Below are 288,358 nucleotides of genomic sequence, written 5' to 3' on the forward strand. Positions count from 1 at the left end.
GTTGATGTTAATCTCAAAAATTTGAACTCCAATTCAAACTCATTTTGAGTGAAGAGTGTGGAATCAAGGTTGAGTGAGGTTCTATAATACGGCACTTAAAATTTCTGGAGGAAATAACATTTATTTAAAAAAATCTAGTTTCCCCTTAGATTTCATTCAATTTGACTGCTAAATAAAATTTATAAAATTTTCGATAATTTAGGAATGTCCCATTTCTCTACCTTGCAATTACTACTGCGTCGGCTGCTATGTGACAATAATGCCCATGAAATTGTTTTCGTCACGTAGCAACCGACGCGCTTCCAATTAAGGACGTGGACGATGTGACAACAGTTTCCCTGGCAGTAGTGCCAGAGAAATTGTTGTCTTCACATAACAACCGACGCAATAGTAACCAGAAGATGGAGGAATTGATATTTCAACATCTCGGTAACCTTCGTCGTTACATTTAGGAATGTAAATAATTGCTTAATATATAAAACATATTAATTTCTTAATATATTTTCGTACCAAAAATCAAAGCAATAAAATATAAAGTTTGGCTCTAAACGTAAATCATTTTTTCCCTGTCGAGCTCCCTTTTAAGTCCTCAATGCTTTCCGTTTTAAATATTAGGCTTTCCAAGGTAAATGATAAAATCAATATTTCAAGAGAAAGAAACAATTTTTATGCTATTTCTTCCATGCTAACAGTCATTTTTATGCTACGACGGCTTCTCACATGCTTATATTGTTTCAATTCATGAGTTCCAGTAGTTAACACTGAGTATATGATCATAATTACTAAAACATTAGATAAACAGTTTATAGGCATCAATGCTTATTTAAATACACCAAGGATGAAGTTGGCCATGAAATCATATTATTCTTAACCGTGATTCGAACCCAGAACTCCCAACTGCAGGTAAGGCGTGCAAGCCAACTGCACTCGTAAATGTTTGGGGTAAACGAGACGAGATACGACAAAAAGTCATAGAATCGACCCCCTCTAAAATCGCCTGGAGCCCTAATAATAATTGTTATAATTTCAATATTCTTTCTATTACAGTGTTACCAGCTGCCTCTATGCCTCAATACTTGTTGGGTGCGTTTGAGGTTCAAAATTCGATGGTAATGAGGAATATGAACATCGAGGAGAAGCTTGCTAACGGCACCAAAGTTATTGTGGCAGTAATCAGTCCACATCTTGTTACAGGTGGAAAGCGTAGAAGCCAAGAACTGGTCATGGTATTCCTCGGATTCGGTAGACTAAATTTGTAAAAATGCCAAAGTGACCAAAAAAGGCTGCAGGGCGAACGATAGCGAGAATCAACTTTAGGATTACAGTAGATACTATTGAATGAACACTAGGTAACAGTGACGCAGCGAGGGGAGGGGGATCAAACCCCCCCCCCCCAGAGCTCAGATAAAATTTTAAGTTCAATCCATTTCACTCAATTGGATTAATATTACTTATGGAGTAGTGTAAATATTAATAAAATATTCCTCAAAAGGCCGTAAAACTCACGATTTTGAACCATTTATCCGAAAAATTTTCTTGGGGAGGGCCCCCGCACCTCTAACCCTGACAGGTATTCCACACCCTCAGATACCCCAGTGATTTGCGCCTAAAACCCTCCCTAGCCTTAATTCCTAGTTGCGTCCCTGGTAGGATATACTCGATACGGTACTCCAAATGAGCCCACGTAAACTTGCCAGATAGAAAATTAATTATGGAGTTTAAAATTATTGCTCGATTCAAAAGACAAACTTTTGAAAAATGTTTATTTCTTTTACTGTGGATACGAAAAAAACTCATTAGTTGTTTGTCAACCAATCATTACGGAAATAAAAAAATAAATCCAATTCATCATTTTAATATGGTAAATTAAGGACTGGAATCCTGGCTAATTAATTGGGTCTGGCTCCATATAAGCTTGATTGATGAATCAGATGTTGATTTCATCAACGATTAGCTTTGGCGCGGAGTATGGAAGCAGATGGAACCACTTATGATTAATTCCATCCTGGCGGATTTGGGTGGATTAAAATAATTTTGAGAGGAAGTTTGATAGAAGTTGCATGAATAAGCTGAGGCGCCAGTATCATTAAAAAAAACATACAGTATACAAATTATCAACAAAGGAAGAAGATATGAACATGAATGCCAAATTTTAATTGCACAACGAATGTTTATTTAAATATTTCAATGCTCAAATAATTAACTTAAAAATTGAGGGCTTGCGCTGCAATGTTTCAAGAGTTGATAAGGGAGACAATTTTTAGTATCTATTTTGTCCATAAACATGTGGCTGCGACTTACTAGTCACCTGTCACTGTACTATGGCAACGCAAACATTTTTTTTAAATGCACTTTGCAGTTACCATGGCAACGGTGAATAACGTAACTTGCAGTGATTGCAGGGAAACTTATGCTGATTGTGCTTGTAATATATTTCGTTCATTTTTTTTATATCCTAAAGAGAATAGTAGCTATTTTTACAATAGACTTAAAAAAATTGTAGACATTTCAACATTCAAAGGCGTATTTTTACGAAAAAAGATTTAATTTTTGTGGTACCTAGCATACAAATGTTCACGCTGCGCGCTATGCTTAGATTACTTGAACAATTGAGAATAGATATCTTAAGAGCGACATGGCCCGATGAAGACTATCGTTTAAGGATAAGTGGAAGGGAAAAAGGGCAAGGGACGGCCCCGAATGAGTTACTTAGGACCGGTTATAAAGGATGTTGAAGAGAAGAAATAAGTCGCAATGAAAAGGTTTGCGAATAGGAGAGAGAAGTGGAGAGCTGCGTCAAACCAATCTTAGGATTATTGGCCAATGATGATAATAGTACAACAGTCGCCGCTCGTGTCGCTGACGGACAAATTGATCCGGGGTTCACGTGGAAATAAGGTATAATTAGGGGAGTTAACCGAAATTTATAAACACGATGATGCTATTTATTAAATTCAGAAATTTACCATGTTATTCCTAGCTGTTACAAACATTATATTGCTAAATATTGAAAAAAAAAAAACGAGGATCGCATTGCACTCATCACCGCGTCGCGGTCATTTTTGAAGCCGATTAAAATACGACCGAAGTGGCAACTGAAATCAGCCTTCAATTGGATGGAATTGGGACTCCTCTATGTATTGGGCCCCCTTGGCTACTAGCTTGTCACGAGAAAAGATCGGCTTTAGCGGGAATGATGCTTCCTCTAAAAGGTAGAGTCCCGTGTGCACAAATCCGACTCACTTCCTGCCTCTGGGATGCCTTTCTCGTGAAACCGCCGTGAACGAAGAAAAGGGCGCGCCAGTTTATCTTCACGTTTGCAACTGCCGAGTCACCTCAAGGGCGTAGCTAGTTTCAGTGCTTAGATTGGAGAGTAGCGGCAATTGAAAAATAAATTTTTTCGTTTTTTAAAGAGCATTGATAAACTTTTTTACTCTTTTTTCATGCGAAAACCGTAGACTATGCTGCACTGATGAATGTAAAGCTACCATTAATTGCTGTTTATAATAAATTTAAGAAAAATTAAACATTAATAAGAAGACGGACAACCAGATATGCCACATTTTGAAATATGATGGCCTGATGAAGATAATCTTCGAGGGACAAGTAGATGTCAAGAACAGAAATAGAAGGCCCATAACAAAATATATGGAATAGGTAAAGAAGTAAGGGATAGAGAAGAAATTAATAGGTGCGACAAAATTAGCCATTGGGAGAATCGAGTGGAGAGCTGCGTGAAGCCAATCTTAGGATTGTTGAACAATGGTGATAAAAACCGACATCGGGGGAAAAACCGAAAACATTACCTATAAAGTTGCCGCGATATAAAGTGACACGTAAAGTAAAGATTTATGTACGTATTTTTGCTTTAATCTGAATTACTACCTACTTTTATACTACTATAACCTAAATAAGCCATCTACTTCTGGATTGAAAGGATCGTGACAGAAAAATTCGGGTGAAAAATTTTTCTGTCACAATCATCACCCACCAAACCCCACGTTCCTAGCTAGAATGCCAAACAAAACTGTACGACACACATACCCACTTTGTAGTTTCTCATTCATGTGAAATGCTTCGAAAAAAGATAGAAAATCAGAAAAATATAAAAAATTTCATTCACGAAGGCCTCGTGACTCTGTAGTGAGCTCTCCTATAAATGTATAAGGTGACTGTTTTCGTCCTCGCACGTGCTTCTCTTTCTTTCGATTCTTCAATGAAAACTCGTGATGAAAACGTCCAAAGAATTCCCTCCCGGATTTTAACCCGGAAGCCAAAATTTCTGAAACCGATGCAGGGAGGGCGAGAGAAAATAAAATGGTAGCAAACGTGACGAAGATTTCGTGATTGTGGAAAAAAAAGTTGTCGCCACGAAAGATTAGGATGGGGGCGTGATATTATCTCACCCTGAAAAAGAGGCAAGTTTATACGTATTTTTTTTATACGTTTCCCTCCGTCCCCTTATTTCTTCCTCTCCTTTCCCAGTGTTTTCGATTTGAAGCAGGGGCGTGGATAATTGTGGGCGGGAAAGGGAGTGGTTTAGTAGTTGGAAGGAAGAATGGAAGGGAACAAATTGGAGGCGGAGTCGTGTTCTTTTTTGTTCCTTTAAAAAGGAAGAGAAAGAAGACCAGGGTCGAGGCGATGGAACAGATAAAAATTCAGTACGGGGGCGAACTTTGCAGGATAATACAACACAGGCGCCAAGAGACTTAACCAGTGGTGTCATGTTGCCGGAACGCGCCGGAATGCTGTTTCGGGACTGGTAAACAAAAAACATATTATCAAATAACACTTTTATAAATTTTGGTTCCTCAAAATTTCTAATAGTATATAAATTCGTAACCATTGCAAACATTTATTTTAAAATTTCCCGGCGTAACTTGTAATAAAAAACACAAAGTAATATTTCACTTGTAAAAAAAATTAAGGAAAATGCGTTCCGGCTCTGCTAATTTTGCCATGACACCACTGGACTTGAACCATTTTCCCCACCGTAGCCTTATGGATACATCCTACCAATCCGTGCATATGAGGCTGTTGAAGATACCCGTGTTGCTATCAAGCTGTCACAAATGTATTTATTTATTTTCATCGCCCCGAAAACAGCTCATTTAAGGCCTTTTACATCAGAGGAAAGAACATGCAACAATGACTATCACACACAACAGGACTCAAACCCGTGACCTTCAGTTAGGCAGGCGAGGACTTAACCCCGCCGCCACCGATGACGTATTGTTGAAGCTTGAAAAAGTACTTATTAGTTCATTTATGAAGCCGGTCGAAATAAGCCCAATGACGGAAAAAGACGGGTGCGAAACGATAATTCAATATGGATGCCTACTTTTTTTTTAATTACATGCACGCATAGGCGGAATAAGGGGATTGCTCTCAAAAGGTATGAATACAAATATTTAAAAAACTACATTTTAGTGTAAAAAATTATGAACACATACATATTAAAAACTTTTATATTAAATTTAAGAACATATTTTTTAGAATAATTGCTGCATATTGTGTTTAATCCCAAATACGAGAAGACCGTCTCCTGTCAGTCCCTGGTGCCCATCCCCACCCCAGAAAAAGATCCTGGATCCGCCCTTGCATGAAAGTATCATAACTGACATAAAATGCTATTAAAAGGTAAATAGGTTTTTTAAATATTTCCTTCATCCCAGTACATGCTTGGCTCAAAGATTCATTCTTTCTGTTAAGGTCACTCGTTGACATTGAACAACATTAGATTTTGGCCTTGTTACCAGCCAGTGTAGCTATACGGCTACCAGTCAGTCAGAAGACACAAGTTGATGTATAAAAGGTCGAAATAAGCGGACAGAGACGTGTGTGAACAATAACGGATACAGAAAAAACTCAAGAGGGGAGGGGGCGAAAAGATATTTTGAGCAACCTATACTTTAATCGTAATGAAAAAATCAAAATACATGCAACATTAAAGACAGTTTAATTTAAACTGATTATACGAATATACAAGACAACGCTATCATGTGGCATATTAAATTAGAATTGTGGTTCTGCAATGTTCGGCAAAGCGGACAGCCCCGCAAGGGGAGGAGGCGCGCCCCTCCCCGAGCGTACGCATCCGCCACAGGGTGCGGAACGTAAATTCAATGTGCACGCCAACTGCATGTAAATTACATGCCAGTAAACTAAAAGAACACAGGAGATGTAATTTTATGGACTATCTTAACTTTCCTTCATCGAAAAATATGCCTTGAAGATTCATTCTTTCTATCAGTCATAAGTAGACATTAAACGACATTAGACTCTGACTGCGTTACCAGTTAGTGTAGCTATACGGCTACCGGTCAGTCTGAAGAAACAAGTTGACATATTGCCGATACATTTATTTCACTGGATTACTAAAGGTCGCCATGGAAGCGACGTACCCTAACGTTCACAATAGTAATCAGAGAGTTTCTGTGCGAAAACGGGTAAATAACCGTTGACAATAACTTTACAAGGCGTAACTCGAGTTATTTGAACCACAAAAATTAATGACATATCCTATCAATCACTGAAAAAAATCACCCATAAATCTTCACACACATTTTACAGAAGTTTCTAAGTTTAATCAAAACGATGTACTAAAACATTTTTAATACGATCTGCAGGCTCATTGAGATGTTTAATTTCGCAGAATTTCCAACAACAGATCTACATACATATGCGGCCATTGCTATCGTGATATAATTGAGGAGATAGAGAAAAAAGTGGGATGAAATGCGACGGAAAGAGAAGAAAAAGAATTGCAGTCCGTGCGTCCATGGGGGGGTTTAAAAAAGAGAAAAGTTATTTGGGGTGAAGAAAAAGTTCTGGGAGAACCCCAAGAGAATTTATTAATTTTTAAAATTATATTTGAGCTTCATTTTATTTCCTACTTCTCTGGAAAACGCAAGGACAAGGAATGGACTATTTCACCAATTTTTCATTACTGCCAATTGTAATAGAATTAAAAAAAATAAAACGACTGATATTTTCCCGTTTCTTCATCCATCGAATCCTTACTTGCGTAACACATGACAAAAAGTCGAAAGCGTCAACCATTTCGTTGATACGTTTATGACGTCACGGACGCTTGTCAAGCGGATTCTCGCAACTAGCCCACTCTTCTTCCCTATCTCGCATTGGTTTAGCGATGTTAATGTTGCTTACTCTTTTGTTTGATTCCTTCCCTGAAGTAGCAATTCTTCTTGAACAAGAGGAACAAACCCGCACCTAAATGACGTCACCAGCTTATCAAATGTGGGCGGCAACATTCGGGTTTCTTTATTTTAAAATTTTGAGAGAATGGCGGTTTGAGGAGGATATATTTTCCATCGTAACTCATCTCTCCATTCCATCTACCGGATTCTATTAATAAATTGCGATTTCGGGTGCGAGTCAAGAACCCCATTACATCCCGTTCGTACTATATCTCAGGCACTTAGGGGTTGAAAAATAAAGGGGGGTTTAAGGGAAGGGAATGTCGTACCCTATCAATCACTGAAAAAACCGCCTATAAATCGCAACGTACATTTTACTGAAGTTCCTAAGTTTAATCAAAACAATATAATAAAACATTATATTACCATCTCCAGGCTTCTCATTAAGATATTTAATTTCGCAGAATTTTCAACAACAGATATATTACATACGCGACCATTGCTATCGTGATCTAAACGATAAGATTGAGAAAAAAAGAGGGATGAAATGCGATGGTGAGAGAAGAAAAAGAATTGCAGTCCGTGCGACCTGGGGGGTTGAAAAATAAGTGAAAAGTTATTTGGGCTGAAGGAAAAGTTCAGAGGGAACCTTGAGAGGATTTATTCTTTTTTATTATATTTAAGTAACATTTCATTTTCCCCTTCCCTGGTAAACGTAAGGGGAAAGAATGGACTATTTCATCTTCTTGTCTTTACTGTTTATTATAACAGAGTTTAAAAAATAAAAGGACTGATATTTTCCGTTTATTTCGGTTCGTCGCGACACGTCGTCTTCTCCTTACGTAATATGCGACAAAAAGGTCGAAAATTTTAACCCTTTCGTCGATGAGTTGATGATGTCACGAATACTTGCCAAGCAGGTTCAAGCACTACGTCTACTCTTCCCTTTTTTTCGCATCAGTTTAGCGATGTTTCCTGTTGCTTGCACTCGTGTTTGTGATTCATTTCCTTATAGAGCAGTTTCTCCCTGAAAGAGTCAACAAACCTGAACTTAAATGACGTCACCAACTCATGAAAAGAGGGCGGCTACATTCGGGTTTATTCATTTTAAAAATTGTGAAAGAATGTGTGGAAGATATATTTGCCGTCGTTACTCATCTCTCTATTCCATCTACCGAATTCTATTCATGAATTCCAATTTGAGGTATGAGCGAAGAACCCCATTACATCCCGGGCGTACTGTAGCCCACGCCTTTAGGGGTTGAAAAATGAAGGGGAGGTTATAGGCAGAGGGTTAAGGGAAGGGAAAAGTCTCGGTAGACCCTCAAGAAGACTTACTTTATTTTTTATATTTTAGTTTCATTTCATTCTCCCCTTCGCTGGTAAACTGAAGGGGACGGAATTGGGAAATTGGAGTTTAGCGGGCGTCTTGGTATTTGGGATTAAAGAATGCCATTAGGGGGGGTGCGGAGATGGAGGAAAGGAATTGTGAAAAGGATGGAACGAGTGGAAAAAGTCTTTTGTGTCCAAAGCAGAGGGAGGGAAGTGTGTTTGTCTGGGCAGGAGGGAGAGAAACTGAACGAAGTTGGAGAGGCGATGGGAAACGAAAGATTGGGGAAGAGGGTTAAACTGGAAATTGGAGATATGTGTTACCTCGTCCTTTCATCCTTTTGTGGACGATTTCAAAGTATGATAGGAGGATTCGGAAATGTGAGAAAAAGCCGTTTACAGAGAGATTAGTGGATCGGGTTGGTTGGTATGATATAAATTGTAAGCGCTATATTGTTATAAAATGCCGTATTAGGCCAAATAGTTTTTTACGGCAAAATTCTGAATTTTTTAAAAACTGCATTAATATTTAATGTTAAATGACTTCAATGAGAAGTAGTAGTTATACCTAGGCTATGGTGGGTACTACCTACTATTTGGAGGTGGTGGTGAGAACAGAATTAAATTCATTGTTACTCGTCCTTTCATCCTTTTGAGGACGATGTCAAAGTATGATAGGAGGAATCGGGAAGGTAAGAAAAAACCGCTTACGGGGAGATTAGTGGATCGGGTTGGTTGGTATGGTATGGTATGAATTGTAAGCGCTATATTGTTATAAAATGCCATATTAGGCCAGATAGTTTTTACGGCAAAATTGTGAAATTTTTGTTAACTGCATTAATATTTGATTTTTATGAAAAAAGTTAAAATGACTTCAATGAAAAGTAGTAGTTATACCTAGGCAATGGTGGGTACTACCCACTATCTGGTGGTGGTGGTGACTAGAGGGTTTTTCTAGGTTACAACACCCCCACCCCCTTGAGCCAACTTATATACTTTATTTTAATAAACACTCGTACAAAAATACTGCTTTCAAGTTCTTAAAAATCACGTTTTTAACATAAAAAATCCCAAAATTTTCCATGGGAGGACCCTAGGATCCCATTTGCTCTGGGGTGATTTCCATACATCCCGAAAGGACCCCGAAATCTCCGGTAAACCCCCTCCCCATTTCAAAATCCTGGCAACGCCACAGCGGTGACATTGTAAGTGTTACCTAAAATAAACATTATAAGTAACATAATTGAATTCATTGTACAGCTTGTATTAGTACCGATCAATTTTCAATTGACTGATTGGTTTGGAAGTTAGCAGAGATTTGCGCTGTTTACAACAAATCCATCAGTTTTTGTGTTATAATTAATTTGCTTAGGGCAAACTGCTAATATGAGATGTTGCTTTCTTTTTTTCAAAATTTCAAGTTACTGGAACGAAACAACGGGAATACCAAGTAATTAAAGTTGGGCACTTGATTTTACGCGTAAAAAACGGGTACCTTTTTTTTAGAAAAAATTAAGTACAGGACTAGTACAATGGAGCCGAAGATTTTTTTACAGAAAATGATCCCACGAAGAAATAAATCCTCTTTCGTATGCTTTTTATTGCATTTAAATCGATAGCTTCGTTTGGACCCTAGAGTTCTTCGAACTCAGTTGTTTTGCTTTTTTTTTACAGACAGAAGTATTAGCTTTCCATTCCGTGAGCTCGGGTCATATCCCGGCGGTGGCAGTGAATTGTCAGAGATTTCCCGAACCCTGCTTGAATGTAATGTGGAGAAAAATCCAAGCGCAAGGCGGTTTGAAAGGTCAGCCTCACTCGCAGAAGAAACCAGCCCAGCACATATGCTATTAGCGTCGTTGCCGTTAAAGTACCGTTGACGCAATTGACATGAATACCGTAGTTCGGAATCGAACCCATAAGCTTCAACTCAAGGACATATGCATGGAATGGAGGCATAGGCGCAAACGGCGCTGCATTTTCAGAACCGATATCTAGTAATCAAAACCAACCATACTCAGTACACATATCAAAACAATACTTCAAATAACTTTATTCAGAGGGCCCATCGGAATCTCATATGGATTTTATAAAAGAGCTGAATTTCCAATGAACATACAGCTATTCCCATCGATTTTCTTTTCTGGAACAGTCGGCACTAATTTTTTTCTGAAAAAACTACTGGTCCCCATTTAAGTACTATAACTACTTTCATAAAAATCAAATCTTAACTTAATATAGTCAACATAAATTTCCCAATTTTGCCTTAAAAATAAAATAGCCTAAAACTGCGTTTGATAACAATAAACCACCTACAGTCCAGCTATCCCAATTGATTTTATCTTCTGGCGCTTGTCTGCGCTATTTTTTCTGAAAAAATGTACTACCCTAATTAAAGTCACCTAGCAACCTCCATAAAAAGCAAGTCTTAATTCGATACAGTAACAATAATTATAGGTAATGTGGCGTAAATACCCTGCTGATGCGATATTTTTTCCGGCGCCTTCCGAGTCGCTTTCTTATGAACCAGTTACCTCTTTATCTTAAAATTTTTACAGGTAAGAAAGGTATTGTTTATTTGATTCGAAATATTTTTCAACTAAATTTTATGCTCTAGAAAAAGAAGAGGTATTACGATTTTAACTAATCGTTTTTCATTTACTAACTTTCTCCATTTTACGTATTAATATTGAAATTTGTGTTTCAATGTCGACCTCAACTAATGGCAATTGCACAGCCGCATTGACACTTCTAATATTTATACTGAGTTTCAGACTATGTTTCATTTGTAACGTTTAACTATCCGTGAGAGACGCGTCTCTTCGGAATATCCAGAAAGACTCGTGTTCACGCTGAAGGCGACGGCATAACCGTTGAAGTGATGCATCACCCCTTCACCAATACCTCATGCCTATCCTTACACCAATATCATCCCATCCAACTCTCGCTACGACTTATTTTAACTCCAGAAAAAAAGCCTTCCCCTTTTATAACACCCTTCTTCCACTCTGTTCACCCTCTTCGTTTATTTTTTATCCTTACCGTCCAAAACCACATTCCCCACCCCCACGGACCCTGATCAATCTCTTTCCCGGCTAGACTCCCCTGGAAGCCCTCAAGAAGGCAACAACCTTTTCATCCTTCACCATCTTCCAAATCCAAAAATTACCGCCTTTTTTCCTCCCGGCCAAAAGCCGACAAGTGGAAGGAAAGTATAAAAAACGTAGGGATGGCTACAAAAAGGGAATAAGGAAGACCTTTCAAGGCACAGAGCAAGCTGTAGTTGTACATCTATCTTATGAGTCCTCCACTGACTTCCATCTGGGAAAATCACATCGATTTGGCCACGGAAGTGAGAAAAAAGGCTTCTGAATAAGCGATTAAATAAAGAAATGGGTTAGTAAACCGAAAATGCTTCCACACACATCGAGCGGCATGTCAATTAAAAGAATTATGGCCAGTATTAATGACAGCTCATTGTAATCTAATATTGTTTAAGAAAAGAGACCCAAAACTATAGGATCAGCAATGAGCAACAGGAAGTAAGGTCCGAGCATCTAAATCAGCCTTCGGAAATATACAACTAATGTCTTAGGGGTATAAATGCTTGACATAATTAGTGAGTTTATAATAATGAGTGGTCCATAGAAAGTTACCGATCACCCTTATCCCGAACATATGATTTTTAGATGGCGGAGTACAGATTAAAAAATTACTATCCTACGCGAAAAATGGGAATATTTTTCTATGAAAAAGTAAAAGAGAGATGTAAAATTTTAGGTTTTCCGGCGTATAGATTGATGAAAAATTTCTCAGGATTCTCACCGGGTGTGGTATTGGGTAAACTCTCACAACGTTTCAATGGCTGAGTCTGCCATCGTTTTCAGGGGTTTACTCTTAATGGTACTTAAAAAAATTAATAATGGTAATAAAATACTGATTAATTAATGGTATTTTTTTGTTTAAAAAAGTATAATTAAGAGTAAACCCCTGAAGACGATGGCAGACTCAGCCATTGAAACGTTGGGAGAATTAACCAAATACCACACCCGGCGAGAATCCCGAGAAATTTTTCATTAAAAGAGAGATGATTTTTCGCACTCATCCCTCCACACCTTGAATATGCAGCGAGGATTTGGGATCCGTCCACACAATGACACTTATTTCACTGCTGGACTCCACTTTTAATTTCTACCTATTCATTGTCACTCTCCTCTATTATGACTCCGAAGTACTAAAATCATTCCACCCTATGGAGGGTTCAGCTATCTCCCTTCAAGGAACTTCTAAAAATATCTTGGTTTCTTCTTCCCCTTTAGGTATTTGATTTTCTCTTCACTGACTTTTAAGTCCAACTTTTTCCGCTAGTTCTATAAGCAATCCTTCCAAGTTTTTCAAACCGTTGTAATCTTCAGATATTAAAGCAACATCGTCAGCAAAAGTTAAAATATTGATTTTCCGTCTAAGTATCACTCTTGACTGAAGTTTTTCAGTCACTTTGCGAGTCCCTTCTATAGCTAGATTGAAGAGGAGAGGGGATAGACCCTTCCCCTGTCTCACTCCCGTATTTATAGTAATAATAGTAAAAATAATATAATAATGATGGTAATATAATAATAATAATATTATTATTAATAATTTACTAATAATAACATAATGATTTATTTAATTCAAAATTTTTGATTTTACTGCTGATAATAACAAAGAAGAAGGAGATTTAGATAGTCTCCAAGGTTATAAGTCTAGAATTGAGTCACTCTTAAGTAATAAAAAAACACGCATTCCAAAAAAATAAGGCAGTAAATATTACATACGTGTTGTTAAAGAAATAACATCAAAATAAATTTTTTAATCATTTCTTGATAGAAAAGCCAGTCTTTGGCTAATCTAAACAATTTATTTATGCCGAAGGTGTCGATGAATTTCCCATCGAATCTTACTTTTCATTCGGAACAACTTATGCAACAACTTAATTCCTGAATAGAAGGAAAAACATGAAAGTGAGTGTAATCTTTTCTTCCCGACAAGTTCATCCCATTTTTAAAGGGTATGCTCCGTTTTTTCGTCAAGGAGAACTCATTGCTCACTCCAGAACATTGGGGAAGGGAGGGCCAGTATATATTTATAACAGCAGCGGCTGCATATAGCCACGGTAAGGAGGGAATTTTGTCCAGAAAATACTTTCCTTGGCTTTCGGTGGGTTTTTCACCCATCTTCTCCCTGCATCTCACAACTCACCCTTCCCCGTCCCTTCCGACTCTGAGATACGGAGCTCAATTAGGCAAGCAGGGGCATCCTTTATCCACTCTTTCCCTCGTTTGACTCCTTTTATTTTTCCTTTGCGGGTTAAATCCAATGTTCCAGAAAAAGGGCCCGCTCTATTGAGGCCGCAGAGAGGAGATTTTCCGTAACATCTACTGCGGCGAAGGAGCGTTCAAATGACATCAAACGGGGGAGAGGAGCGATATATCACGTCATCGTGGCTTTGAAACGGAGAAGTTCGGGAAACAATTTTAGACTTTAACGGTTGGTGTGCTAATACCTCCTGCCACACGCCCGTCAGTGCGGCTTGCGTGGTAGCATGAAGGCGTTGACTTGAGACCGGGATAGGTCTGGGGCGGTTGAGGACGCTCGGGAATCCAGCCACCAAACCAATAGGAATCAGCATTAACAGATAGAATACCTTAAATTATATCTGATGCTCTAAGTGTTTATTGCACTAGCGGTCAAGTGGTCGTGTGTGAGATAATTTGAACAATACGAGTCAGTTGTTGTCCTCAAACATCTGAAACGTTACGCAATTTGGTTCGCATTCGTTAAGGGACATCTGCTTATCACTAAAACGTGCATGCGGACGAAGGAGATCTGGCAACGCTGCTCACATGACGACCACAATGTGACGCATGCGTACAAAAAAAAAAAACAACCCTTTCGTCTGGTTTCACTCGTGACATTAGATAAATTACGGGTCACTCTGTTAAGGTTTCCTGTGACGTAGCCACTCATGACTCAGCTCAATAAGGTAATATTATGGAATGACATTGCATAAAAAATTATATTGGCTAAAACGTTTATTATTGGTTACTAAAAGTAAATTATCAGGGCTTCCAATGTTATTACCAGAGGATTAAACATTTATTTACGAAATGACACTCTAGTGCCAAAGCCGCGTCGCGATTGGTCTCAATAAATATTACAAAATTTCATAATGCGTGATTAGTCAGTGTAGCCTACTAACTTATGTAAAACTTAATGGATGTTTTTTAATTTTATCATTATTTCTAACAGTATTTGGTAGTATAATTTGTTAGGATGCGTGACGTTTTTTTTGGACTGAGTGGTGAGCATTTGGGAGTCCAATTGCATGGTGCATGCTGATGATTGATCACCCCATGCCAAACACCCTAGAGGTAGCTCGCAGGGTATTATGTAGATGTAGATTGTAGAATAGAAAATCCACACAATTATTCATCACGAATAATCGAAGACGCACACCACAACGCAGTGACACTGAAATTTAACTCTGTAGCTTCTGATATTAATTTAAGTAAATATAATTTCCTTTAATTAGGATAAATTTATCCTATAAAATTAATATTGACGGCATTAGCTCTTTATAAATCGACAAACTGCATACTTGAGAGCATTTATATAGCACTGCATATTAAGATGACTTTTAGTCTCGAAAAATCAATATTTTTTAATCATAACTCCACATCAGTCTTATCGAATTTCTATCGCCTACGAACTAATTTAATAGCTTAAAAAAACAGGATACTGATGACAGCATTTCCATTACATAGACGACTTTGCCATCAAGGTTACATTGACCAAAAAAGCGTCAAAGAATGAGGAAACAAGTCGCAGAAAATAGGAATATGTGGAATATAAAAAAATTCTTACTTTCCAATACCGTTATTTTAATAATTTTTAAAAAATACTACCGTAAAAACACCACGAATATCAACTACGCTTCAACAGTTTCATTCAAGGTCCCCAAACGACGGACGCTTCGCTTGTATTCGCGAGAAAAATCCATGGTTTTCAGTCTGTTTCTGTTTCGAGTCACGCATCCGCAACGTCAGTAACACTTCGCCCTAGCAACACGTCCACTTTTTACACGATCGAATACAATAACGTCTAGATTTACTCAGATGTGACATGTGACGAACATTCGACGTCAGGAGATGGTGAGGCGGAGGATATTGACACTGATTGAAACCATTCTCTTTTGAATCAGACTTTCACTCCAATGACCAGAGCGGAAGATACGGCTCTTGAGATCGTGACCCTGTCCTTCTCATTGCGGCTCCACTAAAAGCATGAACGATGACAGAGCCACTCCAGCAAGTGAGCGGAAGGAGTAGCAATCAAAATACAATAAAAAGAGTGTCACGAAGTGACTCGCGATTCCACTGAACTCGGAAAACGCGAATATTATTATATTATTATTATAGAAGATTCTCCTGGTGGCCACTAAATGCGATGTCGTCAACCACCTCCCATTTAAATGGATTCACAAAAGTCGCCATCGGTGTCCCTCACATTAGAAGGATCCAAATTTTCCGGGGGAAATAAACTATAATTAAGACTGAAAGTTTTATTTGCGATAATATAACCACTTGATTGGTTTCAACTAGTACTGACCCAGCATCAAGCGTTTGATGCTACTAATCGGTCATCAATGCAAAAGCATAACTTATGAAACTTACTAATTTCATTTAATACATTATGAGCTCCCAAGAGGACTTCTCTTTTTGATTTTCCTTTTATTCCGCAATCGTGGTTAATGTCACAAGGTAACATTTCAGATAGGGAGCCACTTAAAATTCCGCACAGGAACCAAAATGGCGGCCTCTGAAAATGGCCTCCGTTAGCCGCTTGATAGCCTCGCACAATTAATTTTGCATTAAATTTTTATTAGATAATATTAGATAATATAAACAATTGATTCCGACATTTTCAATGCTATTCCTGGCGAGTGCAAATAATGATTGGGAATAAATAGTTCACTCTGTTCCTATAGTAGCGCTGTGGATATTTTGAGAACAGATAACAACTCGTTAGAAGCTGATCCAATCAAGCTCCTGCGGGACACACTGGGGTTGTAGCCTCCGAAGCTCTTCAAAAGGGACGATCACAGCGCCACTCATGCCGTTGAGTGGAAGGAGGGGGAATCATAAAGGGAACGAAGAGCGACGAGTAGCGACTCGTGATTTCAGAGGACGCGAGAAACTTTGGACGCGATGCACGTGCGGCGATCTCGTTTCGCGAACTCGTTGCGATCACTCCAATAAAAAGAATCGTTCTCAACTTCGTTTCGAGACAAGCGTCTCGTTTCCCTTTACCCTCACAGCTCCATCAACTTTCAAGGGGTTTATACGGCTGCCTCTCGAAGGTGAACTGATCCTGTTGAAGTCTTGAGATGCGAGTCAAAATTCATTGGCAAGTACAGCGTGATGAAGTAGAGGGAGTAGGTTTCGACTAATACCGACCCAGCATCATGCGTTTGATCACACTAAGTAAGCGCTCATAAATTCAAAAGTATGATTTCTGAACTTTACTTCAGAAGGATTCACTTTTTGATTGGCACTTTTACGACTTTCCGTGCTTGTATTTGATGCCCCAAGGTAACATTCCAGATATGGAGCCACTCCAAATTACGTACAGGAACGAAAATGGCCTCCATTAGCCGCTGCATAGCCTTACTTACTTATTTTCGCGTTTTAAATTCTCGCAGTTTGATTCCAATGACCATTCTTTTCATTAAATGCTCTTGTTATAAAAAGCATGGCCATGAAAGAAGATCATAACATGACTCCTGAACCTTATTATGCGTTTGATCATACTAAGCGGTTATAAATGCAAAAGCATGATCTCTGAACCAAACCACTCCCATTTCGTACATACCAAACACCCATGAGGGCTTCATTTTTTGTTTGTGTTCTTATTCCACTTTGCGTGGTCGAAGTTGATCCCACAAGGTAATATTTCAGATAGGGAGCCGCTTGAAATTCCGCACCGGAACCCATATTGGTGGACGTTTAAAATAGCCTCCATAAGCGTTGATGATCCACTATTGCTGGAAGAGCATCTCGCTTTGATCAAAAGATGCGGAGAGCAAATCCTAAGATTACATACTGAACACATCCAACCCTGCTAACCATTTAGAAAATGTTTCCTTGTTGCTTTCTGGTTTGGTCAGTTACTTCTTGTGTATGCCTCGACCAGCCAACAAACAACTTTTTTCTCAAAAAACCAACATGTTTTCCACCTATAAGAACCAGATATATATTACTAGCTGGCCCGGCGAACTTCGTACCGCCTAATAATCACTGAAAATTTTAGTTACACCATTCATTGATCTAGAGCGGCGGTACTGATTTTAATAATTTTTAATCTCTTGAGTAAAGCTCTTTCTGGTATGCGACAATTTTTTTTATCAGGCGAAATATGAAGCGGATGAATCGAAATAAACAGGGAAAAGCAATGAAAGAGATTAAGCGGATGGTTTACCAACTCGTGAACATACTTCGCATAATATCATGGGATTTTCATGAGCATATGAGCACAAACACTGAAAGGTTGACCTTGATATTTGTTAATCATTATCACGAATGCAACGCGAATTGGAAACTGAATTCGTTTAAGCTCAAAAGGTCATATAAGTTGGGATCATGGAATCTCCGAAATGAGAACTTCCTAATCTTTGAATTTTCCTTTGAGCATAATCGCGCGAATCACATTCATTATCTGCTTTTTTAATCACTAAACGCGTTCCGTTGGATAGTTTTTGGTTGGTTTAGGTTTCGAAAGTTCATGAACACAGTGCCTACCTTTAGTTAAAAATTGTGCCGTGGTAAGCCAGGTACGACCAAGGACTTTAAAAATTCAGATAGGTAGTTGGTGACTTCGTCTTCGTTTGTTACACAGTTAAAAGATTTGAATACATGCAGAGTACCAACTATTTGATCCTGATTTACTTAGTTTAAGTCATCCAAATCTTCTTTGTAGGCAGTCAAAATTGCCCGTTCAATCAACTATTTGTGATTTTTGTGGTGATCAATCATATTCGGAAACACTTTGTTGATGAGGGAACCTTCCAAACACTAATTTGCAAACATTCCGAGGAAGTGAGATCAAACTGCTCGATTCGTGTACAGGAACACGGACATCACCGATTGTCAACAATTACTTGGAGATTATAAACCTACTTAAGATCCTAAAGACGTCCTATTGCCGTCGGCAAAGCTGCAATGCGGTCAGGAAAGCTGGGTTAGGGGTAATGTGCGGAATACAGACAGTCGTGGTCAAGGTAGCTTAGCGTACTTTGCGAAAAATGGACGTTATTATATACCGAGGCAGATAAAATGTGCGGAGTAGGGATGAGCCAGCGATGAGAGCCCGACGACGCGTCGCGACGCCTTCAGGGTAAGGATACGAGAGGAAGGATATGGAATGGTAGAATCTCAGAATCGCCATGAAGGTGACGTGAGTTACCACCAGCGAAACCGAATTAGAGAAACGGAAGATTATTCTTCGCTGGTAGTAACCGGTTTAAACAGTTTTTCGGTTTAAAAAGAGGAATAACCAAAATATTTTTCTCTAGAATAACGTGATCGTTCAATGTTTTTTATTAAGTATCTTAAGTTTAATTTGGTTTGTCAAATGGAGGAAAGGGAAAGCCGTGACTTACCCCTTTCGTCCCGGAAATGGAGGAATAACTTGAACAGGAACTTACCTGAAAAGAAATAAAATATATTAATATCATAAACAGCACAGGCAAATTAGCCAACATTTCAAATAATATGAGATATAAACATTATGTAAAAGTAAACACAAAAAATTTGCCTTCCTTGAATTCAGTACTGAAGTAGCAATGCATTATTGAGAAGATGGATTCCATAGGACGTAACATAGAACGTACGGAAAATGGTTCAAAGATGTTAAGTGAATTAGGCTGTGGGCCGCTAGAGAATCGGAGGCTGCGCGCTACGCTGCGATTTGCTTGTAGTGCTTATACAATCGAGAATAGATATCTTTCAGAGCGACCCGCAGAACATCATATCAGAAGCAACCTAGATTTCCAGGTCCGAAAGAAACGATAAATTGAGTGGGATATTTAGGCGGACGGGTAGGTATGGGAATTCGATTTTCCCCCGAGCAATAAAGGACTTGAATAAACGCTATCCGGAGCACTTTTCTTAGAGCATTCCCCTTTGATTGTCATGGCTGAAACTAGACTCTCGACGCCGGCTGCATACTCTCTCTCTCCTAAATCAAATTCTAAACACAAAAACACCCCCTTACCTATCGTGCGAGTTCAGGAGTCTTGACACTGTCCATATGACAAACACAAGAGGGAATCACAATCTAGTTATACCTCATCACCGAACTGTCAAGGTTTTCGCAGGTTTTTCACGCCCCCCTTCTTGTGTGGGCGTTTTCCTGCAGTGGTTTGTTTTTGCTGAAGGATACTACATCCTTATCCTCATGTTTTTCCCACAAGCATAAATCTTTTTTACACAAAATTTTCATAAATAGTTTTTTATATTTGTAACATTTCACAAATATTGTATATCCTTTGTATTGTAAACGTTTGTCTACCATTTTTTAATATGTTTGCATTGACGCTATCGAGGGGTTAGGTGGAAGAGGGGACTTCTTACTCTCTACCTCGCCCGAATAAAGGCATTTTATTATTATTTTATTTGTTAACGTCTGGTGTCCTGAAATCCCCCGCCACACGCCTATTGAGGCGGCTTGCGGTGAAGTATGTACTACGTTTTAGATATAAACCCTTGGTCTTGCACTAAGCGATGCGTATCGTGGCAAAATGAAGAAGCCAAGTCGGCATGGCTCGACGGCCAAGGACGCGTTCTGCCTCGCCTAATTCGCAAGGATGAAACGGCAGTGGTCAATGAAGGAGTCTAACTTGAGGGTCAGATGTCCGCGTACGGCGGTCCCGAAATAAAAGGAGGAAGGGTCAGCGGTCAACCAACCCAACGGAACTGAACACTCGAGACATCAAGAGGAATTAGACCTGCTCTCATGAGTTTCGTCTTTCGACTCGACTTATGGGCAAAAAATAACAATAGTCACACTTCATGTTGAACCAACAAGAATAAAAAACGGGGAAAAAAGTAAGTGGGAAGGTAGTATGTGAGAAAATCTAATGACATTTTATGATCTAAGATATTTATATTTGCATAAGAAAGTGACAAATTTCGAACGATAGAATAGGCTCTAGAATTTAGCCTGAAAATTTAATGGCCACGTGCCTATGACCTCGGAGCATCGAATCACAGCTTGATATTGAATATCCCACTTAACCCTATGTAAATTCCTCTTCTCTGTCTATTTACAATGATAAAGTATTTAATTATTACCCTGGTGAGCTCTTACGTCAATGAATTAAATTAATTTTAATGGTTTAATATTGAAAATTTCCTGGGAAATTTTCGTCGGACTTATGCATGATATCCCTTCCCCCTGATTGATTATATCTGTCTGTTCTCACTGCTAACTTAGTGTGATTTATCTTCGGTGCAATATTATTGTTTCTTATGGCCAAGAGAAAAGCACCAGGCATATTTTCATTTTATTGTTCGAGAGGAAATTGTTATTTGTATTTGCTCTTACGGGGAACCCATAAACTTCATCCATATATTCCGCCACAGCTATGACCTCACATCGCCTACCGCAAAGGGCAAAAGGAATCGCGTCATTGCTCGGATTACAATCTGGCTTATTTGAAAGGACGGACGACTGGACTCGTTGAAAGTCGTTAAGGGAGATATACATGCGCTGGTAAAAGAATCCCCGCAATAGCCCACGATAAATGGTGCGACATGTGAAAGTGATCCTGGAAATTCAGTCACGACTGCATGAATTAGAAGAGAGCTGTGCCGAATTGTAATGGACTTCGCAGGCAACAATTTCAATTGCACTCACTCGAAGAGAAGGGACAAGTAGAGTCAATAGATTGTGATTAATTGATGGATACACAAACTACTCTAGAGAGGATGATCTTAAATTCAAGTTAGCCAGTGAGCAATCACCTCGACAGAAGGGAGAGGCTTTCCTAACAGGGGTAATGGAAAAAGCGTTGAAAATTATATGGGTAATCGCAGTCATAAGGTGAGTGACCAGTTCACCAATCAGAATCACGAACATGATATTAAATTACATAACTTTCATTAAGTGTAAGTCAAGAAATGCTCGAGAACAACTTGCCTTTATTGTCATCACGCAAAAGTTTTGGTTGCTTAAATTTAAATCAATGCATTTCATCAAGTTGTTTTATTTTGCGGTAATATAACAATCTCGCAGTTCTTTCAAGAGAAACATTTATCAGTTATTTGTAACTCAAAATCATTTAATCAAAAAAGGAATAATTCTCCACGGGCGAATCTAAAAAAAAACAAATCCCTAAAAATAATCATTGCAGGTTAGGATTTGTTTCTGAAATTGGAAAATTCACTTGATAAGTTCTACTCTCCCACTTCATTTCCGTTCATGGTTTCGACAGTGTTATGTCGTTTACAAAGACCGAACTCTCGAAAAACATTCGCCCTTGAAAGTGAAACAAAAGAGTGGAAATATTCCTTCTTTCCTGTTCCATGGTTCCACAAAGCCGCAAGCGTTAAACAAATATTTGTTTTTTTTTTTCATTTAAATAGCGAAATCTGTTGAAAAATGTATGCTGTTTCAATTTTCCTCATTCATATATTTACAGCGTACACACATAACGCTTGTGTACCAATATTTTTTAAAGAGAATGGCAGCAGAATAAAAATAAAAGTAGGCAAATACTTCGAAGTTCCACGGTAAAGTAGTAATCAGTGAGGAGAAATAAAATACGAGACCTAACGGGGACCGATTCAAGTATCCACAAGATACCTAGAAATCATATCAACATGATACGAAATGTTAAAAAAAATATCATTGCCTTAATGTAATATTTTTAACTGAGAATCATTTTTTCCCCAAATATTATGGTCCAAAGTCGCAGGACTTTCCTGAAAGCTTTGAGCAGTGTAATCGTGAAATTGATGCGATACCGATTGCCCTTAGACAGTATCGCACCCATTTGCACCGCTTGACAGGAAAGGACTCGTATAAATCTAAATAACGGAGTGGACTAAGATAAGATTTTTTTCGTTTCGAGATTTCTTAAAGCCTACAGAAGCACGCGATGACGTTCATTCTTCCGTGTTGACGCTCACGCAAGAAATGAAGACACGTATTCGAGCTCCTGTGATCACGTGAGAAAAGAAAGCCACCATAAATCACGTTTTGAATGAGTAGTACTCCGTAGCATGCAGGAATATATGTTTCAATACACATGCAGACACTGAATAACGTAAATGAGAAATACAGAAATTATAGGGTTATCATTCATGAATGTACAATGTGCGGTTCCGAATATAATTCGAATGAAAGCAATGAATTGGTAGATCGGGTTATTGTGGTGGCTAGAGTGTTGGCATCCTACCCGGCGGGCTCGGGTTCAAATCCCGGCGGTGACAGAGACTGCCCGATCCCTGCTTGAATGCTGTGTGAAGGACATTTCAAGCGCAACACTCCGTCCGTCGGATGGGACGTTAAGTCGTGGTCCTTGGCGCCTTTCGTTAAGAGCAGGCTAATGCCGACGCCTGGTTTCTCTCCACCCTTCCTTCCATACCCCTTCCCTCATGGCGCAAATGACCTCAGCTATCGGTCGCCTCCTCCAAATACCATACCATAACAATGAATTGCATAGAGTTTATGCTTTTCCATTTTTCGACTTTGTCGTCCTAAACAGTTATTTTAGAGAACTAGTTTACTATGAAAAGGGTAGCTGATGTGAAGTTGGGATGAAGAGCTGGGTCAAACAAATCTTAGCATTGTTGACTAATGATGATAATGTTTCAATATGTTAAAATAAGTTTCAATATGTCCGCCCTTAAGTCGCTCGATAAGAGAGAAACCTGGCGTCGACATAAGCCTACTCATGAAGGGCCGACTTCCCACCCATTGGTTCCGAGTTCAAATCCCGTAGGTGGCGGAGATTTTTCGGAGGCTGCCCGATCCCTGCTTGAGGGCTTTGAGGAGGGCACCTCGTGTGCAGCACTTCGTCCGTCGGATGGGACGTTAGGCTGTCGTCCCCATTGCCCCTTTCGTAAGAATTGTAGGATTTTCAACATTTTCCTTAGTCTAAAAATTTTAGAATATCACTTTGGTATTTTCTGAAATGCCAATAGTTTATATCTGAGGCGCAGGCAAACGTTTAAGAGAGTAAAATTCATCATAATTATTTTCATTATCAGCCAAGGCATACTCGTAACTGTATTGATAGTGTAAAAAAAGCAATATATTTGCCCTTATATAAACCCATTCGCTTGCAACTCAAATGAACAAAAATGACATCAGAAAAAAGAAAACGTTGCAAACGTTCAATGAATACACCCTTAAGATATCAATAGCATAGATTGAGCTCTAAATAAGTTACCATTCATGACAAAATACGACCGATCGGAAGGAAGTAGATCGTCCGCTAGAATTTCATATCAGGCTTAAATGAACTTTAATTTCAGAACTTTAATTTCATATCAGGCTTAAATGAACACATAGAAGTATCTAATACAGAAAGTACGAATGTTCTTCATATATACTGATGTTGGTTAAATAAGATATTGCAATATCTCCATTGCATTTATATATGATATATTTTGATGTTACAATAAAATGTTTAAGTGATGTTGTTGTAACAATGAAACGCGTTGAGTGCAAATAAAGTCGGTGAAAATATTGCAATGTCTCATTGAACTAATATTAATAACTTCCACCATATCGTACTACACTGCCACATATCATACGAGATATTCATATATGGAGTTTTCCTTTCACTCTGTTGGGTTGACCATGGGTGTAAACAAAGAGATTTATCTCCACTAGGGCCACTCGGAATGTCACACACAAGGATTAGCAGCCGCCCGACAAAATCTGGTGGCATCACGGAAAATTCTCATAAAAAGAGAAAAAATAAGGGATAAGGGTTTCGTATTTTTTTTCCCCTTCTCATTTACCCCTAAATTCTTCCCATAGACCTTATCCTTCCTCTTTTTTCCTCCCTTTCCTGGCTTAAAAACACTACCCAACAGACGCACTAAAACAGATGAATGTGCATAAAAGCATCCCTTCTTCCTCCCCACCTTCTAAAAGTACCTTTAAACAAGGAGATAGATGACATAATTGGAACATGATGACAAAATGAGAAAACAATATTCATATTTTAACTACACATTTTTTCTTTCCTTACTTCGTATATTTGTATGTTTCATCGATGGAATCTTCTGAATTATTTTTAACCCACTTCCCATTGTCGGGTCGGCCTATAAGCTTGCTCGCTTTTGATAGCAATACAATTTATTATGTAATATATTGTATTGCCATTGCAAAAATACAATATATTATATAATTTCAGTATATTTCAATAATCAGACACCTAATTATTTTCCATCGTGCTCTATTAAGTAAGTAAATTTCTAAATTGAAAATAGTTTAATGATTTCTCACTAGATGGCTGTGGTCATAAATTATTTTGTAGACATTTCTACAACAGTTTTCTGGTTTAATCTATTACGCGATTCATCACTAAAAAGTAAAATAATATTGCAAAAAATATTGGCAAAATAAAAATTTAGTAAAAAAAGACGAAAAAATACTGATTTTCTAAATACTGTGTAAAATGCACTAAAAAGTTAAAAGTACTATTTTTATCACTGGAAGAATAAAGAAAGGGTGCTGTTGCAATTTAAAAAGTAACTATTCGTATTGATCACTATTCAGGGTCAGGCTCGTGCACTCTAATGATTAGAAAACTCAGCAGCACGCACTACATTTTCTCCGAGTAATGAAAGCTTATACTGTGAAATGTAAATAGACAGTGTGAACTGTTTCTGGAAATAGCGTCTTAAAATTTACGCCGTCACATTTGTTGCCAAGCCAATGGTCCAAATTCTAGGTTCTTAAGAAGATAATTTCCAAAATTTATAAAAATTCAAGAGAGCATATACCCTGGGAATTTTAGGATGTGCCTCCATCTACTCAACTCACTAGTGAGAGCCAGCGGTTTCACCAGAAGGCACTGATGACGAACATCCACAGTATCGGTCCTGTATCAATAGCAGGATATTTTGCCGGACCGGTAGATATAGGAATCCGTTTTTTCCCGAAGAATAAAGGACTTCAACAAATTTAAGGCGGAACTTCGAACGCGCATTTCATTTTTTTTGTAAACTGCTAGTGTCAAACTCCTGACAGCCTATGCCGGGCGTCTATCAAGGCGGCTTGCGGGGCAGTATATAAATGTAGACGAATAGGTGGATTGCACATATATGAAGAGTTCTCGGGATTGCTACCGGGTCAGGAACTGCATTACAACCGACGTTTCGATGCCCGACTCGGTCATCGTCCTCAGGGCAGTGACTGAACCCTGAGGACAATGGCCGAGTCGGACATTGAAACGTCGGCAGTAATGCAGTTCCTGACTCGGTGGAGATCCTGAGAAGTCTTCACGCAGTCTATTCTCTGGGAAAGAACTAAATCTGGTGAATTGGGTTTCGGGCGTGAGTAAAGTTCACGCAATTCGTTGGAGTACTGCAATGTGAAAGCGACGGTAAACCCACAAATTACCTTCCCAAGCGCTACAAAGGCTACATTATAAAGTGTGCCTAGATAGTTTTTTTTTCGAAATCGAATTACCGTAAAGGGATGCAGACTCAGAACAAGACTGTGTGATATACATTAAGATTCCCACAAACCCTAATTTCCCAATTCCACCCTTCCGACGACGGAAAAAAGTCGAGTGTCATTGTGAGAAAAAATCCCCTCCTATCGCAGAGATTGCGGTACGAAGTAAAAAAGGGCGCACTCTTTCTTTTTCTGAGGAAAGAGAGGAGAAAAAACGACATGAGGGTCCCTTATCAGTACGGGAACACAATAAAAAAAACAAACGAATTACTAGCCCGTATCTCGAATTTTTTCTTCCCACATTCCCTTTCCTCTTCACTTAAACTTGCAGTATCACAATTCCAGGTAACCACTATGGAATAACTGCAGCAGCTTTCGAGTGATCGACTACTCACAGACAAAACCGAGTTTTGAGATGCGAAGCGGCTGGGAATCGAGAGCTATGCGATGCTAGACATTGCAAATTTTCTTGCAGCAAACGTCAGAACAGTCATCACGGCAATGTAGTACCGCGACATTAGGTGTCCCACAAGGTAGTGTACTCGGCCCTCTTTTCTTCATCATATACATAAATGACCTATGCCACCGAATTAGCAATAAAATACGTGTATTTGCCGTCAATGTTGTCATCCATCGCGAAATTAGTGTTCACTCATAGTTTGAAATTCTATCATTGGATTTTAACAACGTTCGTGTGCGGATGCAAGACTGGGGACTCGAACTTAATCTAGCAAATGCACGGCAGTAGTCTCGCGTAGGTCGTACAACTATCTCCGAGTGTTATGCGAAGGTTTCCGGATGAAAAAGTAAAAAAGGAGGGCTGTTTCGCACTCGTCCAGCCACACCTTGAATATGAAACGAGCATATGGAATCCGGCAAAGACAGATGAGAATTCGTTTTTGTCCCGAACAATAAAAGAAAAACATTGTTGAAGAGAGGAGATGGTGCGAAATTCCATTCATTGGCAGTTTATCATATAAAGTACCTAATGCATACCGAAACACTAATTCAAGGTTTCATTTCATAAAGCTAATTGTTTAAGTAAGTCATAGTTTAGTTCCAAAGATAAATTTGAAGCTTAGATACTAGTGGTGTGTATACACTGTGTTGTCAAACCCCTAATTGCTCAGCTGTATATGTTGGTCGAACAGGACGTGCAATCCGCACCCGGATGAAAGAACATAAGACCTGTTTCATGAAAGGTTATGTAATTTCCCAATTTGCTAATCATCTAACAGAAGAAGAGTGACTTCGTACCAAAATTCCTTCATTCCCAATGCAAAGGGCTAAAGCCAGACTTTCTTGAAAACTTTCATTTCAATAAATGCTAGGAGTAGTTTCGTAAGGGCATTTACTTTTTACTTGATAGAAGCTAGTGTCCTAACATTCCCCGACAAACGCCTATGCGCCTCGCAGGGTGGTATGTTGATGTAGATAGGTGTAAAAGAATGCGATGCTAAAAGAGAGCTTTCGGTTTGGGGAGGGGTACTCCTATAGCGCAAAGATTAAAAAAAAGGACTTATTCTCGTATCGACAGCAGAGCGGAATTCCTGCCTGGGAATAAGCTCCCTACTATCCATGTGGAGAGGAAGTTCTCTGTAGATAATTAGAGTCTTTCGAATAAAACATGAAAAAATATCAGAACCTTCACCTCTGGGAGAGAGAGAGAATGAACGAGGAAAATTAACCACCCTGATTCGTTTCTGGGAAAAATTAGGGTAATACCAAGCAGCTGACGGCAAGTCTCCCCTTGTTACTTTCACTCTCGGCGAATATAATTCTGAGTCTCTCGCTCTTTGTGGTTATGACAAGGCCTGGTTTTGACACCCGATAAAATGCTGGAGGATAATACCTAATTAATTTTTTTTTACTTGAGCCCAGCTTTATCTTCATTTTAGCATCAAAGGATGGTTGCTCTTGATTATAAAAAGGTTCGACAGGGAAGATTTATTAGACCGTAACATTATGAGCAGAGATTGGTAATTTAGAGAATGATGCAAGTAACTTGTAATCCTTGAAAAAATAGGAACAAATAAGAGATCAGGAAGAATACATGTAAAAAAAGAATCTGAAAACCTCATTATCATGCGGAAAAACACATTGAAAACAAAAGTCTCGATTGCAAGACATGATGTTGGAACTCAGCTGTTTCTAAATAAGATGCGAACAGCCGATTTTTTACTCTAATCCGTGTGGTGACAGACTGGGGGATATATTTTTTCCCAGGAACACAATTTGTGAGTTGGTATGTGAGCTTGGAGATTGTACGGAGAGCGAACAAATGCCAACGATTATCAAAAATGCTCTCAGCGTGGTGATGAGTGCATACCGATAAATTTTTTCTCTATATTTTCAACAAAGAATTTGCACTCGTAAGGCATTCCAAAGTTATTAATTTCATACAGTGGCCTAACTATGGGGAGGATGAGGGGATAGATCCCCACCAAAGCCTCAGAGAAATAAAAAAAAATATTTAAAACTATTGTCTAGTTTGAAATATGATAATTGCACCTGCTGAAAGTTAAATTTTTAGTGCCAAAATGATGTAAAATGCATTTCCAGGCATGTCATGTTTCAAAAACTTTACCAGATTTTGCCTAGGGGTTAGGGGTTGCCACCCAGGCCATTCCATGCCCCCCCCCTTCCTCAAGGCATATTCCTAGTTACACAACTGTTTTGATAGTTATTTACATTTACAGCCCTTTTTAAGTATACCTTAATTCTCCGAGAAATTAGGATAGATTAGTCGTCAGAAATGCGAGTGGCTACATATGAAGAGCCACAACAAGCATGGCTCACAGACTGGAGAATCGTTGTGGTAATTACCATAATTTACTTTGTGCCTTAACAATGTTGATCCCTTTCTTCCCTCCTAAGATTCATTTAGTCTTATATCCAGTTAAACGGTAAACTAATACGGAATATCTTACATTTAATCAGTCTTTCCTTTGGCGTTACCTCCAGTTGTGTACTTAATAATGTTTTTATTTTCAATTTATTACAGTGAGTTTTTTTTTGCGTTTTTTACGTTTCTTTAACTATGAATTCTTCACTGTATCGCTGAAAAATTGCAGTACTGCTTGGTGCGAACGAATGAATATGTAAATAGATGTCGTTGTGTGTAATTGGTGATTGGATGGATCACGAATATTACAAAAGAGTACCTTCAAGTCGTTATCTAAATGTGTTTTGACCCGTCGCATTGAAATAGGTTTGCAAATGTCGCCACTCTTGTCGCTGACGGACGAATTGATCCGAGTTTCACGGGGAAATAAGGTATAATATTGGGTATTAATCGATATCTACACTTATATGAGGTGATCTACCAAATTCATTACTTTTCAATACTTTTCGGGGTTGGTGTGGTGGGTAGAGTGTTGACTTCTCACCCTGTGGGCTCGGGTTCAAATCCCGGCGGTGGCAGAGAATTTTCAGAGGCTGCCCGATCCCTGCTTGAATGATATGTGGAGGACATTTCAAGCGCAACACTCCGTTCGTTGGATGGGACGTTAAGCCGTGGTCCCCTTGGCGCATTTCGTTAAGAGCAGGCAGGTGCCGACGCCGGGTTTCTCTCCACCCTTCCTCACCTACCCTTCCCTCATGGCGCAAATGACCTAAGCTGTCGGTCGCTTCCCTCAAATACCATATTATCAATGCTATTACTCGCTGTGAAAAACTTTATAATGCGAAATATTGGAAATAAGTGGATCGCTTTGCATTCACTGCGGATATTTTTACATATCTAATCCAGTCCAAAAACCGCACGAGGCCAATCACAGAGGACTCACAATAACAAGAGAAAAAATTTAATAATATTAAGCAACATAACCAATAATGAACAAAAATATTAAACAGTATTTGTAAATAAATAACAAAGAATAGTAAATTTCATCGGGTGGTGCGAGGAATATGGGGAAAATTACGATAGTGATGTTGCAAGATGAATGAGGGATAAAAAAAATGATCAAAATTTGGAACACATTTGGCATAGGAGTTAATGGAAGAAGGAAGTCTGAATAGAAAAGAACGTTTAGAGACAGAAAGGCGGAATGTGAATCAATGAAATAGGTCACTCGGCCTCGTCGTGCGCGAAGGAGCACGAAGGAATTTTGACGACAGATTATACAGAACCGAAGTGGCAGCAGAAATCAGCCTTATATGGCATGGAATTGTGCTTCCTTTATGTAGTTCCCTTGCTCCGAACGAATACTGAGGTCCACGTGCGACCAGGCTTACCTCCCTCCCCCACTTCCCCCTTCCAGCCCCACAGCCTTCCCCTCCTGAGTCGTCCCCTTCTGTAATTCCCTTTTACACGCTTGTCCGCCCTCTTCCGAGAACTGCAGAGCTAAGTGGGGGACCCAAGCTTCACCTATCACACAATGCGCTCAAAAGCTGTGAAGGAAAGACCACGCTTAGCGAAGGCCACGGCCGTCCATTCATCAATCTCAGTTTAGTGGACTCCCAAACTTTCCCTCCTCAAAACCCCGACACACTCCGCAGTTTAGAAATAAAAGAAAAATTCGAGTTCCCATCTATCATAAATCCCCTCAAAGACTCGAGGTTGACGCTCCTCATAATAACGTGAGAGGGTGATGTGACGAAACTAAAGCAAAGCAAAAAGTACATGGTCATATATTTCGAGATACAATTCTCATTTTAGTGCGTAAATATTCCATTCAGAATACTTAATGCGTCATCATCAAAGGCACAAAGAATCGTGTGTTAGGGAGAAGGGAATGACATGTTGTAACTCTTTCTTTGACGCAATGGAGATAGTGAGTGACATTCAACGGACAACTGCTCTCTACAGATGATTAAAAATAAAAAAGTGTTTGGCAGGGGATTATAATATGCCCTTGATCATCACAAATATGAATATAATTTTAAAAAGTAAGACGTAAACGTTCGGGCAGATGGTGTGAGCTTCCATGAAGCTCAATTTGCTCAAAGCAACACAACACTATAATGCAAATACACTAACATATTAAGCTTTAATAATAACCGAAGAATACTTATACCGTTGGCATAGGGTTTGTGAATTCTGTTTCCTTGATTTATCTTCTATTAGTGGGCATTACAAACAAGGAACTGACCCAGGGATAGCGAAAAAGACCACAGATAAAGCATATCTAAATGTCCTTCGTTATTCTTCTAAAAAAAGTAAACATCAATAACTCCTAACTTAAAAAATCGTGCATATTGCGCAAAAAGATTCTCTTATAGTAATTAAAAAACAAATGAGAATTATAGTGAAACCGAGGACTCTCGAGATTTTGACGACGTTCTAGCTGAAAATTTATCGAAGATATCACAAAATAATGGCAAAGAAGTGAATTTTAAGATGTTTGAAATACTGGCACCGTGATTATATAGGTAATGAAATACACTGGTCTACATTAGACCTTTCTTGAGCACTAGACCTGGCTTTAGTCATGCAGGCGCCTAGTATCCCTAACGCCTAAGTGCGAAAGATGAAGTCACCAAGACGACCTAGCTCGATAAAATTCAATCGAGCCATGTCTGGCTAATATGGAGGCTTGCGCATCGTTACAGTATTGTTATGGGCCAAAAAATCACGAAAAAGCAATGCAGTATGAGCCGAAAATTGCCGAGCTCATAAAAACATTTACGTCCACGTTTAGAGGCAGCCACAGGCAAAGGAAACGATGAATGCAGCTGAAAATTTTATCACACGATAAAGCAATGTATACCAACATAATAAGAAACTTTAGCTAATAGTACTTCCCAAACTCGCGACAAATTAAAATTAAGATCCCTTCATTTTTCTCGCACAACGGAAAATAGTTCGCGGTTTAAACCTTTCAGCGCTGGATCCCATATGCTCGAAGCATATTTAAGGTGTGGCCGGACGAGTGCGAAATAGCACACATTTTTTACTTTCATCCGAAAATCTTCGCACAACACGAATCTTTGCTACTGCCGCGAATATTTCTTGTACGTGTTCTCCACGATAGGTTCGCAGTTATCGTAAATCCCAAATACTTCACTTCATCTCATTACATACAGCAGAAAACAACGGATGGAAAACCTCCTCGATGAAGTAGAATACGAAGCGGTATTTCGGGTCTTACGACCGTCACAAGATTCGCCAATCGCTAGGAGAAGTCGTCCGTGGTTGAGGGAGGAAATCGGAAGCAAAAAAACGAGAGTCATGGTCTCGAGGAAGAAGAGAGAATGAATGGCGAACATTCTGCGAGGGCTGACCTCGGCCGGAAGGGTCACTGTCAAGGCAAGCGGCAAGCGAAGGAATCGCGTGACTCTGCTCTGCCGAACAGCGTAATAATTCCCTTATTATAAGAGTGGAGAGTCACGGAAGGAACTCGATAGAGGCTACGCCCTGCACTATTCTCCGCATATTTTTTTTCCCACCGTAGTCCTTGATGAACCGTATTTCTCAATGGGACCAAGGGTGCAGAATTTCGTAAGCCAGAGATATATAGATTTGAGAAACCTAGGGGTGCCATATTATCAAATAGAAGTTCCAAGCCGACTTATTAAAACCTACCGGCTACCTCTTCCCTGAAATCCCATCATAGCTCCTTCGGTTGATATAACATCATCAATTTCATCATTTACAATCTCCATCAGAAATCTTCTTCTTTGAATTCCTCTTCAATTTCTGCGCCCCTCCTAAATTCCAAAAAGAGCGGATGAGACGGTCATGTAAGTGAAGTAATACGTGATATCTGAGTGTACTTAATGTGAGTTTTTTGTTGTTGTTATTATTTATTGTTATACTTTGTTATATTAACCTATGCTCACAAATAAAATTTAAATGGTCTTTTAGAATATTTTTGGATTTAATGCAAATAAATCAATAAATCAATCAATCAATCAATAAACGTTTCAAGGAATATTCACCATTACTTGGGTGTGAAATATCAAATTAAAACAAATCGAGTAAATTTTCTACGATATATAAATGAATTTTGGCAGCCATGAATCACCATTTCAATGTAATTTTTGGAATTGGATGCCCAAATACCCAGAATTATCTTGCATGCTTGTGATTGGTCGCCCACTGCCAAACACGCTAGGGGTGGCTCGCGGAGTATTATGCATTTAGATTCTGATTTATGTACATGCAAGTGTATGAGAAACAATTATCGTTTGACTTTTATTTGCACCAAGGATGAAATTTAGCAAGAAAAACTCATTTGGGGTGGACGGGATTGGAACCAGGATCTCCCAATTGCCGGTTTGGTATGGTATGGAATTTGATGGAGGCCGCTGATATAGTAAGTTCATTTGCGCAACGTGGTAGGTGTAGGAATCTACGGATGGATAAAAAACTCACCGTCAACATTAGCCTGCTCTTAAAAAAATGCGTCAAGTGGACTTCGGCTTAACGTACCAAACGACGGACGGCATTCACAAAGCTTTCGAATCAGGGATCACGCTGCTTTTGAAAAATCTCCGCCTTCGCAGGGATTTCAACCACGGCCGGTAGGGTGTGAAGAAACTCCCTAGCTACCACACCAACCCGACCCCCAAAAAATATTTCTTACTCTGAACACCAACATCAAAGAGTTAAACAACAGCTAAGTTCTCCTTACTTGGAAGGAATAATTCTCGGAATTCTCAGAAACCCTAGAATTATTCCTTCAAATTAAAAGACGGGAAAAAAATAAAATTATCTTTACTTTTAAACTGTGTTTTTGCTCCAAGGGTAGTGATGCCTATAGCACAATAAAAATATATTGTATTCCTTTCCATATAATAGTTATCGTAGCTCCCAGATATTTGATTTCATCCAATGTTGACTCATATAGCATGACACAATGCATCCCTTTTATTTGGGACTTGCAGATGGGCCTTGGATCGTGACCTCAAGAAAGAAACAGTCTCTCTATCTTTCCCTCCCGTCCACCCGAAACCTGTTCGCCCACGCGAACTTCTTTTAATCTCTCTTTCACAGTCGGTCGAAAGGCATAGAGACTCCTTTACTTGCGCGTGATGCACTTTTTTTGGTCACTTTTCACAGAAAAAAAACATTCTCGATTCCCCCGACAAAGTCGTGAAACAGTGAATATGACCAAGAATACAAAACGGAGCTCTTTAATTTTTTTTTTAATTCCAAGAGATCGTGACGTCACGTCTCGTCGGGAATATAGTGTTTTACTTCCCAGATAATATCGCAGACGTGACGTCTGGTAGTTTGTTATTTTGATTTAAGACTTCTTCAACCTGAAACCTAACCCATATACAGTGTAGGTAGTAGCACTCACTTCCTCTTGTGCCGAGGAAAATTAATTCCTTCCTTTAAAGACTCTGAATCGTAACATTGAAACGCTACCGTTTTAAAGATGGTGCTTCCATATCCTTGCAAGCCATATGTTCCATTTATACCTTGTAACGTGCATCTAAAAGTCCTGATATTTTCTACGATATACATCATTACGATATTGCTACGAAATAGTTTTTTAGAACATAGAACGAGTTTTATGTTCGGGAATATTAAATTTTATGAGTTTTTAGAGGAAGAATATTCTGGAAATAATCAAAGAAATAGTCCATTAATGAGAAAATAAGGCAATAAAATTTACTTCTCTACTCAACCAGCATCTCTTTTTCAACTACGATGAACTGACTTGACCCCACAACCGATACGTAGTAACTCATGGTTTTTATTTATTTATTTTAGCTATGTATTTAACACCAAAAACAGTACTAAGGCTTTTCATTGGTTTTATAAACAAAATAAATCATGTAAATATAGTTATTAAAAATCTCATAAATAACAACCATTTACAACATATAAAAAACATAAAAAAGGTGGGTATCAAAAAGACAGTCTTTTTAATTGGCTATTGAAATTGGTGCGTGAGTCGTTTTTTGCGCTGTGATTGTTTGCCTACCGACTGTTTCCAATCCGTCCATCTTCAAAGATACATGTTAATACACTTCAGAATATCTTATTTACTTACTATAATTTATATTAAATAATAAACATAATTCCAAAGAGAAATCTTTAAAAAAACTATTGAATCAATCAATACATGAAGTCTAATGAGTAGTAAATTTAAATGAAGTGTGAGGTGAAGTAATCAACACGTTAGAAAAAATGAGAAACCTGCGTCATTAAATACAGTGCAGTTTATGTTTTTTTAAGATTAACCCATTTTAATTATTTTAATTTTACTTCTTTTTAAATGGAATAAAATTCAAAAGATCACCACAATGTGAAACCGGCCTTTTAACTTTTATCGGCAACGATGAATAAGACCAAAATTTCCTACCCACACTAATGGGCAATGTTTGAGGAATTTTACTCTACAAAATTTAATGTAGTCAATAATTGCTATAAAGAAGCTTTAAATTGCTTAAAATTTAAAAGTTATGGATAAGCATAAATAAATATACCAATGGAAACACTGACCTGTGGCTTGAGTACCAATTGAATGCTCTTTCAGAAGCATTAGGAACTTGTAATTAATCGTGAAAATTGAGAAATGGCTCAAAATTCTCCGACTTGAAAATTAAAACACTTTCCAATGTTAAATTCTCATTTTAACACCGAGAAAAAATATTGCCACAATGATCATCCCTGCCGGGATTCGAACCCGGGACCTTTGGATTAGAAGTCCAACGCGCTATCCACTGCGCTACAGGGACCTGAGAGAAAACGGAAGAAAAACGCGTAGTGGCGGCACTGTCTCCGACGCGGGCACTTGAATCCAAGCAGATGGTCACTGGCGGCGAAAATTTGGTGCTCCATCAAATACCATACACGAGCGGGGAAAGCTACGCGTACCGAAACAGCAGAAGATACGGAAGATAGCTTTATGTTACTGAATGATACCAGGTCTGATGCGCAACAAGCTTTTCATTCTGACGGAAGAGAAATAACCAAATAATCAGCCTTAAAATATGTATGTTTTCTAGCTTTCATAATAAGTTGTTAATAATGTTCATTAATACGTTTCATACCATGACACTTAATAATGGACACAATTTAGAGCTTGTACTCGGAGGTATTTAGGTTTCTTGGCCAATAGAATTGGGTATAAGGTCAACTACAATTTGTAAAAATAGTTATAACGATAAAATCTTCCCATTAGGTAATATAATAACTTATGCAAGTAACGACTCATGCCAAAGGTCAGCGGGTATGCAATATACGACTTATGCGAAGCGTAAGCGAGTAGAATCCATCTGCTCTTTGATACACAGTAATGAAGATGTACCTAACCATTAAAAAGGGCATTAAGGCATGGAATTTACAGAACCACAATAAATGTGTCTACTTCTAACTTATAGTATAGTTCGTTATAGCTTATTGTTTCAGGCGCCTTCATCCTGCTGAGAACATTACGATGACATACGTTCCATAAGATAAATTTCCAAAAAAAAAAGAACAAGAAAGATAAGCAAGGACTCTAATAGAAATATCATTCCAGATTTATAGCCATCTCAATCCGTCGCAAGAAAATGTTTTTTCGGCTTTCACAGAATGAGAAAAGTTACTCAAATAGATCGAAACGTCTCACAGCCCACCATCATTTTACGAGCCTCTGCCCACGACCGTAACTTTAGACATTGCAGCTGTATCTTCATTACGGACACTACGTTCGTGAGGGCTTTTTTTACGAGTGGAACAAATGACTCTATACGGGCCGATTCCGACCGTGGATATCACCCGATCAAAATTATTTATCCGGCTTTTTCGAGTCGACTTACATCGCGTGGCGAACGTAATTATCATTTCTTGACATTTATTGGAGATTTGAAGTGGAAATTGGAACGGGTATGATGAAAAAAAAATAGTTTTATTGGAGCACTTCATGGCACGATCACCAATCCATTAGCATTATCAACTTCTCCTGCCACCTTTCTTTCGAGGCCTCTGCTAGTTCATTTCGGAGTACAGTGACACCTCTCATTAACGGACACTAACAGTCCTCGACAATGCGTCCGTAAGTTGGAGATGACCTAAAAATATCGTCACTTTTAGGCTTAATATTACCCCGCAAGTATTATAGTGAAGCCGGTCGAATGAAATTCTATTCCTTTTCACATATTCTCAATTTTTTAGAGATATTTCAGAAAACCCACTGCGATGGTGTCCTTAAAACAGTAAAATTGTACCTTAAAAGCGTCACGTCGGTGTCCGGAAGTGAGAGAGTCGGTGAATATATTAGCAATTCTATTCTTTTTGAAATGCATATACTTCTCTCTGGGTTTGAATACTGACTTCAAGTCAGAGGTGTCCTTGAGTCATAGGTTTCCGTGAAAAGAGGGTTCACTGTATTTCCTTCAGCCCAGGTCGATTCACTCTACCTTTCCCCTTCTGAAGATTGCCTCTCGCCAGTTTTCCCTTCCACTCCTCGTCCATACTGCCTTTGTGTTCAGTCCCTCATTACCTAGAGTTTCCATCGACGAACCAATGGATTAATGCCTCATACTCCGCACTCATTTTTGACCGCTTCTCAACTTTCTCTGCCCGGTAATGTTATATCAGCAATCACAGGTAGTAGTTCATTTGAGGCATAGCGACTCGCACGAAATTTATGCCATAAACTTTAAACCTTCCTGAAGCCCTTATAAATCTTTTGTATTGTAAGCGTTTATCTACCATCTTTTAATATGTTTGCATCTTCTTAGTCTCTACCTCGCCGGAATAAAGACATCTTATTATTATTATTATTATTATAAATTTCATTCACCATTTCCGAATTCCATAGGTACTTCGGCGGAAAACGGTATTTATTTCGTCCAACTGTACGTATGATATACGATCCTAAATGTCCGTTTAAATACCTTAATTGTTCAAGGCAAAGAAAAGAATCGGAATAATGAAGCAAACAATCCTCGTCCTAATCTGTCATCTCCCACAGTACGTCAGAGCGTGAAGGCCCAGTACTGCGCGGTGGCCGTCCACGTAAGCTGACTCCTCCAGCTTCCTTATTACTGGCCCATGGTGAGCGGGGCCCCTACGTGGAAAATGTGGAGAAGTGGAGAGTGCGGAAATTAGGAATATAATATCTTCGCTCAATAGCTTTCTTGGTACGAGAGATTTGATATGTATGTATTTGTCACGTACACAAGTGCCATTTGAATGAAAAGATTTCATATTATGAATTGGTCATAGGAATATATATATTTTTTAAACACTTTAGGAAAATAATGGCTGAAAATATCATGATAATATGGAGCGGATTGATTAAAATTGCATGGTGATACGGCAATTCTCACTTATGAAATCATTAGAAGTTCAATACTAATTTTGTAATTTGTTTATAACTTTTCCCGCCAATTTTTTCTCCATATTTTATTATTTATTCCCAAAAAACAGTTCTTAATATGGATTATTATAACTTTTCTTGCTTATTGTCTTTTCTTCCATCCTTAAGTTTTTGACGACTTTGACACTAGTGTGCGGCGGTTTAAGGTGATACCATGAAGGTTTAATGTTAAATTTTCAAATAAATTACACAATTGATTAAAAAACTTAAGTAGGAGAATGGCAAAAACTATCATTTTCTATGATAGAATTGTCTTTCAAGGAAAAGTTGCGCAACATGCAAACAAACATTCTATTCTCACGAGCAGATGGACCGAGCGATAAGCTTCACTGGGAGCGCGGATTCCCTCACGTAGACCGTTATAAGGAGTGAGTCGTAAATGGGAAAAGAAAGGAAGAAAGATCGCGGCAAAACCCCTCAACGTGAAATGGTGAGATTGCGCATCATACTAGGGGAGTCGCGTCTGCGAGCGGCAACCCTTTGTGTCCGCCGAGCGAAAGGAAACCTGGGCATTATCTCCTGCACGAATGCACACAGCGCCGCCAGTGTCGCCTTTGCCAACATCGCTGCCCGAAATACAGGAAACTAGTGAGGAATAACAAGCGGCGACCCTTTATACCGCGGAGCCACACAAATTTACAAAAAGGGAAAGATATAGATTAAATCTTTTGCCGAAATTTCAAGTAAAATAGTTATTTATTGTTTTTATGTTGCTTTTATTTTAGATTTGGGGAATAGACTGCAGAGTCAAGAGATTTAAAATGTTATTTTTCTTTCCTGGTGCATTAAGAGACCATAATACTTTCGATAGTTTAGCTTTAATATGGATTGAGCCGCAGTAGGTAAATTAAGGTCTGCATGGCTAGTTAATGACTTATTATATTTTCAAATACAAACTGCCTCCATGAATTTTTAGGCATCAGGCATGATTCACTTTCTGCGCTACCTACCTTTTGGTTTTTCGATTTCTAACTAGTGGTTTTGCTTGGATGTTAGTACGTTGGTGTCCTTAACACACTCCTAGTTTCTGTCTGATCTGACCGCGTGTCGTTATCGTGAGTAGTTGGCCTGAGTCGGAGCGTATTAAGTAATTCGCCATATCTTGAGGTGGCCTGAAAACAGTCGAGAAGACAAGCGGATAGCAAGAACGAAAAAGGAAGACTTCGAGCAAAACGTATGGAGCAGGAAAGGAGCGATGAAAAGCAGGAGAATTATGTAGCTGTTAAAAGAATAGCTGAAAGGAGAATAGAGCGGATAGCTGCGTCAAACCAATCTCACGATTGATGGCAGTGATGATTGTTGATTTACTATAGGAATTACGAACCGTTATGTTGACTAGTTTTTTCTTTGCACGAATGGGCACGTGTTTTTTTTCTTATTTAGCGTAATATTTTTATGACGGTGCAGTGTTCATGTGGGAGTCCTATTGCATACGGGTGTTAGATCACCCCATGCCAAATACCATAGAGGTGGCTCGCAGGGAATTTTGTAGATGTAGTTTATTGTAATAAAAACTTGCAATTTTGAACAATTATAAAATTTATTCCGACCTTGGTTTCGATATTATTACATCATCTTCAAGGTGCAAAATAGTTCGGAACCATTGAATTGAAACCAATGGATTGGTACAATTTGTAATTATATAATATATAAATTATAATTAAAAATAAATACATGATTGAAAACATTTTTACCAGTTCAAATCTCTCAAAAACCCAAATAAATTACGGTAAAAAAGTTATGTTTATGCACTAGCAGCTAGTGCCATATGTTAGCTACCGCTAGGAGTTAACGGGTTAAGGTGATGCAGTGCCATCGAGAATCCATACACGTTACACGTTCTGAATAAATTTTATAATTGCAGAAAATTGCAAGTGTTTATTTCAATATAATAATATAATTTTATTCCACTCATATTCAATACATCATCGAGAAAAAAAAACCCTGTAGTAATTGTGGAATATATAGGTACCCCTTTGTGGAAAAGTTTTGGGTCTATCATCATACACTATTTAGAACATGACTGGTGCTAACAAACATAAAAATACATTTATTTCGTTTAATTGAGTGATTTGTTTTCTTGAAAATTGCATTCGATTGTGAATTTACAGTAATTTACACATGGATAACTATTCTTAACACACACACTTTCATAACACACTTTCTCTCATGACGAATAAGAATTACATACTATATACCTTTATTTGAAAACGTTTATAACACCTTTCTTAGCAAAAACTCTATTTCCTCATACTGCATAAGCCATTTTTTAACTATGGATATAAAACCCCATCTCCACTCCTTCTTTGCCAAATTTTTTTGGCAACATACTAGATAATTTTGGCCCCATGTATTGATATGACTGTCTATATATTTCAGTCGTCCATATGGATATAATCCACTCCATCATGCTTGGACCTTCCGATTTTATACGTAGATGTAGATTGTGACGTTGGCTAATTACGATTCAGCCACCCAACAACAGTGGCGGCTCGTGAGTCAAATGCTGGGAGGTGCACACTCCACCGGGGGGTCAAAATATATTAATATTTTTGTATTTTAGTGAGTTTTTAAGGCAATCTGGAGACCATCTTGACTCACTAAAAGACTAAAAATCACTGAGTCGATTAAATCAACTACAACTAGGCCTATTTACATTTAAAAAAATTACACATAATAAGTCTACTGGTCACTAAAACAAGGTTTTCTGCAACACTGCAAAACCAATATTATACTGCCGCCGGCGCGTCGGCTCTGTCAACTCACTAGATACGTCGCTCTGCGCGTGCTCGGGCGGCGTCCCAAGACACAAGCATATACACAAGGCATAGACATAAGGCACAAGCTTAGACGCGTCATAGCACCAGCAGCCCCCACCTCTACCACGTCATATAACTGCATGGTGATGGATTTGGACGTTCTGGCCAGCGCCCCGCGGCTACAAATGCGAACTTCTCGCGCTATTTTTGCGTGTTTTTCGTACATTTTCGACGTATGCGACTGAAAAAATAGTTTTGTTAATTAGATGTATAATTATAATTGAATGGGTATATAATTTTGTTTCATTTTCAAATCTTTGGGAAGGGCGGCGACCGAGAGTCCTCATGAGAAAGCCGCCACTGCCTAACAATCGCTGGCAGATTTTGTGACTTACAAATTTCCAAGCCACCATGTATCCGCAGATGACAATTCATCCTTCCTTCGCTCGGATGCAAGGTGCGGTTGGATGATGAGGACAGGGGTGGGGTGATGGACTAAGGGGCGGTGATTGTGGCAGGCACCCTAGGGGTGTCGTCGCTCGGCGGCTTGGCGGGTTCGCCCCTTAATGCCTGTGAGCCGATAAGCTCAGAGTGAGGGTGGAATTGGAGGCGGGAGATTTGGGGTTGGGTCTAATATACACCAAGCTGGGTGGCTGTAGAACTGTCGGCTTCCATTTATGAAAACGTCCGGAGGGGGTTGAAAGTAGAAGTGAGGAAGGAAAACACCTTTCGGGGTGTATAAGGGGAGACAAGACAGAGAACTCCAAAGTTAACGAAATCAAGTTTGAGCTGCGAATTCATGAACCAGCACCGTATGTAGGGAAACACACACCAAAAGCTTGTCAAAGTTATACTAGCTGAATTTTTCATAGGCGACAATGAAATAAACGACGTACAACCCGATTATGAGCCATGATTAAAGCACAAATGGTAATATCCACACTATTTTATTCATCACTTAACGTTAAGTTAACGGTTCCCTTATTTTGACGAAATAATTATAAAAACAGTTACTCTTCGTCACCTACCCAAAACAACTCTTTGTAGCGTGACAGCTTTCATCTGTTTAGTTTCAACTTCTACCGATTTAGCCCTTAACGGCGCTTTTGACGCCGAGATGTGCATTTTTAAATTTAACGTTAACGTTAAGTGATAAATAAAATAGTGTGGATATTACCATTTGTGCTTTAATCATGTATATAGCATTATTCCACAAAATTAAGCCTGAAACGATTTTATACGTCCGATTATGAGCATTGTAAGATAAAGAGCTCCAATAGCCGTAACGTGTTTTGCTTGTCCGTTTTACACCGACCAGGGTATTACCGTATTGTTGAAATTAAAGATGGTTGCACTTCTCCACAGTAATTTATTTTTTACGACGCGTTACAGAGCCATCCTCTGGTATAAGATCAGGATGGCTCTCCCAGCCGAAACGCGTCGAACGAAATAAATTATTGAGGAAAAGTGCTACCAACTTTCATTTCAATAAATTGAACTTCCACTATTTAACGCCTGAATCAGTTTAAAATACTGTATTGGTTTCCTTGGATGGAGTAAAGACCGCAGGGACCAAACACAGCCTCTCAACCGGCAAACCTAGACAATCACTGAAGAATGATCGCAGGCTTTCCCGACGTATAGAGAGTCGTGGAAGGTTACTCGGGAACTCCACCGGGTCAGATTATTCAACTCCATCTCGCCCGACGTTTCGATGAACGAGTTGTCCATCGTCATCAGGGCACGATGACGATTGATAACTGGTTTATCGAAACGTCGCACAGTGGGGCCAAATGCTTAAAATGTAGTCATAATTATTAAATATCATGTAATCTGTTTGAAATCTGGAAAATAACAGTATTCGAGGTCACTAATTCCGAATATGATATTGAAATATAAAGAAAAATTACTTTTTGTCATAAAAATTAGAATTTTTGCTAAGATGAGACAGTCATTGTTAATTATGTCCAGTAAAAAGGAGGAATATTTTTCCAGATATTAGTTTACGAATATGAAACTCGTACATCGAAACGTTGGCCGAGATGGAGTTGGAGAACCTGACCCGGTGAAATTCCCGGGTAATCTTCCACGACTAGACAATCACTCACTCACACACACGTACACACAAAGCGACACAGGCTAAAAAAGCCAGGAGAGAAGCTCATGAAGAGAGGGTCAAGATGTATAATAAGACAAGATAGATGAGAATACCACTATCTCGGTCTCCAAGAGGTAGTATTTCAACGCGAAGTAGTATTTTTACAACAAAACAAGGTTGAAGTTCACTGAAGACCTACTTCAGGCCAAATCTTCAGATTAAAGATTTGGTGCTTTCCCGGAGAATAGACTGCGTGAAGAGTTCTCGGGATCGCCATCGGATCAGGAACCTCATTACTGCCGACGTTTCGATGTCCAACTCGGCCACAGTCCTCAGGGTTATGAGTGAAATAGACAGAAATGCAGTTGTTTGCTCGGTGTCCAGTTGTTATCCACGGTTATGTCGTTTTCAAAAGTGCCAATAATCAATCTAACTTGATATTGACTTCGTTTGATGACGTAGTACAACAATCTCGTATGAAAATTTAAGAGCCAACTCCAGCAGAGGAGAATCCATCTTTCATCACGAGCTTCAAAAAGTGAGCATCGAATTTCAATAATGAAAATATTACCGAAATCATTAACGCAGCGATGCCCGTCAGATGTCGCCTCAATTGGAGGTAATATGCATATTGTCGAATGAAATAGTTGTTCTAAGCGATCAAGTTGACTAGATCATTGGTGCCCCTAGATAACATAGCACTTAAATCTTAACACAGCACTTAGATTATATAGCACTTAGTCCTTCCCTGTTAATTTACTGGTAAAGCTGTTTTTGAAATTACTTTCACACTTCAAATTTTTATTGACATAACTCTGAGACGTTACAAATTTCTAATATTACTAAATGTTATCAAATTTTCTTTCAATAAAAATTATGCCTTTGCTGTATCTGGTTTATCATTAAAGGCTAATGAAATAAATACGAATCGCGGGGCAATTGTCGTTGTAAATCATTGAAAAAGTCCAAAACTTCATTTGAAGGATGAGCCCCTAAGGCACCATTCGACACAGGGAGTATACTATTATACTTTTAAACTGTGCAATCGTAACTATGGAACAGTCCTGAAAGTGTCGCGCAAGTTTGATCGCCCGGAGGGGATCGTGTTAAAGCTTTATGCGCTAGGGGTGCGGCATACCCTTGGGGGAGTGGGAACAGGATTTTGAAGGGTGGAGGTAAGGTGGAAGGGGATGGAGTAAACGTATGGTCCTCTAAATCCCTCTGCGATTGATAGGGGAACGCTTGCACTCAGGTAGTTTTGATTGGAACCCCAAGGGAACACAACAATGGGATCCTAAGAAGGGGAAGAGAAGGTGCAATGCAGACATCCTAAACTACAGGGGTGTATAGTGGTACCTAGATAGGGCTTTATGCTCTATCGAAGATATACTCCTCTCCGGATAGAGACAAAGTTTTGGCAGGTGCAGCGTATTAACTACCTTGGGTGAAGCAGAAATACACAGGGTCTCATGATTAATAAGGCCATGAAAACTCGATAATTTCGCCAACGGCAGTAAGACAATACATATATAACCAGTAGACGAAGAAAGATTTATATTAAGCCGTATAATCTATTCTTCATTAAAACATTTGCTGGTGGTCGTCATGAAAATTAAAACCTTGTTGCGCTATTTCAGAAAATGATTTTTGTTTGTGAATTCCTAATTTTTAGGTTTTGGGATATTCTTTACGCATAAGTCTTCACAATCGAGGCAATGGAACTTTTATGTTATATGTTCCTTCTTAAATTTTAAAGGATTATTGATTTAAGTTTCGTGTATAAAAGTATGTATTGAGTATTTTTATTCTTATGAGCTATTTTGTGGTCAATGTTTTTTGGAAACTTTTGTTAATTCTTTAGATAATTTTTTATGCAAATAATACCAAGATATGGGAAATGGGATGAGTTATATTAAATTATTATACACCTTCCATACATAAACCATTTCCTCAAGTAATCTCTTTGATAGAGAGGTTGGGAAATTCAATTTAATTTTAAGAATTAAGACCAACGGTCGGTTTAAAATTCCCAACCCTCCTTACCACCCCACCTTCCATCCCCAATTTCTCAAATGTTTGCGAGTGTGCATTTTTGTATTCATATTGGTATTGTTAATTTCTTAGTTTAGTCTTGATAAACCTGCAGTGCAGCGAAACATGTCGACTGTAGTTTAATAAATTTTTATGAGGAAAGTTCAAAGTGTTTCCCTTCGTATCTGGAACCCAATATGATAGGTACACTTCACTATTTGTAGCAATGAGAGCATTGAAGTATGGCCCAATTCTCAACCCCTCCTTCCTTCTTGGTTTCACTCGTGCTTTTTGTCTTCGATTGCTAGCATGTGCCATCGCCAGAAGTTGAGCACCATATGGACGCGAGGAGTGTACAAGAGGGAAATGGGAATGTGAAGGTAAAGACGGGGTCGGAAGTGGAAGAACCGCATGTATCCGAAAGCACAGGAAGTTGCGGACAATGGTCGCCATGGCTGTTAGTGGAAGGGAAAAAAGTTAGGGGGAGGATAATGGGTAGATAGGAAGGAAAGCTGTGCACAAGATGTGCGCATCTAGAGACCGAAGAAAAAGACCAATCTTACCGTTAGTGTGAAGGCAAGGTCCTTAAAATATATTTTAAGGACCTTGGTGTGAAGGGAGGAGTCAATGGCTGGAGCGTCCCTTTGCGACCATAAAGATTTTTATGGGACTTTGTACAAGTAATTTTAATTTGCGATTTCACAGGATAAAAGTCAAAAAACATTAAATTTCAGTTACATTATTAAACGCTTTTTATAACTTGCCACGTCCGTTAACCTGTCTCAATGATGATGGAATTTTATAATTGATTTTTAATCCACTTCCCACTGTCGGATCGGCTTGAAAATTTGGTCACTTACTTGATTCTAAAGAAAACACAATATTCAATACACAAGCATTGGAAACTTTATTCCAGTGTGCCATATATAATTAACTGAGTTTTAAGTTGGGTAAATTTTTACTTCATGCTGTTGCCTAGAGGATCATGTGAAAAACATTTATTAGGCTAATTGCCATCGTAGATAAGTTTTTTTGATGAATTGAGCGTAATTTTATCTGATATATCGAGTAAAGTAATAATCATAACGGCAACCTCATCTGCCCTATACGATGAGGAACAAAAGAAAACAAAGTCGGCAAAAAAATTCAGCAAATTTCGCATGAGTTTCATCCATAAACAATAAGAGGCACCAGTAGCACAGTGTGGCCTAAGCGACGACTCATCTGCTTTCGCAAAAGGCTTTCGATTTTTCATCTTCACCTGCTTCGAAGATTGTCATAAATGCCATTCAAGTTCCACAGCCTCTAGAGAGGCACCCAAATGGAAATTTTGCGCCGTAAGCGAAGGGGAATCGTTTGACCTTGATTAGAATTCTTCGAGCGAGCAAATTAAGGGTCTCCTTCAAAAGATTTTCATTTTTATTTCGAAATTTGTGCAAAGTTGGCAAAACATATAAAAATTCCTCAACACAATTACTTCTAAAAAGGGACTGAGATTCTCAGGGAGAATATGGATGAGGTGTTATGGCGTTAAAAAAAAACTCCAAAATTATTCGGAGGAGACCGAAGTCCTGCGAATCTAGCAAAACTTTGATAATTTTTGAAGTTTTTCCAAATTCTAGCTAAATCATTGAAAGCACAAGGATTTCAGTACCGTTTGGACAAAATGAAATTTTAGTATGGCAGGATTTGGAACATATTTAAACGCGCAATTAACGGAATATTTTAAAAGTTTAATTTTTTCATTATATCGCTCGCCTCTCAAGCAAGAAGCTGATGACAGCCGGTTTTTGCAGATGCAAAATAGTATTTTTAATAACGCATTCTTATAAGTAAACTTTATATTTTGCGTGATTTAATTTGTTGATTCTAATTTTATATCTTTTCTCCTCTATATGACAGTGTGGATTTGATTCTCTGGCCAATCGCTTAGAGCTACCGTACCTTCTGATTTGCCGAAGGACAGTGCAAGCCAAGGTTCTAGCAACGGTAAAAGGGACACGCCAAATGATGGAAAAAGGGATGGGATTTTAATCCCTCCAGCTATCGCGGACGATGATCGCGAGAGTTGGTCTTTTTTCCGCCATCATTGGAGCGATACCTGACGCTGTCCCTCGAAAGGGACGAAAAAAATTATTATTTTATTTAATCTCCAGTAATTTCCACAGAAATGACTGAGCCTGACTATTACATCATGTCATATTTCATATAATTAATAGTAGTGGGCGTAACATGGTGGAAATCCTGCATGGTAGGAGTCGAAGGAATAAAAACCAGGCTTTTTTAACATCGTGATTCATTATGACCGAGAAGTTTCTCGGGTTTTCCACCGCTTGATGTCGTCCATGTATTCCGAAGTTTCAAGCAGCTACTTGCTCAGGGGATCTTCCGGATTCCCTTAATGATGATCAGCAAGTCGCTGCTCGAAACGTCGGGTGACATGGAAGAAATCAACCGGTGGAAAACCCGAGAAACTTTTCTGCACCTGATACGCCGGGAAGACCTAAGATCATACATTATGACCGAACATGGTTTCGTTACAGCTAAACATTAACAAAATGATTCATACATCATCATCCAGGTGTACCACCTTGATAATGTTACGCTGAAAAAAACCATGTTCGGTCATAATAAAATCAACATGTGAAGAAGCCTAGTTGTTATTCCTTCAATCCTATGTTACATGTCTCTGGAAATTATTTAGTTTGATTATTGCATAATGAACGATTAAATAGTGCCCGAAGAGGAAATATGAATTAGGCTTCTACGGGAGGAACAGGGATTTGAAAAATATTCTGTTTAATATGGGTAGGGTAATGGGTAAATATCAACTGAAAATATACACGAAGAAAACCAAGATCTTAGTATGCAGAAGAGAAGAGGTCAAGACTAGCATTAAAATAGGGGAGCAAAAGCTAATAGAGTTGGATGAATTCGGTTATTTGGGAAGCAAGATAACTAGCGACGGGAGAAGTAAGTAAGAAATTATCAGCAGAATAGCCCAGGCGAAGAGAGCATTCCACCAAAAGAGAGACCTGCTTACAGCGGGAAACTTAAATATGGAAGTGAAGAAACAATTAATAAGAACCTATATCTGGAGTATGCTCCTATACGGAAGTGAGGCATGGACAATGACCGCAGCGGAGAAGCCTTCGAAGGATAGAGGCCTTCGAAATGTGGTGCTACAGGAGAATGATGAAAATCAAATGGATCGACCGAGTTAGTACGAGGAAGTCCTAAGAAGAGTAGGAGAGAAGAGAAGCCTCATGAAAACCTTCACAAGAAGACGGAACAACCTTATAAGCCACATCTTGAGACATGATGGCCTGATGAAGACAATCGTCGAGGGACAAGTGGAAAGCAAGAACGTAAAGGGAAGACTTCGAACAAAATATATGGAACAAGTAAGGAAAGATGTGAAAGAGAATAAATACGTAGGTGTGAAAAGATTAGCTGATAGGAGAATTGAGTGGAGAGCTACGTCAAACCAATCCCAGGATTTTTAAGCAGTGATGACGATGATGATGATGGGAGGAACAGGTGTGCCTTATTTATGAAATCTCCTTGGTCTTAAGCACCATTTCCCATCCTGACATCCGGTCAAGTCGTCACAAAAGGTCACGCTCCCACCCCTAACCCCTCCTTTCACGTGAGGGCAACGCACCGAGGTGCAAATATGCACCTTCACTCCGTCCAACACTTCACACCTCCTTCTAGAGGAGATGAAAGAAAACTCTTTTGATTCGGTCACGTAAAGCGCCCCCCTTAAAAGCGCCCCCTGCTGCCCTTTCCTAAACCCCCTAGGGTCTTTAAACCTTCGATGCGGAAGACACGTCTACCCTTATCTCAACTGGTCCGTGGTTGAAATTCACAAGTGAACAAAAAGATTATTCCCTGTCACTTCACCTTGAGGACCGCTGCAGAGGTTTTGAGCGATGACGGTTTATATTCTATTTTGCTTTCTGTGGAGAAAGAAATATCAATTTTTCTCGCATGGTATCCTTAGCTTGGGAAGCGTGGCAGCTTAGTAGGTAGAGCGCCAGTGCATGGGATCGTTATGAAAAAGATACGGTTGTAGATGTAACACAGAAGCGAGTAAGATTTGTTCAAAATTGTTACGATTAAACTATCTGCATGAATATTTTGGCATGTTACAACTCATACACGAATCACGTACTACACCTACTTTACGTTAATCTATTACTGACTAATAATTTCATCTGCTAACAAGGAGACTTTGCCTTACTGATGTCAAGAAAGAAGATGAAACCTTTTTTATTTGAAAGTAGACACTTAGATAGGAATATTGTTGAAGGGTTTTGTCCATATACGCCCGGGTTTGAGAGATGAAAGCATTTAAAAATGTAAAAATATGGTCACGCTGAATTTAATTTAAAAAAATTTCGCTCTTTTTTTCAAGGCCGATTTGGGCGAAGTTGCACCGTGCCCTGCTGAAAGCACTGAAAATATTTGGAAAAATGTTTCCAATTGCCTCTCAGATCGCTCGGGTTGTGCCGCATACCAGCAAAACCATCATTCCAATGAGAACATCCGTAATATCACGGCCTCCTAAGCATAGGATTTCCACTCCGGAAATGCTTATAAGCGGATGTCTTCTGGGATTGTCCATCCTCGGTGTGCCTGCGTGGGTGTTAGTGGATTTGGAATCTTACAATGGGCCTAAAGAATAAAGCATCGATTAATAGACTCAATTCGCCTAGAATGGTGGGAATAGTTTATGATCTGCAAAATCTTATCTGTAGATATTTTCATGATATGGCTTGATTCGATGTAACATTTCACAGTATATCTGCTTCGAATTCTGTATGTACATCGTGAGTTCATCGGTTATGTCATGTTAATTGTTTGATAAAATATTTAAGCGAGTAGTAGCGTGTCGAGTTCCTGTTTCGAAAGACCAGGGCTCGAGACTCGGAGAGAGTAAATTTTTTCCAGTCTGCCACCTCCTCCATTTTTTTGTAATCTGTTCCATCTTCTTTAGATTTGTAAGTAGTACGTTCGTGTCCTTAGCACTTTCCTAGTTTCTGGTTTGACCGCGTGTCGTTGACTGTGTCCGGCGAACGAGCGCGTTTCTGATTAAAGCGATTTAGAGTGCTGCATGTCTGGTGTTAAATCACCCCGTGCCACACACCCTGGTGGCGGCTTGAACAGTACCGCGTAGATATATGAAAGCGACGTACGAATCAGGATAATGGTTGCTTTCTGTATTTCAATGGTGAGATGGGTGGGGACCTATAACTGCTATTCGGGGTCCTTCGTGCAGACCTCCCATAGGTCTGCCGAATGCCCAATGCCCATTTATACGCAGCGGGAGATTTGCACGCCACTGTGCGTCAGGGCGCAGTGGATAGGGAGAAGATAGAAGGGCGGATCTGCGTGTGGGTTGGTCCACTACGAATTGGTACATATGATGCGATACCACTAGGGATGCAGCAGCACAGGGGATGAATGAAAGTACCAAACATCGTGCAATCACCAAGTGGGAGGATTATGGAAATTTCATGTTCCAGAAGCGGGTGTACGGAAAGATAAGCTTCACCACAAAATAAGCCAACCGGACGATAACTTCGCCTAAATAGGCCTGGATGGAACCCCAACTAAATATGTGTTTAAAAAAATTTTACAATGAAAAAGGAGGTTAGAGAGACGGATAGTAAAAAATCGCTGGTGCGCATCCAAAGTAAGGATAAGGTAAAGACGGATTTGGATAAGTTAGTCGATACTGTCGACCGATTGACATTAATAATATATTTTTTTAATTCGGTTAAATAAGAGGGCTTTTTGGTCTAACTGGTTAACATGACAGACGATATATCGGGAAATCCGGGTTCGAATCCCGATTAAGCCATATAATTATTTATAGTGGACTTCATCCTTGGTGTTTATAAAACTTATTCAGATGCTCTTTCGTTTGATGCATCTTTTATAGCTGTAACTTAAGTAAAAAATATTACATGGGGCGAAAACCTCGCTAATCATTTTGAAACCACCGGTAATGCGCGTGGGGCGATAACACTTCTAGCGACAGACTTCAGAATCCCTAGTGTAATGCTCTTTTCTAGAGGTGATCAGCTGCAGATGGATGGGTGAGGGACCTGTAGTGAGATATTGGACGAGTAAGAGAGAATAAAAGAGGATATCAAAGCGAAGGAACGATAGGCTTACAATAAATAAAGTTGTGTAGCTGAATTAATTAGGAATTTAGAATGGCAAAGTATATCTGATGGAAGGAAAAGTTTTTAGATCTTAGAAGATAGAAGATAAATCTTCTGCGGAAATTTCAAGCAGAATACTTTTTGCTTGATCTTCTAGATATTTTAAGAGGGTCCAATTAGTATGGTTCCCATGGTTATGTTGAGGGAAATAGACTGCAGAACTGATGGATTTAAGATGCCGTTTTCACCGTGTACCACAAGGTACCATAATACTTGCGATAGCTCTAGGATAGTCTGATTCGGAACAGGTAAAATAGGTTCTGCATGTGTAGTTAATAACTTATTATACTTGTATATTCTAACTATCTGCACGAATGTCTTGGCATGAAAAATATATTGCATGACTCTCTTACTATGCTAACTATTAAAAAAGCCCATAAACTCCTGTTACGTGTTCCTTGTGATAAGTCTGGGATCACTGTAAACTATAAATAGAGAGATATGTGTTTCAAAAATATTATCGCCCTTTGTGCCCCGATATGAATGGTATGGCGGTTTGAAAGGTCAGCTACACTCGTAGAAGAAACCAGCTCTGCTCATATGCTAATAGCGTCGTCGCCGGCCAAGTACTGTTGACGCAATCGACACGAATACCGTAGTTCGGAATCGAACTCACGTGCATTAACTCAAGGACATACATATGGAATGGGAGCAAAGGACTCATTGTGCACGACCATTCAATTGCCAATGGGTTACAGCTCATTCTGTAATGGTTACACCCACGTTTAATACAATAGAAATTCTCCAGTTTGTCTCTAAACCATGGATAACGACTTACAAAAAATATTGGGGGGGCCCAAACCGGAGATCTTGTTCCGGGAAATTTTATAAGTAGTGAGTTTAAATTTTTTTAAGCATTTTAGAAGAGTCATATGATCTACTTTAGACCCTGATAATTCGAATCTCGATATCTGGACACTACGAGGAAAATCGACAAGCAAGAGATATTTTTTCCTCATATTATTAACCTTTTTTTAATGAGGGGGCTCGGGCCCCCTCAGGCCCCATGGAGTCGGCGCCACTGCTCCGTGCTATCTTCTACCGCGCATTTTATGTAAATTTTTACCAGGGCCGGTTCTAGTCATTTTTCGAGTGTAAGGGGACAACATTCCGCTCCCACCCCTCAAAAATAACCTGATAAGTAGTAGGGATACTCTCAGGATACATTTTAAAAGTAAATAAATAGTACTCAAGGAATAACGGTCGAGACTTAAATATCAGCGTGAACTTAAAACGTGCTTGCTCTTATATATTTAATGTGATTATTTAGAGCTTAAAAACCACTTGTGTGAAAAATTTCAGGGTAAAAAAATTAACTCATTAATGAATACAACACAAGTCATCTTTCAAGACTGATCAGTGCTGAACATTGGAGTCAGCAATTAGGCGCCCCCTTTTGCTAGGGGCCCTACGCGGCCGCATACCTTACTTACCGCTTAAACCGGCCCTGCTTTTTTTTTACAAAAGACGTCACTCGTGACGCTTAGCGTGCCGAATTCCATGGGGAAATAGGTTTTTAAAAATTAGGGTTAATTTGATGATTGATCACCCCTTGCCAAACATCTGGTGTAGCTGTCAGTGAATTATACAAATATATTTGTAGATAACACGTACCCTTTCGGGAAACACTGCAAAGGTGGTGGATCACTATGGCGACCGCATCGGTAGAAACATGGGCTTACCCAGCGGGGTTAATGGGGGGGGGGGGCGTTCCCCCCCCCCCTGAATCAAAGGTGAATTTAGTTCAAAACGAAATGTTAGGAAAAAATGTTCTTTAAATTAAAGGAAATTGACATTATTGTAAAACATGTAATTTAAAGCGCTGTTAGAATTTTGGTTTCTTAACCTTTTCTGTATTATTACTTGAATGACCACGGCTTGCCCCCCTCTAGTTTTGATCCTGGGTACGCCCTTGGGTAGAAAGGCTGTCTGCTGGCTTCACTTTTACGAACTATCGCCCTCTCCAGAAACCTCTATGGGAAGAAGAGTCTGGACGGCTGATGCAGGAGAAATCATTTGGAATTCAAAGGACGCCCTGCGCGTAACGTGTAATGGCTTCGATCTGGTCATCGACGAAGCGCAGCAGACATATCACACGGGAGAGGAATGTTGAAAGAGCTAACTTACAAGAGGGAACAGCTTTTTTCACGGAAAGAAGTAAAAGAGACATAGGAAATAACATTCCTAAGTTTCCGATTGTATCTCACTATATTGCTGTACCAATAAAAATGATAAATAGATGAACATAAACTGATTCATGAGGAGCAAGTTATAGGCACGTATATTTTGGCCATAGGGTCACACTCACTATCAGTGGCGAAACTATGAGGGGGGGGGGGAAGTGGGAGAAGATCTCCCCTAAGCCTCGGAGAAATAAAAAAAATATTTAACACTATTATCTAGTTTTTACAAATAATAAATGATAAATGCATCTTATTTAAGTTAATTTTTAGGGCCAAAATAATGTAAAATGTATATCCAGGCATGTCATTTTTTTATTTTTACCGGACGCCCCCATTGCCTGGGAGAGAACCACCCCAGCTCACTCCACCCCCCCCCCCCCCAAAGCACGTTCCTTGTTACGCCACTGCTCACTATAAGAATCGATACCATTAAGTTCAAGATCCAGGCAAATAAAGTTGACAAAATTCTACGTAATATAAGACACGGTCTCAGGCGTTATTTTGTGGAATTGCTTCACTATAGAATAAAATAAAATACCTTTGTTTTATTCCACACTTTATTTTAAATATAGCACGACCCGGGTTTCAGCAACTGATGCTATCATCAGGTGATCACCTCCTGATCGGGTCGTGCTATTTAAAATGAAGTGTGGAATAAAACAAAGTTATTTTATTTTATTCTATTCTACGTAATAAACTGAAAATAAACAGATTATAGCAAAATGAGTAGTTCATATAAAAAAACACGAGCTCCGTGGACGCGATGCGTCATATTAATTCAAAGCAATAGGAGCCATAAACTAAGTTTTTTTGCTTGGAATTCTCGATATACTTCTTTGAACAACGTTTAACTTTTCAGCGCCTCTGGTGACAAAAGCTTCGAACGCAGAGAGGGATACGAGAATGCCTTTGATAAGGTCGCGCCAGAAAAATCACGAGGCTGTTTGGAGAGGTTCATCGATTCCATGCAATGAAAGAGAATGAGGCAATTGGCAGGGGATGACGAGGAAAAAAAACGTCGGGACGGCAGTTGCAAGCGAGATCCACGGATAGCGAGGACGAAGGCATGGTGACAATGATGATGCATGATTGGATCGTGCAGTGAATGCGTCGCTCTGGGGGAACTGGTATTCCCGCAACAATCGAACGATTCTGATTGGATCCCATTCCCACGCTCACGATGGTGTCGCGATTGATGATTGAGCCTCGCTAAATAGTCCAGAAAGAGCGAAACAGAGTATGCGTTTTTAGGGGGAACAGAAATGTTGCATTACGTACCACTACTCACCTGTGAACACGCATGGAAGTGGTAGTATATCTGACCGGCAATCGCGAGATCCGAGTTCGTATCCCGGTGAAGACAATTTATTTTTTCATGGAGAATTTCGCTTTTGGCGTATATTTGAGAGGCGAGCAGCAAGATTTGTTAACAATTGTTTCGATAAACATAGTTGTGCGGCCTAAGAAATTTCAAGTACAATACTTTTTGCCTGAAGTTCAAGTTATTTAAAGAGATCCTTATAAGGTACTTTCCTTCATCCAAGAAAACGAAAGGCATTGATTGCGATTCGTTACCCACCATTAGTGTATTCATAATATACAAATTACTTGGTTTTAGAATTCCCAGTTTAGACGAATGGCAATGGTCAATTTTAACCGCATTTGAAAAATGCCAGATTGGCGCCCATGCGATGCCACTCCACGTGACGTCACAGGGACATAGTTTCCATACGAGTAGATAGTTTTACATCGCCTGACATTACCAATGCATTCATGAGGCACAGAGCTCAGGGAAACATGTCTTAATAATCACTTATTAAAACTGGCTAAGGTCGGAAAGTTTTCTTCATTTGATAAGGTATTAATAATCCTTATTTAAGCCAAGCGCTACGTGCTAGCATGGTACTCTGCTACCTGCTAGCAGCCAGCATCGCAGCGGCGCGCAATATCCTCGCCCCAAGGTCACCTCACACGGTGACAACGGGAACCAGAATGACGTAACACGGGGTTTTCCCAGCATTCATACTTAGCCGTTGCGTTTTCGCGCGCTTGAAAATTTTCACTTTTCATTTAATCGAGAAAAATAGATATCGTGAAATCTAAAATCGTGAAATGCGTCCTCCAGGAGTAAAAATATTTCGATTTAGGAAATAAAAAAATAATAGGAAACCACCCTATTGTTATGGTAGGCGCGATCAAATGGATAAGATTAAGGAAATAGCCCTTTAGATAGATCCTTCATTAATTTTAGTTTTTTCCGTGTAAGATAAGGGTCCATAATACTTTCGACAGTTTAACTCGGGTATAGTTGGACTGCGAATTAGCAAAATTGGCTCTGCTATTAAAGCGGCTTGCGGGGTAGTATGTAGATGTAGAAGAACCGCTCTTGTTTATATAAGCTCATGGCATAAGAGTGGGAGTCGAGCGAAACTTCTAATGTGAGTCGCGTGGGCGTTGCTGGGCGACGGTCGCGGCAGCGATGTGACTCGCTGCAGCCGCAGAGGCTGGGAACGGCAACGGCCACGCGCCCACACGTTTCCAAGTTCATCTCCGAATGAGGAAGCAGTTGAGCGGAGGAAATATAAACACGAGCCGACCCTCGGCTTTCACTGGAACACCGAGTGGCCAGCAGACGCGAGGAAAAACATCGTAACTTATTCGCAACGTCCCCGTTTCATCGCGACATCAGATGAAAACCTCGTACAAATATGGAATTCATAAAATTAAATGTGTATCACTAGCAATCTTAAGTATCTACCAGGGCTTAACTTTATTATCGAAATAAGTGGAAGAAATTCTAGGAAAAAAACGTTTTCTCAACCCTAACGTCGTAACTGAGGCAGGTGAGATGAAATGGAATGACGTCCTGATTTAATGAAGAAGAGAGACGGCAATTTTCCAAAAATCTACTTAATAATGTGGGACGCATTTCGACCGTCAGATAATTCTCAAGTACAACTATGCTGAGAGAAACGCGTCGTAAAATATTAAATAAATATGTGGAAAATTGCCATTTATCTTTTCCATAAAATTAGTAAAATTGGACATTGCAATGTATTTCCACTGGGTTTAATTTGACACGACGCGTTTCGCAATGTTCTGGATAATGTTGCTTGTAACATCGAAACGTGTTGTGTGAAAATATATCCCAGTGGAAATATTGCAATGTACAAATTTATTAATGTAAGAACTTCCACCGTATCATTCGTCACATCATACAAGATTTTCCATCTAACCTAAAGTCATCTTTTTTTAACGATTACCTAACCTTCTTCACACTCTCCTATACTCAGAGTCATTCAAACTTAAGGTTGGTTTTGACTTCAGGGGTAGAGCTAAGCCACAACCCTGAGAAGTACACTTTTTCACGTTAGGGAAACAAGTGCCCTGGGCAACTTCACACTTCAAGGAATTTTAATTTTGGGTGTCAGAAGGCTTTATTCGGGATACGAACCCCGGATCCTTCGATCAGAATTCCAACGTTCAACACTGACCTCCATGCTTCCCACCTTTCATGAAATACCACGTAAATGTATGCATAATTGAACAGAACAAGAGTAAATCAGATGATATATTTATATCTAAAAACTAGAATTGCGCAAAATAAATGACAAATCAGAGCAAGATATTTTGAATTTCTACATTAATATTTAAATTCTTTTTATGAGTAAGAACTCTTCACTACAACAAGTTCGTGGTCCGTGGTAAAGACTGTAACCTCTACCAGCTATTTTGAAATTAAAATTGGTTTATAAAAAGAGGTCACACTATATTTACCATCAGCTTGGAGTTTGATATTCATAAAATTCTACTATGTACAGGTAGCACATTGAAATCCGAGTTACGAATATTGAAAAAAAATCCGAACAAAGTAGTACAATGCCTTCAAAAATTGACATAATTTCGCATTTTTTATCGTGAAATCGTTCGATTTGATAGAAATTATATGTTACTGTTGTAAATATACAGACATTTATTTCATTTTATACTTCAGTATATTATGAATACGCTCTCAAAATTTTAAAAACTTCAGAACAGAACAATTCCTTCACAAAACTCTCGAAGGAATTTTCTAACTAGGCCAGCAGTAAGTATTATACTAGATAATTTACATGAAATACTTACAATTTCAAATAAATAATCTATGTTTCAGCATTAAGAACATGAGAGGGAAGATACTTAAATTGGAGGAATAAAAAAATGAAGGGGAAGACCCACAAAAAAGGTCAGTGAATCTATTATTTGACCAAGGAGATATTTTTATAAAACACTAGCACGCTGAAGATTTGGAGGATGACTGACTGAGGACGAAAACAATACGATTACTGGTTGATGGAGTGACTGCGGAAACAAGAAGTTATTGCAACGGCGAATTAATTCAGCGATATCCCGCCAAGGCCGTCAGATAGCCCCCTATTTAGCCACCACAGTGGGCTGGACACCGTCGTTAAACACTTGAAAGATCGTTCATTTTCGGGACATACGGAATCAAGATGGACGAGTCATAATGTACGCGACTAATTATTTTACGAGTCCCACACCAGTATACAGCCAAATATAAGCGACTCGGCCCTGCGTAATTCACATAGAATATCCACCAGCCTTGGAACACTGCCAGGTGGTATGTCACACGTGTCATCGGACTGTTTTATGTTATTAGCTTAAACCACTTTTATGAACTTGTTTATCTGTGATATACTCGTATATTTGCGTGTTGAATTTGATTTGCCAATTTTATTGCCGTGGAGATGGCAACTCCGAGGCAATTACCAAATTGATGAACGTCGATATAAAATTTTAAGTTGGCACATACGCATACGAGGGCTATAAGCCTTTCCATTTTCTGCTGACTAAATTGTGAGATAACACTGGTAATATTCACTGGGGTAACACTGAATTACAATTAAGGGCACACATGATACGAAATGAATTGATTACAGCGAATCCATTATTTCGCATTTTATTTGTGCAATTTTTAAAAATTGCAATGCCGAATTCACAATGATTTTTTGTTTGAATTTTTTAATACTTACTTCAATAGAATTAATTTCTTCTACTAATTATTTAAAGAAACAATTTATAAGAACCTACATCTGGAGTATTCTCCTATACGGAAGTGAGGCATGGACAATGACCGCAGCGGAGAAAGCAAGGATAGAGGCCTTTGAAATGTGGTGCTACAGAAGAATGATGAAAATCAAATGGATCGACCGAGTTAGTAACGAGGAAGTCCTAAGAAGGGTAGGAGAGAAGAGAAGCCTCATGAAAACCTTAATAAGAAGACGGAACAACCTTATAGGCCACATCTTGAGACATGATGGCCTGATGAAGACAATCGTCGAAGGACAAGTGGAAGGCAAGAATGGAAAAGGAAGACCCCGAACAAAATATATGGAACAAGTAAAGAGAGATGTGAAAGAGAAGAAATACGTAGGTGTGAAAAGATTAGCTGAAAGGAGAACTGAGTGGAGAGCTGCGTCAAACCAATCCTAGGATTGTTGACCAGTGATGATGATGATGACTAATTATTTAATAGGATTCGGAATTTCCAGTTTTAAATGCTGAGGTAAAATTTATACCATTCCCCGAAAACCGGATTTTGCTAGTTAAAAATAAAGGAAAACAAGGCGATGTAATAGAATGACTACAAAACTCAGCCAATTTCTGCTTCGCGCTCATTTTCGTCTGCATCCGGCACTGCCATCGTGATTCCACGATAATCCAACAATGAACTGCTGGAAGTAAATTGCCATCCACTTACCTGCAAAGAGAAAGATTATTCAGGTCAGTAATGAGTATTTCACGTCAAGCAAAAAAGGTATTGGTATGGTATGGTATGGTATTTGGAGGAGGCGACCGATAACTGAGGTCATTTGCGCCACGAGGGAAGGGTAGGTGAGGAAGGGTGGAGAGAAACCCGGCGTCGGCATTAGCCTGCTCTTAACGAAAGGCGCCAAGGGGACCACGGCTTAACGTCCCATCCGACGGACGAAGTTTTGCGCTTGAAATGTCCTCCACACAACATTCAAGCAGGGATCGGGCAGTCTCTGAAAATTCTCTGCCGCTGCCGGGATTTGAACCCGGGCCCACCGGGTGGGAAGCCAACACTCTAGCCACCACACCAACCCGATCCCCAAAAGGTATTGGTTTAACATTGATTACAAAGGAATATATCGTATGACGCCTGATTTTTCGTGATGAAAGAAAAGGAGAAAATTGGCACATCAATTGAAAACCCTGTTGAATTGCGTTACTCTTAGTAAAAAGCGCATAAAAAAGGATTAAAAAATTCTGTGAGATAAACCTAAGAAAAAATGGGACCCTTGACTCAGGGCTGAAATAGTAACTTATTAAATCAATGCGGTAGATGAAAAGGATGGATAAAGTGTCGACGATGAGAAAGTCTTCCTCATACTGTCGTTCTCTCATAATTTCAAAATGAAAAGATGCGTAATTCGCCGCCCAATTTCCTTGAGTTTGCGACGTCATTGAATTTTCACCTAAATAACTCGTCCGGTTCAGAGAAATCCGGTCCTTGATGGAAAAAATTGCTCGCTAGGACGTTAATAAAAACGAACCACGAGAGACGAATGAGAATAGCGGAAAAACGGTGAGTCACTCGGCAACAACCGGTATCGGTGGAGATGGAGTATAGTCCTCTCTCGTCAAACAAGAGGTCGCGGCTTCGAGTCTCGCCTAGGTAGGTTTCCGCCATCCAGGGCATGGTTATACGTGAACGTGTATTTGTTAAAAGTTGTTGAAAAGCCCCGATGTAAAAGGCAACACGAGCTGTTTTCGGTGATATGGAAATATGTAAATAAAAATAAAATACGTCATCTATCATCTGCGATACGGTTTTATGACGTCGATTGTTCGATGAAAATTTATGGAGAAGTAGGTATTGTATTAAAATAGGGGAAATACGGGTCTCCTATACTTGAGATACCGAGGAGCCAGGTACGAATGGAGCGACTACTGAATGGGGGAAGGATGTTGACAACAGTGGTAGAGTGCAATATTTAGGATAAACCAGGGAGAGGAAGGAAGAAAATAGGATTCTTGATAGAATGAAAGGGAGTAACCCTTACTGTGAATTCAAGAGGGAAGTCCATGAAAGAAAGGGATAATGACAGTTCGTAGATACTCAATGCAAACCATAATTGTTAGAATACTTAATTTTTTAAATCTATTACTGTACCACCGAAAACAGTACTATTAGCCTTTAAAATCGGGGTATTTAATTAAAAAATCAAACACACAAGAGCATCAATTCTCCGGAGAAAGGCATCCTTCCAAGGCGGGGTCCGAACCCGCGACCTCTTGTATGGCAGGCAAGGACTTTAACCCACCATCACCGAGGCCGACGATGATGATAATAATAATATAATACCAGAAAGATCATTACGCAGGTAAGTATGGAGGGAGGATGTATTTTCTGAGTACCCATGTGGTTTGTAGTGGCCCCTTTGTAACTGGACGGCACAAAAGATATCAGATGCGGCGATGGAAGGAAGGGGTTTGAAAACGAAGCATGGGAGTTGGTGAGAGAGAGAAATAAAGAGGTTAACACGGAAACAAGGCGAAAAATGACAGAAGGGAGATTGGTAGGAGGCGGTGTAACAGTGGAAGGGTTGAATGGGGAGGGTCAGATGCTCCCAAAACTGCCCCACCCTATCCCCAATGAAAGGAAACTGCGCAGTTCGACCCTCTCCTGTTTCGTTAGCGCCCATTATTCCAGCATAGGTGGCAGGACCATCTCTGAATATGGTGGCCCCGCAGGATACATGGATCGTTTACATGTAAAAAAAATTATTTTTTCCGTGCCTGGGGAGACTATACAACCATGTTCCTTTCCCAGTTCTCACAGTTTTTTTAGAAGGGACTAAACCCAAAAAAAGAAGGCTAGAGAATGATATAGACGAACGCACATTCATCATGTAGAAAGGAAAAATAAATGAAATCTAAAATAAAATAAACGCGAAGGGACCTCCCAGATTGAGGGTCTATGGGGATCTAAACTGGAAATCTAATGCCTTTTTAAGATGACGCTAGTAGTAAACGAGCGCGACCACAACCTGTGTAGAATTACACAAAATTTATACTAGGAAAGTAATATAGATGTCTTGTTGCTATACACAGGTACATACATACATATGGTACGAAAAACACTGCTGCCAAAATGGAGCGGTTGAAAGGATATGAGCGATGAAGACCTTGAGATGATCCATTAATCTATTTTAAGCGTTGAATCCTTGATGATTTTAAATTTTACGCTTTATAACTAATGCAAACATTGTTTTTAACCGGTTTCTTTTAAAAATGTTCGGTTTATTACGCTAGTAAAATTGCAGCTACGAATTGAACGTGATTTGTTTTAAAAAAAACTTCGCCATACGTTAACATTAGGAATTTCTGCATGATTGCTGCATCTGAAATTCATGAAACACAAAAGTCTAAACCCCAAAAAGTGATATGGAGAAATATTTAACGTCGTATTATATCAGTTTTACCGATTTAAACATATTTTTTTTGTCCGTGCAATAAGTGAAGTGGGCCGAAGTAACATTAAAGTCTTACGGTACGCACATCGTTGGAGGATAAGGAAAAGAGGGGTGCGTGGAAATATTTATCTCTTTTTCCCTTCAGGCTTACACCGTGGGAAGGGAGAAGGAAGAGATAAGTCATAACACAGCATGAGAGCGAGCACAGCAAACATGTAAGACGAGGAAGCGGCCCGCTGTATGCCGTCCTCACGGGTATATGGGACTCCCATGACGACGGCAGCCTCCGGCTGACGGTAGTTGCACAGCTGCGATTCCCATAACAACGAGTATCATGCCTCCGCACCATCCTTCGTAGTATGTGGCGCGGGACGGATTCGATAAGTTACTCAAATAGAACCAGCGCTAGCATGCTACCCTTTCTTTGTGTTAAAGCTGGTTTGATAGTCGTAAAAACTGATGCCTCCGAGGCAGATGAGGACCTGGAAGTTCAAGTAACCCTCGAAATTCAACTGCGCAAGTAGTTTCTCGAGAGAGCGTTTTCTTTCTATGCCAAGTTATGTATTGTGAATGCTTTTACAAGTTGAAACCACGTAATTTATACATTGATTTTATAATTTTCCCAACGACATAACTACAGGAAAACTCAATTCATACAAGTGTATAAATACCCACGTGGATATATGTCCTAGCCATCAGGGTAAATATATAATGCATCAATTACGATGGATTTTGCACTTTGCGTATTTCGTATTGAATAAATATAATAATGGATATGTATAGGATAGTAGGAATAAGGTTCCTCAGAGAATATTATCAGCCAATGCGCACCGAATACAGCAAGTGGTTAAAAGTTGTTACGAATTTCAGAGACATTCCTCCATCCAAGTAAGGCTATATCAACTGCTGGAAAAGTTTTACGCATAATAATCCATAAATAGGTCATCGCAACAATAAAGAGGGATGGCATCCATCACAAAATTAAAAGCTATCCGAAGGTATTCCCACATATCTTAACTTATTCATCAATATTTTTCAGAGTGGGTGAAATGAGAGTGGGTCTGCGTAACCAGTTCTCTCTGTCGAATCATCCGAAACCCTCTCGTTAAAAGTGAAAAAACCTCTCCAAACCTTGAGTTCATCACCCCTACAAAATATTTACCTCAGTTGGATTGATATCACTCAGAAGAGGACTTAATGATGGAATGCGATGTGCCTTAATTCATCACGAAATTAAATTCCGGTCATGCGGGGATGAAAACTCACACGAAAGCACTCTTGACCCGATGAACGCATATTTATAAAAATCTGGGTCACCACACTTCACGTACATGTACGGTTATAAACATTGAACGGAAGGAAGTTTTCAACTTGAGAATCGCCTTCATATAGACATGCACCTCTCAGCTCAGTAAAAACTTACTCGTAATGACGCTAATTCACTCGTGCAAAGACACTAAAACGTAGGGATGGAATTGCACGGATGAGTGAAAAAAAACTCTGCTCATATTATGCTAATGGAAGTTCTGGACAAGTGCGACTTATGCTAAATTTTTCCCACTGAAATGTCGTCAAGGACTCATCCAGTTGTTAAAAGAGAAAAAAATGCCTACACGCTGTTCTATTTAAATTGCACCCTTTGTTCCTCGATTTTAATGCAGTTAAAAATTTATCCCTTTTAAAATTAAGATTGGGGGAAATAACTACTCGGTAACAGGAAAAACCTGAAATAAATATTCCACAGGGCTCCAAAAAATAAAAGTAGTTGTTAGTCAGGTTATCTAAATTAGCATACAAATGATTCACCCAGAATTGAAAAATTAAAACTTAAACTCAAAGTTCACGACACGCAAGACTTATGCTAAACATTCTCTATTGAATGTCATACAGTACCTACACGTGTCTTAGGAAAGGAAATATGGATTTATATAATTTGTAGGCTATATCCCTCGATTAAATACCATTGATGCTTTGATGAAGGTAGTGTTGCTCCTGAAAATAAAGCATATTTGGAGATAAGTCATTCACAAAAGTAAGTGTATCTTCAAGTCTAGCATATCTATAATGCTTGCTACATGGGTAATTGTCCTTTTAAATTCACAAAAATAACTCGTAATTAAGATCTAACTTTAATAGAACTGAGAATGTGCACATTATTAAAATGACGTATCATTGTATTTGATTTTGCTTGGACGCAATTTTGGGTCAGGAAGTATCAATGCCCTTAAAGATGTACCGTTTGTATAACTACGCATGAGGGAAATCACAACTCCGTAACTGAAAAAAAATTAAATGAAAGAAATATTCAAATGGTCTCTACAATATAAGTATTTATTCATGAGGTTATTTGTATTAGCATACAAGTCATTCAGATAAAAACGCCTTACCAAGAATCGTTGGGGAAGAAAATATCCAACCCTTTCAAAGAACCGTTTCTCATTCAACCCAGTTTCATTACTCATTTGATATACTTGAGGATATTTTAGGGTCCATTGTCTGCCCGTTCAACGAAATGAATAAAAAATAGGCGAGAAAACGGTACCTTTTACAGAGGAGAAAAGTGATTTATTACACTCTCATTCATCGCTGGGACGTTCACAAATTAGAGCCATACGGTAACAGCAAAACAAACGTACGCCTTGGTAAAGCACATATTGGTTTCTGAAGAGGGCCATAGCGTATAAAAGTAAAGCTTGAGTCTGTTTACCGATGCGGCCATCATATAGTGATAGTACGTTGCATTTCCCTTAAGCATGCCATTTGAATTACTTTCAGTATTGTTGTAATGGCCGCTGAGGCATTCAGGGGATAGATTACAAATTCATAATCCGTCAACATAAAATTGATCCGTATTTTCTTCAGTCTTTCAGTAAATAATGAATTTAGCTCTACCCTTTGATTATTTCAACTTCTAATAGGAAACTCTACGACGATTCATTGATAAGGATGTGGTAAATATTTGGTACCCGGTAGGTCTTCTTTAATGAGAGAAGGAATACTCATCATAGAAAATCCTCCGAAATGATACAGGTACCTATACTTACAGTCATTTAAATATCACTTGAAGTAAAGGCCATCAATTTCCCACCTTTTCCACTGATAGACAGTTTGAATTACTACGTCGTTTGATTTTGATTCACAGGTAATTAATTAGCTACGGGCGGCGCGGCGTGAGATACTCGTTTTAGGCGTCTAAAAATGCTGTAGCGAGCCTAGGCCTAAGGATTCCACCTCCCTTCCCAGAAACGCGTGGCAGATTCAGTTTTTAACGGACAAAATTAAACTGAACCGCCTGAAATGTACCCATTACTCAGTGAAACCCCTTCGCGAAAAATTATTTGGCCTAGGCGCTTACCGACAGTACTAAGCCGTGAATACAATAGAATACTTTGTGTTAAGCAGAAATATTGCTCCGTATTCTCTATAGTGTGTTAGTAAATTGACTTTAACTCTATTATTTAATTTATGAGAGAGATCCCGAAGGGAGGACGATTTTGCCCAGAGGATGTTCGCAACTACCCCATAGATCCCCCTTTTGATGAGCGGAGGAAGCGGCTGAATGAGGAAAACTTGTCGTCCTGGGTGATCGGGAAGTTGAGGGTGCACCAATAAAAAGTATTCAAAGTCTGACTGACTGCTTCTCGAGGAAATAAGTATTTTCCAGCGATATATATTCCTCCCTCCGAATACGTCGGCCTTCCCTTCTGAAAGCATCGTTTCATTCGTCCACTTGACCGCATCCATTAAAATAAATTCGACCGCGTTTTTCTTCCGTGCGGTGCTTATATATATATTTTTTTTTTATTCGACGCGAATTGGATCAGCGTATGAGGCGGGGAGGAAAAAGAGTTCAGAAGGTCAAATGAGGGCAGGGATGGGCGGAAACATGGCGATGCGGCAATCTAGCGCTAAGCAGGAAGGAACTCCGAGAGAGTAAATGTAAACAAGAGCGATTCGGCATCTATACACACACGACCAACATTCAAATTGCAACAATACGATATAACTAATTTAATAATTGTCGATATAATTAAACTAATTATATTATTAAGAACAAATATTATAAATTTTTGAACAAATATATAGAAAAATCAACCATTCGGAACGGAAATAGTGAAAAATTAAATATTATTGAAATTAAAAATGGTAAATGTGAAGTATTTTGGAAATCATTTGACAAAACTCATCTGCATGCTTTATTTTTAAAAGTTAACAATATAAGAACTGCCCTACAATACTATAATTTAATATGAAAACACAACTACTACAAACAGTTACTAAAAATGCAGAACAATAACAACATCTAGTGGTCGTAAAGAAACATATAAGCCGATTTCTTGTGACAGTTCATTTAAATCGATATCTACATAATAACAGAAACGATTCCTCAATATTACCTCAAGCCATCTCAATGGGTGTGTGGTTCTAAGGCAGTAGCCGTTAAAAAAAAGCATACTGCATTTTTTAAAGGTAAATGGAGTTTCTTTTCTTCAGTCTATTTCCTTCAATTTTTATCAAAGAAGGCTGAAGTGGAGGAATTAGATCCCAAAAAGGCATCAAGGTGGCTGAGGAGAAAATCAATTCAATTTTAAATGCGGTTCGTGCGACGGTTTGCTGTGAGTTCATATGGTTTTCCAATGCCAACTCTCAAGACTCCCTTTTCTACCGAATTCCCTCCTTGTTAATTAACTCCCTGACTTCAAAATATCCTTCCTTGGACCTCATTTCCTCTAACACTATTGTCAAATCCTTCCTAAAATGCCACCTGAATAATTCACCACTCTCTCTCTCTCTCTCTCGCCCATCATCCCCCTTCTTATGTTTAAACCTTTGATTTCCAACCGGTTTTCTAAGTAGATACTACGCTAAAATTGCCGAGGAATTTTTGCTGATTTTGCAGTAAGTTAGGAAAAAAATTAGGTCTCAAAACAGCTAAAGTATATATTCAAAAACTTTAGGAAATCTTTATTATATTTGGTTTCACCTTTTTAATTTGTTATGTGACGGATTTTTAGGCAATACGAGTTCATTTTTACAATTTTAAGAAAATAATTAATTCTAAAATAAAATGAACATTGCCTAATGAATGATAAGTGAACTATCAGCATCTTATTGCAAGCAGTAGCAGAAGCTCTATCGCCCTTCTGGCACTTTTCGCGAGAGATAGGAGGAGAGCGATAGCGCTTCCCGGCACACTAAGGGTTAGATATTTTGTTTCTTATTTTTTGTTTGTTATTTTTTTCATTGTATTACCTTTAAGTTGTCATTTATTTATTTGACCATAGATCAGCCAATGAAAAAACCTCTGTGCCGTTTTTAGTGGTGGAATAAATAAATAAATTGATGTAAAGCCAAGTACGTGTTAATGTTTTTCATAAAACTCTCAGAGCCACCGATCTAATTTTTCGTAACGAATTCAATTTTTTCTCTGTTGACCGTCCTTCAGTTTATAAACTGTTCAAACCAGCCACCAAATATTCAATGAGGACACGGGTCGACTTTTAAGAGGAAAATAGAGTCTTCTTTCTTCTTGTCCATTTCTTTCCACTTTCTTAGAAGACGTCTGCTATTGCCTTTGGGGTCCCTCGCTGACACGTGGTGAGCAAATGTTATGTGAGCCAGCCTGTCCCTCCTACCAGCATCCTTGACATGTCAGTCCCACTGTCTCCTCCTCCTTTTCTACCCCGTCTTACCAATCCTGTTCCCTTAAAAGGGTCCCATCTCACCCCCTCCCTCCCTGGGGTCGTAGAAGTCCCTTTACAAGCCTCGCCCACCCCCACCCTGCTTGTAGCGAGGGGGTCACTCCCTCAGCACCGGAAGCCATCCTCCTAGAGTACCTCATGTGCGTCCTCGTCATCTCGACTGCTTCTCTGCCTGCCCGCACAATGGCACGTTCGGAACTTCGCTTTTCCTGACCCACGTCGGGCGCCAGTATTTTGCTTATTCAAATATTCAAAAGCATCCAATGAGGTATTTAAATTCAATGTAATAACTAATAACATGCAGCTTAAGCAAATATAAGGTATGAAAAAAATAAAAAAAGATTAAAACATAAGGATGCAGAAGAAGAGCTATTGGATTGAGGCGAATGGGATTCATAAAAATGGATGGAAAAGAGGAAAAATGTGCCGTAAACATGTGAAAAAGCAATCATTGCTCACAAACGCACTTACAACGTGGACTATCTACAATGTAATCCGACACGTCCAATAATGTGGCACGGAGGGATAACGACCTCCAATAAGGTAAAACAAATTCGTCAATTTTCGATGAAGATTCTCCATTTCAAGGGATGACTAATTAAAAAAAGTCATTGGTAAATGTGCTCTTTAGCCCGAAAAAAATATTTTTGATTTCGGTGCATCTTTAAAGGAAAAGTCATCAGTACTACTCTGCGAATTCTAATTTGTATATTTTACGCCACCTGAGTGATAGCTGAGTGGATGTGATAATAATGGTGTCAACAGGAGACAAGTTCACTTTAACGTTTGGTGATAAAAGGTGACATCTGGGACTGTGAAAATCCGTGGACAAAGATGTCTTTCAGCTCGAGAAATAAATTACTGAGTTTTATAATTGTCAAATGTAGTATGTTGACACCTAAACTCCGATAATGTGAATGCACAATACAAGGGATGGCAAACTATGTCTGATCTGAAACTTATTGAATTGTGTTAACCTGCTTTACGATCATCTATCATTTATTCTCCCAGGAATCCCTCATTTTTCACAATTTTATTTTCGAAACATTTCTGTCAAGCATTGTTACTGTAGTTCATCCACAAGTTTTGTAGATTCAGTGGACTATTCAAATAAAACATCGTTATCACAAATTGTCGCTCCGAGATTAGTGATAGAGCAACGCTACGACGTAGTAGTTATTGTCACATTTTATCTTTGGAGTCGAAACCGTGGACCCTACTACATTACTCTGTCTCTTCAGGAGATAATATTTATTTTGTTGGTCGCAGGCAAGCACATTCCATTCCTGTTGACATTTTACTTACGTTGGAATGCTCTCGTGAGTAGAGCAGTTAACTTCTCGCTACAGGGCAATGGCTTATTTATGAGTTTCACCCTATGCTGCACCATAGAGATATCTGGAGAAGGCGTCAGCCAAACCTCTTTCCGTTTGCAGGGACTGATACCTTTTTGAACGAGGGGGTTTGTAAGTATATACAACTTCAGAGGAGATTCTATGGTGAAAAATCAACAAAAAGATAAGGAACCTTAAGTATAGGTTTCTTTCAAACCGATATGCATGTGGAAATCAAATAGTATATATTGGATATGACAAACAATTCATAGTGCAACAAACCTTACTAGAAACAGATTTAATTAAATGCTTGAAGACTTGTTAAAACAGCCTTTAATACTAAGGCGAGAGTAAAACTATGGAACAAATATTTTTCGCGCATAATCTTCCAGTACGTAAAAAATTCACCTATAGTGAAATTTTAGGATTCAAGCCAGATAAATTGCTTGCAATATCTCGCGCAAGCTATAGGACTGCCCAATTTCTCACACGTCAAAATAATGTTCGTATTAACCCCAAGTTTTCTCACCCAAAAAATGAACAAATTGTCAGCATTATGGACCTTAACTAGTTATATGTTTAAGCAGCTGTTTTGGGAGTAAGACGGAAGACTAGTTCCCAGCATCAACACTAGTTCGGAGTATCTACGCATTTCACAATAAAAGTCTGCCATCACTATTATAATTTATTACCACGGCTCAGGATTAATTCCTCAATAAATTAAGAATAGAAAAGTTTGAGTAACAGGGGGATAGGTAGTCGTCTTTTCCGCTTAAATTCATTACAGCCATTAATAACAAAGTTAGAGTCCGATAGCTCAAAAGTAGAAAGCACAAAAAAAACACCAAACGGAAACGTTCTTTCATCTTGGCATGGACTTCGTACTGTAAAAAGGCATAGGGTGTCACATTTGAATGAGGTGGAATGGATGTGGTAAGGCTACAGATTAGAATAAGGTCACTTTCTTTTGATTCCGTGCATACGAAATGAGGACTCCTACAGACCAGGACGGAAACGACAACACTTCTCGACAGGATGATTAAGAGTATCGCCCACGCTTTTCAAAATCGAATCGCTCGTATCAGTTTGGTAGCAACTGTAATTTGAAGCATGATTAGTTTTATTTTTTTTAAGCTTCACACCTACTCGAAGAGGTTAGAGCTTGGAGTGTTCCGTGGTTCGGATAGAAATTATGGCGACACAAATATCGAGTTCTAGTTGAAATGCTACCATGATTTGAGCTTGGAGCGATGCCAAAATCAGTAGCCAGATGTTTCGGCTGGAATAAGGATTGTCTACAGTCGATATTCATTGATTATTCTCACGCATCTTTCACGATTCTTGCACGAATTCTTTGGAATTAACAAAACGATGTTTTTCAATGAAAATAATTCACGTTAGGCAAAATTCTTGATATTGAAGGGCAATAGAGTCAACTTTTAACGGAGAGATATCGTGGAGCAACATATTTACTAATAAACATAGATATCGTATCTTTAATGATTTTATTTTTACATATACGTGATGATGATTCTGTAGCAATCGAAACAGGGTTTTATCGATACGAGTCGTGAATTCATCACAGGGTAACGCGGGAGTGAATGGAAGCAGCCTAAATGCGAGTCAATAAAGAGGGCAAGTTGGAAGAGACAGGCAGAGTGAGTGAAGAGGCATGTTTATGGCCTCGTTGCACGGGATTCTCATCTGTAAAGAGATCTTCCTCGCCTTCTTTCGCAGCGAAGACGCCTCGCTGGCAAGAAGGCAAACAAATTTCCGACGATCAAACAAGGCAAGTTTGCAAAAAAATGGCGCATCGTTAGGGGTAGCAGAGGGCGCGCAAGAAGGCGGAGAGGTTATCATTCTCGGAAAGCGTCGAGATGAATTTGAAAAGCAAACCAAGTGGACAGGAAGAGAAAGGGAGTGTTCGTACATGAGGATATTCTTGAAGTAGCAATGGCAGTTCTCGAGTTAATATAATTAGGACCTATATTCGGGATATATATATATACAAAGTGCTGCATACACACAGTATCATGAACAGCAAATCAAGCAGAAATGTATGACAGATATATTACAATTATCTTATTCAATTCAATGAGCGGCATATATATATATCCTCAATGCTTGACTACACCCAACTTTATTCAAGCACATGCAGCACTTATTCAGATATCACAGCATTTACACATGATTTAAAATAATGAGAGCCAAAATGATAATTGGACCGGACACTGAAAATATGACTAAGCTTTGTAGCACAAATATTATGAGCGTAAATTATTATTATGCTAAAAATTTAAACCGAATGCTGTGCTTTAAAATGTTTAAAAACAATGCTTCAATCGGATGCAATAATCTGAGAACAATAAATTGTAATGATAAAACAATAAGAACAATAAAAAAGCATACCAATAAAAACTCACACAACAGTAAAGAGTTAAAGACTAAAGATAATATAATGAATACGTAAAATAACCAAGGTTTCGGAAATAGGTACATGGGAGTAACTCTTACACGTTGCAGTATGGAATTCTAGAATTTTTATTCCGAAGTACCTAAACAATTCTGGGTCAAAAAAAGATCCGCTATGGCTAATATTCATGTTCCATGGAAACGGAGCAACTGGGTCGTTTAATCAAGGGATCTTGAGTTACGTATAAGTTTCCCTCCACGGCAAAAACCGCAGCTGAAAGTAATTTCACGGCTCTTCTCATGAGCCATATTCATTAGGCGCAATTCTCACGGGAGACATACGACGGGGTAATTCGCGGTTTGACACCAATGATACACTGCAGAGACTCATGCGCTAGTGAATGACACTGCGCCGACCAGGAATATACTGCATTTACTGAGGTCTGCACCATTTTGCTGGTATCTAAGCAATTGCTGCAACTGAGGAACCAAATGGTGTAGATCACATCGAGGTCGTTCATTTAGACCCAAATTCGCAATTCAGTGAAGGTTATCGGTGGTTTAACAAGAAAGAAAGACTTTAAAAAATCCTCATTACTATTGTTATAATATGATATCATCATTATTACTTTTTAAATTAAATTTTCTTCAGTTTTCATCGAATGTTTTGGTAAAGTGTACGAGTTCTCACGAAAGTAACTCTTTACTGTTGTGTGAGTTCGCATTGGTACGCATTTTTATTATTATTATTGTTTTATTATTAGCATTTATTATTCTCAGATTATTAAATCCGAATGGAACATTGTTTTTAAGCATTTTAAAGCTCAGTAGTCAGTTTTATATCTTAACATAATAATAATAATTTTAACTCAGTAACAAAGGAAAATGTACAAAAACAATACAGGATATGAATTCATGATTATACAGCGTTGAAGAGGTCAATTAGGTTGGGCTAGTTAGGAATAAATATATTTTTTATGAAGTATAACTTTGATTGACTGAACAACTACATTACCTTCAGAATTAATAAAGAGAGCAAAAAGAGTCTGACTTTAAAAATCACGGCATTACTTTCTACATTCAAACCAATCCGAAAGCAATGACTGGTTATGTATGATTGTTACTTCATAGACACGCGACACCAGGCGTCAGGAATGGAAATGACAAGTAGTTTGTGAATAGTAATTTCCGACTGAATTGATAAAATCGTTAATCACGCGAAAGATTGTGGTTCCACGGTAGTCTCATCACACTGCTGCCTAAAGTTTCCCCAATTTAGCACCAGAGGTCGCCATAATTCTCCTCCGCGACATGAATTCATCCGCGAGGTTTCAGGTTCCGTGCGAGAAGATAAACATTTAATGGCGCCCGTCGGCTTGTTTCTCGAAGGAAGGAAAGCCAGGGCTCATCTACCGCACGGGTTTTTTCTGAGAAAGCTACGGAATTAAAAAAATAACTTCATCTTATGGGAGCAAACATACGGGCTCTGATGAACGCAGGTCAACTAATCTAACCTCACAAAACACACTGGCTGAATTTTCCACTCGGGGAAGTTAAGAGGCAAGCCCTGCAGTGGCGATGGGTTGCAAGCAAGTTTGGGAAAAGAAAGAAGCATGCGAGTAGAACCTCTTCAAGTGTATTTATTCCGTAAGGAGTATATATAGTGTATTACAGTATATTATACACTCCAATATGTATGCATATGCATAAATGGGTAATTCCAAGTCCCCGAAGTCTTTCCGTAATGCAAGCAAAAGTTTACATGCTTTTGCGATGCTATAAAACTGCAATTTTACGAAAGCGTCTTCGAATTTGAAGTAATTTCTCCAGAAATACGTAAGATATAAAAGCATGCAATATCTCATTTCTTAGGTCTTGCATCTAAAAGGATTTCAATAGATTCATTTTTTTTAATCTAAAAAATTAAATCTTATTCTTAACAAATTAAAAGTGGTTTTCGTTTTCTAATCAATGAAGACGATTTGCCAAAAATTAGTTGAAATCGGTGATCCAAGTGGTAAACACCTCGTCGAATATTTTTATGACCGTCTAATGTGCAATGGAACAATGTGCATGTGGGATCCTCCAACATGGTGGTGATCGGTAACCCCCTGCCAAACATCCTGGAGGTAGCTCTCATAGTTTAATATAGATGTAGATCTAGTTATAGACGTGCAAAAGAAAATAAATTTTCACAAAATTATAAATATTATATCGTACAATAAAAAGAGACAGTAAAAAAAATAATTGAAAAATATATTCTCTGCAAAAAGCAAAAAAAAAAATATTTAATTTATTACTACTTCTTTCATAGAATGTCACGAAAAAAATTTGCACTGGTTTATGTTCAAACTGTTAATTTTAAGTTTCTGCTAAAACAAACAAAACACTACTCATACAGCACCTACAATTGCGCCAAATGATTGTTGTATTGTTATGGTCGGTTGGGGTGACATTGGTTTATCGGGATATCTTTTGCGCGCCAACGGCGCTCAAATAATGTGCGACGATAAAGACGTGCGTGCATACTGTCCATATAACCATCTCAGTCGAGGTTTCGCTTCGTGGGTTTAGTAGAGAAGGTCTTCGAGATGTGCCTGAAAAAGTCTTTTCCCATCGCGATTGTTGACTCGACTTCTTGGAGAAGGAGGCAGCTGCACCGTCTTTTCGTCGTCTTTTATTGCTTCTCTTTTTTTACTCTTTCCCTGCTTACAATCCTCGACTCAGCGACCAGGAGGTCTTTCTTGGCTTTCTTCACGACTTGCATTCACGTTTTTCTCTCTTCCAGAATAGTAAAAAAAGGGAGATTTGCATTTCCTACAAGCAGACAGTCATCGAAACTTATCACGACGTTCTCAAGCAGATCGTCTCCTGTCAGTCACTCTTCATTCCCTCTCATCAAGCCAATGGTACCTACATTTTCGCAACAATGCCACCACATCATTATTATCATTTTGTAACCCTGAGGAGGTAAGGGAATGACCAAATTTCCTGTTTCTGGCGATATCCAGTTCCCAAGTACATGCCTGACTTTCATTCTTGGAATTACAATCTCTCATCTCCAACCTTTGTGCACAAAAAGTGTGTTACTAAAGGCGTTTTCCAATGATGTTTTCGGTGTACCAACTAAAGGTGTTTTCGAAAGTGTCAATAATAAAGTTTACTCTTTTTATAGCTCAACAGTTAATGAAGGACGACGAATTGGTGATGAAGAAGTACAAAAAGCTATTCCGGTAAACCACACCCACCCGAATCATCCAATTATGAACATAATAATTTAGAGAGCATTCATCTGTGTTGAGTTAGCAGAAACTTAAAATGTAAAAATTTGAACATGGATTAAAACAGCAATTTTTATGAAAGTCTAAGAAAATAGTAATAATGAATTAAATATTTATTTTTTAAGTGAAAACGTTTCTTTAAATAATTTTTAATATTATCTCCATTTTATTGCAAGTAGCAATTTTTTGAAATTTTCAACACAATACCCAAGTTACCATTAAGACGCTATGCTGGGACCATGATAGCAACCGAGTTCGGAACCAAGGTAGTTGTTCTAACCTAGCTTGGTTTTACCATTTACTACTAACCTTTGGCAAGTCCTGCCTTTGCATGAATATGCACGCATGTTTTGTAACTAATCGTAATATTTTTATGACCGTGTAATGTGCATATGGGGGATCATCTTGCATGGTGCATGCTGGTGATTAGCCACCCTCTGCCAAACACCCTAGAGGTGGCTCGCAGGGTATCATGTAGTTAATATAAATTATTAGCGCTTTCGAAAATTCCCTAAATAATGGATATTACGCACACTCTTATCATTGGGTTGCTTAAAGAGTTACCTTTATATTTCTCCGGTGAACCTTTTACCTTTCCACAGTGGATATTAAAACGCACACTTGTCACTGATCACTTCGCATCATGGGACGGGCTATAATGGACTCAAGCGTAGTAAACAAACGGGAATCCCTAACCAGGAAACGTCTCGTTAAAAAAATAGATGAAGAGCGCTGGTGAACATTTATGCATCCTATTAGCTGTGGCAGTTGCACCGATGCGGGCGCAGCGGTGGAAAAAAAGTGAAACTGCTCGGCGCGAACTAAAAGTGTCGGGTGGCTAAAGTAAGATTGATCGGCGAACGTTGGTCCGTTTGGCAATCGACGCCCCCTCCCTGCGTCCCGCGCCCAAATATTGAGTGGGGAAAGATTTATTGCGATTTCGATTTCGCCGCGTTGTCAAACAGGGAACATTTGTTTGACTGCGTGTTTATTGCACGACTTCCATTCTCTGAGTAAATATAAACAGAACACAGAAGATGGCTTCGTGATAACCAAGCGCTGGGGACAACTTTTACATCCAAAATATCTGTACTATCAAGGAAAAAAGGAAAAACGTGCGCAATAAGTATAGGTACTCATTTAAAATTCCTAATTTCCTCGATTAATCATAGTTGTTTGTGTTAGAACAATTTTTCATTTTTGTCTGGTATTATTTTTATAAAGCCGCTGACGAAAACTTTTACATGAGCATCTTCAACCCTTTTTCTTTCACGGTGCATAGAAAATGCATGATAGAGAATTACGCTAAGGGGCATGTGAGATTATTTAGAGTAATACCCAGAAAATGAATTAGGAGAATCTTTAAAGCGACATGAAAAGGTGAGCAGTGGGCTCCCCGTAAAAAGTGCCAGGTGCTCCCTTTGACCCGCCAAACGTGCGGTGAACCTCACACGGAAAGATTTCCATTAATCTTAATTTTTTCCTTCGATCGGTTAAACTTTCACATTCTGAACTCCTACTTATTTCAGTTGCTCTACTATGTTTATCGCAACAATTTTTTAACCAATCTTGCTGCTCGCCTCTGAATTGTTCATACATCCGAAGCCATTCTTCTTTCATAGGGGTCCCATATTCTAGAGGCATACTGCAAATGAGGTGTCACGAGAGAATAATAATCGCTTTTTTAACTTTTTCATCGCAATTTCCCAGAATTCCTTTAATTAATCGTAATTTACGATCTTTCTGTCCACAAATTTCCTGAATGTGCTTTCCCCAGGATAAATCCTGGGTAAAAATTACTCCTAAATACTTAACCTATTCTACGCTTTATAACCTTGGTCTATTAATTTAATAAGTTTCGTTAGGAAAGTCTTACTTTTTCCAAAAATTCGTTGCTAAGCATTTTTTAAGATTTAGCACTAATTGCCGAGTACCTCATCAATCGTTTAAAGCATTGAAATCTCTCTTAAGCACAATTTTCGTACTCGTTCTTTATAACCCTTTGCAGCTCTGCGTCGTCTGCAGAACGAATTTACATCCCAAGTCGAATCTTATAGACACAACGGTAATGATATTATTGACGTACAAAAGGAAATATAAGGGACCAATAACACTTCCCTGGGGTACACTGGATGTGACCTTCGCCGCATTTGAACTCCATCTAGAACTACATTTTGTTCGCAGTTGTTTAAGGTTGATCGCCTCCATATTCAGTCTAAATCCGAAATCATTGCTATTTCATACAAGTCCCATACACTTGCGGCGTACTCCAAACGAGGTCTCACGAAAAACTAAAAACATTACCGGTAATCTTTACGCCCAGGGTGAGTTCGACCGCGGAGAGGATGTACTCGTGGGTTAGTCAATTTATTCACGTTTTTCTCCCTTTGGTACTTTCCCCTTCCATTTACATTCCCCCTCCACTCCCCAATACAACAGCAGCGGGGGTGTTCTGCTCTTGATAAGGCCCCGTTTCCTGTTCCCACCCTCCATTCCTTCTTCCCTCTGTCGGTCATTCGAGTGTTGGGTCCAGCGGATGGAGATGAAGGGCCTCCCAGATAAGGAGAAAGTGGGAGGATACGTATGCGTAGAAATACTTATAAAATTAATAGAGATATAGTAAATATGGATTAACAAAATTCACGCTTTTTCCAAAGTAATAAATGCACAAGTAAGTAATAAATTAACTTTTCTTAATTAGGGGATTGGTGTGAGTGCTAGGTAAATAATTTATGAAAAAATGTAGAAGAGTCAGGTAATGCATATGGATTGACACCCTCTATTAATATCTAAACCTAATCAGTGTCCTCGCTTTATTTTACAGGCAATGATTTTTTTACTTTTTTGTGCATTTTTAACTATTTTTTAAACGTGCTTTTTAATTATTTTTCTTCTTAATTGACGTAAATTATGCAATACATGAAACCGGGGCTTTAAAAGAAATTTCAGCGAAAAAATTATATCTATCGCCATCATTTGAGAAATTTTAAAAATATTTTTCCACACGGAAATCAATCAATTAGAGGACAAAGAAAAAAAATTTTAAATTTCTGATCCAAGACACCGTCGCTAATCCTGGTGGTGCGAGGAACCATTTTTCCCAGTCCGGGAACGGAACCCGTGCATCCCGGGTGGAAACTGGTTATCACCATTCACTGACCAATGTTTCCATTTGGGAAGAGATTACTTAATAAAAAAATTATACCTTTTTTAAAATTGGTTATTTTCATCACCTCTGTATTGAGTATGCGGTGTATTCGATATTTTTCCCTACACCCGCTCTCCAATAACAAATGCTCATTAATTCAAAACATAAATATATATTACATTGTTAAACTTAGTTTTTTGGTCAAGTGTACATTTATTTTCAAGTAATAACAAAATTTTGTAGCGTGTTCCCATTTGGGAAGATTTGCTTGAAAACGCATTTAAAAATTTTTGTTTGGGTTTTCTTTCATAATATCTCTTAATAAGCTGTAAAATAAATATGGTATGGAAAAAATTATAAAAAATCAGAAGGCCAGTTAGTTCGGTCTTTGAAGGGTTAACCACTATATACTACGTAAGATTTCCGTATTTCAAATCAAGTGACGACAGACACTTAACACTCTGGACTATAGTAAACAATGCCACCACACTGAAAAAACACTTTGGATATGAGAATCGTAGGTTTGGGTATCACACCCAAAGCTGAGGTGAAGGAAAGGACTTGTCCATACATTTGGTTGTGTCACCCAAAGGGAATGGGTGATGAGGAGTTAGATGTTCCAACTACTCCTTTGGTTGCTAAATCCAAAGAAGATGGACGAGTACTTTGGGTGTGAGAACCAAAGCGTTGGGTAGCTCATCAGAACAACGTTGGGATGCCGAATGAAAACTTTAGATCACCTGCCCAAAAGATGGCGCCCCTACCCCTTCCTCCCTCCTGTTCAATTCCACTACACCTTAGTATTGTTCTTTTTCAACACATTTTGAAATAGGCCACTAAGACAGTGAAACTAAAAAATGAGAAAACCTAGCTCTGTGATTATCATAATATCTATTATCACATAATTCAACATATTGTAACATGCGCGGGTGGAAAAATAAATATCCATATTTGTAGAACACTAGAAAGAACATTTATTTCCAATATATAAACACACAGTTACATAAAAGTCACTCTAAACACACAATTTTTCTCAATCTCTTCTTGTTCATTCTCCTTTCCTCGTCAATAAACTCCGTGCCAACGCTCTCGATGATTACTCCGCAAGGCTCCCGATGAATCCACCGTTATAATTTCATAAAAAGTGCACAAAACACAGTGAATTAATATCATTACCAAATTTTATGCCAATAACATAAAATATTATTAAAATACAATCACAACATATTATAAATATCATCGGGAAATACAAGAAACGTGAGACAATTTAACCTCAATAAATAAATGTCAATGTAAATAAGCACAGCAGCACTTCCGACAAAATATGATCTGAGAGTTTGAACTTTGTTTTAATAAGCACATAGAGATAACAATGGGAATATGAAGAACTCATAAGCAAAGGGTGGTAGTGCGGGCATGAGAATTAATGCAACATGGCGGTGAGAATAAACACAAAATGGCCGTGAGAATAAACAACAACTCGCAACTTACCAGCGAACACATGGATATAGGCTCCAAGTCCAGCCTTCGATAAGAAATTCGCCGTCCCCTCGTCCATAATCTCGAGCAGCAAGAGCAACGAAGCACAAGCGGCAGCAGAGTTCGCCCATTTTGCCCACAACAAGTCCACACGTGTCTACGGCTTCCACGGCTGAACACAGAACTGCGGGTGCTAGAGAGCTTCATGAGATTTCCACCAGAGCGCGTAACAATAGATTTAGATTTCGTACCTAAACCGGTTGAGTGCACTAACCATAACTTTGGTTCTCCCATCCAAAGGACGATGACTGGACGTGTTTGGTGTGACATTCTTTGCATTTGGTTCTCACATCCAAAGAGTTAGTTCTGACGTCGCATGATTCTTGATGGCGCATCCAAATCTCCCCGCCCGAAAGGGTTTAGGGTGTAGCATCCAAACCTGTTCTCTCAGTGCAGCTAAGTGCGAGGGCTCACGCTTATTTCCAGCGCTTGTGCTGACCCATATATACAAGACCCGCCGCTCGAGTGATGACATGGCTTAGAGAAGGCCAGAGATGACATAACAGCGATAGCACTTGTTACACAAGGCAAAGCTGGAAGGAAACCTACTCTATGGCATTCACGACAAAAAATGACGGCCTGGGTATCCATGTTAAAATATGAAATACCATTAGTAATTTAAAAACTATAACACAAAACTCCACTACCGACGATGGTTACGACATTTTTAGATCATTAACCTTAAGAATGACCTTAAACTGTCAAAACCATGGTCGGTAGTGGAGTTGTGTATTAGAGTGTGAAAATTACTGTTTTTGATTCATACTTTATTAAGGATATATCGACGGTCACGGGAAAAACTTGGAAAGTCATTGAGACCAAACTTTACAGGGGAGCAATTTACAACTTCAACGACTTATAAAAAATTATCTAATCCTACTACATAGAGTAAGTGTATATAGTATATCTATAGGTATAGTATAGGTATATAGGTATGTATAAGTATTAAAAACGGAAAAATAAGCATACATTTGCAAGCAAAAGTTATTTTTTGCTTGAATTTTATTTTTCATTAACAGTATTAGCAGCATTAACAAATACCGGCCAAATTTTGAGATACGTGTTGTTAGAACTTAGCCATCGTTATGATTTTTCTCGATTACAAGGGATCGACGAATTGCGTCACTAGCTCCTCTTTTGTTTCACCGCCTGCTTCGTCGTTAATTCGTCCGCGCACACCCACAGCACGCCATAAAAATCCACTTTGGAAGAGAGGCAGTTAGTTCTTCCTCGCAGCTGTCGCCTTCATTGCATTGGATGACCCCCCGCCGCCTCAGGACGCATTCCTCCTCATTGGCTACTTCGCTCTCTCTTTCTCTATCTTAAAGAGGGCATTCTGACAAAACAGAAGCGGTGGACGATGCCCAGTCTTCCTACACAACACGAATATTAGAAAAGAGGATTCTCCAGCCAATACCTAGACGTGTAGTAAGTAATAGCAGCGGGTTAACTTGGTGGAAATCCTTTACCGTAGGAGTTGAGGGAATTAAAACCATATCGTTTTCGCTTGATGTCTTTCTCTTGATTCTCTTTCCGACCATGGTTTTGTTGCAGAGTAACATTATCAAGGTAAAAATCACAGGAAAACTGAGCCGAATATTATAATCTAACATGTATGTAGCTTAAATATAACCCAATATCCAGACAGCTCAATTTTCCTGTGCGCTTTAACTTGACATGCAACTAATAACTTGAAATATCTGTGAAGAAATCATGGTCGGAAAGAATAAATCGCCGTGTGATAACAGCAAAGGTTCTAGCAAAGGATCGAGTTTCTTTTTTTCGAGAGCAAAAAAAGTCCACACCACTAGGTCATTCCAATGTGTCGTCCATTAGGCGTCAATTTTTGTCTTGATAAAAGGTTCCTTGTTTTTTTGTAAGTGGCATCTTTTTTTTAAATCCTGTACCTTTCTATCCTTTCTTTCCTATTTCTATCCTAAATCCTTTTAATACCAGAATCTTCATAAAATCCAAAGTAAAAATTTTGATTTGTCAAAAGCGATTCCCAGATAATATCACATAGAATTCACACATTTTCTCATCTTTATTCAGTGAAGTTCTTTCAAAAGGGCATATTTTGAATATTGCATGAAAATAGCATTTTTTTCCTTTCTCGGAAATAACTCCTAACAGCTTTTAATAATTTGCATTTAGCAAAGAGACTTAACTGTAATCGAACTCATTTACTTGTCTTAAGTGAATGGCTATCTTCTGCTATAATCATCATCATCACCAGTTGACAATCCTAAGATTGGCTTGACGCCGCTCTCCACTCAATCCTCGGGACGATAATGTGGTGGTTTCCCCTTACCTTCCAGATCGCGGTACTACATCGTTTAAAGTAAATGTTATCAAGCCCGTAGTAATGTGTGTTGATGTTCTGACCAATATTGTCTCCACCTTTGCACATATGAAGAAGAGCTGCTGCCCTCTCGCCCGGGTGATGAGAGGCATAATTGTTGGCGGCTCCAAGTCGCCATGTCACGGCATCTTCACAGGCTTAATGTATCATTTAGATGGCCTATCTTACCCAAGGATAGACCAATACCCCTTAGAACACCGTCGCTTTTGGTCCACGACTGTTTTTTCGACGAGAGAACCCACTTATCTCCTAGCTAACCTCTATATCTAGAGGTCGACCCACCATCACCAGAGGTGGACGCACTCGGTGGCTATAAGCTCAGCCGCGAGATCTTTGGCTACAAGTAATAAAGCGTTAAAAAAACGACGCGGTCGGGACATTGCAGTGCCGAACTGATGTAAAATTAGAATTAGAAACAAAAATGTAAAGAAGACAGGGTAAATTTTTTTCTCGCCACATAAGAAAAGGAATGCAGAATCATTTTTCTAACGTACATCGATGTGCCGCTAAGCAATTTACTGGGTTAACGACAGAGCCATTGCCATTCCACTCCAAGTCCATTTGCATGTTTTGTGTCTGGGAGGAGATTTCAATGCACATCCCATTGAACAAAGACGTGTTCAACGCTGATTATATTGGATTCGGGGAAGAAGGTGTATTGTGTACGAGAAATGGGATTGAAATAGATATGCTAATTAGAGGGGACACTAATTAGAAGAACCACGGTTAGAGGAGACGCAAAGAGCTAGTTTGAAATTCAATAACTGTCGCTGTTGTGTAGTGAACACAAGTTCTAAATTGTTGTGAAAATTTAGGGCAGCCAAAAATTAATGCCAAATCGCTGTACTATATCATCAAACTTTTATTTCCCTACATTAAACTCGATTTAGTTCCGAATGTGAAAGGAAATATTATAGACGTAGTGACCCCACCAATGTAATTTAATTGTGGACAACTGAACCATCTAAACCATTTACCTAAATTGAGACAAAGTTCTTATGCATAAAAATAAAATAAAATCATAGTTTTCTCCGAATTTCATATTCAATGCACGCAAACCTAAATTGTAGTATATGTATGTTATCAGTCTAGTTTTTTTTACCGTATAATAAATTCCAAATTTATTTTCCTTAAATTACTCATTTAAATACAGCAATATTTTGCACCAATCAATCACAAATTTTAATCCTCGATAATTGAGAATTGAGACATTTTCTTTGTAAGTTCCAAGTCAGTGTAGAAAACAAGTTGCCGGAAATAGAGTGCAGAATATATAGTCAAAAGAGTCGCTTCAGTATACGAAACTCACGAAAATATTTTTCATATTTTTTAATATAAAGTGCGTGTAAAATATTTTTTGTTAAATAATGTAACGCATCTTTTTGAAGAAATCATACTCCATAGGATAGAGCAATTTAATGTGTTTTGTGATTCGGTGACAACGCATTGGGCCGATTATGGCAGACTGGGCAGAAGGCAAATTCACGAAAATTGACTTTCTATGACCCAGAACGATAAGTGAAAAATTCAACCACTCGCAATTCATGCCACAGACCATTCATTAACTTAATTTCAGAGGACTTCCGATCGTTCGTACTAATGCCAACTGATTTACTTTTCTCTTTGATACTGGATCATGCCAGGGAAATTTTAGCTTCTCTCCGCTAATGTGTGTGTTAAGTCAAGTAACGCAGTCAAAGCCAAAGTCTTCGGCCTTGTTCACTAGGTATAATTTAACTTGACTCAACTTGGCGTAACCATGAGTCTAAAACTTGAAAGAGTGTCCACTGGCTCACGAAAACTCAAAGCGACGAAACTCGACTTCATATAGTAATCATCGCAAAAAATATCAAATACTTTTGCCTTAAAAGTAGCCAGTATCAAGGGAGTTAGTTGTGCCTGTTGGCAGAAAATAAAACTGTCTTCAGTTTTCTTAAACAAATTTAAGATTGAAACAGAATCAGGACTCCGATTGGTGGATAATATTTCACTTGAAGTTCTCGACGATATTACGTCAATTTGCGCCCAGTTAAGTTATTCTGAACAGGTATGTTAAGTCAAGCTAAGTCGCTAACAGGAAGGACTCAGAGAGGGGAGAGAAAATGGCGGTTTGGGAGTGATGGGGTATAATGCAGCCGCAACAATGGGTCGTTATATAATAGAAGGGCCTGAGGCGGAGGGAAGCGGCGGAGGGTTCCTTTGAATTAGAATATCGGATTATCCCATTTGCGTACACGGGGAGGGGGTAATATGGAGGGATAGGGGGAAATAGAGAGGGATGGATGGGATAGGCGAATAAATGCCTTGCGCCCACTACCAACACGGACCCTAAAACAACAGCGGATTTCCCATCTCATATATATAAATTAGGCACACGCCCCAGCTTGCTGGGAAACCCAAGCATACCCACAAATTACGAAACACGAGGCATTCCGCAGCCATTGGGGTTGTTGAGGGTTTCCAATGATAACAAATCGAATTTTTTGGTCTGCAATAATACTTCTGGGGTTCTCCACCGGGGTTACGTTTCAGCACTAGAATGCCCGCTTGAGTCAGTTTGACCAAAAATAGAATATTTACGTCGATTATTTTGAAATGAAGAAAAATCTTGGACTTATATTTCATGACTTTTCATTATTTAGCTTGGTTTATCACTGTGAAAAAGTTAGGCCTGATATTATTATTATTTTTTTCTATTTTTTCTCATCACTTTCACCAGCCATGCCCGGATGGCTCAATTTGATCCAGACTATAAAACCCATTTGAAGCCTTTCTAATTTTCCTTTGTATTCAATATTACGGTGTGTTTTAAACTGATTTTTTGTCAAAATGATACTGTAATTTGTTTTAACATGATACGATTGAAATTCATCGTACCTCCCAAACCCATCAGAGGAAAAGTGATAGGTATTGACAAATTTGTGGAAGCTACCCAGACGGCACAGAATCCTCCGTATCTAATTCGTATGCAGATAGTATCCATTGACGAAAAGCGACGGAGCGGTAGTCAATGGATACTATCTGCATACGAATTAGATACGGAGGATTCTGTGCCGTCTGGGTAGTTTCCCATAATACAATCGAAATTATTATCGAAATGAATAACTACAATTTTTTTATATTTTTCGTATAACAAAATTTTCTACTACCCTCCCAAATGATTATATACTATATTAATAAATAAACTGGGAAGGAATTAAGTATTTTGAGTAAAATATGCAAACATGGTCATATTGGGTCCAATTGACCCACTCGGGCATAATAGGGTGTAAGGATTGGTCGGGCCTGCTTGTGTTAAGAAAATTAAGAGGCAAAGTAAAAGGAGTTCCTCACAGTTTTGAGCGATTGATTGTGACAGGGTAAATATAAGGTTATTTGATTACAGTGTTAAAAAAATGAGCATCGAATTTGCAATAGTACCTATCGAGCCGAAGTCATTAAGGCAATGATGACCGCTGGCTGTCTCCTTCGTTGAAGATTGTACGAGAACTGCCTCATGAGATTTTTGTCCTTCGTCATCAAGAGAATTCAAAATAAAGTTAGCTTGATTTTGTCGCATTCTAAAAATGTCCCAGGAAAGAGTCCGAGACAGGTGGAGATCCCGGGCAGAATTCTTGCAACTAGTCGGGTCCCGCTTTAATAACTTGATTCAAAACGTGATTACATCCGGAATTTGCTATTGACTTATACTCATTGAATCACTGGTACAGTCTGACGATACGACAGTAGGTTGCTATAGGGACGCAGCCAAGACAAAAACGTAGCAGAGCACGGAGGGCCAGTATAATAATATTCTTCAACCCGCGGCTATCCACAAATTCCCTTCTTATTGATGGTCTATGATCTTTTTATAACTCACATTTCCGTCGTTTTATCCCTCACTCCCCAGAATGATGCGCAATAATAATCTAAACAATATCAAATTAGAATCACACAATTACTTTGGGACACAATAGGGTAATTTCCTTCATCAGTGAAAACGAAAGGCATTGATTGCGATTCGTTACCCACCATTAGCGTATTCATAATATACAAATTATTTGGTTTTAGAAATCCCAGTTTAGACGAATGGCAATGATCAATTTTAACTGCATTTGAAAAAGGCCAGATTGGCGCCCATGCGATGCCACTCCACGTGACGTCACAGGGTGGTTTCCATACGAGTAGATAGGAGTTTTACATCGCCTGAGATTACCAATGCATGCATGAGGCAGACTTCAGTGAAACATTTCTGAAAAATCACCTATGAAAACTGCCTATGGTCGGAAAGTTTCCTTCGCTTGATAAGGTCCTTATTTAAGCCAATAATAATAATAAGCCTTAATAGTCCTTATTTAAGCCAAGCGCTACCTGCCAGCAGGGAACTCTACTAGCTACCTACAGCCAACATCGCAGCGGCGCACAATATCCTCGCCCCAAGGTCACCTCACACGGTGACAGCGGAAACCAGAATGACGTCACACGGGCTTTTCCCATCATTCATACTTAGCCGTCGCGTTTCCGCGCACTTGAACTTTTTCACTTTTCAATTAATCGCGAAAAGAGATATCGTCATTCAAAAATCTAAAAGCACTCCAGGAGTATTAATCTTTCGATTTAGGCAATGAAAAAATAATAGGAAACCAGCCTATTGATAGGCCAACAAGTCTATCAGCCTATGGCAAAGCCAACCCGTCAAGCGGAATCCAAATAAGGATTCGTGCATTGGGCATCAAGAAAGGATCCCACTGTCTATAATGGTCGCATCGGTACTAGGCAATGAAGAGTTTCACTCAGTGACCGGAAGTCTAGAGGAAGGAAGTTCCTCTTAATCAATTCGCTTCGAAGAGAGCCCGCTTAGTTATCGGCACGGTGATGGAAATCAAAGGCTTCGAAAATCGACGGGAAATAAAAGAACGCATTACTATTCTCCGCGGCTATAAGATCTTCCGACGCCGATAAACCCTCAAAGCTGCGAGTGGCGATCTTGAAATGGACTCTTGGTAGCGTCAGGATGTCTCGCGGAAAACACTAGATATAATAGTAATCTCGGTAGCTTGGTGGTTTGAGCATATGCCAAGAAAGCAGAAAGTCCGTGGTTCGATTCCGGTCGCGATGTAATTTTTCCATTTGATTTCGGAATTCTTCCCATCCCCACGTCACCATCTCATACCAGTTATGTGATTGTTTTATCTTCTATTTGTATTTAGGAGTGCGTATTCCCCTATGACGACCCATGTAAATGCGAGTATGACATAGGGACTTGCCGGGCGGCTTGCATGTACATTGTACATGTATTGGGGCAAAAGCTTCCAGTGATGCCAGATAATTAAATAAATAACTAGATTTAGGTGAAGCTCACCTCGAGCTAAGACATAGGCATGTGGATTTCACAAATTCATGATAGGGGGGCCATTTCCTATCCCTGGGCTACCTCGCATTTCGAGAATCCTCCAATTCTGTCGAGAAAGATAGGCTGCGTTCCATCGAAAATTATAGAAAACTCTCTCCCGTTAACTCCATCATATTTATTATTTTATTTTCTTACTGCCTTAAAGAAGAATTTTTATTTATAACGTTCGTGTGAGTTACTTCTAGACAGTGGCGGATACATACGGGGGGCACGCGCCCCCCCGCCCCATGCGTGGGTACCCGTACCGCTAAACTTTGCAGAACCACAATTGCAACTTTTTTATATCATAAGATGACAATGTCTTGCATATGTATATAATCACTTTGATTAAAACTTTCTTTAACTTTGCCTGTGACTTGATTATTTTTTATTAAGATAAAATTAAAGGTTACTCAAGATATATTTTTGGCCCCACCACCTTGAGTTTTTTCTGTATCCAGTACTGCTTCTAACTTCCACAGATAAAAAATTATGGCTGTACAATAGGTTACCTCTTTCTGTCTCCATTGTCCAATAGTAAGAACAAACTGTAATACCCAACAACACTCATACATTTAATCAACACTAGACAAGTGATTTAAACAATCGTATGTCATCTAGGAGATAGTGGCCAATTAGTCTCTCTTGATCTCCGTGTCATCATAATTCTGAGCTGGCGGGAATTCACAAATATGGTATGCCTACTTACAAGACCATCAGAACTCGTATTCTTCAAGCAAAGACATGGCTGATGTGTAGGTAGATGGATAACTCACCTGAAAATAAAGAAAAGAAACTATTAGTATTGACTTAGTAGCAAAATAAAAACCAAAATATTTTTTCCATCAATATATATTCTGATTGGTATAAGTTCTTTTGATTTTGGTGCAATAAAATAGCTAAAAAGCCAATAGTAATTTAAAATATTTAGCTCAATGAAACTACCTGTACGGTTGAACTTTCGCATGCGGAACTTCGCATGCAACAGGATAAAAACGCATACAGATCATTTGTAGATAATCCTCATACGGGTAATTTACGAGAAATTCTCGTACGGTAACTTATTTATAGAATTTTTACAGCATTCAGTGTCCAACTTGTCGCTATGTTAGTGTTTCAGATACTTCAACAAATAATTTTTAAGAAAAGTGCCATTCGTGAATTGATGCGTCGTCATTCATTTGCTTCTATAAGCGGCTAAATACAATTTGAAAGTGCAATATAAACCTCGCCTCCATGCAAGCGATGCCTGAACTTCGGCAGTATCATTGATTTACCATCTTTGATTGATCTTAAAACATAAATAGATGTTAGTTTTAATTCCTTCCTTATTGCTGGTAAAAGTTTTAAAATTAAGAAATAGCTGCTGTTATCAAAGGAAAGATGATGCTTCCCTAGTTAGTACAAAGACCGTGCTACTTATTCATCTCTTTAATGAATAATAATATCTTTCATTTCCTCTGCACCGCTAAATAATATATTATGCATATTATTTTTCCTTATTACATACTTTATTAGAGTTAATTAATAATGTGTCATGTGATTTGATGACTAATTTGCTAATATGCTTGTAAATTCCTGTTTAGTTAGGGTACATACTTACTTATTTCTATTCTGAGAAAACTTATAGGCGTAGTAAAAATTTATCATGTACGTCGCATAAATCACCTCCCACTAAAAGACAAAATTTATCGATACCAAAATATACCAGATTAATTCATCAGAATTAATGAATGGCCAGTGATTTGAGATTCTTCCACAATGTATACGTAGGAAGGAAAAGATATTGTTCGTCAGCACCATTTCGTTTTCCACGTTTTCATGCATCATCTCTCAACCTACAGACGAATTCAATCCATATTTCGCACCTTCACTCACAAAGGTTTTAAAGGTTGTAAGGAGTTTAGAACGCGATTGATATTACCTCTATGAATAATATTTCAATAAGCGACCATAAACGCTGAAGAACACACTAAAAATTCGACTTCGTAGTAGTTTTCATTCACGTATTCAAATAATGTTTGAAATTCAATAAGGGTCTCGTAAAAGCGCAATAGAAGTACAAGGATGTTTTTTTCTCATCACCCTCTATCACTCTCACAGTTGTATAATTTTATCACTGGCCACATCCACTGTTTGTTGACTTAAGGAGGAGTCATATTCATCGGCTCTCCTGGTTACATCCTCGTCAATATTTATATTAACGCCTGCCGGCAATGTATCCTGCGTTCAGACTCCCATTTGAGCGGTAGGGTCCATTCTTCGCATTGGCTTCATCCGAAAATCAAGGTGGCAAGTGTTAATGAAACCGAGCGTTGATGGAGGAGCGTTGTAAAACTAAACATCGGAAGGGAATAAAGTCAATGGTTTTCGGCCATAAATCCACCCCTTGCAGCAGAATAATGAAAGGGCAGTAAGTTACGCGGGTGTGAAATGTTAGCGATGCAAACAATGAGAAAAATTGGCAATGAAAAGGATGCGAGAAGTCTATTCGGCCGATAACAAACAAGAGAGGCCTCTATAATACCTAAAATGTCTAACACTCCAAAAATAAGTAAGTAGTCGAAATTTAGCACCCCTATCATTGGGTAAATAACAAATTCTTTTATATTATAGCTAAATTTATTAATTATAACTATGTTAGTTACATTTATATTTCGCCTTTCTCAAGGGAAAATAAAAAATGTCCCTCTCGAAAATTATACATAAGTGTTTTAACTTGTTTGAGCTAACCAAATATTTTTATATTAAAGATTTTATTATACTTTAATCTATTTGTTTTTACGAAAAACTCGAGAATCCACAAAATTGGCTCTGAAACCGTGATACCTTTATAATTCAACTATCTCCAGCACTTCTAAAACATGTAAATAGTCGAAATTTGTTATAACTATCACTGGTAAAATTAAAATAACATATACCTTTAAATTATACTTTAATTGATTAATTATAGCTGTGCTAGTCACGCACAACTTTATATTTCGCCGTTTTCAGAGGGGATTTAAAAATTGTGTTCCCCTTCGGGATAACACATAAGTGTTGCAACTGGTTTAAGTAAGAAAAATAAAAAAGTGAAGAATATATAATGTTTTAATATTTTCATTTATCCATTAGCTATTTTTAGCGTCTCAATCTTTGATATTTGAGAGGAAAATGCAATACGATATTTTTATCTTGATCGCAGTCGGGGCTCTGAATTTCGGCATTGGAGGTATGCACTTAAAAATTTTATTGGCGACGCTCCTAGTGTTTTCCAGGACCGGTTTAGTTATCTTTGTAAAATTTTGAGGACCAACACAGAAAAAAGACATTTAAAATATTAGTGCAACTTTTTTTTTTCAGTTCAAGCCAACAGCGTTTTGCGTCGTTGCCCATATACCACTCTAACCAGTTGAAAACCCGAGAAAGCTTGACCAACATAGTCTCCCTTTAGAAATTTAAAACAATAAGGAGTCTTTATTTCAGAAGTGATAAATTAATTCAGTAGAAGGAAGGTAAATAAAAATATAAGTTGCGACAACTCTATCATCCATTCCCTCACAATTCCAAAATTTAAATACCTGATTTAAAACGCTGCGAATTTGCTTGAGACGGTAAGTCGGGTGCGGCTCATAAGAGGGTACGCAACAACTGTCCACGTGCGGGCGAAAGTGTAACTGAGACACGGTGACCGCCAAAGAGGCATCGTTGACTTCATAAACTTTAGAAATAAAAGGGTTTAAGTGATCGACTGTTTTTGCCGCGAATAATTCGAGAGATAGACAATGGATCGAGGTAATACTACGGACCTCATTATCCATTAAAATTAATCTCAAATCTCAAAAAGAAAATTTATGATTAATTGGTGAATGAACCCTTTCAAATTTCAACATTACCAAAAACTTTCAACACTAGTGCACGTTTGTTTGCCTAAATTCATTTCAAAGTGTGCATTTTTCAAGTGGGCATATTGTGAAGCATCATTTCAATCGATAAACAGGGGGAAGAAGCCTAAAGTGTGCACAGGAAATTAATGGCCATGGAGCATGGGCATCGTATGTTTCATGGGACGGTGGGAATCGTGGAGTGTGGAGGAGAATAAATATGGGGAGTAAACGTGGGAAGACGAAAAAAAAGAAGGGGAGAATAGAATGGGTTTTAAGATATTCAAGATAGGGAAAGGGGTGTGACGGAGAGATAAAAAAGCTGAAAATGGGAAGCAAAGCCCCTGGGGTGTGAGACAAAAGTGCTTCTTAGTGCTCTCTTCCAGCCACTGATATTAGCCCTCGAATAAAATGATTTATCGGTACAAATTTTTATCAATTTTTTCACATAATTTGATTTAAATATCAATATTTTACCCGTATTTAACCGTTATCAGTTTGTTAATCTCCTGCAGAGAAGTTGCACCTCGCGACAACTTCGATAATTATATAGTTACATACAATGCGTAACACTTATACCACCGTGTGGTGAGCATGTAGGAATCTTCTTGCATGCTGTATGCTGGTGATTGATCACCCCATGCCAAACACCCTAGAGGTGTCTCGCAGGTTATAATGTAGATGCAGATGTAGCTCCCTGTTAACCAACCGATGGGCGTTTATCTGGGGAGACGCGTGAACGTCATAAAAAGCGCTTCGCGTTACGTCATCTCGCGACTATTGCCAACGATTGACGCCACCATTAAATGCACATGATTTTGTACTCAGGACTGTATAAATGGAGAATTTTATGTAAGAGCCACATTATATTTCCAGGTCAGAAAGGAACGATAAAATAAGACATTTAATAAGGCATTAAGTTATTTTGGCTACCGCATAAGCGTAGGAATACCTTTTTCCCTCCGAACAATAAGGAACTTTAATGTTTAAAGGACGGTACCAATGAAATCCACAGTAGACACTCCAATTGGGCACTGCGTGAGGCTAAATTATAGCGACACTGGCAGTCAAAATCTACACCTAAGAGGTACAGAGCAAGTCACTACTAGGGGGTGTGTGGCAGGGGGTGATTCCACACAAAGCATGCATTATCAGAAGCACGCTTCCTTGTCGCACCAAGACCAAGCACTCAGGAGTACGACACGCGGTCAGACCAGAAACTAGGAAAGCAGTAAGGATACAAACATGCTGCCATGCAAATAAAACTTCTAGCAAGCTACAGAAAAATGAAAAGTTAGCGTAGTAAGTGAGTCATGCTTGAGTTGAGACATGCCAAAAATTGGTTAGTATTTACGAATAAAATAAGTCATTCTTACATGCAAAATACTTTGCAACTCCAGCTTAATTTCATGCTGCACGACCGTTCTCGATGCAAATGTACCAGATGATGACGTGCCACGAAGAAACATAGGTCGTGCAGCATTGAATTTATGTGGGATTATTAAGTTTTATGATTTTCATAATGTCAAGTCGATTCTATGAAGCCACGCTCGAAATAGCGAATGGAGTGATTAGCTATACATTCAGAGCCTAGTGCAAGTCAAGCCACCCTAAAGCTAAAATATCGCAGGCATTACAATTGGCTATTTTAAAGGCCGCTATACACGGTGAATGATCATGCTGAATGATCACGTGATTATTCACAGGATCATGCAAGAAAATAGAACATATTCTAATTTTGACTGATTGATCGTGCGCATGACGGTTCATTCGCGATTTTTCCGTTATACACGGAAAATGATTTCATTCGCATGATCATTCAACATGATCATTAACCGCACGTATAGCAGCCTTAACGCGCAGGTTCAGATGAGAGGTAGGTTCATACAGGCTGGAGGCAACAGGATACAAGGATTGCACCCAAAACACAACCTGTGCAACGGATTGCCGATTGGGAAACAACGAAGATAGTGCAGGATTGATAAAAAAAAGGGTGCAGGGGGGGGAGGACAAACAAATGGTTGGGGGTGGGATAGGGGGACGCGTCTCGGAGGGAAAGGGGTGGCTCAAGAATAATGGAAGGGGGTTGAGGCGTGCGAAGGACAGATAATGCAGGACAAGAAATGCAAATAGACGCGGAGGGGAGAGCCCGTAGAGTAAAGTGCTCGCTTGCATACAGAGGGCCTCACACGTTCAACTCCTTTGTCTACCATCCCCTCCTTCATTCTCAAAGAAAATATCGCTCTCACGACACAACCTCCATTTATTTTGATTTTGGCTTGTATTTTTTTATATTTTTACTTATTTATTTTATTCATCAACCACCGAATACAGCTCATATCGGCCATTTTAGTTCGGGGTATCCAACAAATTTTCACAATCAAACGTACACGAACAACCATGCCCTGGATAGAAGAAAACTACCCAGGCGGAACTCGAACCCGCGACCTCTTGTTTGGCAGGTGAGGACGTTACCCCGCCGCCACCGAGGCCGGCAAATATAATAATTAATATGACGAATAATATGAATGCATGATAAAAACACAAATGGTAATTTCCACACTATTTAATTTAACACTCAACGACCGACCATAATTATAACACTTTGTGTGTCGTTGAGGGTTGAATTAAATAGCAAGGAAATTACCATTTGTGTTTTTATCATGGATATAGCAAACTTCCGCAAAACCAAGCCTGAAACGGTTTTATACGAATATACACACATTAAAAATAACATTGATTATTTTATGAAAAAGGCCGAAAACTTATTATTAATTTCATTATGGTTTGCGCTTACATACAATACAGGGTTTTCATAAAAGAATGGTCGCTGGGAATTGGGCATTGTTAGGTGAAACGAAATAAACAGGTATATTCTCCAATATGCTTGTACTTCAAGTCTTTGGCTTAGTTCGGGGTGAGCTCTAGCATTACCTATCCAAGCCACCGTTAGGGTTGAATCACTGAGTAAGTGAGGGTTAAAAACTCTTCTCAAGGATTGAAGTAAACGTAGGATCTTAGGTACAGAACTGTTCGAAAAGATATTATTAAAAATACAGGGTTATCATAAAATAATGGCGCGTTTCAAGTAATACATGGGAAGATGGTAAGGATAGGTTCAGAGAGATTTTTCAGAGGCTGCCCGATGCCTGCTTAAGAGTGCCTTGAGGAGGCCACTTCCAGTGCGGCACTCCGTCCGTCCCCGTCCGTAGGAGTAGGCTAATGCTGACGCCGAGTATCTCTCTTGTCGAGCGAATAAGGGCGCACTTAATGAAATTTAATTATTTTGTAAAAAAAACCGTTTGAGACGAAAAATTAGGAAAATTAGAAAAAAAATACTTTAAGAAATTCTGTTTTCATTTTAACCGTGTTCAAAACAGCAACATTCACTTTTGACAATACTGTTTACTAAATTTCCTCGATGGATCATCTTCCCTTTTTATACACTCGCTTTGTTGTTTGATATTTTGTCAAATCTTGAAACTCGATTTTAACCCACTTTCTGATTAGTTATGAAGCTGGAATTTTCCGGACAGGTCAGAAACAGATGGAAATGCAATATCCTCACAATTTATTTTGCGATTTTAACTGCACCTAGATTTTTATTCAGAATTTAAAGATAATAATGCAGATTAGTTCAAAAAATGGCCAACAAAATCCGATGGCGGCTTTGTGATCATTTTAAAGGAACGGAAATGTTAGAGAGGCATAACAAACAATTTGTTTAAATCAAAGTTCATTGAAAAATTTATTGAACATAAATTTACTTGCAAAAAGAAGGAGGAGCTTAAACAGAAAGAGGAGATAGATGAGATAGGAAGTTTGCAACAAATTTTTGAAAATTAAACTCTTCATGGCTTGTGTACATATGAAAAATTCCACGCTGAAAAGTTCTATTATTCTTTATAGTTGGGTATAAAAAAACGTTGCTTTCTATAAAAGAACTTTATTTTTATTTTGTACATTTACTCATCACTGTTGTACCACCTGGATTGAATAACTTACATTTTCGCGCATTTGTAACACCGGTGGAGTCGGGAACGTATCCAGAAATTTATGAGGGCATGGCTATGGTGGTATGCAGGTTGTATACTCTGGTATTTTTATACTATTCCACGCATAAATAAATCATAAAAAAATGTTATGGATGTCATTTGTATTCATTAATGCAGTAATTTAAACTCATCATTTATTTTAAGGGAAAAAAGCCGCTATCATTATGGTTTTTGGTCTCCATTGGCATTTGTTTCCGAAATCCGTCTGATTTTTGCTATGGCAGGAGTACTTAATATTTACCTATTTTGAGCACATTTCAGATCTTCAAACTTGATATCACCAACAATATTCAGTGGATGAGAGAAATTCAGGGGTTACGCGCCCCTGAGCCAGTTGTCTCCAAAGGAGATGTATCGCGGGCAGTCGCAGCTAAGGTGATTAATTGGGGGGGGGGGGGGTAGAGGACCACATAAAGCCCCCCCTGTTTGTGTCATCGTTTCCTTGTTGTTTGTTTCCGATCGGCCATGTTCCTAGTAAGGGAAAATTGCTACTAGTTAGTTAGGACTATAGTAGTTATTTTCATCTGGCTCTCATGTCAAGGATACTACTACGCAAAACTGTAAATCATTTACTCCATGTGGTACACCAATGTCGTAAAAAAGAAGTTTATGTATAGGAGAAATTTTGTATATAAGACGAGAGATTTGTCGTTTACTTTCGATTGAAACAGTGCCCAGCAAGGTGACATTTTAAATGGCTAGTTAGGACTAAGGTAGTTTTTTATATAAAACCTGGCTCTCACTCACGTGAAGGATATTACTAAGCAAAACTGTATATCATTCACTCCATGTGATACGCCAATGACGAAAAAATAAGAGAAGATGATGTATGGGAGAAATTATAAATAAGACGTGGGATCTCTTGTCTTTTCGAATCTCACACACTCTTGCAATGGAAACTGTTTAATCGAAGCCAGCCACCTTTTCGTGCTTCAATTTTTTTAACCATTTTTTTTCTCTACTCATGAGCAAACGAATCACGCGGCACCCGTATTTTTTATTACCTCTTCCCCGCACACACCAACCACACGCTGAACATACATACAAGAAGCGACACAATGGCGGGACAGAGACAGGAGATAGCAGGCGGATACACCCTCCTGCCTCACAAGCGGATGAGGCTTTGAAAAGAAAACAGTTGAAGGAGCGGCTGCGCAGAGAGGCCTCATCGACGACGACTTCCGAAACACAAAGCGAAACAATAAAAAAATGAAAAAGATAAAAAAAAGCTAGTGGCCCAGCCCTGTGAGTCATAAAGAAATCCTGGAATGAATACGTAAGGAGTGGTTAAAAATAGTCAGTCCCCTCTGAGCATTGACCGCGGCAAAGAGGAAATTTGGTTGTTAATTCGTACGCTGATGACTTTTTATTTCCGCTAAAGGGCAAAACGTTTACGTAGAACATGAAAGAAAGCAAAAATCGGACGATAGGCGTCCTCTGAAATATCCTTGTATCCCTATTATCTTCCTATGAATTACTGAAACCACATAGATTTTACAAGATAATCTGGAATAAGATGTGAGATTTGTCTATCATTCTCGATTTCATTGTTCCAAGTAAGGTGATATTTTTTATACTTGGTTAGGACAATAGTAGCCAAATATTCTGTTTTAATATAAATCTGAATATCCTGGTTAAGCTAAATTTATACCGTTTGGTCTCATGACCTTTCATTTTACAATTATTCGCTTCCATTAATCGTTTTAAGTCCCTCTAATTATTCAGTGATCTGTCTGAATTTAAAATGCCATAAAGTAAGCTGGTGATATAAAAAATAGCATTCTTCAAATCAAACTAAAAAATTACATAAATAGCTCGCATTAAATTAAAATACCAAACGATATAATGAAAATAAAGGGCGCATTTACACACGTCACATGCCAAATTAATTATCAAACACGAAAGCCTCCTACATGTAGGATCCAAAATTAATTCCCTTTGAGCCCATGGAAAATAAATACTATTTGAGTATATGAAGATTACACACATATTACAAAACTATTTCAACATGCTCAACACTACAGTTAGATGTTCAACATGCTGAAATGTGGTGGTTTTATTCTTTAATTTCATCATACATGAATCTAAATCTTTCTCACAAGGATGAAACTCACGAATGTGCTTACCTGAAAATCATTGACAACTTCCGCTACCTCACAAGAGGAGACCACGTATTTTGTTACAGCTTTTTCAATACCATATTTTTATGGCTTTTGGATCGTCGAATTTTACTCGGAATGGGTAGTGGTTTCATTGCATGGGCCATAGTTTGGCTGTAATTAATTATTTTTCATGTGGTAAATTTATTATGCTTTATAATATTCGAAAGTAGCGGTATTCAATACAAGGAGGTGAGTTGTCAAAGCAAAAATAGTAAGCAGGGATTTTAAAATAATTCAAACTTTGAATCTTGCTTAATTCATGTGCAACAATACAAATAATAAATACAAAGTTCCCTCAATATCATTTTAAGTGACAGAGGGATAGAAAGCTACTTTTCCAATTTTGGCAATCGAAATCACCTTGGAAGAAAATCCTTCCAAAGAATGTGCCAATAACTTTTAACCAGCTACCTTTTTGAAAGAGAGGTGAAATATATCGTGAAATTCAAGGCGATAGGGCAAGCCTAAAATTTTACTGCGATCTATAAAGTTCCCAATCATGCCACTAAACCGAGACAGAAATGATCGTCAATTTTCGGGATAGCAGTTTCTCAAACGCCATGACGAGAGGAGAATTTAAGTTTCAAACATATCCACCAGTCTGCCTCATGGATGAGCCAAGATTAGGCGCCTGCCTGGCAATTAAGATAAGAGAAAGACACAAACCTCGCGCGATCCATTCAGATCAGCACTTTATTGCCATCAATCACTATTCGAACGATTTTGCGAAAGGGTTGAGGAGTATAGTCGGCATGTGAGAATGTTGGGGATCTTTGAGGAAGACTGATGACTATGTTTTATTTTTCAAATTCATTCTTAAGAGGATAGGGTGGAAATTTGATTTATGGACAGTATTGCATAGCAATTCAGACACAATTTTTATTTTTTGGCGAACCAAGCAAAATTGAGTTAGTTTTTCATTAAATTTTATACTTACAAATGTCATAGTTTGTTTTCAATGTTTGTTTCCTTCTTAGGTGCTCTGAAATTGATACTAAGTTAATGAACGGGGAATATTTCCAAGGGTTGTAAAGTTTGTGAGAACATTCATCGCAACTTCAAGCCAGATGATACTTCAAATAGACGGCAAAAAGAAAAATAAGAAAAAAAATCGTAAGCCATTACCTGATATTTTTGAAAAAAAGAGGTAATGTACACTAAAATCCCTTCATGAAACGTGTAAGTATATCGATAGTGAATTTAAAAAAAATGAAGGAGTACAGCGAAGATTTCATCGAAGTACTTCATATTGAAAAATAATTTAAAAGATGAATAAGATCGGTAAGAATAAATGTTTCGGTATGGATATGAGATAAATAAAATAAACGAAAAAATTTACAACTGTGTGTCAAAAACAATCAAAGAGGGTAACAAGATGTAAACCTTTCTAAAGTATTTGAAACTCCGGCTATGTAGCAACAAAAATATTATTGGGGATATCTCACAGAAGTATTTTCAAAACATATTCCTTTTTTAATTTAATTTCAGTGCATTTATTTTTATTTATTACATAGGCATCAAACGTTTATCTGAAAGATTTTTTATTATTCAATAACATACTTAGTATTATGATTGTTTTCTCAAGATATTCCAACTTACAGGTTAAAACCTCTGAGGCCATTTAAAGCTTCAGCATTGGTTTTATGTCTATGAAATTTTAAAATTTTCTGGAGCAATAAATGTATTAAATCATAAATAAATTATATAGCACCGAAAAAGGATATTCATAATTTTAGATTGCTTGTTGTTGAAATGATAAAAATTACAAAAATCACAAATAAAATTCACTTCCAAATCATAGACGAGAACGTGGGATAACCTTCGTATACAAGAGCCAAACGACGGCGACCACACGCCTTGGCATCTCTCCGAACACCTTCACTCTCACCTTCTTCTCTGTGGACGATCGTGTGGACGGAGATAAGAATAGCATCCAATTACTTGGAATACCGCCCTCACTGCCAATCATTCCAGAAGAGACTGCTACAGAGAGTTAAGAGGGAATTTAAAGGTATATGAGCCGAGGCAATCGTAGAGATAGGATTTTCGAACCGAGGAATGAAGAGACCACTACTACTGGGAAAATGACTAAATATTTCGTAAATTGCCGAGAACTCCTCCGCGTATTTAAGCTCTTCCCATCCACTCAAAGTATGAAGTCAAGGCTGGGAAACCCCGATGCCACACTTCTCAACACACACCTAAGACTAGGACCCCGGTGTTTTTATTAAATATACACTTTACCTCGTTCTTTTACCCCAAAATCACATTTCGGCCCCTACATTATGAGCCGCTCAATAGTAAAAGAAACTACTTCACGTACATTCCACAATTTATCTATTATTTACCATGGAACCGACACCATGATAATGATAGGTTGTACCGAAATTACGGTCGGTAAAAAACAATGGGTGAAATGATCAAGAAGTTTCTTTTCCTTAAACATTAGATTCACTCCCAATAAAGCACAGAATTTAAACACTCCATTCACATCCTCCGAAGTTTTATTTCGATGATTTATTCTAGAATACGTGAGAATAGAAAAATAAAAGAATTAAAATAGAAAAAAAACAGTCACAGCATAGAAATTAAAATCATTGATTGGGGCATTGATGCTTTCCCATTGATATGCAAACTACAGGCGCCCGCGCCGTCTACAAAACTTGCCTGCACAACGCTCATTAAAGGGACAACAAAAATTTATTTTATTGCACATAAATGAGGTAATTTATGGCTGCCATTGACTGACAAACGCTCCGCAAATTCACGATGGGGCATAATAAATTGGACAAAGCAGAGGGGTAATAAAATTTTGCAAATGCCAGTCGGCTGAAATTCCGTCAGCTACCGAAATAGTTTATTGTGAAATGCCCACGCGATTTACTCTCTTATTAAGGCAACGAGTCTGTGATTCTGGCGTCTCCTTCTCGGCCGAAGGTAATCAGGACCAATCACGTGCAGAATCAGCCGCGGCCAATAAAAAAACTGTGATGATAGTCTGAGAGGCGCCACAGTGGAATTCTGAATGGAACATTTACGATTTCACTATTCCAATATTTATGCCGAGGATGTTCTGTACCAATAGGAATCAAAGTGAAGGAACCTGCCGTCATAAGTGCCGCGTAGCTAGGCTATCCAGTTAATAGCGCTCACTCCAGCGATTAATAACATAGACTACCAAGCATACTGTAGCTGCTAGGAAGCGCGATTTGCTTGGGAATCGCGTCAATTCAGTAACCAATCGCGGAGAGGCCGGCTCTAATGGATGAGGTACATAACTTGACCAAAAATTTTACATTCTCACTTTGTGAAATGCAAAAATAAATGTAAAAATAGAAAAAATACATACCCAAAAATTATAAATATCGCTACTTAAAAATAAAAATAATAAATATAAAAATAGTTGAAAAAAATGTATGCACAGCAAAAGTTAAAAAGAGAAAACATTTGATTTATTTTTACCACTTTCATTGATTGCCATAAAAGTTGTTCTGATTCATGTCCTAATTGCTAATTTTTAAGTTTCTGCTTGCAAAAATAATACACTACTCACACAAAACTGACAAATGTGGCCAATAATTATTGAAATAACTTTGTTGACTGGCTGGTGTGAACATGGTTTGCCGGGACCGCTTTTAAGGTGCCAGTGGTGCGTTAATAAATGTGAAATGTAGTGCAACTTCACTAAATTGACCTAGGGAAGACGATTGCAACACCGGCGAAACTGTCGCAAAAATTTATGTTCCAAAAGGTTAGCACATTAAGTAGGAGGTGAAAGAGGTAGGGTAGATCTGGAAAAATAGATCCTACGAATAGAGTTTTTACCCGAAGAAGAAGAATATGGCAAGACGAGATGATACTTCCGAGGCCTATAAAAGATCGGTGATGAGGATGCAATTTTCTTGCACATAAACCTACCTAAATTTTCTCAGGGGGGAATTTATTTCCTGAACGGAAAAAGTCATAGTCAAATATGATTTTATTCGTTTTCACTAAGAGACAAGGATGGTATCTATTGACCGGCAAGTATTAATTTTACAATCTTACGTGGTCTGAAGATATTTCATCATACTTGTAATAATTGAAGCGCCTTCTATGGATTTTGGTGGCAATTTCTCATCTCTATCACTATCTCAATTTTTAATTAATCTCCATTTTTAATTTTTATTCCAGAATATTGCTCGGGATACAATTTAGATCATGTTAAAAGTGTAAAAACATTGCATTATTATACAGTTCTGAGGCATCCTGAGAATTTCTGAGCTCTAGCTAATCAGGAAGTGGTCTAACTTTGAATTGCCACATTTTGCCCGAAAAGACAAACACAAAAAAATGGAAATTAAAACAAAACGTAGTGATAACATAAACGAGAGCACAAAGGAGTCGAACTTGCAATCATTCCTCTAGTCACATTCATCGGGCCCACTCAGAATAAACGACGAAATCGTGTGGGACGAGCTGCAGTAGATTAAAAAAAATATCAAGGTGATTGCGCAGGTGAGTTAACCCCGATGCATTGGATAACTTTGCGGCCAGGCATGAACTGCGTGACCACACCTATTCGAGTGCGTCGGGGAGAAAGTGCACTATGAGCTAGCAGAGGAGATACGATACGCGAGTAGGCGTACCGCCATGGCACCACCTAGCGGGACATAGAGCCCGGATGAGGGCTGTGGGAACGGAGTCACTCGAGGGAAAATTGGCCGATCCCACGCGGGGTTAAGGCCCCGTGGGCCGTGCTTATGAGGCAGCGGGGGAGGGGGAGGGGTATGAGGACTCGCTGAACATGAAATAATTGGCCCCCTGCAGGGCAGGACGTCCAGGTCGCCGTCCTACAAAAAAATAAAAGACAAGCGTTGTCGTCGCACGATAAGTTGGATGGGGAGTGTAAATTATACTCAATATTAATCAAAGCCTTCTCTTACAGGGATGTTAAAATGTGAGCTGATCCAGAGTATCATTAAGTATTCTACGGTTAATTTGTGCGGTTCATTTTGACAAAAATTAATATTTTTAGGCTTTGTCGCAAGATGACGTAGATCGCGCGTGTAGGTTACTCGCAATATTAGGATAAAAAATAAATGTTTTTAGGTGTTTTCTCAAGACAAGTTGGATCGTTAAAAGATCTTAAAGACTAGCGTTGTCGTCGTATGATAAGCTGGATGGCGAGTGTAAATTACTCTCAATACTAAGCAAAAGCTTTCTCTTAAAGGGATGTTAAAATCTGAACGGATACAGAGTATCATTAAGTATTTTATATAATTTGTCCAGTTCATTTTGACCAAAAATTGATATTTTTAGGCGTTCTCGCAAGACAAGGCGGGTCGCGAGTGTAAATTACTCGTAATAATAAGCAAAAGCTTTATTTCGTAGGTATGTTAAATTTTGAACTGGATTTAGCCTCATTAAGTGTTTTTTTTATGTTTCCAGTTGATTTTGAACAAAAATAAATATTTTTAGGCGTTGTCGCAAGATAAGTTGGATCAAGAGTGTAAATTACTTGCAACATTAATCAAAAGCTCACTCCAGTAAGAATATTAACATTTGAACTAATCTAGAGCCTCAAAAGTATTTTATAAAATATTTACAATTCATTTGGACCAAAAAAAAAATATTTTTTGCCGTTTTCGCAAGATAAATTGGATCACAAGTTAAAAAATTAACTGCCGAAACTCCATCGTCGGAAAGTTATGCTCATTGCGATTGTTAAAACTGTTTAACGCCAAATTAAATATTTTCGGAAAAGTTCTCTCCTCCAATTCATGAACGAAAAAATACTCCAAACCAAACTGTTTTACGCGTTGATGAATGAAAGATGCTGCATGATGGATCTAAAATTGATCAAAATAAATGGGTCCTTATTTTAATGAGTTGTCGTAAGAAATGTGGGAAAATGTATACTTCCAAGAGTTGCTCGTGGGCTAGTGAATAGTGTGATAATTTAAACTGCTTTAAAGACTAATTAAGTGCGTTCGAAAATGTTTCCAATGTACGACGCATCAATAATTAGTCAAAAACCAATAATTTTCAAATATTTGATACAAAAAGTTGGATCGCCATTCTAAAATATTCGCGAAATAAAGTAAAAGAATGCTCTCGACAGATAAATAGCATATGCCACTATATTTTCAACATATTCAAAGTCTCTATATTCACTACAGAATGTCCCCAAGTGGTCTATCTATAAATAACCGGTAAACAATAAAAAAGTTGGCGCCGTCGAATTATAAATTGGATCGCAAATGAAAATTATTAACTTCCAAGGGACAGCGACAATTAATAGCGATCATTTGTAAAAAAAAAGCTGCGCACGAAAAGTGCAATTCATCATGATATATAGCCTCATTAAGTACTTTCGGATAGGTTCACTTCTTTAATGAATCAACTTACGTCTTGTCTGAATATTTTCAGCCCTTGTCGGAAGAACATTTTGATAACAAGAGTGGGTGATATATTTGCGAAATCTGTATACAAAATTCACTGCTCATAAATATGTAATAAAAATATGCTGTCAAATGAATGTGAGATTTTGATACCATCCGTTTTCACTGAGGGTAATGATCCTAAAGTGTGCAAGAAGGATTTAAGAGCCCATATTAGCAGCGTGAAAATTTTCGACACTGATCGTCAAAAATGTTAAAACTTGCATTTTATTTTCCATATAACGTACACCTAATATTTGCTATAAATTTATTTGATATTAGTTATGTCCGCAAAATCTGGAAAATGAACTAAATGTTTCTCTTTCAAGTCAATAGATGGCAGATTTTTTGTCAAGGAATTATGGCATTTAGGGCATAAGGTAAAGTTAAACATAATTACGTAGCCATTTTCAACTTATAACAATTGATCGTCAAAATTAAATTTTTAACCTTTTTTTTAATAATTTTTAGAATATAGTGAGCTTTTCTTTTCTTTTTTGCATTTTTATCTAGTTTTGAGTAAAGTCTATTTTTGTTTATATGTGTATGCATTTTCTACGGGAATTTTATTTTTATATTACTTTCATCAGTTGATGTTAGCACCCTACCAAACGATCTACTTGTAACGATATTTTTGATGCATAAATATAGATTTTCAATGGTAACAAATACCTATCGCAGCCATTTCAGGATGGCAATATGGATATGTGTAAGGTAGAAACATGACACGAGTGGTAAATGTCAGTTTCCATAAAATCAGAGAAAGCGCATTTAAGGACATCAGCTGCCGGAAGCCAGGATTTGAGGCCATCGAATAAAATGTGTCTTCACCTGGCGGACTGGCTTCTCAGTAATTACCTTGTCCCCCGATGATGGCACAAATGAATATCAATCTCATGGGGACACGAGTGACTTGCACGGCAATTACAAAGGGGGAGCTTACACTGAAATCATGGAAGGAAGTCGGAAAATTCTCGAGCTAAACTGGATCAAAGATAATACGATTCACGGGTGAGAACAGGTTTTGAGACTTAAATTCGTTGGGGAGGGAACAATTATTTTTTCGGCGCTACTGCCTTTCATTTTTTCCAAAACAAAAGGATAATTATCAACAAAAAAAAATTATGGATACAGAAGCTCTTCGGTCAAAATGCTAATTGGTCCTAAATCTCTGCAAGAAACTTTTAAGGAGCTTAAAATTTTCAGCTTGATTTCCTCGAGGATAAAAAAATGAAGAGCAGGTGTAACTTAAAAAATCGACGCGGAATTCCACGTCTAATTCTGTGTCAACCACACCTCCTGCGCCTTGGAGACGGATAACATTTCTCAAGCTAAAATTAACTCTACTAGAGCGATCAAATTATTAATATTTTAATTTCTCCTTAGAAAATGTAAATTGTTTTAAATGTAATAGATACAAAACCAATCTTGGACCTTTAGATGACGTCAGAGGTGATAACGTGTTGAAAGAACCACCTTCATAAAACAATTGTTATACTGTGTATGCTATTGAATAACAAAATTTTTTCCAGATCAACTTTTGATACATAAGTAATAAAAGTAGAACGTGAAAACTTTGGCATGGAAATGAAATTAACAAAATTAAAAAAGGTATACGGTTTCAGAATAATGCTATGAGATATCTCCTCGCATGATATCATTGTTGCTAAATAGCCAGTTTCACATGCTATAGGGAGGGATGCAATAACGGATCCAGGATTGTTTTCTGGGGGGGCACCAGGGTCTGACAGGTGCACGGTCTCCTCATACTTGGGATTAAAAACTACATGCAACAATTACTCTACAAAATCGAACTTTAAACTTTTGGCCCCAAGAATCAAAAGCTTCGTTCACACAAATCAACTTTTGATTTGGGTAATACATATCAAGTATTTGCTCAAGTATTGGTAAAATATTAATATTTTACCAATACTTATTAATTATTGGCTTAATACCACTTTTATTTTCAGGAGAGATGTGCTGCAGTATTTTAAGCATTCAATGTTTCACTCAATATGTCCTACGTCGTTCCAATGTTCTTTTGCTTTCAATAGCAAAATATTTTATAATAATAGTATTAAGTTTTCGATGATATTTTGAAATAAAGATATTTTTATTCGAGAACTTTCGCTCACACTGAAAGATGGTGAGTAAACATGATAAGTATGAAAGTGAGTTGATAAGACAGAAACCTTCGGGCGATTTTCAGGTAAGCAGGCATGAAGAGATAAGCCATTAATACACAGAAGGGATAAAAGTACAAAAGATAATGCATTTATAATTTATAAATAACGAAAACTGTATCTAAAAGAGGGATTAGGTGTCAGAATACCTGCACACTAGTTTTCAATGATAAAAATTTGAAATATAATGGTCTTAAAATTCGAGGACCTTTATTATAACGAGTTGATAGATTGTCACCACTGTTTAGGACTCACCGAGACTAACATGAGCAGCACTTGGTCCCTTGGGTTGGTTCCGTTGGCCCATCGCAGAAGAACCGTCGCAGGGCACGAACCCAGGGCACGACCCTTGGACACACGGCCTCCCCTGCGGCCCCTGCCCCCTGCTCCCAGCAACCCGCACAACATGGTCCCTCGTGGGTTGTGTCGTACACTGTCAAGGAGTGGCTACAGATGCCAAATATGTACGAACGCTGAACAGGCTGGTGATGTCAGTTCATGCCCGAATCAGGGCGTGGTTGTTGACAACCACCCCTGAGACACCGAGAGACAAACCGTAACTACTCTGGGGATCTCAGGGATATATTCCCCACCAATATATCCCAAGGAGACAAAATATCCTCCTTCTTGCCCAATAATTGTTCACTAATACGAGACTCGTACCTTATTAGAGACAGGAGGTTTTCACTAACCAGCCAGTACAGCTTTCCACAACTAAATTCACGTTTTATTTATCTTTCATAGCACTTCACGAGAGGGAATGCACACTTTGGTAAACGTTTTACTAGGAGAAAAGACTTCAGAAGGTATCCAACGAAAATGGAATCGTAGAGAGAAAGAAAAATTTTCTCAACACGTTAGGTGCGTCCGAAAAATTAAAGAACCAAGTCTACAACACGTCAAAATTGATGCACCAACGACAGTTTCACAATACGCTCTGTGGGGTTAAATCAGTTGCACACATATAAAAAAATAGAGTCACGGAAGGTATTGTACCATCTCTTAACCCTATTTAGTGCAATGGAAGTTTCGTCACAACACGCTAGATTATAATGGCGGGGCACAAAGGTACTCTGAGTCGATCAGATAATATGGTCTCACACGTAAGTCTATGTTTTTCACCCTTTACTTTCCAGAGTCCAGGAAAGAAGCTGGTTTTGCAGAAACACACGGCTGTATATGGGTAGAGCACACGACAGCATATACTACCGCGATATATATGCTATCATCAGACTGTTATGTTTATATTCTTCGCTCTTTTCCACCCTAAGAAGCAGGAACCCTTTTCCTGGCCTTCCGTGGAATATAAAAAAAGCCCTCCCGCCCGTTCAAACTACACTGCCGATGACGCCCACCTTATCCTCTGCCGTGAGCATAAAAGACGGCGAATCTTCTTCGAAACCGCTTCCTGTCGAAGAACCCATGGGTGAGCAGGCGAGTGTCGCCTCTTCTTCTAAACACCGCCGAGTCTCTCTTTTAGTGGGCTCTGGCGGACATCACGACCTCCTTGGGAGCTGTTTTTATCGCCGGACGACGCATAAAAGTGCGGCAGGGACGAAAAAAATATGTATGAAGACGGACGAGTTGAAAGACTCTCGGAACTTCCTGCGGTAAATTTTTATGCGTTCACACCGGAGATGTCCTGGGCGGAAGTCCGCGAGGGATCAGCGCGAAGACCCGACGTTGGTGTACCTCGGTCGTAAGGGACTCCAGCTCACACCAGTTCTTCGCAGTTTGAGCTTCTTTTATTTTCTTTTTCACTCCTCTCTATATGATTTTTCCAAGAAGAATGGCCATTCACCAGGAGATGGAGAAGAACTCTATTTTCCCATTGAACAGTGTTGAGCACCACGCGGATTAAGCGTGTTTTGTTTTTTTTTCTGCCCTTATATTCCTTCTCTTCTTCGATTTTAGACGTTGACTTACTTCGAAGAGAAGAATACGTCGTTTTTTTATCGATGCACTGTTGATTTTCGCGGGAGGATCGAGGGCAGACTGTGAAGAGACGTTCACGAACTTCGTGACGCGGGCTTAACGGTTTTAAAAAAGACTTCGGTGCCGTGGGATCGAGCGCCAGCCGCCAGCCTGCGACTCCAGCTCCTCCGTGCGGCGGAAGACCGTATTAACTTGCTCGCGGACTTGCAGGTGAGGCGAGCGGGCGTTGAGGTAACGAGTTGGGTTCTTCAAAGCAGGACAACCTGCAGGTCGGCGCCGAATCGGCACGAGGTCCTTCTCAGCACTAACTCACACACACGAAAATAAACACACTCTCGTTCCGTACGTAACAAGACGGAAAACAAAAAGACTGCGAGAGAAAGAGAGAGGATGGGACTCGTTCGGGTTCCGTGCACGACTCCACCCCAAAAACAGTCCTTTGTTTCGGAAAAAAATTATTATAATGTCCACGATGGAGATGATAATAATAATGAGTTGAGTTTGTGATCCCTTCCCCTGGCTTTCACCGTAGGTGTCGCCGCCCACTCTTCGACGGGAAAAACAAAAACGAATCAGGAGCGGATTATGTTTCACGTTCGTAATTATAACGCCGTGCGATGGTAGACTGGACGATGATGTAGACTAGATGGTAGATTAGAAATATAGCTAGTCAATCCACCACTTATTTTCGATCGTGCGATAAATAAGTGAAGAGTACGCTAATTCAGGGTCATAACGCGAAAAACGGATATTAAGTTACGCTGTTTTACAGTAACGTTCGGAATTATGGCGTCATGAAGAAACCAATTCGCGCACTTTCCTCCACTTCTGGAATTTATTTTCGACCGCACGATAAATCAGTGAAGCTTGCGCTGATTCAGGGCGTTAACTCGAAAAGCACGTATTAAGATACGATATTTTACCGTAGCGTTCGGATTTATGACGTTACGAAGACACGAAATCGCGTCCCTGGACTCGCAAACACAAGGCGGAATGTATTTTTCTCCTCTTGGCCACCTTGTTTGCGTGGTGGTTGGAGAAGGACTGAGAGTTAAACTTCTCGTCCGCTTGGGGAAGGAGTTAAAACAAGGTGGTGGAGTGGAGGAGGAGATCGAGGAGAAAGGAGACTTTAAAGAGGATGAGGAGAAGGAAGAAAGGCATAAGAAATACTACGGGAGAAGTGCGGACCTGTGGCTTGAGATGGCATCACACATTCAGAGAGGGGGAGGGGATAGAGATGGTTAGGAGGGGAAGAGGAAGATGGTTGTGTAGCAACAGAACTGGCTGCAGAGGGTGGGCTAGAAGGGGGAGGGTAGGAGTGGGGAGATGTCGACAAAGCGAGAGGCAATCGGCGCGCCAGCCTCCTATTCTTATTCTACAGTTAATCAATCTGATTAATATAGGTAAATGAACGTTCGACGACCGTATAATAGTCGAAAGAAATACATTCCCCAAGGCCGTAGTCTTTGCTGGGCAAAAGAGGGAGGGGTTTGGGCAGTTAGAAAGCATGTCATTGATGTGAAATACAGCAAGTTTAACTGAAAACAAAATAAAATAAAAACTCACTCAAGCTCACTCACTCAACTATTGCCAAGGGAACAAATTTCCGCGTAAGTCTCAATCACGCAATCACACAGGTTTTTTAAAAAGGCCGTTTTACACGTGGGCACGGAATTGCGCAGGTTAGAACTGCAATGATTTCTAAAATGGCATGGAATTGCGCGAATCCATGAACGAAATTAGAACAGGGGCTATTTTACCGTCTCACGTCCACGCATTCTCGCATGTGTTCTAGCAATTCACCGCTTTGCATGACGCAATTTTGACTGCGCCTTTGCACATACGTCAGATTGTGCAAGAATGTGCCCCGTGTAAAACGGCCTTAAGGTTTTTCGCGAGTTTGAGATATGATTGTAAATTTCCAATTGAGTTCTAACACACCTCTCCTAGTTCATCTATCTACACTTACAGACTATCCTTAAAGCCGCCTTAAAAAATTTATTGCGGGGAGCATTAGAACAACACGATGGATGCCGTTTAAAAAAAACAAAGGAAGGTGCAAATGGGAGTTATAATTTTACTGAGCCTGAGTCTTACCAAGCATTAAAAGTCGTTATAGTATAGAAAAAGCCCACTTCCTGTACTTGTCCGTTCGGCAAAATATCTATCTTTTTTCTTAGGATAATCCAAGATTCGATCACTTACTGTAAACTGAGATTCGCTTGTTGATGAAATATACTGAGTTGAGGATCACTGGCGATAGATGACCCTGAATATCACTAAATATCGACCATTTACAAACGTCGATTCATTATTGTAATTATTGACGCCAATATTCACTGTGGGGCCAATAGATTGGAAGCAGAATTAGTATCTATCTCAACAGATCTTTTTGCTGTATCAAACACTTAATATATGGCTCCCTACCATCCTTTTCTATTGATATATTATCAATATTAGAAGTATAATAATAAAGCAGTCTAAGAAAAATTAAGAACCATAATCAATCGTGAAATAAATGAATACTAAACGTATTTAAGAACGGTCGGGGCCGTCCAAATACCAAGGCCACAGCGAGCGGGTGTGGGTCAATGGTTTTATACTCCCCCTCCCCAGAAATTTTTGCGATTTTCAGCGTATATCAATCAACTAACTTCCCACCGAAATGTAATTCTATTCACTATGTAAGTGATCCCATTCCTCGCCCGAAAAAAATTCTGGCAATTCGTTTACAATTGTATTTATTTGTAGAAACAGCATGGCTGAGATGTCTTCTCACTCGTCTTCCAAGAAGAACTTCGATTTCACAAACTTAAGTACAGTTCATGCGTTGAGGTTGACTGCTCTGGCAGTGGCTAAAAAGTAATATTTCGGCACTATTATCGACCAGTGGCGGATCCAGTATAGGGACAAGGGGGCTTAGTAGGCCCCAGCAGTAGTGGGTGTCCGAACAAAATTACCATTCTATCTAATGTAAATTGGATACCATGAGGGCGCCCTTAGACCCCCCATAGATCAGCCACTGCTATCGACTAGATGTGCCCTTAATGTACCAGTACGCTTCTGTGCTGTCAGAGATCGAAATACAGAAAAAAAAGGGTTGTCGAAAGGGAAATAACCTCATCTCCTTTTAATGGAGAGAATATACAATTATTTTCGGCTTACTGCTGATCCCTTGCATGAAATAAATTGCAAAAAAAGCAATATTTAATTATGTTCTTTCCTTGCATATTTAAAACAATAATAAAAACATTTTCCGCTTGTAACATATCGATATTCATAATGATCTGCACGTTAAAAGTTTAACTACTTCAACTTCGGATAATAGATCGAATCCAGACCACATAAAATCGATACGTAAACAAGGTTTAGCACTGGCTACCGTTAACGCCCATAGATATCTTATAGCCCTTAACGACTGGCGCGGGGTGTTGGTAGATCCTCAGGCTGTTAAATTTATTGTTTACTGCCAGATTTATTTGGCAAAATCGCTTAGCTACTTAGTAGCTTCAATTCTACTCCCCCCTCCCATCAAACTGGTTTTAGTCAGTCTTTATCACCCTTGTGAAGTGTAAACATTGCGCAAAGTGATCTGGGAACTCGGTATGTCCTCGCGCTACTAATTGCGCTACAGATACCTTGTTTTTTGCATTGAAGTAATTACCATTGTGAAGTGAAGTGGTTTATATTACTTAATTTTGAATTTTGTTATAATAATTGAATTATGACTTCCCAGGACCTGAATGAAGAGAAAATTAAATATGATTTTACGTTTTCACAAAAAAAATGCAAGGTTTTTTCGAAAAATATTAAAAAGAAAATATCAAAATCTAACTATCTACAACTGTTGGAAACAATTTAAACTTTCAAAAATGCATTTACGTCTACATAATACCCTGTGAGCCATCTCTAGGGTGTTTGGCAGGGGGTGATCAATCACCAGCACGCAGCATGCAATTGGACTCCCACATGCACACCACACGGTCCAAAAAACGTCATATATTCTAACAAATTATACTACTATATGCTGTTATAAATAATAATAATATTAAGAAACATGCATGAAGTATTACATAGGTTAGTAGGCCACACTACAAGTCATGCAATCTATTTATGAGTTCTATCGCTGCCGTTATAATCTCTTTTAGATAGTGGGCAAAAGGCATTCTGAATCTGTCTGTTCTACAATCTATCTCTCTAATTATGTATGGTTATTCTATGCATGGTGGTATTGACAAAATATCAGTATTTATTAAGAAATTGAAAAAATAATTTGGGAATCTGGCATGTCCCCACGCCATTACCAACGTCTCAAAAAACCGCGCCGGTAGTTATAGGCTAGCCACGCGTAGTGATCGGGCGAATGAGGAGAATGAGGAGAAGGGACCCGTTGGGACCTGCCCTCCGAAGCACAGATGGTCCCGATGAAGAGTGGGGGAGGGCAGCTTTCGTTCGGTTTGGGATTTTGCGGGGCAGGTGTTGCATCGAGAGGGAGGGCACGTGCGGCGCAGACGCCGGCGCGGAGACTGGCAGGGGATGCTGTAGTGTGATTGGAGTGGGGAGGACGAGAGATATTTCTTCTGTCGGCGGTTGAGAGAAAAAAAAGAAAGACGAAGAGCGTGTGCCGAGTTGAAATTACGCAGCGGTGGATGGAGAAGCGGTGGTTTCGAGAAATATACGAAGACCAGGCTTCATATCAGACAAAGATTGCTTCATTTTCTCCGGGAAATTATTAAAACCCATAGAAAGGGAGTATGACTTTATTTAGATAAGGTATTGAAAGCAAAACTATCAGAAAATTTTGGAAATTGATATTCGTTCGCAAATTATGTTTAAAATATTAGTTATTTTGTAAATTTTATTCTATAATATTGCTGCTGGTGTAGGTAGTGTTCTATGTATCTAATGTATGAATGTACTGTTCTATGAATCTAAGCTAAATAATAAAATAGACACAAATGACGACGTTATAAGTGTACCTATTTCAGATCATTTCGGAATATAAATGCAGAAAATTTTGATCACAAAGCATAACTGATTATTTCAGGCTTAACTGTATCAAAGCTTCCCATTGCGGAAAATGAAAGAAAAAACTTTGCTAGGTTCACTAGTATATTTGAAAAAGCACGAGAGTTACATCGTCAGGTCGTATTGGTATGGCATTTAGAGGAGGCGACCGACAGCTGAAGCCAGTTACGCCATGAAGGAAGGGCATGGAAGGGAGGGTGGAGAGAAACCCGGCGTCGTCGTTAGCCTGCTCTTAACGAAAGGTGCCAACCACGGCTGAACGTCCGCAGGGATCGCGCAACTCTGAACATTCTCTGCCACCGCTAGTCTTGTTAGTGTAACTGAACTCGGATGGGAATAGATTGAAAAATAGACTAAACTTTTTAGATAAATTCAAGAGCAGTGTCTTTTATAACAAAGTTAGCTATATCTTACGATCGCCAACATACTATGGAAGATCAGATCATTTAAATAAAATAAGAGAGATAGACTGTAGAACAGACACATTCAGTGTCCTTTTCCCCGATCAATAAGAGGTTATAACGGCAGCGTTAGAACTCACAAATAGATTAGATGACTTGTAGTGTAGCCTACTAACATATGTATAGCTTAATGCAAGTGTCTGAATTTTATTATTATTTCTATCAGCATGTGGTAGTATAATTTTTTAGTATGCGTTACGTTTTTTGGACCGCGTGGAGTGCATGTAGGACTCCAATTGCATGCTGCATGCTGGTGATTGATCACCGCCTGCCAAACACCCTAGAGGTGGCTCGAAGGGTATTATGTAGATGTAGAATTTGAACCCGAGCCCACGGGATGGCAACATAACACTCTAGCCACCGCACTATCCCCGTTATGAAATCCGCATCGTGATTTTTCAAATATATTAGTGAACCTAACAAAGCTTATTCTTTCATTGATCACTCACGTTCCGCATCAGGAAGGTCTCGGGACCGAAGCTGGTAGCCTCGTGGCAAGGATTGCTGGAGGACTTCGGGAAAGATGCAAGGTTTCCGCCGGTGGTTGAGAGAGGGGGATGAGAAGATGATTATGATGGGGATAGCGTGTGCCGGGTGGAGATTTCGAATGGGCGGTCGGGAGAAAAAAGACAAGTTCTCCACGCAGCGGATGTTTTGTTGGCCGTGGTGTAAGAGGGATGGGGGAGGATGCTGGCACCTGGCGTTGGGCGCGAGGCCTTCTGGAAGTTCTTCTTCTTTGTCGGGCATCATCCCTGAGAGGCGTTGTTGTCTAGGCATGCGCTGCGATTTAAAGGGAAGACGGGGCCTTTTATGGGAAGGTAGATTCTCCGCCCACAACGCAAGACGGGGTAAAACCCGACCACTTGTGCGGAATACATTTCGCTCGCTAGGATCACTCATTGCATGTTTTTTCATAGTTCTAACCTTGCATGTATTTGCTCTAGGAATTAATAACCATTAGCAATTTTTTATGAATAAGCATGTATATTTTTCTAGAGTGCGTAATATTTCTATGACCGTGCGGTGTGCCTGTGGCGGTCTTCTTGCATGCTGCATGTTGGTGATTTGTCACTCCCCTGCCAAACACCCTGGAGGTGGCTTGCAGGGTATTATGTAGATGCAGATGTAGCCTACTACGTTATGAATAAGTAAATTCATGTATCTGAATTTTATTACTATTTCTAACAGCATGAATCCAATTTCATGCTGGTGACTGATCACCCCCTGTTAAACAGACATAATACCCTGGCTCGCAGGGTATTATGTTGATGTAGATGTAGATACATAGAAAGACATAGGACCTGTAGCACAATTTTGTGTAGAGGAAAGTAGAGTGGTTTAAAAAAAACCGTCCACGTATTGCGTTCTGCGGTTTCAAGAAATATGTTCTCCATGTCGCTATGAAAGATATAAATTGATTGCTCGAGTTATTTACGCCCAGCTTCTCAGCAAGATGGGCAGCGGAAACTACAGAAGTATCAAATAAATCCGTAGCTGCGTTATGAATAAAATTCGGGATACGTTGGTGTACTTGAAATTTTAATGGCAAAAATAGACTATTAAAAGAAACAATAACCTTTAAAGATTAGTTTGCTAATGGCGCCGACTCGACTGGAGGAGGTCTCCAGGACGGGGAACTTAAGTTTTGTCTTTCAAGTCAACCTTTTGCGAGGTGACGCCCGAAAAATGAACTCATATCAACGTGTGATATTTATTGATGGCCAACAATCTGTTCGTGGGACCGGCTGATTTTTCTCTCACTTCAAATCCATAATTATGACAGCAATCCAAAGTCGCCACTAACTTCATCACATGCGCAGAAATCCCAGAAATGTGTAGCAATCACCAATTAAAGATTAAATGATGATATTATGATTACTTAACAATCTGAATGGAAAATTGATGACTAACAGCATCGCAAGGCTGTAAGAGAGGGATGAGTACGAGAGATCAGCACTTGACGTTAAGTGCGAGACCTTCTGGAAGTTCTTCTTTGCCGGAATTCTTCCATCCTTCTGTGGAGAAGCCATTTTCAAGGCGAGCGCAAGGATTCACAGAGAAGTGACCTTATAAGAAGGGGTGAATTCTCCACCCTTAATGAAAGATTGGTGACTTATGGGGAATAGATCTGAACAGGACCGGGAGGAAGCACCATTACGTGCAAAGGACACGGCTGTGATTTAAAAAAATCTCGTCTACGTCTCCCTCTTGAATTAAATACGAAATAAAATGAAGTACGCATTCGGTAATGGCATACAAGAACTACTACTCCTATCCAAAATCAATGTGCGTTTCTCTTTTCATAATCTAAGTTTATTTGTTTATTCTACAACAATCACAGTATTGAAATACAAATTTCACCTCAACACAGTGGCGTAACTAGGAATATGCTTTTGGGAGGATGAAGCAATGGATGAAGATTATAGGGGGCTACCCCCCAGAAAACGGGGAGTTCAGGAAAATTGTACAAAAATAACATACCTGAAAATGCATTTTACATCAATTTGGCTTTTAAAATTTAAATTTAAGCAGATGTAGTTAATATTTTTGTAGATTCCAGACATGATTTTTACATAAATTTTTGATTTCTAGGTAGGGGGGGATGAGGGGATACATCCCCTCATCCCCCCCTATTTTTACGCCACTGCCTCTTTGAACCACCGAAAATCCCATTTACGAAAGAATAACCATACTTCACATAACCATACTAGCCATATCATGGGCCAAAAAGGCCCACGATGATAAATAAATTTAATTCTATTGAATTGATTAACCTTCTAATTTTATCGCACTTTATAAATTGCAGGGTATTTCGCTGGCATTGGGAATGGTTTACTGATTTACATAAAATATAACACTTATATAAAAATATATTATCTAAAATATGGAATTGAGCTGATATTGAAATAAAAGATAGTAGCGCTTTTTGATAACTATTCAACTAGTCGTACGGATTGAACAATTGTGGAAAAGTGAAACAACCTTTAGCTTCTTCATATGTCGAAATCCCACTATATCACGCCTTTATATGATGAGCTTAATTGAGCAGGTGATCACCCTATGCGTTTGGACGCGTTGTGAATAACAAACATGAACAGTGAAAAAAGGACAGTAAGAATATTTTCATTTAATTCATTCATCATGTAGTTCCACCACATAACGCCTAATACAGTTGAACTACCGTGCCGGTCATCCTATCTATGGTGACCATTCGAAGCAAAAGAAAGCAATTTAGACTATCAGCCTTTAAAACTGGAAACGATAATAGGGTGGTTTCCTATTATTTTTTTATTTCCTAAATCGAAAGATTATTACTCCTGGAGTACGTATTTCGCGCTTTTAGACTTTTAAATGACGATATCTATTTTTCGCGATTAAATGAAAAGTGAAAAATTTCAAGCGCGCAAAAACGCGACGCGTAAGTTGGAAAGTCCGTGCGACGCATTTCTGGTTCCCCCTCTCTCCTTGTGAAGTGAACTTGATCGAGGCTCTGAGCGCTGATAGGACGCAGAATGCTAGCGGATAGCTGAGTACCTTGCTGAATGGTAGCGCTTGGCTTAAAAAAGGTTTATTAATACCTTATCAAGCGAAGAAAACTTTCCGGCCTTAGCCAGTTGGAATAGGTGATTATTAAGACATGTTTCCCTGAGCTCTGCGCCTCATGCATGCATTGGTAATCTCAGACGATGTAAAACTCCTATCCTCTCGTGTAGAAACTAGGTCCCTGTGACGTCACGCGGAGTGGAATCGCATGTGCGCCAATCTGGCCTTTTTCAAATGAGGATAAAATTTGACCCTTGCCATTCGCGTAAACCGGTATTTCTTAAACCAAATAATTTGTGTATTATGAATACACTAATGGTGGGTAACGAATTGCAATCAGTGCCTATCGTTTTCTTTGATGAAGGAAACTACCCTATAATGAGTAACTTTAGAAGCATGACCGCAAACTGCATCCCTAACAGCATTAAGGCCGAGAGGTGGATAGGAAAGACTCGATGCAAACACCTGGCGTACGGCCATCAGGAAGTTTTTTGTCGGTCACCCTTCTTCTGTCTAGGCGCGCGCTGAGGTTTAAAAGGACGGGGGCATTTTAAAAAGGGGGCTTTTCACACCCACCCCATACGCAGGGTCCCGAACACTTGTGAGGGATAGAGGAGACTGGTTTGGATAGAAAATATGGCACAATGGGTGGAGAAAACGGCGGAGGTTTGACAGAAGACGTCTGGGCAACCCTCTTGAATAATATTCGAGAGATGTGGAGGCTGCGAAGAATATTTTTTTTATGGTGGACGAATACGATCCGATCGCAGCGATGGCACGTGGTGTTTGAGGAACACACTCGCAGATGCGAGATGAGATTTTTCGTCTACTGCACGTTCTTGCCCTGAGGTCGCTTTCATCTCCCTGATGAGTTGTTACGTTAAAGAAGTGAATCTTATCCTTAGTAAAATGCGTTGAGAAATCATTGGCATTGGTGGGCATTTTTTCTGATTTCTCTCGCTGTTTCGTTGGTATGAAGCTATCATAAAGTTGCAAGTAATATATTTCGATCATTCACATTTGTGTATACTGCCTTAAAGTTCCATTCATAGCTAAAATTCATAATTTACTGTGACGGTGGTTTGTAGGTTAAAGGCTTTTAAGGTAGCCAACGTGTCAGGCATGTATAGCTGGGACTCTTTACAAGAGCATGAAGCAAAATATAGATTAAAATTACTGAGGACTTACGAAGACGGTTTTTTTTTATCGGATGATATGAGAAATATCCAAAGGGTATCGATGTAGAGGAAGAAAGTTTCTAGGTGGGATACGGAGGAGACACAGGGTTTTGGATGGAGCGAGTACTGAGCGGGAAGGGGATGTTGAAAACCTTACTTGAGGGAAGAATTCTTAGCAGGCGGAGAAGAAGGAGGAAGATAGTGGGATTTATAGATAGAATGAAAGGGAATAGGCCTTATAATGAGTTGAAGAATGAAGTACATAGCGGGAGGAGATGACTTCCGAAATTTCTTCAGGGATTTGTAAACACTCAATGCAAAACTACCTTGACCGGTAGAATACTTTTACAAAGTAACAATCAATGTACTATTGCAAAGAGATAACGGAAAGAAGATAAATATAATAATAATAATAATTTATTTACTCCTGCATTTTGTTTTTACATCTGAATACAAAAAATAACATGAGAAGGAGCTTTGGGTGGTCTCCAAGGCCATAGGATCAGAATTAGGCCACCATCAAATAGCAAAATGTATGCCAATATAAAAATAATAATGCAGTAAATGATACATGAGTGTTTTAAATAACTAACATAAAAATACATTTTCAATTACATCTTGCGAGAAAAGCCAGTCTTTAGCAAGTCTTAAGATCACACTTTAGGATTTATTTTTTTAATTCTAGCGGGTAGTAAATGAAATAACTTTGGTCCCATGTGAAGAAAACAGCCTTTATATAATGCTAACTTAGGTCTGTTTGCTACTATAAATGACTCACTCTCACTGATAAAGGAAACAATGACTCACTGGTAAAGGAAATATACTGCGAAACAGAAAGATTTTGAAGTTATTATTTCCTTGAACTATCAGGGGTAGCGATAGTTTAGCAATTCGTGCACTGATACGCGGCACTCACTAGGACGACAGGATGATTATCTCTACGGTAATTACTAAAAATTAATATTGAATCATTCATTAAAATTAAGTGTATTTGACGCTACCTAAGAATTATACTTACAGGCTTACAAATAATAGCGGGAAAAATATAAAAAAGATCCAGCGGGAATAATTTGAGTTAATAGAAAATTTAACATTATATCAACGCGAATTCCAGAATATCTTAAGAACTTAAGTAACATGAATTTCATCTTTTACTCAGGCTCAACACCGAGAAAAGCACATCTGGAATCACTAAATAAGAAACACTGATTCAGTTCTCCCTTTCGCCAGTGGCAACCATAAAATGAGCCAGTTCATGATTTTTCTGATGGGAGACTTCAACGGGAGAATGTGCTAAGTAGCTCAATGAACAACACGTGCCCTCCCTCAAAGGGGAAAGAAATGCCCTTCTATAAGAAAAACATGAGGAGAGTGACACGAGGAGATGAGTCTTTAAATTCATGTCTTACAGCTGCGGACTCCAAGTCCCATTTCAACTGATGTTTCCACTAAAACCGATGACTGAACGACAGAAGACTTCATCTTAGAACCCCACTATATATCCCGGTTCCGCAGAAAAGATAAAATAGGGGAAATATTTTACTGAACAGATACGTAAAGGAATTTATTTTTCCCTGAGCAAAGAGCACCTGAATCAGTGCACGAAATAGTAAAATATTTCCTATGCGCACCTTTTTTTAAGGGCTCGTCATTCAACTTCCCCTCTATACCCCCATAGAAGCGACTTGCGGTGCAGTATAAAGATAATAATTTAGGTGAACTGGAACGGGTTTCTAATTAATGCGAAGTCTCGACGGGCAGATCGCTATGATTATAAAAAAGCTGGCTAAAGTTAATATCTGTGTTTTCTCATCCAAGGCTAAGGAAAGGTCGCATTTGCATTCATTTTAAGTCCTAAATCAAAATTCAATTTTACGACCTAGTGGATCAAAAAAGTGAACACTTCAGCAGCAAAAATGACAAGTCTTCCACACACGGAATCACACGCATGGTTAATTTAAGTACAAATCCACCAATCAAAGACATTTTGCTAAAATGAAGAAACTAAATAATAGTCACAATAACATATTATTTACTTCAGTACATATATTAATTTAGTTAAAACAATTCTCCTTTCGCACCCTAATAATGTTACATGCGTGAAATTTAAAAAAAATATGCTTCATAAGGATGATATTTCAACTCCACTAATTATTTATGCATTAAAGAAGAGAAATTGCAGTCTCATTCACACAAGCAGGAAGTTATTAGATCACTTCCGTTACTCCCAATAAAAATCTGGGACAAAAATAGCGGCTTAATATAACTGAAAATACTAATATTTAGCCTCAAAAGCTCCATTAATGCAACCAAAGCATCGAAAAATAACTTCAACTTTAGCTGAATACAGCTCAGATGTAACGCGCCAGAGAGGAGTTTGCGAGTTTATTTCAAACTAAAGTTTGGAGATTTATTTCGATCGAAAAACAGCAAGAAAGCTACGAGAAATACCAAGCCTGAATATGAATTTTATGAAAATGAAAGTTTTTATGAATTTGTTCCCATAAAACTGCATCAGCGATATATGACCGATCGTGTGAATAATTAACATGCGTTCAACAATCGACACTAATTTGTAACGTCGAGGCAATTGTTTTCAAAGAAGACCCCCCTCAAACAGATGGCGCGTGTTAATCGCCTGAGGCCTGAATGATTCAGAGTTGCGATGTTTGCATTGAACGGCTACCATAGATATTCTATAGATTTAATAAACTGCTTTAGAAAGGCCAACGTGACCGGCATCTGCATTTCCAGAGATTTGTGGAAAAAAATTGAATAGCTTTGAAACGAAAAATTGTTAATTTAAATTCAGTGCACGTTTGCCTGGTGGAAACAGAAAAGGATATTCGTATACCTAGATGGTATACGAATATCCTTTTCTATTTTTGCCCCAAATGTATTTCTAAACAATTCACTAGATTGCACTGAAAGTTGTCACGTTCATATATTGATTCAAGGGAAATGTTTTTATACTAAGTAATTTCCTTTAACTGGTCCTCAGGAATCATGAAGGGTCCTCTCTGGTGGTCCAAAACATGAGCAATGACTTCCGTCTGCGGTTTCATTTTCGTTTTTTTTTCGCTTAAGTACTTTCACACAAGATAGAGAGTTGAAATTTTATCATCAGATGGAATAGGTTACTATTACGATCAGAATATTAATTTGGCATCACAGGTTGCAAGGATTTGATTTTAAGACGTCTAATGAAAAGGGAAAATACAACAGATACATTTTAACTCGATAAAAATTAAAATCAACATGATTATTATAGCTCATCTAGATTATTATAGCTCATCAACATGATTATTATAGCTCATCTGGTTTCAGACAGAAAACCACACACGATAGACTATGTGTGGCAATAAATTTGCAACTGCGTAAATGTCCTCAATGAAATAAAATAAATACTACTTTAATTTTATCAATGAATTCTCCTTTGCCCCTCGCATTTGCATGAAAATCATGATTTTTAATGAAAAATCACTATTTTTTCGAAGAATGATCGTAGGCTTTCCCGGCGTATAGAATCGTGGAAGTTTACTCGGGAATTCTTCCCGGTCAGGTTCTCCATCTCCATCTCGTCCTCTAGGTCGCTAGGCCAAGATGGAGTTGCAGAACCTGACCGGGTGGAATTCCCGAGTAACCTTCCACTACAGTATTTTTTCTTTGAGACCAACTACATCGCATCACCTTGACAGCCAGAGATAATCTATATATATAAAAGAAAGTCGAAAATCGTGTTAGTTAGAACACTTATAACTCGAGAACGGCTGCACCGATTTCAATGAGATTTGGTTCTTTGGATTCGTCTCAGGCGGGGTTAACATATAGGCTATTAAAAAAAAATGATAATTTCACAAAAAAATTAATCTCTTTCCTATGGACATGCTTTTAGGAGTTATAGTAACACAACAATTGATAAGTCGGTCAAAACTACAAATTAAATAATTTGTTTTGTTTTTACCACTTTAATAACTGAATTTAGTAACAATATAACATTTTAATTACTAAATATATTCAAAATATTAATTAAATTGAAATAACATTTAAAAAATTTAATTCGAGCTAATTGTAAGCCCAGCCGTGGCCCAGCTCGAGTTGACACTTCACTACCGTGTTTGTAAACAAATCTCCAAGCAATTGTTGACAAACGGTAATGTCCGTGTTCCTGTCGAAGAATCGAGTAGTTTTAACTCATTTCCTTGGAATGATTGCAAATCAGTTTCAGTGAGCTCATCAACAAAGAGTTCCAGAATATGATTGATCACCAAAAGAATCAAAGATGGTTGATTTAGCGAGCAAGAACGAAGATGCGGATGACTAAAACGAGGTAAATTCAAATAGTTCGTACTCTGCATGAATTCGAATCTTTTAAATGTGTAACAAACGAAGACGAAATCACCAACTACCTATCTGAATATTTTAAGTCCTTGGACATACCTAGCTTACCAATGCACGATTTACAGAAAAATGTAGTTTCTGTGTTCATGATCTTTCGAAGCCTAAACCAACCATAACTATCCAACGGAACGGTTTTGGTGATTAAAATAATTGGTAATGAATGTGATTCACGCAACTTCACTCAAAGGAAAATTCAAAGGTGAGGAAGTCCTTATTCCGTAGATTCCATTATCTCAACTCATATGCCCTTTTGAGATTAAACGTATTCAATTTCCAATTCGTGTTGCATTCGTGATAACGATTAAAAAATCGCATGGTCAGTCTTTCAGTTTTTGTGTTGTTTGTGCTCATGTGCTAATGAAAACCTATGATTTTCTCATGGTCAATTTAACGTGCTATGTTCACGAGTCGATAAACAATCCTCTGTATTTCTTCCTTCGCTTCAAGTGCGTAGCTAGGATAGGGGGTTTTGGGCGCAGCTAATACCACGGGTCTGTAGGGTATAGAAAACTCGCTAAGGTAAGCGGGAAGTGTGGGGGCACTTCCCCCAGATATTTTTTAAGATAAATGGTTCAAAATAGTGGGTTTTGCGTCTGTGTGAATAGTTAAATATGTTTTGTTTGTTAGTCATCCGTCCCCCTAATATTAATAACAAAATCTTTCATAAAAAAATTCTCTAACCTCTTGGGGGGGGGGTTTATCCCCCAAAACCTCCCCTCGCTGCGTCACTGCTTTGCTTCGCTATATTTATTTAGCTTCATCCGCTTCATCTTGCGCCTGATAACAAAACAAAAACTGTTGTTTATCAGAAGGTGCTTGACGCAAGAAATTAAACCCGAATGTGTAGAGCTCACCGTGGTGCGTTTACGCATGCAGTACGTTTACGCAGTGCATTTTTTTCAAACAGAGATACTAAAACTGGCGCGCCTTAAGTCATTTAATGCGAATGCTGCCTCATAGGGGCTCTTCCTGCACGATTTTGAGCATCAGTCAAGCGTCGGTCTGGGGTTGTGTCAACCTCCCCCCTGAATGGGCCAAGTGTATGCAACAGACTTGGACCTGAAAACATTTTTTTACAGCTAATAACGCAAATAGCCAACAACTGAATGCGTATAATTTTTATTTCATGAACTGCTTTATTAAACCACAATGCCCAAAACATCTTAAGGTAAAACGTAAGAAAATTTGCTGAAAAATATCCGCGTAGACGTGCTCCGATCCACCCTATATAAATTCAATAAAGAAAATGTCCTTCTGACAAGCAATTTTGGTACTCATTTACGTAGTTTTATTGAATTTGTATCCTTATTTCATTATCATAAATTAAACATGATTAAAAACGATACAGCCGCTCTTGATTTATAAATGGTGTAAGTAAACTTTAAGTTCATTGATTGTTAGGCGATACGAAGTTCGCCGGGTCAGCTAGTAATAATTAATGATTACTTTGCGAAATTTTATACCATTTACATAAGAATTGCGCGCTGGATCATAATTAACGCTTCCTCTTCCAAATATTTTTTTACACGTAGAGAGTTAAATAAATACTCTTGAAGGACAATTTCACCCGAGTTTCGCTACTAGGTACTCCATGTATTGACCACATCACGAAATAGTATCTACATCTACATAATACCCTGCGAGCCACCTCTAGGGTGTTTGGCAGGCGGTGATCAATCACCAGCATGCAGCATGCAATTGGACTCCCACATGCACATCACACCGTCCAAAAAACGTCATGAATACAAACAAATTATACTACCATATGCTGTTAGAAATAATAATAAAATTAAGAAAGATGCATTAAGTTTTACATAGGTTAGTAGGCTACACTACAAGTCATGCAATCTATTTATGAGTTCTATAGCTGCCGTTATAATCTCTTATTGATCATGGAAAAAAAGACATTCTGAATCTGTTTGTTCTACAATCTATCTCTCTTATTTTATTTATATGATCTGATCTTCATTAGAATGTTGACGTCTGTATGATATGATTAACTTCGTTAGGAAAGACACTGCTCTTGAATTTATCTAAAAGGTTTAGTCTATTTTTCAATCTACGGTCCGACAGAGATTCCCATCCGAGTTTATCTAAGAGGTCAGTTATACTCACAAGACTATCGTAACGACTTTTCACATACCGGGTAGCTCTTCCTTGCACGCGTTCTAACTCTGCTATTAAGCCTTTTTCATGAGGGTCCCAAGCACTGTCGGCGTATTCTAAATGTGGTTTAACCTAGTACCTTCTGTTAAAATATGAGCACAGCCAGAATACATCCCACTTTTCAAAGAGAAGGATCTCAGAAAACCGGGTAAAAAAGGTGAACAACCTTTGCATTACCCAAGGTTTTAATTTCGTTTCATTAAGAAAGGATCTCCCAAGCGGCGTATGCAGCGTCCAGGAATAGACATGTCAACACAGTGTGATGAACTTCCCTGAAATCCGATATCATTCCATTTGCGTCGTAACTCCTTGAGGGAGACGCCTTAATGACCATATTTATAAGTCTTCCACCACACCCGTCACAGGCTTCCAGCTGAAATGGAGGAGTAAGAAGATAGCAGAATTTTTTTCTTGACGTCACCCATATGGTCAACAACTGGAAAACAATTAGTATGAAGTTTCTTTTACGACCAGAGTCTTAATTTAGCATCAGAGGGTGCAAGGATTTGATTTTGTGGCGTCTAATGAAAAGGGATAATACAAAAGATACATTTTAACTCGATAAAAATTAAAATCAACATTATTATTATAGTTCATATAAATGAGTAAATGGTTTCAGACAGAAAACCACGTACGAGAGAATATATATGGCAATAAATTTGCAAATGCGTAAATGTCCCCAACAAAAGTTCATTTAAGTTTACCAGACGTAGTAGCATTTCAAACAGTTTGTGAGAAAAAGGGACAAAAAAGTTAAAAAAATAATATTTTTGTACGCTATTACATTAATTATCCATCGAAAAATATCTATCCAATACCACTTTATTGAGGCATTTTATCTTAATCAAATAGATAAGTAAGAATTTAAATGGCATTCCTAACTCCGGACAAAAATTATTAAAATCAAACCTCTGAGACGCTTTGGCCGTCTGAGTATTTGGAGGGGTAGTTTTGGAACAATTATTGAAGCTTTTTTTGCAGGTAAGGGACATCAAATGTCGAAAGAACCTTAGTTTTTCCGTTTCATCACCTACCTACTTCATAATTTAAAATGAAAAGACAAACGAAAGACGAGAGAAAACTTAAATATCATTCATTATCAACCCTTGTTACATTCTCATTCACTGATAAAGGAACGTCGCTAAATATCACCGGTAAATAGAGGACTATTTCAGAATAATTGCGGGATTCCCGACCTGGCTTTTCGCATCCAGTCACAAATTCATTCGAGGGATTTCGTGCATTCACAAATCAATATTTAAAATGCATCGAAATTAATCTATACTTCAGAGAGATATAAATGTTAACCAGAAAAATCTCCATTTCACTATATCGAGGCAAATACCTACTTATTATTTTACCTCAAAACTGGCATGCAATAAATTAAGAATGAACGTATAAATTAAAATATGCATGCCCATCGTTTAAAGGAAGCACACTCATAAAAACATCATCGAATGGAATTATAGCCATAAACAAATGCGAAAAGAGTTAAACTGAGTCCAATGATCTCCTGAAAGTTCTCAACTTGCGTGAGCTAACCAGTCATAAGAAAGATGATACAAGTTTTGGCTCAAGAATCACATATTTCAAAACAAAACCAACAAAGTAAAAGTTGGAGACCATATTAATTGCCGTTTTCAGACAATTAATTGCTTCAGTGAAATGATAAGTGGTACCAGAATATATACATTTTTTAAAAACTTGGATCGTTAAAAAAAGTCCCATTTTTGATCATTTTTTTAAATCCGTCTCAGGCAACTTCCGAACAACCATAATTTTTTTTCAGCTCCACCAACTTTCTTCTTCACACATTTGTCATCGTATAAGGAAATAATTGGTTCCAATCGAAGCAAAAGATTTGGCTACTTCCTTATATTTTCCTCAAGTCCATGACTAACGTAAAAAAGGTACTCTTTGAGAATAAAAACCTAATATTTCAAACTCTCTTGATGTCTTGCTTGAACTCATGGCACGCTAAGGAACACTTATAGAAAGCTCTCTGTGGCAGCATGGTAAATTCCTTGCCTATCAATCACACGTTCGAGTACTGTATGAACAGATTTCCTCTATACAAGGCATGGGAGTTTTTGATAAGTCCCACATTGTTGTTTATCATATTCCCCCTCCGTAAAAATCTTAAATACGCTGTTTTCGGGGCGCTGTACATGAAAAAATTGAAATGTTGTTTATTAAAGCACAGGCTACTCTATCCCCTACTATTGTTGGAAAAGCGACTACCAGCTCTAAATTTATGACGATGAAATGTATCACATACTTCGGCCCAAAGGCTAGTTCATTTAGATTTGGGCAGAGGTCATCATAGACAAAGCCATAGGATCATGAATTACAAAAATCTAGGGTGGTTGGGCCCCTTTCCTCATGCTATTTTTCACCTCAAGAATTTCATGGAAGGGTTCCTCCGAGAATCGAACCCAAAACCATTCCATCCGCTGTAAAACCTAGGAATTAAATTAACTACAATATTCCTATTCTGCTCGAGAACCAGATGGATAAATATGGACAAAATGTAGGAGTAAATAAATTATTATTTCTTCCTTCGATTTCATCGATCACAATTTGATGGCATTAGAGTAAAAAGTATAGCCATGAAAATTTTTCAGACTTTACAGCTATAATAATAGGAAAAGCCACTCATTTCCTCTATTCAAAAAATTAGATGTCCTCCCACTAAGGCATTTATTCATTTATAAAGTCCTTAGAATATTCTATAACCGTAGTGGTGAAAAGGCCCGACCACAAAACTATGACATTAGAGCTTGGAGAAACTTCCATATACCTAGGCCGACGACCGAAATTTATCGACAGTCATACAATTACTTAGGGCCTAAATTGTTTAGCATGCTGCCGAGTAATGTAGCAAACTCGGAAAAAAGATGGGGATTTGCATCCGCAGTAAAAAAATGGCTTATGAGGTGTGAGGAAGTAGAGTTTCTACTAAGAAAGGTGGGTTAAAAAGTTTACAATAAAAGGTATATTGTATATTCTATGTATGTAATTATGCGTTTATATAAGAAAAATAAGAAAAATAGTTATCCTTGTCCAAATATTTGAAATACGTTTTGTAATAATGAATGCAATCGGCAATAGAACAAATAACTGAATACAAAGAAATTTTACTTCTCATGTGTCCTAGCACCAGACCTATGTAAAAAGTTTAAGATGGTAGCCACAAAACTACTCAAAGGGGTACCTATATATTCCAAAATTATTTAAGTATGTTCTAAAATGTAATATTTGATTGTAAATGGAATAAATTATATATTATTATATTATTATAATTATTCATTAACCCCTTTTAAGTGTGGAGCTTCGTTTCTTAGATTTTTATTACAGTACATCCAAGAACATAATCTCATAATATTGCTAGAGTTTTGCGAATCAGAATGAAATTTATATCAAGTCATGAATCATTTTCAGATTAAAATGCTACGATTAATATTTACCATCTTTTAACTAAAGGCCTCTGATTCCTTGTTCTTTATTGCATTTTGTTTAGGAAATTTATATGATAAAAAGTTGCAGGCTTTGAATTTATTTAGAGAAAATAAAGGGTTCTCCACAGTTTTATTCTCCTTTTTAACCCTATTATTCCGTCATTTTTCGGAGGAACAACAAATGCCAGGTCTTATTTGTTCGGCAAAGTATCTCTCTAATTTTATCGTATATGCCGGATCTAGAGACATGCTGAGGTTCGAAGAGTATATTCTCTGAAAGATACCTGTTCTTAATTTCTCAAGTAATTTGTCTTGCAATTAGCCTTCGAGTCCTTAGTGGCTCCCAGCTTAATACGTTTGACATCTGTGTAAAGCTCTCTATTTGCTCGTAGCATTTTCAACGAATTTAATTTTGCTCGCGTTTCTTCACTTCACGCAACGTTGGGATGAAATTGGCTAAGTCAAATACTTAGCTTTATCCTCTAAATATAAGCCTATGATTCCTTGCACTTCACTCCAGCGTCTACGTTCTGGAAGGTTATATAATAAAAGGTAGAACGCTTTGAAATTTTTTGAGTGAAAATGTGGGCTTCTCAACATTCTCATTCCAAGTGGCTCCCCCATCATGAATGACAAAAACCATCTCCCTATTCGAACACACAAAAAAACTGGGGGTTCCTCTCAAAATCCGCGCTCGAAGCCACGTGTAGGCACGTGGAGGACGGACGGGAATACAAAGAAACTTGGAGAAGAATATAGAATACAGATGGGTGCGTAAGAGTTTGGAAGAGACCATGGATCACGGGCAAGGGCAAACCCAGGTGCGGGAAAAGCTGCGAGGGTTTGAAAAGTGAGTGGCGGCCGAAGCCGCAGCCGCATTAAGCGGGCGGTGTTTTGTGAAGAAAAAACGGGCAGACACCAACTGCTTATGGATTCCTATGTCATATGCTTAACACTAGAGGGGCCAGAACGGTCATTTTAACGGGTGGCCTTTATTAATTCATTTTCCCCTCAGTTTTTTCTATCGTCTTAATTTTTTGAGTTTTATTTATTTTTATGATACTTATGCAGTTAAAACATAATTTAATTTTTTTCACATAGAAATATACCACCTGTCTACCTTAAAATGTCAGCGTTTCCATTTTATTTGTAACGATAACGCGTGTTTCATTCATGAAATCAGTACACTTTATTACGTCTGGCCATATTGATGTTTCAGTGATGCCATATTCATGCATTTCATATTCCTTATTGCAATGCATAAGTAGCATATCTGCCATACCAAGAGGTGTGTGGTAAGCCAGGGTAGGAGCCACGTGACCGCTGTGCATTTAAAGTTTTTAGAGTAGAATGATTTTAGCCATACGACCCCGGTCTTTCTAGTTTTAAGACCGAAATATTGAAAAGAAAAAATACCGTAGAATGAGGTGTTGGTACTGATTAGGTTCATCAGATATGATTGTAGAAGAGCCTTAGGTGAGTAAGGATTGGAACCCCGCGATTTATTCTCGGAGTGAAGAAAAGCTTACTCTTTTACTTTTATGATCATTTTATACTGATTTTGGAAACACCTTGCTACTTTTAATACACTTTGATTTATTTTTACTTTATTCTTTTTATTTAGAATATATAATATAAAAGGCTTCTAAGTAATGACTGTATTGATATTCCCTAATCTATTCATTGACCAAATAACAATATACTAGGTAACCGTGCGAAAATTTCGCGATTTCATTTAGATTTTATTTTTAATTCTCTCGTTCAGTTTTTGCTCATGTTGCATTTTTTGGTTTGGTTATAGATTTAACGGGTTTTTTAAAATTTTTTTTAAGTTTAGAATTTAAAAAAAATGTGTTGAGTCGATATGCCGCGAGCGAGTAATCGACAGGGACAAATCGAAACTTTTAAGTCAAATTAATGGTTAAATTGTGAAAATTAAGATGGAAATTGTATTTTTCTTCAGAAGCCGTTTATTCAACGCTAAAAATGATACCTCTTTCATCACTGTAGATGCAGTATTAACAGATAACATACGTAATGACAGAAAATTACATATATGTAATAATGTATGGGGTTGTAAATTTTACAATATAGCAAGGTAAATTGAGCAATTTCATTGCATAGAAATTTTCATAATTAATTTCCTCATATTCCATGAGATTAAGCCTAAAAAGTCTTCCATATTTTGGAGAGGAAAATGGATCATGAGCCCAAGCCTAAAAGTTGGAGCGCAGGTGCGGAAAAGGGATGACTGGTCTGTCGGGGGTAGACGCGGCCACTGCTAGTCGTAAGGGGTGCATGTAAGATGACGGGCGGCACAACCGAAGAGATGGATGAGTGCTCAAACACGCAGCGAAAAAAAATACTCTCGCATGGCATATTTATTTCCGCCTGCCTCCGAAATGGTTAAAGAGCAGAAGCACCACCGGTGGCGCTGTTAAATGGGAGATGGGAATTTATTACGTGGGGTTGAAGAGAGGAACACGAGAGGGTGGGGGATGAACCTCAAAAAAGACTCAAGTCGAGACTCAAAAATGCTCATTTTCCAGTCTGAACAAAAAACCTAACAAATAAACTTATATTAGAATTCCCGTCCATATATTTAATTTATTTTTGACTAGTAAGATAAAATAAAAATAAAAGTATCCGATGTAAGTTTACGCAGTGTTCAGGTTCACGGTAGGGTAGATTTCCGGTTTCTGTTCGCGTTGTCATTTACATGATGAAGTTTCACCTGTGCCGTAGGCGTCCATAGGCCAAGCTGAACTTGCACAATTTTTTTAAGTACTAGAATAAGAAAGTCCCTACCTCAAATGCACTCGCCGAAAAATTCGCGGATGAATAATGTTTTTTAGCTGGTCTATAAAAATAACTCTTCATCGGCTCCTTAAAAACACGACGTCACCGGAGCGCACGCGCATGACGTCACGGCACGGTATCCACTGATGACAGAGCGAGGAAGTGGATAGAAAATTGGTTGATGTTGGGGCTCGAACGCAAATTTGGCAAATATAATTGCTGTTTTAACGTTAGACTGCAGATTGTGAATATGTTGGGTTACCAAGGAGTTGCTGAAACAAAGACTGTTTTGAAAGATTTGGATAGAATCGATGAAAATAAGATTATTGCAGATTGCGATCAACATTACTCACTAATAATGTATTTTGCGATTAATTAAGTGTAATGCAGAATGAATCTTCAAGAGAAAAACGTGTGCAAACCATATAAATCGTTTATAGAGCCCCGTCGTTCAAGTACCTCTATTAACTCGCAGGGGAAGGTTTATGCTTGAGTACCTGAGGACAAAAATAGGAGAAGAAAGTGCTTGATGGCCTTCAGCATGAAATTAAACAATTTATCTACATTTAAGGGTTATTCCTCAACGTAATCACAAGAATACCAAGGTTATGTGGTTTTGTAAACGATAGGTGGGTGGTGAAAAACTTGATAGGTCGAGCATTCAAACTCTTTAGGCAGTACGTGACGGGAAAACGGATACGTTAGGAAGGACATTTAGAAGATAATTACATTAGCAAAGGATGGGTTCATGAACAGGAAGGAGCTTCTGAGAGGTTTGCTAAGTAAGAAATGAAAGAAAAGGTTAGTGAAGAGTCAGATCTGGAGTGTAGCGCTTTACGGTGCAGAAACGTGGACACTTAGGAAGGAGGATGAGTGAGGTATGGAGGCATTCGAGATGTAGGTGTGAAGGAGAATAGAGAAGAGGAACGATGAAGTGCTAGACATGGTGGGTGAAGAGAGGCAGTTTTCAGGTGAGATACGGAGGACACAGACGGTATAGATGGAGCGAGTACTTGGCGGGTACGGGATGTTGAAAACAGTGTTAGAGGTAAGAATGTTAGGTACACGAGGGAGAAGAAGGATAACAATAGGATTTTTAGATGGAATTAAGTGGAGTAGCGCTTATATTGAATTGAAGCGGGGAGTTCATGAAGGGGAGGGAAACTACCAGAATACTTCTTAAATACTCCATGCAAACCTGCCTTAATTGGTAGAATACTTTATCTATAATAGCTATACGGGAAGCGTAGATCCTAGTGACTAAGGGTCCCGAGTTTAATGCCCGGGTGAAGGATTCGGACACCCCGAAACAAAATAAACGTACAGTGCGAGGTGGCCCAGGGAAGGGAACTGGCCGTCCTATGTATAATATTCAATCACCTGTGGCTTAGTCTAGGGTTAGCTCTACCCTTACTTATCCAAATCACCTTCTAGTTGAGACACTGAGTGAGGGAATACCTCGAGCCGCGGAAAAATAGAGCCTCTTCGTATTTGGAACTATACGATCTACGGCAGTAAAATGAGCATAAATTTTTAACAGTTATTTCATCCACAACACAATGAAAATCCACTTTATGTTACCACGCAATTCTGTCCGAAGTCCTCTCGCGTAAAATTTTTCAAAATAATCCCAGCGCAAGTGTTGGGTCCAAAAAACATAATGCAACTCGTTATGCGGGGATACCCTCCCCTTTCGCTCACGACAATCTTGCCTTCATCCCCGAGTAATTAGCGGGCGAACATTAAAGTCTCAACGTCAAGTTCCGCGTCGTTGTCCGTCAGCCTCGTTACCTGTCGCCGTCCCCAAACACGTCATGCGTACGGGAGCATTATGAGACAATCCCGATAAAACGGCGCAAAAAAAGCGAGGCTCAGACAGTTTTCCGTCACGTGGAAAAGGGAACCCAACTCATTTTTTCGGGGTAGAGATAAAAAATCGAGCATTACGGTAAAAAAAGAGCAGAAAAAAGAAAAATAAATGAGTGGGAAAAAATGGGAAATGCCCCCATCCACGTGCGACACTTTGCATAGGGTGCGATAGAAAATAAGAGTAGCTTGATTTCTTCAAGTGGGTAATTGCAAATGTAGAGACATGAATAGGTCACATGAGTTGGTGTATCGTATACATATGCGATTCAAGGCATCAAAAAGTTAGTAAACATATGTATTATAAGCAAAATATTTCCCTTGCTACGTGGGGAGGCCACGAAATTTGACCACAAGATTTGAACGCCGAATTTATTGCTTGGTATAGAAGGGGAATAGAAATGTTTTTTTTTAGCAGTCAGTTGGCCGAATTACTCCTTTTTTTTCAAAGGCATAAATTATTTTAATTCGTAAAAGTAACATACCAATTTTACTTGCCAGGTGATCAGCCTAGTATAATGGGAAACTATCGCCAATCATTAAAACTCACATAATAAAGCATAATTGTTGAAAAAATACTTTGATATATTCGGCTCAATTAACGAGAACTTTCATGGGAACGCATTATTGTCTTCGTTTAATCGTTGTCGCTTTGTACATTGAATGACTCATTGAACGATTCATTTGAAGATCCAGCTGATCCCCGAATGTGTTCATTTTCATTCCGAAATACCGAATGGCTCCCATGAACTGGAAACGAATAAATCAGGCGAATTTAAGATCGCTGTTTAACACCTCCAAACGTTTTGACCTCCCCGCGGATGGAAGCAAAGCAGTTTCTCAATCGCCATGCTCCTCACATGTATATTTTGGGAGAGCCTAATTACTATGGTAGGAGCGATCAAATAGATAAGATAATGGAAATACACTGCAGAACCGATATTTTTAAGATGTCGTTTTATCCGCATATACTATGGAACTATAACATTATAGTTAACGATGGTTTAGATCAAGGATAGCTTGAATTTTAATAGATGAAATAGGCTCTATATGTATAGTTAATGACTTATTATACTGTTAAATACAAATTATCTGTATGATATTTTTGGCATGCTATAACTCATGCATGAATCACTTTCTACGCTAACTATTCGTTTTTTCTATCACTAACTACTAGTTTTATTTGAATGGTAGCATGTTCGTGCACTTAGCCCTCTCCTATTTCCTGGTCTGACCGCGTATCCTTGTACTGAGTGCTTGGCCTATGTCCAGCGAACGAGCGGTTCTTAATTAGGGCTAAGACGAGTGCTGAATGCATGGTGTGGAATCAATCCCTGCCAAACACCCTGGTGGTGGCTTGCACGGTACCTAGTAGAGGTAAATATACCGAGTAAAAGGAGTCATTACACATTTAACACCAGTCACAAGTGACCGTGTGCACTGCACGTGACACTTTGCAGTCCACTAGGTCGATCGCACGGTTATTTCAAAAGTGGTTTCTCTCGTCGGTCTTTAGATGTGTTGTCACCCACCGCGCATTCAAATGTGTTTACCAAAGTGTCCACTCGCGTCTCTGGCAGACAAAGCTATCCGAGTGTTAAGGGGAAATAAGGTATAATTAGGGGTGTTACACGAAATTTATATTCATTGTAATGCGGTATATCAAATTCATAACTTTTCAGCGTTATTCCTCGCAATTAAAAACAATAAATTTATGTACAGTTTAATTATTTTTATATTTATTGATTTTACTACTGTAAAAACCTTGTAATGATTTTTCATCCGTCCATTTATCAATTTAATGTAATAAGATATAAGGCCCTAGAAAAACTCTCCTCTCGTCTACTGCGTCACAGCCTTCACATACTTTTTTCCACTCACGTTAAGCCTGCGAAATATCCTTTGAAAGGTGGTGACTGGAGAAGGCTCTTAGGAAACCGTCGCCCTCACTCTAACTGTAGCAGAAAAATTGTGAACGATGTCTTTTTATAACGAATTTTGCTCGCTAAGAAAAGCTTGCGGGCTTTATATGTTTTTAAAATAATTTTTCAGAAGTTAATTTTTCTTTTTTTTTAATCTCACACCCTTGATGGACGATGGAGATTGTCTGGCGTGATGATGACGAAAGTTTGGGTTAAGATGTTAACCTTCGCCCCCACGCATATTATTCTTCGAAAAAAAACACGCTAAACTGCCACTCCCACGCTTTAGCAAAGGTTGCTCGATATTTACTAACTTTTCCCCACATTTTCGATTATATCGTCCGGGATATCAAGTGAATTATGCCTAGAAAGAACGGTGTACGATGCCATCTCTCTATGGTTTTTTTCCCATACCGTTCAGCTTTATCTCTTTACTATTCTTCAACAGAGGCACACTCAAATTTTAGAAAGAAATAGTAAATTGTTTAATTTTAATGTACTTTTAAAATTTTGAGGAAAATATGATATTAAACCGAGTCAAGCGAGATGTAGTGGAAGTTCGAGATGTTAAAATAAAAAGTAATTGCAGTTTTCCACATTCATTTAATGCGTACGACGCGTTTCGGCTCATAGAGCCATCCATCTGGTTCCAATTTCCCTAAAATGACACAAGTTTCTTCTCTCACAATCAGACCTCCCGTAAAGGATATGAAGCTCACAAACGGCTGAGGAGACGTGGCTCCGAAACGCTTTCTTAGGGTTGACCACTTTATTCACAGAAAATTATGACGTAAAGTATTGTAGCGGGTTTGTATTTCTCGGTTGAAAAAAAATACATTTTCCACCATCAAAAATATTCGTACATATATGCGGGTTCGCAATGTCACGCAAAATGCCATTCAACTATATCATAAACAAACAATTCGTAAGTAGTTGATTGTAATGCATCGATGGACAGAGTTTATGAACATGATGAAGGAAACAGGTATAATAACGTTATAATATAAAAATGTATTTTTTTATAAAAAAACACGTGTTTTTAGAAAGAAAAAATGAACGGCCTGCTGCCCATTAAGTTGTTGAATATTTCTAACATGTTCGATACCAAAGTTGCAACATGTATTATAAGAAAATTTAAGATATCAAAAAAGGAAAAACATTGTGTGCAAGTAAAGTTATGTTCACTTTTGCTCAGAGGATGGCATATATTAACTAGCAATTTTCAATTTTACTATCTATCTCATTATAATTTTCATTAACATTAAAATTTATTTATTACGACCGATCCTGATAATTTCAGCGCTCTAGATAATGATAAAGTGGTCGTAATTTTATTTTCAATGTTTTCCCCGGAACCAAAAGCACACCCCGTGATATTATATTCATAAAATAAAAAAACTAGAAAAGATTTTCTCTTCGGTAAAGCTTCAGCCCGCTTCTCGTTAAAGCAATACGTAATCCCTGAACAACCAATACCCACGCAAACACGAAGGGATTAACTTTTAGCAGAATTAAAAAGACAACCTAGTTAAACCCATCCTATGAATTATGATGATGATGTAGAGAGAACTAGATAACTCGGTCAGTAACATATATGTCTTCATATCGATCGTTGGAGAGGATTTCCAGCACCTCAAAAACCCCGAGAGCACTTGGGGGCGACAATAAACTCAACTCACCGGCATTTCTGAAGTCCCCGAGGCGGCGGAAGTGACTCCCATTCTCCGCAGGAAATTAAACGAAAGAAAATGAAATCATTCCGGCGTATTATTCCGCTCGGATTACGCGCAATTTCGGAATTGTGATGACTGCGACAGAAATGTCCCCCTCCGGGATTTTCAACCGCGCTCAGCAAAACATTGCTTCCCTCACTTCCCTAAGGGAATATATTCCCCTCCTTTACTCCCGCTGCTTGGTTGGACCCTTTTGAGAGAGGGTGGGTATTTCTGGGGGATGATAGTCCATTTCTAATCACCACACGTGGAAAAGCTGAGGGAGGTTTTCTAGACGTCAGCACTATTACCACAATGTGTGTTTGAGAATTTTTATTAGGTGGTTAAAATAGAGGTCTCCTATATCTATAGAGTTATCTGCTATCCTCCAGAAAAGGTCAATCAATAAAGAATGCTCCAAATAAAGAAAAGACAACTTTTAATCGTCAATACCGATAACCTTAAAGAGAGAATTAATCGCAGCAATACAGGATGGAGAACACTTTGTCACGAAATTTTAACCTTGGAGAGGTGATATCAGTAGGAACCAAAATTACTGATGATTTTTATGTCGAAAACGAACTATTTTTAAACTACAAAAACTTATAGCCAAGCGCTCCGATTGGCCGCAAGTTTTCTCTGTTGCCGGAGGCTCTGACAAACTGTTGACTTCGAATGCTATGCTTGCATTTGCCGCTGCCTGTGTCCAAAAACTCAGAATCTTCAATTCTTATTAAGTTGTTTAAAATAGGGGTGTTCCTCGACTGTAGCATTATCTGCTCCTCTCCAGAGAAGGCCAATCAATAAAGGGGTTCTATTCAAATGAATAAGTTTGTAGGGGATCGGATTGGTGTGGTTGCTAGAGTGTTGGTTTCCCACCCGGTGGGCCCGGGTTCAAAACCCGGCAGCGGCAGAGAATTTTCAGAGACTGCCCGATCCCTGCTTGAATGTTGTGTGGAGGACATTTCAAGCGCAACACTCCGTCCGTCGGATGGGACTTTAAGCCGTGGTCCCCTTGGCGTCTTTCGTTAAGAGCAGGCTATTGCCGACGCCGGGTTTCTCTCCGTCCTTCCCTTACCTACCCTTCCCTCATGGCGCAAATGACCTCAGCTGTCGGTCGCCTCCTTCAAATACCATACCATACCAATAACTATGTATAATCATCAAAGTAAGTAACCTCATTGAGAGAATTAATCGCAGCAATATAGAATAGACTATCCTCGTAGGATGGCTAAATAATTAAGGAGGTTTTAATCAAAGACTTTGAACTGCATTTATTATCATGGACTCTCTTGAAGTTAATAATTTTATAATTTAATTTTTATGGATGTAATCATGTATGTAGTCTACTAGTCTTTTCTAATCACCACATATTGAACTGCGGGTGGTTTTTCATCACGCTAGTATTATAATCTGTTTGTACCGAGCGAGATCGTAGTAGAGAATTCAAAATTGGTGAGTATAGAAAGAGGTGATCTTTATCTATTGAATTACTCGTCTATTTCAAGAGATAGTCCAAGAGTTCAACCAATTAAGTACGGTTTAAGAAAATATAAGGCTGATCAGGATCATGGAATCAGTAAAACAACCCGGAATGCAGTTTCCTATATTGGTAAGTCTCAGTTATTACCCAAAGAATTCTCACCAAGGATTTCCAAACGCAGTACAAAACTTCGTCATTTTCACGGTTTCCCTTGGAGGGCTATGAGAAATTCTGGTAAAAGGGCAGTTCAATACGTATACTACCTTGAATATACCAGTCGCTTAAAGTAAATATAAATATAATAAATTCATATTTATCACCATGTAATAACCAAAATGGAAGAATATACCGGGATATATTTGTCTAAATGCAGCAAAGGATGGCTCTTTGGTAAGTGAAAGTCAGTAAAAATTTAAAAAAATGTGAAATGTATTGGAGGTATTGAATCAGCTGATGCTATTAAAACGTCCATTCACAATGCTGTGCTAATAAATGATTCCAGTTATCGATATACACAAGGCCCTCGGGTCGATGTAACAAGGCATTTGGAAATGCAAATAATCATTTTGGAATGAACTTTGTTAAATTTGTTTTACGTAATTAATGATAAATAGCTTATTTTAAACCCACTTTGTTATCAAATCATTTCTAAAATCAAATTTCAATCGAAAAAAATTATTTGAGAATAATGATAATAAAACAACTGTTGTAAACAGATGATAGCACTACTACTCTGAAGTCAATTTGGTATTTAAATTAACATCGTGTATTTGTAGCTATTTTTCATTATGAATGAAAATATGGTAAAGGCCTTTCTAAGATGAGAAATCAGCACTTAGATGTCAAGCTTCACAGTTATTTCCAGCTTTGAGGAAATATCACTCACAATCATTGCATAACCTTTACCATAGCCAGGACTCGTATTGCATAAGGCCTAAACCGCTATCGGAGCAAAATGTTTTATTTTATATCCTTAATGTTAACAAAAATGCCTTTTCAAACGTATTATTTATCATCTAAGGTAAATTGTGGGACAAAAAAAGTAACAAACACGCCAATATCCACGCGAGTTATCCCTTGTCATAAAGGCAAAGAACGTTTGAAGTCTTACATTGACTTAACTCACCAAACTCCATCTGCATTTTACCGTCAGTTATAGCTGTACTCACCTGAAAAAGAGAAATTACGATTAGTACGAATTCAGCGAGAAAAATAATTATTGCCATATAATTAAATACAATCAGTTATGATAACTAATAGTAATATGAAAGAATTCAATGTCTACTGATAAAAAAATTATATTAATAATACTAGACCACGTGTTTTGAATGGAAAAAAATCTATTTTGTATGTGAATAGTTTTGCTTAATTTTTATTTACTTTTTCAAACGGAATTAGATGAAGGCACAAGTGATATCACTCCTGGCAAAATTCATCAAGGCTTGAATATCGAAAATGGACTTTATTTTTGCAGGGGAATGTGAAATATTCTCCAATTTGCTTGTTCTACACGACTGTGGCTTAGTTCGGGGTATGCTCTTCTCTCATCTATGCAAGCGAAACTTCGAGTTGGAGTTATAAGTGATTGAGCGAGTGTTCAAAACTCTTCGCAAAGATTGAATTTAACGTAACATTTAAGGCCCAGAGCTGTCCTAAAAGATATTATTGAAAATACAGGGAAAATACAAAAACCGCTCCCTTCACTTTTGATAATCCAGTATACTAAATTTCTCTAATGGATCATCTTCCCTTTTTCATCATTGCTGTACCACCAGGAGCAAATGACTTAAAATTTTTCTCATTGGTAACAATGATGGAGTAACCACGTAGCCAGGCATTTTCCGAGAGCAGGGTTTTGGTGGTATAAATATTAACAGTAGGTCATTCTGTTTTCAGTTAAATCATGTTTGAAACCGTTAATCTATATTTATAAATATCCATATCTATCTATACATATAAATAAAAGAGGTTGTCTGTTTGTCTGTCCACTATGCGTTTCCACGCGGCTGCATGGATTGCGACCAAAGTTAGTACATATGTGCATCTTATGCTATCAAACACCGTAGTGATACTTTCAGTTGCGTGCGTGTCATTTGCGTTGTTTTTTCATTACTCTTTGTGACGTCACCCCATACAACCTCTGCGGCTGGACATCCTGCCGGGTAGGCACACTTCTTGAAACGATCAAAGAGAAAACAAAAATCCTGTATGGTCACGAATTCCAAGTTACAAGTTTCCCACTTCTCTGGGTACTATCCTTCCCGAGCAACACCGGTTGGCCTGCTAGTTTACGATAACCCTGTATTTTTCGCGAGCTGAGAGTCCACCACGGACGTCATTCAGACAGGAGTGACGGTCAAGGCATGAGGAGGAGGAATGACGCCAATCAACGCGATACGCATCGCTTAGTATTCAAGGGCGGTGCAAACCGCCTTCCGGTCTCAAGGGCTGATAAGGCGATAGAGTCCGCGTCGCTTTGACCAATGGTAGCCGGTGGCGCCAGACTTGTTGCTCCAGGCCTTAAAGTTGACGCCAGGGAGTCCGAAAGGGTTTCTACTATACTGTGAACTTTCCGGGATTGAATATGCCATTATTCTCCATTTCAACGTGTTTCAATGAAATAATTTTTGGAAATAAATTATTTCATTGCTTCATTTATAGACAGTTCTGTGCGGCAGCAAAGTATATTTTAAGGGAATGGTGGAAGAAAAAGAAGATAAAACCTTCATTTATGAGGAGAGGGCTCATTTAACACTAGTATGCCCGACCAATCCTTACACCCTATTATGCCCGAGTGGGTCAATTTGACAATTTGATAGTCTAGGTCAAAATGAGCCATCCGGGCGAGGCAGGTATAAGTGATGAGAAAAAAATAATAATATCAGGCCTAACTTTTACACAGTGGTAAACCAAACTAAATAATTTAGAGACATGAAATGTGAGTCTAACATTTTTCTTCCATTCAAAATAATCAACATAAATATTTTATTTTTGGGTCAAATTGTCCCAGCCGGGCATTCTCGTGTTAAAAAATTAAAAATCTTGATGTAGGTTACTCCAAAAGACGAAAAAAATGACTGTTGTCCTGACTCTCCCCGCCACACGCCTAGTGAGGCGACTTGCAGGATGGCACACCGATGTAGATAGCTCATAATGATATAAGTGATTGAACGATCTATGGCCGTTGAACAGATGAAAGAAAATAAATTCCCCAAGGCCGTACTCTTTGGTGGGCAAAGTGGGAGGTGAGAAGTTGCAAGGCTGACAGGGGGGGGGGGGGGGTAATACACTGAAATCAGTCTAAAATACACTGCTATCACGTTAGGTTTTAGCTTTATTTCAATGTATTACCCCCCTTGTCATCCTTGTAACTTCCTACCCCCCACTTTGCCCACCAAAAAGCTCATAATGATACATCTACATAATACCCCGCAAGCCGCCTAAAAGGCGTGTGGCAGGAGTTGTTAGGACATCAGCCGTCTACTAATAAAAAATGAAGTGCTCTACGAAGTTGGGCCAAGCATTTATTAAAGTCCTTTATGGTTCGGGGGAAAAACGAATTCCCATATAGGGCAAGAAAGAAATACATTTTTTAATTTGCCTTTTTATTTTATTAAAACCGACAGGGGGGTTGACGAGATGCATCACTTTAGACTCGGATTTGTCGACTGTTTCCGAGGACGGTGAAAGTGGAGCAGTGACCTTCGGCCATCCATTGTGAAACGGGATACAGTTCAACACTGGCTCGAGCACCAATTGGACCTTAACTTTTAAAAGGACCATCCCTCTTGCTAAACGCATCCACGCTCCGACGTCACCCATCCTACTCTCGAGTTAGAGGCATTGGTTAGAGATTCACGCCGCCCTACGACGGGAGCCAGCTTCCCCGGTCGGGACCACCTGCCGGAAGGAGACACCGACCGTCCCCGCCCCCGACACAATGGGCATCTGCCGCAGTCACTCTCTGCGATGGCGTGCTGCACCGCAAAAGTAAGCAACAGGGACCTGTGGCGGACGGGCTGCTTTGAGAAAATCGCATTCAATTTTAATAGAAGTTAAGCCCGTATGACACTTCCCAATTTTTCCGCCAATCCTTTGGATATTGGATTGTGGTCCAACTGACACACACCAATGTTGCCTCGGAGTCTTCCGTGGCGTACAGAATTGGTGGATTTCTCCATTTTTCGGGTTATCGCCGCATTTCGTGGTCATAGGTGACGACAGTTTCGCCAGGATTCCACCAGGCATCTTCAGGTCACTTCGACCTGTAGACGCCTGGTGGAATGAATCCTTTTGTGATATTTTGACTTTCGCCAGGAAATCTGGTGAAATAGTCGTCACCTCTGACCACGAAATGCGGCGATAACCCGAAAAATGGAGAAATCTACCAATGACACACATCAATTTCTAGTCCAATATCCTTTTCACAATATCGGACACAATTTCTCACCCAATTTGGAATTAAGAACAGGTTCTATTTTCTCGAGGCCAATCTCCAATCAGAAGTCGGTTTTGTTGACCAAAACAAGAAGCTCTTTGCAAAACATCCGGTTTGGCTGTAAAACATTGGTTTTGTTCCGAGAATTCGCTTGATTTTTCTAAAATGTGGACGAAAGAATTTGTTTCACTATTGCTTGAAGCGTACAATTCACACGAATACGTATACAATATAAAATCATCGAAATACAATGGCGTTCTTTGGCGGGGCATTAGAACACTACTTCGGCCAATATTGGTGTAAATATTGATGTGTGTCATACGGTATGTAACGCCCAACATTTTAAGCAATATTGCGTGCGGAAATTCCAAATTTCGGCACGCAATATTGCTTAAAAATTCCAAAGTTCAAAAAGTTCCAAATAAATTGGAAAGTGTCTTACAGGCTTAAGGGGTTATGCCCCATCCAGCCTACAGTAAAATAAGAAATACAGCCAAAATACCCTAAATAACCCTGATGAGATAGGTTTCCATGGAATACTTAAGAAGAATTCTGGGAGCCTCCCCTTCCATTTAGCTCTTCCCTCTTCAATTCACAATAAGACTGACTCCCTTTCATTCTATCAAAAAATCCGATTCTTTTCCTTCCTCTCCCTCGTCTACCTAACATTCTACCCCCTAACACTGTTTTCAACATCCCCTACCTGCTAAGTACTCGCTCCATCCGTTTCTTCTGTGTCTTCCGTATCTCTTCTAGAAGCTGCCTCTCCTCACCCACCACGTCCAGCACTTCGTCGTTCCTCCTCCTCTCTCTTTCAGTTTGATATTTGATAACTCAGGGAGGCCACTAAAATATCAAGCATAAATTTCTTGACTATTCCCCGACTTTAAATAAGTGACAATTTTCAACTCAACCATAATTATTGTGACAGCTGCATATTTAACCATTAAACTTTACGGCACAAAAGAACTCGTAGTCTTTCCTGATCTTTTCTGATTAGAACTGAATATGTACACATTTTTGATGTTACTTATGAGTAACAGTGGGATATAATGGATTAACCTTAAAACAGTGACGTTCCATTAATTACATAAGTAAATGATAATTTTATGAAGATCATGGCGCATATTCATTTGAATAAAGGCTAAGCCGGCCGCTAAAGTCGACAATATTGTTAACTATCGAAGTCGATGCTGTAAAACCATTACTACGGTACTTTAAAAGTCTTACTTTTTCTCTCTCTGAAGTCATGACCCAAAATTTTCGATTAAGCTAAATGTCAGGCGTTATACTTTCTGTTGCTGAGTTTTAAATTAAAAATATATTTGTCTCCTTAAACCGTCTACTTAATTAAAATTGGAGAAAATCTGGGAAAATTTCCCATCTCTGGAGTCGTTATTTGGACACAAACCGGCGACCTCCATATTCTCAGCAAGGGCCATTTGGTCTTTATTGATATTAAAAAAATAATGAAAATGGGAGGGCAGCTTGATACCACATGTAGTGGAAACCCTTGAGTGCCTCCAATTGGATGGAAAAAGAGGAATTAAAAAAATTAATTTCTTAAAAAATAAAAAAAATAAAAATAAATAAAAATAAAAAATAAATTAAAAGTAAAATAAAGTCTCCAAAAAGGTCGTCATTGGGATTCGAACCGAAGACCTGCATAACCTTCAACTATTGTGACTTGACCATTGTGATTATAATCATAATGATTGTTAAATGAAGACAAAATAAAAAACGATTAAAAAGGGAGGACAGCGTGCTCACACCCTGCATGAGTCCGTTTAGATTTTGGTAGGGATTAGGCCGTCGCTGCTTAGAGCCGCCTCATCTTCCCCCCTCCTCTGGGATATTCACCCAAGGCCACGCTGCCCTCGAACAATAACCACGAAAAATCAAAAATATAAACACTGCTAAATCCAAATGATCACCATGGTAATCCTTCCGGATAAATTTCAAAGCCTTAGCGCGTAACAAATCTGAAAATTGACAATGTCAAATATACGTAGTAATTAAAGATAAACAAATCTGTTTATATAATTTTTATACGAGATAATAGTTGTTATTATTATTAAAATCATAAACCCGTTTCATTATTTGCCCCTGGGGTAAGCAATTAACTCCTACAGAGCGGTAAACTTATTGTTGGTTAGCTTTGGTAAACCGGTGTCATGGAAACATTTCAACTCATTATTGTCTTTCTAAACCTATACATCGGCAGGATACTTTGGGCAATCTTCGTGACTGGATTTTAAAAAAACTGTCCTTGAACACGTTTATGCGATACTAAAGCCGAGGATTTACTAAGAGTATTTTATAAGACAAAATTTGGAAATTGCCATTAAAGTTGCTAAAGTAGGGTGTTTCAATTTTGGCGTCGGCTTTCGGTCACAGCGCAGCTAACTTCGGCACTCTTTTTCTTTATATTTACGCCGAGGAGTGGCCACCTGAAAAACGTCGGATAAGACGTCCAAAAAACCACTTAGCAGCCGTGTAGCTCTCAGTGCTTGGTGGAAAAGATGTTGACGGAGTGAGGGTGAGTTAGTGTGCTCTGTATGCCTGCGAGTGCCATATTGGCCCACCTGCCATTCCCCAGCAGGACGCCCTCCGCCGCTTGCCAAAAACAGGCAAGGCATCCACTCGTGCCCTCAAACAGCGGGAAAAATAGACTCATGGACAGTAACTAAGTCTCCAGCAGAGAGGCGGATGCACGAGCCCAAGTTTTCTACATCTACATCTACATGATACCCTGCGAGCCACCTCTAGGGTGTTTGGCAGGGGGTGATCAATCACCAGCATGCAGCATGCATTTGGACTCCCACATGCACACCACACTGTCCAAAAAACGTCCCGTATAATAACAAACTATACTACTATATGCTTTTAGAAATAGATAATAGAATAGAAATTCAGAAACGCATTAAGTTTTACATAGAAACATACATTAAGTTTTGATGCCCTGGGCACAATGCTTTCGTTTCTAAACGTATTTATTAAGAATATATTCTGGCATATGTTTCTAAACGTGATAATTTAGAAAATATCCTTGAAGTTCATTTTCCCGATTCCGATCTTGCACAGCACACAACTATTTGATTATCTCAATTGTTTTTGTCCTGTAATGTTATTTTCTAATGTTTATGTATCAGCACCAGCAGATGCTATGAGAAATGATGGTAACCCCTGTTCAGTTACACCTAAGGGGTACCCACATTTTACTTCACTGCGTTCAGTGCATATATGTATTTTTGAAATTTATAAATAAGTAGAATAAATGTTATTAATATTATTTAAATTTTCTTCAGTTTTCACTGAGTTGTTTTAGTGTAAAGAGCACGGGTTATTGAGTTGCGTTGAGAAATTTTCTCGTGATATGACAGGTTGAAATAATTATCACAGCCTTTTGCAATTTGATGTATGTATTTGGATGAAGGTTGGGTATTTTGAAACGGTTTTGTATATGTTTTGGGATGACATCGGTAGCTGAGATGACAATTGGAGCTATATAAACCTGTTCCATATTCTCTTTATTTCTACAGCCAATTAATGGCACTTATTTATTTTCCCCGCTATTGTCTTTTCGATGTTATGGTTATTTCGATGATTGTTTCGATGTTTATCATTGTTATTATTGCTATTGTTATTAATAGTATTATCTGCCTCTATGCCTCTACTTTTTTGGGTCATTTGGTGCTCAAAAAACGATTTTTCAAAAATGTCATTTTTCGAATCTAAACATCGTGATAGGCCGATATACTAATTTCCAGACCGATCGGGCACTTTTAATTTAGGCTATATGGTGAAATTTCAAAATTTCGTGAATTATTATCTCAAAAACGGAGGGAGATACGTTGTTGCGTCGTAATGTTCAATAAAAATTGTAAGAGTGACAAAAAAAGACCGTAGGACTATTCCGAAGGAGTCTGGGGGGGCAGAGCCCCCTTAACGAGGAAAATCGAGTCTTTCCATAAAGAAGAACACGGAGAGTTTGTATTCATATTGAAAAGCTTTCGAGCAAAAATGTAAAAAAGAGAGAAAAAAAGATTTTTTTTCTCCAGCATATTTCTAAAATAGGTACTCTATTAAAGTGTTCTTACTTAATCGGTAGATTCGTGTGCGTGAAAAGTTTCAGTAGCTTGTGGACAGAAAATACTCCATAAACCTTCTCTTCCACGTACCACCTTACCAAATATCATAAGTTTTAAGAAATATAACAATGAGGAATCGTTTTCCATGAGAACGAAGCATAAGAGAATATAAAATTATACCATTCAAAAGTTTCTCCGACTCGCCAACCAAATCTAGCACTAACTACATTCTATTCTTTCAAGCATATCTTTCCACGAAGAAGAGCAGGGGGATTTGATATCCACGCTAAAAAGCTTTCGTGCGAAAATGAAGAAAAGAGGGAAAAATTTTCTCTCCAGCCAAAAAAATAACAAGACTAAATGAGAATTTCACTAATCGCCTCACACATCACCCGCGAAAAAATATCCATTTTGCGAACACCTCATGTTTTTATGCTGGAGATAATTTGCTAACAGTGGGAAGATTTCGGAGCTTATCTTGACTCACTTTCCGACATTTGATGCAATAAGAACGGGTGCGTGGAACACTGCCTGATCGGTTGATTAGTACCTTCATGCGTTCGCATGGGAACAAACAGGTCGGTCACTGGCCTCGGATATGCGAATTTCAGGGTTCAGTCAGCCACCGGTCAGCCGAAGTTCACGGGTTGGTGAACAGGGCTCCGGCCCCGTGTGTTATCTTACTATGTTCACTGAACTATGCTACTCGGGTCTTTGTTCTTTAAACTATTAAGAGGACAACGTCCAACTTTTAAACTGTCGCCAATTCCACAGGATATTTTGCTTACTTGTTCGAAGGAAATGTAGAAAAAAGAGCTCTAGCTTGAGCTTCCATAGTGATTTTTGAATTCCGCAGAGACTCTAAAAAAATCTTTGATGCTTAAAGTTGAAATTAGAGCCAGATTTCGTAGCACTGTCCCAACAATAACAATTCAACATCACATTAAATGAATTTAAGATATTGAAATGACTTAAATGTTAACCTAAGATAGCAATTTATTAATTGAATTGAGCAAATTCTAAAATCGTAGGATTAATTATAAAATATCTTGGGAACAAACTCTTAGGTGTTTAGCAAAGGGTGACTAATAACCACCAAGAACGGGTATCCTAGCGTAATAAAAAGCGAAAATCTGCCAACGGCTGGTAATAAACATTTATCCATCCACGTAAGGTAAGAAGTTCACAATGAACTTAGCGCGAATAAACAATGGTATAACAAAACTATGAAATGAGAAAAAAATGCGATGCAAATCAAAAGAAAAGAAATTCAAATAAAATATGGAAAAAATGGAATCAGTCGTCCCTCCGAGTGTTGCGATTAAATTCATGAAGTTTAATGCCACTGCTAAACCTGATAAAACGAGGAGATATTGACATTTGCATCAATATAACACCGTGGGCGCCACCTATAGGGTGTATCGGTTGGGGGTGTCAAATCAAAAGCATTCAGCAAGCAAGAGGATCCCCACATTAAATCCGCACTTTCATGAAAAAATTATGCATAATAACAAAAAATACTTACACATTCATGCAAAGGCAAAACTTACCAACGGTTTGTAATTAATGTAGCTATTCCATGCAAGGTTAGAACACTGGAAAACTATAAATATACAATGAATCGTCCTAGTGAGTGAGGCCATTCATTTTATTAATCGAGACACTGTTGTTATCCCTGTTAGTATGAGGAAAGAATGGAATTTTAAATCTTTTTGATTTTCAATCTATTTGCTTTATTTTCTTCTCGTGATCACGTCTTCCCTGGCACGACAGTAAACGAACGATATTTTACTCATCGTATCAGAAAAACTCTTCCAAGAAATTACTTATGCTAATTAAGCCTATAGTTTGCTCCACATTCCTGTAAAGATCCTCATTCTAACTTGCGTAACGTATTGGCATCAAACATCATCTGTTCTGCTGTCTGCTTCCTCTTCCTTCTTCTCGTACACCCTTCTACCGTAGAATTGTAAAAGACGGTACACCGAGAAAATACATTCATAGAGTGCTATGTAAACGCTGGGGCTCCAATACTGTACCCTGAGGTACCACTGAGGGCAGCGGAGCATTTCGGCAAAACCGCGAGTCGTCACGGCGCCTGCTTCCCGTGCACATTATTCCCTCGGCCATATCGTGGCGGTTGCGGTGAGAGGATAGCATGCGACAGTGTTAAGCTTTCCAACCCCTAGTAATTTTCTTGTTCCTTGACTCGCCCATTAATTCACGCCGCGGAGCATGCCAATGACTAGCCTTTAGAATTCCCATCATGCGATCAAATACTTAGATACAAACTTAATTCCCTCATTCAACTTACTATAGATCGTGGAGACAAAACGGAAACTAAAAAGTAAATAGACAACAAGACAGAGAGATTAAAAACGACATTATCTTCGTACTTATTAGGATAGTAACGGTGTCTCGATTGATGAAATTAATGGCGTCATTCGCTGGACGATTAATGCCATCTTTTTATTTTTTCCCACGTCCTTACCTTGAATGGGAGTCCCATAGGAATAACTAACCTTTACAAGTTTTGACTTAGAATAAATATGATGTATGGGTTTCAGCTTTTAATTAGTGTTTGTGCTGAATTCAACGAGAGCTTTGAGCGAGGATCAACAACACGATTGCGCAATCATATGACTTTTAGATTGTTTCAGACTATTATAACCGCATATCTTCGCATATATAATTAAATAGTATCCTTAAAAAAACATTTTATTAAACTAATCGAAAAGACTGAATACCTCAAAGAACCGCTTTCATGATAACCACATGGTGCATCCAAAAAATATTTGCTTTCTCATAGCGCAGTAGGCAAGGAACTGCGACCCCATATTTATAGACAAAAATATTCTTAAAATTTTCTCTCCTACCACCTCTGCAAGTATTCCAGATTCATCCTGAAACACCCTTCGTTTTGCTATTATGCGTTAAAATAAGAGGGATAGACTGTAGAACAGACAGATTCAGAATGTCTCTTTTTCTACGATAAATAAGAGATTATAACGGTAGCGTTAGATCTCACAAATATATTATATTACTTGTAGTGTAGCCTACTAGCTTAATGTATAACATAATGTATGTTTCTGAATTTTATTATTATTTCTAACAGCATGTTGTAGTACAATTCTATAGTATTCGTGGCGTTTTTTGGACCGTGTGGTGTGCACGTAGGGGTACTCTTGTATTCTGCATGCTTGTGATTGATATCCCCCTCCCAAATACCCCAGAGGCGGCTCGCGGGGCAATGTGGTGGTGTAGATATTGTTCATCGTCATAGACGTTACTATTTACTGTTGCAAGCTTCAGATATCATGTTCAAAACGGTCGGCCTTATATTAGATTTCGACGGTATCGATTCATATTTCACCAATCACTTGAGGCTAGAGTGGACGAAGGCCTGAGGGTGACCAGGGAATGACGGAATTAGTCACGTGGGGGGTTATGCGTGTGACTACCGAGGGAGGAGGGTGGAACTTTTTCCCACAATTCACTCCGATTCTTTATTCCTGGTGAATTTAATTTCGGGCGTATGGCAGGGAGTGGTCTCCTACAGGGAAGAGTGATTGGGGAAGACCACCACACGAACCCAAAGGGTGGGGGATGGGGCGGGTCCCTAGGGATGAGAGGGGGTAGTACGTCAGAGACACGCGAGCGCGGAAAAGTGACCACTGACGAACACGTGAGCGGTTAAAAGGGCGGGAAACGTTAGGAACACGAGAAGCACTGGGAAGATGGAGCAAGTATGCTAGAAGTATGGATATTGCAATGCAGGATACTCCAGTAACCAACTAGATCAGCGGCTCCCAACCTTTTTTCCTCCCGTTCCCCTTCACATGTACATATATATGTAACTAATACTGTCCCCCCAAAATGTAACGCGCACATTTAATTACATAATTTTACTACGGATAGGCGACACTTTTAGCTATAAATAATGGCATAAATTTTATAGAAAATTTGTTTTAAACATCCCAAATAATATGCATACATATTTCCCGGTTAAAAGATACATACATAGCTCCTGGCGTCCGCCATTACCGATTATTTTTGGCGTACCCCCGACTGGTTGGTCGCGTACCCCTAAGGTGCATGAATACCACAGTAAGTATTAAATGCCCTGTCTCACTCTACGAACCTTAATGAATTATTTTTATTGCAAAGATAGATGAGATTAAGATAAACTACAATTACATATTACCCTGAAAGCCACCAACAGAGGTGTTTGGCATGGCATCACCAACATGTACCAGAGGATAAAAATTTACTTCCACAAATAACGCAACATCTACGACACAAAAGCTATGGAATTAATCTATATACTATTTATGAAGGCAATTTCACAATGAAGGTAGAACACGCAAAATATGTTGGCACGCAATTTTTGTATCACCTAGAAACCCTGTTTTCATAAAAAATCATAGTCCAAAATTTTAATAAAATACTTTCATCTTTAATTTGGGTTTATACGGATCATTTTTCTGATCAACCGGCCCACCCCAACTCATATTGTATCTTCATCTTCGACACGGCACATCTACATGTACATAATTCCCTGCGAGCCACCTCCCAGGCGAAACGGAAGCGTTGAGGAAGTGTTGGGGAAGCGTCGGACGGAGTGTTCGTGAAGTGGCGCGCGAGTGTTGAGGTAGTGTTGAGGAGGTGTCGCGGAAGTGTTCGGGAAGCAGATTATGGCCCACTTGGAACGCTTCCGGAAGCGTTTCGGAAGCGTTCAGGAAATGTCCATCCGACTCCTGACGCTGCCACATTGCAGAAAAAGATTTTCGTATGGAAAAATAAAATTTTAATTGTAAATCATGGAAATAATAATGAACAGCAGGTTTTTTTCTTTAATGAAAGGTAGAAACAATTTATGAAAAAAATTCCGCGCCCAAGAATCGAACCTTAGACCTCCCACCACATGGTACAAAAAACGTCACGCATACTGACAAATTATACTACCGCATTCATGCAAAGGCAAAACTTTCGAACTAATCATTAATGGTATCTGCAAGTAAAGATAGCACACGCAAAACATGCTGTTAGCAATAATAAAAAAAATCAGAAACATGTATAAAGGAATTCACAAGTTAATGTGATAGAAATACAGTTAACTAACATATTTCTAAATCCTAACGCTGCCGTTTTGTCTCTTATCGATAGCGGAAAAAACGACATTCTAAATCTATCTATTCTACAGTCTATCCCCCTCCCTTCATTTAATCCGCCACGCAACAGTTAATATTGACGTAACTTGGAGTAACTGCAGCGTTGAAAACTCGACATAAGCACCTGATGGTTCACAAAAACTTAATAGTCCGTCACTCGCTCCATTGAACACAGTACCTCAGATATTGCCACCTGCAGAGGTGTTTGGCAGGTGGTGAACAATCCTAAACATGCACCAGAGTGTTTAAATTTACTCCTACGAACATGCAACCACATAGTAAACCAATTACCTTCCGAAAAAGGCAATTAGCTTTGCAAGTAGGCAATCAACCTCGAACTTTGAGACGTATAAAAAAATCGTTTCTATTTCACGGGCGGGGTTTATGGAAGATTTTTATAATGTTTAACTTTCCCCAGCCACATAGCTTACTAATTTTCTGCAAGTTTCGGAAGCGATAACCGATAAGCGACTTTTTAATACCCTCATGATGAATTTACTTTTCAAATGTATGCGACATTACTCCCTCCATACATATAACTAGCGAGTGAATGCTGGAATAATTCATTTTCCATTCATATGATTTTTAATTCACCTGCAAAGTTCCTGCATCTGGCTAATTTCTCAACTATACTAGCTTCTTTTTTCTGTATCTTTTTAGGGAGTACCTAATTAATCACCAAAAAAGGCCGGTCGAGTGTGAGGAATGCGTTCCTTCAAAAACGATATTTTAATCCTGCCAAAGAGCATCATCTTCCCCTCCAACTCCCGTGAAAAAGAAAACATATACCTGGAAAATTCATTCTCACTTTTATAAAGACCTTGAGGGATGAATGCATCTGTAGGTAAACATAAAACTTCTCAAAAGGCCTTCAGAAGAAATTTTCCTCCTTCTTTGGCAGACGTTTTCTTTCATGATGACTGGAATGACGGAGAAGGAGGAAAAAAACTCATCCATAAACCGACGGAGCGGAAAGTTAAAGATGTGACTGATTACTACTCATGATTCTCAACACTCTACGCAATCGGGGCAATTAACTTTTTTTAAAAGCATATCGTCTCTCATTCTTTCAGACACACGGCATAAAAACGTCGGAATTCATTGAAAGGGAAATTTGACCTTCACTGCAAGTTAACCATTTATAATATATATGTACTTTGCAATTCAAACAATGACTAGATCTTTTCAGCAAACGGCCTTGTATTGACCAAAACAACTTGAATGTTTTAGAAAGCCAGTCGCCTCTCAAAAAAGTATATCAACTCTCTTTCCATTCAAAATTTTCTGCAGCTATAAATAAAGAACCTAAATGGTTAGACATTCATAACCATTCCTAAACTAATGGGAAGAAAGTCGAACAGCTAATTAGATTGAGTCTCATGGTAGTAATAGCGTCATCTAAGTGTTAAAAATTTTTGACCATCAGGTATGCAGACATACTTTTCTTTAAAATGGAAACGAAAAACCCAACCCTCCACTGCAAGTCAATCCGATTCAGCAAATCAACATTAACTGCACTAGAGACCCAGGAACCGTCTTGGACTAAAAATTTCAATTTTCAGCTCTAAAAAGTTACTGCGTCACCAGGTCAACAGAAAACGATGGCATAAATGCGAGAAAATGTGTAAGGAAGATGGAATTCGAAATATGTTTCTTTAGAAGAACGATGAGAATCAAAAAGACAGACATAGAGAGCAATGACGAAGTATTTATGAGATTAGGAGACTAGAGGAGCTTTATAGAAACATTATGTTGACTACTGCATGGCACTTTACCGATAGATACCATGCATGAGGAAAATTACGTCGCGTATTCAGGACAACGACAACGGGCAGTAAAAAAAAACACGGGGGTGGATGAGCGATTTTACGATTGGCTGCAATATATGCGGGGTGTTTCAGGAATCTGCAATACTTCAGGAGGTATAAAATTCGAGGAATCAAGCGAGGTGGAGTGGAATTGATTCATAATGAAAGATGATTTGCAATTTTCCACAGAAATAAATTTAATTTTTATTTTTGTGGAAAATTGCAAATGATCTTTCATTACTTCAGGAGGTGGTAGGGCATACAATTAACTACGGCAACAAAACCATATTTTGGGTACACTTTGCAGATACCATGAAAACGGTTTTTCTAGGGTACCCAGCCTTTTCGACATTGTAATTGATGCTCTGAATTTTTAAGGACATCAAATAATTATGGTTGGACGAAAATGCGCGATTATAATTGTCTGAAACAATCTGGGATTGCACAATCGCATTGTTGATACTCGCTCAAAGCTGTCTTTCAATTAACCTCAAGCATTAATTGTTTCAGACAATTATAATCACATATTTTCGTCCATCTTTAGTTATTCAATGCCCTTAAAAATCCCAAGTATTACATGAAATGGCGAAAAGGCTGGTTACCCAAAAAAAAGTTTTCATAATAGCTGCAAAGTGCATCTAAATGTGTTTGCGTTGTCATAGCTGAGTAACTAGGGAGTTGCGACCCCATGTTTACAAACAAAACTATGTTTAAAATTAGTCTCCCCTTTGACCTCCTGAGGTATTACAGATTCCTTCTGAAACACCATGTGTAGACAGCTGCTGGTGAGCATTTTATAATAATAAAGTTTTTTATTTCTATGGGAGTGAACTCCTTTGGAGCGTAGTATCGATTTACAATTGTGTGCAGGACGATTAATTTAAGAATAAGCCAATAAGGCAATCAGGAAACAAAGAAGGGAAACTGTCAAAGTAATTGTAAGCGATAAACATATAGGTAACAATATTATCATACAAAAATATGAAAAAAGAACTGAATTGCTTCTTCTAGAACAAAAATGAACATTATACCAATGAACAAAAAATATAAGCCTCCGTCCAGGGCCACCGATTCGCAGAGGTCTTGCTCGAATACTTTCTTCAAAATTTCTTCCACCTGCTAATTCGCAAATCCTCCGACGATGATGGAGAACGCGAAGAAATTAAAAAAAAGAAAAATGGATGTTGCTTAGGAGACGGACCCAAGCAACCTGTGAGCTTACGCGAGGGTATTGATGTACCGAGAGAAGGGCTCAAGGGAAAAATGGAAGGTTTTAAAAGCTCAATGGCGAGGGGCAAAGATTTTTTCGCCGCGCATTTAAGTTAAGGGTCGTGGAGGATAGAAAAAGGGAACTTTTGAGATGCGTGAAAGGGTCCAATTAACCCCTGCGAAGAAAAGGATTTGGATGAATCGAAAAAAAGAAAGGATGATGATATGACTGGGGTGGAAAACGAAAAAAAAATCTGTATACGTACGCATTTGAGAGGGGCGGTGCAGCAGCTAGAGTTGCGATGCGGTTCCCAAGAAACATTTGAAGAATGGTTCGAAAAAAGAAGTTAATATGTACGCGAGTACCGGCGGGGTAGGTATGAAGAGGTGGGATGCTTCCGGAGTGCCCACTGCAGGTGAAGAAGTCGGAACGAATGCGCGTAAGAGAGGGTATGGGGTGGGGAATGAATGGAAGCATTACGAGAGGTAGGGTGAGGGGTGGAGAAGCCAAGACGTACTCTCCTATTAAACGCGGGAAGACGGAGCGCCATTAGCGGGAGGGTGGCGAGGGAGGGAACTAAAAAATACGTACGTGGGGGACGGAAACGAACAGGTGAAGGGGGGAACCCGGGCGCAGCACGTGCGCCGATTTAGTTCTCTTTTGTTTCTTTTCTTCCACGCTACCACGCTCTGAAACTACTCTCGGGATATTACGCACGTTTCACGCGCGCGAATGAAAGGATTCACCTGTCGTTTCGCATGGAGACTGTGGACTTGGTACGTCATCAACAGGAATACAGTGCACACGAAAAAAACAAGGCGGAAAATCTGATTTCATTCAGTCCGTTTGTTCAGAAGAAGTGGGGGCCGAGTAAAAATAATCAAAGCACTACTCTTTGCTAACAAGCGGCTAATTCTTGTATTTTAGCGGTGCTGGATAGAACGATGAGAAAGTATTTTTTAACGAAACTAAAACTAATCCCTTATTTCAGTTAAACACAAGTTCCACTATTCAAATCTTACTATCCTTGCAATTTAATGTACTTAATGTGCACAGACGAAAAAACCTAAAACACCGATCTGTATTATATTGGTTGTCGGTTCATTGTCCTAAGCTAGCCTTTTTATACCCTATTTTCCTCATGAAATGGAGCGTACGTTTAATTATTTTTATCACAGAGGGTCTTGTTATTTTTTCGGGGTAAAGTTCTTTTCTGCCACAAAAGAGGTCGCGGGTTCGAGTCCCGACTGGGCAGGTCGCCACCATTAAGGGCATAGATGTTCGAGTACGTTTGTCTGTTATAAACCCCGATGTAAAAGCCAAACGGTGCTGCTGTTGGTGGTAGAGGAAAAATTTTGTGAATAAGTTGCTTTGGAAATAGACACTCCTCGTACACAATACGAGTAGGTATTCCTTAGTATAGACGGTGAAAAATCAGTCACAATGCAGTAAAATTATACGGTCAAAAATTCTAAATCACATAATTTCCTCACGAGCTTACGATAATAAGGAAAAAAAAATTAGTTTAACGTCATGCTTTAAAAATTTCTTGTAAGCAATTTGTTTTTTTTAAACGTATTTGGTATTTATCAAAGTTTTAAAATTATTTATTCACTTCAGATTTGAATAAACATTTCAAATTCCAACGAATTTTGTTGACCAATCGTTGTTGACAAAAATGTTGCATTGAATTATTAGTGAGTTTTGAGTGAAGACCAGGCTTGGAATTACAGTGAAATAAAGCGATTATAAGCTGCAAGAAAGTTTTCGCTTAATATAAATATTTCGCCATATCACAGTAGTGTTGTAGACCAGTGTTGTAACAATGGGGGAATGAGCAGATAGATCCCCTCAAAACCCCAAAAACTTCAGAGAAACTAAAAAATTTTAAACTATTGTCTAGTTTTGACGTATAATAACTGCATTTGCTTCAAATTAAAGATCATTCAATAATATCATTGCAGTAAGTCATTTAAGTCAATAAGATTAGTCATTTTTCAAAACTTTTCCCAAATCCCCAGTTGCCTGGGGGAGGGAGACCACCTCCAAGACCCCTTCATCCCCCCAAACCATTTTCATAGTTACGCCACTGGCTAGGGCCAACAATCAGCATTAAAATAAACTAATAGAAAAGTGAATAAATGAACTAAAGTCGGAGAAATACTCTTTGAAACAACGCATTTCAGCAAAGATGACGACCATTAGCGAGAATGATAACCAGTGCAAGAGGAAAAGTAGCCAGTCACCGCGTATACATACTTCACACCGTTCATTAAAGTCATTTTTACGGGGCGAAGAAAATTCCAAAAATAACTTTCCTCCTCCCACGAAAAAACCAGTTATGGACTCTTCCCACGTTTATAATGACGAAGTGAGGTATCTAATCGCGATTCCAGGGATCTCTTAAAGCTTTGAAAGATGACCCGGCTTCCTAATTCCCAGCTACCACATACCGACCGACACGGCTCCTGAACACCAGCTTCGAAAAAATCAAGGGAGTAAATCGTTTGCGGGAGGAAACTGGACTGGCTCGACACTTAGGAGCCAGAGGACTGAAGGCAAGTTAGGCCAAAAAATTAATGATATGTCCGCCACAAAGAGGTGATTCACGTAGGCGATTAAATACGGCTACTTGGAATGAGTTGGAGGGGATAAGATTGTAACCGCGGGTTAATTAGGATGTCGGGCAGGTGGAAAGTGCTTGAAATAAATACAGCTGTATATCATTCATTCATTAAGAAGTCGTGGAGTTCACATGATACAGCAGACTTTAATATTGTAAGTATTGAACCGCTGATTCACGAGCTCAGCACTATTCCACACTCAGCAATTCACATTGATTTAGACCCTGTTTCACTGATTTTTTATTTCGATTGATCGCCTTGTAATCTCTTTCTTATTACTAAGTGTATCCTTTATAATCATAATTATTCATTAACAAAAAATTTATTTTTTTATCATAACCGAAAATGCAGAAAAATTGTAAAATATTTAGAGCTAAAAATCCTAAAAATGTGCACACATTCAGACCCTATTTCACTTATTAATTTATTTCGATTGATTTCCTAATGAGCCATTTCTAATTATAAGAAAACATTAAATTTGCCAGCGGTATTTTTTACAATAAATCCTAGGAATTCACCGAGTCAGATATAATGTGCCTTTTCACCGAATCCCTTAGTCAGTTATATTGTACAATCCGGGACTCCAAGGCTGAACAGGGAAGGCTGAACATAAATACTAGGCTGAACTCGGGAAATCAAATACTATCTCTCAATGCACACCCCAATACTTTACCTTCATACGTCAACGGCTTGTGTCCTAATATCCCCCCGTTACGCGCCTAATGATGTGAATGTCAGGGTGATTTGTAGATAAACGTACATGAGAGTACCTACTCTTATTGAAATAAAATCCAATTCTGAAATAATATAGAGTCATAATGTGCCAGGACAACTTTTTAAATAATAAATCATTGGAATACACCGAGTTTATTCCCTTTTCAAAGTTACAATTTAATTTTTATTCATCACTAACAGACCACCCGGCGTTGCTCGGGATTCCGAGAAATGGGAAACTTGGAACTTAAGCGCACGAGATCTGCTGACACATCAGTGATCGTTTCGTGTTCCCGTAGTTGTGTCGACCAAAAATGTTCTGTAAACGAATATTCCAGCAAATAGGATTGCACCGAGAATATTAAAAATTGAGCGCAGTAATTCCAATAATAATAATAATTAGTAATAATAAATTAATAAGTAATAATTGGGTAGTGTTTTTCCTCTAGAGTAGTCAAGAGGTGTGCTTGCCCGGCAGGATGTCCAACCACAAAAGTTGTATGAAGTGACGCAGCAAATGGCAACGAAAAAAAATACGCAAAGGACGCTTAGGACGCAACCAAAAGTAGCACTAAAAACTTTGGGAGCATGAGATGCATTTACCTGCAAAGTCTGGTTGCAATCCGTGCAGCCGTATGGAAACACATGGTGGACATACAAACAGAGATACCTGTATGTTAAGGTACGAGCAATACACCCTCCTCATAGATTCGAGCGAAGAAGAGGCAAACAAGGGCAGACGATGTTTTCCTTTAGGCGCTTGTGTGCCTCTCATCGAATCTCTCATCCCATCCCCTTTAAGCCTCTCCAACCAACCCCGTAGGATCTAATCCGCCGACTACACAAACGCCCGCGAGGGAAACCCCAATCCCAGCTTCCGGTTGTGCCTGTAACGCCCCCCGCCCCCTTAACACAGGGGGCAAACTCTCAATATCGTCGCTTCCGTTTCATCAGAAGGCGGATTTCTGGGGGGGGGATGCAGATGGAGCGAGAAGCGCCCCTTGACGTCCCCGTCAGGCCGAACCTCGAATTCACGGCGAGCATATTGGATCCGATACAGAAAAGATATAATCCGTGGACTCTAGTAGGGAGTGTATCTCCTGTAGGGAGCTTTACCCCTAAGTATGATGCAGTGAGGCCTTTTATTTAATCACTCCAATCATAACGATACAATTCCACAAATTTTAGTGAGTAACGATTGCGTCATGGGGATTCGTTTTCCATATTAGCAATGAAAGACTTCAATGAATGCAAAGTCCGCTTCAGAATTTAAATCACTCTGATGCAACAGTTCTTTTCTTCCTTTGGCAAATGACTGGTATCCTAACACCCCCTGCCACACGCCTCATTTATCAATCCTCCCGCCAAATCACTTATCGAAACGAACTTCAAGTATACGCGGAATAAGTACGGAGTCTGGTTATATTAAACATTAGCGTGGCATTTTGTCGACATTGGTGATGTCGGCACTGTCGAAGTAATTTTTTTTTACCTTGCAGAATTGTAGTCAATTTTTTCATATGCTTTTACGCCGTATTTTGTTGACTTACACCGTGGAATGGATTTGTAACCTGTGGAAAAAACATCGTGACAGCTAAGAAACAAGTAAAATCAATTTTAGTAATATAGTAAATGATTGAGAGTATATTCCGATGGGCACACATGAAGAAACATGTCGGGAGTGGTTGCTTGGGTTTCGAAGGGCTCAGGTAGTTGCTATGTGGGGAGGATTTTAGGGCAGATAGCCTGGTTGATGGAAGGGGGTTATCAGAGGGTAGGGGCGTAGACAGGTTTTGGTTCGGGGGATAGGTTGATTGGTTCGTTGATCCACTCTGACAGGAGAGGAGGGGTCGGTCAAAAGGAATATGCTGTGGGCTGAATATCGAACAGTTTCCTGTAAGCCTAAATACGGCAAGGGAGATGGTCCAGGCAGGAGGAATGAAAAGGAATCGCCTTAATAGCAAGCACATACCAACCCTGTAGCATTCATCATCCTTCCGCATTCAGCACCAATATTGAGTCTAGAGAAATAAGCCACCGCATTCCCCACTGAAGCGATGCATCAGAAAGGACCCATGGCTCCAAAGTGGGGATCAATTATAAAAATAGGAAAACCTCTAATGTCGGCTAGAGGGCTCTCCGACGGCCGAAAGATATTTTACTCTTCGCAGAGAAACACGGAAGATATTAGCTGCCTCTGCTGATATCGATCGCTCAAGAAGGATTCATGATATAAGAGAAGCCCTTCGGCTGAGGAATCTCATTAGGAATGAGACATATCTTCTCTTTATTACCGAAATAAATATTGGTTATGGAACTTGAATTGGGGGATGGAGGGCCCAAAAAGAACCATATGATGTTGTATGCTGAGAAATTCTAGCAGCACATCTGGAGATCCTCAATATTTAGAATCGATAAAGCCATATTGAAAATGTATAGCTATACTTTTTGACACACGAGGTAATCACCTAATAACATTGATATGCTCAGTAAAAATAATGTCGAATAATTATAGTGGTGAGGTAAAGCCTAAGAAAATGAGTAGTGTGGGCCGTATGGTGAAATGTACCTACACAGATATTGGAATAATCATCTACTTACAATTAGTCTAGAGTAAAAGTCAATCTGAAAAGGTACTGAAGGATTTCCCGAGAATTTTAATCAATAAATTTAATTATTTTTGACCCCCAATACTTACATATATTAATTCTCAAACTGATGACTCTTACATTCTGAACTATTAGATGAATGATACCTTTTGCGTCGAACTTTTCAGAGAACTTTCTTCTCACCTGGTAAACACAGAGGAAAACAGAAATTTTGAAGAAATCCTTCATGTATAGAGAAATAAAGGAGTGGAATTGGATCCCGCCTGAAGAAATTTAAAGATTTTCCCCGCAAAATATTTAAATTTTCAAGAGTACCTCGATTCTTTGATAATTAATGGTCGATTCATCGATGCTTGATGTCATTGAGATTCAGTAGTGAGCGTTGTAAATTGGGCTGATTAGTTCAAAATTCATTTTTTAGTTGTAAAGTATTTTTAGTAGTGTACTTTTTGCATTCTATAGATTTATTTTCTGCTCCTTCACGTTTATCTTTTGTTTATCTTACGCAGACTTTTTATTCATTAACTTTAATTCTCATACTACGGCAAGGCTAAAGCTTACTTGTAACAATATCTGTTAAATAATCGATAAATAAGAAACTTATTTTCTATGGAAAAAAGAGGGACTCCAATAAATACTGGGTTGCCAACTGAGGGAGCTAAATATCTCGCAATGAATACCGTAACACTTTACAATACCATTACGGGTTAACGGCTTGTGTCCTAGCAAGTACACATGATGCGCACAGATGAATGCACATGAGAGTATTTACATTTATTGTAATAAATCCTTTTCTGAAATACGAGGGGCGTTTTATTTTCAACATCCGATGGGTCATGATCAGAAGACGATGAGATTGATAAAAAATTATTTCATTGCTAAATGTTGAGCACACCTTTGGTGTCCTTTCGACATAATTGCCTCGGCGATTGAGGGATTTGTACCTGTGGACAATCTTTACTATACCCTTTTCAAAGAAAGTTGCCACCAATGGCTTCTAATGAATTTTATCTTTATTCTGAAAGCTCAACGCCTGTTTATAAATGCTTCCCTCCTGGCCACATCTTCATTTCAACGTAAAGATGGAAGTCACACGGCACTAGCTCGGCATTGCACGGCGGGTGATCGAAAATGTCCCATTGAAATTGCTCAAGGAGCAGTTGGGCTGTATCAGCGCTGAGATGACGGACGTCGTCATGGATCAGAACACTTCCAGAAGTCAGCATGTCTCTTCTTTTGTTTTGAATGGGAATGGACGTGATGTTTCACACTCTAGCCACAGGGCATTAAAAACGTATAAAATCGTTGTACATGTATAAATAATATATGCCGAGAGAGTTTTTTGTTGGATTACATTGAAAATGACGCCAAGTGAAGAAACCATGGTCGGTTAAGTGATAAATAAAATAGTGTGGATATTACCATTTGTGCTTTAATCATGGCATTAAAAAATGTCTCTTTTATCGGCATAAATGTCAGGACATGTCAATGCTAAAGCCATTCGGCGAGTTCTCTGGTTGTCTCTCCGCAGTGCACACTTGGCGGGAGAATCAATTGAGGCAGTTTAGTTAATGAGATTGCTACTAACCTTAAACCTTCAACTTACGGTCAGAAATGACTTGAACGTGTGGTGCGGAGGACGTGCAGTCGCCCTATCGGCGGAGTACCCGCCTGTCGCTTGCATGGTGTTTTTCCTGAGTTATCGGAGTTTGAAAAAAATCCTCCCTCGTAAATAGAGGTAATAAAAAATAAATTTGCTCCGAGGAGTTACCAAGAAAAAGTCGATGGCTCATGTGCTCGTGAAAGAAGATTTTTCATCGGGCTTTTGACCTTGGTTGTTGACCTCTAAGGCAGGAGCAGTGAGTGTTTTCTCTGATAAAAAATTAACCGCTTCGAATTACTTTGGTGAGGTGTCATTCGTGAAATTGGCGGTCAATTTCACGGAACGAGATGCAACAACGAAAACACGAAAGGGCGTAGCTCGCTCAAGGCGCGGCATGAAACGCGAGATGAAAAACGGAAAACGCTGCGTCGAATTCTTCGAAAAATACCAAATTGGCCATCAAAAACAAATCCTCCAAAGAGATTTCAAGAAATGAACATGTAACCATATTAACCATATATTTTATCGGAATTCCATCTCACGGAATGTAGTATTACATTGCGTTCACCCAAAGGCGCAGCGAAAGGGGGGTTTTGGGGTATAAACCCCCCCCCCCCTCCAGAGCTCAGAGAAATTTCTAAGTTTTACTTGATTGGATTAATATTACTTGCAAGATAGCGTAAGGATTAATATAATACCCCTCAGAAAGCGTTAATACTCACCATTTCGAACCATTTATCTTAAAATATTTCTAGGGGAGGGCCCCGCACCTCCTGCATACCCTGGTGAGTATTCCATACCTATCAGAACCCGCAGTGTTAATTGCCAAATGGTGCAGCCAAATGTTTCCAAGCGGTGATCCTGGGAGTTTATAAATTTTTATTTGCTATAATTCAAGCATGTACTTTACGTGGATTTATTTTAAACCTCAGATGTGTATTTTCAGCGTTTTTCGAATGATTGATACACGTATTTTGGGACAAACTGATCTTTAAAATTAATGTCGATTTTTTCCATGCATCGATTATTTTGGTTAAAATTTTGATTTTTGTTGAATGGTCGAGCTTTTCATTTCGATTAAAATCGAGTGCTCGAAAAATCGAATTTGACTTATATTTTTTCCATCACTAGTCGAGGCGTCCTCCCCGTAGCAAAAGAGAAGAGAAAAAATAGTCTTTGAGGAGTAAAATCCCTTATTCGCATAGAGGGGGCTCTTCCACATACCCTTCTTAACATCTCCCTTTTGTAAACTCAGGGTTCGGTGGAGATTATATTTCCCTACATACCCCTTCACATGAGGCGTCGGCGCGTTGGAACCCAAAGATTTTCGCTTTCATCCCCATCCCTCGCAAACAAGTCTCTCCCCTCCTCTGCAGCGATTTCCAAACTGCGCTCATTTCCCGGGATGGCGGATTTCCGTTTATGAAATTAGTTTTCAAAGCTTGAAAAGAGGGAAGCAGAAAATTTACCGGTAGCATATCTCCCGTAAAACGATATTACTAAATGAAGAATTTCAGTCTTTACCGCCCATTGCAATGGAATATTTCCCATCGCATGGTAATTTCGTTTCATGCCGAAGTTTGGAATAACTACTCCATCGCTTTCAGGATAAATGCAAAACTGAAGTATATCTTGATCACCGTCTAGGAGGGCTGTAATTCGTTCGATTGGTTTCGTCATATTTTGCGGTCATAAATATTCTTTCACGGAGTGCATTGTATTATTTGAAAGTCTTTATCCGACTGTGAAACATGACCAAAACCAAATGTACACTTGTGCAACAACCCCTTAGTAGGCTTACAGAACTTTTTATAATTGTGCCATACAAATTCAATTTAAGTAACGTAAACGAAAGCAAGACGGTGTTCTCTGTTGAGTGTACCCGCGTCGTGGTTAGACTATAGGCCAACAGTTTAGTCTCCGCTGCTCGAGTGGATATGAGAAAGCAAAGTTGAAAAAGAAGTTTAACACCTTAAAGCATGTTGTATATGTACATATATTCCTTAGGAAGTAAGGCAAGCGAGAGAGAAGAAGAAAGAAAGTGGCGTCAATAGGAGTATGATCTATTGTGAATTTTAGACGGAATTCCAATTTGGGATGGGAGACAGGCAATTCACAATAGATTGATGTGTCATCAACTGGCTGTTCGAAATGGTCCGGCAGGTGCTGCCCCTCTGGGGGACGCCGAGGAACTCGGACGGTCGAGCCAGTAAGGAGGGTGACGCGCAGTCAGTCGCGCGGAATGTGTGTAGAGAGACGGTGCGAGTTTTGTTAAGGGAGTACCACTCGAGTGCTGTAATAATCCTTGCTACCTCTGTTAATAAACCTCTACCTCACAGTTCAGAAGTGGGATTGACCAGCGAGCTGCGGTGGAGTTGTTCGTGCACATCCAGCCATCAATAGATAGAACATCAAAAACCCCAGTGCGGACTGAGTAAGGTGAGAGAGTGTGGTTCTAGTTGTAGCAATGACCAGTCCGACGAATGCGTCGTGGGATGGCGAGTGTCGCGTAGGTAGCTTCAACGGGGTCCATTCTGCGGAAGGAAGGGACGCGACTGAATTGGCGGGAACATGTCGAGAGCAGGAGAGCGAGGCTGGCGTAGCCAGGGAGCGTAGTGAGATGCACCGAGAGGCTACCGCCAAGTGGGTTCTGCCTGCGTCGACGCCGTTTGCCGCGAGAGACAAGGCTAAGGAGGATATACAGGCAAGAGGACCCGGTGAGCAACCGCGCGAGGCTACTGTCGTGTGGCCTACTAAGGGCAGAGAACCGTCGTTGGGAAATTGGCGGTATCCTGTCGGAGAGAGTAGCGTCCTTAGAAGCGCAGCGGAGAGGGAACAAGCGCTCTTGCAACACGAGAGAGAATTGCTAGAGAGAGAAAGGAAACTTCTAGAACGTGAACGAGAGCTTTTAAATGGGCAATCGTTAGTTCTTGAGAAAAGTATGGTGGGTTATCGAGAAATAGCAGAGCAATTATTGCCGGAGTTTGAACCTTCGCTAACCCTGGGGTTCACGGCGGTACAGTGGGTCAGGCGAGTAGAGAGCATTGCATCAGCCTACGGATGGGACGAGTCGATGTTGTTAGCCCAATCCGTTAGTAAGTTACGCGGAGCGGCGAAACTATGGCTGAATAGCGTAGCCGAGGAAGTACACTCTTGGAAGGCGTTCAAAAAAGGACTATTATATTGTTTCCCATCAGTGGAGGACCAAGCCGACGTGCACTTGAGTCTTACAAAGAGAAGAATGCAGCGTGGCGAGACGCATGAGTCATATGTTTACGCGATGAAGACTATCGCTAGGCGTGGTGAAGTAAATGAAGCCTCCCTTATCAAGTACATTCTAAATGGCATGTGGGATAAGGAACTGGTGAAGCTGCTGACTATGTGCGACTTTGAAGATGTAGAAGGACTATTACGCAAGATAAGACGATACGAGAGTGTCACTGATAGGGCCAAATTGGGAGATAGGGCAAACTTTCACAATCGACCTCCTGTGACCATTGACAAGAGGGCTGAGGTCAAGGAAGTGAGGGGCGAAAGGACGCCTACCCAGGGCGTTTGTTTCAATTGTGGAAAAGAGGGGCACCTCGCTAGGGAGTGCCGAGTAGCTGCCCGTGAGAGAATTTGTTACCGGTGCAAGCAGACGGGACATATGCAGAAAGATTGTTTGCAGGCAACACCGAGAACGACCCAGAATGAGAAAAAGTGGAACGTTAGGAAAATCACACGACCCAATTGCATCATAAAAGACGAGTACCACAAGTGGATAGAGATAAACGACGACAGGGTGGTTGGCTTCGTTGATTTAGGAAGCGATGTTGTCACCCTGAGAAGAGACGTTGCACAAGAACTAGGAGTCGAATATGAGGCGAGCCAAAAGCGTTTAGTTGGGTTTGGATCAGGGGGTTGTGAAGCTATTGGCACGAAACGAATGATCTTGAAAGTAGACGATGTGAATGTGGAAGTAGAGGTTTTAATTGTCCCAGAAAATTCTCAGGAGGATGCTATCATTGTAGGGCGGAGTGCCTTAGACCAACCAGGAATTCGGGTCGAAAAGGAGTTTGGGAGACTCACCATTTCCAGAGAAAACACTGACCTTAGTGAAAGCAAGAATTCTCAAGTGCTGAAGGTGGAAGAGGAGTCACGGATCCAGAAAGACGAGATAAACATGAACGAGAACCTGACGACGCAAGACGAAGGGGCACTATGCGACCTCGTAAATAAATTCAGGGGATGTTTTGCTAAAAACTTAAGCGAGTTAGGCAAGGCGAAATTCACCAGCTTCAGCATTGACTTGAATGACGACAAACTCGTGACGTCACGCCCGTATCGTCTGCCTTACGCAAAAAGAGAGAGCATGCAAAAAGCGGTGGAAGAGCTGATGAGGATTGGAATAGTCCAAGCTTCTACATCAGAATATGCTAGCCCGGCTCTGTTGGTGAAAAAGGCAAATGGAGAGGACAGATTATGCATCGACTACAGAGGGCTGAACCAGAAGACCCGGAAGGAGAAGTTTCCCATGCCGGCGATTGATGAGCAGTTGGATAGCCTCGCGGGAAACCGTTATTTTTCCACTTTAGACTTCGCGTCGGGTTACCATCAGATACCAGTGGCGCCTCAGTCAAGGCATCTTACAGCGTTTGTGACGACGGGAGGGTTGTTTGAGTTCAACAATATGCCCTTTGGTCTGGTAAACGCACCAGCCGTGTTTAATCGGGCGATGAGACAAGTTATCAGGAACACAAAACCAGGGGATGTGTTGATATATATGGATGATGTTCTGATACCGAGCAGAACCGTGAAGGAAGGACTTGAGAAGCTGGAAAGATTTCTAGAAGCACTCAAAGAGACAGGACTAACATTGAAGTTGGCAAAATGCGAATTCTTCAAGGAGCGCGTAGACTATTTGGGTTTCGAGATAAACGCAGATGGAATAAAACCAGGCGAACGAAAGATTCGAGCCGTGAGAGAGTTCAAGCGACCGGAAAATGTCCACGAAATCAGGCAATTCATTGGATTGGCCGGGTTCTTTAGAAGGTTTGTGCCAAGATTTGCTGCGATTAGCCAACCGTTGACAAAATTGACGAAGAATGGAGTGGAGTTCAAGTGGAATGAGGAACAAGAGGTGGCATTCCAAGAACTTAAGGCAAGACTGGTCGAAAGACCTATGCTGACGCTTTTTGATGTGAGTGCAAAGCATGAGGTTCACACAGACGCCAGCAAACATGGATTAGCAGGCATTCTTATGCAATCGCAAAATAAGGGACCATTGAGACCTGTGGCGTACTACAGCCGACAAACAACGGATGCAGAGAAATCCTATCACAGCTACGAACTCGAAGCCTTAGCGGTAGTAGAGTCAGTTGACAAATTCAGGATGTACTTGTTGGATCGAATGTTCAAGGTAGTAACGGACTGTAATGCATTAAAGACGGCGATGACTAAGAGGGAGCTGTTGCCAAGAATCGCCAGGTGGTGGTTGAGACTACAGGAGTACGACTTCGAAATCGAATACCGACCAGGCAGGAGCATGAGCCACGTAGACGCCCTCAGCAGAAACCCGGTGGGAAAGGCGGTAGAACCTGAGATGGTGGACTCAAAAATATTCACCACCAGAATTCAGCAGGAGGATTGGCTGTTGACCATGCAGCTGCAAGATCCGAGTCTCCAGGAAATACATGCGACATTGAAAAAGCCAGCACAGACAAACGAGGATAAGCAAGTGCACACTGATTATGTAGTAAGAGACCATCGAATATGTCGAAGAGTGGAGGGGGGAAGTCGTTGGGTGGTCCCAAGAGATGCGATTTGGAGAATCATAAAGGGGAGCCATGATGACATGGGACATTACGGAGAAGAAAAGACTCTGGAACACCTGAGAAGATATTTCTGGTTCCCGAGGATGAGACAAAGGATAAAGAGATATATCGCAGCCTGTATCGAATGCGCGTACCACAAGAGACCAGGCGGGAAAAGGGAAGGAATACTGTACCCAACTAAGCGCGAGGGTACGCCTTTTCATACCGTTAACATAGATCACCTAGGACCATTCCCTCGTAGCAAAAGAGGCAGTGAATACGTCCTCGCGTACCAAGACAATTTTACGAAGTTCATAGTACTACGAGCTGTGAAAAACACGAGGTCAAAACCAGTCTGTGAGGCATTGAGTGAGATAGTTAGTTTGTTTGGTTGCCCGGACCGTATCATTTCGGATAGAGGAACGGCATATACGTCGAGAGAATTTGAGGAATTTTGCGAGGGGCATCAGATAAAACACGTCAAGAACGCCACTGCGACGCCTAGGGCAAATGGACAAGTAGAGAGATCAAACGCCATAATTACTCGAGCTATCACTACGATGAATTCAACGGAGGAGGGAAGTGATTGGGATGGGCGCTTGAAAGACATTCAATTTGCCATGAACTCGATGAAGAACAAGACGGTGGGAGCCAGTCCACATGAACTGTTGTTCGCGTACCGCCCGCGGAATGCGTTAAGGAACCGAGTTGTAGTGACATTGCAGGAAGATGAACCTGAATTGAGCAAAGAAGTGATAGAGGAGGTTAGGAAGGAAGCTTTAGGCAGGATGGTAACATGTCAGGAGAGGCAGAAGAAAAGGTTTGACGAAGCTCACAAGGAGCCAAGAAAATACGTGCGGGGAGAGTTAGTGTTAGTCGAGCGAGAAGCCCAGGCTACGGGAACGTCTCGAAAGCTAACACCCAAATTTAAGGGACCATACAGGGTGGAGAAGGTATTCCCCAGGGATAGATATTTGCTGACAGACATCCCAGGAGCAGCCAGAACCCAGAGGAGGTTTCATTCGGTCTTTTGTGCAGATCGAATGAAACCATGGTGCCAACCCCCACCAGACTACGACCCCGATGCTGTAGAAGAAGATGACAACCCACCCCCATGCAGCCCCGGAGACCAGGGAGCCCACGAGCAGATTCAAGAGGACCCCGATGCTGTAGAAGAAGATGACAACCCACCCCCATGCAGCCTCGGAGACCAGGGAGCCAACGAGCCGATTCAAGAGGAATCCGATGCTGTAGAAGAAGAGGTCAGCCAACCGCAAGAGCGGGCCGAGGACGGCCCTGAAATCAGGAAAGGCCGACTGTCATCAACTGGCTGTTCGAAATGGTCCGGCAGGTGCTGCCCCTCTGGGGGACGCCGAGGAACTCGGACGGTCGAGCCAGTAAGGAGGGTGACGCGCAGTCAGTCGCGCGGAATGTGTGTAGAGAGACGGTGCGAGTTTTGTTAAGGGAGTACCACTCGAGTGCTGTAATAATCCTTGCTACCTCTGTTAATAAACCTCTACCTCACAGATGGGTATTTAATTTTCTCTAGGATTGCCCATTGGAGCATAAGTACATACACACATAAGGTAGAGGAAACCTTGTGGGATTTTCAATGGGACATTGAACATTGTTATGAATTGTTGATAGCAAAATATTAACATCTGGAGAGCGCGAGTCAACATTCATATCTGGAGAAGTATTGCACTCATACATATCCACTTTCAATATATTGACATAGTCATCAAATTTCATGATAAATAGAGTAAATACAGTAATCAGAGCAAATTTCACAATAAATAGACAAAATAAAGTTTTTAATACACAGTAAATACGATAACTTTCAATGTTTCGACATATACATCAAATTTCATTCAAATAGAATAAGAATAATCTTTTTTTAAATTACAACAATTTTTTTAAATTACAAGGACAATATGTTCCTTGATAAACCACCTTCTATGGGAAATCGCTTTTAAAATATTATCACTGAGATTATTGCTTGAGTAGAGTAGGAATCCAAAACCGAATACACCAGAAATCTGCTATATTTTTTTCAACGCACACGGCGAGGTCCACACAACTTCCAGCAGGGAAGCAATCGCCCAGACTTCATACAAAAGGTTTAATCCGTCGTTTAAATAATCCGGAAATCCGCGAATTTATGGATCCATTGATCACGATCGTCCCCACGCTAAAATAATTCCCCAAAGGAAGACCGGGAGAGGAAAGCACCGCACGAGGAGAAACACACAAGGTGGAGGGAAATAATTCTAAATATCCCAAAAAAAAGGCATAAAAAAACAGGTGTGCTTAACACCACACGGGAGAAGTATAATCTTCTATAGCGATACTCTGATAAATTCAAAAAAAAAATATTATGGAAAGTATATTGATATTAAAATCATTATTATTACAAAAATTTTGTAGAATAAAAAATATTCCAAACTTATTGGAAATTTAATCTTTTTCTCTCTTCCATAATGTGATAATGCTTGAAAATCGTTTATAGATTTATAAAAGAATACCCACGATTCCAAGTAATGTGTCGATATGAAAATGTAAATACCTAAATTAAGTTGCGCTTCTCTTAGGCAAATCAAGGCAACTTCAGTTGGCATCTATGCTTACTAGGAAAGAAACCAAAACATCTGATAAAGTCTCGCATTTCTTTTAAAAATCAACCCAGAAACAAAAGAGAGTGGTAAGCAGGATAATGAATCCATGCTTTTATCGTTTATGGAATTGGCTGCAATGTAAAATCAATGTCTTCGTACGCTAAGAAAGAAAGGTCTGGTGATTCTGTTTTTTTTAATTGCAATGCGAAAAGTCTTGCATTCGATATGTATCCTAACCAGTAAACGCCTATAATCAAAAATATAGCCTTTTTATCGTTCATATTCTTTAAATTTACAATAGCCTCTCTAAGTAAACAGGTATTATATTAATATGCAGGAAAAATTGCTTGATTCTTCGGTCAATTGAAATGTGCGGATTCTCGCAGCATTATAAAAGTTGCACGTTCAAATTTTTGGTGACGTCGGCTACCTCCTCAATAATTCAAATTTCCCACAGCTCTGACTTAATTTCAATGCTAACAACGCCACCAGTTTAGGCAGGTTTACATGGGAATACAATAACCTATTTATCACTGTAACATCTACAACGCTAATCAGTAATTACTCATTACAAATTATTCTTGATTTAGAATTGGCCGTTAAATTAAATACCACTGTTTCTGTCGCAAACTGTAGTAAAAAACCTAAGGAATAATTTACGCGTAAAAAATAATTTAATTAAGCAAATTTCGACCACATCAACAAAAAAATAATTTAAAAATAAGCTGGATAATGAAATCTAGAGTTGAATCGGAGTCAAAAATACTCCACCATACAGCAATATTTACAAGCTCACCGTGATGACGGTTCGATGAAATGAAAATTAATTTAGCAAATATGATACGAACGGTTCAAGCTAATATTGATTTTTAGTTCGCGAGCATCGTATTAGCAAATAAAAATTTCATTTCACCCTGTACGTAATTTTAATACGCAATGGGTTACATGGATTTTCAATAATTTTTTGGTAACAGCTAATACACGTCCAGGGTGGTCGTCACGAGAAAGTTTAATTCACAACTAAACCAAAAGAAAGGGTAATCTAATAGGCGAGGCTGTAAAGTTTTCAGTGCTGTAGCCATTTAATATATTTTAATTTTCACTGCTCACTCAATGTAAATTCATAATGCTCTTTCCTTAGGTTTTGATAAGTTTTAAAACTTTTGAAATAAATTACTTTAATTTTGCACATAATACTTTTACTCTCTATGAATATTGCCTAGTTTCTGCTGAAATTCTTATTAAATCTATCTATAAAATAAAAATACACGCAAAAAATTATCGAAACCACATACTTCTCTAATAAATCTATAAAAATATAGAATATATTTATATTTTTGCCGATTAATTAGAGAAGTATTGGATAATATATTTCGTGAATAAGCTTATTTATATAAGGGGCTAATATATTTTGTAAACCAAAACAGAGAAGTGAGTGAATAAAATTTCTTTCTGATCTTCGGGTGCTATGCAGAGAAAATTAAACTTATTGTATTCATCTACCTTCACTTGTAAGCATCGTAGCCTAAGACCAGAATATATAGGTATTCCGAGTCAACACACCAACTCATTCCCAGTGAGAGAATGAATAAAATTAAAAACACCCTTTTCGGATAGACCGAACGAATTGATGCCCATCCCCTATACGTTCGTAAGCGCCCCTTCCCACTCCACCCCCGTAATTAAGAGTGGAAATCGAATATCGCAGCAAATCGTGCGTTGGAGGCACCACCCCGTATATTCTACTTTCCCAAACTCACCCTCCATCCCCTCACAGAACCCACCAATCGGAGGCATGCACAATCATTTCCATCCCCTCAAACTGTGGGTCTCATCACCCTCCGATAAAAAAATCAGCTCCTCTAAAAAAAAGTAAATTCCAATTTTCCATTTTGCTCCCCCCTTCTCCACTTTGGGAACGAGTTTCTGAAAAATTCAATTCGCTGAAAGCGAGCATTATTACCCACGTTCGTACTTGCTATTTTTGCCTCGGTGAAATGGTTTAATTAATTTTTATGCATTTCCCTTATTTTTCGCACAAAATGGATGTGGGATATTATGGGCAGTAAGGCGGTACATCAATATCACATTGCGGTATTAAATTTTCATAAACACATTTTGACAATGAATCACAATTGCGATATCGCAAACATACGAAATCTCGTTCATAAATACATGTGAAGCATGAGGGCAAAATTTTAAAAATGAAATCCATTTTACGCCAATCTAAATTTCGTCTCTTCCAAATTTTGTTTCTCGTTTATTTAAAAGCATTTTTCAGTATCAAATGAGTTTTTTTTCTATGGAATAAATGTGGTAGAGGGGTAACTAAATACTAAAAGGTACTGCTTAGTGAGATTTTATTTTCATTGGAGTGCATCTTTTAGAATGCTTGTATAAGAGAAGAGTTAATTTAAGTTCTAAATACTTTCGAACAGATGAGTTTTTCGTTTTTCATATTTTCACCGATTGTATCCAGAAATCTATGCATGACAGCAAATTTCGGACAACCGGTGCGCCTACACAATGATATAAAGAATCAATCTGAAATAAGTAAGTTATTATATTTTACCGGCGTATTAAGTGTAGAAAGGATTACCGGGTTCTCCACCGGTTAATTGGCTCCATGTGTCCCGATGTTTCGAAGAACGACTTTCTCTTCTTCCTCAGACGATCTTATAATCAGACATGGACCCAATTACCCAGTGAAAAACCCAAGAATCCTTTCTGCAAATCTGCAAAAGTTTTTCGAAAAAAATAGCATTATCATGCGTTTAGTCTAGCCAATTATACGAGCAACTTGAATAAACACACTAGATTGCAAGTATTCCCATGACAACTTCCCATCCATCACACCCCCTTCCATCGACCCCGGCTTCCCTAGAATGGAGTAAAGGCACCGCAAAATTAAGGGAATAACCCTCCTCCCTTTCTCCACCCCTGTCAAATTTCCGCCCACCCCTACACGCTATTATATCCACCCTCCATTTTTCATCCCCTTCATCATCCATCCATGTCGAAGCCAGGCCATATGCACAACCGGAAAACCACAATGGAACCCAAATTCGATCGCTTTTGGGAAAATGTTATCCCTGGCAAAAAATCCTGCTACGACCATAATACGTAGAGATACGTGAACATCGCACTTTCATTTTTATTTTATCGCACTTTCAACAACATTTTATCGAATTTTGTAGCGTCCATTTTTTTATTTTCATAATGAGGTAGATGACGATAAAATGAAGTGAAACACAGTTATATGACAAAATACAGGATATTTTAAATAATTATATTGTATAACAATAATAAATTAAGGAATAAGACATATAGTGGCGGAGGTGTAGCTTGCCCGCGCCCACTTACATAGTTCGCGGCCACGTAGAGTCCCAGCCAACTAGCAGCTGGCCAGTGGCTCACATTCTTTAAGCGGTGAGAGTCGGCCGATTATTTTAACTGGGCTCGGCACAAAATGTACGAATTTTGCCGTCGAAAAGGCAAATTTGCGTAAATATACCATACAAGTCCAGTCATCGCTTCTATGTCGCACTTATTTGCGCACATCGCATTTGCGATTTTCACGCATCTCTAATAATACGTAATTTTGATCATTCAGTCCCTACGGATAATTTATCACGCTGCAAGTGGTAAACTTTCTGAATTATAAAAGATATGGAAGATGGCTGGATTTTAAACAATTTTAATTTCTCCTAGTGAATTATATTGATGAATTCTTCTCGGGTTTTCGACCAGGTTAGCTCAGTCGTATAGGCTGACGTTTCGATAGACGACTTGACTCCCATTTTCTAGGCGTGCCAACCAATGGAAGCCCAATTTCACTCTGAACCAGAGAAGAATTCACCAATGGCATAATATTATGATGAAATTTTCTCACAGGCTTGTGGTTAGATTGATCCCTTACATTTCAGAGTGAATACCTAAACATCATGTAAGGGGCTAACCACTTTTCCCTGTCTGTCATGAACGATAAAATAAGAGAGATAATTTACCCAATTTGTAGATAAAGGTAGTTTTGGTTTACAATAAAAATTTTATTTTTCTATGCGGAAATCTTTTTCCGCAATGTGGCAGCGTCAGGTGTCAGATGGACACTTCCCGAACGCTTCCGAAACGCTTCCGGAGGCGTTCCAAGTGGACCATAATCTGCTTCCCGGACGCTTCCGCGACACCTACTCACCGCTTACGCAGCACTTGACCGCTACTTCCAGAAAACTCCGTCCGACGCTTCCTTTTCGCCTGGGTTAGTACCCTATTTTTTTTTTAATTTCCCCCCTGGTTTTGGACCCCCCGAACGAAATTCCTGGCTACGCCACTGTCTCGGGAAGGAAAGAAGCCGCTGATGATACCATAGGTGGATACCGAAGCGCTTCGGCAGCACGGACCTCTCATCGACTCCCGCTGACGGCTACACTGAGAAGAATCGGGTGAACGGTCGACTGATGACCGAGTACTCTCCTTGCTATTATACAACCGGCAACTTAGGTCTCCATCAACTGGCTGATTTTATAATGGCTAAGCTATCTAGCATAGTTGCCAGACATTGCCATAGATTTTACGCTAAATTTGTCCTTTCAATGGTGTAATTAAAACCGAATAGAAGTGGACAGCAACAGAGAATCTCTTATACGGCAAGAGAAGGATACTCCCATAAAAATTTCTCTTTCAGGTAGTAAGTACAGAATAGGCAATTTCTTGAAAGCATGAAAATGATCTAAGTATTCATGCGTGATAGATTGGAAGATAGGATTTTCTCGTAGAATGTTAAATTTTTCTCTTACCAGCCCGGTATTTTCAATTTCGTCCCGTCAGCGGCAGTTTCCCTGCCGAGGAATATTTCACAATTTCTTTAAGCTCTCCCCTTTTCCAGGATATATCATTGGAGGGTAAGAAATAAGATCTGGAACGTGATGGGCTAATAAGATAAAAATTGAGAGCAAAAAAGGTCATGATGAAGCTACCGGCAATGTAAGAGTATCATGTAAGACAAATTGGATGAGATTTAATATGGGCCTAATTGAGAAAGGAAATTCCTCAGGGACATGTCGAGGAAAAAAGAAAATGAACGAAAACCATTCCTCCGGAAGTATTCCTCTGAATTCAAAGTTGGGGAATCATTTAGTTTAGCTCCTGAAATCGGATCGGGTCTTTTGTACCATTTACGGCCTCTGCAGTCTAAGTGAAAGGAATACCTAAACATGAGCGCGCTTCCAACTAAATTTTAGACAAAGAATAAGTACAATTAAGCACATGGTAATTACTAATGGACCTACACTTCTTAGCCTGTAATGAAATCGCAAATATCCAGTAGAGATCACCCATGCTATATCTACGAGAATATCTACTATAAAAAATACAAATGTAATTGACTTAAATGAATTGAGTAGGACAGTGACTTCCTAACTTACAAGAAAGAAATACGTTGACTTCACCTGGACTCGAACCCGGGCACGTGGTCGAAACCTATTCTTTTTGTTCCAATTTTTATTTTAACAAATACACATTTGATTTCATGCTATCTGTAATAGTCTGTCCTTTTTTTTAATACAGACGCATTCGCTATTACTATACACTTTATTATTATTTTCCGCTGTCTCTACCCCTGCCACTCGAATTACAACAAGACCAAGGGATAAGTACATACGACATTTCAAAAATGCTACGGGGAAGAAGAACCTCAGGAGTTAAAGAAGCAGCTTGGGTGAGGGTGGAGATATGTGCGAGGAATTCCTCATTTTTGGTTACTACCGCGGCGGTTGCTGTGGCGGAGGCAACAGCCAGCGTCTTCTGATCGAAGAGGATTGAACTTCAATTACTGGGATGTTTAAATCTTTAATTTCAGTTGCGCATGTTTCCTTTTTCGCTTGTTTTTGGTTTCTATCACAGCGTCTTCAGATGCTGGAAACTGTGCCAGGGAAACTGTTGTCTTCAACACATCAACCGATGCGTTGGCTGATCTGTTGAAGACAACAGTTTTGGTTACGTCGCAGCATAACAAAAATTAAGAATTTCAGAAGTAGCTTTGGATAGGAAGGAATGGAAAGTTCGAGTACACCAATCTTAGGTTTACAATACTATATATGTACCGCGGTATGTATGTACTCGACGGAATTTGACAGAGATTTGGACACTAAGAGCCAAAGGCGTTTGGACACTCAATTATTCCCCCAACAGCCTCCATCTGTCTCCTGCAGATGGGACACACTCCGAGAAGGCAACCGAGAGCGAAAGATGACCTGTAGGAGGACACGGCGAAGGCTTCTTCTCAAACGAACAAGCTCATCCTATCTCCTCGATCTCACCCTAATCCTGCGTCTTCTCACTCCGGAGTGACGTTCAACCCACGCTCATTTCAACAGCGCGTGCCATGGGCCTTATTCCACACACACATGGCACGGCGCGGGCTGGCGGAGGAGGGGTACCGCAAGGCTCCGTCAAGGGTCCCTTTCGTTTCTTCCTCTTTCCACTCGGCCTGAACGAAGAAAAAAAATTGGGGGGCATCTGTTCCATAAGACGAAAGGGGAAGGGTATTGCATGGATGGTGGAGGAGAGGTTAAAGCTAAATGGAAGGTTTGGTATTTTTTGTAAAGGTTTTCGGGCGAGTCTCAATCTTAAACCGTTCCGTTTGGTCGCATCTCTCTCCGTCTCACTCCTCGCGTTACACGAGATAAAGGAAAAAAAGCAATTATATCTTAACGCACTAACCAAATCATCGGTCCTCAAGGCTCATAAGTTAGGAATTGAATTTTTACAATAATACGGGTTCAGACCGTTGTGTGGAAATCGTGTTGTTTGTGACTTGACGAACTAATTGATACGCTTCCTTCGGTGCTTTGCATGCCATTTAAGGGGGTTATCAGTGCCATTAAGTTATCCTGATTTTAGTGATAAATAAAGCAAGCAACTCTAATTAGTATTTCGTTGGACTTTTTACCAATTCACTCAAAATTAATGCATATTGGCAATATTTTTCAAAATGAAAACTTGTAAAAGATAAATTGATTAAGGTATAACACATTTCTACTAAATATAGCCCAATATGCATGTGAACACTGGCGTAACTAGGGGGGGACGAAGGGATAGATCCCCTCCAAATCCTCAGGGAAATAAAAATTAATATAATTAAAATATTGTCTAGTTTTGACATATAGTAACCGCATCTGCTTAAAGTTAAAGATCATTTATGAATATCATGGCAGTGAGACGAGTCACTGAATACTGACCGCCGGACCTCCCGTTGCGTGGGGGGGTTGACTTCCAACCCCCTCCATCCCCCCAAAGCATATCCCTAGTTACGCCACTGAAGGTGAATGTATAAAAATAAGGATGGCACTATCTTTGCATACTTTTTCCTCGACATTCCAGGAATTATAAAGACTTCTTGTTTATTAAATGCTGTAATAAAAAGTATTACCTGGGGACCATAGCGGAGAGGCACAATTTTAAGAAATCGAAAAATTTTACTAATGAACATAAAACGACGGTTTTCACCATTAAATCCCTATTGAAGGTTTTCGGTTTTTCAGCATTTGGTCTCGTAAGTAATTGATTGATTAATCGCATAGTTTCTCTGATCCATATTCGTATGCACAAAGTCATTTTGACTCAAAAAAGATTAAAAATCAATTCCAGAGTAAAAATATGTTCATACGACTCCGAGTAATGCGAAAACGTGAAAATGGGAATACCAAGGTCAAGTGGCGTCTTTCACTCATAAATGAAGACGTAGGAGTCAAACCCTATCCTCGTTAAGAGAATTCCTCGAATTACGACTTCAGTTATCTTTCACCGAAGACTTCTCACGAAACTTGGAACACGGTTCGTCTTCTCCATTCTTAATTAGCTCGTAAGAGGTTCCAACTCCTTAATGCCGTAATAGGCACCTTCTGAATACCATCTCGTCAAAGAAATTCACCGTACTAATTTCCAAACCCGTAAAAGTAGCCCAATAAAAAGAAACTGTACCTCAATAGACTTCAAAGTTGGTCGCATCACGAAATACCGAAATTGACTCACAGGAATTCAGTTCCGTTAAATTTAGGTAAGAATGCCTAATTAACTGGAAGTATCATTCGGAATGTAGCAAAGTATAATGGAAGCGTTCGTAAAGCTTGCCTGAACTAATTTCCTAGCATGAAGCCACGAATTTGAATGCCAGAAGTTTCCTCTTGTCGCATGTGAACTCGGGTGAAAGTCAGAGAAACATTAAAAGTATTGAGATAAGCGTAAATTACAGACCCTGCGAGACTAAATTCCTTCTCAAAGGATTAACGTTAAGATTATTTTTAGGAAAGGAATTAGAAAACGTACTACTAATAAAGTACTTCATTCATTCACACAACGCCTTAAGCGCAAACATACGTATAAATTCATAGGTAAGGAAAGAAAGGGATAGGAACTTTTTCTATTACATGTTCCTATCCCTTTCTATCCTTACCTATGAATTTATACGTACTACTAATAAAGGATACACTTAATGAAGGCAAATGAAATTGACTGTGGCTCAGAGGGAATTACGTTGCCTTCTCTCCTCGTAGAAGGACTTCAGGGATAGCGGTGGCTTCGCATTCAATCAAATTAATTGCGGTACTCGATAGAACGAGTTATCCATATTTTCATTTTTCCATTTGTTTTTTTTTGTTATTCTAGCAATTCCGCCACATTTTTGCTCATCATATTATTCTTGAGTAGTATTTTATATTTCTGTCTTTGCAGGAAGCCCTTAGTTTGATTCCAATATTGCTTTTAGAGTCTCATAGTAATTACTGACTACTGGTATGTATTTTAGAAAAGTTATTCAGTGAGGAAACTTTTACTAAACCACATAAATAAACCCCTGCTTGAATAAATTCCTCACTAAATAAATTTTGCAATTGAATGCCACAAAGTTTCCCAAGATCGTGTTTTATTCTCGGTAGATATTAGCTTTCTATGCGAGGGGTTTTGCATTAAAATCATGTATTACATGGAGCCATGAACGCTAAAACCTCTTCACTGCTGTTAAAGTCTTCTTATTGATATTAAATATCGATGGCTAAGTTCTAACAACACACATCTCAAAAATAGCAACTTCTCAGGAGAGCAAAAAACGACTATTTTTTTTACTTGTACAATGAAATCGAAAATCAAAAGTTCATAAAACTGTAAAAGAAGCATTCATTTGCAAACGAAGAGTTTTTTTTTTGCTTGCATATTTTAGCGTTATTACACATTGTTTAAGATACCTGTCTCAAACCGGCCGACTTTGAGATACGTGTTGTTAGAACTTAGCCATCGATATATACTTTTGATACCCACTTGGTGATATCAACAATCGAGATAAAGTAACGCCTTAAATACCTTTTTTTCCACAGTGTCTTAAACAATTTCACGACGAACATATCAACGACTTTAACTCGACTCTGCATAGAACTAATGCTGTCTACCTGTATTCCAAGTAGTGGTTTAGGTATACAACTCTGATCCATTGATCCAAAGATATCTTCAGGTGCTGATATCATTCAAGCTAGTGTGTATAAGGAATCAGAATCAGAGATAGGGCCCTACTTGAAGATAGTGTTTGAAAGGTCCCTAACAGAGCATATTGTGCACTGAATGGTCGAGGGCTTTTCATTCCATTTCAATTAAGGAAAATATAAACTTTGCTTCCAACCAGTTAACTTTTATTGTCGACTAGTTTCGATACACTGATACAGAGTATCGAGCTATCTATCAGACTAGACTCCTCATGATGATACATACAATGCATAGCAACAAGTCTATAATAAAAGTCAATCTCTAGGAAGCAAAATTACTATTTTCCTCTATTCCAATGGAATTCTACAATGCAAAGACATTGTAAGTTAGATCACATTGTCCTTGAAGATTGGAAAACTGCGAAAGCCACACCTATACATATGGGTGGGGATCGGGAAAAGCCTAGTAATTACAGGCCCACCTCACTCACTTCCATTCCTTGCAGAATCTTAGAGGGTATTATTTTCATGTACAGCAAGGACGAAATTCGCCATGAAAAAATCATTTTGTTTCATCCGGGATTCGAACCCGGACATCACGATTGCCAGTCAGGTAAGTCATCACTTACACAACCAAGCCATCTACTTCCAAGGCGAATCTCAGACTGGTTTAACTGAACAAGGTGTAGAAGTTTTCCTGTGAAGTGGTTTGATGTTATTTTCAGTTCGATAATGGGCCCAACACCTTACCACTCGCAGGGTATTATGAGTCGATTCCAATTTCCGATTCTCGATTCCTTCGATTCTTGGGCACGGAATCGAGTTCGAGAATCGATCGCATAAAATCGATTCCGATTCTATCGATAAATATTTTGAATATAGGCCATAAGCTTAGGACATATAGGAAGCCACACGAATGAGCCATTGTGCAGTGTACATTATAAAGATAACAATTTATTTCTGGAAGAGTTAAAGTGTTTATTATTATTCTACAAAAGCAGAGGATATATAAATGTAATACTAATTCGCTATTTTTTAATAAATATAATTCATGGGCCACTTAATTGTGTTTATTTTATTCCATTTAATTCCTAAATTTTAATGACAGCAATGCTACTGAAAAATCAATACTCCGCCTTTTAGTAGGCACTAGCCGGCAACCAGGTTTCTCTTGAAGGATAGTACCCAAAGAAGTGGGAAACTTGGAATTTGGATCTCATGATTATATACGAGTATTGTAATCTCTTTGATCTCCGTGTGAACGCATACCGCAACAAAAAGTTTTACACCGAGACGATTGATAGTTAAGTGTAGAATCCTTTGAGTTTCACTTTCCCTTTTATCAAGTCAAGAGGTGTGCCTACCCGGAAGGATTTACCACCGGAGAGGTTGTATGACGTAACGTAACAAACGGTAATAAAAAAACGACGTAAAGGACGCGTCAGACGTAACCGAAAGTAGCACTACGGAGTTTGTGAGCATGAGATGCACACATGTACTGACTTTGGTCGCAATCCGTATCGCCGTATGGAAACGCATAGCGGACATACAAACAGACATCCTTTTCACGTATATTACTAGATATGAATAAGAATCGCAGGAAACGGAATATAGAATCGATTTGAAGGAATCTTAATCGGAATCGACTCATCCCTAGTAGATACAATGGCCACTGCCGTCTTCCAGAAGATAGGAAGGAAGGAAGGAAGGAAAAGCTTCCTCCTATCGCGCTGTCTGATTTATTGGGCTGAAAAGAGGAGGAGGAATTGGAGGCGAAGAAGTGTAGTGCAGCTGCCGCTTGACCCCCAAGCAACCAACTCCCCAAATACATACTATATGTTGAGTGGGGTGGGAGAGAGCGCCGAAAGCTTGCCGTTGTAGGATAAGGAGGCCATGGGTGGGAGGGGAGGGATTGTATTCTGGGAGGGAGGCAAGAGCAGGTGATTTCTGCCGCGGAGGAGTTGGGGCGTTTGAGGGGGAAGAGGGGAGGGTTTGGGGGCGGTGCACCTGGCTCTTGGGGATCCTTTTGCTCGATCGCAGAAAGTGACGGGGGAGTACAGCGACGCATGAGAGAAAAGGCCATTGGGAAAGGCGAATCGTCCAAGAAAATCACTCAGTGATTCGACCCGAAGGCTGCTGTGGGTAGGTGGGGATAGAGCTCACCCTATCACATATTCAGGGTAGGAGGACTAATAATAATAATAATAATAAAATGCCTTTATTCGGGCGAGGTTGAGACTGGAAAGTCCCCTCTTCCACCTAACCCCTCGATAACGTCAATGCAAGCATATTATAAAATATTAGACAAACGTTTACAGTACCAAGAATTTTAGCGAGAGTGCAGAGGGATAAACTGCCAAATTTACGTATCGCCGATTCCCCAATTTCTTTTTGCGATGAAGTCAGAAAATTAGGATTAATTATTGATCAAAATCTCTCTTGGGCATCACATGTAAATAAAATCACTAAATCTGTTAATCAATCACGGTAGGACTGGTTAGTTTCACTAATCCGCCCTTAGTGGATTTAATTTTGAGGTGGTTTAAAAATGGTTCGTTGTAGATTCACAATAAACTTAATATACTCAGAAATTGAAAAATATGTAATTTTAAAACTTCGATGTCACGATCGATTTCCGAAGAAATAGGACATGTCTGCAGCTAATCAATAAGATCATAAATCGTAAAGGTGTGTCAATTTTCTTCCAATAAGTATAATTTTGAAGATAAAAATAGCATATTTAGTGACTAACTAAATAACATATGGAAAAATTCATGCAGGGGCATGGCCTGATAAAGGTCTAGCATAATTTTTAATCGCTTACACTCTTACTTCCATTAATGTTCTAAAACACTCTGGTACTTTCCCACAATACCCACGTCTATATTAAAGAGAGTTGAATTGCCTCGTTATACCCAATTAAATAGATTGAAATCCTTGTCAATTCCTCAAAGCAGTGGCGTAACTATGGGGGGATGAGGGGATAGATCCCCCCCAAAGCCTCAGAGAAATAAAAAAAAATATTATAAACTATTGTCTACTTTTGACACATAATAACTGCATCTGCTTAAAGTTAAAATTTTAGTGCCAAAATCATGTAAAATATATTTCCAAGCATAAAATTTTTCAAAAATTTTCCCCCCGTTGCCTGGGGAGGGGTCGCCACTTCAGGCTATCCCATCCCCCCCAAAGCAAATTCCTAGTAACGCCAACTTTACTGCCTCAAAGCTATTATCGGTAAAACAATGACCGTTTTCACAATTCCCACGTTAAAAATGCAATTCAAATGCAAAAAGTCCAAAAAACACAAATGAAAAAAGAAAAAATGTCATATAAGTCCACAAATAACCCTGAAAGCCATCTACAGAGGTGTTTGGCAGGGGTTGAACCATCACCAATATGCACCAGAAGATTAAATATTTTCTTCAACTAACATTTATTTATTTATTTTGTTTATTTATTTGCAATAAACCCAAAAACAGTACATGAGACCTTTTACATTGGATTTTTAAACAAACGGTTAAATAATTAAGTGTAACAAGAAGCAACGACAAAAAAACATAATTAAATACACTCAGATATCACATAATACTCCACTTCTATGAACGCCTCATCCGCTCATATGCTATTTGGGAAGGGCGGAGAAAGAAAGAGAGATTTAAAGAGGAAGTTTCCTGATGGCAGTCGTAAATGATGAAATTGATGTTGTTATGTCAACAGAAGGAGCTTTGATGGGATTGTAGGTAAGAGGTAGCCGGTAGGTAAGGGATCTCTGGGTCACTGATAAACGGTGGAGAGGTAGATGGAAACGCGCCATGTACCCTACATATGACAAAGTCCTATACTATACCCTACTTATGAAGGGAATCTGCCTGTGAAGCAGTCCGTCGTCCTAGCGAGCGCTGCAAACTTCAGGCAGGCGGAGTAGGTGAGAGCCAGAAAGTTGGGGGCGAGTAGGTGTTTGAAAATTCGGAGGGTGAATACGAAACATGCGTAGCAAAAGGGATCATGAGTTATGCGAGGGAGGAAAGAGAACAGGGATGATTGAAAAATAATAAAAAAGAAAGAAGTGCGGGGGGAAATATCCGAATCCCGCCCTTCCCGTGGGCATAAAACAAACAGATTCGAAGGCGAGCCCGCGGAATATGGAATGGAAGAAGGCGGAAGGAAAATAAAGGAAAGATAAGATGAATTGTTACGGGGAAAGAGCGCAAGGAAACGTAAGGTAAGAAGTAGCAGCATACGGAGATTGAAAAACAAGGCAACGCTTCGCAGGGGAAAGCCGCCGATCGTCCGAAAGCCGTAGAATGAATTATATACGAGATGCATTTCCGTTCTTTCAAAAGTAAAAAAAATCCAAACTGCCAGCACTAGGGTGGTCCATTTTTTTTAAATTCACCACTCCCGATTAATTATACATACACATCTGCATAATAACACACGAACCACCTTTAGGGTGTTTTGCAGGGGGTTCTAGAGTGTGGTTTCGTTAAAAAAAAAAAACAAAACGCAGAAAATATCAGCTTAATCGCACAATATTTTTGCCTGTCGATTCGCGTCCGAATATTTCGGCTCTATTTTAACGACATTGTTTGCTTTGCAGGGCAAAGCTACGTGTTTTTCAGGTCTGTACCGCAGCTATGACGGTTATTAATTGCAATAAAAAACTTTTTGTGATAAATATTACCCTTCACAATGACAGCCTCGAATTTGAGTAGCTAATATATCGCTTAGAGTTACTTTAATCAACATCAACCATAAAACTCCCATAATTAAGTAAATTTTTGTAGGACTGTGCCATACGTAAAAATCAGATGATATTTTTAGCTTACCAATGGAGAAAATAATAAGGTTTTAAGTATTGCACGCAGATGAAGATTTACATTATGTATTCCACTGATGAAACCCGCAGTGAGAAATTATTGACTACATTTCATTGATTTTCTCGGTAATGAATTATATAATTGTACTTAACCTGTTACTGTAGACCTCGATACGAATAAAAATTGCCAATTGTGATGTCATCCATTTTAAATTATAAATACAAAGTGCAATAACAGCAGGAGGTTACAAAAATGACTCTTCAGGAACGATTTATATCATTCCAATTGCATTAACATATTTTATCAGCTATCGCAAACCTTGATTCAAATAATAACATAGATACAATATGCCATCTACATTATATTAGAAACCTAAAATGTTGTTATTAATTAACTCAAACATAATTTTAGTGCAACCACTGCATATCTACAGGGGCATCATTTTCTTAACTATTACGATATATGAGTGGCAAGGAGTGCTGTGATTAACTATAGGATTGAGATTCTTGCCCTAAAAAATGGTATAATTTTATTGTTAGCCATAAAGTGTTATTCCATCAACATAAGAGAAAAGATTCCGTGGTATCAGTTTAGCTGCCATACTTAGACAAAATTCCTTTAACTATATTTCCAACATTATATAAAACCCCTACCTCGATTGTGAACAAACTATACGTGTAAAAAGACGATCGTCCATTTACTTCTGACACTGACAGCACAATTTTAAGCTTTCAAAAATTTTTATTCTTTCTGAGAAGAATCAAATCCTTTTAAGAAGTTGAAAAGAAATCCAATACTCGAAGAAAGGTGCCAACTTAAGGGTCCTAATGAATTATCCCAAATCAATTATGTGTTCGCGCTCCGAACTCATAATATTACCCTTGGCCACCACCGCGAAGGCATTTTTAAGAGCCCGCATAAATATGTGGGCACTAAAATTAATGGACACCGAAACGCATCGGGAAGTAATTTGATGCGGGGAAAAAAACTGCAGTTTACTTTGGCAATAGCAATTTTCCACCACGAAGTCTTCATTCCGTGGGCACAATGCATTTCAAAGTTCGTAAAATCCTTTTGGAAGAAAAATAAGAATATATATTTTGCCAGCTGCACATCATCTGGAAGCATTTCGTTTTCATGGACCATCAAAAGGTAGATACAATCGTGACGACTACGACCACTTCCATCCGAAAGGCAAGCGAGAGTGGAATTGCAATAAAACCGTATTTTTAAGTTCGAAGAAAGCATCCGAAATTGCAAGGGAAGTAAGACGGCTCCTGGATCCATATAATTTATCTTCGACCCTCAACTGTTTTTCCTCATTTTTTTTGTTTTTATTTGTTTTTTTTCTTTCAAAACTGCACATCGGACCCTACCTCTCTCTTGGCCTGCACCTGTTCGCTGCATCTGCCACAGGAAAACCCAAAAGAGAAAACTCCACGGCCTCCCTCTGTAAATATACATATCTTTCCTCTCCCCTCTCCAATGATCGAGGAAGCGGAAAACTGCAGAAAACGGAGGTGATTCGGAAGGAGCAAGACGTGGTGAGAGTTGAAAGAGGCAAAGCAAAACGAAGAAAAGTATACACAGGGTGGCTGGTATATAGGTAGGTATTGAGAAAGACAAATAAATTCTATATTAACTGAACTGATTTATTGAAATAAATATAATACACACACAAGGACGTACCCAGGATCAAAACTTGGGGGGGGGGGAGGGTTGGCAAGCCATGGTTGTTCAAGTCGTAGGCAAGATTTAAGCAAGGAAAATGCGAATGAAATCAACATTTTAAGGAAACTGTAACAGATCTTTATTAGTTTTTTAAATTATTTACTTGAAAAAATATTATTTTCCTTAAAGACATTTGCGATTTTTGGTTCCTAGGGGGGGTCAGCTGCCCCCTCCTGCCCCTCGCTGGGTACGCCCATGTACACACATCAGTGTCATCTGAGAATCTTGAAGTATACGTTTAAATTCAATTCAGCCCATGGCCTCGGCCAATCGTTCAGGTATGGAGTCCACGGTCTTCTGGAGGAATCGCGTGGGATACTGTAGATAACTTCATGAATCCTTGCTTCCAATTGTTCCATTGTGCATGGTTCTGCTCGGTATGCCTTATCTGTTGCCCAGCCCCATAAAAAAGTCACGTGGCGGCAGGTATGGTCTTCTTGCAGGCCACTCATGAGGTCTGCGTCTTCCAAGCCAGCGTCCCGGACACTTTTGAGGCGACTTTGGCGACTGTTGAGCGTTTGTGCAGTGGAGGTATCGTGATGATGCTGCTGCGATCGAGTTTCACGTTTTTGAGATGTTACGCGCCTATTTTGTTCATTGCGTTTACTAAGTTTGACCGTTTGATGTCACCAGGGCCGGATTTACCATAAGGCAAAATAGGCACGTGCATATGGGCGTCGCAGTCCAAGGGACGCCTTCTGCCACCTCATGCGAGTGACTATGCCTTATCATCAAAATCGGGGAGGAGGGCTCTAGTGAGGCGCGAAATAGAGAGGTGCTTAAAGCGTAACTTTGGGTAAATCCGGCCCTGGATGTCACCGCTTTCAATCAAAGGCTTTTCCTGTTGTTTTTTTTCCGTTTTTTGTCTCTTCTTCCCCAACCATAATTTTCGTCGCGTAGCAGTTTATATCGTCATCGTTTTTCCAAAAGGGTTTCGTTGTACTGATTCCCTATCATCGTCATTATTATTATCTTTTGGTCTTCCATGAGACCTCGTCCCTTTCCCCACTTAAGGCACCAATGGACTGGGCTTGAACTCCTTTTTTCCAACAATTTTCAGTGACTAAATATTTAGAAGAGACTTATGCCATCTATTGAGAAAATTTAAAAACTATTTCCATACGGAAATTTAGTTAATTAGATAATGAAAAATAATTTCACATATATACATTTACTGATTAATTTGTTGTCATCAAAAGCAAGCTAATGTGCTATACTTCAACCCGAACTGACTATGGCAACTTTAAAAATAAATTACAACATTCTATCGATGAAACTGTCGAAGCAAATTAAGAAAAAGCGTGTAATAATAATTAAAAAATGTACGAATGAGTATTACTGTATTAAGAAAATTAAAAGGCAAAGTAAAAGGAGTTCCTCACAGTTTTGAGTGATTGATTGTGACTGGCTAAATATAATGTTACTTAACTACAGTTAAAAAAAATGAGCATCGAATTTTCAATAGTACCTATCGAGCCGAATTTTCAATAGCCGAAGTCATTAAGGCAATGATGAACGCTGGATGTCTCCTTCTTTGAAGATTGTACGAGAACTGTCTCATTAGATCAATGTCCTTCGTCATCAAGAGAAATCAAAATTAAGTTACCTTGATTTTGTCGCATTCTAAAAATGTCCCAAGTTTCATCTGCGCCTGGCAACAATCAATGTCATACGTCCCTTACATATCGCAACGCACCTGCTTCAAAGAAAGCAATATAAAAGCTGCTTCAGCTGCGCTCCTACCAGCAATCAAAATCATTTCCGACACGTCTCAAGACGCATCTGGCAATGAGAAAAATGTCATGAATAATAATTATCCATCTGCTGTTCAACGGGACTTTGCAACGCGCTTGCAAAATGACTTATGAAAGGTCTTACCGTCGGTATCTAGACATTAAAAGGATGAAAGCTTTTAAAGGTACGATTTGATTTCCTTGAAAACCAACAACAAAGAGATTCCATATCCGTCATTATTATCTCATTTACTATAGCTAAAATGTCCAGTTTTTCACTGGAATGATACATCAGTTTCTCTATAAATTTCGACAACAGCAATACGTTAGCTTAACGATTTTACAATTAGGTATCAGCAAATTTTTATGGGTGCTTAATCTTTATTTACGCAATATTCCTTTACACGAGCAATAACGAATTTCTAAACGGTGCTAAAAGCTCTAATATTTTCATCAAGTCACTAATTCCCGCTGAAATTCATTTACCTATTGAATAATTTCGATAACAATATTCAAACACAGTACAAATATATAATCATTCTTCAGCTCATGAAAGCTGATTTTTATTTGACTTCTGCGAAGCATGACTTGGTACTGCTAACCACGCTATGGCAGATTTGATAGTTACGTGTGAGGTATTTCAGCCTTCAATGATGATTGATAATATACATATTGCTGTACATGGATATTGTTAGAAATTTTCAAGTTAAGTTAAACGTGTCTATAAGTGCAATGAAACGTGTTGACTCGAATAAAACATTGATGTGTTTCGTGGAATTCGCAAATCTAAATAAAATTTCGACGATGATTAAATACGAGACGAACTACAACTCTAACTAAGAACATTAAAATCTAGTGAAAAATTCGCTTTTTAATAGATTATTTTGGATGGAAATGCTTTATGGTTGAGGTTCAATAAAAAAACAATAATTTGGAAAAGCCAGAGCAATGTCTTATGATTCTTTTTCTGCCATAGAGTGAGCTTCAGTTCATTTGCGACTATCAAAGTGATACTGTAAAATACAATGCGAAACTCAAGAAGTACCCGCGTCGTTCTAAATGATATGGAACCATTTACAGTCTTAGTTATCCTTGGATTTGAATAAAATAGAAAGTTGCCTTGTCAATATACAACTTTGTATAGCAATAGTACATAGAATTCTAAGCATAAAGCATTTTCTATTCGTCAATATATAATTTTTGTAATAACTATCGCACCAAATGAAGAATTTTTTGAATTCGTATTTCTACCTAAAAGGTTTTCCCGAAGACATTTTCGACCCATCGTTGGATGACGACTATATCGGCATAAATTCAGAGAAAAATTGCTAAATGGGTGGTTAGAAATCGTGAGCGAAGCGAAGAAACAGTTTAAAACCTTACGAATATAAGGGAGGAAAGTGTAAAAATAAAAAAAAATCCATCTCAAAAGCCTCAAAGTGTAAGCTTCCGACAGGATTACGTTAATTCCACGATTAGGTACATTAGAAATAGGGATTTCATATTCGATTTTTTTTCAGTCGGTCCTTTCACAGGACCACAGTGTTGTTCACTTTGCACGCTTCTACAACCGATCCGATAGCGCTTCTTTCATTGTTTCCGATTCACCTGTCCCTCAGCGGGAAAATCCCCGAAACCTTTGGACCTGGGGAGAAAAAGGGTCTCATAAATGACAGGCCAACATGTATCCAGGGGCTGTCCTATCCATACAGTCTGCTCACGCTGGGCCAATCCGTCCCGTTAGCCATGTGGTCTATCTAGGGGACGACAGATGGTTTCTAGGATGGGGCAACCGCAGTAGCGGAGAGACCATCATAAAAAAATTAAATCATGGGGTGGTGGAACGTGATGGCGTAACTGAGGAAATGTGAACGCTTGCATCAGTTCTGACGCTGTGCGCACAAAAAATTTGAACGACCTCATAATCGTGCAATTATATTTACACAGTGTACGTAAATAATTAATATTCATTAATATATCTCAATTAACTGCGAAAACATGAGTGCAAGGACGCCTTTACATCGGGGATTTCAACGATAAATAATAACAGACGATCAAACGCATCCATGACCTGGATAGGGACAACCCATCTAGGCGGGAATCGAACCACTATCCTCGGTATGGCGGGCGAGGACTTGTCCCCGCCTCTACCAAGACCAGTAAATCTCACATACAAACCCTCTAGGCTCAGATACCTCGTCGAGTTTTTGAGCCTTAAACTATTTCCAACATATAGGGACAATATATTGATAACGCAAGCGTAAGATGATGCAGCCTTTAACTTTACCTAGAGGAGGTTGAAAGTTATGGTTAGCTTCTTTAAAAGATCAGACTTTAAAGCATTGCAGTATACAAGTAGCTCTGTAGCCAGTCATGCGCACAGGTGCTCAGTTAAGCACAGCAATGATCAAATTCTCGACGAAAAAATCATTTGGCTAAGCCGGGATCCGAACCCGGATATCCCAATTGCCGTTCAGGCGTGCTAACAGTTACACTACCAAGGCATCTTATTTCAAGGCGAATCGTATGATTTTGACGAACCGGCACCGAAATGATTTTTTCGCCAATTTCATCGTTGATATATCAGATTTTAAGTTAACCACAACTTTTAACCATCACCAGCTAAAGTTGAAAGATGTATCATCTTATGTTTATGGGTAACCAGATATTATAAAACTGGGTCTTAAGAGAATTGATATGGCAATAGTCACTTTCTCTATTGAAAAAAAGCTTACTAAGAAACAAAGGTGAGATCATAAACGTGGTTTTCTGACGCGGAACGCATCATAATATGCAAAATATCCTCTACTATAGTACAAGAATGACACAGCCTCGGAAATCGTAAGTTTCAAATGAAACTCCACCATATCTTGACACTTGGTCGAATTCATAACAAAAGCCGTGAGAGGACGCGATGAAACCCGTCTACTTACTGGTTTTCGCCTTTTTTAGATTGAATTGTACGCATGAAACTTATGTTGCCAAATAAGTATTTTCCACCATAAATGCCACCATAGATGGCGCTGAGAAAAAAAATTCTGCGGAGGCAATAGAATTCAGTTACAAGTCTTTAAACCTGAACTAAATCATAATTAAATAAAACAAAAATGTAGCGGAATTGCAAATTTCTTCTCCAAAGACAAATAAATGAGATAAAATCATAATGGCTGAAATTAAAATAGCATTAATTACATTGATATACCAAAAACAATTACTATGGGTAAAAATATGACTACCACCGGAAAAAAAATCCTGGTTGTCGGAATACCGTAAGACTCTGTGGATGAGGAAGCCCTTCGTAATTTCTAAGCACAACTCTCACAATCCTTGTATAGTATAAACATGATAGCGGCCATCATCAGAATGAATTTCAAAGGCTCGTCAGGCGATTTCAATTTGACATTGCTTGCATTTTCAAATACACTGAATTGTCAAAATTAAGTTTTGCTTACACACAAAATGAAACTATTCCTCTTTTGTCATCGTAATTTTTATTTTCTCCCTCGGTATTTACGGGATACTATTGGGTTCATAGCAGTAGCGCGATTTCATTTTTTAGTTACTGCCATGGCGGTGAACAACGACAAGACAAAAAGAATTTAATGATATATTTGAAGGATAATGAGATTTTTAAATCGATGGATCGTTACTATATGACGATTTATAGATATAAATTAGGCAGATTCAGAACATTCCTCTGACTGGTTTCCCGAGCACACCTTTAAATAAGGGTTAAAAGAGTAACTATTCACGAAAATGATGCGCCACCTATACACCGTGGTGTAAGTTGACGTAAGATCATCCCCTGGGTGACATACACACTATGGTGACTTAATGGGCGTGGTAAAGACATGATTATTTAATTAAAAAACGTCACGAAATGTGTAACTTATGTAATAAGTTTATCTTGTATGATGTTGGGCACCATATGGTGGAAGTTCTTAATATTACTAAAATAAGACATTACAATATTTCCACTGAGTTTTATTATTACACAACGCGTTTCGTAGTCACAAACAACGTCGTTACACTTGCTAATGTTGTTTGTAACGACGAAACGCGTCGTGTAACAATAAAACTCAGTGGAAATATTGCAATGTCTTATTCTAATAATATTATGTAATAAGACTGAATTTACCTTTTTTATTCAGATAAAATTACAATTTTACATTGACTCCTTCAAAGTAACCCCCTTGGGAGACCACAGAGAGCGCGAGAGACGATTCTTCCATTCCCCATAGCAGTGCTGGTACTCAAATAGTGGAGTAGCACTCAGCTGGTCGGTATCGGCTTTTTAAATTATCTCCAGCGACGCAATATAATGTTCCTTAAGGTAATGTTTCGATATTGGGATTATAAAAGAGTCACATGGACTCAAAGTAGAGTGAATAAAGAGGAGGAGGATGGAAATGCTATTAATTGGCCAAAAACTATCAGACAGAAATCGCTTTGGGACAACATTGTTCACAATTGATGTCACTCAAAAACCTTTCTCATTAAAAAAAAATCACTACGGATGACATAACAACTTTAGCATGTTCAAACTGTTAACGGGCACGTATCAGATGTTTACCAATGTGTCCTGCACATACCGTGTCCCTACAGTTGCCACATCGATATCTCCACTGCACAAACGCTCAACAATCGCCAACCGAATCAAATCCGCTCATCTAGTAGCCCTAGCAGTACAAAGAGAGCGGATCTGACTCGGTGGGAGACTGTTGAGCGTCTGTGCAGTGGAGGTATCGCAATTTAAGCACCTTGGACCAAACCTTTATTATTAATTAAATCCGAAAATTTTATTTAATTATGTTTTAATTTAATGATTTAAATTAGTCGTATAGATAGATTACCGTAATGATGGCATCGCAAGATAAAGTATATTATTTGTTTTTTTTTTTTAAAGCGCCAAATTACGTTTCTTTCATTTAATTTGTTTTTAAGAAAAAATATAATTTTTCAAAACTGCAAACATATAACATGGGAGAATCAGTCTCATTACAAAATTTACAGACCTCTTAAAATGTAGCTACAGAAAATACTTATTCGGAATGGGCTTTTCGCTCTTTAATTTGGGATTTTTGATACAAGTGTAAGACGTTTTCCCCTCTCCGATTCATGTAGCTCCGACAGATCGTCGGATCGTCCTCAAGACCGCCAAATCTTTACGCAATCAATCGAAGGGATGTCGGCGAAGATTACGAAGGGTAAGAAGATTGTGCAGACTGGATTACGCGTCTGCGATGAAGCACTCTCGAGACGTGTGCGTCTCCTCGGAAGGGACTTTGAAAGAGATTTTCAAGGGTCTTAACATCTTCCCCATCCTCTTCCCGTAATCATTCGCAAAAAGAATCCCTTTGAGTCATTTCAAAGGTTTGCTGCGTTTCGGTGGCGAACGCATCGAGTGAAGACACTGGAAATTCTAATAATGCAAGGAAGAAAGCAAACTAAAACCTGAGATAAAAATTACGGAAAGATAAAAATTACGATTTATTTTCTCTCAGAATTTTATGAGACATTTAAAGTTAGACCAGTTTTTTTCTGTACCTATATATTTCACAAATGGAATTTTTACCACGATTAAATATACTCGCTTTCTAGTTTGTTCCCCCAGGAAAGATCTTGCAACGCCAATTGCGCCCACTTAATCCCCTGGTGAAGGTTGGTGTTTCACTCCGTACCAAAAACCTCCGTTGCTTGCATACAGATATTATGTGGATGTAGATGCCTCCATTCATTTAAATAGGGCTATCCGAAAAGTTTACGAACGAACGATCATCAATAATTCGTGTGCAAAGACATAGGGAAGAAAGCGAGCTACTTCAAACTCCTCCCACCCAGAAAGGTTAAAGGATTTAAGTGTCACGATAAGTGGGAAAAAGATTAAAAGGAGTCATTAAGATGATGAATAGAGTGACTTACAAATCAGCGTCCTAGACCACTGCTCAGCGGGAATGTACTCACCTGTAAAACGATAAAAAAGCTACATTAATAATCATATCACCTAAAAATAACAATGATAATGATAACAACAGAAACATGCTCTTTAAGTTATAAAAATAACTATTCCATAAGATGGCTCGTGGTTTAAAAAATGGATTCCATAAGGGAAGTTAAAAGAAGACCAAAGGCATGGTTGCCACGCACATAAATAATGTCGCTAGATATATTTAATAGCTCATATAATAAATTATAAAACACCTGTTGATAAGCTAAGAGCGGCTCAGCAGGATCATAATGCTAAATTGATAAAATAGTGTGTATTTTTGTGTAAAGCTGCCACGTTATGAAAAAAAATTATTATACAGTGCAATTTATTTCAATGTTACATACTTTGTTAAAATCTTCGACTCGCTGTCTTGAATGAATAAAAATAAATTATTCTTTAAAAAGAAAAATTATTAATATAACAACCTTCAAAAAACTATCGCATCAACCCCTTATTCCGAGCTGGGTCGTAAATTAATTATAAACATGTCAGATTCGTAAGATTCAAATCATGATTTCGCACCTGGCTTACTAAGAATGATCAAGAACTCAATGGAAGTAAATTATCCGTGACTTTGCGATTTTTTCGCCCTCTGGATGAGTGAGGAGAGAGAGGATTTCAGGATGGATGATTTTAATCGAGTGGTGCCATTTTTTCCATTCCAATTATTTGACGGATGGACATCTGTCTCCAGTTTACCTCAGCTGCTAGAGGTGACCTCGACAGACAAATGTCAGCAATTGAAAAAAGTGTGGAAGAATCCTTTAAAGAGATGATCACATAGTACGCTTGAAGAATAAGTAATCAAAAGAAGACGAAAAGATTAATTGGGCGTCCCTCAGCCAAACGGCAAGGATTGTTTATAGATCTGCTGTAGAGATACTTAGATATTTATCCAGTACAGAGAAGATAAAAATTTCACCAGAACTTCCAAGAAAAGAAGGTAAAGAAAAGCGAAAGTAATAGTAATTTTTGCTTCCTCAACAAGCAAGTAATAATGTGTTATTGACAGTAACTGGAAAATTATCGTTACCCCAAAGATAGTATAATAAAAGAGGTGATCTATGGGAGGTGACCAAATAATATACTTCGTGTAAAAATAATAAAGCAATCCTCCTAAACAATTCCGATAAACCATTCGCTTATTCAATAAGTAGAACAGAACTCTACATTGCACATCAAGTGAAAAATTTAAACCAAAACATAATAATGAAGCATGTATAGCCATAACATGGTAGCGTCATCTGAAAAAGAAAACCAAGGATCTTTTTTCCATGATTTTGAACAAAAAATGAGTTATAACTATGCATTATCCTTCATACATTAAAATTCATGTAAGGAATACAAAGGTATTCAACGTCATCACGCTCAATTTATCAGTTATTTCCAAGCTCCATATATTAAATTATACTTTCTTTCACTTTTTTTGATCTTGCAAATAAGAATTCATAGGAATAACATGATCCATATTTCTGTTATTTGATTGCTGATTTAGAGGGCGGGCTTCATCAGGCCCCATGGCTCCTAGACCTATCTTAATACAGGATGTCAACCACACGTCCTGATATACCTTCAAACCTAGTCCATAATATTTAACTAGATTATCGTAACACGTCGTAACGCGTCGGCGTTTCCCATGGCAGAAAATCTTCTCCCAGGCAATATATCCAGCAGTGATATTTTCCCTACATGACATACCGATACATTCCTGCATGGTGCAGGTATTTACACAGCCATTTGTTTTACAAAATCTCAATTTTTATCAATAACCGTGACTTCTCCTCGACTTGGGTCCGTAAAAAAACAGCGAAAGAGAAATTGCTAATGCGTTTTCATATTTTCTTCATCATCGTCACTGCTGAACAATCTAAAGATTAGTTTGATGTTTCTTTCCAATCAATTATTCTCTATGCTAATATTTTTGCATCTAAATACCTCTTTCCTCTAACATCCTTCATTACCAGTTCGATATACAATACCAGACGCCTGCATTCTGGCCATATAGTGTTATCAAAACGGTTTTGTTCATGTACAGAAAATTTTACTTGAATGTTTAGGGATGAAAATGGAAGAGTGCATGAAACTTATGAAGGTGATATACTTTTTTCCATGCATGCAACGATTACTTTTGCGATACAAAGTGTTCTTTCTCGAAATCAATCTCATGCAACTCAGGTGTAAGCGTATAACCTCAGATTAAGATTACCAGCATATAAAAAAAAATCGGAAGCAGCTGAAAGCATCGCTATAATTTACAACTGTTTAACAGTGTTTGTTTTCGTCGCGAGCTTAATAGCCTCTCTACTCTTTTCCCCTGAAGGTGATACGCGGAGGAAGGAGGCGTAACTATGGGCAACCGAAAGACGAAAGGGGTAAGACGAAGACTTCGAGAAGAATCGGCAGGTGCTTGGCGTCCGAGAAAACTTCTTTCTTTCCCTTCCTCCTCCTACCTTTACACTTTTCCTCCCGACTCTCACCCTGCCCGAAGTCACGTGACCTCCGCGAGGTGAGGACGCGCACCAACCGATCCAGCTGCCACCTGGAGATTAGGAAGGGGTTTGAGGGGTTTTAAAAGGAAAGAAAATAGGCGTATACTACTATGAAATGCGGGAAAGGAGATGATAAGAGGCCTGGATAGGGCTGATCGAGAGGTCGCCAACTAAGAAAATGGGAGGAAACTATAGAAATGCACTGCAAAATACAATCTACAACTTCAATACTAGGTACTACAAGAAAAAAATATGTAAATCTGCATTTTTCGACAACGCCAAAACTGGATCCAATTACATCATCACATTTGAGGTGGAATAATTGGATATGTGCACACGGAATTAGCTTAATGCTCACCCTTTTTGAGAAAACTGAATTTATAGAGCATATAATAGTACACACAGGTGCAAAGGTTCTTGTTTAACTGTCTCAAGTTTTATTCTGCAGCTTAAATATTTACCCATACGACCTGCTACAAAAATACGTTATACAGCCTAATTCATTATACAGCCGAAATACATTATACAGCCTAATTCGCTTAACATCAGTTTTTATACTTATAATGGAATACCACAAGGTTAACCAAGAATTAGTGAATTTTGGATATATTTAAGTGAATTGGATATCTTTAAGAGCGATACACAAAGCATAATATTAGAGCCACACTATATTTCCAGGTCCGATAGAAGCAATAAATTAAGAGAGATATTTTGCCGAACGGATACATATTGGAATTCATTTTTCCCCCGAACCATAAAGGACTTTAATAAATACTAGTCCCAACTTCGTTAGAGCACTTCATTTTTTTATCTGTAAACGGCTGGTGTTTCAACACCCCCTGCCACACGCCTTTTAAGCGGCTTGCGGGGTATTGTGTAGATGTAGAATACCTAAAATAAATGGCTTGATGCCTAGAAAATATTCCACCTCTTTGGTATTTAATTCCCCTATTCATCGATCGGCTGGGGAAACGAACATGCCACCACGCAAATAAATCTATTAGTTAGGAGTATAAAACAAAAAGGTTAGCGCAGTAAGTTATTCATGCAGAGGTAACATGTCATAACATGTCAATAAATGCATGAAGATATTAAGCACATATTCACAAATGTAATAAGTTATTTACAACACATACAGAGCCTATTTATCCCTGTACCTAGTCGGGCTATCATAGACCTAAAGTCTTGTAGGAATTATGGTCCCTTGTTGTACGCGGAAAAAATAGGTCGTCGATTTTTCGCCGCATTAATATCAAGAAGTAGAGAAAGGATCGGAAAACGGAAAAAATAAGGGTATCTTTATCATTTTACACTCTATCACAATCGAAAATAGTAAAATTAAATTGGTGAACGATTGAGCGTTTTAATGCCCCGCCGTTTTGGTGTTCATATAAATAGAACTGCGCGGTGAGCCTTGAGGTGTAACGGGATTGGTTTCAGGACCGGATGGACGCACTTCATGGACGGTTAAAAAAACCGAAGCGATGGGTAAAAAATTCAATCGTAAAATGAGGTGATCCTTCCTTGAAGGAGTAACTCGAGATCTCAGCGTCATCCTGGGCGGTGTTAAAAATCACGTCTCCCAAGACACCTGCAGTGCCTGCTCGCTTTTCTCGGTGTGATTTTCCGGTAGAGGAAATTCTGCTTGAGGTTTATTTTTGTTTTGTTTTCAATGATTTCATTTAAATACGACCATGATGAATTTAATCATCCTTGAAAATAGTTGCAAAGAACACTTATGATAATGTACTTCCAAGAATCATCGGAGATGAACACAAAAATTGCTAAAAAACAAAATATAGGCATGTGAATATTTTTAACTTGTTACATTTTTTCTCTAAACCGATGACAAAAACAGTGTACGAACTACCCTCAAGGAAATCCTGCCAAGTAGCACTCATTTTAGCTGACTCCGCAAGTACATTTATGGATTTTCCTTGGATTATGGCCGTGGTGTCACTTGCATATATCGTTAAGTCACTGTTTGTGCTATATGGTAAGTCATTTATATATATACATTAAATAACAGTGGCACTTGTATTAACCCTTGAGGTACTCCAGCAATTATAATACCAATCCGACAGAAACTTTTCTCCTCTCCTCATTATTTCTGCTCTCTGTTTACGAGAATTGCACGAGAACGTTAATAACTAAATATTATATACAAAGGGTATATAATATAGGAATGTAATGGTTTCGTTAATCATTTGTTCAAATCATTTCATATTTCTCTCTATAACCTTCTTTACTCCTGACCTGAAGACGACAGCAGGATGGCTGGAGAAACTGTCGTCACCCATGGACAACACAACGCGAAGGAAAGCCCGAAAGCCGAGACTGACATATTTCTCTTTTTTTTCGTTGGTTTTGTGTCCAACAGATGGCAACACCAGCTCTCGATTCATGCTCACTTTTGGATTGGCTACCTAAAATGTGACCTCCCAAATCCATGTTCCCTAATGCCTCGGTCCCGTCGTACGGTGAGAGACTTCAGTTGAGCATTGGCTTGAGTCGGATGTGCACCTGTCTGTGTGTACTGCTTAGCTAAAATGGATCGAGAACAAGCAATTTTTTAAATTAATTATTATCTATCGATGACATCAAAATCAGGTTTCGGCGCCAAACAAACTCCAAGCATTTCGCGTCGCATTTATATATTTAAATACTGTAAGAGTCTTGTCCCACAACACAGGCTTAGATTCTACCAAAGATATAAGCACCTGAGCGTCAATTTCATACATTTTTCCACAGTGAACTGAGCAGCGTGCACTCGCTAGCGAACCAACCGTACGACTGAAACCGGGCTGTGTGAAAGGGGCTGTTTACTCCAATGCGCTACTACGCAGTTCGACGGGGACGGCGACCGTATGGTTCTAGTGGCAGACGGCAGCTGTATCACGGCGAAAAACCGTCGCCGTATCAGTGTGAAAGCTCTTATCTGATTCTTTGCGCCACTATTGGAATGTGCCCCGTACGGTTTTCCCCCGTACGGGCGAAACCGTGCTGTGTGTAAGGAGCTGGGACACGGCTTTACACAAATTCCACAGCTCGAGCATCAAGAACAAACGAGGAGCAGAGGACCGTGGCGGCAGGATTGAACCGGGTAGAGTCACTATCACCCAAGCGACACTATAGAGGGTAGGGCGACTACTTGATTAAATTGACTCCCACCCCACTAATCGAGGGTCAATATTCAGGCAAGGGATGTGAAACGTAATGTAAGCACTTTGAAAATTTGTCTCTTCTCGAAATGCGAGGGCAATTAATCCCAGAGAAAATAAATAGGGGGATATAGTTTTTCATGAAATGGCCACGCATAAAACCATGATGAGAATCTGAAAAGGGTTAGAAATAATTTGGAGAGAAAATAAGACTGAAGCACTGATGAAGTCAGCAAGACTAATGAGCATGTTGATGCTTTCGTATTTTAATCATCGCTGGAAAAGACTCAATCCAATTTTATAGAGGAATAATGCCTTAATTTGCAAATTCTACACAAGAAATCCAATCTACTCCTTAATTGCATACATTTTGGTAATATGTGGGTACCAAATCGCTTTGTGATCACAAAGCAATTCTGAATTTTAAATGGTCGGACTTTAATAACGGCATGACAATACGATTACATTTTTTTTAATGTACAGAGACGGTACAATTTTGCATCAGCAATTCCAATTAAATCTGAAAAACAATAATCTATGCTTTATAGCGACAATAAATTCATCGAGTCAACATGTTGCACCATATTGTTGGGTTATTAGTAGTAATCATCAATAACATCATCATTTAATCTTGTTTGAATTTTTGCTTACATTATGCTTAAATAAGGACAGCCAAATAACACAGAGACCGACAAAGTAAAATAGAGCATTAATTTTTTATACCACTATTTAATTTGTTTGGGAGATTTTCATTTTTAAATGTTTCAACGCGGATAAAACGTCTAATTTCCGGTTATTCGTATGTGAGGTGTTACTTTATGTAATTAGCTAGTAGACTCCATATCAATATTCATATTTATTGATTTTTTTAACGCAACAGACAAAAATTGCCACTGAAGTGGTACAATAATAGTAATGATTTATTTACTCCTATATTTTGATTTTACAGCTGATAACTAGGAGCTTTGGGTTTTCTCCGCGATCAGAAGACCAGAATCGAGCCACCATCAGGTAACAAAAATATATGCCAAAAAACAATATGACCGACCCTTACCTATTCCTAAAATTTCACATTCTTTACATTCACTATTCATCTGTTAGAATCGTCAATAGTAGGAAGAAAAAAATCAGGATAAATTTGAATTAAATCGGTAAAATATTTGAGCTGAACTTGACAAGAAGGAAAAGGTACCTAGGACAATACATGGTCGTAGAGAGTAATATACCTATTTATAGCCGAGAAGAAAGCTTTATCACTCAGTACCCGCATTGTTTGGTGAAAAACACTTAAAATGGAAGTCATTCTAGTCCAATTTTAATCCCTATCTCGCTGTCTCTCAGGATAATTTCTCAAGTTAGCAATTTTACGAGCCATTTCCATTTGAAGTTAAGTTTAAGCCAATTTAAAAAGATAGATAGATAAATAGGTAGAAAAACATTTATTTTTCAGGAAAAATGCCGTAAGAACAAAAATAATATTAAATTTCATAAATAAATTACATTTTGCTAGCAAATTATATTAAGTACAATATAAATGATTACTGTGATATTTCATTTCATGACATAACCGATCATAGCAAATGCATGAAATATAATAAAAATCGGAAAATTGAGCTATTTTTCAAGCCGGATTTTATACAAACACAAACAAAAAGTCACATATTTTTAGCTAAACAAAGAAAAAACGAAAAACCTACAGCAAAAATATGAACCATAATAATCAGAGCACAAATTTGAAAAAAAAAATAAGTTTTAAATTTGAAATAAATAAGCTCTACGCGAGAAATAAAATCCAATAGCATTTAAATAATCACGTCTGTAAATTATTACACCGGAATTGAGCTATGAATTAGAGCCATGAAGGTACAACTTTTACCAATCGTAGAAAAAGTGAACCTAAATTTCATTGATGAATATGCATAGCATGCCCCTTTCGGGACAAAATACGGAAAGCTTCCAATTGGTATTTATCAGTCACTGCTCACCGATATGTGACGATTCTAATGGTTCATCTATTTATACGCAACACCCTGCGAGCCACCTCCAGGGTGTTTAGAAAAAATAGATGCTAACGAAAACATATGTGAAGTTGCAAATGGCACCGATCCAAGGATAGTACCACATAGATGTTCAAAGGCATACAGATACACGAAGAAAAAAATTAATCATGTGTATTACAGCCAATTCTAACAACATGATGGTTGTAGTAAGGTAGGGGTGACTTTTTTTCGACAAACGCGAGAGGTTTCTCCCTAAGCGAAATATGTAAGTGGCCGGTACATTCTGGGCCGATGGGCGTAAGGTGGTGGAGAGGGAGGGGAGGGCGAGAAATAGGGTTGGGTGAGGAGGAAGAGGGCTTTTTAATGACGAGGGTCAAAGTGACGCTCCGCTTAGAGGAGTGGGGTGGACAGGTGCTGGGTAATCTGCAAGAGGAAAGCTTTTGGGTGGGTGTGGGGGAAAATCTTCAAGAGGCGAAGGAGGGCTCCTGGGAAGTAGACTTCTCCTAGCTCTCTCCCGATAGAATTTTCAATCACGTTCATCAGTCACTTTTTGGTTAATTATCTCCAATAGTTCTCCATGGCCTGGATTAGCAATTTTATCTCATCACCCATTGTGATACAGTTTAATGACTTAAGTGGTTCGCATTTTTGTTGAGTCTTCGCTGAAGCTTTGAGCAATTTGCGGCGAAAGTCGATGATAGATAAGTTAATGACTTTAGTCGATGGAGAATAGGGCCCTTTGCAGGAGCGTGGAGCAAAATAAAGGCTAAATTTTCTTAGTTAATTCGGGAAAGAGATTTTCACAGTCTACGTGAAAAATATCCTTCGTTTACCTACTATGATATACGAGATCACGAAAAGAAAAGAAATTGACAGCAAAATAGGGAGATTTATCAAGTCATTCCTTCCCAATACTATCAGGAATAGTTACGGTTTCAACATAAATAAAATTAATAGCGTCACTCGCTACGCTAGATACGAATGCACTATGCTTGATTTCTTAGCTATAAGTCTACCATTTGTCTATAGACCAACGTTTTTCGATTGGAATCTCAATACAAAATTCCAAATCTCTCGATTGCCAAACCTTAGTAACCTATCCTAACGAAAATTACCCAAAAATGCGAAGTTTGCCATCCACTATTCGTGAGTCGGTCACGTCGCTAAAGTTTTGGTTTATTTACTCGTTCAGGAAAAACCTTACCCTGTAGGAAGGAGTCGTTTGCAGCAAACCACGCGAGTCCCATGCAAAAGAGCGAGGAGCACCTGCGAAGCTATGGTGTCAGAAGAAGGTCCAGAAGTATTAAATGAAGATGCTAGCCAGTGCTGTAGTTGGGAAAAAAATTTAGGCGGTACTCACCAAAAACCACTAAAGGAGGTTCCAGATGTAATCGTAGTGGACTTCGTTGAGTGGGTCACATTTTCGACACCCTGTTTCGTCAGCACAACTGAACATGTATTATACATCCGGGCGCAATTGAAATGTCAAACTCCAACTCTTATGGGTCCAATTAGTTCTAAGTTGTGCCACGAGATAACTCTGAACAAGTAAATAATCATTTCCGATTTTTCTCTCTGAAATCCATAGAAAAATTTACAGCGGGGCTATTTTTTTACAGATTTAAAAAGGTAGTTTAACCGATACGCTTACAACGAGTTTGGAGTTTAGGGGGTACGCCGTACCGGCCCAACTACAGCACTGATGCTAGTAGGTCCGCAGGTGAAACTGTCACCAAACGTTAAACAACTCGGTGGAAGACCGGAAACCTTGATGATTGTCAGTTAGTATATCTTACTAACTTATAAATTACTTAATTCATATTTTTGAATTTTCCTGGAAATTCTAACAGCAAGGTTCGCATGTTCTAGCTTCGTAGGTGGATTTCCTTTATAAGTAGGATTATATTAGATTATGTGTCATATATAGCGTACATGACGCGTAGTGCACGTTAGTGGAAGTAAATTTTGATCCTCTGCTACATACTGGTGATTACTAACCCCAAGCCAAATACCTCTGTTGGTGGCTATCAGGTTATTTGTAGCTGAAAACGACGATCGCACGGATAAATAATAGTAAATGAGTAAATAAAACAGCTCGTGCCAGAGTCGCTCTATATGATCCTGACCCATGACCAGTCTACAACAGAGGGGATAAGGGGAAGGTGAGGAATGAGGTACAACAATCGAGGCACGTGGCTAAGATTCCCCCAAGCCACGCTCGCTGTGACCACCGGAACTGGTTTCCTTACCTCCATCCCTCTGAAGAGAGGATCGAAACGAAAAAACAGGAAAAAACTAACAACAATCTCCCATCCCTCTAACATCATCAACCACTTGACGTGATCAACTGGGGTATTATGAGAAGAAGGGTGGGGGTTGGGCGGGATTTTTTAATTCTTCCTCCCTTAAAGGTGTTAGGTCTTGGATGGATAACAACAGGAGGCGGTTGGGGGCAGTGGATGGCGGAAGCTGTCCCGCCCCCAGGGCCCACTCTCCTTCCACCCAGCCGCCGTCACCTGCCGCTCCGGACCTATGGCTGGGGGCAGGCGGCAGAGAAAAACACATAGTAATCGTTTTATAGATGACGACGAGATTTGGACCGAAGAAGGGACAAGTGCTACCTTGCTCAGAACTACAGCAATACATAGGCGAATTCTGAGACTTTTTAAGACCTCTAAATGATGCAGTTTAGTTTGAGTTTCAGGGATTACCTCCGCGCCTGTGCATTCATAATGATGTCGTTCTTTCTTAGGACTATCTCTCTCCTGCATTTAGATTTAAACATAGATCACCCGACTGCCGGCAAATTAAGTGACGTTATCCCTACAACGAGAGAATTTCAAGGGAGGACTTCATGGACCTGATGATTGGCACATCAAGTCCACATATTGGTATAGGAGACGGGGTTGTGATAAAAAGAGTCGATGTTAAAGATTGCAGTTCATAACCTACAATTATTGAAACTCCCTCAAGTCTCCTTTGTCTCAATTTATTCCAAACAGTTATATAGATTGGCAAAATTGTTTGCAATGAGTATTTTCAGTACAAGCGATCGGCAAATGGTAGCCAAAGATATAAGATATTGATTTTAAGAACTTAATAGCAAACAACTTTTTCAATATCAACTTTCATCCCCTTAGTGTATTCATCTTGGTTGCAATGTAACTGGCAGTTTCAGGGTCTGTTTTTTTTTAATCTAAGCATTGGGAAACTAAGATGTATTTACGTGATTTTAAATACCTGTAAGTGAATGACTTCTATTGGAGAGGATGACGAAAAGAATCAAAACAGAACGCATAGCCGGTCGTGCTAAACTGAATGAAAACTCAAAATCATTCTTGGAATGCCAAATACTCACGTAAAAAAGGTCCGGTCACGTTTTTCAAATTTCCGCGCAAACAAATCGGTGCTACTCTGTCGAGATCGGCATTCCTCGCGTTGCGTGGCAACTGATGATAGAATTTTGGCGCGCGCGGGAGAGAGAGGAAGTCGGCCCGCGCCCTCTGACGTACGAGAGCGGGGCCTCTCTCTCCGGTGCCGAGATCGGCAGGTGTCGAGCAGAACGGGTTCCTCCCCATCCCTGCAAAGCTAAAAAGGGAAGACACGCAGAACGTTTTTCAGGTGTTTAGAGCGCTGCTCCGGATGTCTCTAGAGCAAAACAAGCCAGCCACCTGTGCGTGCAGATTAACTATCCCAGTGTGTACACTATAGAAGAAACCACATGCCGATTTTGAACACAATAGGAGCTATAGATCCCACAAAATAAAGTCCCGAACAAATTCAGGTTTCATTACGATTTTTCGATAACTTGAACAAGATGAGCGACTATTCCTGCAGGCTGTGCTAACGAGCGCGTTTCTGATTGAGGCTAAGATGAGTGCTGCATGTCCGATGTGGAGTCACTCCGTGCCATACACAGGACGAGATTGCGCGGCAACTCGTTTATGTAGATTTATTTTCCATTCCTCTCAATACGATGTGGAGGGAATAGGAATTAAATATTTTTCTATGACTAAGGACCTTTAGAATTCACATAATACCTATTTAATCGCAATTCAATTGCTGTAAGCTGTTTTTAATCATCCTGAAAATGGCCTTATCTGTAACGATTTTTAGAAACTTCTTATGAAATCACTCCGCAAGATTGAGCACAAAGAAGTTTTTTCAAAGAGTTGGTCGTGCTTCTCGTAATTTATCAGTCAAAAGCGAGTAATTTGGAGAAGTTATCACGAAGCGCACTTTAACGTACACGTGAGTAAATTGTAGCTTTCTGCGCTGTGCGATGTATTGCGAATATTTAAGATTCTGCCACTGTTGCCTAGAAGAAGCCCTTACCATGAAGGTCGCGAGGGGGACACAAGGGAACATTCGTCTCATCTAATTATCTAATTATTTTTTTTTAAGTGGAAAAATGCACTTCATTCTACAGTACATTTTGGAACAGATGTACCGCATCGGCCTCAACCCTTTCGGTGCCAAGCGGTTTTCCAAATACTATGCTAAAAGTGCCGAGGCATTTTTGCTGATTTTGCAGTTAGGTTAGGGAAAGAAATTAGTTCGCAAATAACTAAAGGTATGTATTCAAAAACTTTAAGAAATCTTTATTATATGTGGTTTCACCTTTTTATGTATTATTTGACGAAATTTTGGTAATATGAGTCAATTTTTTATAATTAAAAGAAAATAGTTAACGTTAAAATAAAATGAATACCGATTATTGAATTATTAGTGAATTATCAGCAATTAAGAGAGACATAGCAGGAGGAGCGCTATCGTGCTCCTTGCACTTTTCGCGAGAGATACGAGGAGCACGATAGCGCACGATAGCACTCTAAGGTTTAATGCCGGATTACAGAAAAAGTTAACATCACATGTTAACCAATCACAAGACGAAAAATTAGCGTAACAGGTTTGGGGCATTTACAGAAAATGTTTCTTGAACTGGAAGCCATCGGTCGCTCTTACGAAAAACTGAATGCAAACTATCGCACAAACTATGTTAAAATTGATTTGAGTGCTTTCATAGCTGCCTCGGTGTCTTTTACAGAGTTTCCTTCTCCATCCTATATTATATTCAAGTAATTTTGTACAAAAAGATGTCTTCTTCCATGATTCGCGGTTTGAAATAAACACGGTGCATTGGGCATGAAAAAATTAAGCAAAAGAGCACTAGACTGCGAGTCTCTAAAATTCATGGCTAATATTCCCGTTAATTCAAAATAGACCTATCCCCACGCTAAATTTCGCCCTAATTTCACCTGAATCTAACGCTTAGAGCTCACTACGGCTGATTTTTTTTTCCTAATTTTGTCTAAAAACTGCTTTGACTGATTGTAGAATTGAGTATACATTTTCTCAGTACCGGTTTGTTGTTCCAGGAGTTTCTGGTTAACCCAGGCACGGACAACAATACGGAGTCTCCAAAGTGGAAGAGGGACGTTACCATGGCGATGTGAGTGAAGAACCAAACATTCGTTCCGAATCGTTTCATCCTCATCGAATATTGAATCAGTCTCGCCGGATGGACGAATGATTTCATTTCCCTCACAGAATACGGATTCCTCCAAAAAGGCATTTTTTTAATGTTACGAGAAGTCGAAGCGTGTTTGAGTCAATCCGATTTTCTAACTGAGTTAACATTTCCTTTTTTTATCCTTTTCCTTCCCGTTGACACGGTCCGACGATGCAAATCCTGTGGATTTTTATTACCGACGCGAAAAAAAGGGGTGAAATTCCAGATACTAAATTCGCACATCATGTGGCTTGACGATTCCTTCCATGCGTGAAAACATTTCTTTTCCACAAAATGACCGAAGCCAGGTGGACAAAATCGCACGGGGAATACCACACGTTTTTTTAAACCCCCGAAAGACTTTAATAACGATGTGTTCAGATCCTAAGACATGCTCTCCAAACGCTAAACTCGCCATTTTAGGGCTCAAGATTTTTGTTGGCGATGATTTTAAATCCTGAGACACGCTCTTCTAAAGTTAAACTAATCATAAAACTTTTTAAGGCTAGACGATAAACGCTGAAAATGGCTGTTAAAGGTTAGAATAATTCACGCGTTACCCCCGCTGAAAATTGAGCACTCAAGTGACGAAGAGTGGAGAGAGCAGTAATTTTATTGGCACATTTAAATATTTCCACGTGGAAACTTAGGAAGAAGTTCGAGAGAAGACAGGAGGCGCTCGAGATGTGGGTGTGGAGAAGAATGGAGAAAGTGAAGTCGACGGAGAGGAGGAAGAACAACAAAGTGCTGAACATGGTGGGTGAGGAGAGAGACCTTTTAAATGAGATACTGAGGATGCACAAAGGTTAAGAAAAAGACTTCGCTTTTCCACAAAATAAAATATATTTGCGACCGGTTTCGATACAGCGTATCAGCATCTGGCAATTACAAGTATCAGTACATATCAGTACATCAGTACTTGTAATTGCCAGATGATAATACGCTGTATCGAAACCGGTCGCAAATATATTTTATTTTGTGGAACAGCGAAGTCTTTTTCTTAACCTTTGTGCATCATGAAGAAGTTTCACCATGTTACGCCAACCGCCATCGCAGATACTGAGGAGACAGAAGGAATGAATGGAGCGATTACTGAGCGAGAAGGGGATGTTGAAAACGGTGTTATAGAGGAGAATCTTGAGTAAACGGGGGAGAGGAAGAAAGAGAATAGGTATTTTAGATATAACGAATGGGAGTAGACCTTATTATGAATTGAAGAGGGAAGTCCATCCTCCATGCCAACCTACCTCAATCGGTAGAATACTTTAATCATAATGATTTCAAAGACTAAATTACGACCGAGGAATCAATAAAAATCTAGCGGTTTAAAAATTATATTTATTTATTTCCTCCATGTCCATTGGGAAGCCAGTTACAAATAAAATGCAAAGAACTAAATGCCATTGAGTGTGTTTGAAGGATAAAGAAATCAAACAGCATACTTTACTAACACTAGGTGTTATTAAGACATTCTTCGGTAAGAATATTCAATTAAAATAAAACAAAAAATAATGTCTTTGAGGATCGTATACTTTTCAAATAAGTATTGTTTTATCGTCATCGTTTTTCGCAGATCAATTTTTGTAAACCGATTCGAAAGCGAGAGAAGTGGCAGGAAAACCTCATACTTCTATGGGACGGCCTGAGGCCTCTTCTGCGTAATTACCCAGTCCACGATATTGTATATTACGTTTCAATGCCATTAGGATTCTCCTTTTTCCTCTCTTGCCTGTTCAAGAGTGAATCCTAACGGACATTCCTAGATGTCGGCAGAGTGAAAGGCAAGGGGGCTGTCGTGAAAGAACGTAAGTAGGGTTTTTGGATTCTCGTCGCAAACTCTCGTGGCGGGACATTCAGAAAGAAGCTAGCTTACCCTTCGCGGTATCTCTTCCGAATAACAATCTGTAGAATGTAGAAGGGGAAAGAATGAAGGAACAGAGATGAGTAGCTGAATGATTGAGATAGATTGCGGTGGGATTGACAGTGAAGGGTTATTTTCAATTCAGCCCGAGGATTCCCGTTTCTACGACAGTAGTGTCATTGCCTCTTCTTTTCTAGGCACCGAGTCACGACCCTTCGCGCTCCCCATATCAATTCCCACTCCGCTACTACTCTTACTTATGAGGTCATCTGGGAGAGCAAGATGTGTCATTCTGTGGTTGCTATGTAGAATTTTTTGTTTCCTATGCGACAGGGATGGGGTTAGAATAGAATTGATAAGATAAATTAAAATCCAGTTCCCTTGGAACACTTACGTAGTACCTAACTTAAAAAGAAAACTTTCGACAGTCTCATTTTAAATTAATACAAAAACAAAGTTCTCACTAAAAAATAGTGCCAAATGCAACAGGCGATATTTGATAAGGGATAAAAGAACGTAAACATTTAATTATTTTATTTATCTAAATTCTCTAGGAAATGATGTTCTTTTGAAAGTTACCATGATGAAATAAAAAGAAATGTGAACTGAAACAGCCTATTTCAAAATTAATATACGTAATGAATAATTCCACAAAAAATAGTATTAATAGAATTATGTACTGTTTATTGCATCATATGACTAGAAAGCTACTTCTTCAACTAATTAATAATTAGGGACCTTATTTCTTCCGGTAAATAATTTAACATCCTACAAGAATGAACATATTCCAATCCACCATACCCTATACAGCGGACATAATTCAAGGGAGTGAGAAAAGGGTAGGCGTAGTGGGGTAGGGTGCCGGCTTCCCACCCTGTGGATCCGGGCCCAAATCTCTCCGGTCACGTAGATTGTTCAGAGAGTGTCCGACCCCGTCTCGAGTGTTATGCAGAGGGCAGCACTCCTTCCGTCGTACGGGACGTTAAGCTGCGCCCCCCTTGGCGCCTTCCTTTCTCTAAGAGGAGTCGAATGCCGATGAAGGATTTTTCTCAACCTTATTTCTCTCGACACTTCCCGCATGACTCGAAGGAATTTAGCTGTCGGTCGCCTCCTTTAAATACTCTGCCTCTACTCCACAATCAATGTACCTTAAAATACTCTTACTTGTGGATCACCTAATAATAAAACTTAATTTTAATCTGAAGAACCTCTGCCACAAACGGTCGGTGATTTCCTGTATTGTTAATGTAGTAAAGTAACACATTTGATTTTTTTCCCTCGCCTCATACTAGTTTTGCAGCATAAAACTTTCCAAGATTCGGTAGCTAGCAATGTATTTCGCTCGTGTAAAAAAATGGAGGCTTTCATCTAAACATTTTATGATTAATCATATTTTTTTATTTCTTCATAGCGGGTATGAAATTGTCTCTCTTTTTTTGCAAACTATATTTTTACTATAATAACTATAATTGTCTCTCTTTTTTTGCAAACTATATTTTTACTATAATCAGCTTTTAAAAAACCAATAGCTAGCGATACGTATTACCTCTCCATTGTTTCTTACTGTATTTGATACTATTAAAAATTTCCATAAGAAAAATACTGAAAATGTTGAGGTTAATTCTAATTGTCGGATAAAATTATATGTAATTTATATCAATGTTATTTAAAACATCTCAATGAGATTTTATGCGCGTGGTGCGATATCAAACTCGTGCATAACTCCGCTGAAAAGTGCATCTGTTACAGTCAGAATTTCAAATTGAGATCACTTCACTTAGCTCCACAAACATCCTCTTGCTATATCCGTTCCACTGCTTTTAATTACAGCGAGTTTTGTCGTGGACGTTTTATTGGTCGTCAGAAAGATTCAACGCGGAAAAAAATGAAACGTTCCTAAATGTGGAACAAGGATGAAAAGATGCTTTGTGTGTAAATCTGTGCTGAAAGCATTATCGGCATGATTGGAAGTCAACTCTTTGTTAAAATATTCTTTCCACTTGAGGGCACCAATGAATTGAACACGATTAATCCCTTCCCAAAGCTTTAAAGAATCTGCTTTAGAGAGAATAATATGCCAGCAGTTGTGCCTGTTATGTCACCTGGAACTATGTCATTTGGAGCCATAATGCCAAGATTTCTAAACGGTTTCATAGAAATTAATCTCGTGATCTCGCATATTTTATTTCGATTTCAGAGTCACTATCAATGCCGATATTATTGAAGAACTTCATTCGCGTAAGAACGCATAAAATTTAGAATCGGAGCAATTTTTGAGCATGCCCACGCAGGGGCGGATCCAGGAATTTTTTCCTGGGGGGGGGGAAAGGGTCTGAAAGGTCTTCTCATATTTGAGATTAAAAAGAAAATACAAAAATTACGGCAGAAAATATTTTCTTCATTTTGATATGAAATTCATTAATATTATTTTAAATGATTGAGACTCCATAACACACAAAATAAAACGAACGTAATGATGGCCTTATTAAAAATTTTGCCTATTTTTAAGGGGGGTACTTAGCCCCGTTTCTCCCTAAATCTGCCTAAGTGCCCACATATGCATTCGCTTTGAACTGAAATGGGTTTCCATCAAGCAGAGCGATATTTATTTTTCCCTAAAAATTATTATAACGCATGATCGTTGCGGACGAAATTCCTATTCTTAACAATCAAATGGACGCAACCTTTTTTTTGTTTTTGTTTCATTTCCGTTTCTTTGATGCTATTCTAAATTGAAAACGCAGTAAGCATTTTCCACCAGACCTCACTCCTCAGAATGTAAAAGCTTATAACAATCAGCTGAAATAATTAGCTTAAAAACATAAGCCGGAACACAATAATAGTGCATAAAATAACAGAGCTAGATAGCATGCTCTGAAACAAGAAAAATAATATTTTTCTTCCATAATTTAAACAAAATTTAATATTTATGTATTATCCTTCTCATATGTGTGTATATTAATGCACATACGTATCGACAAAATAATTTTCAACATTTTCACGCTCAACCACTTCTTCATTGTCTTGTATTAATTATAGCTGATTTGCAATCTTGCTTCAATGGGAATTATATTATAAATTTTTGGGGCGAAAAATTATATTTTCGAGCTAGACGTCCAAAAACATAATTCTTAGAGGCTAACTTCCACTTACGGAGATTTTCGGGTGAGAGCCTAAGGCCTCCCAAGGCAGACGTCACGTTGTATGGAAATCCGTATCATGATCATTCAACGAAAACATTCTAGCTAGAATAACTTGAAACCTATTGAAACCTGTTGACTATTTTATTGAACAGTATTGGTAAATTAATAATTTTTAAATTAATCCTATGATAAATAAACTATAGTAAATTAATAACCAACTTGATCAATAGTCACAATTATTACATGTCGTAGGTAGTAACCCGGTGAGATTTTCCACAATCTCTAACTGTTGATTTATCATGAATACATTTATGCCTAAAATGACAGTAGGATAAGGAAGACCGCGTATGCGACGACTGGTGACGGAGTAGTATCAAAGGTGGTGCCTAGGAAACTCTAATTTCAATCAGAGTCCTCTAGATTGCTCTCTCAACACTACTCTCTCAGTTATTATATGGCAATATAGAGGACTCTGATTTCAATCAGAGTCCTCTATATTGCCATATAATGATGAGATAGTAGTGTTGAGAGAGCAATCTAGAGGACTCTGATTTCAATATGCAGTGGGTGACATCTATCGACCGGCAAGGGAATCCTCTGTTGTAATACTCGTGATTGCACCCATCCTAAGAGACCGACCTGTAATTGAGCTCGGATAGCTTTCAAACGGTCAGAAATGGCCGAGCGATCTGTTTGATTCTTCGATTCGTTTCAGCGGTTGAGTAGCGAAAAGCGTACTTTGTCGGTCACTCAATAAGCTCCCCACCGCGTCGTAAACCATCCTTTTCACGAGATCATCAACACAGTCAGGCATCAGAGCTCGCAAAGGATAGCCGTGTGTGTGGCTGGGAATGAAACTGAATGATGACTGCATGACAAATTGAACGCCTCTTCCACGAACCAGCCAACTCACAGCGGGAAGTAAACGATAATTTAATTGCGAACTCAACGGACAACTCCATTCGATTCGAGAGTTTCAATCATTGAGAGGTGCGATAGGTTACATTCGTGGTTTCTCAGCCACCATTCACATTTATATAAATTCGTTAGGTTGGAATCCAGGGCGAATATCTTAAATAAATACCCTGTATTTACTGCTTAACACGTCACGTACGAACGGCGGGAACGATCGTCATTTTTTTCTCAAAACAGATGACGAAGATTAACGTCATTTTCGGGCGTCAACATGAACAATTTTAAAGCATACTATTGCTATTTAGTGGTACCTTTTCAGTTGTATTTCGTAACTTATTTTCAATGGACATTTCGCAATATCTGATTAGGGAAAGATATATTTTTAATATTAGCTTTTTAACCATTTTTAAACCTAACACAGTTCGCCCAAATTGGCACGTATTTTCAAATTCAACACCTCTACCCAAGTACTTCGTTTCTCTACATTTCAATACCTCGGCAGGCCACGTGTTAAGATGAGAGTTACTGAGACGAAACCTTGTTTTTGTAGTCAACAATTGTATAGAGACGCTTTTCACTTTTTTCTTCGACGTTTTAATTTATAGATGGTATGTACGCATGGTTCAAGGCTAATCAATCAAGTAATGTAATAGAAACTTGTCATAAAAATATAACCACATAAAATGCATAGAAAGTACAAATAAAACAAAAATTATTTCATTTCTTTCTTCTTTGGGTATCTTAGACAATATATGATCGTTTTTTCTCATTAAGGCTGAAACTGAACCTTTCAAAATCAATAAGATAAACTTTCCTCCATTCTTTTCCGCAGTTATTTAACGAATTACTGAACCTAGTTATCTGTAGAGAAAATTATCTAAAGTTCCTGATAAAAGCAATGGAATAACTTCTTAAGTTCCCGTCGTAACTGCACCAAATGGACAAATTGAAGATGTCTTAGTTTCACCAAATGCCCATAAAAGGAAAGCTACCTCCGATATGGTGGTCATAAAACTCTAGAATTTTTACGAGTAAAAGGAGAAGTAAAGAGATGGAATTAAATTTATGAGCTCTTTCTTTTATAGATCCGTGTCAGCAAAAATTGGAATCGTGATAAAATGTTAGATTGCTTGGAAAAGATAGCAACTTCGAATTCATTTGAAGGAATGGGATAATAAGCCGTAAATCACTTTTGATAAATAATGAAAAAACCAAAAAGCAATAAAACAGAATCTTTTCCGTGAATCTCAGCAAGAAGTTTAGGAATGAGATTAGAAATGAAATTTAATATCGAAAAAGGATACCAAATATGTTCCATTACCTGAGATCTCCATGATACACGGCTCCCTTTCCTATCGCCGGTGGTGAAGGAATTTCGATGCTAAATACGAAATTATCAGCAGAAAATACGTGACTTTACAAGTCTCGAGATTAACTCTCGATGAAAGTAACTGATATAAACAAGCATAAATAACCGTTTACTAATTAATCATGTTTAGTTGAGTCAACTGCTCAAATGTTAGCACTATGTAGCGTAACTCAGAGCGAATCTTAAAAAGTCATTTACCACCACGCTCACCAAAGAATACAAAATACTCTGTTTGCAGAATAATCTCCATGGCTCTCGTAACAATTTGAAAAATGGAAACTTTGAAGTAAAATTGTATTTATGTCACCAAATAAAATGCAACTATGGATATTTAAAGATCGAGAAGAAATGATATGTTTAATTTGTATGATTCGACTTCTTATTTCATACCTTTCGCCGATGATGAGCGAGTTATGAGAAAGTACGTACATTAATTTAAAAAAAATACACTTTATAAGTATTTTTTACACATATAGAACAAGATTTTAACAAATAAAAGAATAGGAAAATCCCAAATGAAGTATCAACATGCACCCATTTCCATATGAAAATTGGGCTTGTATTCACGTGTTAAGAATTGACATTTGGTATCACCATGGATTTCGGGTTAGCTGCATCGAAATTATTTCCAAAATGCAGTTTCGTGGCCTATGATGGCCACATTTTCAGATCAGAGCAATCAGCGTCGGGACCACGACTTTGGCGTGCTTTTCCGTATGTTGACCCCGCCACTAGTAGGCCACCCTAAGGATGGTAGATATGGAGGAACATTTCCATCTATAGGCACTCAGACTTGATCGATCAAGTCGATCGATCGAGGAAGATGTGGCCCGCATACTCCACGAAACGTCATCTTAATGACAACTTCGACTTAGATAACTCGAAAACCATGGAGAGAACCACTGCATAAGCCTCTAGCGGAATTTGACACGTGATAGTTGAACGTATAGCTCGTACTAAAACTCATTTCCAAGCATGCTTTATTGTGTGAGCTATCAACGATCATGCATATCATGCAAGTTGAAACCAGCCATGTAAAAAATACGAATTAATAAATTTATATTTATCAAACAAGCTGCATAAAACTAGTTAGATGCCGAAAAAGAAATCAAGGTACAACTAAACCAAACCAGAAAAGAAAAAGAAGTATATACATATACGCATTTGCTGACATGGGGACCACATGGGGGACCTTATTTACTTCTCAAATCATCTCATTTATGGCTCACCGGTTCCCTCTCTTCTTCTATTCTTCGATAAACCCTTCGAATGGATTGGGATATATTAAAAATTATAATAAATCTCCCGAAGTTTCGACGAATACCCGGCAGGCGTCTTCCCCGATGAGTCTCCAAGCATAAGGCACGACTCCTTCCCACGCCTCCTCCGCGACGATGCGCCCTCTGTAACCCAAGGGCGTGTCCCGGACCACCCGCGCGACTGTCGAGCGGCAAAACGTTCGTTTTATGAACTTCCCACGGACACTTAAGCACCCAGCTCCGCTTGAGCATGAATGCACATTACTCATTTCACGCCGTGAAGGAAGGTGGAAGAAAAGAACAGGGAAAGAAAAGCGAAAAAAAGAGGAGTTTCTTTAAATGGTTGGGATGGAAACTTACGGACGAGACAAAGGGAAGGCAAAGCAAGTTGAATACGGCCTAAACCTGTCCGGGAGTATGCTTCCAGTGTTCTAATACAGGGATGCCGACTTACAAAAAATATTGGGGGATCCAAACCGGGGATCTTGCCCCGGGAAATTGTGTAGGTAGTGAGAATACACCAAAGGTTGAAGTTCGCCATGAAAAAATATTTGACTTAGCTGGGATTCGAACCCGGATCTCCCGATTGCCGGTCAGGCGTGTTCACCAGTTCCACCACCCAGCCATTTTCTAAGAGCGATTTTAAGTTTTTTTTAAGTATTTTAGAAGAGTCATATGATCAACTTTAGAACCTTGATTACTCGAATCTCGATATTTAGACACTCCGGGGAAAATCGGCAAGCCTGACACATTTTTTCCTCACACCCATAAGGAGTTTTTTGAGGGGGCTCGGGCACCCTCAAGCCCCATGGAATCGGCGCCACTGGGTCTAAATAAATCATAAAATTCACGGCTTTTTCCTGGTTTTTACGGTCTACATGTCTTCAAATTCACGGTCAGTTGAGTAGCCATTTTAGTCATAAATATTGATCACGTAACAATTACCGGCCACGTGACAACTAAAAAAATTTAACAAACGCGACAGAAGACATGAATGAAAACGCAGCAATGAAATTTCTATCTCTCTTGACTTAACCTAACGTTCGTAAAATTCAGGGCCGGCTAAAGGTTGTTAGCGGGAAAATGGTGGGAGTTGGTTGGCAGGGAAGTGGAGAAGTGTCTGATTTTTCGCCATGGTTTCGCCATGAACACTTTAGTTACCGGTCTTCCAATCACACGTTTGAAGTCAATGTGCCGTCATGGCACACTGTCTAAATTCTACCATGCCGGCACTAGATACACATGATGGCTGGACAAAATGTTCGACGAAAAGTTCGGGAAGTCTTTGGACACTAATGTTCCTCTGTTTTAAATATTGCAAAACCAATGGAAAATAAATTACTAAGTCCAAATACTAGCCCGTTCTGGCAATAAAAAGTGATAAATATAGCATTCAAGGTTAAGTTGACGAATTTTAAAGTTTATCTAAAGAATTTTATGGTTTTACGACGGGTGAGAATGATAAAGTAAAATTGATCGTATGCAACCCGCGCGCCACCCATAATGTTTGCCCGGGGTGGCACGCGCTCACGCTTGGGGCCTTATCTCGGGAACAATTTACAATTTGAAAAATGTTAGGTGCAGCAGGTCAAAGGTCCAATGTATCGTTGGCTACTATAGAAAATCAGTTGAAAAATATCAGCACCTACTTATCGCCATTAGTGTCCGTAAAACAGCCAAAAATGCCGACTTTGAGTGTGATGCGGAACGTCTTCCCGTTATCCAATTGTAATAATATTTTACAGGATATGTTTTTACACCTACTGGCATAATATGAAATGGTGTCCCGAAAGAAATTCGAAAAATCGAAAAATAAGGACCACCCTAATGGCACACGGACCAATAATTGCGCCTCGAATATACGTGCGAAGATAAATGCTTAGACAGTACCTGCGGAGGACTGACCTTGAAACATGATCGACATATCGATTTTTCTACTGACCTTTCAATCGTAGTTTTATAATCAACTTTGAGAGATTATTTTAAGGGTTTTATGACGAAATTCACGGCTTTTTCTAGGTATAGTGGAAGCCCTGTTGTTCGCTGAGGGGAAAGTTGCCTGAATCGCACCGCTTCCAAAATCGCACCACCATCCTAGAAACCAATGTATTAGATATATATGCAATCTAATGGCTGCATTTGGAAATTCCTGCATCAACAAGCACGCCACACTTCAGTCGTGGCCACCAGTGTAGTGACAAGTCAAGTGTGCACGTATTAAGAAAAGAAGTGTCTCTTCTGCTATTTATTTCGTCTTTTCACAAGCATATTGTAAAACAAATACGTTGTATTTATAAAGTTTAAGCTACACATCATATGTTTGAAGTCTATTGTGTTTCATTCAGTGCTATTAACAGCGTTGTATGATGACGTGTTTAGGCAGTGGAAATTATTTCATATAAAATGGTGGTGCATCCCAAATCGCACCACGACTCTCAATACCTGAGCGATGTAAGAAGTCTTAAAAAAGCTGCCGTGAAAAGAACAACCCCAATCATCAACACTTCTACAAAAGACTTGTAAATTTTGTTTCAATTATTGCAGTTTTTTATCAGGCAAAAAACTAAATCTATTATTAATGTCAAAGATATGATTCCTTTAACCTTTTCCGTTCCTTATGTAACGGGTATTTTAATGCATATATTTGCTCTGTTAATACATCTAAAAAATTACCTTAAATATCATGCCTCTCTGCCTCTCATTGTCGTTGAAACATCATTTCCTAATTTTGGCCTCCAGTGGAACGATATGGGAAACCGGTTGACTAAATCTCACCGTTTGTAGAGACTTGAAATTGAATTTTTATGCATGAGCTCCACTTGGAATTTACTGTCCCTAAATATTGTGAGAGAAGTAGACATTCCTCCTCATATTAATCTGCCTTAAAATGTTATATTTCGTCACTTATTTTTGAGTAAATACGCTTTTCTCCAAAACTGATACGATTTAGGTAACCTTCCCCTATGTCCTTCTCGGTTTTCCCTTCGGCTAAGGTTTCGAGATGAGTTGCCACGATAAAAAGCGCAGCGTTTACAACATGTTCGGCGAGTTAGAATGGGAATTTATGCATAAGGGTAGAGCAAAGTGTAGGCTAAATTTTCTTACTAAATTCCAAAGAGATGCGACGTGAAAAATATCCTTCCTTTACTGTCGCAATATGGTACCCGTGATCACTATAACAAAGCTTGAGGAAACAGACTGCTAAACAGAGAGATTGAAAATGTGATTTTTTTCCTAGCACTATTAAGGATAGAAATGGTGTCTCGATTAATGAAATTAATGGCGTCCCTCACAAGGACGACTCATTGCATGTTTTTTTTTATTTTTTCCATTGCTCTGACCTTGCATGGATTTGCTATGGGAATTACTAACCGTTTATAAGCTTTGTCTTTGCATAAATATGCACTTGTATTTTACTATAATGCGTGATATTTAAATGACCGTGCGGTATGCATACATGGATCAACTTGCATGCTGCATGCTGGTGATAGGTCACCCTCTGTCAAACACCCTAGAGATGGCTCGCAGGGTATTATGTAGATGAATGCATGATAAAAAACGTGGTTATCCATCATGAAGACCCAAATGCGGTGGGTGACCCGCGAGGAATTAACCAGGAGCAGATGGCAGAGCAACTCTCCATTATTATGACCATTTTCCACTTTAACTAAAAACACAAGTGTAAAAAGAGAAAAATTCTTTTTGGGGGTGGCTACATGTAACGAAAAGGGCAGCTCAGGTTAGGGTTACTATCATCAGGAATTTTAAAGCAGCGGATGGTGCCAACACGCTTATATCCTATCACATTTGAAAAATGGTAGATGACAGCAGCAGAAAAATCAAGGATGGAAGCTTTCAAAACGTGGTGATACAGAAGATAATGGAGACCTAATGGATAGATCTTGGATGATGGATGAGTTATTTGTAAGTTTTAATTAGAGTAGAAAATATAAGCTTTTTGACAGCCTTTTGAAAACCTCGGGAAGATGACGGTACAGCTAAAATGACCATATGATGTAACACGATGGTTTGATGAAGCTTATCGTTATATTTCAGGTGAAAGGGAAGAATTATAGATGAGTCATATGTGATGTGATGTATGCATTGAGGAGGAGATAAGAGGTATAAAACAGGTGATATTTGATAGTTGGTATTAAAAGACTAAGTAATAGGAGAATGGAGCGGAGAGCTGAGTCATACCAATGCTCGGATTGATGACAAATGGTGATGAAAGAGGTTCATAGCACACATGTTAAAAGTGGTTTATGGCAATTTCAGACGTTAATATGACTTTTGCATTCACAAATATATTCGTAAAGAGATTTGATCTTAACTAAGGATTGACCTTAAAATAGTAAAATGATGATTTGTTGGTAGATTTTTACTCCAAGATATGGATGAGGATGAATTATAAAACACAATGAAATTAAAATATCAATTTCCATTTGAGACTCAGTCTTTCGCTGTACTGCGTATTTCTTCAGGAATTTTTAAGACTTTGAAGAGTGTTGAAATGGATCACCGTAGAAAAATTATTAAAACGAAAACCAAGAACATAGTGTGAACTATTACATAAATAAAATTTTGCATGTCTACACACATTACGTAAATAACAATACTTAACATGTTTTAAAGTGTTTCATAGAATGCATGAAACATTTACAACGCTAATATTCAGTTCAATTTAATTCTATTCAATTTAATCAGTCACCAAAAGCATAGGAATTATGTATGGATTTGTCGATATATTACATATTTTACACGTCATATAAATGAAAAAACATTATGCACAATATCAAAGCAATATGAAAAATACAATACATACAATTTACAATTTTTTTGGATTAACACATTTCAATTATACATTTAAATTAGCTTGCATTAGAAAATCATCTACACTATAGAATAATTTACATATAAGTAGCTTTTTCACGGCACACTTGAATTTAAAGGAACTTTTGATATTTTTAATATGGGTAGGCAATTTATTGTAAGTAAATATTCCCTGATGATCAATCCCTTTAATCGTTTTATTTACTCTGTGCTGACTTACATGGAATGCATTTTGGCTTCTCTTATTATGACTATGAAGGTCACAATTTTAAGTAAATATGTCTTGATTTTTGTTAATAAGAGAAACTGTTTCAAGAATGTATATGCAGGGAAGAGGTAAAATTTCTAGTTTTTCAAAAATAGGTTTGCTGGGAGCTCTATTATTAGAATTAGTTATTATAAGAATCATCTTTTTTTTGCATTTCAAATAATTTTGGCAGGAAGATAGAGGAGCCCCAAAAGGGAATACCATAATTGAAAAGTGACTGTACATAGCCAAAATATATGGTTAATAATATGTTCTGAGATACTTGAAAGACACCGTTACTTCTATCTGTAGTGTTTCCTATGCACACAAAGGCAAACTGTGAGGCTACAATCAACGACATGACTAATGGCTCCCAGGAAGGATCGACCCAATGTCTCCAACCCCTTTGGCCGCCTAAAGCCACACCCCCGAAGCATTCAATTTTCTCCATCTTCCCAAAGATCAGCCAGCCTTCCCCCGACGCCCGTGACGATTATAGTTATTAAACCACGAGCCATGTATTTCATTCTAAATGGCGCGAGTAATTATTTCTTTCTCTGCCAAAACAGAGGAGTTTCCCTCTACCACTGCGCCACGGAATGAATATCTTTTCAACCTTTGGCAGTTCCAGGAAGGGATGATTGAAGTAAGTGTGAACTCCACCACGCATCTTCAAATTAAACGCTTTCATCTCCTAAGGTTGCACGGCCAATTGAGAAGACATCTAAGAAAGATTACTCCTGAATTCACAGTGTATTTAACATGTTAGCAATGGGCTCGTTCAACTATTTATTCAAATTTTCGATTTTGATATGGTTTAAAAATAAGTACACCATTATACTCCCGATTTTAGATCTATCTCCTCCTCCTCGCTTCTTCAGACTATTGTTAGTAAACAATAGCTGCACCAGTAGAGTAAAACGTAGTTGTAAAAATGGGTTGATCTCCTCACGAATACGCTACGCGTCGAAACTCTTTGAAAAAAAACTTTCGCTGTAAAAGGAGTGAACATTACTAAAAAATTTGCTATGATGTAGTGTGAATAGTGCGGTATGGGAACAAAGATCACTAAGCGCCATCTTTTTCATTTCAAAAGACTCAATTTCTCCACAAGACATCGAGTAATTGGGTCAGACTCTCCAAGGAAGTAATTTATTTCCATCTGCCCCGAAAAACAGCACTGATCGGCCTCTTACAACGGGGTTTCGAGCACTAACAGTGCATAATATAAGCACCCATGCCTTGGTTAGGAACCTGAACTCGCGGCCTTCGGTATAAAGGTTCACAATGATATTTTTGTTTGCTCCTTTTATGGAGATAAAACTGGAGAGCAAAACATAAACCGCCACACTGGCTTTGGCTTGAGGTATATCTTAAAATGAATCAACAACAGTCGCCTAGCAACAGCCTGCGTAATCGACATCAATAATAATTCACATCAATTTGAAAAGTGAACTTACGAGTTTAAAAAATGTCGTTTTTTCTCTGGATACTGTAGCAGACTTCTAAATTTTTTTAACCTATTGATCTGGTGTTGAGCCGGAGAAAACTCCATAAATACGATCCACGGGGGAAGTGTAGTATCGTATAGAACAGAATGGTTTTAATTTATTTCGAAGTTGCATCAAATCATCTAACTGTGAAGGAGGATCGTCTGGTTGACCGTATCGGGATGAAGCCGCGGCATGAAACTGAAACGCACCCGCCAGCCGGAGCCGACAAATATCTGCAAAATGTCAAGGCAACCGGCGAGAGAGCGGAAAAACTTTATGTTGAAGCGGAGTGAAGAGAGGAAAAAAGCCAATGAGACAACAGCACATTGTAAAGACGCTTAAAGAAATGATCTCAAAGGATAACGTTCCGAAAGGGCACTCCTGTTTACGACTGATGTTGGAGTCGACGGAGTCCCGGCGTTGAACGTGGTTTGCCTTGGGTACATCACTTCGATCGATAGGAAGTAAGTGAAAGAGTTGCCACGTCTCATTGTATAATACTCCTCTGCTGGATTTTGTCCCAGGTTCCCGAAACAAGGGATATCATAAGGCGTCCGCCATTTTAAGCTAATGACTCACACTTACATTAACCAGTGACGAAGCTATAAAAGTTTAGTTTCCATTAATTTACTTACTTAACTTTTCTGGTGTTAACATTTTATTTAATAAATAATAACTCATATCATCACACATCATTATCCTGAAGCTCAAGTGGAGACGAAATCTACGCAAAATAAATTGACAAGTCCCATAAAGTTGGTGCGAAGGCTTCCGCGGTGCGCTGGTACTGTAGGCTGCAATATCCGGGTTTCACCGCATCGTGGTTGCGTTGGTGACAACAGTTTCTCCTGCATTCCAGCAGGCGTCTTCAGATCGAAGTGATACGGCAATATAACGAAAACACGGCATAATCACTTCGACCTGAAGACGCCTGCTGGAATGCAGGAGAAACTGTTGTCACCAACGCAACCACGACGCGGTGAAACCCGGAAAATGCAGCCTACAGTAAGTCCCATAAACTCGCAATGGTAGCTCAATTTCAGCTCATTACCACATCTCCTGCATTAGAGCATTCTTTACAATCCGCTCCATTTTTTCCATCCTTCATCCTTGCATACAAAAATTGACTATATCTTAATGTAGCTATTTTTGACTTCTCATGCATGGTAAGATGGTTATATACATCCTTTATCCTTGCATAAAAAATTGACTATATTTTAATTTAGCTATTTTTGTACTATGATACATGGTAAGATGTTGGTTTAATAATGGGTCGCCATTCATCAGCCACCTACATTCATCCACTCATCTGCACCTAAATAATACTCTACGAGTCACCATTACACTAGCAAACGAAACACCATTTTTCATACCGAGTTGTGCTGTTCTCTTTCGGTCGCATTCGTTACCAGGTAGAATGGATTTTTGCAACTCTACGTTCTGAAATCTAACTAATTTTTTTACCGGAATTCTTCTATCTAATTTCCTAACCTGGGGATTTTAAATTTCTTGGCTTTAGAAAATATTTAACCCAGAAAAATCATTATAAAATTTATTCTATATTCTAAAAAACGTTGAGACGGTGGTGGATTTCTTAAATGCTGTGGTAGATCCGTAACGCTAATTAATTTCGTCATGACTCAATTGGCTACGGTATAAGGCATGATGATCTGATAAAGGGAATCGTAAAGGAAAAGTAGACGGGAAGACAGGACACCTAGACAGCACAAAATGAGATGCATAGGACAAGTTATTGAGGATATAACAGAGGGAAAATATATAAATATGAGTAGGGTAGCAGGCAAGATAGCGGGGTGGAGAGCTACGATAAGCCATCATTGATCGTTGACTTTTAATGATAAATTATATAATCATATTTGCCCCTACGAAGTCATCGGTGGGTAGGTTCTATTTCACAAAGAATTCACTAAAAGTAAGCCATAACATTAATCTGGTACTCAAAATTCTACCACTCAGTAATATTTCCAAAAAGTAACACACAGCCACACGGATCGCATAATTTAACCGCACGCATCATTTCTTCTGGAAGAGGTATCATTCTGCGACAGTCGCTTGGCAGTTTCAACCTCGTAAAAGCACCATTTCCGAGGATGGGGAGGGAATTTCCAGTGACGGCTACACCATTCGCAAGCGAAAAAAATCCTAATGAAAAAAAGAACGAGGGTATTGCTCGATCATCTTTACGACGCTGCACATTTGAGTGTGTCGCACACCATCAGTTTCAGTCAATTTGCCCTCGTCTCACTCGAAAGAGAGAGGTGGGGGAGGGAGAAGGAACTCCGTGGCAAAAGCAGACAAGAGGCGGCGGTAACCGATGAATAAGGATGACACGACTGGACAGATTACAAGCCCCCCATATCTAAGGGTCTCGTTGGCGGGAGTTAGAGGATTGTTGCGATAAGATGGCGGGGGTAAGATCAAATGGGGCGAAAGGTTACGCGGGCGGCATTTGACCACTTTTGAGACACGATGAACGAGACTTTTGTGACGGGAAAAACCACTCCCCCACGTAATATAGGGACGTTACTAGACACACTTCCCTTCTACTACAAGCTGACATTGTAGGCAATTACATGTTAGTAAAAAGCTGAGCATATATGGATTACAGCGTCATCAAAAAAGAAAGTGTTCAGCGACATACCACCAAAGGACGTTGGTGATTAATGGTTTATCTTTGCTTTTTTTCAAGATAACAAAGGAAAAGATAAATGTCAGCCATGAAGCACATCCGCTTTTTCTAAAAATACCAACGCAAGGCCTCTGTCATGGTTTGCCCGCATTTTATCAAATTGATACCAGTTCTTCTTACTTAAACGACACGTAATTGAGACTTGCAGCTTTTACAGAATATTAGTCCATGTTTGGTTGCAACTAAAGAACTTACATGCAGCTCATGGGTTAGTACATTTGGAGCTTCGCACTGGCATCCTCAAAGACAGGTACTTTTTTGCGTTACAACCGTGACAAATAATCTTCACATGAATTTCAAAAGTAAATATTTACTTAAAAACAAAAAAATGTATCAGGGAAATAATGATGTTATTCGTTTTACCGAGTTCCTTGTCATAATTCAGTTAGTTGTATCCTAACTTGAAAGCTCACAATTTTAGTGTCGACAGTTTGGGACATAATAAGAGATTGGTTGCGATGAAATGGCGGAATCAAATGGGGCGAAAGGTTCAGCGGACGGTAATCGACCATTGTTGCGACACGATGAATGAGACTTTTTTGGCGGGAAAAACCTCTCCCTCACGCTTCAAAAGAGCCTTTGGCCCCTAGTAAATCTGGTGATTGTTGCCAGGCAGAGTCGATAAGGGCTTGGGGTGAGAGAAAGACACAAAACATTTCCTCCCCCATCTCTACCATGGCACTACCCTCTTACCGTCGTTTGTTGTTAAGTCATCCTAAAATATTTATTACACTGGACAAGTTGGGTCTTTTATGAGGGAAATGGTTCCGGATCCAGTCTTCTTGCGTTGAGTCATGGGCAAGAACCGAATAGAGAGATAGTGGGTTGTAGGGGCCGATGGGAAAACATCCAACGCCGTAAGTTTTCGAAATAATTCCAGAAACGAAGGTTTTAAACTATCTAATTAACTGTCAACGAGGATCTCAGTCAATGTGACTACGTATAGGAGGACTCACTACATAATAATAATAATAATAATAAAGAGAAGTTGTATTACTTCCTAAATCAGAAAAACAATCTTCACAAATGATTTACAGGTTTTTTTTACATCCAAGGGAAGCTTTAGGTAGCCCCTGTGGTGAGACTGCCCTCCCAAAATGTAAAGCTGATTACTTCTTTTTTAACAGAGCAATACAAACAATCAATAATAACCAATTAAGTTTACAGTAGTTTTATAATTTACCAAATGGAATGCAATAAATACAAAAGAGTCATGCAATAATGTAAAAGAAATTATGAACACCTTGCTGAGCTAGTAGCCATTGTGCAATCAGTTGGAGAAGTTAATCTTTAGTATAATTTTTGGCTTTTATGTCCTAAGGTAGGAAGTTGTAAACCTTGGGTCCCATGTACAGCAATGATCTTTTAAATAGCAATTTTTCTGTTAAAATTGGATGAACATAAAATTATCCAGTAGGTATTACTTTCACTTAAAGCTTGATTTTTGTTGTTAGCTCGAGCGTATTTTTATTGGTAAGTACCTAATGATATTCGCAGAGCGGCGGGCAATCTATTTATTCTCAATATTTTCAATATAGTATTTCCATTCGTGAGGAATAGAGTTGGAATGTCATAAAATATATTGCATCATTACCAACATAAATTGCGGTAATTAGTCCTAATTATAGCACAAATCTCCGCGACAATTGGATCCCTCTGCCTGTCAGCGACGCGAGTGGCGAGTTTTGTAAAATCCTTTCAATTCGCTGTGGGTGAAAACATTTTATGGACCGACTAAAGAATCCTCCATAGCAATATTCTTCGTCACAGCCATTAACATAGCGAGAGGAAATTAAAGGAAACCAGTTCAATTGAAAGCGCAAGCTTTACTCAATGAGCTAGGCGAGCCAAAAACTAGGGATCCGAGCGCCGCTCCGCGGAATGAATTGGAACCATTACGTAAACATTGTTTTAAACGCTGTTTTTACGATCAAATCAGCCTTTGAGAAATATCTGTAGTGAGGCTACCATCCCAGAATTCATATAGCTGATTTCTTTTTAACAGAACAGTAAAAGCAATTAGTTAAAAAGTAATTTTACTTTAAACCAAGTGGAATACATTCAATTCAAAATAAACTTCATGCAATAATATTATAGATAGGAAAATATTCCTGAGATTTTTACAATCCTCGATCGGTCTTAGTTCGCAGTTGGTGCATGGCCGACAGCGCGCTTGTGAAAGATATAAAATGCGGGGTTTTAGGGTTTGCGATTGAGACGGTTACAAATTCGACCATATTCTATCTTCATGGTCTCATGTTTCAGCATGCAATAGGTACCCACAAGCGCACCACATAGTTATCAAAAATACGTACAGAGGTAATAGTAAAAATAAGACGCAAAAGCTAGTAAATCTTGTTGGAGGTCCCAAGAATAACCAAGCAAACACCGGGTGACGTAGCATTAGTCACATAGAAACGTCTTCCACAGAAAACCCTATGGTTGCTCACCCCCTCTACTGACTAAAAAATATAACTCGCAAAACACGCCGCATACCTACTGGCAATCGTCGAGGCATTTATTTTCCGCGTTAGCCTTTTTTTAATTCTCTTTCGGGAGAGGCAGTAAACGGCTGTTCTATGGCTGGCTGCTGGGTCTCCCGTATTTTTGTGATGGGATTAATACGTGGAGGCACGGGCTCTGCTGAATATATGGGGGAAAGATCGGGGCGCCAGTATAATCCATTCCGGCGACGCGCATAACCATAACGGCTGACTTCCTGACGCATCTCTGAAACGTTTCCGGGAGATGTAGATGGGGGAAGAGGCGCTTAAATGACAGGAGGAAGGGGGAAGAGAATGGGTAAGGAAAGGGTGGGGAAAATTGTTTGCAGGGGAGAGGTCTTCTCGTTGCTATAGTCACGCTGTCGACTCATAAGGCCGCTTTACACGGGGCACGTACTTGTACAATCTGACGCGTGTACGAAGCCGCAGTCAAAATTGCGTCGTGTAAAGCGGTGAATTGATAGAACACATGCGAGAATGCGTGGACGTGAGATGGCAAAATAGCCCCTATTCTAATTTCGTTCATGCATTCGCGCAATTGCACGCCGTTTTAGAAATTAATGCAGTTCTAACCTGCGCAATTCCGTGCCCCGTGTAAAACGGCATATATAAAGTTACCGTCGACAAACGTGAGAACAGAATCGCAGATTGTCTATCTACTAGTAAATGATACCTTGAGATCCACCGCTATGGTGCGTGGCAGGGAGTGTTTACTTTTCCCTAATTATCATCATCATCATTAGTCAACAATCTTCAGATTGGTTTCACGCAACTCACCATTCCTCTTTCCTATCCGCTAGCCTTTTCATAGCGACGTATTTCTTGTCTTTTACATCATTTATAACCTGTCTTAAGTAACTCATTCGGGGAGGTCCCTTGCCCTTCTTCCCTTGCACCTGCCCTTCTACGATTGTTTTCATCAGGCCATCATGCTTCGTAACATAGCCAACTAAGTCTTCTGCTTAAGGTTTTAAGAAGTCCTCACTTTTCTCCCACTCTTCTTAGTACTTCCTCGTAACATACACGGTCTATCCATTTCACACTTTTCCCTAACATGCCCTAATTGTTATCTACATGTATGTGCCGCTGCAATTGCGCGTGCAATGAAGTAGAAGGGGTAGCCTCCCATCAAGCAAGGACCATTCTTTCCGCTACCAACGATAGAGCTTTGGCTCAGAATTTTCTGTACAAATAATCATCCTTTAATATATTCGAACCCAATCGTCGCAGTCCAGCATTCAGACTTAATTAAGTGATATTAAATGTTACAATGAGAAGCTTGGTCCAATGCGGTTCGTCGAAAAACGTAAGGGTGAAATCACACACGCACATTGGCCATCTAAATATACATCGTACCCTGCGAGCCACCTATAGGGTGTGTGGCAGGAAGTGAGTTTTTCCTCTCAGTTTGCACTCATTGTCGGCCATATACAGGAATAAACACATCTGCATTTGCAATATCGTGGCAGTGAGTACAATTGTCCAGATCATGCATGAAAAACTTATGGCATGTAGAATAAGCTAAGTAAACATCAAATATTTAGTTCCACAAGGCATATTATTCGATAATATTGTTAAAGCTTACCAACGTAACTAAACTATCTAAGTGTAAGCCAATTTTCATAACGATGTGATTTCTGTACTGAAATTTTATCGAGCCTATCCACTGATGGTGCCATTCTTCCAGCAGTAACAACGAAATGTGTTGTAAATAGACGTTTAAAGCTCAATATAGCCTAATGTGCAACACCACACGTTAGCAATCGTTGATAGATAATTGATAGAAATCTTGCAAGTTCCAATGAGAAGCGCTATTCACTGCACAACGCGTTTCGATTCGTTAACATCTTTTTCAACCTGTAATCAACAATTCATTTCGTCAGTACACTTACGATTGGGACGGGGAAAAGAAATGAAGTAACTTGGATGGCAATGGGTCAGGAAGTTCGAGGAAATGGGGTACGTATGTAACAATGGAGTCAATCACTTTTCTGCAGTCGTTGATACAGCGAGGGTAATTCGTTCCGCGGATGAGGGAAAATACGTATCTACCAGTGACGACACGTGCCCAACGACAATGAGGGAGGGGTGGAAAGAGTTGTCAAATGGCAGGATGGAGTGGAGCGGATATGGGGTTAAATGGGACCTCGTGTACATAGTGGGAATGAGCGCGAGGGAAAAATAATGACTGTGCGTCGATCAGTCGGAATGCAGGGGAAAGGAGGAACCCGTAATAGCGGTGCTACTCGAATTTTGAGGGATACATATCGCCGTTAAGCCTAGATGACATATTGTAATATCATAGCTAAATACTGATCTCATTTGCCCCAAGAAAGTAGTAGGGAGCGGTTCTAAAAAAAAATAGGATTTGAATGAGGTATTTCCACCGAGTAAAATCAATATTGTTTTTAATGAAGCAATCCTCTGGCAAATGTTTCGAAAACATTGTTTTTGCTTCTTCATGGTTTAAGAATTTTGCGCAAAAAAATTACACGAGCGAACTAATCGAACCTCAATTCACTCAACTTCATCATCATCCAATCATAGTGCAATTACCGACAGTTATAATCAAAAGACATACTGGCCTGATGAAAGCAATCGTAGAAGTACAGGTGGAAGAGAAAAAGGGCAAGGGACGGTCCCGAATGAGTTACATAGAACAGGTTATAAAATATTCAAAAGAGGAGAAATACTTCACTACGAAAAGGCTAGCGGATAGGAGAGAGGAATAGAGAGCTCCGTCAAACCAATCTTTGTATTTTTGACAATTGACGATGATAATAAAAGTTAAAGCTACGTTTAAAAATTTCGACCAGCAATTACTTTATGAAAAAATTCTCAAACGATGAAAAATCTAAAATAAATTGCGTAACATCAGCTAGGGGATTAACAAACTAAAAAAGTAATAAAATGGCTCTAAAATCAACTATTTGTGCATTATAAGAAATAAATTCATCATGTATGGAGGGTTTAAGTAGCAGTAAGACGAAAAATATCTCTTACATGCTACGCTCACGCGGTACTCATCGTGGTAGGTACTCATCGCAACAGCTCTGTGCCTCATACATGCATTGGTAATCTAAAACGATGTAAAACTCATATCTACTCGTATAGAAACTAGGTCCCAGTGACGTCACGTGGAGTGGAATCGCATGGGCGTCAATCTGTCCTTTTTCAAATGAGGTTAAAATTGACCATTAATATTCGTCTAAACTGGGATTTCTAAAACCAAGTGGAGAGCTTCGTCAAACCAATCTTAAGACTGTTGACCCATGATGATGATGATGGCTGTGAAATGTCTTTCGTTTTGAATTGTGAACATTCGCCGATAAATTTTAAATATTAAACAAAGTAATAAATTGCGATCTGACCAAATTCCACACTGCTCCCTGCCCAAAATCGTCGCTTTTGGCCCGTCGATATTCTGTCTACCTCTCTGAATTAAACAAAACAAACGCCTGTCAATTTGGCACATTATCACGCTTTCGCGTGCATCGATTTCCGGTGATTTGTTTCCACCACCGTGTCACGAACACAATAACTCTCCGCGTATTTCCACGATTGGACGCGTTTCGGCATTCCAAAACACCGCGCCATCCATGCATAATCACCGCGAAACGTGCGAGCATCGACGTCGCTAACGATCGCTTTGTGAAGCCGTGCACAGAGAGAGAGAGAGAGGACGAGTTCGAAATTCGGTTTGAGGGCTCTGCACATATAATCAAATAGGCGCCCAAAATAAGTGTGTACATGAACATGCATAGGCGATAACACGTGGGAACGTACACTTTTTAGGTATTATATTTTTTTCGGTAATATTCTCGACTTGCGAGTTATTCAGTTCGAACTTTGATTATCTTTTCCAGATGAAATGTACTGAATTAAATGTAATGGAATTACGTTCTCTGCTTTTTCGGGTCATGCAAGGTGGCTAAGAATGGCAACAGTTGGCTGTACTGCTAGCGTATATACATCAACTCTTCCGTCACTAAGGGTTACTTTAAACTAACATTAGCCATAATATTAGGAATATTCCTAACTAAACTTTTCACTAATTATTCCTAACGGTTATGACCTTTGGTATCGACATCAACTGAAATCTCGAACGTTATACTATTGACATATATGTATGGCATTCATTCAGCCACTGCATGCCGTGTCTGATACTGCGTGACGTTTTCAGTTAGCCAACGACATTTTAGATAACTACGTAGTTACTACTAAAATTGTTAGATGTAGGCCATTGGCCTGGTGGTAACGTGAATTTACGATGAAAACAATTGTAAACATCATGAGAAACTCTTGAATCTTTTTTTCATCCGATTTTTAAAAAAGAGGCTTTTTCGGGAATGGCTCAAATATTTTTGTGGATAGATCATTCCATTCCCGTAAGGCCCTTTTAAAGAAGGAGAAATGATTTAAATTTGTCCTTTGTGAACGGCATTTTATATTTAGCTGATGATAATTTTTTCGCACAAATTTTGGTTTTATTATTTCCTTCCCAAATTCCCTCTCCAAGTTGTGATTTGATAACAAGGCATGTTTGACAACGCTATGCTCCATCGCCCAATGCTGAACCAAGAAGAGAGTTGCCTAGAATTGTGGCGCAGCGAGGGGGGTTTTGGGGGATAAACCCCCCCCCAGAGCTCAGAGAAATTTTTGAGTTTGATCCATTGTACTTAATTGGACTGATATTACTAATAGAATAGTGTAAGGATTAATAAAACATCCCCCAGAAATCCATAAAACTCACCATTTTGAACCATTTATCTTAAAATTTACTAATCTCGCACCAACCCCTTATCCTGGTGGGTATTCCATACCCCCACACACCCCGGTATTAGTTGCACCTTAACCCCCCTAGCCTTAATTCCTAGCTGCGCCCCTGGCCTAGATCTCTCTGCAATTCAACCCTTTGGTTGGTTTGGATAGGTGAGGGTAGAGCTCACCCTGGACTTAGCTGTAATCGTGAGGATGTCAAACATTCAGGGCAGGGGGGCAGTTCCTTTATCTAGGTAACTTAGCACTTCGAAGATTTTATTTCCACAAAGATTCACCCGATATTTAAACCTAGGACCCTTATATCAGCATACACTAGGCCAACGCGCTTTTCTATGACTCCATAATATGGCTTGCTTTAAAACACCGCTGCTAAGTAATATGCCCAGTCCCAGTGGCAAATATAGATAATATTTTTGAGGGGGCGAATACAGATAATTGGTAATCACAATAAATGTTTTAAATTAGTTTTTGGTAGCTAAATTCAGTAAGGAAACTAATTAGTGGGTTCATTCTTAAAATACTTTTGTTTTAAAAAGTGAACAGCTCTGTATCACTATTTTCTCACACGCATTAAGTTTATATTTATTCAAATTGATCAATTTATTCCATTTCGGGGGGGTCCGGGACCCCTCCAACTCTCCCTTCTATTTCCCCCTGCTCAGTCCTATAAATATGATGAGGATTTTCTCCATAAGCGCCCATACGGTAAAATGAGAACGTGTAAATCACACTGGGTCAACTTACCATGAAACGGCATCTACGCCGTGGAGTCGGGCTTCAGAGAAAAATAATGAAATGTTTCACATCCGTAACGTGGAAATTTGTTCGAGGCGCTATCTATCGCGTAACGAATTTACGCGCCATCAATCACTCACGCCGCGCCGTTCAGATGCACCGTGAAGCTGCACGTTCATGCACGATCACGACACGGACGTGTGACGTGCATATCGATTTCCGCAGGGCGCCATGAGATGGCACTGATGGTGGGGAGAATGCAATTTCCAGGTGACGAATAGGCGAGACGATTCCCTATCTGGTATTAGAGCGACACGAACAGCACTACGCCGGTAAACATAACATGGATTCCACTCGTAAAGGTCGATAGAGAATGAATACAAAGAGTACCTCAAAGCCAATAATTTTTTCTCTATACGCCAACCAGCAACTGATTTCCATGCATTGCTTGAATGCCAATTCATTGAATTTCACAACGTGCTCTAAATGAGAATTGGAGAGTGAAAAATGTTAAAAAATTACGTACAATTACACTACTTCATTTATGAAGCAGTTAGTTGCGAATTAAAGGCTGGTCAATTCAATGACAATGGGCTCTTTCGTCATTAAATGAACGAATCAAGTTAGCGTGATTATTTGAGCTTTTGAAAATGCCTTTCATTCAAACAATTCATTTAGAATACTCATGAAATAGTTATTTGCGAAATTAAGGTAAGTATATTCAATGACAATGGGCAATTTAGCTATCAAGTGAACTATAAATTCAAGTTGACTAGAACATTGGAGTTTCTGAAAACGCCATAATTATTCATTATCGAGGGTAAATCTTTGTCAGGCTACCGTGCTTCAATAGCATCTAATATGAATTCAAGTCAAATCAAAGGTTTTCATCTATGACATTCCCATCAATCGACGCAGCCAGGCCTGCGATAACCACAGAGCTAGCCAATTAGACAAATTAAATTCGCTGATAGGTTTCGGCTCATGATATAGAAATATTGAAAGTTGGGGTTTCATTGAGGCCCATGGCTTTTGGTCACTGCTCGGCTAACTAGAACGCTTTTTTATTTGATTTTTCTTAACTTGCTCCGCATGATTGTCAGTTTCATCAAAGTAGTCTTGTGATTGATTTGAGACCAACTTTCGAAATTTTTTAAACTTACTTGCTTCTAATGAAAATATAACTTTCAATAATCAGGCATTTAAAATTGTGGTTCATAACGCTTTAATTAATCAAATAAATTTCCATTGAAAAATAAGTCTCAATATATCGTACAATTATAATATTTCTCGCAGGAGAGTATTCAACTTCTCTGGTTTTATAATAAATTACATGATTTACGACTCCAAGTGCTAAATCATGTAATAAATTATTTTTGTCGTTTATTATCTATTATTTATGTTTTCATCGCTTGGATAATTGAGCGTAGGTGCTAATTAGGTATATATACTAATACAGCTTGCCAATCCTTACCAACTCTATCCTATACTCTTCCACAGTCATATCCAATAAACCTCATCCAGACTTTATTCTCCGAGTGAAGAAAAGATAATGTTTTACTTCTAAGGTCTTTTCTCCTGTTTTTAGATAAAGCGAGTTAAAAAAAAATATTTTTACAATTACTACATTCACTCCGAGGTAATGGATAGATAGACCCATGCAGCAATTTCATAAGTGAAATGGAAACGTAGGTTTGTCGGGAATCGTTCGACGAATCTCTCCTTCCCGCAATATCGTCGTATCGAAGTGGAGAATATAACGGACGGGTGCATAAAAACTTTACGCCCCGCGATATAACGCGCGAAGGAAATGCGTAAACAGAGGAGGCGAGGAGAGATAAGACCGTTGGTTGGCATACGACGGAGATGCGTGTCTACCTCCGCACGCATTAACTGCCAACCAGTTTACGACTTCCAAAACCTGGGGTGAAAACGATGTGCGCGGGCCATAAAAACCGTTGATATTATGCGTGAGGGACCACAAAAATTAAGATTTCCGAATTTTTATGTGCTCAACCATGCGACTTAAAGCGGAAAATCGAATACCTAAAGGTTGGTGAGAAATTTTTTGGACTTGGGGAGCGTATACTTAAGCCTGACTCACACCACCATTTTTTCCATTCCCTCCGGGTGGCAGTTCCAGGGATCGCTCCAATGACGAAAATAATGACCATTTAACGCGATCATTTTCCACTACGTCTCGAGGGATGGAATTGCCATCCCTTTTTCCATCATTCGGGACGAAATGTAGATGTAGAACAGGTACGATATGTGAAAACACGTGTCGAGGGGAATACAAATAAGTAATATTCGTGGTATAATAATCATGGTGTGGTTCTGGAGTTATTCCTCCTATAATAATACTTTTTTAGGAAATCCTCAAAAGGAGAACGAGAGGAAAAAACTAACAATAAAGAATTTAGTAATAAATCACATCATTACCGTTTGACCACTAGTTTGTTAGGAAATATGATTAGCTAAGAGAGTTTCTGTAATAATAGTCATGAAATTGTATTAATTTGTTGGATGAAATCGGTGTCGACGGGGTAAAGACCTCGTTTGCCAAAGCGATGGTCGCGGGATCGAGTCCTACCTAGATAAGATGCCCCGATCCAAGGCATTGATGTTCGTGTATGCTTCATAGTTAAGTGAGATGAAATCTCCGACATGAAAGCCAAATAGCGCTGTTCTCGGTGGTGAGGCATCGAATAAAATAAAAATTTTAAAAATGTGGATGATTACATGGACGAAAAAAAAGAAACATTCTCTAAACAAATTCTTCACCTTGCAGGAGATGAAAAATGTGTGTGTATGTGTAAGAGTTTTGGAAGGTATAAGGGGGAGTTGCAGAGGAGCCGTGGGAGGAAGAGCTCAGAACAGCTAGAATTCCTGTAGTGAGGATGTTTTCGGATGAAAATTGAAAGGAAGGTGCTACTTCGCACTAGGCCGAAACTCCAATAAACGGTGTGCTTATGGGATCCGACGCATAAAGAAAGAATGGGTGAACTTGATAAAATACACAGGATAGCCTAATTCGCTTAAAATCCTTCAGATGTTAAGCGAATTAGGCTGTATAATGAATTAGGCTGTATAATGCATTTTTATAGCAGGTCGTATGGGTTAATATTTAAGCTGTAGAATAAAACTTGAGACAGTTAAACAAGAACCTTTGCACCTGTGTGTACTATGGTATGATCTATAAATTCAGTTTTCTCAAAACGGGTGGGCACTATTCAAATTCCGTGTGTGCATACCCAATTATTGCACCTCAAATGTGATGATGTCATTGGATACAGTTTTATCGTTGTCGAAAAACGCAGATTTACATATTTTTTCTTGTAGTACCTAGTATTGAAGTTATAGATTGCAGCCTACGAGTCTCCAGCGGCTCTCAGCCTAATTCGCTTAACATCTCGGTAACACTGTCTGTACGCCCTAATCATCGGTTAAGATCGGTTAGGGTAGAACTCACACCAGACTAAGCCTCGGGCGTGTGATAATCACACATTCAGTGTTGAGGGTGGGAGGGGAATTTCTTTCCATGGGCCACCTCTCACTTCGAAGATTTTTGTTTTATGGGTTTTTCCGAAGGTTTATCCCCGTATTGGGAGTTATAAATGACGCAGTTGCCTATACCGGAAATTCCAAGAAGAAATTTATGTGGCGCTTGAGCCATATAGAGAATTCATCAAGTTTTCAAACAATTAAGAGTAGGCCAGGTAAATTACTTGGATTTCTGAAAAACATTTTAATTTACATAAAGGGAGAAAAACCACAGTACGTAAAAATAATTCCAATATTTCGTTTTATAGTAAGCCTACCGCATTAATTTCCAATTTTTTTGGCGTAGCCACTAAATTTTATTTTTGTAATAGTGAGGAAGAGGCGTCTAGATAGCAAATTAAAAGTTTGGGCCAATTCTGTGGAGTATCACAGTATTGAATTTCATTAAAAGTTTTTTAACTTTTAAATACAATAACAACGGTAAAGTGTAGGTTATAACTTTTTCAATACATATAGAAAAATCCTTCAATTTAAAATAAGCCAAGAAATAATGGCTCTACTACAATTTTGTGGAAGAAGAGAATGAATTATATGATTAAAGGCTCGTTTTTTCAAATTTCAAGGATCGTTAATTTAAAATGATCTTCGCTTTAAAAAAAACTTTCTTTTGCCAAAGTTCCCAACAAGATAAATACTCTTTCCATTAAATCATTGGTAACTCTGACAATCGCTGCCTATTAGGCTGCAGTCTAAATCAGAAATAATGAATAGCATCAGAATATTTTTCCTGGAATATATTTTTTATTCTGAATTAACCTATTTGATTCTTTATTTACGACCAACAGACTTTTAACAGTTAAAAATTATCACTAAGACTTTCACACACCTCCAGTCTCTTCTGAGAATTTGAGCATGAGGTCAAAACGAGATTTGACGAATGAATAAACATTTCCAGAAAATTTGTCTAAGTACTTAATAAATGTATCACTTGATTCCTTCACTCAAAATTTGAAAAAGAAAAAAGAGCTAAATGAAAAAAATAGAAGCAATAAATAAGGCGTCACACCGGCAGACATGCAGCCTAACTTGCAATGAAAAGTTATCTACAAAAATAAGAGGCAACCCTTAGCCGTAAGTTTTGCCGGTCGTGACGCTGCAAAAGTAGAATTAGGTATCGTCGAGGGAGAAGTAACTACAAATTTGTTTTTAAACTATCTAATAATTGAATTAACGGATATGATGCACAAAAATATCATACATAATATAATTTATGTATTTTTCCCTCAAATTTTCAACAATAGCGTCGTTGCGTTTTGATAATGATAACACCTCTTTAAATAAATCTTCAAAGTGCGAGGTAGTCTCGGGAAAGTAACTAGTTGTCTTAGCCTCGATGTGTGTAATTCACTAGCCTATGATCTAGGGCAGTGGTTCCCAAAGTGGGCGCTACCGCCCCCTGGGGGGGCGTTGCTGTAGTCTATGGGGGCGAAAAGTGCCGAGGGGCGGCAGGGGGGCGCCGGAGTGTCCTGACAAAGTGACAAATGCGAAGGTTCCGTAAGCTTCCTTTTGTCTTCGTTTTCAAGCTTCGCTTCTAAAGTTTACTTTGTTTCCCACATATGGAAGTAATTTAAACCTTGTGTTTTCTTAAATTTTAAAGTAAGAACGGTTGAAAAATATTTCCAAGCCTTTATTGCACAAGGGATACGTTTGAAGGGGTTTAGTTTCATTTGGTCTATCGTTGGAACAACTTCACGACACAGAGAACTTCATTATTTATTAGTCATTGTTTTCAATTTAATTATTACAATGTTCCTCATTTGGTTAATTAGTATGTGATTCTGATTATTATTTTAAAGATACCGATTAGGGGGGCGTTGAGTATAGGTTTATGGATCCAAGTATAGGTTTATGGATATGGTGGCTCAAAAAAGTTTGGGAAACACTGATCTAGGGCGTGTTGAGTTCTATTATAACATATCGAAACCACCCTTCAGGTTGACTCAATTTATTTTTATTCAAATATAATAATACACATACAGCAAGAACAGTAAAAAAATTTCGATAAAAACAAAAAAATATAAAATTATATGTTTATGTAACATTCGTACTCTATTCCTCCATAGTACAACTTTTTTTATATTGGAAACAGTCTTAAAACCGAGCCCCGCAAATTGATGAGTCATTATTCCATGGCTTTTAACCTTTCACGGTCCCTACCCAACAATACCACCTCCGTTAGTTTCAGAGCAGACCTGCTTTTCATGGTTTTGAAGGGATGGAAGAAACCCTTTCTCCACGGGTAGGTACTTTTCGCCAGAACTCACGACCCCACACTTATAAGGACAATAGATCACACGCAACAACTCACTTCTTGGAAAGATGGGAGACCTTATTCGAAGGACTTTGAAGGGAAAAGGGGGTTCTAAGAGCTCTTCGTGGTGATTCTTCGATTCGTGGGCTGAATACAAAAGGGGACGAACTTTCACACAAAAACGAAACAAAGCGTTCAATTCTCAAAGGATCAAAGATAATAAGAGACATCCACAGACCGAAGACTCTAGGGTAAGCTGGAATATGCTCTATTCCACAGAATTGAAGATTTTTATCAGTTGGAAAATAGGGACTGTCAATATTAGTGCATATAACCTTTCAGCCATAATGTACATTGAAATGGATTTGACTTTTAGGGTATTTTGAGCAACCATAGTGCATACTTGTTCATAATTATGGAGATTGACCATAACCTTTATTTAAAAAAATAGTCAATATTTTTGGCTAAGTGTTCATTATACCATAACTAAGGTCAAGAGCAAAAAAATATTGTCTTCAACATCGATAAAAAATATCTGACTGAAAAGGTTGATACGGAGGTATCGAGGTCATACATTGTTTAGGGATATGGCGACTGCTTCTACGGGCTAGTTCACCTATTTTTTATTGCCAATTGTGAATGAATGCGAAAAATGAAGATACACGTACCTTGAAGTTCGATAATGACTAATTGAAATTATATACCTACGAAGCAATTCAAAACGTGGTGAAAAGAAAATGATGATCAAATGGATCGACCCAGTGAGCAATCACTAAATTCTGGGAAAATGGGAGAGAGGAAACGATATGAAGACTTAGAGAAGAAAGCGGAAAACTTAATGGGCCATATCTTAGAGTATGATAGCGTAATGTAGCTAATCTTCGAGGGATAAGCGTATGCTAATAATGGAAAAGGAAGAACTCGAATGAAATATATGGAAAGAACTCGCTTTCGCTGGCTGCGGCCTTTTCTGGTCACTTTGCCAGTTCTTACAATTTTTGTCTGCCTATTGCTCCTTAAGGACCTTTTTCTCGGTGATATCTAACCTACTTAAATTGAATACTAGGATACTAACAGATCATGGCTTCCGGGCTTACCGACTGCTACAAGATGTGGACCGCAATAACTGTCGTGCCATAAACAAGCTTCTTCGCAATGATCAAATTCCTCATTACCATCGATTTTTTTCACCTCCAAATGCTCCCAAAAAGTAGAGGCAGGGAAGCAGTTGGAAACACTGCATTAGATAGAAAATTTAGATGTGCGAAAAAAACATTCGCCTTGGCCGAGATTCGAACCCGGATCCCCCGATATCCACATACATATACGCCTCGGTAGCTTAACTGGCTGAAGTACTCGACCGGAAATCGGGGGATCCGGGTTCGAATCCCTGTCAAGGCGAATGATTTTTTTTTCTCCTTGGAATTTTCTTACATTTTGTGCATTGCGGGTGACCCCAAAAAGTCACCAATGTGGCTAGTCCAGGTATACTTTAAACTAGAAAATTTAGAGTTTCGACGATTTTTTCTAGAAGACGATTTTTGAGGGGGTCGATCCCATCACTTTTTATCTCGTTCACCCCAAAAATTTGTATGGATCAGTTAGTCAGCGGTCGGAAGTGAGTTTTATTGTGTATAAATGCAAGAGAGAAAAAAACTTGGATGAAAAATGATTAGCCGAGAGGAATATTGAGTGAGGAGAAGAGACACGCTAAAAGAATCTTTGGCTGGTAGACCAGTGAAGATGGAGATGAATAATCTGAAAATATTCACTTGGTTTAAAACTTATCAAAAGTAGGTACTTTATTATCACCAAATTACTATGTGATTAAGTGAAATGGGGGAAAATAAAGGTTTTTCCGTCGACAGTTTTCTGCCGCTGAGAATTTGTTTCCTTAAGTTTTCACGCCTCTTTTTCGACTTGAGTGCCACCAGATTTGTCCTGCTGTTCCTCCGTAAAGACGTCTTCAGAAAGTTTTAAATGTGGTCTAAAATTATTCGTTCTCTTCTCCGCCCCACTTCTAAAGTTCCGTCCTCGAATGAAATCTTTGAGAAGAAAAGTTTTTCCCTGGCAGTGTACCAGGGGAGGGTGGTTAGGAAGGACCCAGGTGAATCAGAGGAGGAGGAGGAAGTGGAAATACTATACAGATGGCGCTAGTGCATAAAAGTGTAACAAGCAGATGCCTGTAAAATGATGCGGTCGCCATAACGATCAGCTTTTGTTGTGTTTCTTGGAAGAGTTTATGTTATATACAGCGTCAATTTTGATGCTATCAAAGGCTACGCAAGTATTAAAAGGTACGTTACAATCATGCATTTCTTCAATATAATATTACCTTTGAAAAGCAATTTTAAAAATTTAAAACTGTTTTAGGGTGTAGCATGCTACTAACTTTCTAAGCGCATATGCTGAAAAAGGAATAGTTGTTCTGTCATTAGAAAAAGATATCTAGTGTTAGTAGCCATTTTTATCGTGAGATCCAGGTTTGTCTTTTGACATTACCAAGTTAGAACAATACATATAACGTACCCATGGCTTCCTCTGTCGACCATAGGTTCACGAATGTTACGAAGGAGGATTTTCCTCTTCGACCTCTAAATGTGTTGGAATTCACAGCGCATTCAAATGGGTTTATAAAGTTCACAACTCGCGACGCTGTCAGAGATATCGGATTTTCACGGATTAATAATAATCAATAAATATAGCTGTGGACATAAATTTGTACTCGTGATGACATGATCAACCAGATCGATAATTTTTCGCTGCTACTCCTCGGGGTCACAAATACTCTATTGCAAATATTTATAATGATTTGACTGCTTTGCAACGACCGCGCAGCCGACAAGTTAGATAACCGATGAAAGTGTGCCGTAAGTGACAACATAAATGAGCTTACATATAAGGAAATGGTGGATCTATGGGGGTGACTTGGTAAGATATATTGTTCTAACTTGGTAATGGCAAAAAAACTTGGATCTCATGATAAAGATGCCTACCAAGACTGGAAAACTTTTTCTAATGAAATAACAAATATTCCTTTTTTCAACATATGCGCTTAGAAAGATAGCAGGATGCTTAAAATATGCTTACATTTTTTAAATTGCTTTTCAAAGGTAACATTATATTGAAGAAATGCACGATTGTAACGTACCTATTTAATACTTGCGCAGCCTTAGATAACATCAACATTGACGCTGTATTTAACTTGAAATCTTCCTAGAAACAACGAAAGCTGATCATTATGGAACCCCCCCCCCCATTGGGTATTCAATTTACACTAGATAGAATGGTATTTTTTCCGGCCCTCACTAATACTAGAATTTTAACCCCACTTAGCCCCCCCCTTGTCCCTATCCTGGATCCGCCACAGTTATAAGGGATCCAATTTTGATGGTAAATCAAGGGTAGAGACCTTCGAAATGTCCCAAGAAAGTGTACAGTAGAATGACGGGGATCAAATGGATTGACCGAGTTATTAAATAGGAAGTCCTAAGGAAAGTAGTAGGTACGAGAAGTCTCATGTAAACCTAGATAAGAAGGCGGAACAACGTTATATGCCACATCTTGAGACATGATGGCCTGATGAAAACAATCTTCGAGGGACAAGTAGATGGCAAGAACGGGAAAGGAGGAAATCGAAAAAAATGTATGGAACAGGTAAAGAAGGATGTGAAAGAGAAGAAATGCGTTCTAATACATCTGTTAATACTTAGCTGAAATGAGAAATGTGTGGGGAGCCGCGTTAAACTAATCTCAGGATTTCTGACCAGTGCTGTGATGCGTCGAAAGTTGGATGCTTGACTCTAATACATGCCTACATGAATTTAATTCCACGGTAATAATCATCCATTATATAGAATTTTAGTTTTACCCCGGCGTATATTTTGAAGAAATATTTCTCAGGTTTCTAACCGGATGTTGTTTTAGGAAATTGATCCCTAAGTTTCGACGACTGAGTTTGCCGTCGTATCTGTCAGGGGTGAAATCTGGAGCCAATTTCCTTTCAGTATTTTGCTTTTTCTTAAACCCGAGAAATATTCCATCATCCATTCCACATTATGTTGAAGATATTCATGGTTATAGCGTACCTTTTTAATGCTTGGGCAGCCTTAGATAGCATTATACTCCTTTATATATATATTCTCCTTGTGTAGGAGGTATAGCTAACTTCCTCTCGAGAAACTTCTAAGGGGAGAATAATGGGTCTTAATCTGTTAGGGGGAGGAAGGTATTCTTGGGGGACGGGGCAGTGCGTCTTGTCTCCAAGTCCCAAAGTTTAGTTCGCAAGGGTCTTCTTCCTTCCCCAATTTTTTAGGGAATAAAAGTGTTTGGAGGACCTCTCACCCCCCTTTTTCCACACTCACCCCTTTCCTCTCAAATTATGCACCCTCAAATCACTTCTCCCGAAGTGGTCTTTTCGGAACTCGGGTTTTAGACCCTATGGTCCATCTCCTTCTTAGAATGCGAAGCCCAAAGGTGCAAAACCATATGGTGCTATTGGAAATATTTCTGGCCCATCCATCCGTAAGACAGAGGAGGGTTTTAAGAAGTGGGCCCTTTTCCAAGTTTTTATCGGAGGCTATTAAGTAGTGTTCAAGAGGGAGTTTTGAGATATTCAAGAAGATAGTTGACATTCATTAACATTGGGCTCGAAAATTCATACTTAATGGACAGCGTAACAATTTTTAAAAATTTTCAAATTTAACTTTTATGTTTACGACGGTTTCTGTTTTTTATCGGTAGGTATTAGAAAGTATTAAGTTATGGCGAATAAAATTAGTCTTTAATGTAAGGGAGGAAATTGGCAAATTAAAAATATAATTCCAAATTTGGTGCCAGGTAAATTTGCTAATAATTGTTGCAAAATGCACATGTAGTTTTCATTACTATACGTAATTGGCTTAGGTTTACACTAAGTGATAAGTTTTGTTTGATCCATTGGTAATTGTCCACAATACTTCTTCCGTCCTACATTATGGTACCTCCTAGATAGGTTTCTATAATTATTAATAGCATTTTCAACAATATGTTTGGCATGTTTTCGCTTCATAAGTAGATTCCCTTCATAAATAGTAGGCAAGTTTTGTCTGTACATGAATGTGGAAGTATAATTTGTTAGTATGCGTAACATTTTTATGTTTGCGTTGGTGTGGATGTGTAAATCCTCCTACGTGCTGCATGCTGGTGATTGAACAGTGAACACCCCCTGCCAAACACCCTAGAGGTGGCTAGTAGGGCATTATGTTAATGTAGATAGGTTAATGTATCAACTTTCTAATTGTGCCACCCAATGTGATTACCGCATTCAGCTTTTCTCTTCCACGGACCAGTATTTTAGCCTTCGCTCTATTTACGCTCATGTTGCACTCCTGGATAACGTCATTCAATGTTTTCAATGTTGACCATTGCACTGATACTTCTGGCAGATATAATTCTGCTGTAATAATCGAGATGGTAGATTAGTAACTATGTATTTTTTGCTTTTGCCGTGCACTTATGCGCAGATTTATATCACTGTCTTTCAAAGTATTAATCTTTTAAATCAATATATAAGTATTTTTTCTCTTTATCGCGTAATATTCTTTTCTCCGTTCAAAACGTATATTATGTTCATCGACTTTTTCTTTTTTATTGCTTTTTGAATATAAAGTACTTCTGTTGTGACTTTTGATTGTAATTTGGGTTACATTTATTTTCATTGATTGCAGCATGAGTGGTGCCACCGAAAAATGATGCAGGAAAAATTAACTAACCGAGTATATTATGAGGAAGTGCTAAGAAGAGCGGAAGAAAAGAGATCTTTATTAGAACATTAATGAGACAGCTTATTTTTCCTCATTTTAAGGCATGAGGACTTGATAAAAACAATCGTAGAAGGTCAAGTGGAAGGGAAGAAGGGCAAGGTCTTAAAGGATGTAAAAGAGAAGACAAACGTCTCTATGAAGACTAGCATGTAGGAGTAAGGAAAAGAGAGCTACTTCAAAACAATCTTAGGTTTGATGACTAACTACGGTGATTAAATAATATATTGGTACATTCCTGATGCCTCAAAGGTCCACGGCAATAAAGTGAAATGAAACTATTATAACTGAATGCCTGAAGTGTAAAGAATTCAGCCATGGTGAGCCTATGTGTGGTGCCTATGTGTAGTGAGTCCGGTGAGTCTAGTGGCGCATCGAAGGGGGTGTTTGGGGGATAAAACACCCCCAGAGCTCAGAGACAATTTTAAGTTTAATCCATTTTACTTAATGGATTAGTATTACTTATAGAATAGTGTTAGGATTGATAAAATATCTCTCATAAAGCGGTAAAATTAGTCAATTTGAACGATTAATCTTAAAATTTATCTTGAGGAGGGCCCCCGCAACTCCCACTTACCATGGCGGGTATACAATCCCCCCACAATCCCCAAGTATTAGTTGCGCCTAAAACCACCCATAGCCTTAATTCTTAGCCTCGCCCCTGATGGGAAACACCGTCTCTGTCCCTGCATCGAGGAAGGATGGGCGGCTCGCTACAGACACGTCCACGAATGGGATGATGTGAAGATGCTCCCCCTCTGAATGTCTGCGTCGCAAGGGATTCTGGGAAACAGGGGATGAATCACACCCTCGATGAGACAACGCCAATGGAACAGATTGGGAAATAGGAGAGGGGTAGAGAGGGGGTGAGAGGCCCCCACCGGTCACTATCATGGGGGTGGAACATTCACACAAGGCAACGGGGAAGTACGCGTTCACGACGGAGAGCTTATTCGAAGAATATGCTCCATGGCTAAAGGGCTGCGAGAGAACCACTGCTTAAAGCTGCAAGGGAGGTTTTCAGGCAAAGATTTAAGATATTGAGAAGGCTTACGCGGAGAGAAAAATATAAAGAAAGATTTCGTGCATTCCCGGCGAATGGACTTAATGAAGAGTTCTCGGGATCGCCACCGGGTCAGGAACTCAATTACTGCCGACGTCCTCAGGGCTGCGAGTAAGACTCGCAGACTCGCAGCCCTGAGGAAGATGACCGAGTCGGACGTGGAAACGTCGGCAGTTATGGAGTTCCTGACCCGGTGGCGATCCCGAGAACTCTTCACAAAGAGAAAAATATGCTTTGCATGCACAGTAAATAACTTATTATATTTGTAAATTCTATGGGTATGAATTTTCGGTGAGTTATAACAGATTCACAAATTACTTAGTACGCCAACTTTTTGTTTTACTATTATTCTTACATGCACGGTAGCATGTTCGTTTCCTTAGCACTCTCCTGGTTTCTGGTCTGACCGAATGTCGCTGTCCAGTGTAGTTGGCCAGTGTCTGGCAACCGATTGCGTTTCTGATTAAGGCAAGGATTAGTGATGCATGCCTAGTGTGGAATCACCCAGTGGCAGTGGCGTAACTATGGGGGGGGGGGATAAGGGAGATATATCCTCCCCCAAAGCCTCAGAGAAACGAAAAAAATATTTTAAGCTATTGTATAGTTTTGACATATAATAACTGCATCTGATTTAAGATAAATTTTAAGTTACAAAATGATGTAAAATTTATTTCCAGGCATGTTGTTTTTTCCCGCAAAAATTTACCCGAACCCCCCAGACGATGTAAAACTCCTGACCACTCGTATAGCACCTAGGTCCCTGTGACGTCACGTGGAGAGGCAACGCATGGCCGCCAATCTTGCCTTTTTCAAAAGAGGTTAAAATTGACCAATAATATTAATCTAAACTGGGATATCTAACTAATTGGGTAACGAATTGCAATTCATGCCTTTCCTTTTCTTAGATGAAAGAAACTACCGTGTCGTCGAAGTTATTCGGTGAGCGTTAGTTATTCAAGACACGAAGGAGTGCAAGTTAAGATTTAGAATTACATGGTAATTACTTGAAAAAAATTCCTTCGAGAGTTTAAATAGTAAACCGGAATGATGATGAAATTGCTGGTGACTTTCAATGATTGCAAGTTATTCTTGGGAACCCAAGTACTAACATGCAAGTCTCAATGTAAAATCAGTCACATTAACGTGACAGAGGTATGCAGAGTTATTTCCTCTACACTTCGCTAACTTATCAAGATTAATTTGACTAATATTCTAATATTCTCAATGCATCAATTCAAACTAAATAGTGTGACATAGGTATGCGGAGTTATTTCCTCTACAATATACTTATCAAGATTAATTTGACTAATACTCTAATATTTTCAATACATCAATTCGATGTTAACAATGTGACAACCTCCAAATTTGTTAAACAAAAGCATTCAGTATTGATTCACATGAGGTCCATAATCTTGATAAGTAATTACAATATAATAACTTATCAAGATTAATTTGACTAATACTCTTATATTTTCAATATTTCAATTAAAACTAAATAATGTGACATATAATCTCCAAACATGTTAAACAAAAACATTCAGTTTTGATTCACATGAGGTCCCTTCGGCTACCAGACCCATTCCAGTTTGACTGTAGCTAAGATCAACCCTTAATGACTTTTCAACGACCAAATGATGTTAAAAAATGGTCAGATACTGAACGAAACGTTTCCCGCTTTCCTCATACGAAGCATCTTCATCAACGGCATAATTGTCGTTATGAGAACATTCCGAGAAAAAATAAACTTTTACTTTGAGGACTAAATGAAAAGGAAAAAACCTGATGAAGGATCTCAGAAAACTAGATGGATGAGTCATAAAATCATCCGTTCCGTTATCTTAGCAAAACGTCATTTTCCCGACCTTTGTTTGCTACGGTCAATCACGGGCAAACCGGAGCCTTCACCAAGCAGCAGTCAGCAGGCGTTGTATTCGAAAGACGACACTCCCGCCATCCGACGAGGAAACTTGGAACTACCTCCACAGTTATCCGCACGCTTCATTTGTGTTAGTTCCGCTTTCGGCCTGGCAGAGGTCAGGGGCAGTCAAGAGTTTTCTCAGGGGAAACTGCCGAGGCGCCGAGGGTCAAGTTCAAGGAAAATCCTCGACATTCATCCTTTCCATTCTCTCTCCTTCCATCGTGCGGCGTTAAAAATATTAAAGGAGAAAAGGATATGGGGCATATAGGGTCTCAGCCTCTGAATAATCCACGATGAAAACGGAGAAATAGGACCTCTTCTTTGGATTAAACGAAATATAATTACATTTCGTTAAAAGGTATGAGATTTCGAGTCGGTCATGCCTGGTTGAAAATTGGGCGTAAAAAATTGGAATGCGAAGGTAAAGACATAATGGCGTACGGACTGAAAAATTAGACAATTTTATGAACAATATTTTTTTTACCAAGAGATGTTACGGCGCGCTGATTGAAAAATTCGGCAATTTACTCGAGCATAATTTTTAACCAAGCAACGATGAAAGAAAGGCCAAAGAAACACGTCCTATTAGTCATATCAATACGCTTTAATTCGAATTGTCAGAGTATGGGTATATTTATTCGAAAGAAAACACTTAGTCTTTGCATTCCCAAAAATTAAGGCGCAATGTCATGATTCATTACTTTTTCAAGGCCAAAAAACATACAATGATAGCTTACCTCTTTTATTTATCCTCTTTTATTCATTCAACCATTGTCTACTCATAACATTGCCTGCAATATACTATTGATAAATAGAACTTATAGAAATTACCCTAACTTAGCTTTGAAGGTTTTCGTACTCAACTAATTTCATTGTCTTTTCAAGTTTGTAAATTTCGGAGATGATATAGCTGCTAGTTGATGAAAATTTACAAAGACTAATGATGATCCCTGAACGATAAAATACTTCAAATAATCCTGTCAGAAGTTCTTCTTATCTGAACAAAGAAAGGAATTCCTGATTCGATGAACACCAAGATGCTATGGATAAACAAATATTTAAATTACAAGCGCAACAAAATAGGATATAATACAAACTCATTATATTGAATAAAATGTAGCTACATAAATGAGGATATAAGTACTTGACCTGGACATTTTGTCTTGACAATGAATGGTTGCAACACATTTTATTTTTTCATTCATTAATATATACTTAATACATAAATAAAAAGAAGAGCAGTTACACAATTTTAAAAATTTCATTGATTTAAGCTGGAAAGAGAATTGCCTCATAGTATTCATATGCCAATATTGGAATGAAAAAACTTTGTAAATTTCACCTTAAATTTATTAGCACCTGCAAGGTATCGTCATCAGGGATTCAGGAATTCAAGAAGCTTCTCTGTCGATCTCATGGATACTGGGACCGCGTAGTAAAAGAATCCATTCAGATTCGAAAAAACAGCAATAATATCAACAGAGACTGTGGCTATAATTTAAGCCATATATGGGACCACCTCTTAAAAATACGAGGGGACTGGCATCCAACCGCCCTCACCCACAGAATTCTGTATGTATACCCCGAGGCTTTGAGGATTTGGTATTGGATTCCTGAATCCCTGATGGCGATGGGCGAGTTGTCCATCGAAACGTCGGAAGGAGAAATGGAGGACCTGACCCGGTGCGAAACCCGAGAAAACTTCACTGTAAAACTCCTGTTATTTTCTGATCACACTTTGTAGTAATTAGGAAGGTACGCTTCCATCTTTAAAACGCATGATAAGCCTATCTTTCATCTAAGCAGTTTACAAACACGCTCTGAAGGTCAAACAGAGGGAGGCAACGCCCTCCCAGCGCCATCTCCTATGTCGTGGACATCCATTTCCGAAGGCATACCATGGCAACGGGAGGTATTCTAGACACGCCATCACGTCTTAATCGCGGGGATTTTTCTCGGAGGCAGCGTGGCCGATTGGCATTGCGATTTCCGCCATCAACTGAGCGTCGCGAAACGGAACGACTTCACGCAGAGCCGTATGCAACGGAATAGGTCGTGCTTGTTTTTTACATTTCTCCGGTTTCCGAATCAAAACTCTTCAATACGCTGTGGATAATTTAAAAATTTATTTGCGGTGATTTGAAAGGAGTTGAAAGAGATATTGCTACGGTTTAAAGGGATTTGAAGGAATGAAAATAACTAGTAACTGGCATCATGCCTGACTGGCAATGAGAAGATCCGGGTTTGCACCCCGCCTTTAAGCCAGATACTTTTATTTAATGGCGAATTTTACTCTTGGCATAAATCAGCATCCGAGCGCGTGATTGTGTAGAAGGTATGTTCAGAAAATAACGGGAAAAAAGTTTTTTATTTATTCGTCTTCATTGATGCTGTCGCCTTCAAAATATTCTCCATTTCATAACCATTTCCTTCTCTTTTTACACGTTTTCAACGGTTGCTGAGGTGATGGTTCGCCATCATTAACGTCTTCATGGAAATTTTGCACACGCTTATACCATTCGTTAATTCTATTTTTTCCCATAGCAGACTCACCATTGGCTTTTTTCGACATTTCACACGCTTTGCTGTACTTTATTTACTGATCATTCTATGTTTACAAACGAAAATCGCCGAGCTCATGACAACACATCTAACCTTAGCGGCTACCACAGACTATGTAAACAATGAATTCATCTGAAAATTTTATCATACTTCAGGGGTACGTACACCAGCATAGTGAAAAAATTTGGCTATCGTACTCTCTAAGCCCGTAAATTAAAAAAATTCCTGTTATTTTCAGAATGCACCTCGGATAAATTCAGACCTTCGAAAAACGTCCGTTGCGGAGTAGTGACAACAATAAGTGGGGTTTTCTTTTATACAGTGGCATCCGTCTCCTGTGTCACAATCTGGAATTTAAACGTCAACAACTTGTTCGGTAAACCCCAATCCGAAATTCGCCTTGGAGTAATTCAGGTGATGTAACTGGTAAGGCAGCGGACCGGCAATTGGGACATCCAGGTTCGCATACCGGTCAAATAAAAGGATTTCTTCCTGCCGATTTCCACCTTTGCGAATTTGAAAGAGAGCAGATTTTGATCGGGGTATGTCAGGGTGACCCTCTTTTTACCTAACCCTATTTTAACCTAAAAATGGAGACAGCGTTTGTGACTATACATAGTAATGGATGGACCGATAGAGTAATACGGGAGTCCTAAGATATCCGGATGAACAAAAGACCTAGGAAGACCCCGTATTAGACATATGCAAAAAGTGATGAAGAATGTACACGCGAGGGAACACATATATCATCATCGGCCCTGGTCAACAATCCTAAGATTGGTTTGACGCAGCTCTCCACTCAATTCTCCTATAAGCTCCTTGCCTCAGCCAATCTTTACACACCTACGTATTTCTTCATTCTTTCCATGTAAACACACAATCTCACGTGTGTACGAAGACGCTGTCAAAATTGCGTCGTGTAAAGCAGTGAATTGCCAGAACGCATGCGAGATTGCATCGGCGTGAGATGGCAAAATATCCCCTGTTCTAATTCCGTTCATGCAATTCGCACACATTGCACGCCGTAATGAGAAATTAATGCAGTTCCAACCCTTCGGAATTACGTACCCCATGTGAAATGGCCTTATCAAGATCTTAAAGTCAAACGCTGGAACATATTTATTTTGAATAGAGATTATGCGGGATGCGTTACAAACATTTTGGTCTACCAAAACATTACTTCATTGCAACAAAAAAATGAAACATGTGTTCAAGTGTTGAATGATTTCTAGGACTGTATCATTTCCCAGGGGAAATGTTGGTTATTTTTTTTCAGCTTCCGAGGACTAGCTCCGGGCCATCTTCCTAAGTTCAATTCCTTCCAGAGATGACAAGAGGCGAAGGACGATGATATCTCGATCTTTTCTCGAAATCTTGATACTGCCCCGGGGCGATGGAGGAAAGCGTTTCATTCTCTGATCACGCATATATATTTCCTTCCCGTTTCCATCATCTCTGAGTAAAAAAAAAGTATTCGTCATGGAGACCTTGTACGCTTATTGCTGCGCAGTCCAGCAGGGCTGGCAAGACCTATCCGATATCTCATTCCTTTTCAAGGCTGAATATTTGTCCGCCGTGGTTCCTCATGTTTATTTTCCGAAACGAAAAATTTCTTCTTAATAACAAAATATTTCTGCTATATCTATGACGGATGGAAGGTCCAAAAATGAGGAGATCTCGCTTGGATCTTCTTTATCGACCATCCTAACCAACCATCCCATATTTTTGTATTGTGAAATTCTAGCTATAAGTTTCTGTTTCTCAAAAACAATATCATACGCCTACAACAGAACACGTGCGCCATTGTATATGATCAATGTCAACTGGCTGGTTGGGATGAGCCAAGGCTCACCGATACAGCAATTAATCGCGGCTTCGGCGTGATCATGACGTGACTATACTCAGAACGCGCTTATCTTTTCCATTTTTTTCTATTTTCTTTCTTTCGTTTACGGCTGCTGTCATAACAACGCACCCTCCGCTATACGCCTTTTACATCGGCTTACGGGAATTATATAGATGTAGATGAAGACCACCTTTAGCTCTCTGGGTAGGTAAAAAGTCCGGGTTTTCTAGATTCGAAGAGAGACATCGGGTCGCTTCTACTTCCGCGTCAGGGCGAAGGGTCCTTTAAATGTTTTGAATGGTGGGGAGGGGGTGAGGGACAAAGGAAATCTGTGAGGAGGGAGATGGGGAGGGGGAAAGGAGGAAATGGAAATTATTTGACGCCCTCCGTTCGTTCCGGTAAAAAAGAAATAAAAAAAGAAACGGAGAAAGCGAGAAGAAACAGATAGACCCAGAGATGCCTGCCTCTCTGCCTAGTAGGCGTTTCGAGAAGGCTTTTTTTCAACCTATACCCTCCCACATCCGAATATTCCACCTTCTTTCCTCCTCTCAAAGGCCATCTGCAAGACGAAACACGAATTAATTCACTCGCCAAAGCTTCTCGCATAATGTTAAAACTCGCACAATGCATTGTTTCGACGAAACTTTCAATTTTTACCGTTTCCAAGTCTCGCCTCAAGATTTCGCTGGTGTTTTCGATATGTTTTGTCAACAGGCTTTCGCCAAGGTTTTGTATCGGAGGGAAAAATAAAAAAACATTCTCTACGTTTCGGTGGAGATGGTAGGAGGAGTGAGTTTGAGCGAGGCGCTTCTGCGTTCGACGACTGTAGATGCGAACGGTTGATATACATTTTGGACTAGCAAGAAGCATACCATTAATAAACCACCTCGAGAATCGTGTTCTTCTCGCCTTGGAATGTCAATAAATTAGGGAATTACGACGCAGTCCTGGTTCCAAAACTTACGGTTTCCAATTTCAAGACCGTACAGAAATTTCACCAGTGTATATGAAAGCTATTTGCAGCAGCTTTTGGGTTATCGCTACAAGTATGGCATCGAAAGGAGAAAATGCGACTAGAAATACAATATAATAATCATTAGTCAATAATCCTAAGCAGCAACGGCTCGTGAGTCAAATGCTGGGAGGGGCACACTCCACCTGGGCTGGGAGGGGGGTTAACATTTTTTAATGATTTGTGTATTTTAGTGAGTTTTTTTAGGCAATCTAGATACCACTAATACACAAAACATTCGCCAACACTAACAATCACTAACTTGATCAACTCAACTACAACTTGGCCTATTCACGTTAAAACAATTTACACATAATAAGTCAACTGGTCACCAAAACAAGGTATTCTGCAAGACTTCAGCGCCAAGATTATACGGCCATCGGGCGGCGCGGAGATATCAACTCACTAGATACGATGCGTCGTTCTGCGCATGCTAAGGCGGCGTCCCATGACTTCCGTAAGACACAAGCTTAGATGCGTCATAGCACCAGCAGCCCCCACCACTACCACTTTCATATAACTACATGGTTATGGACTGGGACGTTCTGGCCAGCGCCCCGCGGCTACAAATGCGAACTTATCCCGCTATTTTTGCGAGTTTTTCCTACAATTTCGATGAATGCGATTGAGAAAACGCCTTGGTCAATACATGTATAATTATAATTGAATGGGTATTTATTTTTTCCTTTTTTAAATCTTTGGGAGTGGCGGCGTCCGGGAGTCCTCATGGGCAAGCCGCCACTGATCCTAAGATTGGTTTGACGCAGCTATCCTATTCGCTCCCATATCCGCTAACCGGTTCATAGCGACGTGTTTCTTCTCTTTCACATCCTTTATAAACAGTCTCTGTAATTTCATTCGGGGCCGTACCTTGCCCTTCTTCCCTTCCACCTGTCCTTCTACGGTTGTTTTCATAAGGCCATCATGACTCATAATGTGGCCAACTAATTTGTAACTTCTTCTCTCTAACGTTTTTAGGAGACTTCTTTTGTGCACACACAAAATAAAATACGGTTCCCATCACAAAACATTCTTCAACATCTCGCGATATTCTACTAAACGATTTTGTGAATCAATATAAATCATTTCGAAAAGCATGCCATTGAATTTGAGATACTTTTATGCTGGAGGAGGTAATTCTTGGTGAGAAACACATTCACTCACTTAGTGCTTCAAATCGAAGATTAGTTTTGTTGGTTAGCTTGAACAGAACTCAATCCGCAATATTGACACGGGCGTACTTCATATTTAACATTACTATGAAATTAAAGTATACGATAAAATGATAATTCAGTCACAAGAATGCAGGAATTATTAACTGATTTTTCCTTTAGGAATGACATGACGCATGGAAACGGTCAATGATTCTTACACAATTAATGTGATCGTAATTTGAGAAAAAATAGTTATAAATTTGTAAATCGCTCTAACAACCCCGCCTAGAATGAATGGAAAAAGGAAGAGGTCCATAGGGATTCTTTAGCAGTGGAGATCATGGTACATGGCGCGGAGATAAAGCCAAAAAATAACGTCTTTGTTTCAAGGGAGCACGCCAAAACAGAGAGATTGATTTATTGGGAAGCGTAACCAGGCTGAGGTGTGAAATTTAGGCATGCGACCCCTCAAGGCATAACGGAAGGAATTCTATCCATCCTTGCCAGTGAACTTAGAGGTCAGTGACGAGATCCGAGATAGGATCACAAAAACATGTGAGTGAAACAATTCTTTATACAAAAAGAAAGAGCTTGAAGATGAAACGGATAAGTTCGACTGTATTCGGCAGGATATGACGGATTAACATAATGAATGGAAATAAAGCAGAACATTTTTGTATTGTTTACTTCTTTTCATTACGAAAGTCACTTGTAACGAATAATTACGATGACACATTGCTCCATCATGAGGTAAAAAAAGAGGGTTTTATATCAGTGGGACTCGAGTGTTCTTTTTTTTAATGGATAAGTACCAATAAAATTCAGTTAAATATTTTAGAAATTTGTGTCCCGTGTAATCTTTCGTCCTTTTCTCTGTCTATCCATAAAATTTTGTGCCCGGATATATGCATTATGTATAGAGATGCGTGAAAATCGCAAATGCGATAAATGCGATATAAATGCGATGTGCGCAAATACATGCTACATAGATGCGATGACTGGACTTTCATGATATTTTTACGGAAATTTGCCTTTTCGAAGGCGAAATTCGTACATTCTGTGCCGAGCGCAGTTTAAATGCTCCGCCGACACCACTTAAAGCATGTGAGCGACTGGCCAGCTACTAGTTGGCTGGTACTCTACGTGGCCGCGAGCTACCAGTGGGCGTGGGAAAGCTACACCTCCGCCACTTTATGTCTTATTCCTTAATTCGCTATTGTTCTGCAACATAATTATTTAAAATATTCTGTATTTTATCATATAACTGTGCTTCACTACATTTTATCGTCATGTACCTCATTATGAAAATGAAAAATATACGCACCAAAATGCGATAAACTGTCATTGAAAGTGCGATAAAATAAAAATGAAAGTGCGATTTTCACGTATCTCTAATTATGTATCATAATGTTACGTTTTGACCCGACGCTAGAGTTTGCGTTTTCAAAAGTCGACTCTACGACTCGTCGCAGGCGTTTGTGATGCAATTTCGACATCGAAATCGCACTTGCATCTGTAAATTCATCTGCATTCATCTGTAAAACTATGCATCAATAAATAGACCACTATGGAAAAAATATTAAACGTTTTAAATAGTTTGTTTCTTATAACGGAAATACCAGATTTATTTCCGACAGTGCGACCATTATTATTTAAGGTTTCAATGCACGGTCAAAATGACCCAACGCGAGTAGTTACGTTACTTTATCTTACGCGGCTACTTAAAGTTGACAAGAAAATATGCACATTCAAATTTATTTCTTCTGTTGGTGGAACTAACTGGGCCAATAAATGCAAGAAAAGTGAATATGCGTCGATGACGATTGCCTGAGGTTATACCCACACCATTACCGGGCGAATAATGCTCAAAATGAGATTCAAACAGTGATATAAATTCCTTTTTGTGGGACGATATCTACATTGAGACGAATTACTTCTTTAAAACACAACAGTCACAATTATGAAATTATTAAAGTACAAAGGCTTGGTATATTTCAAGCCATCAACATGAACAACGGTGAAATTTACCTTGATTAAAATTGATTGATTAAAAACAAACGGACCGGGAATCGAACCAAGGACCATTGGCTTTCCTCGGGCCTTACCTCTAGCACCGGCAAATCCGGATGCAGCGAGCCTTACATCTAGCAAAAATATTTATTTGCCGGCCTCAGTGACGGCTGGGTAGAGTCCTCGCCTGCCAAGCCTAAGGTTTTGGGTTCGAGTCCCGCGTGGGTATTTTGCCCCTATTCAGGGCATGGGTGTCTGCGATTGTCCGCCGTTATAGTTCGTCAAAATTTCGCCGCTGTAAAGGCTGTAAATCCGCCGTTAGGGTAGCATCAAGACCGTTTTACATGGGGCACGGAATTGCACAGATTAGAGCTACATTAATTTCTGAAATGGCGTGGAATTGCGCGAATGCATGAACGAAATTAGAACAGGGAACATTTTATCATCTCACGTCCAAGCATTCTCGCGTTTGTTCTAGCAATTCACTGCTTTACACGACGCAACTTTGACAGCGCCTTCGAATACACGGCAGATTTTGCAAGTACGTGCCCTGTGTAAAACGGCCTTCATGAATATTTCAAGATATAAGAACATATATTGGAAACAAGTCATACGTTACGAAAAACGGGGCTGATTTCTTCTCTCAGCCAAGAAATGCATGATACGCTTAGGTATATGCAGCGATGACACGGTCGTCTGAGGAAATACCCGCACCTCAATGGAGTGAATGAGGCCCAAAAGTAGACGTGATGAAAGAGTGACGAAGAAATCCTCTTGGCGACGGAGAGAGACAGCAGGTTTTTCTCTGAGGCCAGGCAAAAGGGCAATTGGAGGTAGCAACTGGAAACGCGCCCTTTTTGTGAGATCACTGCGCACATTAAAGATCAAATCACTCCCTCAGTATGACTGAAGACACACATTAACCGTTGAAATTGACGAGCAAGAACACAGCGTTGGAAAAAAATAACACAGGCCAACAAAAAAATTATGCTTGAAAACTTTTTTTATTTTAATAGCTGATATTTATACATTTTTATGTGCCGAATCCAAACCTGGCCTTAGTTTTTTTCTATCACCCATAGTTTCCAAGCAATATGTATTTAATATTTAGTCTAATACCCCTATACGGTATACAGGGAAATCAATGAAACATTGTGTTACATCATAAAATTGTTTGTATTTACTGTTCACTACATCGTGATAATATTGTTTTTATTTACTACAGCGTGATAATACAGGGTTCACTTGTCAACTCGAATTTGCCTACATATTCTTTCCCTTTTTTCCTTGACGCTTCTTGAGTAACTTTTTCTGCGATGAATCGCTTGCTGAACTTCTCGGTAAAGTACCAAGAGTAATCCCCCATTATCTTCGTTCATTAGACCTACTTTTTCAATTTTATTAAACTATTAAAAAGCTGTTAAATTCTAAAAATATTGCTTGATCTCATAAATTTAACTGTAAAATGTGAATAAATGGTGGGTGATACGACTTTAACACCATCATATTTGGATTCAGCAACTTCAAAAACATAGGAATAAGGTATTTTCAGTAAAAAAGTTTATTCATTATTGGCCTGTGTAATGAATCGAAATAAAGTAGAACTTAACGTACTGCCCACTTCTTTTGAAAGCTGAAGTAACTCATAACGTGTCATTACGATGACGCATAGCAACATCATCAGGTCAACTATAACATTTAAAGTTGAAAAAAAAACGTGTACGTAAATATATTTCCTTCGTTCTTGGAACTTTCTTGGCCAATTAATTCAAGACATGTGTACATGCGTAAATTACGGTCCTTTGAAGAAATGCCTTCACTTTTCATCCGCATCTACATACTACTCCGATAATGTTCGCACCGGAGGGACCACGTGCTTCAATTACGAACGTTTTAGTGTCGACCCACAAACCGAGTACGTAGTATGGTTGTATTAAGTAGAGGTTCGGCTCACCGCCATTAGATGCATGGGGCACTCATATTTTTACCACAAACAGAAAAATGGTGAATGCTAACTGGCCATTTGATTTTTAAGCTCAATGTTTTGACCTATTTATATACTGTCATGATGGGTCAAAACTATTCCCTCAAATCCCTCTTCACTCAACTTCAGGGATCGAAACTTAACTATGAGCAGCGGAGTTTCGATTAATTCAGTTTCGTTCGCAGGAGTAAATTTTCGTACCGGGTCGAAAAATCACCTTGGTGATTTTAATTTCGTGCAGGAACGAAACTAAACCTAGGCCTCGTATTTTCGTTTCGCTTCGGGTCGAAGCGAAACATTTTCGTTTCGTTTTACTTGCCATCCCTGGTAATAAGTGGATGTAAATGAAGGAAAATATTTGAACGATACCTAGATTTAACGCATCGTGAATCAATAACGGAACATAACCTCGAAGCATGGAAAACAAACGCAAAAATTAAAATAAAGGAAACAAGAGTCGGTGAAATGGAGTTCAAAACTCAGCCAATTTCTGCTGCGTGCATATTTTCGTCAGCTTTCCGCTCTGGCAGCCCACCGTAATTCTTCGATGAACCGACGAAATATACTGGGAAATATTTGTCGTCCACTTACCTGCAAAGAGAAAAATATTCAGGTCAATTACTGAGGAATACACGTGAAAAGAGAAAAAAAATATCATGCACACAGATATCAACGGAGTATACCGTTCGTCGGCTTAAAAATATTTCGTTTCTAAAGGGATAGAGGAAGAAAACAAATTGAGGGTTTCGAACATCCACGTAACTGTAATAAAATAACGAATATTAAATTCTGAGATTGAGAGAAAATCAAGTAACGCATATATTTAATTGAATACATAAGTGACATTGAATTAATACGTTTACTTGATGTATAAGTGATGAATATCAAGAATAACCTTGCATTTGAAAAAAAATGCTTATAATTTATAAGGAATTAATAATTTACTACAATTGGCATACACTTGATAATTCAATGAAGAAAATTTTGAGCATAGAAAATGATAATTTAAAAAACAATCCTGCAAATAATGAAGATACATTCAAATTTTATATGTGATATTTACAATTAAAACAAATTTAAAGCTCAAGCAATATTCTAAAGAGTCGATTTTAATCACAATAGTTATATCTAAAAGTAAAGCCGAAACTTCACTGACTAAATGCTTTGCAAATTGTCTCGTGGTAAGTATAATGTCGTTGTTTGTTGTAATTTCGAATCAAGGTTTCTTGACAACTATCCTAGAGATATTTTTTCTTTCCCCGTCAAGTCGCCTCACCAATTAAGGTGAAAAGAAGGCAGATGGGTGATGATGAAAGTCAACGCTAGAGTTACTATCGTAGCTTGTCACGTTCTTTAAATGATTTCACGCTGCAACAGACAGGTGAATGGCGGTGATATACCAATTTGAGGATTGGTTGCCATTATGTCAGAGGAAATGTCAACCTGTTATGCCTATGATAATATGAATACCAATGGGGTTAAAACTTGTGTCTACGCAGATATTAATTCTCTCTTTGAAAATAATTAGTCTCAAGTTAATACATAAGAATATAAAAATTTTGGGGAAATGTTTTAGCTAATAATAGCTGTGAGGGTTCAATTCTATCTTATCATAATTTATACCTCTTCTTAATAGATTAAAGGTTCGCAAAAAAGAGGTTAATTGATGATCACGTCTGTATACAACCTCTTTTACTAAAACGTGATCTCAGCACCATCTCGCGAAAGCTTTTTGAAGTATTTATTGCTTATGTTTTTGCGCCTTTATCTCTGGAATATGAAATGCTTAGGCTCCTGTCTTCCCCGAAGGTAATAATCAAAATATGCAGTTTTTTAGCTTCACTCACAATGGCGCCTTTAATAGCCGCCCTAATCCCTTAGGGCAGAATGACATGAGCACTGGATGCATAAATTTTCCTCCTTTTCATTCTCACAATAAGGTCCCGTTATGATAGGATACCTTGCCTTTCATGAACTGCTTTGCACTCCCTGCAACAGATGGAGGATATTAAGTGATACCTTTCGCTATGAGGCACCGGCCGGTGTAGCCTACGTAAATTGTCATGCCATAAATAAATAACCTCTTCAAAGAAGTCTTGCTTCCTGGATTGAAAATCTTCCCTTCCAGCTAAGAAGACGCGATGACAAAAACCCAATCTACGCTTCTTCAGTTGCTCGACTAAAAGCATGGAAACAGGCGTAAAGCAGGCAAACATTTCAAATGAAATATATGTTGAAGTGCGCATCCACATCTGCGCATGGAGCCAAGATTGAAAGGTCAAAAAGAAAGATCACGTGATGAATATCATGGGTCTGATAAGCTATTTATGAGGATAGCATTTCTTACCTTATTTTTTACTGCGATTATGACATTAATTTCAATTATATTTTATTTTATTTACACACGAATAAAGTTTAAATGAATTGGTAAAAGGAAGCACTGAGTGTACTGTTTCCATTTCCCACGGAAGTTGGGGAATTAATGTTGGCCACAGCTTTTTTCTAGTGCCTATCCACCGTACGTTATTATTATATTATAAAATTATTCATTTCACATGAAATTGGTTTTTATTTTACGTTCAAGAAACACTTTTCCGCATATGTAAGTTAACATTGCTCCAAATATACTTTCAAATTACACATACCTTCTCACATTTGATTAAAACAACAATTATCCTGTTGCGTAGGCACAAGGAGGGCTTTTGGAATTAATAATAAAATTATTTTACATAAGAATACGAAAATACTAAGTTGAACACTGTCACTTTGAAGGGGCAGTTGAAATCCTTACTAACTATGTCACACGATCGCAAAAGACGTAAAACAAACACTAAAAATGTATACTCAACATCTTCCTTACTGACAGCGAATGTACGGAACTCCTGAGGCATTAAAAAATATTGTCCTCTCATCACTCGGAATCCCTTCTTTGAGCAATAGAGTGTTTTTTTGTGGTAGACATGATTTAAAAAAAAGGACGGTACTTTTGAAAAATTATGCCTGACGAACGACGCATACATGCATCAACGCATCAACTCATAGTCAACGAAAATTCTCTCAAGCACAAAAAATATTATTTCGAGTTGGAATTTCACGTAAAATTTTATTCCCTTTGTAAGGAAGAAGTGAGGACTTAGGCATAGAATATGTGCTGTTTTTTTCTAAGGCTCGCATATTTTCCTTTCGAATGAAAATTATCTTGCACGCCAGCACGGAAATATTCATTAGCAATGGTGGATAGAGTACGTCGGCAAAGGAAAGTTGAGACTATTTTTTATCGCGACTTTGATATAACATCCAACATCATCGAAGAGGAAACTTGAAAAGAGAAAAATTTTATAGCGTTTCTACTTGAAAATCACGAAGCATGAAATAACTGTACTCTTATTGCTCCCGAGAATAGGAGCGTACTTACATATTCTAAAGGCTAATCGAGGCGAAAGATGGGTAATTTTTTCATTATAATTCCCATCTTTGTCAACAAAAGTAACAAGAATCATTACCATTTCACTCCGATATATACCAAGGCTAAATAAAATGTACTTCAATACACTTCGAAAGTGATTCCATGAAAAACTTCCCCTGAATGTTTTCCGTAGAACATTCACAGAGAAAAAAGTATTAGAAATGAAAGAATAATTTTTGCCAATGCCGAAGACGTTTCAACACCATTATTCCAATTGTTTTCATACTCCTTTTTACCTCCATATTCCATTACAAGGCGACTTAAAATAGGAGTCCCCATTCCATCTCATAGAATGATTTATTTTCAATTCCGGTTGCTTTTTAATCGAATTTCAAAAATGTCCGCAGCGCGGCGCTGAAAGCGGAATAATCACAATTTTTTCCAATAAGTTTTAGTACGTGTTTTCAGTTGCGAGAAATAGCATTGAATAGTAATGAAATTGGCGGATCACATCATTGAAAATATAAAATTCGGTTAACGGTCTAATTAAAGCTTATTTATCCTCAAGATTCGTATAGTTCTGCCCGTCAGCGACGCGAGTGTCGAATTTCGAAAACACATTTATGGGCGCGTGGGTGCAGCACATATTAAGGTCGAATGGAGAATCCTCGACTGTGATATTCGTGGTTCCTTATTTGTAGGAAAAAGCACAAATAAGAAAAGCCACCAGGAACAGCCTCCTCGTTGCCAGTTTGATGACTTTCATTATTGGGCTCTTCGACGACAAATGTATGCAGGAAAGAATTGTATGAAGAAATCTGAATGAGGGGTCCCGGGTTCATATCCTGCACCCTGATTATGTAACTGTGAGAAGGGTGAGAGCGATGTCGTTGCCAGGGGCAACGCGATTCCCACGACGGAAGGTGATAGCAGCGATTATGAAACCGTGATCGCTCTCTTTATCACGCTGCGCGCGTCATCGGCCTATCACGTTCGAAACCCATGGTGACAAGCATATGCTGACATAAAAACGAGCACTAAATGCATATATTAGCAAACAATTATTGTTTATTTAATTTAAAAATGCCCTGCAATCGATTAAAAACCAATATAATTCTTAATTATTTCAACTGGAGTGCTCAGTTGACTTTATAGTTGTCCACGTTGTTCAATTGTTACATGCGCATGGTGGTGAATTCGATTGACCAGCTTTATTTTCACACAGCAAATTGGAAAGTACTGCTAATTGAAGTACATCCGTGATTCAAACGTCAATTACTTTATATCGAAGTTAAATTATCAACATTTGCCAAGTACGTTCTCCAATATATCAACATTGTTAAACTCCTTTTCGATTTTTAATCATCATAAATCAACTATTAACTACTTACATTCAAATCGCTAGCGCGATTACACTTCCATTATCATTTCAACATTAATTAGTTTCAATCGAAGGTCACGACTTTTCGACCATTCTCTACGATATAGCAAATAATTTGCAGCATCTCCCGGCGAGCATTAGCATAATAGATTACGTTATCACACATCGAAAAGTAAAACTACACTTTCCCCATAACTTTACCATAATACGGGTACGTAATTATTATATTATCTATTGGCGAAGCGAAGTACTTAGCTTTGAACTGCCTCCATTTTATGTTTTAGTTGTTTGCTATTGTTATTTCAAACTCTCCGCAGACGACGTATTCTCGGACAGTGATGTGTCGAAGGATTTCATTGGCTCTTCAGATTTCTCAATGATACCAACCTCACGCGCTCGTACCTGTATGATACGCGCGATGACGGTGGCTTACATGATCGCGTGATACAGCGGAACGTGATAGGAGAACGTGACGGTCATCTATCGCCGTCGTCGCTATCACATTTACATAATTGAGGTGCTGGATGAAAAACCGTCAGACACCCCATGCCAAAATCTTCAAAGGGCTTAGATCGATGTGAGCTCTACCCTTGCCTATTTAAACGGCCGGCGGCCTTTCGGTTTGACTGTAAGTTGTTGAGTGAGTGATGCTAAGGGAAAATAGGGTAGTTTCCTTCATCAAAGAAACCGAAAGGCATTGATTGCGATTTGTTACCCACCATTACTGTATTCATAATATACAAATTATTTCGTTTTAGAAATACCGGTTTAGACGAATGGCAATGGTCCATTTTTATCCTCATTTGAAAAGGGCCAGATTGGCGCCCATGCGATGCCACTCCGCATGACGTCACAGGGACCTAGTTTCTATAGGAGAAGATAGGAGTTATACATCGTCTGAGATTACCAATGCATGCATGAGGCGCAGAGCTCAGGGAAACATGTCTTAATAATCACCTATTAAAACTGGCTAAGGTCGGAAAGTTTTCTTCGTTTGATAAGGTATTAATAAACCTTTTTTAAGCCAAGCGCTACCAGACAGCAAGGTACTCAGCTACCCTCTAGCATCCTGCGTCCTATCAGCGCTCAGAGCCTCGATCAATGTCACCTCACAAGGCGGGAGGGGGAACCAGAAATACGTCACACGGAGAGATTTCCTTACCCGTCGCGTTTTCGCGCGCTTGAAAATTTTCACATTTCATTTAATCGCGAAAAATAGATATCGTTATTTAAAAATCTAAAAGCGTGAAATACGTACTCCAGGAGTAATAATCTTCCGATATAGGCAATAAAAAAATAATAGGAAACCACCCTATTGAACAATAGCGATGAAAAGAGATTGCCGCTCGTAAAAAAAATTGTTTCATTTTTATATAGAGGGCTTGGAGACATAATGATGCAAGTCAATAATCAAAGTTTTTTAATAATTAAATGATATAATTCGAAAATAAGATGAGAATTTACCCAGGGCTCTCAGTATGTGCTGCTACCTGGTGGTCCCAAGTGTAACTATGACTTGCGCCATAGTATTTCTAGGAGGGTACAATATTTTGTAGTAGGTTGCCAGGGATATATTAAAATCAACAATAATAGAACTACATCGATATGTTTCTCTGTTAATTGGTATTTTCCTTTTCCATTCAACACAAGTTGTTCCCTAAGGGTTCTAGATTTTGACCTAATGATTTGATTTCTAGTACAGCTGCAAATACTCAAAAAACTTACCCTAATATCGCAGAAGCATGGTTTTTGTCGCATTTTAAATCCAAGATTATTGAGAAATGAAAATTTAAAAATTAAACCTATGACCGACAAGAGCTCATAACTGTGTCACTAGAATGGCATATAGCGCGGTACTTCGTGAAATGTATAATTGTGGTTAGTTCTATAATTGCGCGTCAGAGGTCTTCGTGTAAGGGTGGAAGCAACCCGAGAACTGAAAAGCGATAGGCCTTGCGTAATTCTAGAAGATGGCAACGAGAAATAAATTTTTCATGCCACAAATAAGTAACATACTCAACGAAGTCTTGCTTCCAGAATTGATAATCTTCCCTTCTCACTAAAAAGACGCAATGACAAAAATCAAATCCACGCTTATTAATTTTTTTCGACTAAAACCAAGGAAAAAGGCATAAAATAAGCACACATCTCAAATAAAACTTGTGTAAACGCGCGCATCCATTTCCACGCATGATGTCAACTATGAAATGGAAAAAACCTAGATCACGTGATTAAACTGATTGGCTGACAGCGACGACAGCATTTCTTATCTTAATTCTGATTTTAACATTAATATTCATTTATATCAAATTATATTTAATTTACTAACGAATAAGATATAAAGGAATTAATAAGAGGAAGTTCTGCATTTGCTATCTTCATTTACACATAAAACTGAAGTTGGGGAAGTAATGTAGGCCACAGCTTTTGCCTACTGGGTATCTAAGTATCTGAGTATTCTCTTCACTTTAGTAATTTTTTGTACAAATAAATGACTTTGAGATAATCAGAATTCCGTTGAGGACAAGAGTTAGGTATTCCTAATCATTTTCGTTCTTCTCTTCTGTAGGGCTGGTTACCGATCATACAAACACGAGTAAATGTGAAAATACATGATCGAGTGAATTAACCCAACTAGAATCTATGTCAAGGGTTCAGGTTGCACTTGGAACCACATATATACAGTGCGAAATACTTCACTTAGTTATGTTCCACAAAAACTTATCATTCCGACCCTGGGTTTCAACTAATAGACCCAGGACCTTGATAGTGACTAACTTGTAGCTGAAACCCAGGGTCAGAATAATGAAGTTTTGTAGAACATTACAATGAAAGTTATTTCGCACTATCGACTAGAATGTACCCAACTTTTGCGAATGCACGAGCAGAGAATAGAACCTGTAATTTTGTTCTTCGCTGATTTAGCTACATCAAGGTTTGCCAGTTCCGATACAACCATAGCTTAACGTCTCCTACTGACTCAGAGTTCTAAGTCGAACTGCATCAACTTAGCTAAGGGATTGAATCAAGACCTCAATCGATTTTTTTCTTAAAATTTACGAGACTCAATTTTGATGCAACGCTCACGATATCTCTCCTTCGGATCATGATGTCGGCGTCTGAGCAGATTGAGAAAGTGAACAGCGGAGTAACTGTTCCGCAGAATTGGAAATGGCGGGATGCAACATGAGGTACGAAACTGACCTCACGACTGTTCGCAAAAAAATCGTCGATCCCCTTCACAGCAACGATTGTTGCGGCTCACGTAGCTGAGATGAGTCCAGAAAAGGTAAGAGAGAACATCGACATTATTACGGAGGTAAGGAGAATATGTGGGAAGTCGCATTGTCTTCCCAGGGTTCCATTTTTTACTGAACTCACGACGACCGAGTGAATGAGAAAGCCTTCGGGTTGCTAAGCGTACCGAAGATATAGGACCGTGTTCCAGAACCTGACTCAATATTGTATCTTAGTTCTCATTCTCCGATGATGTTTCAGATCTCAAAATCAAGTTCAGTTTCAGATAAAAGTTCGTCATTTATAGACAAACTTCTTCTCAATTCACTTGGCCTATAGTAATGGGGTCGTCTCCTATTTTTTTTATTGCCTAAATCGAAAGATTATTACCTACTCTTGGAGTACGTATTTCACGCTGTTAGAATTTTGAAGGACGATATCCATTTTCCGCGATTAAAATAAAAGTGAAAAATTTCAAGCGCGCGAGAACGCGACGGCTAAGCATGAATGCCGGAAAAATCCCCTGTAACGTCATTCTGGTTCCGGCTTCCGCCGTGTGAGGCCACATTGGTGCGAGGCTATGAGCGCCGCTACAATGCAGGCTGCTAGCAGGTAGTAGATTACCCTGCTAGCAGGAAGAGCTTGGCTTAAATAAGGATTATTAAGCCTATCAAACGAAGGAAACATTCCGACCATATGCAATTTTAATAAGTGATTATTAAGAGATGTTTCCCTTGAGTGGCATTGCATGGGCATCAATCTGGCCTTTTTCAAATGAGGTTTAAAATGACCATTAACATTCGTCTAAACTGGGATTTCTAAAACCAAATAATTAGTATATTATGAATGCACTAATGGTGGGTAACGAATCCCAATCAAAGCCTTTCGTTTTCTTTGATGAAGGAAACTACCCTATTGTGTTATTATCTGTCAGGGGAAAAATATACATTCACAACGTAATATACTTAAAACGCACTACATGGAGGAAATAACTTTTTACTCAGCCACGTGCACGGCCAGGTATGCTGCTGGTTACGCTACAAAGCCATCTTCTTACAAAATGGGTTGCAGCTCCACTCAGGAGAAAAATATAAATATAATATTAAAAAATTTCTTGTTGTGAGTCTCGATCCGAGACTCCTCAGCACAGAAGACGCATTTTCTAACAATTAGACTACGGCGCGGCGTAAGTTGTTGCAGTTACGTTCTAAAGGCAGTGAAATACAGTTATAATGATTTTAGCGCCTGCATTTTGGTGACCATTTTAGGAACTCCAGATTTGATTTTTATTCCCGAAATACCATCGTGGTAAAAGAGTAAGAAAAATGCATTGTCATCAAGTTCTGACGTATCCTGTAAATTTCAGCGCTCTAGCTAACCGAGAAGTGGTCGAAATTTGAGTCGCACGATTTTCCCGGTCGGACAAACAAGAAAGCGAGCATTATAAAACGTGGTAAAATAGAAGAGAGAAAAGCATTGGATAGACTATAGAAGAGTTGCTTGAAGAAGCAGAGTATGCGTAGTTGGAATCGAAGGATCAAGAAAAAAGAGTGTAACAATATATAAAATGTAGTATTAATAACATATCACACGCACAATAATATATATCCACAATTAATAAGATATTATAATGGCAGCGTTAGAACCCATGAGTAGATTAGATGACTTGTAGTGAAGCCTACTAACTTATGTAAAACTTAATGCATGTTTCTTAATTTTATTATTATTTCTAGCAGCATGTGGTCGTATAATTTGTTAGTATGCGTGACGTTTTTTGGACCGTATGGCGTGCATGAGGGAGTACAATTGCATGCTGCATGCTGGTGATTGATCACCCCCTGCCGAACACCCTAGAGGTGGCTCGCAGGGTATTATGTAGATGTAGGGTTGCCTAGGTCACGGCCGTGGGCGCATTATTTCGATCGGTTCAGCAGACTTCACACCTTTGACGAGCCAGGGTGAGTCCGACATGCATCCACTTAGTCGTGTCGGCAGTTTCCGTGAAAGGCTTTCGGTCGGCTTTCAACTTCTCTCCAGCGACCAAAAACCAGAGAGACGCTCGCGACGTTTCTGGAGCAGGGTCAAGTTCGGCGCGCGACAGATAGTATGCAAACGGAAACTGCGACCCCAATAAATTGAGAGCAGGTGTACCGTAAAAAAAATCTTCCTGCTGACATTCATGACCCTAATCTACATTTGTAAACAACTTTCAAAAGCACCACGAAAGGGAAATGCGATGGATAAAAGAAAGAGAGACCGATGGTTCATCATTATCATTATTTGGGTTTGTTCGTTGATTGTAATTTTACTTTTAATTGTCATGTATCTAAATTGAAAAAAAGCTCAGAAGCATTATGTGCAAATTTTATTTTCTGAAGCGATCGTCGCAACATATGTACTGATAAAGACGTACCATGGTCTTTTTGAGGTACTGTCCTACTGTGTGAGGAACATGTGGGGTGTCTCATATGGAAAGTTTAAAGTCCATCCAGAAAAGGATTATAATATTGATTAGCCCATTACAACCCTAAAATGAATCGGGGAGGCTTGGACAAGACGCATTATGCGGGTAAGAAGAACAAGCTGTTTATTTCACAAATTGCTAATAGATGGCGTCACAATACGTGTAGGCCGGGTCAGCTGATCTGTGTGGCGACAACATAACAGTTAAAACAATACTGACGCGAGTTTGTTGTTAAAGTGAACAAGAAGGATTTATGCTTTTTTCTTACGATTTTGGCTAAGGTTTGTTAGTATTTTTTTTTTCACTAATTTTCTAGCGATAAAACATTATTTCTAAAAATTATTTCTAAAATCAAAAAGACAAATATAACAGAATTTTCAGGACCTAGAAGTTACAAAAAGACAGAGAAATCTAAGAATAAATATGCCACATCCGATTTCTTTTGCTTGGTGTGAACTGAAAAATACAATAAGCTCATTACCGAAAACTGGATACAGTTTATAGTGCCCAGGATGGGCACACGAGAACTTCTTATAACATGCAGGAGTAGGCAGCTACTTCTTACTATTATCCGTGTTGCCCGGATACAACGGACGAAACGAATAATTGGTACGTTTTTATTCAACCGATTTTACGAGACGTAACCGTTTTAGTTCTCATATTTTCAAAATAGCTCTGTTCGAAGTTTGTGCAACGAAATAATACTTTAATAATGAAAAAAGTTCTGTTGATCATATATTGAAAAGAGAAACATTTACTGTCATTGGGTTGTTAGACATTACCTCATACGTAAGCCAAACGTTCCACAACGTCCGCGTGCTTTGACCGCACCGTCAACTAGCGCTACTCTGCGGAGTTAAAGGGAACCGCGGCTGTAAACATCTCATCATGACTTCCTGTCGCTGCGATCGTAAGCTCAGCACTTGCAACGATGCATACAGTTGTGGTTCCTCTTCCGTCCGCAGAGGTGCGCAACTGTCGCTATTTGTTGGCTCGCTTCGGAACGATCAAGCTCTGAGTCTAATGACTCGATGAGCGTACTCTTTCCACAATCGTGATTTTATTTTTCTTTCAATTCATTTCATTTACTTCTTCCAAATTATTAAAATAATTTTCTCATTCTTACCCGTCTCACAATCACACCTTTTCCATTTAATAAATGCAAATTCCTAGCAGTAAAGCAAAATGTAGAAAACACCGGCAAATATAGTCAACTGTGGTAACTTTGGCCCATCTTTTCAAGATTTCTAAGAAACAAACACACTTATCTAGTTTTATAATTAATGGAAAATGTACGTAAATGGGTTAATATCTTTGACAGATCATGTTGATTCCATTTAAAGCTGTTTCTAGCTATTTTAAAAAGCAGTTTTTTTCAGAATTTTGGAACTAAGTTATCTTGAATAGGGGTAACTTTGGCTCAATCTAATAAAAACACAAACCTTTTTCTATAATCTGAGTTGGAGCAGAGATACCGCGCAAAATATATCTGTTAGTATGCTGTTTTCGATTGTTCCATGATTTTAACCTGTGAATTAATTTTATTCTGGTGAAAATTAAAAATTAAAAAATTATGCTGGGAAAAATCATATTGTATAGCAATGTATCAATTCATTTAAAAACCAGTTAAAGTTCAAAACTCCTTCTATTTGTTGGAACAAAAACACAAACTAAGCCAGTCCGGCTGCATGTCGACTAATAAGTACTAAGTCAAATTTCAATTGAAACTCAATTCAAACTGCAAAATACCGAACTATGAATCTTTTTTGGTCTCTGAGCCAAAGTTACCCAAGTTGACCTACCTGAAAATTCCACCAGTCGTCGGAAGGTTGTAAATATAAAGAACATATGACTGTAAGGTTTTTGCTGGATGGGCTGAAGGAGTTTTTCATGTTGGTAGGAATTGTATCTTGTGTCTTGGCTTAGTAAAAGCAGTTTCATTGACTATCTGTCTGCTCAAATTCATCGCCTCACACCTCAAGAGATCAAGAGAAGTCAATATGAAAGCACTTTTAGGATAGCAAGCAAAATAGCTGTTGCCTACACACGCCAACATTCAGGGCCCCAAAAGTGCGGATGTAATGATCAATATCAGCGTTGGAAAGTGTTTTATAAAAATCGAAAATAGCTAAATATGATGAAAACTGACTTCTATAAATGGAAATTTAAATAACCGCATTGTGTTACAATGGCCATAAATATCAATTGCAATCTAAAGACGTTTATTTTACCTTACTAATGCACTTTTATATTTTATGAACTAATTGGTATCTATCTAAATTATTTCGTTTGATTTCTGTATGCCTGGAACTATCCGTTCGAATACGTTGACTGGCTATTGTAACATTTAGGGTACTATGCAGTTTGACCGGAGAAGGAGCCAAACCCCAAGAAGAATTCACTTCGCAGAATTCTCTTCCTAGCAGAAGATGTCCTCACCTTTCTCACTGGGAATTTTGTACGAGCGCGCCAACGAAGTCACTCTCACGGTCCTTCCAAGACCATAAATCCCCCACTCTCTCGAAGGAGCGACACAAGAAAGGAATACGAGAAAACTTCTTGGAGAAGAAGTGTTCCCCATTGGTCGACCACTTCACTGTCGCCTCAAACAACCTTGCCAGGGCTATTGCAATAGAGGACTCTATTCAATCACCAACAATGCTGTCACACACCGCGAAGTGGGTTTACAAAAGTCGCCACTCACTTCACTTCTTCAAAAGACGATAGAGTGATGTATACATATTATTTACGAGTTCAGGAGGAATGTGCCACACCTCAGGAGGTGGTAGGGGAGACAATTTTAAGCACATTTTGTCCATAAACATGGTTTCGCAATTCGTTAGTTTCTGAGCTAAGGCAACGCTAACATTTTTTTTTTGCTTTTAACCAGAAGATTGAAAAGGAATACCTTACACTTCAATGGGTACGTTGTGAATGCGAAAAAGTCTATCAGCAAACAAATTTCACCTAGATTCCATAATTTAGGAGAATTAAAATCATGCTGTCATTCGAAACGAGTCAAAATTATATTATTTGCGGGTTGCACATATATTTTGCATATACTGATTGGCATTGTAAGAGGCCATGAATTCAGTTTGCAATAAAGACGAAAAAATTATAATATTTTATTCGCAAAATAGTTTAATTTCTACAATAACGTTATTTTTAACATTCCAACCCAGAATAAATTTTCCATCATCGAGTGACTCTTGTCGCAAAACAGTTTATTTTGTCAAATAACGTTAGGTATTTTTAAAATTCAAGGGCAGAATAAATTTTACATAATCGGGTGACGCTCACATTAAATTCTTTCCGCATTGACCACGTAAAGTGCAAAACTTCGATACATGTTTGCTTGAATGGCAACAAAAAAAATTTGAAACGAGTCAAAATTATATAATTTGCGGGTTGCACATATATTTTGCATAAGCCGTTTGGCATTGTAAGAGGCCATGGATTCAGTTTGCAATAAAGACGGAAAAATTATAATATTTTATTCGCAAAATAGTTTAATTTGTAAAATAACATTATTTTTAACATTCCAGTCCACAATAAATTTTCCATCATCGAGTGACTCTTGTCGTAAAACAGTTTATTTTGTCAAATAACGTTAGGTATTTTTAAAAATTCAAGGGCAGAATAAATTTCCGTCATCGGGTGACGCTCCCATTCAATTCTTTCCGCATTGACCACGTAAAGTGCAAAACTTCGATACATATTTGTTTGAATGGCAACAAAAAAATTTGAAGGACTACTTTTTCATTGAATTGAAGGAGGCTACCGCCATCCAACCCAGCCATTGTATTGCTATGAGCACTGAGAGAGAGAGAGAGGTGAGACCTATAGAGCTCCGACGCTCTCTTTTCATCATCATTTTTCGAAAGTCGATGCACCAAAGCATCCTCTGGCATTTACAACACGGACTTTGGCCTTTGCGGCGAGCTCCTCAAAAAGTCGCCGCCTCTCCGCACGATTGAAGACACTCGCTTCCGCGTCTCGAAATATCTCCTCAACCGCACTTTCCACCTCCCTTTGGTGATTCCTTTTAAGCAAATCGAGCGGATCATCTTTTGAACTCTGTCATTGATACGTCATAAAACGCTTTCTCCGGAAAATGCGAAATGGGAGTAAAAATTGGCACGGGTTATAAGTGATCGATTGCCGATTTCACGAGGGGCACCTCGCCTTCCTCTAACTCCACCGATCATCCCCGTTAACCCTTAAAGTTCCATAAAGATTGCAACCATTAGATTGCATGACAAAGTAGTTTTATAGCTGATATTAATACGTAGATTCCAAAAACATTTCTATGAAAGCGATATATCTAACACTTTCTGAGATACAGTCTGGGACGTGCAAGAATACCATTAGGGTGGTTTCCTATTATTTTTTTAGTGCCTAAATCGAAAGATTGTTACTCCTGAAGTACGCATTTCACGCTTTTAGATTTTTAAATAACGATATCTAATTTTCACGATTACATGAAAAGTGAACATTTTCAAGCGCGAAAACGCGACGACTAAGTATGAATGCTGGGAAAACACCGTGTGACGTCTTTCTGGTTCCCGCTGTCGCCGTGTGAGGTGACCTTGGGGCGAGGCTTTGAGCGCTGATACGATGCAGGCTGCTAACATGTAGCAGAGCACCCTGCTAGCAGGTAGCGCTTGGCTTAAATAAGGATTAATAATACCCTATCAAACGAAGGAAACTTTCCGACCTTAGGCAGTTTAAATAGGTGATTATTAAGAGATGTTTCCCTGAGCTCTGTGCCTCATGCATGCACTGGTAATCACAGACGATGTAAAACTCCTATCTACTCGTATGGAAACTAGGTCCCAGTGACGTCACGTGGAGTAGCATCGCATGGGCGCCAATCTGGCCTTTTTCAAATGCAGTTAAAATTGACCATTGCCATTCGTCTAAACTGGAATTTCTAAAACCAAATAATTTGTATATTATGAATACACTAATGGTGGGTAAGGAATCGCAATCGATGCATTTCGTTTTCTTTGATGAGGGAAACTACCCTATTCTCGCACCTTCATGGTCTAAAGGGACATATATGTCCCATCACATAAAAACACTAATTCTGTGAAAATAAAAGCACAAATGCGGAGTTTATTGTATTAAATCCAAAGTCTAGGTACACATAAAGGATAAACGGAAAGTCCTGTTGTAATTGACCTTCATATTGATTTGTTATTAACTATCGAATTTCCAATTCCTAAACAGCATTTCAAGTGAAAGTTCTTAACAATGTGGAAACTACAATATCTAAAGGATATCATGAAAAGACTCTAAAACTAAAAGCCAATCACCTATTCTTCAATAGAACCAATTCTTACAGTCATACGCCTTCTCATTTAATTTTGAGAATATTTTTAAAAATTGGGACATATTGGACCTTAAAGGGTTAAGATATTGAGAGCGGCATCGGCTGAAGTCACGAGATGAACTCGGGCTACCTATTATTTACGCAAATGAGTCGCCGAAAAAATTTAAACAAAAGAAAACATTATTAAATAGGAAATGTGAGTGCAATATTGCACCTCAGCTCAATTTAAACTACAAAAATGATATTTAAAAGTATTCATAGTAGTCAACTTGACTGGTTTCAACACTGTTTCCAACCTTTGCGCACAGAACAGTTGACGGCACACCTTGAATAAATATTCACGATCGAAGTGGTAAATCCTTAATAAATGCATTTATTTGGAAACAAAATATATGTAAGACAAGTAAATGCCGGGAAACTAAATATATTTGCGTAATTTAGGCGAAGTCGGTGCAGTGGTTTTCGTTTTGCGATGCTGCTAGCAAAGAATCCCATTCGCTTTTCGCTCGAAAAACCGTATTTCTCCACAAGAGCTCAATTTAAATCATCCTTATTTTACCGTCAAACATCTCAAAAACGGAAAACGGGAATCCTTCTTTCTGTTGATCATTGAAAGTGCGTCTTCCAGAGAATATGTGACCGAAGTTTCATCAAGTTCATGTTAATTTACCGATGCGCTTTACCTCCCTTAAATGGATCAGTAACGAAGAATAAATGGGGTTGTTCACTCAGATGAGATATCGCAATTCAATGAAGGAATAGGGATATTGTACGATTTCTTTGCAGCATTTTTAATCCACGCGTCTCACAAAAAAACAATATTGTTCAACGTAGGTATAAAAACTTCTCCTTTACCTACTAATATTGTGTGCCAATCCTTACTCACCCATCAGGTTCTTCAACGCTCATCTATATCGTTAAAGGCTGCTTAGATTGCTTGAAAAATTGAGAATTGATGCACGCATTTAAAAGCGACACGGAGAACATGATCATGTAGCCCCACTAAATTTCCAAGTCCAACAGAAGCGACAAATTAAGACAGATATTTTGCCGAACGTATAGATATGGGAATTCGTTTTCTCCCCGAACCATATAGGACTTCAATAATGGCTAGGCACGTATCAAGGTGTTTAGAATATACCCTTGCCCAGTGCGAGATCTTTAAGAGAGCCGCGGCAGACGGATGGGAGGCTGATGAAGGAAAACCCCCGCATTAAAAAAGGCGTGTTTGAGAAGTTGAAAGGAGGTGGTCTGACCCCTTGACCCACGGGAGGCCATGTTGGGAAAAAAGAACACAAAAAGGGGTTGGAAAAAAGAAGGATATCCGTTTTAACTCCACGTAATGGAGCTATAAACACGCCTCAACACGCCTGATGGGTTGATGGTAGAGGTGATGAATACATATGGACTGAAATAAAGATATAGAGAGAGGATTTGCATCATATAACCACATTTTAGACCAACGCTGACAATATAAAGTAAATTAGTAAAGGAATAATCTTCATTCGTTCAATTGTATTAGGCTCAACTATGTGGAAGTTAATACTCGAAAATGAAAAGGAGACTTCGTTGATTTCCACTAATTTATTTTGTCCGTACGACATGTTTCGAACCATAGAGGTCATTATCAAGTGTTGACATGATAATGACCTCTATGGTTCGAAACATGCCGTACGGACGAAATAAATTAGTGGAAATCAACGAAGTCTCCTTTTCATTTTCGAATCGTCTTCAAATGTTAATAAACTTATACATCGCTCAGCCAAATTATTTCGATAGATATTCAGACAATAAAATATGGGTAATTTTATCGGAACACTATAGAAATGCTTCACCAGTCGAGATAAAAGGTGAGCATAATCAGCAAAACTATTCATTGAGAAGATCACCATGTACCATTTGAGAAAGGAATCATTGTTGGTACACATTCTTTATCCAGAGTTCCAACAATTTTTATTGTGTTCACGCTAATGGAGGAACTAAAAGGCATACTTATCGACTAATGCGACATAATTAAACGTTAACGCCATAAAAAAGTTTGAAGATGCTGATATAAAAAAAAAAACAGAAAACATGGAAATTTGCAGACTCAATTGAATGTATGGGAGAACGCAGTCAATAGGGAAGTTTCCTTCATCAAAGAAAACGGAAGGCATTGATTGTGATTCGTTACCCACTATTAATGTATTCATAATATACAAATTATTTCGTTTTAGAAATACCGGTTTAGACGAATGGCAATGGTCAATTTTTATCCTCAATTAAAAAAGGCCAGATTGGCGCCCATGCGATGCCACTCCACGTGACGTCACAGGGACCTAGTTTCTATACGAGTAGATGGGAGTTTTACATCGTCTAAGATTACCAATGCATGCATGAGGCATAGAGCTTAGGGAAACGTGTCTTAATAATCACTTAATAAAACTGGCTAGGGTCGGAAAGTTTTCTTCGTTTGATAGGGTATTAATAATCCTTATTAAAGCCAAGTGCTACCTACTAGCAGGGTACTCTGCTACCTGCTAGCATCCTGTGTCTTATCAGCGCTCAAAGCCTCACCCCAAGGTCACCTCATATGCGGCAGCGGGAACCAGAACGACGTCACACGGAGTTTTCCCGGCATTCATACTTAGCCGTCGCGTTTTCGCGCGCTTGAAAATTTTCACTTTTCATTTAAACGCGAAGAATAGATATCGTCATTTAAAAATCTAAATGCGTGAAATACGTACTTCAGGAGTAATACTCTTTCGATTTAGGCAATAAAAAATAACAGGAAACCACCCTATTGCAGTCAGAGCCAACTGCAAGCTCCGAAGTTCGTGATCATTATAAAAACAGGTGAGAAAACAACCATCTCAATTTCATTCTGTGATACGTGTAGCACACCACTTAAGGCCAAAATCGTAGGAGATTTGGGGAAAAAATTCATTAGAATCGGCTAAAAGGATGAAATCAATTGTGGATGGACGCCAATTTCCGGGCGACCTTCACTGGAAAAAACTATCAACCGCTCCGTCATACTTCGAAGTGGGGAGCGATCGCCACAAACAAGTTTCTCCGGCGGAAATGAGAATGATCACGGTAAGTTGTTAAAACCGTACGTTTCCTACATCCCACTGACATCCAAAGCTGTGCAGGTGTTCAGAAAGAGCAGAAGTCCTTCACGATCAGGATTTGGATTGGAAATTATGGCACTGCCAAGAAGAACCGTTACTACCATCAATAGATAACCCGCCCACGGTAGCAAAATTATCACCACCACAAGAGAATGATTTCACAAAAATTCTACACTTTGTCGATCAGTTGTCAGCTTGAGTGGCAGAGGAAAATTTAAACTCCATGGCATGAACCGCGCTAAAATTCTGATTTTTTTCCTCTAAGAACAACTCTGTTCTGCGAATTGAACCAAGGAAAGCAAAAGACCGCCGGTGCCAAGCCTAGTCCATGGGAAATTTCTTTATGCAAATTAAATTGAGCTTATTTTTTGGTAAGGGTTCTAAATTACATTTTTTCGTTACTTCAAAAAGAAAACGACATAAAAAATAAGGAATTCACAGCATAACATCCGTCTCCAATGATTAAATTTTGTATTGAAAAGAGGTGCAGCTCATATTTGTTCTAGCCCAATGTATTAATATTACTAACCCAACATCCATTTCATAAGTATACATAAATTTGAATAAAAGGTGTAAGAAATGTCGAGAATTCAAGTAGTTACCAGCATGTTACGTATATCAGATGACGAAACCTTGATATACGGTACAGTCCAATTTTTATTTCTTAATTTTTATTTCTTTTCAGTTGTTTAAAATTATTTTTTGCTATTATCCAACTCAAATTTCCTGAAACAAACAGAAGAGAATTAATCTTTGAGCTTAATTAAACGAGAGCTTTGAGCGAGTATGAGTAATACGATTGCGCGATCTCACCAATATTGAGATTAATTATTTCAGGCAATTATATTCGCACACTGTTGGCAAACCATAATTACTTAATGGCCTTAAAAATACAGAGTATAAAATAAAATTTCGAAAAGGCTGGATATCCAAGATAGAACGTTTTCATGGTAACTGCAGAGTGCATCCACAAAAATCTAATCTTCGCCATAGCTCAGTAACTACGGAGTTGCGACCTCATGTTTATAGAGAAAAAAAAGCTTAAAATTGTCCCTCCTACCTGAAGTATTGTAGATTCCTCCTGAAACACTCTGCACAGGCTTTCACTTTGAAATGCACTCTACGTCTACATCTGCATAATACCCCGCAAGATGCCTAAAAGGCGTGTGGCAGGGGGTGTTAGGACACCAGCCATTTGCACATAAAAATGTGCCCTAACGAAGTTGGGACTAGCGTTTATTGAAGTCATTTATGGTTCGGGAAAAAAACGAATTCCCATATCTATCAGTTCGGCAAAACATCTCTCTTAATTTATTGCTTCTATCGGACCTGGAAATATAGTGTGGCTCTAATATCATGTTCTCAGTGTCGCTCTTAAAGATATCCACTCTCAATTGTTCAAGCAATCTATACCTAGCGCGCAGCCTCCGAGTATCCAGCGGCTCACAGCCTAATTCGCTTAACATCTGAGTAACGCTGTCTGTAGCCCGCATTGATGAAAGTAGAAAATCCCAGCTTCTACTGCCTCAATATTGCCATATTTTACCATAGAAACATTATCGAAAAAATATTTTGAGTTGAATTCTCTAGTAAAGTGATCCTCAATTTAAATATAAATATCAGTCAATGTTCAGCGAAAGCAAGAAGTAACGAAAATCTAACCACGGGCAGCTACGATGAGACTTCATCCGTCACTCTTTTGATAGCTGTCCGCCGAGAAGTATTTGAAGGGAATACATGGATGCTATTCACTCCATCAACGAATGAATTACGTGTGATTTTTATTCAGTTCGACATGACATGGAAACCAGTGGCCTCGCACGCTTCCATTGGGTCCAATTTGCGAAACAGACCTTTCCCCAGCAGGGTCACTCCCATTAATAAAGCCATAAACGTCGGCGACGAGTCATCATACGCATAGAAGTCTACCCAAACAGCCCCGTCGGCCATTCACCTTGATTAGGCCGGGAAACCATTAAAAACTCTTCAAAATATTCCCTTGATTCCACTACGCAAATTCTACAGCGTTGAAAAGAAGATGACTATAGCCCCGAGTGGTAGAAAATTATGACCAAGTAACCTTTTCGAGAAATATGGCTGGTATGAAGGGGAATGACAGAATTAAGTAATTTTTCCTTGTTTCCTCGAAAGTTGGTGATAATTTATTCATAAGCTAATAAATAATCATATTATCTTCGAGCCAAAAGTTTTGGCCTTGATCATAACTATCAACAGAAATACAGAAACATTTTTTTTTTCAACTCCTAAAAATATCCCTGGATTGGGTCCTCTGAAAATTCATTAAGCTTTCACAATGGTTATAATAAAAACGGAAACAATGGCTTTGTTATAACAAAAATAAATTAAAATACCAAAAAAATAATTAGAATAGAAAATTTATAATAAAAATACAGAAAAATATTTACAAATAGTATTACGTAATAGTGGAAATAGAATGTTCTCATGAACATAGAATGTTCCGTCAAAAATCGAAGGAATTGGAGCTTCAATTTTTTCGAGAGTCAAATATGATGAAACGGCAAGACTTAATGTCAAGTTCGTATCGTAAGGCTGGTAGATAATTGAACAACTGCTAGAATTAGATACAGAAAAAGGTAAAGAAGTAATTAATCCCTCCATCGGAATAAAGTACCAAAATATTTGTGAAATTTTGCCTTTCGTTGCGTTAATATGGGGGTAAAAATTTTAATCGTTTTTAGCAGCCGTTAATCTTACGTATATTGCCTAAAAAGTCAACGCTTTTAGTTCCACACCACCACACTGAAGCCGCATTACAAGATAGTAAATTATTAAGGATACTACTGGTGTTTAAAATATGATAGTATCGGAAACCCATCAATAAACCTTTATGAGATGGAGAGCCCTCTGGATGGCCACTGTCAACATTGCTCCCTCATCATGGCAGGATTATGGGGCAATCTAAAGGGCTCTGTTGAGATGTGCTTCAGAGCAATCGATACCCCCTCCCCCTCCCAAAGGCATAAAAACGTCTCGGGATTAAAATTTATTATTTGATGCTCATCAGTCAGCCGAAAGTAAAGTCCAGAGACAAAACTACTCAATCGGATCGAAGGAAAAATGTGGAGGAAAATCGAATGGAAAATTTAAGGTTAGCGAGAGTGGACTGTTTAAGTGCTTCGGACGAAAAAGGAAAGGGAAAGCCGCCCTGGAAAAGTAATCAATTTGCCGTATTCAGCCTCGTTCTATCCACCATGGAAAGTAAGCGTAAAAATTCATGAAATCTGATTGCTTAGAGAGTTTCTACGACTGTCATCTTAACACATAAAAATTTTACACCAGCTATCGGATTGGATTTGTAACAGCGATAATCTATAACTGATCAAACGACACAATTCAATGATAATTTTTTTTTAATTTAAATATAAAACATGGCATTCTCCAATTTATTGCATTCGGCAAAATATAGTTTGAAATTTCCACATTAACGGCAAGACGACGGTGAAAGATGAGGGTAGCTGAAGTGCGTAATTTGAGATATCTCCTTGAATTCAATTTATCGGAATTATAACGGACATGTATGCTAGTAGCAGACTTAAAAAAATGTCATTTTTCGCACTAGGGCACTTTCATGCATGGGCAATTATTCACTATGAATTGTTAATTAATAGATAATACCACACTTTGAATGGTCGTCCCTTCGCGAAATATTTAAGCAAACTTAAAAACTATTTGGTGAAGTGCATTTCCTGAATTGCTTCAGACCACACTTCAGCTCATTAAATTACAAGCTCGTAGAACTAAGGTTTGATTATAAGATGATAGGGAACTAATTTTGATACATATATATAAGATAATACCTCAGATTCCAAACTTCAACCTAGATCCTTTATGCATTAACAATTGACAAGTATACATTTTAAGGCGTTTTTTCTTATACATTGCGAATTGAGTGCGAGAAAAAATAACTGGCAGGAAATATACTTACAATAAATCCCTATTTAGACTTTAGTATCACCTTTGTATCGATAGAGCAAGAGCTGGAGTCTTTTTACACCTTGAGCCAAATTGGTAGATATAATCTGACAAAATTGAGAGAGAATATATCGTAATAGATACTGATCGGGTTAGTAAAGATTAATTTTAGGAACAAAATGAATGGACAGATGAATTTAGCCAGTTAAATCTCCTATCAGCCTTGACTCAGCTTACTGATTATTAGCTTACTCAGTTACTCCTGTTCCAATATTTGTTCATATAAATAACTTAAAAGGATGCATCAAACCATCTCGAACATAAAGGTGGTACTTTGACTCTTTTCTCGACAATTTACTGGTTTAAAACACGAATTATCATCTTAAAAAACAGAGAATATATAAAATTAACCATTCTCAACATCTGTCTGTTGCTCGATTAAGAAATTTTCCAATCTGATAAAATAATTAGGAATATAAAAATTGGAGACGCGGGAAAGTGTTGACAGAGGACTACACTGCATAGACCCTAAAAAATCTTCAAAAAAACAACGAAATTGAGCGCTTCGTCGAAAAAAAGGCTGTTGAGGTGCTTCTTTTTAAGTCTTCTACCACCTCTTGAATCAGTATACGTTTCCACAGCAATCTCTTTAGAGACACACCTTTTTATACCCATGAGTAATCAGAACCACTTAAACCGTAATCGTCGGCTCTCTCCCATGGTTACGCTCTTTCAACAGCGCAGGGTGTCATCTATGGGTGTACCTTTGAAACACTCACCATACTCCCTCATTTATTCGCGGATGAGTGCTGCGAAAGGCCGAGAATGACAATCTCTTGAGTGAAGAGAAATGGCGCGAGAGGCCGTTCGCATTAAGAATTCAAAACATCACTCTTCCTTCGGACGGCAAGAGGGAGAGTGGTTTAGATGAAGCCTCACGACGGGAGCGCCTCCAGCGGCAACAAAGTGAACTAAAAAAACCGCCATAGGGCAACAGAAAAGAACAGGTTTGCTACCGCGATGAAAAAAAACCATCGCATGGTGGGAAGGAAAATAAATTTTGTCTTTTTTTCTTTATTTTATTTTTTCCCTCATTCTCTTATGATAAAAAAGGATAATGATAATATCGTTGTTAAGGCAACACGGTCAGACAGGCTTTTGATTGAACTTAGCTTCCCATTGGCTTACTAAGCCGTGAATTGAGGAAGCATGACGGGAGGTGGGTGCACAAAATAATTTTCCTTCGCTCCTTTCATTATTTTTATCTCTCATTTCCTTCTGAAAAAGGAAAGCAAAATGGCAGTATCAGTGTGAAAGCAAGACGATTAAGGCGGGCTTTTGGATGAAGCTAGTTGCAGCTCACGAGCTCCCCTGGCGGTCGATTGAGGAAGCAGGGAAGGGTACGAAAAACAAGCGAATGAGATGAGAGGGATCTGACAAGAGTGATTCAAACACGTTATCCCAATGGAAGGAATGGTTTTCAAATTGAAATGAACCTCACGCGGAGGCGAGTGGAGATGAGAGGTAAGAGCTATACGACGGCCTCCTGTTGTTACGTGATAAGATCGTGGAGGGTCGAAAAAATATACATAAAATAAAGAGGTAGATTGAGCTCAACTAGTGCAATAAACGCTGAAAAAAGGCACCGAACTCTAAATAATGCAACGTTGATATCCTCTCCTCAAGTCGAGACCAAGTGGACTGCATAGAGGAGGCCCTATTCTATCCCATAGGAGGCTGATTGCTGTTGCCACTTCGGTCGCATTTTAATCGATTTCCAAAAATGACCGCGGCGCGGTGATGAGTGCAATGCGATCCACTTTTATCCAATATTTTGCAGTATACTGTTTAAGTTTTCTTGGAAATTACACTATTACTTATACGACTTCTTTTTAAAAAGCGCGACCCGGGTTTCGATGAATTTATCATCATCTTCAGGCACAAATTATGATCTATTTATCTTATTCTTGTTACCTATTTAACTGATGAATTTTAAAACGGACGCCAGAATAGGGGAAAAGGACGGGTAAAGGTATTCATTTATCAGAGTACAGTCCTGGCTTTCAATAATTTTAAAAATTTTAACTGTTTCTCGAGTCCAATTCACGGCGGTCATTGCAAAATTTTAAAATATTCATTTTAAAATCGCTCCCATGGCAGCTGCGTATTAGGTGTTTAGCAAAATTACTTTTTTCATCTTTGTTATTTTTGTAACTTACTTCAAAGCTTCTTCCTGTCTGCCCCACGTAGACACCATTGCAATCGCTGCATTTCACTGAATACGCTCCACATCTATCCCACTGGCCTATTTGATCCTTACATTTAACAATCAGTCTGCTCAGAGTGGCATAGCGTTTAAAAACCATGCGGAATTTGTCCTTGGGTAAATTATGAGCCATTTTCATAGAAAGTGCAACAAGGTACGTCACTGTGCACCACTGATTCTTTTTATCCTCGTCCATATTGAGTATGATGCTTGTTATTGAGAGGAATAGCTTTGAAAAGAGATTAATATGATAGATCACATCATTATGTGCATACATTTCTGTTAATAATCCTAATTATACCTCATTACACCGTGAAACTTGGATTAATTTGTCCGTCAGTGACAGGAGTGGGCACTCTCGTAAACCCATTTAAATAAATGGCGGGTGACTAAACATTTAGAGACCAACTTGAGGATCCTCTTTCGCAAAATTCGTGATCGAGCCAATAAATTGTGCATCCGGCCATCTTGACAAGGACCTTGAAATTGCTCTCCATTTAAGTACAAGGGAAAACGTGCAACTTTGTTAAAAAAAAAATTCACGCCACATTATTAGGACGACATTGCGGATTGGAATGCACGAGGTATGTTCAGAAAATAACGGGAATTGTAAAATTTCGTGGGTTTTGAGAGTCCATCTGTCAATGTTTTAATTATACTGGAATATATGCCCCTGGAGTATGATAAAACTTTCAACTTAAAGTATTCATTAATAACTTCGTCTGTGGCGGCCGCTAAAGTTAGACGAGTTTTTATGATCTCGGAGATTTTCGTTCGTTACAAGAGATGGATGAAAGAATGATTGCAAAGTTATAACTTATCCATTGCCAAAATTTAAATGTGAACAGCACCAGTATCTGTTCAACTATTCATTTTATTCCATTGATGAACGTATGCCTTCAAAATGGGGAATCTGAAAGTTATTTGTATATTAATATAATATTGGTAACTATTAATAGGTGTATTTTGTGTGCGTATGCATATGACATGTTCCATACATGTTACCATATGTACTAGGACCAACAAAATATAAAAATTATGCTTAAAACGTCACAAGACTTCAAACAATTAAACTCGAGGTACAACTCCAAAAGATAGAAACATTTTATGCAAATGCAACAGACCGCAGTGATCTATCATCAAAATCCAACGCTCAAAAAAGATGATGAAAAAAATTATAGGATACGAGTATATATAAGTAAGAAGCCTTTAACAATTGCGAGCACATATCCCACAGGATATATATCAGTATTCCAAGGACATCGAGTGAGGCAAAAAAATCAAATAGCCTGCGGAGGATGGAAACCGTTTCCATAACATTAGTGCTGCACTTGGATGCCAACTTGGCAGCTTCCTCTAGTCCTTGTGCGGGACTGCTTTTTACGCGCGTCTCTTTCACCCGTGGAAACGGAGAACGAAATTAATCATCTCGGGCAATAGATAAGGCTCATTCCTTCACACGACAACACTCCCACTCCCGTTATAAAATTCAGTTCAGTATCCTCCCGCCTTAATCGTCCTCGGGAGTAAAGGACACTATGTCCATTTTCCTAATTTTTCAGGAGAGCAGTTTAAAGATTTTTAAAGTGTTTGACCAGTAATTTATAGAAGGTTATGTTACAAGCTCAAAAAATTTTTATATCACAATGTTAGCGGTAAAGTAATTACTGGTTAAATAAAAGTAGTAACTACTGGTTAAATAAAAAAATAATTCTTAAAGTACTTTAATTACATAAATATGTCCTCAACTTTACAGAAACTTTTCTCAGGGAGAAAGTTATTCAATGTTCTTCTGAAGGTATTAAAATTTATTTCTTTAATATGACAAGGAATTACATTATATAGTTCTATCCGTATGACTTCGGCATTCCGGGAACACATTATTAAATTCCGTTAAGACTGATACTGCCATTTTGCGAACTTTACCCACTATATTTAGATAGTTTTTAGTACATATTTTACGTTTCCTACTTAAACTTCGAGCGACGGTTGAAGCAACAAAAAGTCTACAATTTCCATCGTTTGCGATACATTTCCTTTCTTAAGGACAAGTTTTTTCGGCAATAATTCTTTTAAAGAACTCAACTGTTCTGAAGGGTCCGCGTCCCTGATTTATTATTTACAGCCATAAAAAAGCGCAGGGGTAAATGTAAAGAGGGTACGAATGAATCGGGGTCATATTTATTTGATTTAGAGGTTAAGACCATAAAGAGAACCAAAAGATCGCTCTGAAAAGACGATATATTATGAGAGAACATCAAATATCCTTTTCCCACAAAAGTGTCGACAAAAACGTTTGTTGAAAAACAATGACTCGACAATAAATAAAGAGATACTGTAGCGTTTGAATCCAGCCAGAAGTTAATGTTGAACAAAAGCAAAAAAAAATATGTTGCAGTTTTCTATCTTTGAACAGAAAGATTCTTTTCCTTTACGGAATAAATTGGAGAAAAAGAAGGGAGAAAATTTTTGAAGTATAGTAGGGTTCAATTGGATGAGAAGTAACTAAATTGGAAGTGCAATAACCAGGTTGAACGAATAGCATTTGAAAATCTTTCTCCTGTCTTTACACCAGCCATTTGCCTCTAACATGTACTACGTATAAGCCTTGTTTTTACTTGAGACCACGTTGCTAGACATTTCCTATGCGGTGGTATACGGTCCCCTTCTCATTTCATGATAATCATTTAGAAAGGCTCTGATGTTGTCAAACCGGTCAGCTTGATAAAATATTACATTTTGTACGTTAATTATTTTAATTTGTAGCTATCTTGTTTGCAAAAATGTTTAAATATTTGTTTAGTACAAACCGGTATGGTGGTGGCATGATACCTTTTCTAGTGTGACATGGGGTCCGTATGCCGCTGATCCCTACTGAGAATGAACCTACAGTAGGTACTTTCTTAAGCATTTGCATTAGTTATAGACTTATCATCATCATAAGCCTTCGACTCAAAATTCTCTCCAAAAAAAGTAATTTTCTTATTCGATTGCAGATGTTAAACAAAAGCAAATCAAGGGAAGTTTCCCTCGGAACTAAGGGCGCTCGATTCCCCAAAAATACCTCAGTGCGGCACTGCTTTATCCTTCCCAGTCACTCCGCGATCATCCCGAACACGAAAAGAAGCAACGCACAGACCACCTCTTTCTTTTGTTTTTGTTTGGGAGAGGGCGTTGGCGTCGTCTAGACAACGACTCGTTCCTTCCCGTCTCTCGGGTTTCCCCCGCTTGCACCTTTGACCCGACCACGTTTCGCGACAGCCACGATTTTACTCCACGGAAAGGTAGACAGAGAAGAGAGGAAGGAATAAAAAAATAATGCTCAGGTTTTGGGTTTAAGAGAAATGGGTTACTCATACGCACATGAGTGGAAGATCCGTGAACACTTGACTACCACATGTATCATAATTATTATAATATTATCTTCTTCTTCTTCCTTCCAGGAATAGGCTACTAAGCCTGTTCCGGCTCCACATTACCATCTTTTCCTTGTTCTTCCTATACTTCTCTTGCCAAATGGTTGATATTTCATTGCTTGTTTTGGAATTCTTTCATTTGGCATTCGAAGTAAATTTTCCTTGCATCTATGTTTGTACCCTTGTAGTTTGTCAGTGACTGCCTGGACACCCAGTTTAGAACATACACATTCAGTCTATCTTCCTATCTCTTATTTGAGTGTTTCTTATTTTATCCAATCTTGTGCAGCCTTTTACTGATCTTAAAAATTTCATTTCCGATGATTCTATCTGCCTTAATTCATTCTTTACTGGTACCCAACATTTTGATCCGTAGAGTACAGTAAGGACTGCCATCACTTTGTAAAATTTTATTTGTATTTCTTTTCTTGTTTTGTTTTTTAGAGTTCTTCTAATGGTGCGACACATTCTCTGGAAAGTGTTGACCTTATTTATAATATCTTTTTCCTCGCCATATGTAATTACGCATCCTAAGTACTGGAAGTGCAACACTTGCTCCAGGGCTTGATCCTCAAATAACAATTTTTGTTCGTATCGGGTTGCTTCCTAAAAATGCCATAGTCAAGTCATAATCATATATAGTCGCCATAGTCACAGATATATTTATTATAATTATATTATACGAGGGACGTTTTTTTCAATCTCCGATGGGCCATGAAGAGAAGACGAAATGATTGATTAAAAATTACTTCATAGGCATATCTTGAGTACACTTGTGGTGTCCTTTCGAGATAATCGCCTCGACGATTGAGGATTTGGTCGTGACTGTGGACAAGCTTTACTGTACCTTCTTCAGAGGCTGTTGCCGCAAATGACTTTATGCAAATTTTACCTTTGCCCTGAAGTTCGTCGTCCGTTTGAAAACGCTTCCCTTCAAGCCACATCTTCATTTCAGCGTAAAGATGGAAGTCACACGGCACTAGGTCGGTATTGCACGGCGGGTGATCGAAAATGCCCCATTGAAATTGCTCAAAGAGCAGTTAGGCTGCATGAGCACTGAGATAACGGGCGTTGTCATGGATCAGAACACTTCCAGATGTCA

The 288,358-nt window shown here is 38.8% G+C and overlaps 1 non-coding gene across 1 annotated transcript; it reads right to left on the reverse strand.

The window, feature by feature from the left end:
* Nucleotides 1-35,785: 35,785 nt before the first annotated feature.
* On the reverse strand, nucleotides 35,786-35,858 carry Trnar-ucu. Its single transcript has one exon. It is a non-coding gene; the product is annotated as a tRNA-Arg (tRNA).
* Between the last annotated feature and the right edge of the window lie 252,500 nt (nucleotides 35,859-288,358).

This window comes from Ischnura elegans, chromosome 8 (genome assembly GCF_921293095.1).
Source record: "Ischnura elegans chromosome 8, ioIscEleg1.1, whole genome shotgun sequence".
NCBI classification, from domain to species: domain Eukaryota; kingdom Metazoa; phylum Arthropoda; class Insecta; order Odonata; family Coenagrionidae; genus Ischnura; species Ischnura elegans.